The sequence below is a fragment of the Hetaerina americana genome, unplaced genomic scaffold, assembly GCF_022747635.1.
Source record: "Hetaerina americana unplaced genomic scaffold, ioHetAmer1.1.p SCAF_1, whole genome shotgun sequence".
In the NCBI taxonomy this organism is placed as follows: Eukaryota; Metazoa; Arthropoda; class Insecta; order Odonata; family Calopterygidae; genus Hetaerina; species Hetaerina americana.
In genome coordinates, this window is record NW_027286069.1 from 34,962,211 (window position 1) to 35,250,568 (window position 288,358).

Here is a 288,358-nt window from a genome sequence, read left to right on the forward strand (position 1 = left end):
GTATATCGTGCCTACAGGTATTATAGAGCGTTAGGCTACAAACCGTAAGGTCCGGGTTCGATTCTCAATGACCCTGGATGCCTCCGGGTTCATTCCGGCTGTGTAATGTTTTGGATACGAACTCTTTCCATGGCATGACGTATTGTCATTTTAGGTGAAGCTTAGAGATATGTAGCGGTGGTTAATCTGGGAGTTCATCTGAACCCAACCTTCATCGGTTTTCATCATGGGTTATCAATCCGAGGATTGTTTCGTAGCCGCCCTCCAAGCTATCATGTTCCCTTTCCATCTCTTCAATCCCTCTTAGCTTCTTGCAGAAATACCGTTAATGATAAAAAATAGATCTTCCTGCAAGTCCACAGGCGATACCGGGTAAGGAACTCTCCCTCCTTGCATTAAATGTGTCAGTTTTACACGCTGTAGGGCTTGCAGTTAGTGTCAGATGAGCTCTTCCCTCACCTATCAAACTAATCTTTAGGTTAATTACTGAGGGGTTGGGGTCATAATAGTTGGAAAACTGTTACATAGTTAAGTAGTTACCCGGTGTTATCGAACCGCGAATGTACCTTCAGCTGTTCCGTACACACTAACTTCTCTGCCTCCCCATTCGCCGTGAGGTAGTTCAATGTTTCCCTGTTTCCCTCTTCCCTATTCCCCAAGCCCCCCCCCCTTCCTGTTCTCCCGCAACCGAAGAAGCCTTAGGGAGCAGAGAGGGTGCGAGACGAGGTGACTATCCCGAGAGCCGAAGCCAGGACTCGTCTTCCGCCCTGCACCCCACACGCGCCCTTTGGTCGTCGTCTCTCTCTCTCTCTCACGCCAATGGGGGGGGGGGGGGGGAAGGGAAGGCGGCGGTCGGAGATGAATCCCATTACACCCGCCTTGGGCCGCGTTGAAGGATTTCCACTGTTTTTGAACACTAAACGTTATTATTGGAGACGTCATTATTTATCTCCGCAAAACTGCTTGCGCAACGCTTTCATTTTGAATCTGCGGGGTGAGGTGACCTCTCGGGCGGAAAATTAGCGCAAAAGAATAAGCGGGCTACAATGGGTTTTTTGCCCCGTGGTCCCCCTCCCCCCTTCCAAGAACCGCACTCGCAAAGTAAAGGATTTTAATTGAATTTCTGTATCTCATTTTCCTACGTCTCGCGGGATCAGACGTTAATGTGTACTTGTTTGGGCACAAGGGCATGTTTGGGTAAAAAAAGATGAACGTTAACATTTGGTTAAAAATGAGACAGGTACTTCAATGTCTATTTAACGCGTTGATATGCTGAGAGTATTTATTATTAATTAGTTGCCTTCATATCGATGTACGTATGTCTTTCATGGAGCCAGAGAATAAGAGGTGCTGCTTGTCTGAGCTCTGCCGGAAACAACGGGAATACCTGAAATACATTGAAGTAATAGTTTAATGGGAGGCGAACGACAGCTAAGGTCATTTGCATCATTAGAAATAGATTGGAAAGGAAGGATGGAGAGAAACCTGGCGTCGGCGTTAGCCTACTCTTGTCGAAACGCGCCAAGGGGTCCGCAGTTTAACGTCCCAGATTTTTTAAAGTCGTCTCCACGATCATCTCATTAATCATTGTAATCCACGGAAAACTTATAATGGCCCATGTTCCTTTCACGCGCTGTCAACAATATTACTCTAGAGAAAAACATGAGGAACGTAGGATTTCAACAATTCATGAAATTTATGTATTCCCTTGAGCAGGGCGAAAGAAGGCTCGAAATAATAGCGAGAAGAAAAATTCATACGTTTTGAAAATTTTGAATCCTCAGTTCGAACTAAAGAAGGCAATGGAAATACGGACACATGGTCCTAATTTGCATATGCTCACCTACCCACTTCACTCTAATCGAAGCCAAAATGGGACACTTCGCACCAAAGCTCGCAACGCGGGGAACAGTTGTTCACAGCATCAGATGTTCCGACTTGGGACTTGAGCCCGTCTTGGATTACTGCGGCATTGTGTCAAAGCCTCGGGTGTCTATTATCGCAGATTTTCTCGTCGCCAAAATTTCCTCTAACGCGATCCCAACCGACTGCTGAGATGACGACAATATTAATTCGATGTACAACTCAATTTTAATAATAACGGTTCCTTTGTGAGTGCCTTGTAATAGGAGATGCAGTCGTCAAATCCAGTGGAATAATTAACCGTGCAGAATCAGAGGATCAGGTTATATTCGTTCCCTACACTCGGCCGCGAAGCATCTTGGCGGTTGTTCTCAATAGCTATTCCTAAGGATGGCAGTTCTAATTCCAGCGAAAGCTAAAATTTGGCGATGTGTGAAAAAATAAGGTCTAAGGATATTGATATGATATTTATTAATTGACTTTGTGATTCCTAACACTTTATTTTAAAGCACAAACCAGGTTTTGACGTTGAACGTGCATACCTGTGTGGTGTTTTTAGATAAAGTGTGTGGAATTACAAAGTCAATTATTTCATTTCATTTCAATATGTTACGTAAATTCCATAAAGCTACGCTGGAGACGACATTTTTTTAAGGTCCAAAGACTTCAGATATTCGAAATCAACTCAACTATTGGGATACATAAACCATTTTTTTGTTTGCATTATTATTTTACTGTGTTATGTTTAGATATTGTTTAGTAAATAACCACCAAATTTATTTTAATCAATTCTAATAAAACATTACTTATTATTTTAAAATCAGGAATTTAAGTCGTTCGTGGCGGTTCAGTTTGATTGGAGGGGATAAGGTCTTCGCAAATTATTAGTACCTACCCATCAAATTTATATCACTTCGTGTAAATGAAATTATTTCAATTATTTGCCAATCAGGAAGTTAAGCCTTGTTAGTAGTCTTTATTGTTGGGAGTAGTTTGGAGCTTAAGTTTGCCTCTACGTAGCCTAATTGGGTGTAGAGTAATCATCATCTTTGAGGAGACATACGAGGGTGCTCTGAAAAGTTTCCTTCATTACAAAGATACAAGACATTTTTTCTGAAATTTTTTGAAATTTCTGAGGTCGGAAACTTTTCAGACCACCCTCGTATACCATCATCCCAAAGAAAAGGTAATTTCTACTGATCTATCCTTAGCACATTCCTTCGGTTTATTTCATTTAACATAATATCTGTCCGTTTTGCAGTCCACTCTAGTGTTGACTTATTTTTAATGTGAGTGTTCCTGAATAAACAGCCCAATGTTCCATATTGGTTGTGTTTTTTATAGTAGTTTTTGTGGGAGGCGACCGACAGCCGAGGTCATTTGCACCATTAGGGAGGGACAGGAAAGGATAAAGGGTGGAGAGAAACCCGGCGTCGGCATTAGCCTACTCTTAACGAAAGGCGCCAAGGGGTCCGCAGCTTTACGTCCCATCCGACGAATGTCGTACTCACTCAAAGTGCTCTACACGAAGCACCTCAAGTAGGGAACAGGATACCTCTGAAAAATATCTACCACCTCTGGAAGTCAAACGCGGGGCCCATAGGTAAGAAGCCAGTACGTTAGCCTCCGCGCCATCCCGATCTCCTGTGTTTTTCAGCTAGAAATTCTTGTTCGACTAAATGACTGCTTGGAGAGAAATCGTAAAGAATTGGTGAGGGAGAAAACGAATCCGTCCACCTCTTAAAATAGAAAATAATTTAATGCCAAAGTGTAATCAATACAACAGTATTACAAAACAGCTCTCAATTGTTTATGGAACTAAATTTACTTTATTATCCCGATCACCGTAAAGCTCTTCAAATATCTTTCATGTAATTATCCCGAAACAAGTGACCATTATGCTGACCTTGAAATTTGTTCAAGATGACAGAAACCTCGGTGAAATACTAGACGATTACCAATGAATCGCCGGAACGTTTGATATTTCACAGTAATTTTTGCAATGCAGACGTGAGAGTGAAGAAATGAGAGAAAATAAAGAGTTGGAACCGTAATGAAATTGAGTGTAGTTCGTCAACCTGAGAAACATTCATTGGAAAAAAAGGCTAAATTCATGTGCTAAAAAAAATATACCATTAATTAACCACTATTTGGCTGCGTAGATTTTCGCGGCGGTGGCTTGAAGAATTCTGCATGTCCGGGTTTTCACCGCGTTGTTGTTTGAAGCCGACAACAGTTTCGACCTGAAGACGCCGGATGAAACTTCGGCGAAACTGTTGTCGGCTTCAAACAACAACGCGGTGAAAACCCGGACATGCAGAATTCTTCTAACCACTATTTGCTTTGGGCAGGTGGATGATGCATCCACCTGTCCAATGCAAATTAGAAGGCCTCCACTAAACCGATAACTACTGCTAAAATAAGTATTTTTTAGTGCAACCAAAGCCGTTTGAAACATCGGAGCTTACTAATGATAGTTGTGCTTGTAAGTTGCCCAAATTAAATTCTAGAAGATTTAACTCTCTTAATTTATATAGTTTTTTGTTGGATGATAATATGCAACAAACAAATGGAAGACATTGAAAATAAAAAAAGAAGATGCTTATGACCAGAGCTGTTTTGCTGAGATATTTCTGTTCCATTTTATTCAATGTAATTCCAGGTCATAGTTGCTGCGGAGTATTTTCTCCATGGGTTAATGCTCGACTAGGAAACCACAGCGCAGAAAGAGACTGTATTACAAAATTTCCGCAGCCATTTTATTTGTCAAAGAGAATCTCACATGCTGCGCTAGACTTTAGCTCTTTTTTATGTCGTTTGTAAACTCTCAAAGACCTTGTTTCTTCTGGAGTTTTCTGTTATGACAAGATATTCAATTAAAAAATGAAAGACCATGCATGCTATGAGGTCTTTTATTGAGGCCGCGAACGACTTTTGTGGAATTGACTTCTGTGGTGATTAACAGGGAGCGATTACCCTATATCTCTCAATGTTCTCTCCGTTCATTTTCTTCTTTTCCAAAAAATACAAATATTTCGTGGAAATAACACCAAAATAAATTCTATTACTTTTTTACTTTTTCCTTTTTAACTTCCTCGGTTGTCCAATGAAATTTACCCGTGCCCTAGTCGAGGCCTTATTTTAATCACCCCGTTACACCATTAAATCAAAGTTGTTCCTTGAACGTACGAATTCATTCTATTCTTCTTTTCCGTTTTTTCATTAAGAATATACTCTTTTGGTATTTGACTTTAAATTCTTCCTCAGTATCCATATTTTTATATGAATCTACACCTAAAGGGCAACTCTTTCGTTGGCATATCTTTTATTTTTTTCAAACTGGGCATTTTCAATTCTTATGGGACCGCAATTACATATCTTACGAAAAGGAAATAAACATAATCCGTCGAAATCTTATATTTCGATATGATTCTAGGTACTTTGCTTTTATGCATCTACTAGCCATTGCTCCATGCAAACAAACCAATCAGCTCCAAGTGCAGCATAATATGGTGAAATAATTTTTCAGGAAATCGTTTGAGAAATTGAAGTACTTGCGAAAACCATACCCCAGAGAAAGAACTTAGAAATGACACATCAGCTACAATAAATATCCTCAAGTGCACGCCTAAGAGTAGTTAGTGTTAACCAGCGGTAACCTTTAGCAAACTCACGTTATGATGGTTGTGATTTACCGTAGAGTGTTATAAAAAGTGATGAAGCTTGAAGCTTGGTATGGCCCTAAACACACTAACTCTCGTTATGTTGGAGAAACATGTTTATTCATCGATTTTAAAATTATCAATTTAAGTTATTATACCTGCACTAAGGTAGGTTTTGGGCAGTTCCAAATGATTATGATCTCCTAAATGTGGCAAGGACTACCTTTTGTTTGCCCTGAATAATTTATATGTTCATTTCTTCTGACTTTGTACCTTCCTTTGAGCCGTCTCAAAAGCCTACTCTTTTCTATAAACAGTTTACCAGCGTTCCTCCTTCAACATCCTATTCCTTTGTACCGTACAATATTCCCTCAGCCCAATTTGCTGAATTTTTCGGATTTGTCCTATAGATTTTCTTTCTAACCCCACCATATATGAAACTCCGTCATTATAACTCCCTTTATTTAAGTAAGTAATAGTATAAGCATTTGCATCAAAATTGAAATTTGGGGACGAGACTAGTTGCTAATTGAAATTTTGTGCTTAAGTTTTCGCGGCGTCGATGGCGTATTCATACCTTCGAGGAGTTGCTGCGTCGCGCATTGTGGGAACACGATTTTCTGACTGCACTAAATTCATATTTTCGTTAGTATCGACGGAATAACTGTTGGGGTCTCAGAGGGTATCGCAATTTTCTTTTCTAATGGTTTATCAGCTAATTAAAGGGTATTAACAATAAAAGTTAAACTGTCACTTTTAAAATGTATATGTGTGTGCGATTGCCTATCTAGGATGTTGAAAGGGAGCGTAGCCACAAAGTATCTTTATTGCGTCACTAAGTACAGGGTTCGTCCGGAAAATAAGTGTACTGAGCTCAGGAAAAAAATTTATTACACTTTTACATATCTTAAGCTAATATTCCTCAAAATAGGACCCTTGTGAGTCGATACACTTGTTCCAGCGGCGTTCCCATTCCTGGAACGCTCCCGCGAAGGCATCATCGGGAACCTCTCGAAGACACGTCGTCACGGCCTCTTTGACGGCGTCCAAAGTCCCGTATCGCGTTCCTTTCAAACTCCTCTTTATCTTCGGGAACAGAAAGAAGTCCGGTGGTGCCAAGTCCCGGCTGTAGGGCGGGTGCGGCAGCGTTGCCACGCCGTGCTTGGCCAAGAAGTCCGACACGACAGGCGCGGTGTGAGACGGCGCATTGTCGTGATGCAGCCGCCAGATGTTTTTGATCGCTGGCCGGACGCGGGCGACTCGTTTCCGAAGCCTGTCTAGCACTTGGACGTAAAATGCAGCATTTACAGTTTGTCGTTCAGGTACAAATTCGTAGTGGACGACTCCCCTTTTGCCAAAAAAGACAATGAGCATCGCCTTCATCTGAGATTTGCTCATGCGAGCTTTCTTTTGACGGGGTGATGATGGGGTGTGCCACTCCGCACTTTGTCTCTTCGACTCCGGGTCGTACTCAAAGATCCACGTCTCGTCACCCGAAACAACGTTCTCTAAAAAATGTGGATCATTTTTGCAGTGATCCGCAAGTTTTTGTCGCGATTTCCAAACGATTGAGTCTTTGATCATCACTGAGCACTTTCGGCACCAACTTTGCACAAATTTTTCGCATCTGTAATTGGTGCCTAATAATCTCGTGCACTATTGTTTTTGGCACATTACACTGCTCTGTTATCATCCGAACACTAAGACGACGATCAGAGTTCAGTGCATCGCGAACTTTTCGCACATTTTCGTCGGTGAGTGTCGTTGATGGGCGTCCAGGCCGTGGTTCGTCGTCGACTTCTTCTCTGCCCTCCACGAACATCTTGTGCCACCGAAAGATCATGTTTCTGGACATGGCTGACTCCCCGTAAGCCTGGTTAATCATACCGACAGTTTCGGTAGACGATTTCCCAAGCTTTACCGCAAATTTGATGGAATAACGCTGCTCCAAAAACTTCGGCATCGCGTTCCGTGACGTGGGTCGAGCGTGGAGGTTCGCGTTAACAGAGCTCCTCACTACACCACAGCTCAGAGCCGACTGCCTTTTTCAGCGTCGCTTGCCAACATACCCCCCTCCAATCGCAGCCCGTCAGAGCGGTGCTGGGCGCGCCTGGAGCGGCGGGAAAAAATCAGTACACTTATTTTCCGGACGAACCCTGTATTGTCTATTTCTGGTCTATTGTTGAACCTACTTGTTTGTGTTGTAGCCATCTGATCTAGAATTGTACATTTTGTCTATTTGCCCCAGCATTGAAAAATAAAGTGCCCATTAAGTGATGGAATTTATGATTGCATTGCATATTTTCTGCGTACATTGTGTTTTTCTTTTCAAGTAGAGACCATTTCACTTGCTCATATATATTATATTTTTTTCATCTCAACCTTCTAGCCGTCAACGGAGTCAATTAAGTGAACTTGAGTTCCACTTTATAGAAGGTGTTTTACTTCCTCGGAGAAGAGTTAATGTTGCTTGGTTTGGAAGAGGTCTCCATGGGGATGTATAATGCATTTGTCTGAATTTATCAAAAGTATGCTGAAACGGTCCTCAACTATTGCGGCTCTGGATATTTTCCTGTCGTCGAAAACTCAAAATCTTCGTCACTCCTTGCCCCGGGAATTTTGCGATTCCTCGTTCAGAGGATGAGCACGTTTGGCGCCGTGAGTATCGTGAATTTCAGTTTTTGTACTCCGAAGCTGGCAAATTGTGCCAATCGATGAGCCACGCAAACTCTTTCAGGGCATAATTTAGGTAAGAGGTGACGTCAATTTATTGTTTGCTGGATAGAACTTGATATTACCGCATGTATAAAAAAAAGAATTGCGTCCACTCCTGTTGTAAACACTGACAGGTTAAGATCCTGGGAAAATCTTCTCGTTGCATAGTCGTAGCTCGGCAATACATTTCCTCATTTCGGCTCGTAGATTATAAAACCCATTTATTGCCGGGGTCTAACATGAATTACCATTCTTCCGTGCTTCAACTGTCCGCTGACAATTCATGGAATATTGCTACCATTTCTTGATTTCTATGGGAGAGGATAAGTGAGGCAGGCACTCATTTTTTTTATCATGATCGACGCTTGCAATCGTCACGTAAGCTCAGACGAAAACGTTTCTAACGACGAAGTGCCTCCCAGAAAATCACTAATGACCGCTGATGTGTTTCCTCACAAAAAAATTTTAACCTCGGCATGAGATAACAATTAATTTAGGCGCCCACCTGCTCTATTCTATGTCTCTGGGTCATGATCTTTGACAATAACAGAGGATATAATATCGGGAGCGATAGAATTTGAAATAAAAAGAGGGAGTGATGAAGGGAATGTTGGTCGGGCTACCAAGTAAGAATGGTTTAAAAAATAGACTTTGAAAAACATGTAGTAATGATATCAATGTAATTAAGACGGGAGTGGAATGGAAGGAATTCAATTCCTAATTGGGCCTAATTCTACAAGGAATCAGTTTTTTCGAGAAGAATTAACGAATTTGAATGGGTCAGGAAGTAATGCCGACGGATATAATAGAAACTTTCATCATCCCTGTGTCAACAAGGAAACAATTCAGTCAATAATGAATAAATACATACACGAAAAGACATCGATAGGTCGATAATTTGACAGAAAATATGCATCAATCCAATATTGACTTTTATTTTGACTTAATTTAGGTCAGGGCAACAATTTAAAATGTCATTTCACATGCGATACTTCAATAGATATTTTTCCTTTTTCCGCTCTCAAATTTGAATGGATTTTCCAGGCCCTAAATTAGAATTCACACTTTAGATACTTTTTAACTTATTTTAATTTTAAAAAGAAAATATATTAGTAAAATGTCCATTTTACATTGTCATACGTAATATTTTTATTTTATTGCTAAAACTATCATCCCCGAAACGAGTTTACAATGTTTTTATACCATAAGACATTTTTGGTGCTCAATACTCCGAACTCAAGTTTCAGGGCTTTGCAAAAAATGTCATGTTTTTATCTAAATACCGGTATGGGGCATGCAGTGATTCCAATGTCTAGGGATTTAGGAATTAGGGCCGTTTTGAGGATGTTGTCATTGAGTATTCATGTTAATTTTAGTTAATAATATCTAATTTTGCAACAAAGGTTATACCTTTATCGCTAGCTAGAGAAATCCCCAATCAAAGAGAGGAGGCAAAAATAATAATTGAACACAAAACCTAAACATTTTTCTGAGGTTTTATCTTTATAATTGAGAACAAATATCACAAAATATCTGTGAAATAAATTCCGTTACATTTAATAAACAAAGAAAATAGTCACAAAATTGATTTCATACTGGAGAATTGTACATTAAACACTTAATAGATACACAAGAAATAAAATATTTTAACAAAAGCCGATTGAAGTTATGGGAGGGATATTTTCGTCGATATTATTTTCTGCCTTCCGTTGCACTCTTGGGATGACTCCTGTATACTATATTCATTTATGAAATACGTGGATTCACGGCTGTAATTTTTAGTTTTCTCTTTGTAGCAGTATTGAAGATATCAATCATTGAACTACGAAGTAAATTTAAATTACTAAAGTCATGAGCGATTTTAGGGATGGTATTCGTATTAGGAATAAATATAGGAGGAGGAGGAAGTATTATAAATGCTGAATGCGATACTCTTATGAACACTATTTGTCAGTTTTTAAGGGCCTTGATTTAATTTGAAAGACCTATTCAATATTTAGGAAAACTAACTTTTTTGGCGCATATACCGTCTGTATTATTTTGCAATTTTTCACGGGTAATTTTTTATTGTAATTTTAATGATCAGTTTATCGCCAACTACCTCAAAGCGATCGTTTGGTAATCTTCATCAAATTGAAATCTCTATTCATAGGGTAAGGTTTTGCTTAGGAAAATTTCAAGGGCATGACTTCGGCGGGTTCCCCCTTCGCCTTTGAACCGGTCCGCGTCACGCACTCTGGGATTTAGGGTTCAAAACCGCCGCTCCTCCGACTTCGCTCTCCCGCCGAATCCGTCGAATCTCTCACGCCGACGAGGGGCACGGGACGCGAGAAGGGCTGCCGTACACACGCGTCCTCCACCGTCCGGGGGGACACCGGGGAGCACGTCCGCCCGCGGCAGAATTCGAACAACGCGCCCCCATGCCGTCTCGCAGCTGCGTGCGGGGCAACCCCTCCTTCCCTCCCGAGGGTCCGTTCCCTCCACCCCCCGCAGGAAGGGTCTGCGGGGCGTGGAGGAGGCGGTGGTTTGAAGGGAATTGCGCTGGTGCGCCGTGTTGGGGTCCGATCAATAAGCCGAGAGGGACGGGGGGGCGTAGTGGGGGCGGCGGTGTGGGCAGGGCGAGGGAAGAGAGGGACGGCGGGAGGGAGAGGGGAGAGTGGGAGGGAGAGAGGACGGGTGGGTGGCGGTGAAGGAAGGGGAGGAGAGGTTAGGAGGGAGTGGGGAGCGGGGGCGGAGGTCGGGGGGCGTGTGAGAGGAGAAAAGGAGAGGGCGGGTGGGAGGGGAGGAAGGGTGAAGAGAGGGCAACAGAAAAAGAGAGAGGGAGAGAGAAGTGAAGATAGAGCCCGGGTGCGGTAAGAGAGGCGCAGTCGCCGCGCTCCGTCGAGCGAGAGAGGCGCGGTTGTGACCAGAGGGGAGAAGCCGGAGGGAACAGGCGGCGGTTACAAGACCGACAGACCCGGACGCAAAGGTTTTGGACGGACGGAGGACCGGGTGGCAGATCAAGAGGAGAGACAAGAGACCGAAGAACCCTCTCTTCCTCCTCCTTCCGTCTCCACCGCAAGAAAACCTCTCCGTTCCGCCGCCGCCTGCTCGCTACGAGACTGCGGAGTGAGCGCGCCGGGATCGAACATCTATTTGGGAGCGGAGGAAATTACCCACACACACTCACGTAAAATAAGGCAAGCCCTTTTCGACCGGTCCCTCCCTCTCATTGAGAGAGAGAGAGAGGGAGTAGGGGGTTGCCGACGACGCAGAGGAGCTGCGACTCTCCCGCACCGTGCTGTGGTGCGGCGGCCAAAGCAGCACCACTATCAAACCCCACCGTCGCCGGTCGCTGCGAAAGGGTGAGGACCCACCGCTCGAGAGAAACTCCCCCTCTCTTCGCACCCGCACCAAGAGCTGAATGGTTTGATGCGGGGCCAAGGCACGCGAGGACCCAGTGCCATCTACTTGGTCGGACAGACGCTCCTTGTCGGTGAGTGTTCCTGCGTGGTGATTGTGGTTTTGTGTCGTCCCTGTCGATCAAGGAAATTTCGTGACCCTAGCACTGTCCTCTGCGGGACACCTCAGTTAATTTTTTTTTCAAGGTGGGTCGCACGCGGTGAGTCTATTTGTTTTGGGGGCGACCGGCCGACCGCGCGCCCTTTCACCTCTCTCATACCCATTCTCCTCCAGGCGCGATGGCTTTTAATGCGGCTCGAGGAAGGAATGGGGAGCAGGTGAACGGGGTAGTGCGGGAAAGCGGTGTGGGGAGGGACGGGGAGGCGGGACAGAGCGCTTCGGACTGCCGCGTGTCCTTCGCCGCAGTGCAACCTCTGGTCGCAGTGCTCTCGCTTCTCCCTCTCCCCTCCCCAGGCCCGTCTCGCCTCGTCTCCGGCCGGTGATCAATTCATTCTTCCCTTTGTGGGTCATTCAGAATGGAAAGGCTTTGGTGCCAAAATACATGAATCGATATTCCAGTCCCTAATTTAAATGCCTCCCAAATGGTCGAATGTCATGATATATTTCTAAATGATGGGTTACGACATTAAAATGGCTTTTCTTTGGGAGAAGTTTGGTTTCACTTCTAGCGACCTGACAAAATCGCTAACTTTGATTTGGCTTCGAGGATACCACTTAGAGGGCTTGAAAAATGTTAACTATTGTAGATATTGTGCGTTTCATGTCTACCGACATTGTAACATGCATCATGGCACAGAATGGGTTTGAGTAATGGTGGATCCACATCTACGACAATAATTCTACGCTTATATCAGTAGTGTTTAGGTATTCATATTGTTTAACGCGTATTGTTTTCGGTCTGATTGTGGACCCCTGTCGTAATACTCTGGCAATCAGGGTTTGCATATGACGTTTATGTTTTGATTCATGTTGCCATCCCTAATGTTATTCCATTGTACCATATGAAATAACGTGCCGAAAGTGGTTGACACTGTTTTGAGGTGGATCATGAGGTGTGTCCGTACACGCTTACGTGTGTGTGTTCGCCAACAGGGCGCGTGTGAAAGACTTCCTTCCCCTCACTCACTTTTCTCCCATCCCCTCATCCCCTTTCGGTTCCCGGACGATTAAAAAAAGTCCGAGGCGCTTTGGTTTCAGTCATTTTCCCGTTCATTGCCTTATCCCAACGTGGTTCATCACGAGGTGATCGCCTTCAATTACGGCATTTGGGGGCGGAGGGGAATTGGAGGGGGAGGGGCTGAACCGTCGCGTGATTTGCACGTATGAATGTGTGTGTGGAATGAAAGAGAGAGAGTGGCGGGTGTTTTATGAGCGTCTGTGCAGAGCAAGGTGTGTTGTGTCTCTGTGTGTTACCACGACGGCTCACACCCCCTTTGTCACAAACGCCTCTACGCCCCTTCCTCCGGGACCAACATATACGCTCCCTCAGCCCTCTAGACCCCCGCCCCCCTCGTTGTCCCCCGTCATCCCCACGCGGTCGTGTGTGCACCACCACGGCCGCGTGTCCGATTCCGACCCATTTTTTTCCCCCGAGCGCGTTTTTCACTGCAGAGCGGCGGCGGCGGCGTGCGCCACCCCCTCCCTTACCCCCTCTCCTCTATCCCTCACTCCACCCCTCCCTTACTCACGTTCGTATCCCACCATCCCCTATCCCTTTAGACCCCCCACCAACCGCTTGGCTCGCCGCGTGAAGTTGGTGGGAGGTGAATCGCGTTCCACGCGCGCTGCGTATCGATTTTCCACCCCCAAAATGTCTCTTTAATCCCCTTCCGTCAATTCTTAAAACTGATGAATAATTTTTCGCCGCCGCTGCCACGGTCAATGCCTTGTAAGGTGATGACGGGAGGTGAGAGGGGAAGTGGGGAGGGAGGAGGAGATGGTGTGTAATGCACTAGAAACCTTCAGTCCGTGGAGTTCCTTTGGATTCCACGACGAAATTCCCAGCTTGCAAAACCGCGAAGCATCTGTTTTTCAATCTTTACAGGACCTTTCGTTTTAATGCGCCGCAATGAATCAACTCGGAATCGAATTCTCCTTAACAAAACTTTCCTAAGCCTTCCCGTAATGTTTGTGGTTAGTGTGGATGTGCAAATAATGCGAGTGTGTGGTTGGTGTATGTGGTTTTAGTCCTTAGTTCACTTTTAAGAGTTTACTCGATGAGGTATGACAAAGCGGTCTTTCCGGTGCAATAAAATATAAAATACCCCACGGGAGATTTATTACGTTATACATTTATTTTAGTATAGAAATAATTTTAAGGATTCAAATCTTTTTTCCATTCCTTTACACTTTACTACAGTGACTTAAAGGGAGCTGAAAATTCCCTTATGCATTGTTATAGTTTGTGTACAGTATGCACATTTAGAATTAAGTTTAGCATGTAAGCAATCAATGAATTAATCCCACTTACGTACGTATGTAGGTTTGGCGTCAACTTACAGTACAACTGTATATAGTTATCATTTACGTTTACGTCTAAATCCATAAGATTCTGAGATAATTTTAAGATATTATATTATACGATACGATCGTATAATATAATATCTTTCTATTTTTCAGACATAAAAATAACTTTGAAATCATACCATTAGTCAGTCAAGACACGCACAATATTAAGTTTAAGAGTAGCTCATTACCCATACATTCGTTGTTCTTACCATTAAGGATAGCCCGCAATCACAAGTACTTGAAGAGTAGTTTAGTTGATCGTAGAAAAAACTTAACTCTTAAAATGTGAATCGTGTGCTCATTGCCACAAATCGGTTCCAATCCACGACCGAGACCCGAGCTCACCTAGCCCGTTTCGCCAGGCAGCTTTTGGGCGTCGGCGCGGACCCGGGATGTGGAAGCTCAAGGGCAACCCCGAAGGTGTGCCGTACCGCGGGAATGGTGTCACGAGCGCGCAACGCACGAGAGCGCGGTTCACCCAAATTTGGGGACGCCCCATCGCCTTCTTCGCCCGAAGGAACCTCACCGCGGGTTTCCGCGGGAAGGCCCCCGGGGCGAAGATGGTCGGTGTGGACGGGCGAGGAAGCGGCTGAAACAAAATACTCACCCCCGCCCAATTCACCCACGAAACAATACGCACACCGTTTATTCCCCACCCCTGCTCCAATTCGATACGGTTGAAGTCGTTCGGGGAGGGAGGGAGGGTGATGGTGAAAATGGAAGGGGTCTCAAAAGTTGAAAGGAAATCTGTCGTTTCTTCCTCCTTTCTCTGTCTCACTCCCTCGCCCCCTCAAGTTGTTTCGGGAGCGAATGCCGTAGACGGAGGAATGGTAGGGGTGTCGCCGCCCCTTCGAACGAACCAACTCTCTTCCCCCTCCCTCTCCGGGCCTCGCCCTGACCGCCACGTCCCACCGGAGACGGTAGACCTGGTGGTGTGAGGAGGGGGAGGGTGTGGTTGGGCGGTGAGACTTGTCGAAGGGGCGTCGTGGGGGATAAAGGGATGGCGAGTGACTACGGGAACTGTTCGAGGGGGATGGCCAGGGAAGGGGATGAGGAGAGGGGCGGGGGTTGCCGCCTCGGGAAGAGGAGTGGAGTGGCGTGTTGGAATGGGTGAGACTCCCACGAGGGGTAAGGTGTGTGGTGACGTCAAACGGAGTTCTCGCTCGCTCCTCCCGCCTCTCTGTCTCTCTCCGCCACCCCGCCAAATCCCCGCCCTCGCACACCCCTCGTGACACACCGACTCTATAGTGTTGGCAGATGGGTGATTGCCTCTGGGCGATTCAGCCAGGGCCGGGCGTGTAGGAAAGCAAACGCATGCGTTGCATTAAATTCCAAGCCATCATTCTCCCATCTATCGCACTCTCACGCGAGTGTGCGCTTGTGTGGGTGCGTGCACGATGCACACCTATCACACAGAGAGGTCTGACGGAGTCGACCGGGAAAGTTTCGGATTTCTTCGAGGAAATCGCGAAGGAGTTACCGTTTATGTTTAGTTCTGGAAAGTTTTTCTTTACTTTTGGAGCCGCGACTCCTAGTAAAAGATCGGTCCCCATCTCGAGCTCTTATTCTTACGAATTTTATTCGTTCCTCTTTGGTTTGTTTTCGCACAGACACCCGCTTACATAATTACAGTCACAAAAGTCCCCGACGTGCGACCTTATCACGATCATCTCTGTCGCACAAGACAGCCTCTTTCTTTCTGTCTTTTCACGCAAAACTTTCAGTGGGTTATTTCGTCTCCACATGGCTCTTATGGGCTTTTTTCCTTTTCGCTTTTGTGACTTCCTTTTCGTAGAGTCTTCGCACCACCTCCTAAAGGTTAGCATTGGTTTTATTTCATGAACTCGTTTATCGCTCTCTTGTAAAGTGATTCAGAAGTTCCGGTTCAATGTTTAACAATGCCTTACATCGTGCTTACCCTAAGTGGAGCAAGAGGCAAGTCTTGGAGCTGTAGAATCGACCTTTTTGATACCATTCGATCCATCTTCAGCTAGATAATTTAGCCGGATGCATACTGTGATTCTCGCATTTTTCCGCCGCTTGCATTCTACTTGTAATTCTCATCTATAATTTTCTGCGCTCGGGCTAAGCACCCTGAGGAAATGGGTATATTAATCCGTAATGGGTCGATCCTTTTCGCCGCCGCATAATGTCGCACCCTGTAAATCTTTCACCCTCAAATTTCTCATCACTGTTTACACTATAAACCAAGTACTCCGCAAACATCTGTATCTCTAACCTCTCACCCATGGTAATGTTTCACCACTGCACCAAATACTGAGGCACAGTAGAATATCATTTGGAAAGAGAATCCTGGATCGCAGTGACTCCGGTAACATTTATGACTTAACTTGTGTATAACCTTCAATATCATGGCTTAATTATTCCTCCGGGATCTAATTGGTCACAGTAGTCCTCTTGGCGTTGGTATTAATCGGTATTTCTTCAGATGGAAGATATTCATATGAGTTATAATTGTTCTAAAAGTGGCACATTTTGTATTGGTTTTACCTGGCTCTCAAAAATATTATCAATAATATCCTTTCAATTTTAAGCACGGCTCATTAATTATGTACTGCTGTTGCTTAGGTTCCACGAGGAAGTTGCTTGAAAGGTATCATATACATGCAGAAACACCGTATTGAAATCAAGCAAATAAGCTTCATAATTCGAAGATGTTTTCGATCATAAATTCCCTGGCTTGCCAAATTTGCCTCGTTTAAGCACCGAAGTTCGCATCTCATCTCCTTTGGAAATGTTCAGGAAATTTACATAGTTGCAGAAGAATATTTTTAGCAAGGAGAGATACGATAAACGTTTTCAGAACCTTCTAAAACCTTGTCAGGCAGTTAAATTAACCCAAGGTGTTCTCCAAAGCTCAACTTAGTCAGAAATTGAAAAATCGTTTCCTGCTGAGAATTGTTGATCTTTGACAAGTAGCTGAGTTAGGTTTGAAAACGTAACACTTCTGCTTGGACCATGGGAAAGCAATTATTTAGTCCATGAATCGATTAATTGCTGCTTTACAATCGTTTCCATCATTACTGAAATGGAGAAAAACGCATTTATATTAATCCAGACACTTTTCATGACCTTTAATATTAGTAATACTCATTAGTACTATAAATTTCCACATAAAGAGTCAATAGGAAGTGTAGAGTATCTCTCACAAGAGAAATTTTCAACCGAGCAACCTCAATAGAACATCTGTTGATGTACAATTACTTAATAACTGCCCAAGTACATATTGAACTTATGTTTGATCCAGCTAAGTAGAGAATATGAGCAGTTACCATACAGATATGATTATTGATTTTAAGTTTCCTCTTGTTTAAAACATTTAGTACTTAACAATTAATGGTTTTTTATTGGGTAAAATGGTGTCACTCTTCTTTCATTAGATGACTTCTATTTGAGTAAAATTTTCTACAAAAGTTATGCACTGTCAAATAATCTTCCTGTCTGGTAAAAACAATTAATTTACAACATTTTACTCTTAGCCTATGATCCATCCTTTATAACATCCAAATTTATTTTCCAATTGGATGATTAATTTCAATTTAAATGAACTTACTTAATCTTCTCTGAAATAATTATATAATCATCAATTTTATAATCCTATGTCTTATAGGAACACTATATTGTGGTTAGACAGTAAATATTTTTATTTTGCTGTCTACTTGTTTCCTCCTTCTGTAATCTCAGTGAATCTCGTCTAACGTAAATCAATTGTTGTTTTTCAACCCTCTTTTTCTCTTGATATTTAAAATATGTGCAGAGTGGATAGACTTTCCTATAATACAATTATTGTCGAGCGATCTTTCGTATGTACCTATTTTTCTGAAAAAAGTACATGACGATGCTCCTTCACTAACAGGGCTTTTGTCTTTTATGACAGGTTTCTTGTCATGTTCATCATCACGTGCTCTTTTTCCAAAACAGTACGCCACCTCCATCTCCCTTCAATGCAACTTTGAAACTCGCTTTGATTTTCTTCAACTCCACATCACATTTACATACGACAAACATATCATTGTTATTTTAACTCACACAATTATTTTGCATCCTTCATTCAAATTCATCTGCTATATTTTTTGCTTGAACTTTACGTTAAATATCACCCTTATCGCATTTTATTGTTTATTTCCGAGGCATTCCTTTCATTTTAAACGCAAGACAATCAGGTTCGCGTAAATTATTTGCATAATTCATGACTCAGTGTTAAGGTAACTACCCTAATATTATGTTTGGTGTATTAACATGGTGTTGATACTCGTACTTTTATTTAGAAAAATATCTTTTTTACCTGTGATGATATGCTAACGTTTGGTGTTTGCAACCTTGAGGTGTTACGCATGTTGCTGTGGTTGCCATGCGCCGACTTAGTTGTAAAATCGGCGTGATGTGTTGAGTGTTGTCTGGAAACAATCCCCTTTCGCGAGCACGTATTCCGGGAGCAGTGGTTTCCGACATTGCACAAGGGTTAGGGGCACGTTTCGAGTACCCCCGTACGTACTTCACTGAGCCTCTAAGGGACCCCTTGAACCTCCGCCTGCTCCCGGACGCAACCAACCAACAGGGCACATGATTGAGTGTTCCATGAGGCCCACAGCCTAACCACGTGAGCCGAAGTGTTACTGGTCCGTGTATGTTGTGTGTGTGTATGTTTGTGTGTTGGGTCTAAGCGTTGTCGTGGGGATGCGCCGTCCTTCTTTCTGGATCGTGATCAGGCCTACGAGTGGAATGAGACCATTGAGTCAATTGTGCCAAAATAAACCCTCCCGAGGTTTCCTCACCGGTACAGGTCTAATTTAAATTGCGGGAAAATCGCGTCGCTTTTGCGGCCGCCACGCCCCGGACCGTGGAGCAGTTTGGGTTTTCTGGTCGGGGGCTTGCGGACGTGAGAAGAAGGGAATTGAGACAAATGGGGCCTTACTGGCGCCTCACGAGTTGCGGCTTTTGCCAGGATTTTCCTGCGCATGCAGTTCCAGAGTATCGAATTTATCTTTCTTTATTATCGACCAACCATCTTCCTTTAAATTGAGGGATCGGGCGAGATCCGCATGCCGCTCCATCCAGCTCTATTCCGCATTCCTTCCTCATCTTGAGATTTTCTGCATCCCAGTTATAGTTGTTCTTATTCAAAGTTTATTTATAATATTAAAAAAAATTGTGGTTCAACCTTTATCGAACTAGCACTATATTTTTCGTTGAAACAATCTTTTTTTTAATCCTTTCAGAGAGGAATTGTATGCAATAGGATAAAAGTGTACAGTTCTTTGCAAAATAATTTGTATATTTTCAGGGTATAAAAAATATGGCACTCGTCCATATTACCAAACTTGCTTTCATTCCAAACTAGTTGAACGTAAAAGTTGGTGTAAGAAACGGATATATTACATTTACACGGTATAAGTTTTCGAAATGTTTCGCACAAATCGACGATAACTTAAAATGTAAAATAATAATTTTTTAATGCACAAATTAATTCAATGAATCTTAAAATAAATTTGTAAATTTTACAAATTAAGTTTCTTTAGTAAACTAAAATGGTTGGTTGATTGATAGGTGCAGTTTTTAAAAGTTTGTAATGTTAAACATAAAATGTAAATTATCAAACTTGATTAGACTGGCACGCCAAGGCGGAAAAGCCGGCAGGATTCTAGGTTTTTCGCATCTGGTTTTAATTGAAACAATTCCCTCACTCCGCATTAACACATTGAACATTTAATCGTGGATTAAAATCTTGAATTAATGCCTAAATTTTGGAGATATAAATATATTAAAAAAGACAAGAAATGCGAAATAAACCGTTGACTCAAAGTCATAAGATCCGGTTTTATTTTATTCAGAGATAGACGTTAATACATTTCGAATGTTATTATTACAAGTTGACCCATGAATGTTGTCTTGTTCTTCAAACGTAATAAATATTATCAATGACTCTTCGTTTCGAATGAAAAATTTTAAACCAGTAAAACTTGGGAGGATCTATTTTGACTTCAATCAAATGAACGAACGCCTAATAATGAGAGGATTGATTTTCCAAGCGAGGCTAAAATGGGATTCATGACCAAAAGGATCTTCCACTCGACTTCGTACTGTGACTCGCTCATCAAATGCATTAAGTTGCCAGTATTTATTTTTTTAGCAATAATGATAAATGGTGTGCTCGCTTACATGTCTTTTATTTTTTTATTTTTTTTTGCCTCGGTGTATGAGTGTCGTCTCATCTCATTGGTGTTTTTCTTACCCCCAACCACCTCCGTGTCCATGCGTTGATGCGAGTGTGTGGTTCAAATTAGTTGGCCGTCTTACTCGCCTCCACTCTCACTCCCCTCATCCTCACCTCCGCAACCTACACACCTACACACACACACCTACACACACACACACACACACACACACACACACACACACTCTGGAGCTCCCAGCCGCTCGTCCTCCCGGTGAGGGGCGAGCCATGGACAAGGTGACGAGCGTGATGAGACAAAGTTTGGACCAGCTCCAATGCTCGGGGGTGCCCGCTCTGCATTGTCGTCGTGTCATAGAGTGGATATTTTTAAAAACTCTGCTTTCAATCCGTACAGAGCAAGCGGGACACTCATGTCCCCGAATTAGCCCCCTCCTTCCCGCTCCCCTCGGGGACACATGGATTTCCCCCGACCCAATTTCCTTTGCCGACTAAAGATGCCAGATTGGCGTGTGACTTAAAAGAGGCTGTTGTCCCCAAACAATGCGTCCCAGATCGGGAAATTAAAAACGAAGTTACTCAATTTCACGGTCGGAGAACACGATGGAGATATGCCCATCCATCTGAATTTATTACAAATTGCTCGGAAATGAAAAAAAAACAAAGCATTCATTATTAGATAGGTACGGGCTTTTGCTTACGAGATAGGAACGAGCTCTCAACCAGGTTCATTGATCCATAAGGCTCTACCAAATACTCAAGACATGATACGATCGAAAATATCATTAATCCCGCTGCAATCTATATGGTAATGTTTATATACGACATGTCTTTGCGTCGCTGTGGACTCGTTGGCTTTTCGAGGGTCAACGGGATGATCGAAGGTTGTTTAGCAACACGTCTTTTTCTTTTATCATGCATGCGGTCCATCTCATGAGCAACCTTCACGAATGTTCGCTCATCAGAATCTCTCTGCTGTCGGTAGTGTACAAGCGGTCGATGCTGGACAGAAGTTGCGAAATAGGGTAAAACATAATCTAAGATATTTATGAAGCGGTATAAAATTTAAAATTGAAAATTTTCATTGAAATTAGTTAACTACGTGGACCTTTAGTAGCACAGATGTTTTTATCCCAACGGATTCAATGACATTTCCCAGTTTCTCAATATTTAAAATTTGAGTCCAGAAATCTTTCAACTATTCCGTGACAGAAACAATCTTAACTCAAATTGCCATGCTTTAATCGCTGGACCCGGATGCACGTGACGAATTGCATAAAGTAAACAGAATTGTGCATTGCTAAAACGTAAACCTGGTCATATTTTGTTCATAATTGTGCCACCGTCGATGTAAACTTGCACAATATCACCGAAGTATAATTGTTTTCCGTCGCACTTGAGCGTGACGTGAATCTTTGGAACCTGTATTTCAATGGTAGACGCGCACTCCAAATTCAATACCCTCCGAAAGCGATATGCAGTTTTTTCTTCATTTCTGCTGTTAGGGATGTATAGTGTGCCGGCAGATGTGAGCTTCACGTCCCTTCCTGACGCTCAATCAAGTGGTCCTGAGGTGGGAGCTCCAGTAGTACTTCTGAATACACTGAAATCACTACTCCATGTCTCATCAGCCCTTCCCTAGCTAGCCATCCATTCGCGATGAGTTCGCCCGTGTCATCCCCTGTGCATATCAATTACCCATGCACCCTCCTGCGTCCTGACTGCATCTCCACGGATACAATCTCCAATCCGACGTGAGTGTTGCGAGTGGTCGCGCCATTGGCCCGACCAGGTATGCTTTACTTCTCGAATCCCGCCCCCCTCTCGACCCCGCCCACCAAAATCCCATCCCGTTGGTACAAAGAGGTGTTGGCAATGACAATGATTTCCATGATTGGTCACCCGTTTTTTCCAGACAATTTTTCCCTCTTGTTTCCTGAAACTTTTTCTCTTGACATTTTGAAACGGATTTCATTTTTTACCATTTTGACTAGTGTGAATTATTAATGTTAGTGATATTTAAATGAATTCCGTCAGCTTTCGGCATCCGTGAGGGTTATGTTTGGAAATGGCATCCGCTGCGGGTCACACAGTGTATTACCGTGCGGTAAGCAATAGCTGGTGTTCCCAGGTGCAGATTCCCATCTCGTACACAAGGAAGTTCATCATCAATTTTAATTTTTCACCGGAAATAATATCGGAATTCGCTTTGGTTCTTGTTTTGTCACTGCAACTTCACTGCATTGTGTTGCATTTCTTAACCCAACGTGATCAGTTAATAGACAGAGCTAAGTCTGCAGTGCCTTTTCCTTCCAGTTTGTTTCCCCTGCAATTTGGTTGCCACGTAAATAGCAGTTTAAACAGAGGCATTTATTTGCTTGAATAACCAATTCTGCCATTTTTAAATGAAGGCCATTAAGGATTTTCAAAAATTTACCCTATCCTGCTGCATATTTTAATAATAAATATAAAACATGAACAATTTCCGTTAGATTTATTTATATAACTACCTTTTACATATTGCCGAGCGACCATATGAAACTTAGATGAACAGCAAAGTTTCTCCGATGCTTACGTCGGCATCTTCAAGATACAAGTCACTTATAACCGGGCTTTCAGACAAAATGGGTCGGTGAAATGTCATTTCATGAAATTACGCGAGATTTACCGAAATATAAAATAAAGTTTTCAGAACAGTTGCTATCAGTAACTTACGCTGATTTCCCCATGTTATTGGCATTCGCAAGCCTTTCACCCAACCCTTCGGTAGAATAAAACTTCCTTTTGGTTACACCTTTCAAAAATGATGACTGATATTGATGTAATTTGGTATACTGAATAAATTACATTAAAATCACTGGTGTTATTACGTACTGTAGATTGCTCTTGTAATTCGATTTATTTTTTATGGAATTGACCTTTTTTACAAACAATACCGAAATTTGTATAATATTTCAGTATTTTTGGTGAATAATTTTTACATATTGATTATAATTGACTGGAATCGGTTTTAGCTTTGCGCCCTTGATTTTGCTGTCCGGAGAAACCACATCTTTTTTCATGTTACACCAAATCCGCGACGTGGAGGTCGACTGCATCAACAAGATAAGTAAGCCCGGGAGCAAAGGATGTCTCATTTCTGACAAAACCCTCACGGTATGGTCCAGTTGAGGGCGCTAGACACGGTCCGCCCCAAGGAGCTGTTGCATTTTTCTGTGCGGGCCAAATCTTTGATTGCTGACGGTTGCCGGCGACCCAAATCAATGAATGAGCCTTCGCAGATCTCTGGGGCTGGACCCTGAATGAGGGTGACTACCGCGTAACTTTTCGATCCCTTTAAAGCTTCGGGTGAAATGCATACGATGTTGTCCAACCTCACCGCCTTTGACTGGAGGGACACGTCGGCTTTCGCCGAGGAGACGCTGACGTACCCCTCGGTGTCATAAACGTCAAATGCCATTCCACCCGTCGATCATCGGACGAAAAGCTCCGTGTCAGTCCCTCACAATTGCGCCCACATTATCCGCCCCCTTTCAGCTGTCCTCCAGCTAATAGGAAGATGGGAGAGGGACCTCTCTCACAGGGCCCGCCACTCCTTTGGCGCGACCCTTTGCCATTTTTTTCTCTCCGACCTTCCCCCGCCCCCTCCCCCATGTCTCTTTCTCACTCAATTCTCATCCCCGTTCCATGTGCGCCTTGTCGATGTCCGCCGCTGTCAATATTTAAACCGTTAGCTGAGGTGACCAGGAGGAGGGAGCAGGACGTGGAGGTGGTGGTGGAGGAGGATTGGTTGGGGTGTGGAGGAGGTGGTGGTGGAGGAGTCGGTGGAAGCTGTGGAGGAGGAAGTGGTGGTGGAGGAGGAGGAGATTGTGGAGGAGTGGTGATCGAGGGGTCGTCGTCCGCGTGTGTGGTGGGCCGGGGGCAGCAGCGGTGGACTGGGGGCGGTGGACGGGGGGCAGATACGCTGGGCGTAGGGCCTTTCGAGCCCCTATCGTGATCGGGGGCCCTGATTATGTATATATAAACAATATAAACATATATATACACCCACCTCTCAGTAAATTCAAGCATAAAGATTAACTACGGACGATTGAAAAGGAGGAGAAGAGAAAAAATATTGCTCAGATTGGAGAGTGAACTGTGAATACGCTTTAAGAGGAAGGAGCAAGGAAGGGAGAGACATCATCGAAAGCAACGACAAATTTTAGATAAATCATAAGTTTTTTTTTGGTCCAGACGAAATCACAAGGGATCGAGAGAAAGAAAAAATAAAGCATAAAAAGAGAGAAGCTAGTGTGTGATCCCGCGTGTTGCTGTTTCCGTGTGCTCTTTTAGTGTGGAAACGGGGGTGGGAGGAGAAGAAGTTTGGGCGGGGGAAGAAGGAATCAAGCAAGCAAAAACCAAAACACAAAACAAAAGGATTGAGAGAGGAGGAGGGAAGGGTTGTTTCCATCTCCATCACCATATTTTTTTCTCGCAAACGTTATCAGAGGAGGTGAGGGTGGGAGGAGGTGGAGGAGTCGGGGTGGGTCCTTCGTGCCCATCCCCTTCGGCTGTCAAATATGAGCTGGATATTCTCCGTTCCAGGTGAGTGGACGGGGAGGAGGCTGTACTAGAAGGCTCGTTTTGGGCGGGAGGGGGGGCGAGGACCGGGAGCAGGGGGGTGTGCGATGGAAAAGCGGGGTTCGGGGGTGTTTTGCGAAGGGGAGAGCGGGTGGGAGGAATTGCCGCCGTTGATCGCACCCGTGAGTCACGACGTTCCCCTGGGGGACGGAAGTCCGGAGGAGGAGCCGGAGGAGGGTGCGTATGTGACGCGATGTCATACGGGGAGGAGGGGACGTGAGGTTATTATTTTTCCAAGCGGGGAAAAGTTCCTCCCTTCGTCGGGGACGAGCTAGCGAGTGGGAGTTGGACGGATCGCGGTTCTCTGCCAGCACGCACCTCAAAAGGCTCAATTAAAGGTACGGCCTGTAGGGTTGCCACCTCTTCGACTCACTTGCGGAATTTTCGATGAGCGTTTAGAGACGCTCTTTCTGTTCATCGGTAGACACGAGGGCATATAATACGGTGATGAGAAGTCCAGAAGCGAGGAAGGAGGACTCTAAATATGTCCCAACCAACGGTGAGAGTCGGTTTACACGTGTAATCATGGAGAAAGTTCCAGTGTAATTCCGTTGGAAAATAATCGAGTCATTTAGCCATGTGCAACTGCTCCAAGGAGCACATGACATGGCGAGGGAACTCGTCGAAGTTTTTGCCTAAGAAACATAGATTATTGATGTATTATAAAATAATTATAATAGTATATTAAAATAATTTTCAAACATTTTCCGTGTCGTTTCCCTAAGGAGAATCTGTTCATAAATGGCATTCTCCTTTTAAAAAACTCTTGAGCGCTGCGGCAAAGTTTTAGTGACACGTAACTTTTCACTGAAAATGTATCCCCAAATTAATAGCAAAACGGGTGGAGAGGAGGAAAATTTCACTGAAAAAAGAAACTTGGGGATTGGTTTGTGAGATGATGCTAAATCTCGAGGCATCAGCGTTTGGCGGGACCCCCAATCACGGACCTTCGATTCAGTCGATCGGTCTACGATAGATGAACCATACACCAAAAGAGATGGGACGTGCCCGGGCATCGTTCAAGTTTTGAATGAGAATGCGGAGGACGTCAGCTGTTGCTCCGTTTATAATTTTGCGATCCTCTTACCTTTTTTCATTTTGAAGCTCCGCACATATTTGCCGGCTCCGTTGAACTCGTTTCTTCCCCATACAAGAATGCCCTTGAAAGGTAAGATCGTTCAGACTGTAATGGGAGCCAAAATAGAATCAATCGGCTCGTTTAAAAAATTTGCGAGACGAGTTCAGTATGAAAACTGGGAGACATGCTTAAAATGTTCCCATCTCTTTGAAAGAGGGAAAAGAAAGAACCAGAATATATATTAAACCGTTTGGCCCCCGTCGTCATGGGTATGTGGACACTGGTGATCATCGGTGCAAAATTCGTTGGATGCGTGGTTGTGAAATTCTTAACGTCTTGTCCACATAGGTGGCAAACCCTTTTGTGACAGGCAGCTATCATTAATGAGTAGTGGGGTAGAGGCTATCGAACAAAGCTCTGTGACGGGAAAAACTGCACCAAAGTGCCCCGAGAGCCCTTTCAACCATGACTTCTCTCGACAAGGCGAAGTGGCTCTAGTTATTTTGGCCTCAGAATTCCTCCTATCATCCTCGCTGCACATTTGCGTGCGATTTTAGGAAATCGATATTATTTTCAAATGAAAGTGCATGGATAACTGCGCAATCAGTAATCAGATTGATAAATAAGCCATAAATCATAATGATACGAAGCAATTGTTTGATTAAACATTATTTCCAATAAAATAATGCAAATAATAAAAATAGCATTTATTCATACGATAAAAATTTTTGAGCGAGGTCTTTAAACCGTAACTGAGGAGCCATTCTAGCATTTTTTCTATGAATTGCTCTGTTAATAATCATTTAATGAAACATATTTTTAATTAAAAAAATAATAGAAACAATCAATATGCTTCGTAAAATATTGAAGAAAAAATTTAGCCTAAACTACGAAGTTCACCTCAGTTTCTTTGCTTTGGATCCGTGAATGAGTGAATATGCATAGTTTACAGATCGAATTACATGTTTCATTTCGCAAGAATCATAATGGCAGAACATCATATCGCTTTGCGCCAAGAAGTGAAAATTATTTTGCGGCATGAAATAATAAAAATCTTAAAAATACATATCATTATATGCGTTTTACAATTTTGTTGAATAGAACTTCTCCGGGCGTGCTTAAAAAACTATGAACTAAAAGGACAGAAAAAGGTGTCAGTGGCGTATAACCATCGGATTCACGCAGGCAGAGCTTTGAGGACCTCGCCCAATCAGTTGGGTCCGATCCTGTCCAACTCCCGCTTAGGGGTATTCAAACTCATCGGTCCCGCTTGTTTCGCGGCCGCTTCTCCCGTCCGTCCTCCGACGTTCCCTCATATCAGGCGGCATTTCTCTCACCCCCCGCGCCCCCCCCACCCCATCCCCCCACGCCACCTTTCCCTCCCGCGCCACCCCACAGTCGCCCCCCCCACAAAATTTTCTTCGTTTTCGATATGTCTGGATTGCGCTTTTCTGCACAAATGCTGCCCACATGTTTTGTTTGAACAAACTTTCCTATTAAATGCACCATTCTTCTTTAGCTCTCTCTCTCTCTATCTTTTTCCGTCTGTCTCACATATTAATTTCTTTCCACCCTCCTCCTGATAATGCCACCGTTTTCTTTCACCGAAGTTGCTGTTCGTAGATTTTTTTGCACTTCACTTTGTCGCCTCTGCGGTTACTGCCTGCAACAGCTCATCACCGCTATTCACCCATAGCTTTTGGCGCTGCGTGTTTGTTTGTTTGTTTGTTCGGATTGATTGATTGATTGTCTGACTGATTGATTACTGATGATCGTTTTCTGTTGATTTCTTTTATTCTACTTGCACGACTGGAAATATGAGTACAAGATGGTGATGATAGCTTGTTTTGTCCGTATCTAACCTCTTTGTCTTGTTAAAAGGGAGGTATCTTTCATTTGAAATGCTAATGTTTAAACGATAAATCATCTTCTTAAAATTTAGGAATTTAAAAATACTCTCTAAACGTTTTATACCAATAACATTTCTTATGTATATATATTTATATATATATATATATATATATATATATATATATATATATATATATATATATATATATAATAAAAGTTAATAGGCACTACATTTGAAAAGTGTGACATTTAGCTTTAACTTATATGTATAATCTAATAATATTACAGCATGATTAAATGGGTGCAAATATATAAAATACTTATTATTTAAGTACCTAATTTTTTATCAATCGGAAAATTCGAAATAAATTATGTTTGAAAATAGTTTTTTTCTTACTCTAGGAATTTGGCAATAAAAATTCTTTCTTCATAGTCTGTATGAATGTTTAGGTATGTTATTGAATGTTTTTTAATTGACACTATCTTCCATGAAAGGTTTTTTCTTTCATTAGAATTAGTAAATCATCTCAACATTTTTACAAAATGAAAAACTGCATTCATCCTTAATGCTAACAATCCAATAAATTTGAAAGAAATTTTATTTATATTCTCCCAGCGATACCAATTAAATTGTATGTTCTATTTTGCATTCCAATACACTTTCCAGTGAGGTGCTTACCTAAATACTCTGAATCAACAGCAGTCAATCCTCTGTCGCAATTTAAATAGCTTTAAAAGTTGAATTACTGTATTTATCGTATTTGAAAATGTGAGAATGCACCTGAAAAAAAGAGATTCTCACAAAAGTCCGTAGCAAGAGTTATATTAAAGAGCTTACTCTTTTATGGAGAAAAAAAAAGTATTATTATAATAATCAGGATGAAATAAATGACAGCGAAGTCTGATGAAATTGTTCAACATTTTACGAGAGCCCTTGTAGGTGATATTTTGTTATTATTACTCCATAGATTTCATTACTATGGTAAAATTATAATTGATGTTCATTTAACTATCTAAGACAAAAAATTAGCTTAGTGTTGGTAGGGTCCTAAAATTTTAAAAATCCTCGATCTATTTGTATAATTTTGGAGTGTTTGCTCTACAATGAGATATCGCCTTAGTAATTTTGATCTTATAATTGGAATTTCAATATTTCAAGATATCCTAAATTGGACTCTTCTTCATTATCGTTTCTAAAATTTGCAAGTAATACGGGAACTTTGCTCAAGAATTCATAGCTGTAGTTAGAAGAGTATACTTTTATGATAATTTTTGCACATATAAAGAGCATTGTTCTTTTACATTAGTTGAATACTGGCGTAAAAGTTTTCAAAATCATATGTTTGTCTGCATTATATTGGTGTGTAGATATGTTTATTAAGCTTAAAATAAATCAAAAGTGAGATTTGATCACCAAGGTTTGATAATAGGTTAAGAAAATTATTCTTCCGTCTTTCTTTTAAAAGCGCTAAGAGTAATCCTCGTGTGTAGAGGGAATCTTTACGCCAATGGACGGCGGCGAGAATTGCCCAGGGTCCTCGCCAAAACTCGAGCTGCTGTCGGCTCTGTTTGTGCATCAAGGCGGAAACTTAGATATCCCGATCTGTGAGAGCGAAGACGGAGAGCAAACGTTTGCAACTCGGGTGGTGCAAACGGAAACACCCAAACGCCCTCACCCAAAAAACTAGGTGGGAAATGGTGGCAAGAACCGTGTTCAACATTGGTGGTCGCCATCACCTTTAAGAATAAAATTTGTCTAATCCACCCATAAGCGTCGGAACGTAACAAATATCGTGAAAACAGACAAATAACGTGCCTTTTGCAAAAAGGCCTCAGTAATTACAACCGAGGTAGATGATTTCAACCTTTACAAATATAGTACTGCTTATTTTTGCGACAAAACTACTCTTGTCAGGCTAGATGGCAGTGGTCAGACGAGTGGAGGAGCGGTGAAGCATTTATATACTTTAGAGGAAAGAGGTATACCAAATACTTACCAACAGGGTGCGATCAGATATCATTGCCATTTAAGAGTAAATACTGTTGAAAGTCATTTTGATTTTTTTTCAACTTTCACAGGGACTGGCAGTGGCCTATCAATTTTGGTAAACCATTGGGGATATTAGGGAGGGTTAATTGAGCCTCCTTCCCACCGTATACGTACTTCTCCGCTTAATTACATGGACATTAACATTTAACGCAATTTATCGCGGGATTATGGCGCCCCGACTTCAGTTTGGAACGTTGAAAACCTGTTGTCGAGCTTGAATGCTTCTAGGTATACCTAATTTATATTTATGGATTGTTCATCCGGCAGCAATATTAGTTAAATATATGTTACTGGAATGTGTTTTTCCTGGAACGCCGAGTAATCTCTACGCAGAGAAGCGTAAATTTATCTGCCTTTTAAGCATTTAAGGCAACTGTTTATGGCAAAATTTACCCATAATTATTGTGCTTCCGGAGAGAAATTTACGCAATTTGAAATGGAGATCATAATTTTGGTGCTGCGTAGATGTAAGCTTTAGGGTTAAAATTACGTTTAATTAATTCCTACTCCGTTTTAAAATTGTATCGGAAATATATGTAAAAATAATGTAAATACACTAAAATAGACTAAAAATTTATTTTTTCAGAAAAATCCTGATATTTTTATGTTATTGAATTTATTTTTTGTCTATTATATACCTTCCTTTAGTACTCACCGTTTTGCTTATTTAACAATAGCCCTCGAATGAAAAGGTTATCTTTACAGTCGTTTTTATTACACCAAATTTGGTAATACATGCTAGTTTCTCTGGAAAATTAGATAATCTTGTCTAAAACTGAATTAATATCGACGAGATTAATTATTTTCAGTTCTCATTGGTCATTCTTAAAAATTATCATTTTTAAGCAAAAAATTATATTGATATAGGTTAAAGTTATAACTTGATTAATGGGAAGTAATACATTGCATAGGTGATTATTATGGTCATTAGTATTATTGCGCTGGGTCGGACAATAAAATGATTTCGATGGACCCAGGCACTATTCACTAACTTGGCTCAATTAACGTGAAACCTCACATTATATGTTACAATAATTTATACTTTACATCTGTATTCTTTCCTCCTCCCTTAATTCCATTCAAAATTCTTAGTATTCTGCTTTCTTTACCTCGCTTTCCAAGCCTTCTTCTTTTCTTCTTTCTACTACCATCTTAAGCACCTCATTCCCTCTCAGCATCTGCATTCAATTGCCTTGCCGTCATTGAATTACCGCAAAAACCTTTTCTCTTCTCTTACCATGCTGCAGACTTCTTCGTTTATTTTCCTTTTCGTACATTTTATTTTTTTCCATTCTTCTCCACACCCACTTCTCAAAGTCTCCCAATCTGCATTTATCTTCCTCCCTTAATAACTAAGTTTTTGACACATAGAAGTATGAATATTTGTCTTTCCTTGACGTATTTACTTAGAGCGTCTAATCCCACCTCATAATAATAAGGGATAAGTGGCAAAATTGGAGGAGAGTACTAATCGTTGTATTATAAACAGCTTTATAAATATATATATATATATATATATATATATATATATATATATATATATATATATATATATATATATACATTCAAACACGAAATCCCGCCAAACGGCGAATAAATACTCATATATACAGAAACAGATATAAGGAAAAGGGATAGGAACACATATAAAGGACGAACACAATAGAGGTGGGGAAGGCGGAATCGAACGGATCACAAGAGTAAAAATATTTCCTCAACCGGGACTCGAACACCGGATCTTTCCACTTGCCGGGCGGATGCTCTTAACCACTTGATCTATCGAGGATAGTCAATTTACCCTGAGATCCGTGGGTCTAATATGTCGCCAAGCGCCCCGATTCTTTCAGCCAAGAGATGGCGTCAGGGGGCAGTTTCACCCATCAAAGGAGAAATAGACAATACACAAGGAAAGGAAAGGACAGTGGGTTAGAATTCATACAACATCATACAGGAAAGGAACAGTGCGTTTCGTGGCACGCATAGCCAGAAGAAAGAGATGAGCCACATTGGCCAAATACACATTCAAACACGAAATCCCGCCAAACGGCGAATAAATACTCATATATACAGAAACAGATATAAGGAAAAGGGATAGGAACACATATAAAGGACGAACACAATAGAGGTGGGGAAGGCGTTCGATTCCGCCTATATATATATATATATATATATATATATATATACAAACACACATATATATAAATCAGCTGTCGGTCTCCTGCCTTAAATACTACGATATACATAACTCAAAATTAAAATATTAATAAATGATGAAAGTTATGACACTGAATTGAGAAATTATTTTGAGAAAAGGTGTAAAAAATTCCAAATTTTTAACGAATGAAGAAATAGGGAGCAGTGAACATTTTATGTTTATTTGGACTAAGCCCTTTGGAATCATTTCATTGAAATTTCAGCAAGTTGTGGTAACGGTATTGCCTATACGGTATGACCTAAAGAATTCTGACGTTTGAAATTTTTATAGATATATCAAGGATGACTATCTGATTGGAAAAAAGATTGGTCATCTTCTTCTGTAGGCGTAATATGTGCACCCCATGGGTGTAAATTGGTAAAATGGAGATCAAGGTCTCCATTAATAACTAAATAAGAATACAATAAAATACATTATAAATTAATTCATAATTAATAAATATAAGAAACCAAAATAAGCTTTACAGATAAACTAAAATCTTGATCCATTATTGCTAGTTGATAAACTTCTGTTGATTAAATTTGAATGGGGAAAAATGGTGATATTTACCTCACGTACGGATTATTTTAAAAATCACGTCTATTTGTTAAGCTAATAACTAATTGATTTTAGGCAGGTTTAATTACAGTGCCTAGTAGGTACAAATATAGTATGTGTTCGACAGAAGTGGACTTTGTTTCCGATATAGCATTCTGGGAATTGAAATTCTTCGTTTAATCGACCCAAACCCCTTTATGACGGCGATGTGGTACACGCTTGTCTCTTCTTCCCCTCCAACCTCCTCGTTCCTCTCCTCCCCCCACTCTCTCTCTACCTTAAAACCCCTCAAAGCTCATGCTTATCGGAAAATTCCCCTCGGGATAATATCAAGTGCTTCCTCTGCGCGTAGCCTTGAACTTGACTACGGTAGTTCATTTTAAAAGTATTTCCAAGGGTATGTATCGTCCGGGTTGATTGGAGTATCGTCTGAAGAATGTGAAGGCCACCACTTGTCTATTATACCCTCTGAGGAGCACTTGCAATGGGATCTCTCAACGTTTTAACGGATTTTAATTTAAAGCATATTTTTTCTAGAGAGTATTAACGTGAGGAGCCACAGTCGAGAGTTTTGCCCGGTAAAACAATAAATGAAAAGAATTAAAATGATAAAAAAGATTTAAATAGGATTAAAGAATAAATTAAGAGTAAAAAATATGAAAATCCCGCAGAGTCGTTTGCATAAAGGTCAACCGTGTCAAATTGCAAAGATTTATACGTGATATGCAAGAATTGGAACCTAAGCCGCAATGAATTTATTTCTTGTGGAAAATTTTAATTATTTCCTTATTTATTCTAAGATATAAGGATCCATTTGGGGCCGTGTTCTTTGGAGGTTCAGTTATATATCTCAATTGCATTGATGGTATAAAATAAAAACTTAAGATCATTTAGGAAAATCTGGTGAATCTATTTCTTTACTTGCAAAAATAGACTTGGAATTTAGATTCATCTTCGTGCGGAAAGAATTAATACAAGTAATTATAATAATTTCCAGATAAATGTTTTAAAATATATTCTAACTAAAATACTCAAGTGCCCTGCACATAGCTATATTTCTGGCTTCAAAAAGTTGGTCTCGAATGAAATTTTCTCTCCCCCAATGACGTGATTTCAAAAAGGGCAGATGAAATTTTAGCTCATGCTCGACAAATTTGCAAAATTAATGATGAAGAATTAACAAAGAATATCCCAAACTGAAGTATGTAAGATATAAAATTTAGGTGCTTCGCTAAAATTAAATTTATTCGAATTTTTGGTGTTTTGGATAAAAAACAATATTTGAACCGAATTTAAGAAGTATTATTGAAGGTGTCTCGGGAAGGAGGGGCAACACCCTTGCTCCTACCTACCCCTTGATTCACGATTGTATGCGAAGATAACGAAAAATTGGCAACTCCCAGGAATTGAATGAATTTGACTTTGCATTAGGGAAATGAATAAACTCGGCGGCATGGAAGAAAATATATGTTCCTCAGGGAGTATTGATTTTCTTGATTTTTGGTCTGACCGGCGGGTTCATTAGCTATCTAATTCACTGGCAATGGAACATTTATAACATTAACTATCCTCCATAATTGGGCTAGGGCGCGAAAACTATCCTTCCGACGCAATCAACCATCGCAACCATACGTCGCTATATCCTTAAATAAATCCTAGACAACTCGTCGTCTTATCCGAAACGTCAATTAAAAATTTACTAAATTTTATCAGCTTAGGTACTCGTCATATTTATGGATTAGGAATTCGGACGATGTTTGTCTTTATTTGGCCCGCTGAACGTGATCCCGCCGGATAAATAGCCGTATTACAGTGGACTCTCAGCGTTGCGCGCAACTCCGTATTAGGCCCCTCTGGTACCAAATCATTCAAATCATTTAATCGTGTAACTGCTCCGCCTTGCAGATTATAACTGAATCTTAGCCAATTGATGATGGTTTTAGAGATAGAGATAAGGTAAACTGTTTCTTAAGTGGTGACGCTTAAATTATTTGTAAGTTAACTTGGATTTGTGAGCTATGGTAAGCATACTCCTGTAACTTCATCAATCATGTTTCGGAAGCGACTCAAAGGAGTGCGGTGAATTCTCAACCCGGGTTACCGAGACCGGCAATGGCGGAGAAGCAGCAATCGTCAATGGTTAGTTTGAGTGAAGCTCCATAACTACCATCTGAGCCATGCGACTCTATGTATAAAAATAATATCAACCCAGCAGATTAAAATGGGATCCAGAAAAATGTAAATAATATTATTACCGAAGGTTGTCTAGCGATTGAATCAGGTTGTTGATGAAAGCTGAGGCTAACCTCCGCTAAACATCACCCAGTACGGCAGTAGAAACTGCAAGACCCTAAACTACAAAAGGCATTCTTAAACCCCGCATACTTTGAGCCACCCTTCATTCCGACCAACATGCCTCTTCTTCTCATCCCTCGCCCATTCTACCCTCTTCGGCATCCTTCAACATTCCATCGCCATTCAAAATGCCCTGCATCTACTTCTCCCGCCTCATCTTTGAACTTCACACGACCACCCTCTTACTCATTTTATCCTTCCCCCCCTGGGCCTAATTTAAAACACGCCAGACTAATAATTCAAAAGGGAAATGAGGTGTGTCGCCGCCAACGGAGGCAATGCGCCGTGATGCCGCACGCGGCCGGTTAAGCCGACGGTGGGTTTTCAGCCATGTACCTCACCCCTGGCGCGGCTCTCCAGAGGGGTCACCGATCTGGGGAGTACGGCATGGAGTTGCGGCCGGGAGGGCCGGGGGGGGGCAGTGCGAAGGGGAGGGGTCAGGGGTAGCGGAATTCCGGGGGCACGGGCGAGGGAGGAAGGAAGCTCACGTCCATGCCGGCGGACCGATAGGGGCCGACGACACCCCCGCTCTTACATCGAATGGATGGGTGGTGAAGGGGGGAGGAGGGTGGTGAGTTTGTGTGTGTGTTTTCCGGTGGGGGATGGAAAGGTGGCGGCGGGGCGGGTGGTGCCCACTTTCGATGGAGAGCCCTTTAGGAAAGGAAGGAGGGGGCTCTGAATTAATCAAGGATGATCGGGGAAAGGAAACGCGGGCGAGGGGCGGGAGGGGGGAAAGAGGGGCGGGGGTCGTGTTGGAAGTATCGAGGTACGGCGCATCAATTAGTGCACCCCCACGCTACCGGGAGTCTATGGTTGCAAGGACGAAGGGGGTCGACGTGACGTCCTTGTCCCGCTGCGCGCGGTCCTCCTTAAAGGGGGCTTTGATTCCCCTTTAAAAGGGTTCTCTCCTCGTAGCCACCTCCTCACTCACTGGCCCACTCTCCGAACCAACCCCTCCCTCATACCATATCGACCGTATTCTCCTAGCCCCCCCTTATCTTACCCCCTCTTATCCCCCTCTCCACGGGCAGCTCATGCAATCCCCTTCCCTTTCCTTTCAAAACCCTTCGGCCGTACCCTCGTCCTCCTCACGTACCCTCGCAACCCCCCCTCCCCCACCATTTTTCCCTAGAGTCTCCTCCATTCTCACTCCGAATTTCTCTCTCTTCCTTTCGGAAACCTCTTCTCATTTCGAAGTGAAAGCACGCACTCACGTGCGAGAAGAAACACACGCGCGCCTTTGAACGAGATGGGCTGGGAGTCACAGTGGCGAGCTCCCGCCCACGCCGAGGGAGGACGGGGAACAATCCGGCAGAACGCTGGCGAGAAGAGGATAAAAATGTTTGCAGGGATGTAAGGAGGAGGGGAGGGAAAGGGAGGGTAATGGTGGAGAAATATTCCACCCCCGCAAGAGCTACCCCTTCTCCCTTCAACACGGTCGTCGCCATACATTCGCGAAGCTCACCGTCAAATTCACATGTCGATGTAATACGAGGGAAAATATCAATGAAACAAAATCAATGGAAAACAAAATTATAGCAAATTCTGAGCAGACAGCTCATTGGTTTTAATAAATGCCTGAGCTTGCCTCTTTAATGATAGGTCTTTCTCTCAAAAAGCCCTGGTATGTATCCCATTTCGTCGTAGGAAAAATATATCGGGCCCCCTAATTAGTCTTGGTTGTTTTTGTTTTTGACGATCGCAAATTATTGGAGAAACGACATGCAATTATGTATAAAAATTTACAGGATTAAGGGGAGAAAGTAGTAGAGAGGAAAAAGTTAGTTTGGAGTAAGAAAGCAAGGTGGGGGAAGTTCACAGCATCATTTAGAAGAACATTAGTGTTTTCATACAGGATAGAGGAATAGAGTGGCCTTTTTTGTTTCATTTCTGTGTACATTAATTCAAAGATGTAGTAATGAATCATTAGCACCGGTATGTTCATAGAAACTTTTTTCTTACATTTAATTTATTCGAAAGGGTATATACCATATCGGTTTGGCGGTGATATTCCCGAACATTGTAAATATACAATTTTTTGCTCTCCTTACAGCGAGAAGTTTATGCCTATGTAGTTTAAATAATTGCGATTTGAAAATCTCTGCCTACCCTAATGGTAGTTACCTTAAGTTACGATGAAATAATTCCAATCTATAACTACGTGTTGTAATACCTAGTAAACCTACCGACCGTGTACGGCAAGTCCCCCGTTGGCTGATTGAAAGGGGTTTGAAAGTGGGAAAATGGAAGCGAAAGGATCAGATGGGAGTAGAGGCCATTGAGTTGTAGCAATCACGTATTGTTGTGAAAATAAATGAGTCTATAAATCTATTCTTTGTTCGAGATATCTCAGGTCTCGCTTAACCTTTCGTATAATATATCATCAGCTTGCATCAACAACCGATTGGAGTAAACTTTGTGGTTTCACGCTTTACATCGCAAAGGTTTTGTATATGAGGGACATATAAATAAATACATGTATATTTATGTATATACATATATGTATATACGAATATGAATAAATAACGTACTAAACGCATCGTACTAAATAACAAAATTCGATGGAAAAGCATGTTCTTCTTCCCTATAAAAATAAGAAAAGATTGGTGATTTGATGTAATAATGCATAGCATTGAATATCCTACAGATCTATGTCTACATATATATATATATATATATATATATATATATATATATATATACACACACACATATATATGTGGTGAAGAATGATTGCAAGGTTCTGTCCTATCTTTTTTTATAACTCCATATTAGTGCTAAATCTTCTTTCCACTAACGACTAAGGGGAGAATAGTGAAAAAAATGTTTTGGAGACTGTAGGTTTCGCCAGCTGTTGTATGTGAGTTTGTGGTTGTGGTATTATTTCCGAGGGGTCCTTCTCGTTTATTCGGTGCGGAAAACTCTTCCCATATTTTTTCTGCCAACCGAAGAGCTTTACTTTGATTGGAATCGCGGCTTAATGCCCCACCCCACTTCCGTGGTTGTTAGGCGGTTTTGCAGTAGTCACGTGACCGTTGGACAGGAAAAACTGGAATGGGGGTGGTGCCGGAGGAGTTTCAGAGGCAAAAGCGAGCCCAAAATATTAAAGGGGGTGATTAAATACAAAATCAAGCGTAACCGATTGAATCGCTCATCGGCTTGCCGTAGGAAGTCTCTCAGCTTTCGAAGGCACCTGGTTAACCTTGATTGTTGTGCTGTTCCAACCTGAAGTCGTCACAAAACCTTGAGAGTGAGAAAATGTGTGGCGGACAGATGAAACTTGTTGTTCTTTATTTTGTGGAATATATCCATTGAAAGTAATAACTCATTGCAAAAAATTATATAAATCCACATTTTTTAATGTTTCACAAAAAACTTACTTACACAAAAAGAATGTATGTATGTTTACAAAAGTAAATTTATTTTTGTGACTGTTTGGGAACGTTTCCCGTGAATAATAATTATTAGCAATAGCTGCATTCGATGCAATAATTCTGTAGGTACTAGAAATAAATATTTAATAAATGAAAAAGTCAAATCCAAGTACAAATAGTAGTTTCAAAACAAAGTACAAATGAGATTAGTTGCCTAACGCCACAAGTCAAAAGGATGGGGTAAAGGGTAAAAAAGGAAAGGGATGAGAAAAGTAAATATGAATATGCGTATACAATAACAAACTGATTTTCTCCACGAAATAGAATCGCATTTTCATACTTAGATTAGAATGCGTAATTAAAATTCTTCGTTCACAGTTGTGCATCGTTCGGTCAACATTCTTATTATCATTTAAGAGTTATTATATTTGTTCATGTAAACACGATTCTTTTTAAGTTGTTTATTTCTAATAACTCATAATTTGCATGAAAATTCACTCTTTTATTACATAAATGGAATAAAGGAATTTACGAGGAACACACAGAATGAGTATGGAGGAAGAACCTCGTTCCCAGACTAGGATATTGTCCTCCAAAACCGAAGGACTACTGGCACTACCGTACTTGAAATCTCGTCGAGACCATAGAGCCATGCGCTGCAAGAATCCCATTTGCAACTCTGTAGCGAGCGGAGAGGAAACAATTTCGGGCAATATTGAGAGGACGTCACCCGAGTTCGGTCATTATGAAAGTAATATCCATGAGCTCATTCCCGAGCCACTTAATTTCTTTCCCTATTTCGAGAAACATGCACGCACTTCAGTCATAAAGCCTTTGGGGCAAAAGAATCGCGTATTATGGAACCGGTCGGTATTCGACATAGTAATAAAAATTTGACATGCGTATAGCCTCAATCTCAAAAGTTTAATAATTGCAAAAACGGCTACTTTAATTTTGTGCAGGGTACTAATGGGGAAATAACGGGGAACGTTCGTGAAGCCTTTTTGAAAAATCAGGATTACAAGTCTCTTCACAGGGCAAATATACGCTCAAGCTAGGAAATTCGTTTCCGAGGACGAAAACTAGGAGAGAAATGCAACACATCACACAAATTTACGCTCACGATTTTGGGATTCCAATCACCGTAAAGAGTTTTCCGAGCTCATTACCATAATAACCATTCATACATTCACAGCAGGAATGCAATTCACGCATTTAAATTTTCCGTCACTTGGGTAGGTAATTGAAAAGGAGGCATTCGTGTACCCGGGTTGGAGCTTCACACACCCCCACCCACCTGCCCACATTTAATCCCGGATAAGCGGGTTGGGGTAAGGGACGTCGCCGTTCCAGCAGCCGAGGATTTCTCGGAGAACATGGGGCTGGTGGGATGGAGGGAAGGGTCGGCCGGTGAAAGGGATTTCGCAGAGGAGGGAGGCCTTTGCAATTTTCGGGGACAAGTGCACCTACGTGTTCAATGAACGCGCTCGGATTCTCCGACGGCTCTCATCAACTGCCCGGTAAATCCTCCCCTACCCCCGGTAACTCTCAGTGAGTCTTCCCTTTTCTTCCTCCATGGCCGGATATTATTTTTTCCCTTCAACCAGGCCGCGGAACATGCCCACTCGACTCTTTTTTCGATAGAATGTATCGGAATCCAACGTCGTCGTTCCATCCTCCCTCAACCCTCGTCCTCCAATAAACACGCCAATTGAAATGAGGTGCACTTAAAAGAGAGTGGCTGCTTTATTCGTTGATTACTTGAGAGAAGATCTGGATGCTAATAATAGATAAGAACTATAATAATGTACTGCTCCCTGTACGCTTTGCACTAATAAATAAAATGGAAATCAATACCTAATTATGGGACTCTGGAATAAGGTGACGCCGTAGGTAACCACCAGAATGGAGGATCAAATTCAAAGAATGAAAAGTCGTTGAATAAATTTCCACCGTGCGCATTATTCAGGTGATTTAAAATAGATTGATTGAAAACCTCAAAAAGTCTCCAATGTGCACAAAAATCTGATTCGTGCTAAGTTTGACCATAGATATAAAAAACAAAATGTCTAATGATAAACATGCAGCATAAAATGTTTGCATTAATCAAAGAAAAACATTTTACATTGTTTACACACACTTGAAACAGCTATCATATGAAAAATTTACTGAACATTTTTGGGGGTGAGGAATTACAGAAATTAGGAGAGACCAAAATAACATTGGCCTTCGTATTCTTAAAATGTCACCTTGTTTGGTAAGAAGAATGCGTGATTAATGAGAATTTCAGAACAGCTGAAATGTAATATTCTGAAAAAATTAGACAAATAGTTTCGAAAAGATTAATTTTTAAACTCAGAAACTGCAAATTAACTGTGGTAGTCAATTCCGCAGGTTTTGTTAAAGTGATGAAACATATTTTTTTCATTCACAGTTTTCCTCAACGAAAATCTTCTACATAGATTATGAAAAATTGTCTCTAGTCCGTTAGAGGCGTTCTACTCTCGCAATATTGTTTTTATGTATAATTTAGGAAGTATTTAATATTTTTTCAGAGATAAATAAATACATTCAAGCACATGAACTTGTCGGTGAAGAAGTCATATCGGCAGTTAACGGCTATTTTGAGGAGCAGGACAGATCTTATTATAAAAAGGTATCGAACTAATTGAAAATCGCTCGGAGAGAAATCGCTGTACATAGAGCTGAAAGGAGATTATGTTGAAAATTAAATACATTTTTTCCAAAACTTTTTGTTTTCTTTATTGGGTAGGGTACTTCTGGGACCACCCTTGTAGAGAGTAGAAATGGCAAACTTCTGTTAGCTGAAATACTCTTAATTCGTAAAAGACATGCTCAAAAAGTGTACCCGCCAAAAATAGTCAGTCGTAAGCTAGGGACATATCTCTCTAGTTTGTGGCTTTGCGTCAGTTACTTGGGAAATGTTTTGGTAGGGAAAACGTCAACTCAAATCGACATGAGCGCGATCGTATTCCAAAATAGAATAAAAAAATAATATGTAAAAAATAATTATTATTATTTTATTTGTTTTCATCGCTCTAATTATTTTTTGATACTATATTTTATAAAGTTGCTCCTACGGTTTTTAATCATAACGATTGTAGAAAATGATGCAAATTTAAATTTGGCGCGAGAGAAGGAAGAGATAGAAAGGAATCGTGATAAAGAACGTAAGGAAAGACGGAATGGTTAAGGCAAAAGGTCATTTCGGTAACCCTTTCTTGAATCCTCGCGCGTGTCGTGACGTGGTTTCGATCATGATGAGGGGGGACCACCGTACGGGCTGCTTGGTGAGGTCGGCTGCCGATTAGGTGGGAAGTCATTGAACTCCCGCATCTGCCCATTTCATGACTCTCCTATCTAACTCCTCATATCTCAGAAACTCTCCACGTTTTTACCTCCCGGGTTATAGTCGGGATACTGTATTGACGCAGTTCTGATTCATCACCCGCTTTCCATTTGAATTATTCGAACCAATTAGGGTATATGACCCCAGGTGGTATTCCTCTCCATTTACTCCGCCTCCCAGTTTAAAGACGAACCACTGTAACGAATTACGTACTCCCGTTGTGTGTACATGTATAGCCCCCGTTATCAACGATGGATTTCAACCTAATTGATGGTTTCTGACGCATAATGTTCATGTCTTAAACTGCATTTGCCATTCCAAATGTAAAACAAGAACATAGCCTTCTTTTTTGAGTCAATTCTATTAGAAGAAATTTAGTGATTCGCTCGCAGGTCTTTCAACCTTAACGACTCCTTGGTTTTAATCAAAATGATACATTTAGTGGATAAAAATGGGGAATATCCACAAAGGATAGAGACACTATTTATCTAGAAAGCTGATATCATTGTTTCAAACTCTACATTTAGAGTAGGAATATTTATTCAATGTGTTTCAAAAACTGGTTGTTTTACGATTTCAAAATTAGTGTGCATATGTGTAATGGTCGTTTTATGTTCCCTTTAATTTCATATTCTAAACTTGGACAATGACTCATGACTACCCATCTGAAAGAACTAGAAGGTCATTGAATAAATAAATATCAATTTATATTTATAATAATGGTATAAATCAACAGCACCTACCTACAGGCATAATGTAGAGTTATTTGAATGAGCTTAAGATGGTTTGTATCCAATAAAGTTCATAGATTTAAATAGCTTATGCAGGAAATAATGATAGCGGGAACTTAAATTTAATATTTATTACTACGAATTACTATTGATACTAATAGAATAATAAAATTTCAACAAGAGTTCGGATAAATAATATTAAATGCATGAGCCCATATTTTAAGATAAATTATTAATGAATACGCTGCTCTTATTTCGGGTATATCCCTACTAAAAACTTAATATATTAGTCTGAGATAATTCTGATAAGAACATACGTTTCATGATGCATATTCATTTGAGTTTGACAGAGAATATCATTTTGAAAACTGTATTGAAGTTCACTTTGGTAAACGCTGAAGTGATAAGGTAAAAAACACGAGCATAGAGCTTTCAATCAAGTAAGCAATGTGGCAAAGAAATTTATTTTAAAAAACGCTGGAGAAGGAGGCATGTGGTGTTCAAGTACTTTGGAGAATAGGGCTCCTTAAAATACTTAATAATTTGTTGAGCATGAAATCAAGTTTTCATAGACACGAGGAGCTCAAGCTTGGTTGTAACTTAATGACTCACTATTCACGTGGTCATTACTCTGGTGCTGACCCCTGCCATCTGGAAGAACGCATCACGCAATTTAAAAGCGCTTCGTGTGTAGTCTAACCTCCAGGATATAATCTTCCTACTGAAGCCTTCAGTGTACACACTCATTGGGAACGCCAGACGTGACATTGAAAGGCAATCTACGTAGTTGACGGCCTGGAAAACATAACCCCTTATCATGCCTTCGTTTACTTTTGTATCTGCTCGTGTCACTCAAATTTCTTCAGAACATTCTAACGGGGAATCGAATGCTCAGGCTACGAACGTAGGCATGGTATACATTATGTCGATTGCCGTATTTACGAATTTTTATACCTTGAGGTGTTCTTCTGAGAGGCTCATCGAATATTCTATTTCTTCGTGGCTCACCCACATGGTTAAAGGTAAAAAAAGGGAAATATTGAAGAAGCGATTTAAACGTAACACGTATCATTCATTATTTTACGATAGCTTCAGGTTACATTCCTCCTCATTCTTTTGATTCGTTAATAATTTTTGCGGAAATGAAAAAAATGATATATTAATAATGAAAATGATATTTTACTCCACCTGCGATTATTATTGGGAGGGTTATTTGGTTATTTGTAGCCGTTTGCGCCATAGCACTGAGGAAAATCCTTTATCAGTAATGGCCTAGAGTTAACAAAAGGCGCTGAGGGTTCAAAGATTTTAACATCGCGTCCGATGGACTGAGCACTGCATCCAAAGCTATTTCCTCTTAGAAAGCAAATGGAAAATAAATAGATGGCCACTGAAAAATCCGGTACCACTGAGATGTAAACCCACACCCTAAACTTGGTAGTCTACTGGTCAACACGATACTTGGATCAAGCTCATTATAAAATGACCATTGCCCCAGATTGTATGGAGGGTTCTAAAACGCCTCAAATCTCTCAAATATGTGATATGCACCCGTTCAAATATGTTCTTCATTTCTTCGTACTACATACGTCCTGATTTCATTCTGAGTGACTTCCATAGCGTAAGGCTTTGTCATCAAAACTGAGTCAAATAAAAATTTTGTACCAATGATAGAATGCTCCAATCATATTGCGTGTGCTTGTGAAGCCACTCGGAGTATATTAATAGTGAGTACAAATTATCCGTATTGGATATTTTTTTAATAATTAGATGCTTAATAGTTGGTAGAAATAGTCGTGCCTGCATGGGTGAAATTTTCAGGGAAGAAATTCACAGTTCTTTGTGGGAAGTATTGACATATGCGGGTGGAAAACATGGGGCAAACCTGAGAGGGGAGTCGAGAAGTGACCTGGGTCGACTCGGGCGGTCGGTTGGACGATACAAATAAACAAACCTCTTCGTCTTGCATTATGCATTCATGACCCGAGTCCGTGGCGTGGGGCAGTGAGTGGCTGTGACCGAGATGGGTTTCCTTCTCGGTCCCTTTCCGTGGGAGGGCATTTAAAGACGGACCGCCCTCCCCCCTTCTCTCGTATGTATCAGTTTTCAGATCTCTCTCTAGTCTTTCCGAAGAGGTTCATGCGACGGGGTCTGCGTCATTGTCCAAGTGCATTTGCCATCCGGTTTAACATGGGAGTGTATCGAAAAACTAATTCGCTTAGTATAATTAAATAATAGCATAAAAATAATTTTGGATTGACGAATTATTTATAATACGTATTTGCAACTACTTTTCCCAACATGATTGAGTGACAGTGCAAAGTCTCAATATTTCTGAAGGAGCATAAAATCTTTAGGGGGGTTGGTAATAAAAATGTTTGTTTGTTGCCCCGGTTTTAGAACTCATTTCTGCATTTGAGTAAAAGCCACAAACTGTAAATCTCTCACAAAATTTTTATTCCAAAGTATTCCATAGAATGATCGTATCTTTCTTGCATATGAGTACTTGAAATTAAACACGAAAATCCGCTCGAGTACGTCTTATTTATTCATTTTTTGCAATAAACTTCTACCAGGTTAATGTCAAATTTACGAATTGTAGTCAAAAGAGTTAACTTGCGTATCTACTTAAATTATTTATTGTATTTTAAGCCATAACGAGAAAATAAAACGTATTCTTAGCGCATTGTAATACATGCTTGTAATACATTGAAAAGGACTTCGCGGAAACCCAGCCATACCCAAATACTGTTAAATTCTCATATTTCAGCGTAAAACCTTTTCAGAAAAATGTTGCAACGGTAACATAGCGGATTCACCCGCTAATTGGCACCCAATGGCAAATACATCGTGGTGAAAAAGTCTTTGCCTGCACTGGATTTTGAACCTGATTCTCTCGATTAACCGTTTCTTCGAAAACCTATAGCGGTTAAAGATTTTTCCACCGTTAAGTTTTTCGCAAATGCCTCGGAATAAATATTTGTGAATGGGAGGATAGGAGAAAGCTGTTTTAAAAAACCAAAGGTTTCTCTTGATCTTGGCTTTGCTTTGCAAACACAGTGCCTTTGCGATTCAAAAATTTAGCCACAAATAAATAATTTTTATAAAATAAGCCATTCACGTTCTCGGGTACCAAAAAAAATTAGAAATATCATTTTTGCTATCATCTTATTTGGTGGAAATTTAAAAGGCTCCTCTAATAGCTCCGTTAAAATAAATGTAGACATAATTCAATTGAAAGTTTTTCAATAAAAAAGAGAGGGCGATTCATGCTGTAGATAAGTATTATGAGCCATGAATATATTTTGAAAAAGACATTCACACTTTTGAAATTTTCAGTAAATGATGTGTCTAAAATGTATGCGAAATTATTTATTTTTTTCAAATTAAGCGAAAAAAACGATACAATGGATTCATTATTTACCCATTTTCATGTATAACATTGAAATTCTCCCAAAAATAAAAATGCTTGCATTTATCAGTTATCGATCTCTTCCATTTACCGAATTTTGGGTAGCCTAACATTGAGGGCATCGACGCTTTTCATCAGAGGAAAAGACTGGTATCCATAACGTCATGAGAATTTTCATCGTATCACCACGACACTGCGTAGGCCTTCGCTTGCCGAGTCTTTCCCAAAAGATGACGAACTGTTCCCACTTGCCTCTTCCGCAGACGTCACTTGGGAAAATCTCCGATAACGTAGTAGCCATTCCCGAGTGGGCGATAAGTTTTTCGGCATTTTTATTTTCCTTTCTTTAGTGAAGGGTTGATTTTAGCAGAAAAGTTGTGCTTTCCAAATACTATTCTTTCGTCCATTGGCCGAAATCGCGAGGGATATCGAGGTTTTGTGTCAAGATGAACGACCTCATTAAAATGTCTCTTTTCCAAACACAAAATGACTTGCGTGAAGGTCACCTTGAGCCCAATACGGAGTATGATATTCACATGAAAGTGTAGGGAATACCAACTAGTATTTTTCCCTACACCGCTTGTCTTTTCTCAGAAAGACCTAATACTACAAAATCCCAAAGCTCAGATGATGGCGAGCTGTCAATACCTGAACGCTCTACTCTTAAGGCCACTGCGCCCTTTGAAATAGAATACATTGCTATTGCTCTGGGAGTATAACTTCCTTGTAATGTCTTTTAAAAAAACATAGATTTTCACAACATAATTGGCAGACGTGATTTTCAAGTTAAAAAAATAAATAAAATTTTGGTTATTCTGTTATGTTACAAAACAAGAACAAAATCTTTAAATAGACGGGTGTAAACTTGTAACATGCATTATAAAATACAAATTATATGCAAAGAGTGGCGTTTAAATTAATAAGATTTTCATAAATGCTAAAGTCATTAGGAAAAGACCATAAGCATCAAGCCATAAGGCCACAATTGGGCATTTATAGGTTAAGTACCGAAAATTTTGCGAAGATTAAATATGAAGTACGTAAATACAGATTTTGTCTCACATTTGTCGAACGGCACTAATCAATTACAATAACACAGTCCTTTGATAACTGAAATATTACCTTACTTTAGCACTATATGGCATAGATTTTAATAAGATAATAGCTGCAAAGTGAAGAAATTGTTCATGTTTCCGGCATTTGGGTAAGTGGAAATTTCTGGTTGCGTGTTCTTAGTAACATTTTGGTTGCGTGTACACAATTCTTTCCGCGCCACTTCGACCGTCTCCATGCTTAATTTCCACCAGTTCGTGATCACTCGACTGGGCCCTCTCCCGGATGGATCCCCGTGATCACGTGGGGGCCTCTCCCCACGTGGGGTCGAGGAGCCCTATCACCCTCCGCCTCCCCCTGCCCATCCGCAGCGCGCCCCGATCGACTCTCCTTCGTTGTGCAATTGAGATTGATCCACGCCAAGGCTTAACAATCCTACTCCGCTGGCAACCCCCTCCCCCCCCTCTAACCCTCCCCCATTGAAAGTCGGACTCGACGGTAGTTCGGGACGACGGCTGAAACATCCCCCACCCATTACTTTTTCACAATCTTCCTTTTTTTTTCATTTTCCTGCCTCCCGACACCCCTCTCTTCCGTCCACTTCACACACGGTGCCACTAGAGAGAAACACAATTGGCGTGGGAGTCGATGAGAAGCCGATAGATTCTTTCATTTCCGCTCCACTTCTCCACACTCATACGATCTCCTCGTCCCTCTCTCCGCTTCTCCTAACCGTCCAGCTCTACATTCTCCCCTTTTCTCCCTCTCCTTCTCCTCCGATCACTCACTCAGTCCATCCCTCTATCCTTAACTCTCACTTGAGAACCTTCAGTGAGCCACCACTTACCACCCGCCCCCCGCCGACACCGCCTCAATTCCATCCGCCCTCCCGCGACTGAACATCCGCCGCCTCGGCGTTGCGACTTTCGGCCGTCAGTAAATGCTTTGGTGGTGGGGGCTGATGGGTGTTGCGCGTACGCGGGGGTGCCTCTAGAAGTATCCTCGCTGCGTTCGAAGTCCCCGCTAAATATTCGTCGCTCACCTCAATTTCATAAATTCTCACGGTTGGTGTAACTTTTTTCAGGAGACTCGGCTATATAGGGGTTAGCAAATGATCGTTATTAGATAATAAGCAAAAAGTGCATCCCGAGACGTCCTCGTCTGCAACATCAAGAGAAATTTATGAGGATTAGAGATAAAGTACATATATAGTTGATAATGTTGAATTTCGGGGTAAATAAATTTCTAAATACGTACTTTCAAAACTATTTGAGAAAAATATTTTTCCGAACAAGTACCTTTCTTTAGAACTTCAATTGTCTAAATGCCTCCCTTTAGGAAGCATAACAAAAAGAAAGCGATTGAAAATATCCAAGCTGTGGAAGTACTGTGAATCGTAATTTTTAATATATATGGTTTAAAAAATGCGCAAATTGGGAAATTCAGATACAGAAAACACTAAATATTTTTTCTCGGAGAATCCATTTTTGGGAATAAATGTAAAAGATATGCACTAATATAATTATTAAGAGTGTCACACTCTTTCATGAAAGCGTCTTTGCCGCTCACTTTCATCTCCGAATCCATCCAAATCGTAATACAAGGTTTGCCAGAAATAGACTCGTCTCCATCACTCTCTCATTTAATTTCCTCCAAGGAAATTCACTTACATACTTGAAGTCGATTGGTAGACACACTCGCAGTCATCCTTTTACCCTTCCTAACCATCTTAGCCTGAAACCTATCCCTCATGTGCGTAGCTACCGGAAACAACCTCACACAAACAACACGCACACTCCCAGGAGAGATCTTCGCCTTAGCCCGCTCTTTTCACGGTTGAATATCATTGACGTAATAAATTCCTCGGCACACGAAGAACTGTCGGGAAAAGTTATGAGAATAGGAAGATGGGGAAACTATTCTAACGACCGAAATTCCTCCAACCGTTTGGTGAGAAACTGAAAAGAAAATGAAATCAATGCTTTGCAAGTTTCCCCAAAAATATTTACGCTCCCGTTCCATCTCGCGAGTCTTAAACCTCTTGGCCTCCTGAATCCTTCTCGAGACTATAAACAACTCAGCCAACGCCCACTCGATCTCCACTCTCTTTCTTTCTTCCTCCGCCTCGCCGCCCAACCCTCCGCCGGAAGCGCTTCCCTTCCCTCCCGGCCTCCTCCGCCTTGACCTCCCGCTCCCCTTTCCGCATTACCCCTTCGCCCGTTATCTCCCACCGCCACTGCCGCTCTCCCTCCCCTGCATCCACCCGGCATCCATTTCATTACTCTCCCACCCTCTCCTTCGACCCCCTTCACCTTTTTCTCATTCTTTTGATATCTCATTCTCTTTGAACTGGTTCGCTCACGCAAAGTTTCCCGTCCCGACATATAAAAACTCCGTCGTCATCGTCCACGTCGTCGCCTGGGGTTTTGATGGAGTGAGGTCGCGCAATTTTCCCCGACTCGGTCCCTTCACGTTTGGAGCGAAGGAGATCATTTTCGGGGGGGGGGGGGACAAATACCCGAATATGTGAAGCCGTTGGTTCGAGTCCCTCTCGAATTGTGTACGTCGTGACGTGATGCGTGCGGGTGGATCTAGCCTACTGCTCCCGGGCTCGGTATGATTCACCCTCTCTCCTCTGCTTCCCCTGCTATGTTCCCTAATGTAGGTATACTGGTTCCCTATTTCAGGGACACGGATCTGATTGATAAGATTTAGGCAAAAGGGAGTGAGGGTTTTAGCGTTCGGTAAACTTTGTAAACTTGACGGTTGTATCCTCGTAAAATAATAAGCTTAAAAGAAATTTCCAATTAGAACATGTGATCTTCTGGAATTCACGCCGTCTTAATCTTTTAATGAAATGAAAGCCCTTCTCTCCCCTCTCACCCTCATCTACCGTGATATCCTGCGCCCCTTAGCTATTTTGAGTTTTAGGTTCTCTTTTGGAAGGCTGTTGTTAACAGATAAAGCTTTGCATAACGAGACCATTTAATCAAAATGTATTTAAGTATTTGCCTTATCACTGTCTCATAGCTATCCCGCCTAAGGAGAATGGTTTTTGAACTTAGAAATCGTTCCATTGTATTGCACATTAGCGGATGACGCCGTTAAAAGTTGCTGTCGCGGCATCTCCAGTTTCACCGGCAGTTTCTTGGAATATTTTTTTGTCTTCGATCCTATTGGAGAACTGAATGTTGAAACCCGTGTGAGTCTAGTAAGTACTAATAACAGCACAGTAAGTCCTTCTCCGCCAGGCCTCACACCAGCAAAATTTGGCACACTTTTGGTCATTCTTTTTTCGGGGCGGTCTTCAGTTGGATGGAGGGAGGATAATGGATCCAAACCATATATTTCATCGCGTTAGATATTATTAAGTACTAAAGTACTTTTGTTTTCACCCACTTTATTCTTCCTGTGTTAATATCAAATATCTTCTTCCTCCTCTTCAATCGGATAACTGCGATTTATCCGTTCCCTATTCCTTTGGCCTTTCCCGCTTCTAATTGTGATTTCGACGTGGTTGGTCCAGCCTTGCCACCCACAGCGCAACTTACTCTCAGTCATTTAGCTGAGGATGTTGAGGTCAAGGCCAAATAAGCGGCCTTAGCCGATCAGTAGCGCGTTGAAGGATTTCAGTGCACACAACACCAGGTAGTGTTAGAGGTACACGCCCCAGCTGCTGTGAAACCGCGAACCCTGTGTTGCGGTTTGCATATCCTTTTACCACCGCTCCAAAGGAGGCAGGCGGGTCTAAATGAAACGATCCCTGCACCGCACGAAGTCAAAACCTCAAGCCCTCACCTAAATTAGATTTTTACGTTTATTATTTTCTAAGGGCAGGTGGGTTGGTCTAAAAGTTACGAAAGTATGCTCTAGTAGAAGTGTAAATATTTTTGTAGATCATTTTAATTTTCCGCGGCATGAGTCAAGACAAATAATCAAAGGTGGGGGCTACTCTGTATGCCAAAGGTTTTCACATATCCACGTTCCAACTCTAACCATACATCGATTTTAATAAATGTCACCAATCCATTTCTACCTAGCCTCTGTTTTCGGATTTGAAACGTCACTCCGATATTATATATTTTACTATTTTAACGCGGATCTTTCGATGCAGAAAACTAATATGGTTATGATATAAATATTTCCCCCTTTTCCTTGAGTAGAGTGGTAAAAGCGGGCTCTGAGGAAAGCCGATAAATTTTTCTCCTTCTCTAAAAGTAATATTCTGCAAATATACAGTGTTTAACACATATGCCGTTAATTTTAACAGTAAACATGTGAAAACAGAAAATAATATTTAATTTTTGTCCATGGTACCAATTCTTTTTACCAAGTTTTTTATAATAACCAACACACACAAGTACTGTCTTCATACCTAGAGCTGTACTCCAATAGATAAGAGAAAAATCAGTTGGCTGATTACTTGGAATAAACTGTCTAGTAAAGATTAGTATGTTATTAAATGCACGAGCATCTTGTATACCTATTACCCAAATCGTCTCTACGAGAGCCTACTACCCAGAAGTTGGTGCGTACCTTTCCTCGCAAAATATGTTGGTTCTCCAGCGTCCCTTCTTCCAATTGTAGTAATTTATTCTGCACGTCCCCTGTCCCATTCCTTTAATTCTGTTGACCTTCCCTCCCCCCTCTTGCCATTCAAACAGATGGGGGTACACTTGACATGGGAACGCGTCCATCGACGGTGAAAGTATACGCAGTGATTCTTCCTCTGAATTTAAAACACCTACGGAACCGAGTTTGCATGATTTGGTTGGTGAACCGAATTGCCGCGGCGGAGAGAGAGAGAAAGGTTCGCGGCAAAGAAATAAAATTAAAAAATAATAGTCCTCCTCTTCACCGTTGGAACAGTCGATAAATCCTCACGGCGCGAGTTGAATTAGTGACCATACCGGTCCCGTAGACCCCACATTCGACCGCCCGCTCTTTCTCTCCTCCTCCATTCCGTATTGCTTGTCCGTCTCCTCCTCGCCCTCCACGTTTACCTTTCCTCGCTTCTCTTGCTGACTCCTCCTCCCACTCGGCCGTGTCTGTGCTCGAGGGAAGCCATCAAAAATACTGTCCTTCTCTCCCGGAGCCCATCCAGAGGCGGGGGAGGGGAGGGGGAGGAGGACGAAGAGGAGGCGGCCCCTTGCCCTCGCCCTCCTGTTCCCATTCCCTCTCGCTGAGTGCTCCACTCAGAACCTGGCGCGCATCCAACGGGGAGCGACCGGTACCATAAACATCTCATTCCTCCTCTCGCCCCCTCCCTCCCTTCATAGGCCCCTTAATCTCCATTCCTTTCCCTCTCTCCCGATCTCTACATCTACGTGGTACCCTACAAGCCACCGCTAGTGTGTGCGGCAGGGGAGCATTCCACGCTAGGCATGCAGCATGAAAGTTAGAGATTGCCTAATTTTTAGTTATGAATAATTACGTGAAAAAGGAAAGAAATATCAATAACAGCTAAATGTGCTACAGTTTCTTAGAATGAGATGCTTCTCTATGCGTGCGAGACGCCCTGCTTGCTACAAGCCAAGTTATAAGGCCGGTAACAAGAATTAATGACTTCGACTCTCTCTCCCTTTCCATACATCGCCCACTCTTCTCCACCTTCGATCCATTCTTTCTTATCTTCCTTTTCATCTCATTCTCTTTCCCTGCAAAATTTTATGCCCCTTCTCTCTGAGGACTTAAATAAAAGAAGGATGAAATTTAACTTTTTATTCTTCACATATACTTCACATCATCAAAAAGCATACTTAGTCAATCTTTATTTCCTCTTCACTGTATTTTTCGTGAAAACGATTCGCAGAGTCCGAGAACCTTTTGTTTCTCTTGCACTATTCTTTACGGTGATTATTTATTACTATTATCCATGATCCTACGTTGCCATATTGAACTGCCAAAATTAATTACGAATTTTAAAAATTCAACATTTCTTGGAGAGCTCTCTTCAATAACATTATGCTACATGTTCATATTTTAGAATCTTGGTCGATTTCCGTTGTTCATATCTTGTTTTTAATGGAAATGTATTTATAAGGCAAGAGTAATGGCGATCTCAGTAAAAAGCGTTAACTTCTTTGGCTGTTTCTCTTCCTTGCACTTATCACTGTCATATCTCTCCCTTCTATATGCTTTCTTTCCGCCCTCTGACACTCGTATTCAATTTTTATGTCTTCATGTTTCGCCTTCAAATTTTGAGAACCAGAATAGTTTTCAAATTATGTGTTTCACGATCCTTAGAAGTAGATAACAAAATAACTCTTATCCCCATCATCATTATCACTTCCTCCCCTCTCTTACCACCTCCTGCATCCCTTATCGTCCACCGTCACATTTGTCTGCACTCTTTCTGGGCCATCTCCTCCTTCTTCCTCATTACTTCCCGGGCTTTCTCCGTCGATTCCCGTGACGTAAGCGCTGGAATCGTAACATTTTCCCCCGACGGGCAAAAACTTCTGGCGTGATAAATTGCACTCTTTCCACTCTCGCCTTTTCTCCCGTTCCTCTCTCTCCCCTCTCGCTGTAACCCGCTCGCTCTTTCTCCATCCCACATTTCCGCCACCGTTCTATAAATACGCCACTCCTCCCCGCCGCAAGTCCCTTCGAATTCCCTCACTACCCTCCCCTCTCTCCTCTCTCACCTAATACTTCCCGCATCGTTCTCTTCCCATTCCTCCTCCTCCTCTCTTTAGTCTCCCTCCATCTTTCTCCTCTTCCGCGCTGTGCCCCTCCTCATTGTTTCCTCTCCCTTTTCGCTATTCTCTCCTCCACCCCATTGTGCCCGGTCACTAGATTACCTTGTGCTGTCGCATTCGCCGCGATTCTATCCTCGCGTTTTCCGCCCTCAGCTGTCACCCTGCTCGCTCGCTCATCGACCGTATGTGACGCTGGAACTCCACACCCCGCAAGAGCTCCCCCACACCCCCCAGTAACTCCCTAAGCCGGCGAACATGCCTCGAGCGAAGATGGCGTCGTCAAAAACTTTCAATGCCAACTTTGCCCGCATTGTCCCGAATCCAAGGCGAAATTTCGGTTGGACAAAAAAAAATTCTTGCCAGGAAGTATAGTACATCCCCCCTTACTCCTCTGAGTCTCAGATGAATCCTTACTTCAGCCTCCTTTCTACGGCAGAAAAATTGGGGTGGAGATTTGCCTTGCTTTCCGGATCCTGTGCTAATTAATAATGCCTAATGGATTAAATTGTGTGTGGCGAGTGAAGGCGCGGGGGTTCATGCGGCAGAGGTTAGCGGGGCTGGTAGGGAGGGAGTGAGGGGGGAGATCGGGCCCACGTCATGAGCGGGATGACCTTGCCATGAATAATGTAATTGGAGGAAAAATACGAATAAGAGGAATAAATAAAGTGCTTCGGGATGAGGAGAGAAGGCGGGAAGTGAAGCAGTCCATCATAATAGTGAGTTAACGAATTGTGAAATGAATGGGGAGACTTCAGTATCACATCTTAAGATCAGGCACTGATAATGAAATGACAATTTAATAAGTCTACATATTCAGTGATGACTATTTTTATCCATCTCTCTCTCTCTCTCTGCTATTTCTCCCTTTCATTAAGGATACGTGACGTGGCATTGAGCATAAAATTTCCAAAATTGACATATAATGTTTTCATAAATGTATGAACACATATTTATTTTTTTAAATATTAAGGTGAGCCATTTTTTCTTTTGACTGCGTTGATTTCCTCTGTTTAAATTTGCTTTTCATTTTGTATTTGGCCTCTCTCTAATGGTGGTAATAAAAATATGCATACAGGGTGCGGCGCTTAAATCCGGACAAATTTCAATTTGAATTTACCACTACATCGTAGTTCCAATTTAGGTAACAATTAGTGTTCTTGAAAGCTATAGGCATCTAGTAAACAGTCATAACCTCAAAATGGACGAGATGTTACATACGCGGAGTACAATCGAAGAGGTGTATATATATATATATATATATATATATATATATATATATATATATATATATATATATATATGGGGATCGAGATGCTGAGGTGGCTATCGTACTGGTTTCCCAGCCAGAGGCCCGGGTTCCAATCCCGGCGGTGTTGACTATTTTTCAGAGGTATCTCGATCCCTACTTGAGGTGCTTTTTGGAGGGCACTTTGAGTGAGTACGCCGTCCGTCGGAGGGGACGTTAAGCTGCGGACCCCTTTGCGCCTTTCGTAAAGAGTAGGCCAATGCCGGCGCCGGGTTTCTCTCCACCCTTCATCCTTTCCTGTCCATCCCCAATGGCGGAAATGACCTCAGCTGTCGGTCTCCTCCCCTAAATACTACTGCTACAAAACCATTCTCTACTCATTCTATCTGAGTTTATTCCTTAGTCCATATGATTTTTGTGATTGTTCCACATCCCTCACTTTTAATATTCCTATGACTTGACAATTGGCGCATTATAGTAGTGCACCCCCATGAACGTCTTGGTGTGCCGGTAAATATTGAACTCAGTTAATGTGAGATTAGGTTCGGGCTCGAATCCATGTGATGCTCCAACACACTTACGACTAAACTCATAAGGGTGACCTTTACCATTCTTCCGAGAAACCGGCGTAGTAGTAGAATGGGCTCAGCATTCGTATACAGTGTTCAAGTTTGGATAATGGCTTTAGAAACCGTAAGGTAAGCCCAAGTTTTGCGATGCCCTGACCGTCATAAATTACTAGAGACCCAGAAACACTTAAGGGAAAGGAACGGATCCCATAGTTCTTAATGAACGAACTCGAAAGTACGAGTTACGGTAGCGAATCGGGTCCGCGATAACATGTCAAACTTACCCTAAGGTTTGACGAGTGTTTTGATTTGGAAATCAGGGGAGTTAGGTATAAGAAGAAAAATTTTCTTGCCTCCATCCAAACTTCTAGGGATACGTGACTTTTTCATTTCTCGTTTATCTTTGAACGAAACCTCTCCGTCTCTCTTCTCACACTGAAAGGTTATCTTAAGAAACGCTCATTTCATTATAATATTTCTACTTCCTTTGAAGTAACAGTAACGTTTTACTTAATTATGGTTTGGAAATTAATTGAATATTTTTATCTAATCACAAGCGACGGCAGGAGTTACATTTTAGCTGTTTTTGTTGTACGAAGGAATAAATAAAATTCCGAAAACATTATTTACAATGTCGTAGATCCCAGTATTAGTTCCATCAGTCGGTAGTTCCATAAAACCAATCGTAATAATAGTGAATCGGATTGGTACAGAAGCTATTGTCATAGTTTCTAACCCCGAGATCCCGGGCTCGAATCCCGGCGGTGACTGGTATTTTCAAAGGTAACCCGTTGGGTTTAAGGGATGTTTGTTGGAGAGTACTTCTGCAGTAATCTGTCCATCCGTAAAATTATGGACTCCTTGGCGCCTTTCATTTTTAGGAAACTAATGCTGACGCCGGACTTCTCTTCACCTTTCCCCAATTCCCTGAATATCCTACCTCTGTCAAAGTACCCACCTATGCCTAACGGCGTAAATCATCTCAGCAGTCGGTCTCCTTCCCTAATGACTTCCACATATTCATAACAATGGCCGGGGAAATGCGTTGTTAGAGCATGTACAAACGTGGTTTTGATTAAGTTGAAACTAGGACTACGCTAGAGCGGTAGCCTATTTCACTCGCCTAGAGGTACCGAGTAGAGAATATGCACACTGTACCAATTTCACGTTGGAGTGAGCAAGCAACATGGGAGTTCAGTCAGTCGATGGATTCAACCGGGTCAACGGAAGCAGAAAACTTGGGCTCGTTTCGAGGGTTGTAATCATCATCCCGACGGGCGGGTACGCCGGTTCACGACTGCGATTAATGGAAGAGTAAAGGGCCAAAAGCAAGTAGGAGTAACGCTGTCCTAAAGCCATAACAATCGATAACCTTTGGCAGTTCCCGTATCATGGGTTAAATGGAAGAAGGGACCATTTGGTCTCAATTTCGCCCAAATAAAGACCGCTATCTATCTATCTATCTATCACATTATTTTTCTAGTCTCAGCTCCCTCTTCCTATTCCATCCTTCTTCCCCCCTAAACCCCCCTCCTTCGACGCTTCCCGTTAATGTTTCCCTTCCAGAACCTTTGATTACATTGTTGCATCATTAACTCTGAAACAAATCCGAAAGTGTCCGGTCGGGTGCGCGTCTACGGTGTGCCCATAAGAATTATATATATATATATATATATATATATATATATATATATATATATATATATATATATATATATATATATATATATATATATATATATATAATAGATATATATATATACATATATATATCTACATACATATATATACATATTATATATAAATATATATATAGATATATATTTGTAAGTATGTATATATACATAAATGTGTACACTCCATTCTAGAGGTGATATGGTGCGTGATATTAAACACCACCACCGAATCTCCGCGGCACAAACCTCTGTAATTCCCTCTACTTCCAAAGTTTTGAGCACAATTTTAGCGTGAACAATAAATTGGGCCAAAATTCGTCGACGTATCCCCTTCTCAAAAAAGAAACCCCCAGAAGTTATCACTCCGTGAGCCCTGTGATGATAAAACACACAGGTATTTGGTAAATGACATAAGCCGTGCTGCTGGGGGGTTGCGTCGTCGTCTGTTTACTTGAGAGGAAATGCTCGCGTCGAAAAAGAACGAGGACATTGAGCAGTACAATGGGCTCCGCCGTCTTCAGGCAGTGTTTTCTCGTTACCGATAGGGATGAAATGGATCATTTTATCTTATTCTTTTAGTTTCCAGCATAAAAATAACACTCCACGTCTCGATAGCTCAGGGGGACTCGGAATTTTTTAGCGCTTCCGGACTAAATGTTTTCGCCAAGACTGTGAGAAGTTTGTTTGTCAATTGTGTTGAAACGAAAAAAAGTAAATTAATGATAAATAAACTGGAACTTGACAAAGTGTCGAGTTTTAGAATCTAAACGCGGATCGTATGTGGAGTTTACGTCACAACTGAACTCATAACCCGTGTGAAGTTGCAAAAACAATTTGTGTGAGATTCCGTTAAAAAATATCTTGCGTGGGGCATCCGGTACACACCCAATAGTAATTATTTGTTTCTTGTAGTCAGTCACTTACTTCTCGAGTGGTTTTATGCACAACACTGGACGTTTCTATGGAAAGCGCGGCGAATGATCCTAATGGCTCCATGATCATTGATGGTATATTGTCATCAGTCACTTGCCTGTTCTCGGTCACTTGCGATAATTATTTGCAAATATTAGTTCAAATCATAATAAAATTATGGCGTTACTTAGCACAAATAATTAATGTTACCTTTTAATTTCATAAGCATAAGATCAGTTTTTTTTCCATATTTTCATATAATTACCGTTAGTCCGGTTGTCCGTGGCATTCACCCGGAGAGCGCATGATTTCCCATGGGGTATTTGGGGGGGGGGGAGGGGGGGTTTACTTCTTAGCTTTTTCCCGCATTTTCCGTCTGTTACTTATTTCCCCCGAAGGAACCTACTCTCACCTCCCATCTTTTTCTTTTTCCTAATCTCTTCATTATTTCCCTTTTTTTCGATCCAAATCTTATCTATTCTAATTTCATTGTAATTTTATCTTAGAACTGGATAATTTTAACTGATGTTGGAACAAGTTAATTTCTCACGCGAAGTGAATTTTCCACTAGCACTCTATTAGAATATATCTACGTTGATTTGCTTGTGGAATGTGTGATGCTTAAAAAATCGAACATTTAGTTGATTTGAAACATACACAGACACAAAAAACATTCTTTTGGGTGCCTTGAATAATGCAGTGTTTCTTACAAGGAATAGATATGGAAATTATTTATTGCTATTACATGTATTTTTCAATTTAATTCTTTCAAAAGTTATTTAATCGATGTAAGATACCGCTTAAACATTTCAATAGCATAATATGATTCTACGTAGGAGTTGGAAGTTTATTTTCTTAAATAGAATTATTGAATATGATTGAAAATTGAAACTAAACGTTGTTTTCCCAAAATATTATTCATCCTTATTTGAGTATCTGCGCAGGAAAAACGTCAAACAGTGAAGTCGGAAACATCCACATGATGATAATTAGAAGTGGTTTTTGTACTATGCCGCACGTAAAAAATGCTTGGGTCTTATTTGAAAAGGTGTTAACTAAAGCTAATTACACTTAACGAATATTATCATGATTTGAGAAAAAAACTCTTACGTTGGAAGAAACATTTTTACAATTTCAAAGTAGTGTGAACTTTACATAAACTTTGGTGATGGGGTAGAAATTAATGTCTCGTTAAAAAAAAGCTCTCTCATCTAAAACTAGAATTAAGGGAAACAAGTTGGGCATTAACTTTAAGTATAATATAATACTCTCTATTTCACTTCCGGCATAAAAAGAATTATTGGAGCCCTACACTATCACCACAGATTAGATCACCTAGACTGAATAAGTGAAGCAGACTCCGAAACAGAGAGATTTATGTACCTGGACCATTTTTTTCCATCTCACGGTTCACGACCACAACGGAATCTAAGTTGAGCGAGACAACGCAAGGGTTCTCGACATTAACATCTGTGATCCATGGACCTTGTTTTCGTCTGAATTTCTCCTTTACAAACACCCTATAAAATAAATTCTAGCCTTTCCAACAATAATTAATGGCTGATTTTCTGCTGGCACACGCCCTCAAGGTGACTCATTGGGTGGACCGATCCGCCCTCCTCCCTCCGAAACCTCTGCTCCTTGTTTTTCAATTCACTCGCTTTTCGCTTTTTTTTGGCTCCAATCCCCGCCTCTTTTCCCTCCGCCAAGTACTTACACTGTTTTCAGTTGTGGTTTTTCCTTCTCTTCCGTACATACATACATTCACACATATATATTCTACAAAAACCCGCTAAACGGCGAAAAGATCTTAATACATGTATAAGTAGAGAAAAAAGGGATAGAAACACAAAAAAGAACGAACACAAGGTTAGTGGGAAAGGTCGAAGGGTGCGGATTCCAAGCAGAAAAAATTTCCAAACCGGGACCTAAATCATGGATCTTATTATCATCTTTATGCCGCCTTATATCCCTTTTCCCTAAACCCATGTGTGGGTATATACATACATACCAAACCACACAAACACACCATATGTTCACAAATGTGAGTATAAGGTTAGTCACAGGCGTGGTGACCTTAGATACGAGCGACATGGAAACCTTAGATACGAGCAATACTTGTCTGACGAAAAGGACGCACAACTTTGTTTTTCGAATATGTGTAACCAAAATATTGAAAAACAAAAATGCAAGTGCTTTTTTGTGTTTCTGAGTCTTCTATGCCATCTTCATCTGCCTCTGACACGATCAGTATACAGCTAATGGAACACAGATAGGACGTAAAGAGGACACACTGGCAGAGAATTAAACCTTCCAGCGGTGCGTCAACCCTTTGCCAGGGAAATTGGAATGCATTTCGGTTATCGAATAATTTCCACAGAACCGTTTCATTCGATTTCCGCTGAAGAAGGCGGATAAACCGCTAAAATATTTAAATCCCTGTGTATCCTCAGTACGTGTTTTCTGTATTTACGTACTTGTATCCTGATCATTTACTTTGTCTCTCGCCGCTCGCCAGCTTTTTCCGGATATATATATATATATATATATATATATATATATATATATACATATATATATACATATATATATATATACATACATGCATATAAACGAGGGTGGTCTGAAAAGTTTCCGACCTAACAAAGATACATGACATTTTTTCTGAAATGTCTGACCACACTCGTATGCATATATATATATATATATATATATATATATATATATATATATATATATATATATATATATATATATATACACACACACACACCTACAGTTATCTCTCTCCAACGGCAAGCGATGCACATCAATTCTGCCCGCCAACGCCGCTCCGAGAGGTAACTTATCCCATAAACCCTTATCTCTCTCACCTCACGATTCTCTTCTTTTTTCCCCGCCTGCTTCCAAGCCGTTAGCCGCGCATCCGGATTTACGATAATTGGGGAATTCACGCTCGCTCGGTGCTCTTCGTTTGCTTGGCCGCGATGGGCGGAGAGAGGGAAACGGTTGCGACGACGTCGGCGGTGATAGATACGCAAAATTTGCATCGGGTCGAGTAAATGGAAGCGGCTTTTTTTTTATTCCCGTTTCCCATCCCGATTTCACCCTTAGCGCCGCGGCGCGTTTTTCCGCCTCGCTGATATCTTCTGCTAAGCTCTTCGGTCGTGACAAGCCGTGAGCCTCCTTTTAGATGTGAAACGCTGGCACTCCATCTCGCGTGAGATCTAACTGGCTCAGTAAGGGTCAACCTATTTCATGCTCCTCAAAATGTAAATTTCAGCCTGATCATCGTCCTGATTGTCCTGTATCATTCATTCACACTGAAATACTAGTTAAATCCACACAATCATCTAATTGAAATTTCGATTGTTTGGAAGATTGATAAATTTTCCGAATTTGCGTGCGCTCCTCTTGGTTTATTTTTAAAGCGAAAGATGACGGCATCATTGTCTCCTCGACGCCTCCACGCGTTCGTCGATAGTTTATGTGCTTAGCTACCCGGAATCGAGGTTGCAGATGAGGGTAAAAAATTCAAATAAAGCCTCCGCGGCTTGGAAGAAGGGACGCCGCCGCTTCGAAGCGTGGGATCGCTCGCCGCCTTCGGAAGTGTTATGGGAAAGTTTCGCGTTCCGAGAAATTTATTCAAGAGCTCTATCGGGAAAGAGTTTTGCATCGTCTTGTGCTTTATAGGCTGCTGGCGGAGAAGGGAATGGAGGGAAAGAGGACTTCTCCATGCGGTAAGACCGTCGATATTCCCCCTTCACGGTGCTTGCTCTCTCTCTCGAGATCCGTCTCGCCCATCGATTCTCTTAAAACTATATCGCGGCAACGAAAGAAGTAGTACATTATTTCCCCGTTGATCGCAGGAGGAAGCGTTTATTGTTTTAGCTCTCTGCGGTAGCAAAACGCGGCATGTGATTGGATTCTTCATAAAATTAGGTAGCAAAATAACCAAAATCGTCTCTCTTGGGTCTCAAATTGTGACCAACCGAAGAATGTTTTCATAGCCGCTCAAATAAAACAGCAAAAAATCAGAAGCATGGTTACGAATCTTTATTTTTGGAACCTAGAGTTAAGTAATTATGTTTTTTAGGTCACTAGTCTCAAGTTTTGTTCGCATTATGTTGCCTGTGGATTGATTTTGAGTCCTAGGTTATTATTTCTTGAATCTCAGTTTAGAGATATGTGGAAAAGGCTATTCGCCGGGAAAGCACAAGATCATACTTCAGTTTAGAGATAGTTTACACTTTTTCTGTGCACTTGGATCGGTGAATAAACGTACTTCGAGCAAACAATTTTCTTTGTACCGTATGTCTAACGGTTCAATTACTGAAGTCCAAATTATAGTTTTTATCAATTTCGATATTTGAGATTATGATATCTCTGGCGTGAATGTAGACCTGGGCTAATGGTGACTATATAACAATAGCAAAACAGAGAGACCTAGTTCAAGTTATTTATAATTTCAAACCAAAGTTTCATGAGGTCAACTTTTAAGGGACGCATTGAGGAAATATAGCCATATGTATCATTTCAAGCGTTCCGAAAAATTATTTTAATTGTGATTTAAATGGCATTATTTTCGTTGATTTGAGATAGCTTCATTAATTATATTTGGAAAATAAAGTTTATAATTTATTTCATTATAAATTGAAGATTGTGAAGTTTGCTAAAACATCATATTCCTGAGAAATAGTTCAGCTACTCTTTATCCATGTTAGTAGGACGCCTCGGTTGTATTATCACTCTTTCTGACGGTGGGATACAGCTTCCTATTTACATGAGATTCGGTGTGAATGACGCGGGATGTGGGATAAGGGTCGCGCTAAACTTGACTATAGGAGACTACAACCTATTCAATAATCGGAGACACCGAAACTCTACGATTTTCATTCTGTTATTTCCTTGAGCTTTTCTAAACTGGAACAAGAGCGAGCCAATAGTACCGTCTATCACGTCTTTCTCTAAGCTTGGATTCTGGATCCCCATCAATCCTCAAAACAATAGTAAAATGTCTCAGCCGTTCCAATAACACCCTGCAGATGTCGTACTCGAGTTTCCTCTTGCTCTCTCGATCTGTGTTCCTCTCTCCCTCTCTATCCATTCCCACGCTTCCCCTCTTCTCCCCAAGAGGTGACCCGATTCCGGGCCGGAGACCAAACTCACACACACAACCCTCGGTCGAATTTCCACCAATTCCGTGTCCCTCAATCCACTCGCACTCCCGGCCTGGTTTTCCTTCCACCTGAGGACCCCACTCCAACACCCCGACCTTCCCCCTAAACCCTCGGGAGGCGTTACGGTCCCCTGGACACCCTGCATCCCCGTTGATGTTCCGATTCCCAACTCGTCGTGCACCACAAAGTTGATTAAGTCTCGCACACTAGTTTTCTTTTTCCCTCCAAGGGACGCACTTGAAGAGATGAACACGTCAGACCTTCCATCGTTTCCCGAGTCTATAATTCGTTTCCCCTCTCGGTAATTTTAAATCCCTCAATTCACCTCCCTTCTCTCTGTATAACTTAAGGTCCAGTTCCCACAAACTTCCCCTGACCTTCTAATACCTGCTCGACCAATCGGATCGGATGAATGGCTCCACATTGTTAATTAAGTTGGTATTCATGGCAATGATTCATATTCTTAGATTTAGGACTTATTTTTATTTCACATGCCATCATTTGGCACTATTACAATTGATTAGCACACCTGTTTATTGATTGCGCAGGAAGAATGTTCAAATCAAGAAATATTCAGGAACTGATATTGAAGAATCGTTATTTCTATCGGACCTAATTGATATCATTTTATTTAAAGTGAGTACTGAGGTCAATCCTAGTGAATCCTTTAAACAATTATCATGAGTTTTTAAAGAAGGAGAAAAGTTAGCCGGACTTGTGACGAAAATCAAAATACACGCTTAGGTTAAAATATATCTGATTTCGATGAAACATTCGTCTTACTTATTACCTACTAAATTACCTCCTTAGTTTTAAAGTCAAATTCTCCAAACATTTTCCTTTGGATTGACGAGATGTCAGTAAATGGCTCTAAATTTTATATCTTGCTACCTCTCCCAATTATAACAGAGCCTGACTAATTGATTATTCTACGATATAATGAATACTTTTACCATCTTCTCCGGCTATGGATGTAATTTAATAGCAATTTGCATTGCATAGAGTATTATTTCTAATCAAAATTGTGATACACTCAAATGAAATAAAAAATAAACTCATTAAATAAGAGCATGAAGTGCATTCGTTTTTCAACGGTATCTTTGTACTCCCATAAAAATATCATGCATCACACTGTTACAGCTGGCATTCAAGATCTATTGCTTTTAGGTTTACAAAAGAGCCTTAATATTTTAACATATCCGTAATCCTTCAGTAAATTTCAAATGCCGAAGAGAATTGTTAATTGAGCAACTTAACTACAACCCACGAGTACAGCAAGCGAGTGCCAGTTGTATTTTATCAATTCTGTTCTTTTATTTTCTCCAAGCATAATTATATACACACATATATATTACACGTTCGTATACTTTCTAAGAAAGAGGGCTTCATATTTCTAACGTTACTGGTCATAATTGCGGATAGGGAAAAATTAATCCTTGCATGAGCAACTCATGGAATTCGCAGGCAAACAAAATTTCTAATCAAACACCTCTGGGAAATAAATGGCTCCCGTTCGCTCTGAGTTTATTCGAGGGGCACGAAATATTTTTCTTGAACGACGCCGCCGCGTTCGTCGAAGAACTTTCATGATGTCGAAATATTCCGACGAAGACATTCCTTCCCCCGCCCCGATCGTAACAAAAAAGGATCTCTCGGAATATTTCGATGAATTCCGAGCGCAGTCCCCTTATCATTTTTACGCGACCCCGCGGTTTAGGTGCTTCGCCATCCAGCCGGTTTCCGAAAGAGAAATAAAAATTGCCACTGGGGTTTAGTGAGGTCGAGAATGAATCGGGAGGGGAAGGGGAAAAGTGGGCATTACATCCCGTATCATTTCTCTCTCTCTCTTTCTTTTTTCCCTTTTTACAAACGACTCTTCGCGCGTGAACGCGTATATTTTCCCATGAGCATAACGACCCCAATATCCCCACCTCTGCCGAGTCCTCCGGCACCCACCGAAGTGGAACCACTGCCTCCTCCGCCTTCCAACCCCTTGGAATTCTTGAATTATTCAAGGAGTGAAGTTGTGCGGCGAGGGGAAGAAAGGGTGAGGGCGGGAAGGGCCTCACCCGCTTGAACCTTGCGCCGCCGAATCCGACCTCCCGGCCGCCAGCCGCTGGGAAACGTTTTAAACATTTCATGCGCCCTGCGGGCGGGGTGGCGCCACCGCGGCAGGGGGACCTCGCAACATCTCCCACCTCCGCCGCCACCGTTCTTCCCTTCGCCCGCGTCTCCCACGCCTCGACCTCCGAGTCGACACTTCTTTAACCCACGGGCTACCTTTTCTGAGGGAGAAACAAGGACCCTGGGCCGTCGGGTGGAGAAGCAAGGGGGAGAGTCAGGGCGTGTGTCGCTAGTCGTCTCCCGTACCCACACGAACACTCTGGGACGTTACCCATGTGCCCGATGCTTGCTCGTCATATTTCTCATTGAATTTTCAAGAGAGAGGAAAACTGTCGAGGTGGCACTTATCTTTAGGAATATGTAATAAATTAATAAACACTTTTTACCCTTTTGTGTGCTCGTAGACATTCTTGGAGACGTAATATATAGCGTTTAACAAAATTGATCAAAGCGGTGTATAATATAAAGAACACAATTAAATTAACTGCTATCAATTTCCATTTTTACTTAAAATAATTCTATTATATTCAAAATCGGAACGGTCGTGAGCATCGTTTTTGCAACGACCAAGTCCCCATCATGCTCCAAAGCTAAGATTTTTAGGGCAAGCGTTTGTACGGAAAAAATATTAAGTCACAATTGGTATGATTTCTATAAGTTGTACAAGTACTTGGAGAAATTATTTATGTATTTCCGTATCTGGTAGTAAGTTAAACCAAATGAATTCAAAATTCTTGCCCGATGATGTTGGAGGAAGATTCCATGGAATCTAGGATGCTGACCTAAATATATATAATTGTACAAACAGTGAAGCGAAATAGTTTTTACATAAAATAAAAGTTTAACATAAAATTTAAGTTTCTAAAAATATCGAATACAATATTTTTAATAATCAAGTACCGCAATAGTCATAAATATTAGGCTCCAGTCCTCAAAAATGTACGTTAAGAATTCAGTAAAAAGCTATTTAAAAAATTAATTTGGATTCATATTATTATAGCCGCTAATCTGTTTTCAACTCTAAACCTTTCAAGAGTGTCGGTATTTTTGGGAATATCTGGCCTTTTTCTCCAAGCTTACAGCAGGTTGAACGGTATTTACCCTCCCCTTCTCTGGAGTCGCCACTTAAAAGTAGCCAATGACGATTATTTCCGGCATATCTTAACCTCCCTCCTCCATGGCATGCCCGACTCCCTAACCGGCCAGATTAGCTAGCTGACCTTAAATGCGCAGAATGCGTCAGCAGGCGAGCTCCTGCCACAGCAGGTAGCTCTGACAAATAGCCTAGAATCACGGCGCAACAAATATGTTCGGGGAAGTTATACGAGCGTCAAACTTGAGGTTATCCAGCGATACAATCACAGCCCCGCCGGACTAATCTAGATGCACTGCTTATCTCTCCCACTCACGTTCTTTGCGTAAATTTACATGCAAACACTTCATACACACCCGTAATATCCTATTCCAACTATATTAATATGCATGTGTTCATGTGTTTATGTATATGTAATATATATATATATATATATGTTTATGTAATATATATATATATATATATATATATATATTCGTGTATTCATCATATATATTTCATATATATGATTCATATATATATACATGAATGTATATATATATATATATACAAAAATATATATGCATATACAAACAAATAAATAAATATATATATTTATATATATTGGAAATGGAACGCTCTTCAGTGACGTACAAATGCATACATAAAACTATTGATGTAGATTTTTTAAACGCAGGAACACAAAGAAAGGATATTCACATATGTAGTTTTGACGTTTCGACGGCACGACCGTCATCATCAGAATACCGTATGCCGTTCTATCTCTCTTTCTCTCTCTCTCTCTCTCTCTCTCTATATATATATATATATATATATATATATATATATATATATATACATATGTGTACGCATATAAAGATAATTAAACTAATTCGTTTAATTTTATAAAATCTAAGCGTAATAACGTCTCTCAATAACCCCAGTCGATGAATCATATTTGAGAAACGACCTCCAAGCACAGTTAACAACCGGAAGGTCAGTTTGGAAGGTGATCATAGAGCACGTACAACCATTACTAAACCAGACGGCGAGTGAAATTCATACATCAGGGTAAGGTAAATATAAACACTACCGAGAAGTCCCAACCAGTGGTAAGTATCGAAGTAATAATTAGTTAGATAGTTAAATTATTTCATGTAGCGAATAGCGAAATTCATTCCTGTTCATTCGTGTTGTCATTCCTATGGCATATACTATTACCTTTCGTTCATATGCACAATTATATGATAATACCTTCTCTAAAGCGGTCTTTTGGTTTTTACACTGCACCTTCATGACCCAAGATAAATGTCAGAGATGTATCAATCCAATAATAAGTCACACGATCAAATTATCAGAGGTATTTAAACATGCATATATTAATAAATGATTTTCAAATCTAAAGATGATCAATTGCCGAGTGATCACAAGTTGTAGAGCTAATGTACGATTTTGACTGTTTAGACAAATGGTGCTCACCATTCCGCAATCTGTATCATAATCTTGCATCCAAAACATTCATCGAAACTCACGCGGGAATTCGTCAGGGGTGACTTTACGACCCCAATGCATCGTTGTTATATCCTATACATGCGTGTTTGTAAATTATTGTATGCTAATTAAAAAACGTCCCTGAATCTACATTAAGGCAGATTTGCAACAACTTTAAAGCAAAGGTGTTAACAGGGTCTACAAAATTCCACTTTTTAAGAGATCTGTATATAGATTCAGATGGAGTATCAGAAAAGACTTCTTTTTGATTGATTCTTGATCCATCCTTGTTCGAAGTCATACTATCAATTTAACTGCGCACCCACACGTCACATCTGCGTTTACTTCACCTATCAGTAGAATCAAAGTTTAATTTAATGTCAGTCTCCCAGAGTCAAATTCACAGCGTCCATGCGAACGTGACTCGAATCCCACGTCACCAAAGCCGCTGCCGATGGATTATCGGTTGAATTATTCGGTTCTCCTACATGGGAGGGGGTATAGAGAGACTTTCGTGTCTTTGACGGAAATTCTTCGTCGTGCTTTTGTTTCAGGGATGGACGAGTGGGCGAACTTCCCGAGCGGAGAGTCTCCGAGAGGCCAAGTAAATATTCCATGCGCCCTCGTGGCTCTTTCAGAGAATTTCCCTTCTCGTGTTCCGTCCCCGCCCACGGTCCCCTTTTGATATAAATGAGAAGGCTCGTGGCATGGCCTTCTCCGCCCTGTAATAAGAATAATACGGGCTTTTGTGCCCGCGCTCTCCGGCTCTTTTACCGCGCACCGCCTCCTCTTCTCGGGTTACCCCCTCCTGATCCATTGCTCCCACCTCCAACCGCAGCCCATTCGCCTACCGCACTCCCACCCTCCCTTTCCCTCTTTGTTTCTGCCAAACCGCATTTAATCTCGCAAAATCCCACCCCCCTCCCGCTCCACCTCCTCGTCGCCAACCCCTTCCTTTCGCGCTCCCCCATCCATTTCTCTCGGTTCTTGCGTATCCCGTTCCGCGCCGAAAAGTGACGACGAGTATTTCGGGGCCACTCTTCAGCGCTCTCGTCCCGCCCAATGCCGGCGCCCTCTCGAATCACGGGCCGCGGCGGTGGTCGGGATGTGGCGGGGGTCGTCGAGTTTTCGCTTTGGTCTCCTCCCCCCTACTCCTCGCGATCCTTTTCTTCCTATCCCTCTCTACCCATTCCACCCTCTTGTATCCTCCGCGCCCGACTCATCCCTCTCCTGTGCTTAGAGAGGGATGGCCCGGAGTCGTGCGGTGGAAATTCCGGCTGGGATGAATTGAGGGCGGAGGGAAGAGGAGATGAGGATTTTGCGCAATTTGTGAAGGGGACGCCCGGTGTGCTCGGCATCGAGGTGGCCTCCCTTGGAAGCTTCGGCTTGTTTGAGGGAGGTAACCCTTGTCAATCCTCGCCTTTTCTCTAATTCTCTGTATCCATCCCTCTCTTCCTCTCGTTCTCATTCCCTCCTCTTTATTTTTTTCCCTTTTGACCTTTCAGTTCTCCTCTATCCACATCTCTCATTCTCTCCCCCATTTTTCCCCCTCGCCTTCGTTTTACCTTTTATCCCCGCTCTCATTGTCACTTTCCTTCTTCCTCTACTACTCACATGATCAATCTTTTTCTCTTACTCTTATATCTTTATCAACTTAAATTCACTATATCTCAAAATCCCTATATTACCTAGGTATCTCCCCTTATTCTCTCACTCTTAATCTTAATATTCTCTCTTGTTCTCTATCTTCCTTTCTCAATTTCTCTTCCCTTTTCACAAGCACATTCTCTCTATATATTTCAATACCTTTTACTTTCCCCATTTTACATTTTTTATCTCTTTCTTTTTAGCTACAAGTCTCTTACTCCCCCTCCCTCTGACTCTCATGCTCCCTTTAATATTCTCCTCTCGTTACTCATGGTCTCATGTTCTCTACTCTCCGCTCTTTGTGTCTCATATTCTATTATCTCTAGTCACTCTCTTTGATATACTCACATCCCTCCAATTCCTCCCTCTGTACTCTTAATATACCGCATCAACTCTCTCCCTCTGCTCTAACTCTAGATCCTCTCCGTATCTCTATTTATTCTCTTTCTCTCAACTACCTTTATATTCGCTCTTTATCGCCCACCTTCTGGACATCCTCTCGCGACTTTTTTACCCTTATCCTCCCGCTAATACCTTATCCGTAAGTTCTTTTTTTCCTATTTATCTCTATACGTCTAACTCTCTTACCCTCTCTCTTTTATAATCTTCTCTCTGCGCTATCTCTCTTACACTCTTTTCAACTCCCTTCTATACTTCCCCTTTCCCTTACTATCCCTCTCATAATTTCTATCCTACCCTCACTCCTACTATGTCTCTCCAACGCTCTCTATTAAGTTATGTACCCTGTTTACTCTATCATATCTTTCTATCCTACTCACTTTATCCTATTTTCTCTTTCATACTCAATTTCATTCATACTAATTCTCTCTTACTTACTCTCTTCAAAACACACTCAATACTGCACCCTCTCTACTACTATTACCCCACTTTTCTCTCTCTAATACTCTGACTACTACTCACTCTCCACCCTCTCTTTCTCTACTGCTCCGGCCCCGGTGGCGGTGGGGTAACGTCCTCGCCTGCCAACCCAGAGGCCGCGAGTTCGATTCCCGCCCAGATGGATTTTCCTCCATCGTAGGGCTTGGTTGTACGTTATGTCCTAAGGTTAGATGGAAGAAGAGACTACAATTCTCTATCTCACCAATTTAAGTCGATAAATAAATAAAATAAGGAAATAAATACTACTATCTCTCTCTACTACTTCATCTCTAATACTCTCTCTCTAATATTCTCTCCCTAATACTATAAACCACTCTCTTTAATATTCTCTACCTGTAAAACTCTGTCTCTCTCTACTACTATATAAAAGTCTCTTTCCTACTCACGATCTGTACTGCTCTCATTCTACCATTCCCACTTCACAACTATTACTCTCTACTCCTATCACTCTATCATGATCTATCTCTCTCTCAATACTACTACTTACCTTCTATTACCTTAGTACTTACCTTAATAATACTCACTGTTCCTACTACTATCTCTTTTACGCCTTCTCTCTCTACGAATTTCCCTCTCTACCACTTTCACTCTCTCTACTAATTTCTCCACATTTTTCACCATCTTTCCAGTACTCTCTCTCTCCTTTTCTCTCCCTCTCCGTTACTATCACTCTCCTTTTCTCTCCCTCTCCGTTACTATCACTCTCCTCTTCTCTCTCACTGCTACTCTCTCTCTACTACTCTCTCTATACTAATATCTCTCTACTAATATCTCTCTATACTAATATCTCTCTACTAATATCTCTCTACTAATATCTCTCTACTACTCTCTCTCCCTACTACTCTCTCTCTCTACTACTCTCTCTCTCTACTACTCTCTCTCTCTACTACTCTCTCTCTCTACTACTCTCTCTCTACTACTCTCTCTCTCTACTACTCTCTCTCTCTACTACTCTCTCTCTCTACTACTCTCTCTCTACTACTCTCTCTCTCTACCACTCTCTCTCTCTCTACCACTCTCTCTCTCTCTACCACTCTCTCTCTCTCTCTACCACTCTCTCTCTCTACCACTCTCTCTCTCTACCACTCTCTCTCTCTACCACTCTCTCTCTCTCTACCACTCTCTCTCTCTCTACCACTCTCTCTCTCTCTACCACTCTCTCTCTCTCTACCACTCTCTCTCTCTCTACCACTCTCTCTCTCTCTACCACTCTCTCTCTCTCTACCACTCTCTCTCTCTCTCTACCACTCTCTCTCTCTCTACCACTCTCTCTCTCTACCACTCTCTCTCTCTCTACCACTCTCTCTCTCTACCACTCTCTCTCTCTACCACTCTCTCTCTCTCTACCACTCTCTCTCTCTCTACCACTCTCTCTCTCTCTACCACTCTCTCTCTCTCTACCACTCTCTCTCTCTCTACCACTCTCTCTCTCTACCACTCTCTCTCTCTCTACCACTCTCTCTCTCTCTACCACTCTCTCTCTCTCTCTACCACTCTCTCTCTCTCTCTACCACTCTGTCTCTCTCTCTACTACTCTGTCTCTCTCTCTACTACTCTGTCTCTCTCTCTACTACTCTGTCTCTCTCTCTACTACTCTGTCTCTCTCTCTACTACTCTGCCTCTCTTTACTACTCCCTCCCTCTAGACTACTCCCTCGCTCTACTTTCTCCACTGCTTTCTCTCCAGTACTCAGGCTATATTACTCTTTCTCTACCACTTTTCTCTTAATTTTTCGCCGTCTTCCCCTTTCTTTAACAATAAATGTTTCTCTTTATCCTAGTTCTTCGTATATTTCTGCTCTTAGCCTAGTCTAATAATGTACTCTCTCTCCCCCAACTCGGTTTAAAACTCATCTCATTTCTCTTTACGCACTCTCCCTACGCTACTACTTCATTTTTACTTTTTACCAGTGTTAACTTTCTGTCTACTCTTTTGCTCTCCCTAGTACTTTTTTAATTTCTCTCTCTTTATCCTCTTTCTCCCTACTCTCTCAATCTCTACTCTCTATGTCCCCTTTTTGAATCTCTCCTACTCTCTGACTCGTACTTCCTATTTCCTACTCTAGCTCTCCTACCCTCTCTACTGCTATCTCTTTCTACTACTCTCTTTCCCTTCTCCTTTGATGTCCTTTTATTCTCTTTCTCCTACTTACCTACCTACTTACCTCCTTTCTTCTCTACTCCTCTTTCTGTACTACTCTCTCTCTCTCTCTTTACTCCTACTCTTTCCATCCACTATTCTCTCAGCTACTCTTTCTCTCCTAGCATCGCTTTTTCTCTCCCATACTCTTTTTTTCATTTATACTCTTTCTCCCGTACTCTTTCTCTCTCTCTCCTAATCTTTCCATCTCTCTCTTTCTCTCTCTCCTACTTTTTCTCTCTCCCCTCTAATGTATCTCCTCTCCTTTTTTTCTTACTTTCTCTGCTCTCCCACTCTTTTCTCTCTTACTCTCTCCCTTCTATCTCACTGCTCGCTTTCTCCTTTCTCTCTGCTCCCTCTCCATTCTCTCACCTCACTCTCTCCTCTCTCTTTATATTACTCTCTCTCGATCCTGCTATCTCTCTGAATCCTACTCTCTCTATCCTTCTTTCATATTATATTATTCACTCTCACTCTCTCCTACTCTCTCTCTTTATCAAAATCTTTCTCCCCTATTCTTTCCCTCTCTCTTTCCAATCGTCTCTCTTTCTTTCTTGTCTACCCACCAGCTATCGTTTTTCCTATCTCTCTAAGTAATATGTTCAGTCTCATTTAATTCCTGAGTATTTTATCAGTAAATGTTTTCTTTTATTCTTCTATTCTCCTTTATGCCATACTTAACGTATTCAATATTTCTTGGTATTTACCAATTAGCGTTTATAATGCTCTGGAAGAAAAATCCACCGAGGTCTATTTTAGCGTAAATCGGTTTCGACAAAACCAATTTCAGTTGACTTCGCTGCGGCGGGAGAAAGGTTCGATGCCGGTATTAAATAGCTGCTTACAAGGATGCAAAAAATGATTGATCGTTAAGGCAACTAAGTTGAAAAATAGCTAAATGCTCAATCTTTCCAATGATGTACCCAAAGTCGAGAATAAATTTGATTTTTTATGAAAAAATTGGACACCTTACTTTTCGAATCGCCCTCGTATCTCCAAAGGCTGGGGGGCTCCCCCCCCCCTACCATGGCATTTGAAACTACTCCTTTTCTTTATCTACATGCTAAACTCTTCCTCATATCTTCTGCACGTATTCTATTTGCTATTTTCTCCTTGGCCTGTAGTATTCATTACTCCATTTGAAAAATGATCTTAAATTGTTTCTCTTCATAGACAACAGATTTTTTTTGGCATATACGGTAAACCCGAGTTGGTTCATTATTTATTAATGATAAAATGTATTGAAATCAAAATTATTTTAAATGTATCTTCTTAGTAAGCTACGGTCATTTCAGGAATATGTTTTATTAGATGAGCAATACCCACAATTTTTTGAGCGCTGAGAATTTTCTGAGGATTTGGGATAATGGAAGGGATCACTGAGACACGGAAGAGTAAAGATACACGGAACGTTATTATCACCTGATTTCACCGAAAGGGCCAAAAGCACTACAGTTGAATTAACCCTCGTGTCGGACGTTCTGCATACGACACCTTAGTAGAGACAGGAACGCCTATTTAAATCCTGACACGTCGGGAATCTAAACCAAATCCTTAGCATGTAGGGAGAGGTTACCTCACCAGGAGATTCCCGGACTGATTTCGAAGCTAAATACATTGTACTGGTTCCATTTAGTTAGTCAGCCTGGCGGGATGCATGGAGGATCTAGGGCAAACGTGGTCATTTGATGCAAATACCTGATATCCCGTGATTACATTAATCTGGAATACGCGAGGCCGTGGATAGTCCGACACACTCGAAATAATCACGGACCCCCGACGCAGTCCAACCTTCTTCCGTTTAATCCCACCTCCCCAGTGCCCTTTCCCCGATTGCCGCCAGCAAAACACCCAGATCTCCTTAACGGGTCGCTTAGATGTTTTTACTTAGGATTTCTCTTTGGTGTTGTTTGCGAACTTAACTGCACCTTAATTTAGACCCACCTCTGTTTTCCTATTTCTCCTCTATTCCACCTCCAGCATCCGACCTCAGTGTTTTTAAACCAAATCCCTGCCAAGGCACGCCTCTCTCTTGCATCCTTTGAGAACCTCCTTCCTTCCACCCCCACCCGCTGTGCAATCAAGTCTTGCATCAAACGTCCTCTCTCTCCCCTTCCCCCCACCCCCGTGAGTGCTCCCCGCTCCTAACTTGGCACTTTTACCACTCCACTCATCCGCGCTCTCACTACCCCTAAGACGCATCACCGCCCCAACAGACTTCTGAGTGGGCGTCCTTTGTCCCCCTAAGGTGTTGGGCGAGGCCTCGCAAGATTTATCGGCGCATGATCGAGGCTCAGATTTTGAATTTCGCCCAAACTCTCATGTAAAGTATCACGTGGAATTAACATGGCTTCTTTTCAAATTTTATTCCTCTTCTTCTCCTTGGGTATCCCGGACTTATTTCCGATAATGCCCTTAATCTGACGTGGTCATGTAACATATCTTTAGCGATCGACCTATGCTTCTCTCTCCACTAAGCTTGCTGTATTTTTTCTACCTTTGCCGTTCGTATTTGTAATACATGTTCCAGATAAATAAAAAAATGGTAAAGTTGTATGTAATTTAGCATTTTCTGCACGTGTAGTGGGTGCGTACGAAGACAGATGATCGTAAGTCTTCAGAAAATTTAATAAATGAAACTCGCAAAAATTGCAAATTAATTTTCTTAGCATATGAATTAAGTTTCGTGCTTTAGAAGAAAAAAATGTGATTTAACTTGTTTGCCTTTTGTTCAGGTAATTGTAATTACGGAAGGTACAACCACGACGACTCGTTAGATATTAATTTTCGACTGAGCTTAAGTTGCGTGTGCGTTTCAAATGAAAATCATGGGCACTCTAAACACTCGGAGAGTTAGAAGATTGTCCTTTAGGAAACATCCTCACCTTAATAATTGGTCGAAACTAATGTATCATTCCAAGGGTCTTGGTTGATTATTATCTCCGAACAACGCCCTTTTCTCTTAGAACGAGAAACACGCGCTCTATCTTGAGTGTTGCACAAAAGCTGCAATTTATATCTTTCAAATGAGTTCCTTTCGGCCGTTTATCCCTTCTTCCATTCGTCTTGATGACGTGTAGTTATGAAACTGCATTTGTTTCCAAATTTTGAATCCGTTTCTACCACATATTCCTCGATCTCCTGTTTGGAACTTGATAAAGTCACAATTCTGAATAAAATAACTTTCCGGCCGTTTCCAAGAGGCCCACCAATGTGATTATAATTGTGAATGCCTTACAAGTTGAAACAAATTATAGTCACCTTGTATGATTGATTTATTATATGATGACATGAATTTCTAGTGTTAACATGTTTTCTACAAAGTTGATAGTGAAGGTGGAAACATTTAATCGAATAATTTCTCCTGAGAAAAGTTATTTTATTAAGGGTAGCGAAATGTCTAATTGGGCTATATCGGTTACAATTTCGTTTCTAAAGGAGTTTCCCATTTTATCAAATCTAAATAACAGAATGAGTTGTTTCACAAATCACAGAATAACATTTTTTAATACACAATTTACGATTATATCGGTGGTAAATCGAGGCTCGGAAATTTGTCACTCATCAATTGAGCGAAACAAATGTGATCTACGAGCGAGATGGTATGAGTATTGATAGAATATCAATTTGAATAAATCTTTAAGATCACGCATTAAAGTAAAACTTTGATAGAACCTCTGTAGTTGCTTTGTTTTTTATCAGCGTGATCTATTCTATAGAGTTATTCGTATGGCGGGGGCTTACAGTAAACCTTCGCCGAGTACCTGTGACAAATAGAACGAATGCACTCGATGGCTTGACGACGTGGATATTTACGAGGGTCATCCGGAAAGTAGTACCCGTTCGTGAAATAAAGACACAAAAGTAAATATTAACAAACATAAAAAATTTTATTTGAAAGAGGATACTTTAAACTACTTCTCAACATAATCTCCAAGCAAATTAAGGCATTTGTCATAACGTGTGACAAGTTTCTGTATTCCTGCTGCATAGTCCTTCGCCGCCAGCTCATTGAGATACGCGAGGGACCCATCTTGCACAAATTTTTGCATAATGCAGATGGTGTTTAACAATTTCATGAACAATTGTTCGAGAAACATTGGGAAAATGCTCACAGATGTCATCAATTGTGACGCGCCGATCGTTCCTCACGAATTCGTCAACTGAGCTCACCAGTTGGTCTGTAATGACAGACGGTCTCTCCGAACGCTCATCGTCGTGTGTGTTCCCCCTCCCCATGTTGAAGTTGCGACACCACCGCCGAACAGACGACTCGTCCATTACATTGTCTCCATACACCTCCTTTAATTGGCGATGAATATCACATGGGCGAACGTTTCTTGCATTGAGGAATTTAATCACTACCCTCACTTCACAACTGGCGGCGTTCTCAATTTTTTTAAACATTGTAAACAATCACAGAAACAACACAGGCAATGCTAGCGTCACGCAACTTGGCTCAGAGAAGGCAGACAAGCCACTGAAGCTATCTGACCTCGTCCAGCGGCTACTCGCGTCGTCAGCACTTCATGCGGCACGAACGGGTACTACTTTCCGGATGACCCTCGTAATTTTCTAAGGGAAAAAGAATACTACGTATTTTCCACAAAAACGATTCAATTTGGTACAACTATTTTTTTAAACGAATTGTGTACCTGAGAATGGCACCTTTGCGTTGAAACTAGTTGTACCAAATAAAAAGGTTTCTGTGGAAAATACATAGTATTCTTCTTACATTCGAAGTAGAAACCATTCGGAAAATATCCTTATGGAGTACTTAAAGTCATCTACTATAAATCTTACTCTTATGGTGCGCCGAAACGATCCCTAATTTGTCTAAATGCGCCTTTTTTAAACAAATATTGAAGTAAAAAGTGGAGCACTCACTATCCCTGTCCTCGACGGGAGGATGTTTTGCGTTAGAACGCTCGTGTAACTGTTATTACATTAAGACGGAATAACTTATTCGAGATGGAGGCCTATATCTACGTAAACTACTTGTCAATGCAGAAACTTTGAGTTCGTGGACCGATTCCGACGTTAAAGTCTTTTGGGAGATTGTTATGAGAGAGCTTTTCCATTTGGTGAATGCACTATCGCAAGACCACTCCATCATCCGTGGTTTCTCCATCATCACAATACAGACGTCGAGTGTCTCAGAACAGTGATGTACACCAAACCAAAGCGAAAAGCAGGACGAGAAGTGGAAATACTTCCTGCAGGCCGAACCGGCTGGCGCGTTTGTCTTGTTCACGGGGGAATAGTTTCGCAAGGAAGTTGTTGCATGTGTGTGGCTCTCGGAGTTGAGACCTTTGGGTCCTTTTAACAAAGTTTTCCGTCCATCTCATTTACTCGCTACAATTTTATCACAAAATCCCTCTCTATAGTTTTCTCCTCGAATACTTTCACGAAAGAGATAGAGAAATGGTCTGTGCCACAAACAAAATCGTTTCATATATCCTCCGCCTGGCGGCGTTTACATTACCCACTCCCCAGCAACGCAATCCAAATTTCTTAATCGATGCCTTCGCGTTGCATTCACGTGTTTATGGATTTATTTACGTGGAGCAAAAACTCTCGACCAATATAAATCAAATCAAATTAAACCCCTGACAAAAAATTAAATTGGCCGAAATATTTGATTGAGCTGGAAAAAGGTTCGCCTAATTATTGGAGCGATTTTGTAGATTATTGATAGTAAATACGAGTTGTGATTAATATCAACTCCTTAAATTCATATATGCGAGAGCAAATTAATGATACATGGGATGCTAACTCCCATGTGCGGTAGTCCATCCACCTTTCCGTGTTCAGTTCATTCCCATTGTTATTTATTCAATTGTAAGGATTTATCAATTCATGAAAACGTAAATAATTACATGGTTCCCAAAACAATTGTGCTTAATGAGTTATCAGTACTCACTTAAGCGCGTCTCGGCCTAACCCATGTCAACTACTAGTTCGTCCGTCGTGATGAGCTTCGACTCCACCTCAGGGATTTCTAAAATGCCATCATTAACCTACGCCCAGGCCCTCACTGTATGGATCCACCCCGCTGCGCCATTGGAACACTTACCCTTCACAGTGATCTTTATCCAGTGCTCTCAACTTTTTATTTTGTTTTTCCTTGTTATTTTTCGCGGTTTTCAACCAAAGTGGTGATTATTCAAAGCAGCACGGCGGCCAGTGTTACATAACGTGAGTTGACTCGATTAATATGATAGCGTGGTGCCCAGACGAGATAAGAGATAAATGACGGTGAATGCGAAATAGCTGACATTACATATTACTTAAACAGAATATATTGAAAGCATTGACGAAAGAAGCATTCGCAAGAGGAAAAGAATTTTTGACAGGTATGCTTAGTAATGATGTGAAAATAATATTAATAAATAATTGAATATGGAACTTAGGGCTATGTGGTTATGAGACCAAGGAGATGATCGCCTAAATTCACCCTATCTTTGGAGACTGTGAATTTGCAGTTTGGTTGGGATTATTGTGAATGGGAAAGAAGTTGATATTTGAGTAAAATATTATTCGAGCTGGGGCAAAATTGTTTACTTATACCTAATGGCTAACGGAATTCGGGCGAACCTCAAAAATATTTCCGAGTTAAGTAATATGAAAGCTTTCCTATCAGATACGAAAACATGTACGTTTAAATGATTTTTTAAATAAAATTCAAGGTTATTGTTTAGCCTCACTATTTAGTTTCTCTTCAAAAATATATTGTATAACGGATGGAAATTTATACTTCGTTGACCGTCTTTATGTCTGAAAATATATATTAAAGTTAAAATGTTATTTGGAGGGTTCCAATAAGCATTGATCTAAGTGAAAGTTTTTGGTTTTTTTTCCATATACGACTTTTCTCGTGCGCAAGGCTGCTCTCAGTAGTGAGCAATAGTCCTTAGTCATTTCAGCCGTCGCATTGTATGGGCAAATATTCACTTTCAAAAAGTCCGTGTATCGCTTACGCGCGAGACAAAAAAACTCTCCAATTAATGCAGTATGGCATGAATGTCACAAATCCTGTTCTGAAAGTAGCAATTTTTTACATACAACTTTTGTAGATAAAATGAGGATGAATGTGCGCTGAATGAAACCGATTTTAACTTCGGGTATTCTGTGAAACAATTAGATGCATCTGGTTCTGCAGCTTAATGACTCATTTGCTATGAATCTATAAATTAAGCTCAGGATGGAGGCCGAGGGTAAACATCCCTCCGTAGTTGTTCTGGGTTCAAAGTGACATTTCCTGCCCACTTCTACTCTCTATCCTCCTTCCTCCGTTTCCCCTCGTGCCACGATGCCTCATACCCCCAGAGCCCTGCCCGGAAAGCGGAGGTGAAGACGTCGGTCTCTCCGTGCCGGGGAATGACGAGAAACTGTAAATGACCTCTTACTGTTCACCGCGGAAGCCCAGCCGCGACAAATAAAAACGACCAAGTGTCTAGTACACTGGCCTCCCACTTCAACAGCCCGATTTCAGGACAAGGTGGTGATAGACATTAACCAGTGGTATCCCGATCCCCACTTTTGGTTTTATGCGGAACTCTTCAATTGAAGAACATCGTTCGTCGAATAGGACGTCCAATTGTGACCCCTAACGGCTTTCGTTAAAGAGCTAACATCCCAAAGCTTATCAAATTACCCTCATACGCATAATGCCGCAAATGACAGGCGTCGGTCTCCTTCATTGATTACTACTGCAATCACAGGAATGACATTACAGGAATAATTTTAAAACTTCATCATACATATTGCTGATGCAAAGTTTAAAAGAGACAAAAGGAGTCCCACAAGTATTTCTATGTGAACGGATAAGGCAATTAAAATTAGATGAACTCTGTGTTCTGTAATCCAAAACTCACACAAATTCAGTGAATTCAAAATTTTTTGTTGACACATGATCAAATATTATTTCCAAAGCATAACCCTTATGTTATTTCAGAAGTATGAGACATGATCAAATACTACCTCAGAAGTATTTCCCAAATATTATTTCAGAAGCATTTTTCAGGAGAAAGTTTCTCCCATTAGCGAAACAACAGCCATCGCCGGGCAACTAAACAAAAACGAAAATTATTCAGATGTTTTTTGCGTGCTGCCAAATTATTCCTTTTTTTGTCGGCTCAAACGATGGCCGTCTCTGGGTTGGAAAAATTTCCATCTCCTTGTAACATAAGTTCTTTCTGGAGAGAAATATGCAAAACTATTTTTTATTAGACTGAGTAATGACCCTCAAAAATTTAGCGCGCAGTCTTTTATGGCGGACCAGTTTTCCATTAAAATAATAACAAAAAAATTCGTCATTACGTCACGCTAATTCAATGACAAGCAGTAATGGCCGCAAGCAGTAATGACAATTTCCGTTGTAAAATAAATGCAAAAAGAGAGAGAGAAAGAATGAGCGATTGAGGGAAAAAACCCTAGAGAGCGTGTTTTGTATGAATTCATCACTATGGAGTCGGTACCTTGACGGCGGTGGGGATAAAAATAAAAATGCGGCGGAAAATATTGCACCCACACGAATTATGCAGGGAGAGAGCGGGGAAATTTCTCGGAAGAGGCTAAGATGACGGACAGAATAGGGAAGAGGCCGGGGACCTCTACAAGAGGAAAAATAGGCACAGCGCTTTATCCCCTTCGGAAGATGGCCAGGGGGGGGCCTTCCCCCCCGGGACGGTGAAGGAGTGACGGCGGCCCCCTTCCTCATTACATCCGTGAGCCCCAAGTGAGCCCGGGCCACATCGAACCTCGTGGGCTCCATTTTATCCCAACTGCCACCCTCCTCCTCCTGACTCAACCGACCCGCAGGCCGGGTCATGGGCAACACCGCTCCGGGGCGACCCCGCGTTGCGTTCCGTCAACCTGGCACCAAGGCGCCGCGTCCTTGGGGATTTGCCACGCTATGAAATGTATTGACCGAAATATCGAAACTCACCGTATCAAAACAACATCGCTTTCCCGACGCCTGACTGGCGGCGGCGGTGACATCGATTGTTTGTTCCAAGTCGTTCGATATAATGCGATTAATTTCATTAACCGGTTCTGCATATAGCGACCACGCGATAGTCACAAAGTAGTCCCGGTCGCAGTCAGTGGCTGTAGGGAAAGTTGGGTTCGGATTTTATCTGATAAAAACCGAGTCAGTTTTGATAAAAAAAGTTTACGATTTTTATTTATTTATTTATTATAAATATAATATATATACATAGGGAATCGAAAACACAGCATCTTTGTCCAATGACCTATGCTATACAACGCTATTGCGACACTTGGCACTTAGAATGAAACTTAAAAAAGTTCGTAGCCGTAAATTTTTGGAAAAAGAGCAATTCCCACCCGAACGCCTGCGCCTGCATTGGGAGCACCGAAATATAATTTGTAGACTCAATTAAATACCTAGGTGTTACCCTCACTCACGATCTCTCCTGGGTGAAACACATACGGAGAATATGTGAACTAGCTGACAAAAATTAGGTTCTATTAGAAGAGTACTTGGTAAATGTAATGAAACGTTTAAGAGAAATGTTATCTGTCGTTAGTTATGCCTCATTTAGAATATGCTGCAAGTATATGGGTTCCTCATGAAGTTGGATAAATTTCCGAAGTGGATCGCATACAGCGTACAGGAGCTAGATTTGTAATACGGTGTTATGATAAAGTTAGAAGCGTATCCAAAATATAAGAGCAGCTAGCCTGGGAATCACTCACGGAGCGAAGGTTAAATTACAGATTTAAGCTCGTGCAAAAATTGGAAGGAAATCTCTTCAGTAGTGATGTTGAAAATGTATTATTACTCCCATCGAATTACGGTAGGATAGACCATGATAATAAAATTAAAGATAATAGGAGTATAACAGATAGATTTAAGATGTCATTTTTTCCACTAACGATAGGGGATCATAATAACATTTTTCGACCGCAGTAGGATCATGTTCGGGTAATATAATTCTGGTGTGTATTCACCCCCTGCCACACACCCTAGCGGTGGCTTGCAGGGTATACATAAATAAATAAATAAATTGAGTCAGTTTTGATCAAAAAAGTTTTCGATTTTAATATTTATCGATGAACTTTTTCACGAAAAGACGCCCGTAATGATTCATTTTTCGACATATCAAAAGATTTTTCTGTCTTATATTGGCAAGTAAATCATTTTGATCGCTATAAAGTGAGTTCTTTTTTTTCTCCCACTAACATGAGAATTGCCATGATACTATAGTATTTCATATCATTCCTGTCGTTCTATCACGTTTTATTAATGTAGCGTCCATTGTTTTTTTTTCTCGCAGTAATTAAAAGATTATTAGTAATGAACATATTTCCCCGAATGTGCCATAATGCCGCACAAATTATATGTTATAGGATTTCTCCGTAATAAATGCCAAAATTAAGGACGATTTGATGGCGTCACGCCTCTTACGCTCCTTCTATCGGATTCACTACACCACACTAACAACCCCCCTAGCACCCGATACTCTTTTCTCGATGCGTCGAGAAAAAAATGAAAAACCCCACCCCTCCACTTCCCACCCAATATACTCCGACGCTTAAACACTCGGAGCTCCCAAGATATCGAGTGCTCTCTCTCCTCGGGTGAGTCTTTCGACGACTACGCCACGCTTTCCCAGCGAAACTTTTTATTCAAATTTACCAAATCAAGTTGGGAAGGACTCAAGTCGAAAAGAAAAAAAATCAGAGGCGCACATCGTTGCAAAAAAAGAGAGAAAAGGATTGAATTTTCGCACGAATTATTTTGATCTCGAGGGAAGAGATCCAGGCCAGAAGTTTTTTTGTTCCTCTCTTCCTCTCCGGAGAAAAAGGTTAATCTGAACTTATTTTTTTCGTCACGAGAAATGTTGCGACCCTTACTTTATCTCTCGACTCCCACTCGTCTCGCTCCTGCCCTCTCCCCCACTCTCAACCTCACTCCATCCCTGCCTCTCTCTCTATTTTATTCAGGAGCGTATGCTTGTGGAAAGCAGTTTCTCTATGAGCTCTCTAGTTTCAGGTCAGCATTAAAACCATGACCTACGACATTATTTATACCACTAAGCAAAGTATAGTAACCTCTGAGTATTTGAATGGTAACAAAATTCATTCGCATTAACATTATGAATACCACTCTCTTACCGACATGACTCTGGTATCCTACAATAAACTAAGCGATCGTGAATTCATTGACTAATTCATTTCTTGCCATCATATCCAGTTTTACTAGTTTTAGAAATTGTGTAATTTACCGATTTAATTAAACCGAAGGTTAGTTTAATAGGTGAGGGTGGAGCTCACCTCCAACTTAACTCTAGGGCGTGTCGGATTCACATAGCATGTAGGAGGCTTGCGTTGACTTCATCAAGGAAGGCATACTGTAGAGGTGATACACTCGAGAATTTTCTACATATAGTAATGTTTTTTTCTATTTATGATGTAATTTTAAGAAATAAAAAGTAATCCGTATCTTGAAAAACGATACATTGTGCAGATAGGATTGCACTTATGATGAACACTCTAACGAATATCCTTGATCGCAAAACGGATACTTCAACTATAACCGTGTCGATCTGCGTGAACCCCCGCGAAATATTTTCGCCGATGCTCATCTGTTGCCTTGAATTTTCCACAAGACCAAAGCCAGCCGTCTTCAAAGCGGGCGATTCGTCAACTGGAAAAAAGTGAGTTTGGAGTGGAAACAGAAACATTCAAAACTTTGCAACCATTTCGATGCCTCAGCTAACAGTTTTTCTGTCCCTATAACATAACGTGACATTTGTGTGACCTTTTCTCATATCCTTTTACGTCACAGTCGGTCACAAATTGACAACGCTCCCTCGTGAAATAATGCGCCATGTTCACCCTTTGCTCTTCCCATACCCTTTGAAATTTTTAGATCTCTATTTAATCGATATGCATCGGTGTGCCTATTGATCTGTCAGCTTGACACACTGAGTAAATAAAATAATCCATCTACAAAAGTCGCGTAATACTAGTCAAATGTAAAATTCAGTTTATTTTCGCGTGACATCACAGTCTCCGCAACCCTTCCCTCCCCAATGACTCGTATCCTGACGTTGCACAATAGACGGACGTCCCTTTGCGAAAGTTTGGGTTTCATATTCGGCCACTCCAGATTTGAGAACTCGAATCGCGTGCTTTTCATTCTTCCCATCCCCCCAAAGGAGGAGAAGTATTCCCCAACCGATCCCGTAGACTTCCACTCGAGGTGACTCAGTACATCCTCCCACGCCGAATCCCGACCCTCTCCCCGCTCCCCTGCTCCCTCCCGTAGAGAGAACCTCTCCCGCTTCTTCTACCTCGTCGTCCGACCGCCAGCGCCGCTTCCGTCGCCCCTGGCGCCGTCCACTCCTTCCGCCGGGCCGACCGCTCGCGCCTCCATCTGCCGCACCCGCCTTTGATGATCCCTCCTCCCCCATCCTCTCTCCCACTGATACTAACTCAAACCCCGCACCTTCCCCCTCCCTCCATCGTCCCTCCCTCTCCTCGGGATCCAAATACTATTCGACACTCCCTCGCCCCCACACCCAACATCCATTAGAGTGTGGCACGCATCCTCTCCCCCCCACCCGTCCTCTTTCGTCACCCCTCCTCTTTCGCCACCCCCTTCTTCGTCTCACCTTCTTCTCCCTCGATCCCCCACCCCCTTCACCGAAGAACCCTCTCTCTCCTTCCACGAGACTTCGCGGACGGTTGAGCGTCGAGACGAATCCTCGTCGCCCGTGCCCCTACGACGACGACAGAGAGGTGGTTCGTTTTTCCGTGGGGCCCGCCCGCGTCGTCAAACGGGATAGCCTCAGAGTCACCTCCCTCGTCGCGCAGGGTGGAGTCTTCGGGAGGACGCGAGGTGAAGAGCCACCGGCCGGAAGCGCGCACCGGAAGGATCCAGAGAGAGAGACTCTCCACTCCCCCACCGCCCTCGCTTGCCGTCAGACACCCTTCGCGAATTCCCCCCTCCCTCCGACTACCGGGAGGTCCCAGCCGTCGACTCAGTTGTTTTATATACTGTAATTTTTATGTTACTTTTGTTCTCTTCGGAATCTTTGGAGTGCGTCCCAGTTGCTTCCTTCCACGCGCGTGTTTTCCAAGTGTCCCCTCGCGCACCTAGCCAACCGGCAAGAAAATTATAGTCCAACTTCTCTCTTTGGGGACTTCCAACCAGCGGCTTCTGCCCCGTGCCAGCTCCCCCGCATCTGAGGGACGCATTGATTCATTTCCGTGTCCGCTTGTTCCCACGAGGAGAGGAGAAGAAAGGTGAAAGGGGTGAAGAGGCCAGTTGAAGAGAGGGAGAAAGGCATTAACCCTTTCCACCTTCGTCCCTCCCCCACGACGACTCTGCCCCCACCCCGCGTTCGAGACGCAATCCGGCAGCCAGCGCCACCGGACGCGGCCAACTTGACTCGATTTCCGACGCTCTATTGTCAACCTTCCTTCAACTTTAATGTACCCCTGGGCTGCTATCGGTGAGTAGTTGAGACGACCGCGAGTCCATCTGTCGGCGACACGGATGAGGTTTGAGGGATGAAAATAAAAAGGGAGTCAGGGGGTAGTCAGTCGGCCGTGGGGAGCCAGCACATGCTGTCTTCTCTTCCTTACCCCTCTTACCCAGTTCGTGTTTGTTTCTTTCTCTATCTCTTCGCCAGCCAAGGGACATTATCCGACGGATGACGCACCCATTGTTGTTCCAAAGGCGGTTGAGTAACGGCCTCTTTTGGCTGACTGGATCTTTTCACGCGCGCCTGGCGTATAATGTCGCCGGCCATGCCTGTGCCGTATCAGGGAAGCCAGGAGAGGGCATGGGATGGATGGAGGGATTTATACGTAGGGTCGCAAAACGAAAGAGCAAACCATCAGTCGAGTGGCGTAGCGAAGCATTGAAGGAATTCAGAAAGTGGAAGCAATCTTCGAAATGTGTATCTCTGAACGAAAAACTGCACTAGGCAGAGAAAAACTTTTTGAATAAATTATTTCTCTTTAACTGGAGGGAAAAACTCCGTAAACACTACCTGAAGTTTAAGTTTTATTCTATACGAGTTTTATCCTATTATCTAGAACAGTATCAAAGCACCAGTTTTTTATTTAAATTTCGGTTACGTTGATGGTTATATCAATGTTGTGATTGATCGGATTTTGATTTCCTGTGTTAGTTTGATGCATTTCATAATCTAAGCAATTTAACAGGTGTTATGTGTTTCGATGATTAAGAAAGTAGGAATTTATTACGGATAAGGATTAATTTAATTCTTATTATACTTCATTGAATTGCTTCACTATAAGTTATCAAAAGCTCTGTTAAAATATCCAATTGATTTCTCTTTCAAAGCAGAAGTTCACTGCCATATATTGACCTGAATTTCCTACAGTGGCGAGAGACAATCTTAATTCTTTAACCATGACTGGGAAAGTAAGAATAGTACTGAATGAAGTGTTAGTAGTTTAGCGCTAGTTATAATAAGCAGCAATTTTTTTGAGGCACAATGCGGAAGTTTCTGATGGATTCATTCAAATGTGAATTAATTCCTGCTTTCCTCAACGTACATATATGTTAATATGGTGCTTGTAGTGTAGCTTCATACAGTTTGGAAACATTGACGCTGAGTGACTATCCTAATTATTTAGTAGTATGGAAACGACAGTTAATTTAATGCGTAAGATGGCTAAGCGCATTTTTCCCCTCGTTATTTTCAGGAATCTAAACGCAAGTTAATGCCTATTAATAAGTACTGTGAATGAAAAAAATACTGAATAAATTTATTAGGCTAATCCCTGACGAAAAGGCGAAGTGTCAAAGGCATTATAATAAAACCTCACCTTATTGTAACAAAATCTTACCTTAAATCCATAAGTCCCCTCAAAAGGCTAGCGTACAATTTTATTTCAATCATTTTTTCATATTTATACTCCAGCCTGTATGTAATGCATTTATTCCTGTGATTAGAATGTCATCCCTGATACTATGCCTAAATAATGCTAATGTATTACGAAAAAAAACTTAAGGACATTTTTTCAATATACCCAGAAGCTTCACTCAGCTCAATATTTTTTTAAAACAAGATTCGAATTGAATTCCAATTTTTCCTTTGCCGGGGTAAATAAGTACGTTTATTTGTCCGGGGAAACGACATCTTTCCGCTGAATTTTAGACTCGTAAGTCTTGTCGCAGGGATTTCATTAAGTAGGCAATTGGACGTAGACAGTAGATTTGTAAAGCTTACTCTCAAAATGAGCTTTCAAACCGTTTTTTTTTTGTAATTTCCACGTAAAAGGTTTTTGAGCTAATCATTTGCCTTTCCGACGACGTGAATAAGTAAGTTCATGCATTGAAAAGTTTGAAGTTTCGTCTAACAGGTGCCCTTCGTGGAGTTTCTGATTGTGTTTGCTTTTGTCTCAAAAGTTCTTTTCAAGTATTTTGCGCTGGTCTCCCATTTTTTTTTGTTATTTTTTAACATCTTGGATCTCATAGACTCTCTTTCCCTGTCAATTCCCCGCGATTATGGATACTATTTGAACCACTCCGTTTACACGAGGCCTGCCCGTACTTCGTTTTCCACATCTCTGTCGTGCGTTTCGTTGCCTTCTTCTTGAAAGGGCACTCAGATTGGAACTCAGTGGATTATTTCTTAGAGAAGGGTGATGGTTGGTGGAGATGGGGGAGGTGAATGTGCGCGAAGCAAAACAAACAAGCCTTGTGTTAACAGAATTTCAAGTCGCGTTAAGCTGTTTGTTTATCGCTCCGAATGTAAACTGGGGCATAAATACATTTTGAAACGAAGACTTCTGATTCCACGTTGAGGAGCTAACATAAGAGGAGCGGATTCCTTTTGAATTTCTCATGAGTGCTCCGTTTCGTGTTTTTTTCTTATCAGTTCCAATTGTTTGCCCTCAGATGAATGGTTTTTTTTACCCATTCTTAGCGAGTAGTTTTAGGTAATGGACTTAGACAGCGGTTTGTACGGGCTAAAGCGTCATATTCTCCTACGTACAATCGTTACAGATGTTCTGCGAAGGTTTGAGGGTTTTATAAATTTCGAAGTGGAGAAAGAACCTTTCATAGAAAAAACATAATAAGTCAAATCGTTCACCTTGAGTTTGAATTAAAGTTTTTCAAAAGTGCATATCCGATGATCGTAATTGTATTTTCTCTTCTAAAGTTGAACATAATAATAGTTGACAGTTTACCAATAAAACGTGCGAAAAAATTATTTCAATCAATGATGAGGGTGTGCGATCTATAAAAATCGCCAGTTGAAAAGTTCAGGCCAGGAAAGATGAAGTGGGGGATTGGGTTGATGTGGTGTCTTGCACGCAGGCTTCCACTGAGATGGACTGGATTCGAATCCTGGAGACAACAAATATTTTTCGAAGGTATTCCGATCTCTACTTGAGGTGTTAAGTGGAGAGCACTTTAAACGAGTACGACGTCCGTCAGTTGGGACGCTAATCTGCGGAGCCCTTGGCGCCTTTCGACAAGAGTAGATTAATACCGACGCCGGGTTTCTTTCCACCCTTCCTTTCCCATCCATCCCTTATGGCACAAATGACCTTATCTGTCGGCCACCTCCCCTAAAAAAAACTACTAATATAGATGACGTGGTTGCGAAAATGTAATAGGCCCATTCTCCTCCATCAAATTATTTCGAAATAGACATTAGCTATTTAATAGTTATAACCCCCATAAAAATAAAACTCCTCTCATAAAGTACAATAAATGGATCAAATTAAATATTTAAAACTTATTTTATTGAAAATAGACTGCAGACACATTAGTGCGAGTCCCCATAGCTTGCCAAGCTTTTACTAAATTCCAATTATCATTCTTGCAGGCATTAATACGAGTAGGTTTATCGACGTGCTTTTAAAGACCTATAATTTGGTATTATTAGATTTAAGTATGCAAAAATACGATAAATCTAAAAACGGTAACGTTCATGATTCCCGACCTATATGTATGCCCACAATTGCTTGCGAGTGCTTTCGACTGACAATGGAAACAAATGCCATGGGAAAGCTTTAGAGAATTTTTTCAACGAGCATATTTTATATACGTATATATATTATAACTGTCAACCGGAAGTTTGGTTTTTTAGCAAAAGAGGGTTGAGCCCACCTAATACTTAATATCTAATTTAATGAATTACACCCGCTTAATGGCGCGTGAAATTCCGTCATCATGGAAAGGGGGGGGGCAGCACCTTTCCCTGAGCCGCCAATGGTTTCCCTGGAAGATCTGGTATAGAAAAATCACCCAACTCGTTTGAAGCTAAGTGCGCCCACAGGCATCCTTGGGAATCAAACTGGGCCCCCGCGAGGGAAGTAGGTAGTTAAACGCTCTACCACTTAAATATCACGTCCCCTATATGTCACGTCCCTATTATATGGTATATTTTCCTTGGTATAAGTTTACACAATTAAAAGTGTTCACAAAACAACTGCACGAAATATTTTAGGTGCACATTTTATCATTTTTTCTAAGGCCCATTATCTTTGTAGTAGCTTACATTCTGTAAATAATATTATATTAGTATCATCTCCTGTTCCCACAATAAATAAATTTTCCCAGGGAGACGTTATAAGCATTGCTGTTGAAAACACATTCCAGAGTGTTTTAAATATCTCTTGCAAAAAACAAGTCGTATAGTTATTACTCCGAGTACGGGAATGGAAATGGCAAAGCCTAACCTTACTTTATTTCTCGATGAAGGTCTAGTGCATCGTTTATGGAAGACCTGTCTATCATACGGCTGTACGAGATTGGAGTCATGTCGTAACTGCCAACACACGAACGAGTACATATTTGCTTTTCAAATATGAAATCGCTCATTCCTAGCTATCTGCTAAACTTTAGCCTGTCCACGGATGCAAACCATTTGAAGACCGAGACCCAGAATAAAGAAAGGTCAAATAATGAACGAGATGACCATGACTCGCGGTTGTAGAGCAACTTCACACGATTATGTTGAAGAAAATAATAATCTGCTTTGTAAACTTTACTAACATTTGCCCTGGGACAAAATGGAGTTTTAATATTTTCCCCATCTATTATCTTTTTTTATACATTAGTGATATTTTATACTTGTAGGAATGCTCTATTTTTAGGCTAATTATATTACCAAATCAATTCGCAGTATTTTAGGATCCTGTCTTTCTTTTACTTTTCTGTTTTCATTCATTTCAATAGTAAATAAATATAGTCTCAGATTCGATCTACAATGGCTTCGTACGTAATCAATATCGCCGTCTTGAGAGTAAGGTTTTTTGGAAGTGGGGATTATCTGAAGAGGCCGATTCGGAGATTTCGCGCGTCACGGGCGAGGGGAAATTTCTCAAGGCCGGCGTCGTATGCAACACAATCGCGGCGGGGATTGAGGGAAAGCCCACAGCCTCTCACTCTCTCGCCCTTATGCGAGAAAGGATGCGATAAATAAATCCAGGCACTCTTGAAACCGTCCGTCATTGAAGACAGGCGATGGGTCTCTCGCGATGCGTAAACGAGGAGAGATGCGGACCGCCACCCGCCGCGAATCCCCCGCCCTCCAAGGGAGAATGAGAGGAGCGCTCTAGGCGGAGGCGTAGCCGGAGAACTTCGCCGCCGGCGAATCGCGGGGTGCCAGCCTCGCATCCCGCCAGAGCGTCGCCCGCGGTGAGCCAATTGCGAGAATTGCATTCGGTATAATTCGATCTCGCTGGAAAGATTAAATCTGGGAGACAAAAAATCAGGGCGAGGCTAAGGTTTGTGTGTGGGATGAATCTTGTGTAAGTGGAGAGAAACCACCTGAAAAGGATACCGTTTTTTACTCTCGTATTAATCATATTCTTGTGTGGCATAAATCTACAATATTCTACGAAAAAATGCTTGGTAAATAAAATCGAAATATTAACACTTTAATATTTTCACCTGCCGTCGTTGTGACTATAATCGAAACAGTTCGTCGAATACTTCAAGAACGAGTGGAAGTATCGGGCTTAAATTTTGAACAGCCTTTTATTCATTATTGAGATGGCTACGATAATTCTGTAGCGTCGAATTAATCTTGAATAGGAATAACTTTGATGTAGTGACATGATTTTGGCTTCCTAGGAAATACAAAATCTATAGCCAAATGTCTTGCGAAAGAATTAAATTGAAAATCACGATAATCTGATTTTTAATTTTCCCGAACGCTTTTCTATGTACGTAGAAATTCAGTCCAGCCCGGTTGAGGACTTTCGAACCTTCCTCCAAGCGTAATCTACTGGAAGGATTTAACGAGCGTAAGGGATTTGTAATTTTCTCACGATGGTGGAGTCATCAAGTGAATATGAAAAAATAATCGAAAAAGCATTTTTAAAATGATATTTACGTTTTGAAATTGTAAGGATAATTGTATACTGGCCGACCTCCCTCTTCAAACTCCATCGGGAAGTTTTTAGCGGACAAAAAATGACAAGTAAGGAAAAAACAAAAGCTCCAAAGGGATGGAAAAACGTTAAATACAGTTTCTGCAGCCTATAAGTTTAGTTAAACCATTGGTAAAGTTTTGCAAGGGGAGGGAAGGAATCCTGCGTTAACCAAAATCCCTTCCCAGTACGAAATTACGTGTCATTTGTTCGGGACGTAACTGAGGTGATCCGCGAGCGTAATTTACTGCTGTCCAAAACTTTCAGCGTTTTATCATGTTACGAATAAGAAAATGTGGGAAAAAAGTGTGGGAAAATTTTCGTGCCATCGTACCTACGACCTTCGTTTGATTAATGATTGGCATGTGAACTTTATTCACAATCATGAGGAGCTTTATCATTGAAAGTTACGTTAGCAATAGAGCGCGCTTAGTTTTAGAGTAATGTAGAGCCCATGTAATTTCTGATCATATTTACTTAGTTAAATTTTTCCCTTGCACCGTATCTTCCATAAATAGGCATTTTAAATTGTTTATTGCTTATTTCAGTGTTTGGAACAATATACCTTTGCTTACAAGTTAACGATTCATAAAATTCGAAATGGGTGCATTGTCTGGTACCCACTAGTTGGTATTGGTGTCTAGCAACAAATACATTATTTTTCGCAATGGTATGAGAATATCGATTCTATCGACAGCAATACTGTAGTCGCAATGAATATAGGGGGAAGTGCTAGAGGCGGAAAGGGGGAAAGGAGAAGGTCTACTTCATTCTTTGATGAATAACAAAACAGTCATTGCGCTTATTTCACTCATGATTTGGATTCTGAGTTATATAACAAATAAACGCATTTTCATCCGAGATAACGGTGATATTTTGTTCCATAAATATACAAGCTCCTTCTCTACGCCGTATCTTTTGTACTGTAATGTGTAGTGAAGTGTCCTATACCTCCTCAGTTCGTGTTTACCTGGCAGCGGAATAGGGTCACTTCATTAAAATTTTCACACCCGAATGAGTTTAGGGTGCCTTAGTTGGAAGTAATTCTTGCATCTGTGACATGAAGGAATGCATTGCCAATAATTCCACAAAAACAAACGCTCAATGACATCTTGGGTGACACCTACCTATCTTGTCCGAAAATATTCAGATTTGCTACTTCTACCCTTAGAATTCTCGACCAGATTTTTTTTAAACCTCGTCTGCCGACATCAAATCATTCGGGGTTCCTCAGAGCAGCAGAAGGGGTGTGGCGAATGCGGCCGCTGCAAAACTTCGCCCACGATTTGAGGGGTCGAAACGGAAAGGCCGCTCAGCGGGCCACCCTAAGGAAGCGATCGGAAACTCATCCGGGGCGCTTCGCTAAGAAGTAAATACGAGCTCGTGCGTTCAAAAACATCGGAATTCGCTCTTTACCGCGGACGAAGAGTCGGGCTAAAGCTACGATTTCATGCGTCCGTTTTTTTTCAGACTGCCACTTGGGTTCCGCTAGTGTTGAGAGATGGGCAACTTCTGCGGCGCCGCAACCTTTGGCGGCTATCTGCGTCCTAATTGACTGCGCTGTCGGCGGGCGACGCGGTGCTGCAAAAACAGATGCATGAAAACGTATCTTTAAACTCCGGCAGGGAATGGGGACGTAGGTCAGCCGTTGACTTCACCGCGCTCGAAATTTGTTTGCTGGTTTTTCCGAAATGTTTAAGCAACGGGTGGGCTGTGTGATAACTTTCCATATCTGGGAAGATGAGTTGATGAACGTACCCTGGAGTGGGTGGGGGAGAAATTGGCGAGTTGGGGAAATGTAGAGCGTCATTCGCTGTTAGCCGCTAACCTCACTGGTCCCGAAATGGCAACTGCAAGAACGCCACCGGAGTACTGTTATATTTCTTGCCCTTCGCCAAGACCGGGCCCTTTTTTACCCTTCTTTAATCTACAAAATCTCTTCCCTCTCTCCTCACCCTCACCGCTCTCCATTGGTTCCCGTCTCCTCTCGCGCCCTCTCCCCCTTCCCCATCCCCGTTCTATTTTCGCCCACCCCCTCCTTCACTCGTGGCATTCGCGTCTACCGTCCGACCGGGGACGCCCTCCGCGGTTCCCGCCCGAAGGAAGACGCAAAACACTCGTCCATTGTTTCGTACTGCTGTCATAATGGGAACGCGGTGGCGGTGGTTGCCCAAGCGTTCGGTCTCCCTGCTGAGCTGCGTTTGTTATGCCACAAGTACCACCCCTTCCCGGCTCTTTCGAGGGGAGAACGTTTTAGTGCAGCGGGCGTTGAAAGGGAAGCAGGTCAAGCAGTGCTGGTTGCTTTAGAAAATTCCCGAGTGTGGTTTGCGTACTCTCGCATTTGATTTCGGTTGGACTTGAGCGCTCTGCTTTTCTCTATTAAATTATTCTCGTGTCTTCGTCTTTTCAACGGATTGCGCGGCATTCACCTTGCCAGGGTGTAATAAAATGTCAGTTGATGTATTTAGATGTAGACTACGTATTTGTGTTCTGAATATGGAACTCGAAATATCATCGACTAAAAATAACTAAATAATTATCAGCATCCTCTAAATTTCACCAACTCTTAAATAATACTAACGCAAGCTTAAGGAAATACGGGTGTTTTTTGTATATTTATCTAAATTTAAAATACGTGTCTCATAAAAACTATATGTATAAATATATATAAATATATATATATATATATAGTATATATATATATATATATATATATATATATATATATATATATATTAATGACGGCCGTACCCTTGTTTCTTACCGTTCTGTGTTTAAATGTCTTAATCAATGTTTTATATACTTGTGCGTCACAGAAGAGCATTCTAGTCTCTAGCTGTTGAGTACCATCCTCCTGGAGGGCTCGGGCTCGATTCCCGGGGACACCTCTGGGTACCTTCAGCTTTACCTAACCTGTGTGATATTTCGGGTATCTGATCTATCTGGGAAACCATAGGCAGCAAAGGGAAAGGTCCTTCATCTAACAAACTGACATTAGGGTTTATACTGCGGTTTGGATTTTATAGTTCTACATCTGGGTAACATTTTTATGATGGGTTTTATAACTTATTGTTTGTTAATTTATTGCGGAATATTTGTTTAGAAATCTTGGAGATCTTACCTGCCCAAATTGGCAACCTGTTTTCCTTTTTCATGTGAAATGAAGTAGAAATTGTATATATTAAACAATAAAACTATTCCTAGGTCCCTCATACTAAGCAGGTACGGCTAGTTACATCATACCATTTCTCTTGCTCTCATGGGCTTACCTTTTTCATTCGCTCTGTGTGATTTCATTAGTAACAACGCAAAAAATCTCATCGCTCCTCCAAATGTTTGAGATAGACAATGTATAGATGAACGAATTTAATGAAGGGAGGAAAAGGAAGACTGGGATGTAAGTAGCATTATTCCGTATGGATGGATATTTAGAGTGTATTCCGCGGGACGTGGCGTTTTGCGTACCTCTTCCAGAAACAATGTTCCATCTCAGTTGGCCGAGAGTTGAACGAGCCATCAAGGTTACCAATCATTCTCTAATGATCTTTCGAGGAAGTCGTCCAATAACGGCGCCAAGGGCCTTAACTGGCAAGTTGTCGGGTTTACGCTGTCACTCGCATTGGCAGTGGCATAGAGGAGTCCTTGTTTGAGCGTGACATTGCCCACTTGCCATTAGCCAATTAGCCTTGCAACGAACGATTCGCACCGAGTGCAGGAACCGCAGAGAAATAAGTCTTGGCCGGGGGATTCGTTATGTTATCACGCCTCTTTGTGCTCGTCCATTTCTCTAATGACTCTGTCTTGCCGCTCGCTTCGAAGTGGGAAACCCTTCCAACTTTCGTTCGCTCCCGCTAAACGTTTCAAATAGATCCGCAGAAAGATCGAGGTCGGCGGATAATTTCGTCCACTGAGAAGACGACCGAGTCTTTTGCAGGTGAGCCCAGGGTGAACGCCCCGGGTTCGTTCAAGGGCCTCCTCCCCCTTCCCCGCAGGCGCTTCCGACTGGCCCCGACGAGCGTTTCCTCCACTCGCCGGAAACGGAAAGCATAGCTGAACGTTCCGATTCGCGGCTTCGCTGTACTATTTGGACGTCTCATATAAGTACCTACTTGGGACGTGAAAACTTGCGCGTGGTTAAGTAGTTAAACGACAAAAGAGGGAGTTTGAGAGTCAATTATTGATTCGCAGTAAATTCTGTTAATTTGTCTAACACTGGAGAGGGAAATCAAATTGCACCCGGCTACCTCTACTCTATTGGAATCGTGTGGACGGCTCTAATTTCTGCTGTAGACAAATTGAAGGGACCAGATAATGTCTATACGCTTTTGTTGAACTACTATCCTGCAATAATCTTTAGAAATGTACGTTTCATAGCCTTACTTATTCCTTGTAAACTTAAGTGATTGTTCGTTACTGTGGATTTCCTGGCTTTCCTTAAATGAATTTAAGGGTTCTGAGGCAGTTTATTAATGTTAACAGTCAGTTAACAGGTCATTGTAATTAGCGCATAAGGTTAACGCTGTTGGTAATAAGGGGCACCGTTTTTATTTGCCCGAATTACACTGTCTGCGAATTTAAAATTTTATTTTGATTTGGAAATTGCTCTCTGAAGGTTTTGTAAATATAGTTGTAGCTTTGGGATTCGAAATCACGGAAGTTGAGAAAAAGACTTATTTTAGGAGACGCGTAGCTTATTATTGAATTTTAGGGTCAATATTTTTCTGTATTTGCAGCAAATTTTTAAAATATGGCTCAAATGGCTGTAGAAAAACTTTTAGAACCATTTACATTATATATCGTAAGTGTACACATAAACTCCAGTTTTAATCGTCGAAATCCAACGGAGCATCATCTTGATCCTGATGACAGTATCATCCGGAAAAATCTCAATCGAAGAGCAGTAGGGTCCGTTGATTTGTAAGCGATTTCCTTCAGTCTTTCGGTGCTATTTTTATATTTGGACGCTCAAAGTATGAATTTGGATGCATCCATTATACTAAGTGGATGCTATCAGAGGCGAGAACCTGTCGATTCCCTGCGGTTTGGATCGCTTCCGATATAAAACCCGAATGCTATAGGGTCGCACCGATTTGGTCGCTTGAGAACATTCTCGCGGTTGTCTTTGGATGGCCATGCGTCGCCAGACACTTAATACATGACACCCGACCAACCAATTGTTTTGAGATAGAATTCCGTGCTTACTAACCTCCACGTTTCCTCAGACAATACTTGTCATTCTCATCGAGCGACTGATAAATCCAAAAGGAATGTATAATTATTACTATCGATTTTACTCGCGGAAAAAACAATAATCGATTTTGGGAGAATTTTTGAAAAGTGGGAATAGCTTGAGAGAGAGGCATAATTAATTTTCATGTGTTGAAAAGTTCAATATTTTTGGATTACATTCAGGCCATAGGAACTGGGAATCTCCCTTCGGGTTTTCCTTTTAAAAAAGGCTTCAAAATAACTCTCTACTCCTCTTAAATCAGCCCCCTCTCGAGTTTCGCGGAACTTTTACGACACTGCTATCCCCTTTCCAGTTTATTAATTGTTTATTGGTATTCTCAAAATGAGAAAGGATCAAATATTCACAACTGCCTACTGACTTAGTAGGATTTGTTGTTGTGTTTTCGGAAATCATTATTTTGAAGCGTTGTTGGTAGAGGGGCGGTGCGATAAATGCGGTTTTATTAAGAGAAATCGCTGCCGAAAACTTGACCGGGTACAAACGGCATCGAGGTCAGACAAGGAGATAAAATATTATCACTACCACTAGTTTATCTGAGCCCTTACAAAAACTTTATCTCGCCTCTCATGTAGAGAGAGTGCAATTTGTTTAACGAGGTGCATGAGTTTTGCATTTCATTTATTGCTTCCATTCGCCATTAGAATTATTCTAATGCCGAATGGAAGCCATTATTTACGCATATAATTATTTACGGCAGAAATATTCCTCTGGGTTTTAAATCTACTACAATCCCTAGTAGTGGCTTGCAGGGTATATATATATATATATATATATATATATATATATATATATATATATATATATATAAAATAAAATAAATCATTAGCTAGGTTATATCTCCTTCGGCAGGAATTGCATGTCATTCATGACTGAAAGACAATTTTTTTAATCGCCATTCAACCACGCTGTATGTTTTGTACTATGTTTGCTGATAATTTCTACATTTTATTTTATCTTGCAAAAAGTTGAGCTAAACCAGAGTTTCGAAAACGTTTTCATTCATGCTATCTATCCTCGGGACGCCGGAAGCTATTCATCTCGGTTCATACTACGGTATTCTAATCGCGATAACGCAAAAATTCTCGGGAAAAAAATGCACAGCCGGGGGAGGGGACAAATTACAAGTGACGTACGAGGATGAACGTCCGCAACGATCGACTCAAGGCGTTTATTCTGAATATAAATTCGCATCCCTCCATTTGGATAATTCGCGAGCAATAGAGGTAAACCTTTATCCAACCTTCCGCACCGAGGCAAACAGCTGGAGTCCACCCACCTTCACGCGCCGCCTCCCCCTCGACACACCCCCTTCCCCCATTCGAATTCCATGGGGGGGTAGGGGAATGATAGTGAGAGAGGAATGGATATTTATTCGCTGTGTTTGTTCTCCAGAATACCCAGGGGGCGGAATTCTCTCCCCAATCCGCATTTTACTCTCGAAGGGCTCTTGTCTTCTCTCGAGTTTGTTACTGCCTTCCCCTTTTGTTTGCATTTGAATCGCCCCGGGAGGAGAGGAGGAGGAAGATGAAAAAAATATAACATATGGGGAAGAGATATACGATTATCTTGGCCTGACGCCACCAACGCCGCGGTGGCAGCCTCACAAACATGGCTCTCTCTCCCTCGAGTAAAATGAGGAGCAAAACCGCTGTCCGGGAAAGGGATGGATACATTCTGACGTGCCTCCTTCCCCGTGCCCCGCATCCATGGGTTCATTATTTTTTCGGAGTCCTCTCCAAGGCGCTCTAATTAGAGGAGGCGAGCGGGGACGTACACTGCCACCTTCGCCGTCCGAAAGTGTTTCGGCGGGCGAATATCGCCTCGGATGGATAGGTGGGAGGAAAGGGGTGGGCATGCTTCCTTCGAAGCTCGTCCGCCTTTTGTTGACCACTCCGCTTGCCCTTTTCACCTCTTGATCTCCAGCGGTTAAAGAGCGCAAGTCCAGTAATAATGACTGGTTGGTGGTCAAGTGGTAAAGGTTACTGAGCATGTCCGCGGGCTCCCTTTGTCAACCGTTCTAACTTCAATCGCATTCTTTCTTCCTCGTCGTTCATGCTTCGGTTTTCAAGAGGTGTACAGTTATTATTAGTAGTAGTCTGTCGAGTTGGGGTAGGTTTTTGATGGATTCTGGCACTGTGCTCCGGAGTCCTGAATAAAATGACACGAAATATCGTAAATATCTCATCATACACTTTGTAATGACTCATTCTTTAGCTCTGCATACATGCTACCTCAATAAATCCGTACAAAATGCCTATTCCATTCCTCCCTTTATCTCGCATTCCAAGCATTTTACCTCTGTTACCATCTTTAGCATCCCATTGCCTCTCATTATCTCCTGATTTCACTTGCCTCAGAATTTCTCCCAAAAGCCGTCTCTCTTCCTATACCACGCCTAGGAATCCTTTTATAATTTTCCTTTCCCTCCATCTTACTTTTTTCTCAAGGTACCTCTTTAAAAGTGTGGCTCAATCATTCAAATTTTAACATCCTTTCATTCAAATTTTGAGAATGGAAATGATTGAGTTATTCATTTGAATATATGCATCTAACTTGTGACCCTATCCATCCAAATTAATTAGTCGGTCAAAATAGTTATCTATTTACGGGTCATGAATGCTCGAGAATACACAATCATTAGACTTTCATCCTGATGGATCCAATGATTGGACTTTCATTCCCGTCATGCAGGTCACAGTTAAGTTACACGAGTTGATTCCTCGCCTTGTTCCGCACCCAGTTATCCAGATTAATCTTATACCCAGGAACTCATTAAACCTGGATGAAGTTCAAGGTATCCATGAGCACCTCCTAGATTTTAATGGTAAACTTAAAGTAATGAGCATGTGATCTTCTCGATGGAATACCTCACCACTTCATTTATGAGTCATAGTAACGAAAGGCTTTGAATTCTTTCGAATTATGATTACATTAGGTCACTATCGCATTGGCATGTCTTCATTCGCACGTAGCGTTGTCTTTTATGGCGCGAGTTTGATAACCCCTGGGGTATTTCCTTGAAAATTTAAATTTAGTTAATTTAGTAAATTTATGAAATGGTGATTTAACAAAGTTGAGAAGTCCCAATTCGACAATTCCCCGTCATTGGATTGAAAATTCTTCTGATTTTATCCCTATCCCTTGTTTTCATACGATTCAGAAACACATTTAGTATCGACATATTTTTCAGATTTTTGTGTAAAGGTTTCGTTGCAGTGTTCTGTTTGCAAAGTGTGCGAAGTTTGCACAGTTCTGAATCGTCTCTTGGATAAAAATAGAAACTTTAGAGCGTTCTCGAACCGATTAATTACCGCGTTCTCATTAATTTACTACTTCAGCATGTCTATTGGAGATTTTTGGTAGCACTTGGTGTTTACACGTGAACAATCTTTTATGGAATCGTCGTTAGGCCTGGTTTAATTTTTCAACTCCATATTCCATCACTAATAATTGTCTTACCATCGGAAAAAGTGCTAATAAAAATACTATCATATTGCTAATAATTTTACCATTTACGTATAGCGAATTCTCAAGGAAGCGAAATATAGTTCAAAAATAGACTACTTAACTTAGTCTGTTCTATTATGAGTAGGCAACGTAATAAAATGACTGTACATCTATTTAGTTTAGTATGGTTACTATCTGAAAAATCTCGTGAAAAACCACTTAAGTGCAGTCACTCGTGGTGTGCTACCAAACGCTGTACATAGCTACGGATTCGGGTGGAGGGGAATGGTATCAAACGTTCCTTATTTCAATATACGCACCATTTAAGTTCCTTAAATGTATTTCATTATTCATAAGTAAACAAATTTACATTCTCTAATTCATGGAACTTTAATCATAGACGAGCTTACCCATTATGTTATCTAATGGATCCATTACATCTCACTTGGACGGAATCCATAACAAAAACACGAGTTAGAATGAAATCGACGTGGTTATTTGTAACTGTTTCCAGCGCCACATTAAGTCCGATGCTTCCTTCGCTGTCAAGGACTTTGATTTCATTGTCGCACCTCATTAACTTGCGCCAAGTCGTTACTCGTTAGCTATACGTTTGGAATCATAAACTAGGTATTTGAATTTCAGGAGTGCTGTTTAACCGTTACGACAAAAATGAAGTCACCAAGTTTCGTATCGCGCAGGAAGCTATTGACTTTATTGGTCTACAAACGTTTGACCTGGAATTCAGCGTGCCAGTATCTTAAAAATAATCAATTTATGTTCGCTGGAGTCTAGAAATCCCCAAAACCCTTGATATTACTGTGAAAATAAGAAGCATTTTCTAAAATTATTGCTAAATTACAGCGTTGTAATTCTTCTCATACAAAAATCATGGATGGTAGTGATGTTGGTTGGATGATGGGTGTTTCGGGTCAAACGTTGAATTTTTGAATTCTTGAATTTTTACATTAATATTTCAAGAATATTTTATTGACCCGGTTGGATAATCTTCTGTGCTGTGAATTTGACTTCAAAAGAGCAGAAATTTGGAGGTCAATGTTATCATAGTAAAATGATTCAATTAGGAGTTTCGGAGCTCCGTTCAGAGTAGGGTACTTACGATTGGCGATATAGAAAAAGAAGACCCGTGCTCACTTCATTTAATTATTATTTAAATAGTATTATTTTTGCCGTTTTCGAGTTAATATTTTATGAACTATATCCTACGTGGCGTTATGCCAACCGCAGAAATGATTACGGATATTAAAAAATGATAACTTAAACAATAAGTCATTAATATGATAGCGTGTTTCAGGAACGGCATTTTCTTTGTTGAAAATTTCTGCATGAAATTTTTTTAAATGAGAACCGTTCGTTTTTTTAACATACCATACCTTTGACGACTCCTCTATGAAGTTGAGTTAAGATTTCGGACACAACCAACTTTTCTTATCTTCTGTTGGAGCATAGATTTCCACCAAAGATACATCCACGATGATTTACAGAAAAATGTGTGTTTTGTAGGCAATATATTACGTTGAGACGTATATTCCTCCTCGGCATACCTTCTTTACATTAGCGAAATTCATTTTGAGGGATTATTGCTCAAAATCTAATGGTATTCTCTATGGTATAGAGCAAAAACTGTCTCCATGTGACCGCTTAATCTCGCATTTTCTTATATGGTAGGAGTAAGTGACGTCAATGGACCAGTCATGGTTACGTGAGTAATATACAACATGATGTAATTAATAGACATAGAATTCCCATAAAATATTCCTAGTTTGGAAGATTTCTATTTAATAAATATTAAATTTGCATGGTAGGGAATGTGTGAAATACTCTTCACTCATAGGTTTGAGACTAAAATCCTTTGACTTAAAGTATTCAAGGTACTTAATTAATTTCGTCTGGACATAAAATAGTTTAGCTATAGAGAAAGAGTTAGACAAAATTCCTATGGTAGTACCTTACGCAACTATGCATTCATAGTCAAACATTTTACTGTGTCATGCCCATCTACATAGGTCTAGATTTGAAACTTTTGTGATGCTTCAACTTATTATTAAATATCTATTTACTGAGTACTGAAGTTGAGTAAGTTGTGTATTATCTAGTGCACTCTGGTTTCAAAATTTCCTGGATGCTAATATTATGTATTATTTCTAGGATAGATTTAAAGACACTCAAAGAAATGTCAAGTGGCTTGGTGTGACTGCACAAAGGAAAAGTGGATATACCGATGCAGCCCTGGATGGGGAAATGCATTGGTTTTGATATTCGATACACAATATTTTCTTTCATTTATAAAAAATTGACACAAACATGGTAAACAATATCTTAATCTTTTCTCACGATTCTTACTTATCGCTTGGCCTACTTTGTATCCGAGATCTGGTGTAAAATTTCTTTTGTAAGATGGAGCTTCCGAAGCGGAAGGGAAGAACTCTTAGTCCACCAATCAAGGCCCTGCTTTATTTATATATGATAGTCTCCCATTTACCTTGTCTATCACCCTTGAGAGCTGGCCCCTGATTGGTGGACCAAGTATCGTAGTCGCTTCGGCAGAGATTTTCGTCAGCTGTTCGGCGGGGTGCGTGGAAGGACCAGTTAATAATTTGTCGGCGCCTCCTGTATCATCTTGAGGCGCTGATGGGCGTGACCCCAATTTTGCCCGGTACGTCAGGACGGCCCTGTCCCCCGCCCGTGCTGGCACGGCTTTAAATCCCACGTCTGACGCCACTGGATCCCGGAATAGACCCCTCTTCCCCCTTGGAAATATACCCACTGCGCCAACTCACGCGGAAAGCGAAAAAATTTCCAAAACAACGGAACAAAACTAACCGCGCAGTGCGCGCAAGCCCTTGACATTTCTCGGAGGAACTATCGTAGACCACACATTGGGAATTTGTTTAAAAGAATGCCTTGTTTTTTCTGTTTTTTTTTGTCGAGAGCAAAGAAAGTGTTTCTCTTTTATATCTCTGTCACTTCTCTCTTTCTGTCTCTCTCCCTCATCACTCTCTCCCGACATTCCACCCACCCCTCCCTATTTCCCATCTCTTTCTGAGGGTCCCCCGCTAGAGGGAGGAGGGGCCACCGACGGCTGACGGGTGAGCGTCGCCGCCGAAGCTCCCGCCTCGATGTTTCGGCCGTGCACTCTCGCGCCTTTCCGCGGCGATCGCGCACGTGAGAGAGTGAGTGAGCAAGCACTCTCGAGTCAGTGTGTGATCGGGCCGGTCCAATCGGACGGCCTTGCCGACTGGTCTGACTTGATTGTCTGACCGGAGAGTAGGACCGAATCAAAAGGGTGTCCGTCCGCGTCCATTATCGTGCGAATTCCCTCCTTTCCAAGTTTGTTCTGGAGGAGGGATTCACGGCGCCGAAAGTTAAAACAAAAAAAACAAACAAAAATAATGATAATAAGATACCAAATACAGCACATTTTATTTTCCTACCGAAAGTCATGCAAACGATTAAATGTTGTTTTTTTAATTTTGACCGGGGAAATCACCTATTCTGGAGCACGCCGCCGTCCTTGGGAGTTACGCGGGGCACTCTTTTCTCCTATGGAGACGGGAAGCGGTCGCCATTGATCGAATGATCGATTGATTGGCCGATTAACTGATCCACTCCTGCCCTTGAATGGCTTCCCCTCGGGAGGTTTTGCGACTCTGTGGCTTTTTATTCCAACTCCCTTCGCTTTTCGCCGCGCTGATCGTGAGAAATGCCCGAGCCGAAATCGTGTCCTCCATTCCATTTCCTCCGCGTTTGAAAAAAAAACCCTTTCGACTTCGGAGGTAGAATTTCCTGACAGGCGTACCTCGCTCAAAAATTATTAGTAAACTATGAAGATAATTCGAAATCACCTCCAAAATCACCTTCTTTTAGCGACTCACTATGCTTCGGTATAACAAAAATTGAAACAATTATATTGTGTAAACACGTGTTTCACGCAAAGTATTGTAATTCCATGTGAAATGTATCGCAGCAACTTTTTGAGCAAATCGAAGCATATATTGGTAAAATCGGGACGATTATCGAACTGTTATAGGAATTAAAAAGGGCATTGTTGTAGCCCGACATTTTTAGAAGGCTCTATACAAGTATAGAGTAAACACACACCGCCATGTACGAGTGAATCCACAGTTATTTAACACGTGACTTAGAATAATTTATCAGAAAGCTCACCTTTCAGCGTTATCAGTTGTGAAAATGTACTTAATCACCGATATATTGCTCCGATAACTTAAATGAAACTATTCAGCAGAATTCAATTCGGAGATTTTGATCTCGCTAAATGAATTTATAAATGTAATTGGGCATTATTGTCTTCTAATTTACGATTTTGACCGTGAACTGTCAATTGTTGTTCCAAAGAAAATATTTCGTCAAGCTTTCTCTTAACCTTTATTGGAAAATGATTTTCATCGGAGGTTTAGGAAAGGTACATTTTTCATGCATAAAGCCCCGAGTAGTGGGAAATTGAGAATTCAATTTACAATTTTGGTAATTTTTTTCACCACGGCATTGACTTGTTTAAGAGAGGCCATTAGAGTACATATATTCGAAATCGAATCTCAAGTCTCTTCCCGCAGGACAAAATTACTGCAAATTTCCACCCCTGGACGCTAGTTCGGTTATGTTCACCAGTTCATCATTATCGCTATGAGTATCGTGGATCTTCCCAACGTGCACCTAAGCCTGCAGGCTTGGCGCGTGCTCCAGACGGTGATTCTTTACTTTCGTGCGCCGCCACTAATGCACCAACGTTCCATTTCCCTGAAGTACGCCGGAAATCCCCGGGACAAGCCATTCCACATGTTTCAAAAGCCAGTGTCACGATGAACACTTACCCAAGCCCGTACCATTTTCCCATAAGGACATAAATAAGAATGAATTTTTTACCAACATTGAGAAAATTTCATTATTTCTCACATGGTAACTTTGAAACTATAATTATGAATATATTTCATGTTTTTGTTCAATTATATGGAAGGGATTGTGAGAAAAATGTAATTATTCATTTTTGCTGACTTTATCCAAAGTGGGTTTCGCTACTTGGTTTTAATCTGCCATTTTATGTCACTAACACTCGATCTCCATATATTTTTTCATTCATTTTTATCCACTGTGAAAATTAATTTCTCTTCGTAATGCACACCTAATATTTCCACAGAGTCACGCCGAAATCTTTGAATTCCATTCGACATTTACGAAGCTGTTTATTCTCTTCGGTTTATTCTCTCCGCCCACAAGTGATATGCAAACAATTGAAACCAATAGTTTTCACTACCTTGCAAACGCTCTGAAACATTCTTCGTCCTCGACTAGATAAGAAGGGAAAATGATGAGTTCCTCACTCTTCTTTCACCTTGAAAAATTCTGTACTCTCCCCCACGCCGACGACACCTGTGCTGTGACATGTGCTTTAGATTATGCGGATACCTATTAAAAATCCGTGCATCGCCGGATATATCTCTCTGTAGCTCCTAAATGTTCTCTCCGGACACCGAAGAGTGTGCCCACTGCGGAACGATGGAGGATTTGTACTGGAATTTCACGGGAGGAAGATCTTGCGGGTTGGATGGGTAGGGGGTTGTTAAAAAGGACTATCGCGGGTGATGTTTGGAATTTTTTCAAACTGAATGTTGTTGTCATTTATTTTTTTCCGAGAAGAAAAGAAGGATGAGGGGCGCCGAGCACGTCCATTCCGAAGCGAATGGCGCGACCGGCCAGGCTCCTCATCCTCCCCCACTCTCTCCCCTCTTCTCCCTCTCCCCCGCTCCAACCACCCTCCCTCCCCCCTTTTCTCTCTTATCTCTCTGTCTCGTTGCAGTCGTCCTCCTTGCCACAGTTGCCCATTCGGCGGAGGAATGTAATCCCTGTAAGTAGTGAAAAGTTTTTGGAACGAAAAATAAGAGTAGCGAATGAATGGATGTAATTATTTTCATTATTTTGTATCATTATTATTTTACTTTTTTGTTCATTTATTAGCGATGAGATATGTGTCGCCATGGGCTCGCAGCATATTGGGATATGAGAAAGTGTCAATGTGTACACTTGACAAAAGATTATATATTTGTGCAAAGCTCGCAAGACAAGAAAAAAAAAGCTTTTGCTTTGTTGGTGTCGCGCTCCAGCCCGGAACCTTCCGTGCCCCCCTCTCTCCAGCCCTCAGCACACCCAACTGCCCACTCCTCCTCCCCCAACACCCCCTCCCACAACTGAAATATTTATAGAACACCCACCGATCCTCAGAAAGTTCCCCTTCGACGTTGATCCCTTTTGGTTCTTTGTGCCTTCACTGTTCCCCAAAGCCTTGCGTCACGCGCAATGCACACTATCCCCCGCCCCCAACGGCACACCCCTTTATTTATTTTCTCCGCAGGAATGACAAATCCCCGCATCTGTCTCTTTCTCTTCCCTACTTCCATCTTGCTCTCTTTCTTATCTCTCCCTTTTTGTGTGTTTCGCAACTTGTTTTTTTGTACATCTCTAGTTCTATCCAGTTCTCTATCTATCTCTTTCTTTCTATTACTTATGAAGTACTTATCCGCCCACGGCAAAAAAAAGTTACCTATGTAAAAGAAAGAAAAAAAACAAAAAAGAAAATAAATTGAAGGAGAAGATCAGGTGGAACCCTTTTTAAAACTAACGACCAATGATGTCTTCGTTCTCCCTCCCACCCCCTCTCTCTCACCGACCTCCCTCGCCCCCCCCTCCACTCCACTCCACCTCCCCTCCTTCCACAATCACTCAACCCGCTACTCGCCAACCCCCATCCCCGCCAAAAATTGACTACCTCATCCCCATTCCTCACCCCCTAACTTTTCCTCCGCAAACGCAATCTCTTCTCAAACCGCCCGTAAAAAAAATTAAAAATAACACCCGCCAAACCGCATACCCGGCCGAATCACTCAATCTCACTCTATATCTCTCTCTTCTCTCTCTATCACTTCCTCGACCTCATCTCACCCTCCGCTTCCAACCCTTCCCCACCGCGACCCCCTTCCATTCTAACAACTCAACCTCCACCCGCCTCGACCGGTTCCCTCCCAACCCCTCTCCCTCGCTCTCTCTCTCTCTTCTTCTCTCTTTGCAGTGATACTTCTAGCAGCCGTGTCTCTATCCCAGGAGGAGTGCCAAAGTGAGTAATCGCCGGAAGAGTGGATCGGGGGGGGGGGATTGAAGGGGTTGAAGTGGTCAACATTTTGGGTGGGTGGGGTCGGGTTGGTATTTTTTTTTGGGTGGAATCGGTCGGAGGGGTATATTTTCGAAGGTGCGGGATAAGGGATGGTAGGGAGGAGGAGGACCGCTGAGACCCCTTGATGGAAGGGGTGGGCCTCACATTTGGGTCCGGTGGACAAGGTTTAGGGCGGTGGGAATGGGATGGAAGGGTGAGGGCTATGGCGGGGTTGCCGAGGGAGTGGCGGGTGGGATCCGAAAGGATGTCCACGGGGTAATGTGAGGACGTTTAGGGATCAAGGTGCGTGGATGGGTGGGGGGTCGAGGTTGAATGGGGGGCGGAAGGGAGGAAGGTGAGAGCGGGAAAAGACCCACGCCTCTCCAGTACTGGCACCCAGTCGCGGAGTAATTCAATCAAAGTTGTGGAACAAGATTTAATGATGCCTCCGTCAACGGAAAACGCATTCGTTTATTTCTCAAAAGCACCCTGTTAGGAAAAGGAGACACTGAACCGTAGTGAAAATAGGATTGATTTAACTGCAAGACTTATAAAATTTTAATTATGGTATTTTTTCAATGATTGTACCAAGATTAGTTAATGGGCCAGAGTATGACAGTCAAAATCACAAGAGTTTTATTTAAAGCTTTAAGAAATTAGACACCGAAGATATTGGTTATACCTGGTCATTTTCGTGGAAATTGTAATTTAGTAGCAGATAATAATAATAATATCGCTTAGGTTTAAGATGAAGTACAAGCATACAAATTTCATTGACGATTTAAAATGCAGAAACAGTAAATTACTCCCTCCCTATCGATGAGTAATTCCGGTTAATCGGCCCAGATATAGTCAATTCGACGATTAAAAAAATCGTATTTCTACCTTTTCCTCCATCAATCTTTCGCTATATATTTTTTTTGGATCAACCCCTTAGTTATTTCTGCAAATCTCCTCGGGGTGGAGATGGATTGTTCGGTAACCACTGAGTAATTAACGAAGGGAAAGTTTGGAGGAGTGCGCGGAGATTGGGGGGGGAGAGGGGACTTGGGGGTTTGAGTACGGCCGGGAGCGAAGGGGAGGGAGCGCGCGTACCCTCGAGCCCGGAACGAGACCGTCGACCGTCACGCGTCACCGGCCTCTTCCCCCGCTTCCCCCCACGAAATCCAAGTCGGGGAGGCGGTATTCCCACGTCTCGGACTGCGTGGCGTGAGGCAGGAAGAGTAGAGTGGGGTGGGATCACTACTGAAAGGATTCATTCACCCACCCCCTCCATCAATCTATAGTTCAGGATATTCCCTTGATTTTTTTTTGTTTCCCGCGCTAATTTTTCCCGAGGGAGGTGGCTCATTACGACTTGAGAGGTGGACATTGTTTCCCAGACACAAAGCGTCCGACGTCGCCAAATGGCCCACACCTGTCCATTCTGTAGGAGAAATGTGAGATAATCACACATTTTGCGCCCGCTTCGTTCGCCCGACGTTCGTAGACTAGTTCTTCGTTGGTGAACATTTAAGATTCGACTCGAAATTCCGTGAACCCGGGGGCATTTTAAGTCGCGTTGGACTCTTTCAAGCCCCCCTGGACGCATATTTTATCACTTTGCTTGTTTTAGTACAGCTAACGCTCATGAGCCAAGATACTTACTCCATCTTCATGTGGGTTTACAGTTCACCGAAGAGAGCCGTTCGCCAGAACTTTCGAGGAGTTACGATATTAAACGCGAAACGCCATTTTGCAGCTTAACATATCAAAGGTACTCGAAGACTATATATCTGTCGGTTAGTTACCACGGGTGTTGCATTTTCATTCAGGATTCATATTTATAGAGCAAAGGCTGTCAGGGATAACCTCATCAATTGTAAAGAAAACAGGTGGAGGTCGATAATATTTCCCCTTTCATCTTTGTAGCCTTGAACACTCTAATAAAATGTTCTATATTCTCAATATAACTTTTGTAATTTAAGTTTCACTTAATCCCATGGGTTGTAGATAAAAAATGAAAAATATTCACTAGCTATAGTGATGAGCTATTGAACCATCCAGTCCATCGAAGAACGCCCCTCCCGATTTCCAAGCCGCCTTGAATTGTTTTTGCCCTAGAAATTGATCACTAAAACCAAGACATGACCTTGATGCACGCTACGCTGACGTGTGAAAATTATAATACTTAAGAACCATTCGAAAACAGAGCTGAAGAGTGTTGACTTTAGCAAAATCCATTAGTCACGGCTGAACACGCCCATAACCGCGGATAATTTCCCTTTCGCCATCCGCTTCATTCGATAAGTTGACAAAAATATCCCTGCAAATAACCGCCTGTCATATTACTTGAGCTTTTATAATTAGAAAATATTTTCATCCCCATCAGCTTACCCTATGATATTTCAAAGGAGTGCCCCATCTTCTCACGCGTAAATAAATGACAAATTCTGCGCCAAGCGATAATTCGTTTATATGCCAACTATGAGAACCTACGTAATTAGAAAGAAGTAATCAAATGTTAAGGACTCGCCAATTAGTCAGAGTATACAAATGGCATGGACTGGAGAGGTATAGAAGTTACAGTAAATTAATTTTAAATTATTTAAAAATCAGTGTAAATAAGCAGAAGAAAATGAAAACACAGCCGTAAAAGAATGAATCCTGGCACTGTAACAATGCAGCACCCTGTACATCTGATGGGTCCATTTTCAAGATTTTAAATGACCGAATGACTTCATTCTTTGAGCTCATTGTGAAATACGAGCGAGGCTCCTCATTTACTGGGTCCAGAAACAGTCTTGACATTAAATTTATTCCGAATTTCCGTATACCCGGAAAATAATACGCCATCCCAATGCTCTTTACCTTCTTCCAGCAGCAGCTCCCAAGGACTCTCTTTCTTCCCTCAATTCCTTGTCATGCGGAAAGGAAAAAAATTACATCGTTCAATTCACTGGTTCTGAGGAGTGAGTGGATATTTTGACCGTCGACTCAATGACGATTGCGTCAATAGAGCTACAAAAGAGTTATTGTCTCTGGGCGCGTCATCCCACCCCCCTGTGATCTCAAGGTTAGCGTGCTTTTTCTTTTAAGGGTTCAAATACGGTCGCGAAAAATCCTCGTACCAATGAGAGGTTCCTCGTGATCACTGTGCGCATGAAAGTGAGAGGATGGACAATTAAAATGTCGGCGTACACTTCAGTTCCCCCCTCACACCTCCGCCGCCGCCCACCTGTCGAAAGTCGTATGGGCACACGCATTCCCCCAGCGCTCCCTTCAGAGGCGAGCGGCCGCTATTTGGCATTAGGTTTTCTCGAGGAGTCGCGCGACGAGGATCTCTGCGGAGGATCGAGACGTGTTGAGGAGTGAGTTCGACTGGATGGAGGAGAGTTAGGAGGCTTGGATCGGTAGGGGGGATGAGGGGGTTGCTGCCTAGTTGCGGAATCTCCCTCGCGATGCGCCATCGGCGACAGAAGGGCTTGTTGACGGCCGCGGGATCCAAGCCCATTCCATTTGACGGGACCACCGATATTTATCTGTCCACGGTTCGAATCCGCTCGATTATTATTAGTCAAGCTCCGCCCCTTGAATGGGGGTATTTGGCTGCACGATGACACAGACTGGAAGCGACTGGTTTAGATTTGAAATGATACATTATCTTTCGCGATGGATTGAACGGAATTAGAAGTAATGGAAGCCGAGTAAAACGCTCGCCTTTAAGCAGGGTGAGCAGCATCACGGAGTCGTTTGCCTTAGTTGTGTTACCTTTGGTAGGGCGTTTAGGTTTAGCCACCGAATTTGCCGGTGAAGTCCAAATTATAACTTGAAATCATGTCCCGCACGGGACGGATGGTTTTACGTGGTTGATTAGCCATGAGTCAAGAATTAGTTTCGAAGTACCGGTGACGAATCCACAAAAAGTGGCAATAATAAAATATCATTTCCTGTTATAAAGCGTCCCAGATGGTCGATCAAGTCTTCTCAGTTCTAGGAAATTTATTTCAGCTTTTGCTCAGAAATAGCCGTCATTGCGTATCCGGAGCATAACGCGTTAAGCATAACCGGTTACCCTCATTTTCCAACCGATAGTTAATATTGTTTCTAACTTAGAGAAAGTAACTTGTATTTCATCCGCGTTCCCAATAAATTTGATGCTTAAAGAGCAGTTAGTCAAGTCCTTTCAAGTTCATTTGAACGTTTTCAATACAGGGGTCACACTTTCAAAAACGTCCAAAGTTATAGTATACCTTGACCAGCAGTACGCACACGATTTTTTTGCCCCCACCACTTGGCAGGCCTATTGACTTCGAGCATTTTAAACGGAAATGATTTCAATACACGAAATTGCACGTTTGCAAATCGGGTAGATAAACGCTTATGTTAACATAATGAGTGCGCGGATATTATTACGCGCATGCCTCAGGCCAAAATGGCCCTTCAAAGAATATTTTTGATGTAGTATTCAGTTAAAAATGGCTGCTAGATATTATCCATCGTTAGATGCGTCTAAAATATTTTCCGCGTTGGCTACCGACTGCGTCGAATGACCGAGGACATTGAGCAGCGCAAGGCTTGGTCCATTTTGCTCTTCTAGATTAAAAGCGCTTCGTCATATCTCTCTTTTTCACCTTCATTCATTACTCTCCCAATTCTATTGCCCCTACTGCTGCTGACCTCCACCTCCATTGCTGACACACCGAAGCCGCACTTAGGGTTAAGAACCGACAACAGACTACCACAAGCGATGTCGAGGGGAACCCGCTCACCTCCCCTCTTTCTTGGGCGAAAGAATAAGAGAAGGCGGGAAGAGGCGACGTTGAATCAATTCGGCAGAGCCCTCAACGTCTCGCCTCAATGATTTCGTCAATCCGTACTTAGAGAAGCGGTCTGGTGACTTGATCATATTCCGACCCCGTGCTTTCTTTCCGCCTTTTCTTTCCTCTCCTGCCTCTCCTCCCTGCCGCTTCCCCCACTCCGTTTCTCGCTCCAGTTCCTCCCGGTGAGGTCAACAGCCACCTCGCCGGGGTTCCTGAGGCCGCCGTGCGTGGGAGGAGGGCGCGCGGAGGGAAGTCGCCCTGATCGGGTGTCTGTGGCCTTTGGCTGGTCCGCCGACAACCACCGCGCCCTTGGGGAAGGCCCTGGAACGACCATCACCTCGGTGTGGTCACGGCCCCGTACCCCAACCACCCGCCGAGCACGGAGACCGTGCGTTTCAGGGCCCAGGTGCCCTTACTGAGAGGCTTCGCGATCGATTTTATATTTGCCTGATCCTTCGACATTGTTTTAGATGAGTTACTCCCACGTACGGCCTGTCTGGGGGCCAAACGATGGGTCAGAAATGGGTGGGGGTTTAACGGATACTATGGCTTGTGATTCTAACCAGATTTGTATCACCTTCGTGCATTAAGTCGAGTCGAGATGGATGTCACACCCGATACGAGTACTTGGGTGCGAGTGAGTAAGAGTATTGTGTACGGAAATGCAAAATGCGTCGTTTGGTTTTTGATCGCAGTTTTGGTCTTATTTCAGTTTAAGAGCAATTATAAATAACGTAATTGAAACGAGTACTCTCTGTGTTTAACACACTCTCATCCCTCCATGTTGCGCAGTTAATTTCCCAATTTTGATCAAGCGACTGCTCGGTTTAGTTTGTCGACTATAATTTCTAGGCTGCCCGCCCGCGTGTCATTAAATATCATTGGATATTACCACCATGGTTACTATTTATTCCACTTCATTTTCCAGAATGATCAATGTCAAATGCAAAGTGGAAAGTCACCAGGTATCCTCTGGTCATATTTATTGACTGCAGTCGTTATCGTAGCTCTTGTATTGCTTTATCGAAAACGAAGAAACCGGATCGCCATGTTTCGTTCACACGAACTTCTAAAGAAAGTTGAAAGATAAATCCGGTATATTCAGACAGTAGGGAAGTTATTTTCCCTTTATGTTCTTTGATAAGAAAAGAAAACTCGAAAATGGAAGTTTTATCGCCGTCTTACGCCTCAATTCACCCATCCGAGTCCATTTCTCTCGCTTGCACGTTACGTCCCCGCCATCCCGTAGAAGATATCTCACCTCACTCCACTGAAAGATTAGTCGCCCACCTCAGAAAGTACAAGGCTATTATCACGACATTAAGTGATTCTCTTATGCCCTTATCGTTTCATGTGGCAATTTTTAAATTCATATCTCAGTTTGATTTTTATATTTAAACTGTCCGCTTGAATGATATATTTTCGGTATGTCCAATTATACACACTTCTCCGCTCTGATTAAATTACCTATTTCGATAGTGGTATGTTTATGAAATCATCTCAATATATTTTAATAGACAGTGACCTTCTAGTGAAATATAGCAGAACACGGAAAAACATAGAATTAAGTTGGTAATCAGCCCTTAGCACTTGTGCTCTGTACCGTAATGTATATCAATCTCGCGTAGGCTTCACACATCTAAATCGATGAATAGCATTGCGAATACATTTGTTTTTAGTTCTACCACTAAAGCGACAGCGAATTACTCGCAAATTTCGTTCTTAGTATGAAGCAAAGAATGAAATTCTTTTTCTTACTCTTTTCTAACTTTTTGGCCCTTCCTTTTCTCTTCGTCTGACGTCAAGAAAACGGGAAGGGTTGCCAAAATGGGTCGCCCGGGCGAAGCGCTTGCTTCTCGCCACTTTATTCAATTCTTTTTCAACTCCGGATGCCCCAAAAAAGCACGGTCCTTTCCCAGACGCTTTCGGTCGCGAGAGGGTCGACGTGGGTTTTGAGTGTGGGCTGTTTCGGAGCGACGGAGGATGGTAGCGGAGAGTGTACGAAATAGCGTGAGAGCCTCGCTGATCCCACCGGATATCGACTCGACGGGAAAAGGGTGGGAATCGTGCCAGGGACAAGTACCATTATATGTAGTAACACTTCGGTGGATATTCAAGCATGCGAGTGTTAACACTCGCATCGTTAATTTTTATGAGCCGTTTACGTTCGAACTTAAGGTAGGATACGATATAACTGCTATTAATAAATAACATTTACCCGAATATATATATATATATATATATATATATATATATATATATATATATGTATATATATATATATATATATATATATATATATATATATATATATATATCTGTATATATGATAGGATATAGATGAAAGGAAAAGGGTTAGAATTACACAACGGGTAAACACAAAGTTTATTGGGGAAGGTGATGCAATATTTCCCGATCTCTTGCATCCCCATCTTGTTCCGTAGCCATTTCAATAAATTATATTAGTTAATAGGTAATGTTTTAGGTGTAGTTTATAAACTTTCCTTAAATTTTCATTTTATCTCCTACCCTAATAACTCGTGCATAAGCAGCATCGATGAAGCCGATAGGGTGTGATAAAATTCTGATTTTATAGTATGCTCTTATAGAACTGAGCTTTCTGCTTCAAATACTCAACTACAGCCATTTAATCTTACCAGGAAAGTTAAATTTCCCCGATTCGACACTTAAAAAATGGAAAACTTTCCAGGATTGAGTCCGACCGAAGAATCCCTGCTCAAGGGCGTTACTTGAAGGAGGTTGCGCGGGAGTCGCTTTGTTACGAAGAAGTTCTGTCCCGATTCCCTCGTTAGGTCACGTCCTTTCGGATCACTTTCTTGTTGATTCCTTTGTGGGGTGCTCCACAGTTTATTTTTGCGACGCATTAGGTTCGAGAGGCTCGTACACATAAATAACCCCTCGCGAAGCACCCCGTGATCTCGGGCACGCCTGCACGCCCCTTCCCCTCCTCGGCTCCCATTTCTCCCACCGCGGAATGTTTTCATTTCTCCAGAGGCGTCGTGACGGAGTCGGGACGAACACTTTCGCGACCGGGTAGGGGGGCGGACGCGCCGTCCAAGGTTATATTTCCCTTCCCCCTTCCCAAATCCGGCAAGACAAACGGCCAAGGCAGGCTCAGGATTAACTCTTTCCATTCCGCTCCGAGTGCTCCGGGCGAGAAGATATCCTTTCGGGAAATTTAGCACTCCGCCCCTCCGCCCCGCTCTCGCAGAAAGATTTCGTAATAACCGTCTCTCCCCTCTCCCTCTCCTCATCGCGCTCTTTCAGTGCTCCGCGACGGTAGCTTCCATTGTCGTGCGGAAGGCGTCTCCGCTGTCTATTATGCCGGCCTCGTTGAATGAACCCCAGCGCGACTTGCCCCAAGTTTGTGGTACGTTTCCCTTAATGAGTGAGGAGGAGGAAGGCTCGGGTTTGGCGAGACACTTTCAAAATATCCCTCGTATATTCTCTAGTCTTGCCAAATTTTGGCGTTGGATTTAACAGTAGGTTCAATCTTGCACGTTTTACTGTTGTCTTTGATCTGCGTTTCAGCATATCATTGTTATTACCCTCACGACGCAATTGACTAAATTAAATGGAACCACCTAAGTACGAGCAAATGTGAACATATGAGAAATGTTTAATTTCAGCGAAACGGGAATGCACGTGTGCGTCGTTCGCAAAATGAGTATAATGGAACGAGTAGCTGCACTCTAAGACGATTCAATGAAGCGTGTAGGATAAGTGATGGAAATACTCTTCAGGCCCATTCCTCCAAAGATAGGAGCACAAGCTCGCGATTTGGACCGCAATGCTCCGCTTGACTCCCTTTCGGAAACACCACCGTAATTCCGTTTCGATTATACCCTCTTTCGAGAAATAAAATGCAATTGCGAGTCCAAGGTCGAATGAAATCGGAGCAAAATATTTGTAGTGTTGACGGAGGCATTTGGTAAAACCTTTCTCGAGCGAGAGCAGTACGTCCATGCACACAAAATGTCTTTTCGATTTTGTAAAAGGCGCCGTACCAGTAGAGAGACTCGCAGTTGGTTAATGCACGCACACCACGGGACGTGGATTATTGGGTCCAGGAAAGTTTTAAGGGGCGTGGACTTGGGAGGCGGTGGGGAGAGAGCATGGAATGGTTTGGCTGGTTGGTTAGTTGACTTGTGGGAATGGAGCGGGTATGGGAAGGGTTTTATGATTAATGGCATGAATGTGTACAATGGAGCGGTCTGGGAGAATTGAAGAGGGGATCGGAAGGGTGGGGCGAGGAAGGGGGGAAGGACCTTCCATGGGGGGAGTCGGCATGAGGGTTGTGTGGCGTGGGGCGGAGAGTTGAGGGGGACCAGGATGGGGGTGGTAAGGCGGATGGGGTGGGTGGGTGAGAGGGTTTGGGGGACTTGGCGCCGTGACCGCAAAACACATCTTCCTGCCCTCCGAAGCCGTCGTCCTGGGCACCCTCGGGATGCCGGACAACTCCATCCAAGATCCATGATTTGGCCTGCCGACCGAATTCGGGATCGCCTGCTTCGAATCCACACCCCGCTCGCTTCTCTTTCGCCTCTCCTCCCACCAGTCCTCCCTCCCTCCTCACCCGAGAACAAAATAAAACCCGAACCCCCCCCCCCGAATAAATAGAGTTCGTACCGGAACAAACCCCTCTCCCTGCGTCTAATCGTTCGCAAGATTTCGCGTACCTTTAGATCTTAGAAAAGGAATGCGCCGAAGCACATTTGACCGCAAAAGCGACCAGATCACTTCAGGATCGTCCTAGTAAATGCATTCCCCGCGGATTCAAATTGTATTAATATTGGAAGGCCTCACGTCGCATCACCGACGCATTTTACGATCAGGAGTGGTAGGGTATTTTGTGACGCTCTGGGTGGAAAGCCCTTTGTCCTCCCATCATACGGAGGCTGTAGGAAAAAATTCGCCCCTGGAAGAAACTTCTCTTTGACCGACACTGCCCCAGGAGTGGCCCACTCTGAAATATAAGCTTTGGCCACTCGCCTCACTTTCTCTCCCAAAATTGCGTCTGCGTCGCCCTTCGTTAAGGCTTTGTGGGCTCCCCATTTCGACCTTATGGACAAGCCGCCCTTGATTACAACTCAAGCAATGTCTCGTTGTGCGTCTTGAAAGGATTAAATTTACGAAGTTGTCGTATATCAATATAATTTATTCGTTTCACTAAGTTAGGGTATCACCGGAGCTCGTACAATCTTGATTAAACGGTTTGAATGAGCATTTCATTGCAATTATGTGGTGGAGTCCCAACCGATTTTTTTAGGAAATAGGTTACATCATGATTCATGTTATTTCCCGTGTAGCAAGCTTCCCATGTTCCTGCGAAGATTATTTCGTTGATTATATTTAACAAAACCCTCCGAATGTATTTGCGAAGCCATTCCATGAATAGCCAACCCTAACTTGGAGGATGTTATTAATGCATTCCGAAAACAGCAGCCGGAGATCAACCGTTTGAATTACTCTAGATATAAAAGGTGTTTAAGTTACCAGTTTCAATAAATTTAGCATTCGAAAAGGGTTGATCCTTAAAATGAGGTAACTACAGAGTGATCCCCACTTTAGAACCGCTCACTTCGCCATCATAATCAATCATTCTCCTCCAGAGAAATATAATTAACTCCAGTTTAATCGCCTTTGCACTCCCAGAGAAATACCTCATAATAATGGATTGGTATTGCAACTCTGTTAAGCTTCCCTTTTGCACGGCGCAGCGTCTTTTTAAATTCGAGCGATCAATCAAAATAATAATGATCCGAAACACCATAAATATGTCCCGAATATTATTTTTTCCGCCGGTCTCCAACGACTGACAGTCTAACCGTCTGCTCGGTCTCTCGGCCAATTTTCAAATAGCGTTCGCGTTGAGCCGTTGATGATGATCTTTGAAGCCGGAAAAATTTCGGTGCCGCACCCACATCGTCCAATGACCAGAGGGCACCGAATGTCCACCCTGCCCCCTCCCTTATCCGCATTGTTTGACTCCATTTCCCACCCCTCTCCCCTGCGGTCGCCATCCACAATTCTCTCATAAGCCTCCTCTCGTCCTTCCCTCCCTCCGCTCCTTTTCACGCCCGCCCCAACCTTACCCTCCCCTCCTACTCCTGCTCTCCCGCCATCCTCCGCTAATCCCCATCGCTCGGTCATGGGGTTCCACCCCCACCGCTCCCTCCCTACTCTCCCTCGCCCACACCCACCTCCCACACATCCCTCACCTGCCCACGTATATAGGTACTTCCCTCACTCACCACCTCGCCCTCTTTCTCTCTCTATCTCTCACTGTACGGAAGTTTTCAGCATGCGCTTGCCGAACATGCTCGACTTTCCTCCATTTTTTTCTCAACCCTCAACCGTCAGCTGACACGAAGCTTATCTCAGCGTCTTGAATCACACCAGAGCAGGAAGCTGCGGAATTAAAATCGGCGTGACGATTTGGTGGTGTCATTGTGTAGAATCTTGGAGTGGTCTCAATAAGCAAAATTGTTTTTCTTTTTTTTTAGTTTTCTTCGCGCAAAATTGGATTTCAATTTTGAAGAGATGATATTGGATAATGCCCGTGTAAAATACGCCACCAAATATCTCATGACCAATTTTCCAAAATTAACTAATGACGTCGGCATGATTCATTTCCTCCCGTAAGCGTCGGTTAATCTTTTTTGATGTCCTCAGTCACTCCGTGGTGATTCATTCAAGGACCGAAATCAAATATTTTAATTATTCACCCCATGCTATGATTTTCAATGAGAAAATCGAGTATTCCCGGCCCTGAGGGCCAAGTGCCCGCCAGTCGAACCAAAGGTCGAACCACTCACTGGTTCGATTCCCTCTAATGTCATGGGCGTTGTTTGATTTCTCCTGATTCTTCCAACGGGAAATCTCTGCTGGTCAACAGGGGTGACTTAAAGGGATCCCAGAGGCAGATGGACCACCAGCGATTTCCAGATATGCATTTAATTCTGTAGTTTCTACACTGCTATTTTAAGACCTTTAGTGATTTCAGAGCTGAGATAAGTATCGTGTAAAGAGAGCCCCTGAAGGGACTTTCCAACGCCCGAAATCCTCCCCCCCTCTCTCTATCCCATGCCCCTCCCTCCTACCTCTAATTCTTTCCACCATGGCAAACGTCCGCCCATTTGACCTCCAAATGGGGCGCGTGCATGACCTGTGTATTGTGGTACGTATTCGTTCCCTTCCCCTCCAAACTCCTTCCCCACCCACCGTTGCCCCCCCCACTCGCTCTTCTCTCCCCCTGGATTCCGCGTGTCGACGGCGGGTCCCGCGATGCGGCGCCCTCCTCTCCTATGGCGGATGCCAGCCACTCTCCTGGATGTGGGTCGCCCTGCGCCTGTGCCTTCCCGTGTGGGTGGTGGAGGTGCATACGAAAAATCTGCGCCACGTCGTACCCTAGGGGATGTCGTCGGGACGACGACGAGAGGTCCGGAAGACGAGCGAAGGGAAGCCATACAGTTTTGCAGGTGCTCCTTGACTTAACGTGGGGCGGTGTGGGTCGGCAGTGGGGATGAGGGGGAGCTTCGCGGGTTTTGAGGACTCGCGAGGACTCGTGAGATCGGTGGAGCTCGCGTGTTTGCCTTATTAAACGTGGCATCGACGGGAAACGTAAACTGTTTTGAGGTTAAAAATAGCCCGGTGCCTCCGATAATTCGATTCTTTAATTTAAAAACAAAAGTTTTTTTATCGAAGCGAGGGAACAAGGGAGGAGATATAAAGGGATTAAATAGAAACGGATTTTCAAGTTATAACTGGGCCGTGTTCGCAATGGATTTTTTTTTGTCCGTCCCCGCGCGTCTCAGTTCCACGTTCGTTCCCAACGTTAAGTGATAGGGTGGACCTATTTAATGTAGCACAGTTTAACTCCGATTCGCACTCCGATCGCTGGGACCTTGGTATTTAATTATCTACCACCTTTCGGATTAGGGTCGAATGCTTAAAAAAATACTGTAGATTGAGATTGAAATAGCGTTTAATGCTACAATTTACCGGAGAAAGGATTAATGAATTGCCATTTGATCGAAATATGATGTAAAATACATCTCGTGAAGACTAATTCGCACCTATTGACGAAACGTTCACGCCTTCCTTTACAACTTAATGGCAGCGAGCAGGATTAGCGTTCCATTTTATTTAGGTTCTTCTGTTGATGTTGGCAGGTTGATCAATGAGCGAGTCGAGAATAACCGAGAAAGAAATCCTCTTTGTATTAATAACTACTTTGAGCTCCTTCCTGTGTATGTACTTGGAGCCTTTCGAGAGGGGCGAACCCTCGTCTCCTCGCGTGCGTGACCTCGACCGTGGCAACCGCAGGGAGAAATAAATCCCGTCGTCTGTGAGACACTGCGGTTTGCAACTCTCTTTTGTTTTTCTCGTGATTTTCCATCGAGGCTCCACGCATATCATTTTTCGCCCGCCGCGTCGCAAGCCCTCTCGGCAGGGCCGTGCTTCTCCCCGTACGCACGTCAGAGAACGATGCCTTTGAACGGAGTTCGCGCCAAGAGAAATTGCATTCACTTCGAGCCTAATCTCCATGGCGGGGACATTAATTCGTGTCACGTGACACCTCGGGCCACCAGTCGGGGAAAGTATTTCAACTCTCAGGGGAAGCATTAATTTCGCCATAACAAAGGCCCGACGACAGGTCCTCGCCACCTCCGCGAAAGGTTATTACTGATTGTGTGAGCAGGACTCTCCGGACACAGGGGAACGGTTGGTCAAATCGGTTCGCTGGCTGTTGGAGACCATTTCTCTCGTCAGAAAAGACAGCTGCTGGCACTAAAGTCCTTTTCAAATGCTTTGAATGGCGTGTAGGACCAAATATAAATCTTTTTATTAGGAAAGGTGAAACTAAGCTTAGAGGATATTCATGAATCTGACGAGATGTTGTTTCACTTCCCTTGTGGCCTTTCCGTTGATAAAATGAGGCTTATTTTCTTACCCCACTTACAATTCATAACTTATTAGGCTGATAGAAACGAGAATTCTAATTTCCAGGGCCAAGTCAGAACAGGACTCCTTAGAAATAGTCCTCACAAGGAAATATTTGACGAAGGCCCAGTCCTTCTTCATCCGGGAAACTTAAAAAAAAGCGGGAAGTTCATTACGAGACTCATAGAAAAGAACTAGTCTTATCTATTTCGCCGAAAGTGACAAAATTGCAATTGAATCATATGTTTGATTTTTAGATCATCTCTGAAAAGCCGTGCTGGGGACCGTACCTACACCGGAACCGGACGGTATTTTTCGTATTGGAATCGGAGAGGATTACATTCCAAATCAGAAAGATTCGAATCGAAAAGATAATATCTATGTATATAATCGAGAATAAACAATTGCGTATCGATTGAGATTTTTTTTATTCTCGTATGAACCAAAAGACTCCTCGTATCCCACCCGCACGCTCTGGCACAGGCACCAATTGGGACCCACACCCGAATGGAGATGAAAACTCGCGTGGGGCGATTATAAAGGTTTCGTCGACGAAGTCGTGTACAAAGTCCTCAACAAGGTCGCGCTCCGAAGAATGTCTTCCGGACGTTCTCTTCGGGAGCCTTCCTTTGTCCCTTCCCTAGCCCCACCCTCCAGTTCTCCCCTCACCCCGCTTCCTCGACGCGTGCCCCCGACGCTGGGGTACGTGTGCTCGACAGCCTATGTGCGTACGCGCGCATTCGACTGCACCAAGCCCCGCGATGACGACTGCCGCGTCGGAAAGCCTCGCCGCCGGCCGCCGCTGGTCGTCTCTCGATTCGGCCGAATGCGTGGGGAGGAAAGTGATGATACAGTCAAACTCATATATAGCGAGAACCTTTGAGTACAGCGACATCTCGGAGTAAAACTTAATGACAAATGAACAAGCGGAGGCTTATTCGCCATACAAAGGATTAACAATAAGATCATTTTTCTATTGCCCCTTTAATATTTTTTCCCCTCCTCGGACGCCTCCATCATTTCATTTGTTATTCCAAATTCCCGTTGATAGTTATTTGCCAAACAACTTAGTTACAAGATGATTTTAGTTAACAGTGAGGGCTTTTGGAAAATAATTCATAAGCTAAGTTAATTTTGATTGTTTTTATAACCACTGAATCGCGTGCATAAGTAAAAAAAAGGACGCAGATAAGGAAAAATATAAGGAGAAAGGAAAATTAAATTTCCAAGGAAAAATTATGATGCATCTGGGAACTGAACCAGAGACCCTTCACTATTCTTTTCCTTGGGACTTATGTTATCACTAGCGCTTCTGATCTTAATTGTTGCATTGCCTATTTTTCTTTTGCCGTGCATCCAATGTATTTTTAAAATCGCCTAATACGGTTAGTAATTATTTTTTTAATACAAAGACGCACATAAACACACACTTATATGAAAGTAGTCGTGTGTGTGAAAGAAGGACTAAAAAGAATGAACGTGCATGCATGTTGCTACATGTAACGGCTATCACGTGGAATACGCAGTCTTCGGTGTTTTGCATCTCGCTATAACCGAGTTTGACTGTATTGAAATGGATGTGGGAATGAAAAGAAATTTGATAGAGAGAGACCAAGCAGTCGTCCTCGCGTTTGGGTGTTGGTGTGGTAGAGCTGTGTTTCTTCATGTCACCATCACCTAACCATGCATTTTGAACGGTGTCCGTAAAGCTGTGCTTATTATCTGTTTGGTGTTCTCATTGTTGCCCGGTCATTTCCATTGTGTGGATAAAAACCAAGAATTATCTTGATGCCTCACTTAACTCAGTAATGTTTTGAAGAAAGCCACTTTAATTATTCAAAGATCATACTAACGTGTTCAATGAGATTAAGAGTAAAAGACTGCAATTAAGATGCACTTTTGGTGTAAGTCGCTCTTCGACTGTTTTGATGGGTCCTCTGTATAGTCTTAATTTTAAAAAAAGAACCCGGTAATATAATCATTCGTAGTCATAAAAAATAGCGGCAAGAATAGAGCCGCTTCATTTTGAGGCATTACCCTGCTGAGATTGGTAATTTGAGTCTAATACTCTTTATCTCTAAAAAATGTTTTTTTGCCATAGTTTAAATGTTTGGTATTAATATGTAAATATTTGAAGAGTGGCTACCTGGTCCCTAAGACAGATATTGACTGACTTTTGAGAATTTTGACCTATTTTGACTTTAAAAAAAAAAGCTTCAATCACAGCATGAAGGTAATGCGACACTGACTGTTTCCACTAAATGTGTTTGGAGACCCGTAAGTGATCAGCTGTCTTGTGTTTACTGTGTAGTGCCTCCTTGGGATGTGTAGTACACGATGTTTTGATGTTAAAAATGCCTATAACTGTTTCTTCTCTGTCTCCCTCGAAAGCATTTTTTGACTGCTGCCGCTCTAGTGTGCTCTCTCTCCCCCCCCCCCTTCCCCCCCCTCCATGCCGCTCACCTTGCACCTTGAACACCGACGATGTCCCCATGAACAACACTGAAATGTCTCTCATCCCTCCCTTCCTCCCTCTTCCCCGTCACCTGTCTCTCTCTCTGTGTGCCTTTTTTTGTGTGCGTTTTTTTTTGTCTGGCATGCGCCCTTTTTTTTGCCTCGCCGAATTGCCTCGTCGTGTCTTTCGGTGTCTTGCCTGCACAACGATGATGATGATCGTCACACGCCACCTGTCTCACCACATCAACTCCCTCTCGTCCCGTCGTCTTCTCGCCGCCTCGTCGCCGTCTCTTCGCCTCACCGCCGCCGTCTCTGCGCCGCTGTCTCGCCTTCGTCTCTGCCCCGTCGCCTGCCGTCGGTGCGGTCCGTGTCTCACCCACCTCCTCGATGCCGCCGCCGTCCGACCACTTGCCACCTCCAGCTCGCTCCATTTACTGCTATGAGTGCGACAGTTGGGCGGACCAGAGATGCAGGGACCCCTTCAACTACACAGCGTTGCCCCGGGACCAGCCGCCCCTACTCACCTGCCACGGCTGCTGCGTCAAGATGGTGCGGAACGTGAAAACGCGTGAGTGTCCGCCTAGCGACCCGCCACCGTTCGCGTTGGTCCGTCCGCGCGGCGGTCGGCGACTCAACGCGGGAACTTGTATATGGTCTCCCAAGGATGATTGTGTGCGATTGAGTGGATGGAATGGAAAGCAAAGGAGGATGGACCCGTGTGGATTTTTGTGAGTTTGGGGACTGAGGATAGTGTCTCGAGTGGTTCTTTCATGATCCTCTGTTGTTGGAAAATAGAGCAGCTAAGCTGGGAATCACTCACAGAGTGAAGGTTAAATTACAGATTGAAGCTCTTGCATAAATTGGGAGGAGATCTCTTTAGCAGCGATGTTGAAATTGTCTTATTGCCCTCATCGTACTACGGTAGGAGAGATCATGCTAGTAAAATTAGAGAGATTAAGTGTAGAACAGATAAGATTTAAGATGTCATTTTTTCCACGAAAGAGAAGGGATCATAATAACATTGTTCGACCGCGGTAGGGTCATGTTCGAGTAAAAATTAGTCTGGTGTGTATTCACCCCCTGCCACACACCCTAGCGGTGGCTAGCTGGGCATATGTTAATAAATAAAAAAAATAGAGAGAAGATTTCAGGATTCCACTGCACGAAGTTCGTTCGCGCCTTGGATTCGATTCACTGCCACGTTTCTTTTCCTTGGCCGCCGCAAGGGTCATTGAAAATGATGCAGTGCGTCGAAACCAGGTCGTGACTCGACTAGATTTAGTGGGATGCTGGAAGTCTTGCATTTCGAATCAGGATGTTTCCATTATTTCACTATTTCTCGTTGTAGGGTACCATGGATAATTTTAGCACTTCATGTAATCATTTTATTCGCCGGTTCACAATGGTTTTATATCAGGATGAGTGAAAGTTGGTATATAAGTATATGTTAGTATTTAGTAAATGCCGTTATTTATTTTTTGAGGTTATATTACGAGAAATTATTTCTATCACATTTTTCCGTCATAAAAAGCGTAAAAACCTGACGATAGAGGGCAATAAAGAAACGTTGGGTTTCCGTGGACCAATATAAAATAATATAGAAAGGAACTGGTTTTAAAAATTTGAACATTATTTATTTGAACCCTGATTTTTGCTTTAAATGGTAATTCCATTCCCTCTTTTTACTTTTGATATGTTTAACCGATAGTTATCTGAAGAGCCTTATATTCTGTTCGCTAAATTTCTATTCGAGTATATTCTATATCTATTTAATAAGGCTGATTCCCGGTATCTTAGTCCATGTATATCAGCCAATGGATATCTTAATATAGAGGAAGAAAGAGATTTCATATTAAAAACAAGCTAATGTTAGGCTAGGCTTCTATAGTGGGCTAGGTATCGTATAGTTTTCAGAGGGAAATTATTTTTGAAAAATATATTATTTATCGTTTTTTGGTGGTTGTAATAAATGTAGGGAAGCTACCACCAAAAATTTTTTGTAAAAATTTTACCCATTCACTAGGTACCTCAAAATCTAGGGGAATGATGAGTAATCATTACGTCGACATAACTGTTGATCCTTAACATTTGCGTCGGTCATATTAGCGCTGTTATGATGCTGAATTAAATTCCAGATGAATGAGTTGTCCCTATCGTGCATCATTTGAAATTAGGCTTCAGTCATCACTTTCCGAAAGGTTCCCTCACGGCGCGATGAAAGAACTCAAAGCCTGAGAATTGCAAAGACAAATATTTGAATATTTACTCTCAGGCACAGAAGAACAAAGAAACAATTGCAAATTCATAATGCTGTCACACGAATGGAATGAAGCGATAATATGCAGCTTTGCATACTCTTTGGCTATTTAAATTTTGACTGCATCAAAATCATTTTTTCTGCCCACGATTTTTGGCTACGTAGCCAAGAAGAATGGATCATGTGAGGACTGATTTTTTTTGCGCCGGCTGGAATATTCCACGCTGTAATTATTTTTAAAGGCCGTCGGGACTGCGGGATGATTTCAATTTTTGGCGAGACGAGCTATTTACTAGATAGTAATGACGGGGTGCAATGATATTAAAAGTGGTTAATACGATGCCTCTGATTTTCCGCCTGGTTGAAAGCCTAATGGGACAAAAATACGCGGGATGGATTGAGGGAGGGAGTGACCCAAATGAAAGTGAACCGCGCAACACCCCCGAGGGAGGGGCAGAGGGGAGGGGAGTTGGGGCAATTCCGACAACAAACTATTCCATTATTCGCTCCCTACCGACGCGATTATGGGGAGGGAGTGGGAGGGTGTGTCGAGGGGATGGGGGAAGTAAATTTGAGGGGCAGGGCATCGATCGGGTGGGGTGGGAGCCCCAGAGTGGCGTCTCCCTGTCGGTCGCCAGTTCGCATCCCACCATTCCCCCTTGTCCTTCCACCGCTTCTACATCTTCAGTCTTTTTTCATATTCACTCTCTCTCACTCTCTTTTCCCCTTCTCTCCTTTTCCTCCTCTTTCCATTTGTGTGTGTGTGTGTCTGGATGTAAGTATTTTTGTGAAATATCATTTCCAAAAGTCTGTCAGCAGTCCCCGGCATCCCGAGAGTCGAAAAAATGTTAAACGTTCGCGTCATGCTGGCATTAAATTACGGGGGGGCGGGGGGCGGGGGGCGGGGGGGGGGAAGTAGATAGATTGAAGTTGCGATGGATTTAAGTTGCTCCGAGTGGCCGGAGTGCCTGTCAACATTGAATGCCAACAACGAACGTTTTAACCTTTACCCAATTCTCGGCGCGCCGATGATTGAATACATACTTTTGGAACTTATTGAACATGCGTAGGGACATCTTCAGACACACCCACCCATAGCAAGAATGGTAGAGAGAGAAACAGGCATGGCGTGCGCTAAAAACATACGTAGATATGCAACAAAGAAGGAAACAGTTTTTCTCTATCCGTCCTCGTCAGTGTCAGAGTTATTTACGAGTTGCATAAACACTGCTTAATATATTTCCATAATTAATATTTTACATTTGTTGTTGTTTCAACATCCTTCTACTTTTTAATATCCTGATACACGAGGTCTATTCAAAAAGTATCGCGAATTTTGTGTTTAAAAAAAAATATTTATTTATTCATGAATATCTATTTTTTCTCCTCCTAAATAATCCCCATTAGATATTATGCACTTGTGCCAACGTTTTTTCCCAATCCTCGAAGCCCTTGAAAAAATCATTTTTTGTTATCTTGTTCAGCTCCGCCTTCGATGCAGTCGTTATCTCGTCGATCGTTGCGTAGCGTTGTCCTTTTATGGGCCTCTTCAGCTTCGGGAACAAGAAAAAGTCACTGGGGGGCAGATATGAGGAATACGGTGGCTGCGGCATCATTTGTGTGTTGCTTTTGGCCAAAAATTCGCGCACAAGTAACGATGTGTGAGCAGGGGCGTTTTCATTGTGCAAAAGCCAATGTTTGCTCTTTCTCGTGCAGCAGTATTTCAATGAAGATAAAGGATATTAAATATTAAGTGTAGAAAAATACCATGTAGTATTTCTTCATTTCGAGAATATGGAGAAAGTCTCCACAAAACGAAGCCTGATTCAACTTGTTTCAGTGTACACATTATTCTGACAGTGAGGAATGTGGGTGGAACCACCGAGAATTCAAAAAAGCAGTGTCTCATTTTATTGTATACGTATTTATGTTTCAAAGTATATTTTCATCAAACGGTGACTTCGAATTATCACACACACTGCATGCATGCCTATATCTCCCTCCATCACTCTTCCGATTTCTACTTCTCTTTCCATCTTCAGCCTCTTTAGGCTCTCTATCCCTATCACACTCGACCCCGCCCTCCAAAATGCCACGCCCCCCATAGTGTAGGTCGCATACTTCTTGATTCGTGAACATTTCATCTTAACTTATCCCAAAGTTGTGATTAGGCGTTTAGAAATAAGATATTATTGTGTACATACTATCCGTTTTTCGCACTATTTAATGATGTGATTAAGAATCGAAATGATTAAACCATATTCAACAAAGGTTTGCTACTCCAAATAGGTAAATCTACTATTTTCAAATATAACTACTTTTGTAGTTATATTTGAACTACCTTTGGGTGAATGTAAATTTTTTGAGCAGATTTCTATCAATAGTCCCGATCGCAATAGCCCTACATTAAAGTGTTCAAAATCTTCCATCTTAGGAGTGTTTGCCATGAGTTTATTCCTGCTTTTATTTTTCCCGAACCCCTGGCTTTAATAAACATAAATCAATAACTGCGATGTATAACTGAAGTGAATTCATCTGAATTTCATTCATTGGGGGCTTTAATTATCGAATCCCTATATATGTGCCCTAACATCGATATGAATTATGTTTTTGCTCAACATATTTCTATATCGGAGTTCAAGGACACTGCCGATATCGACTTCATCAGAAAAATAATTTTTGTGAAGTTCATAATGATAGGCCATTATATTAAGCCATTCTAAGTCCATCCAAATATTTAAAATCATTACGCACAATTGGAGGGTTGTGATAATCTCAACATTATAGCGACTGAAAGAAATTTCGGCTGGTAGCAATATTTTTGAAGTAACGAATTCAGTTTACGGAGGATATGGTTTTTGATATGGCCATTCTCTAATCTAAACCTTGTGTTTATCGCATAAACACGAGTCCCCGTCTTACTTAAGAACCTTAGCCACGCGAAAAAATTACTAAACAGATAAACGAATTTTTTAAAAATGTCTCGAATTTAAATATCGTAACCAGCTTCAGCGGCTTTATCTGGTTACCATTTGCCTGAGCGCGACCCCATATCTCTCAGCATTTGAGGTGTTCTTTCATTAACGCAGGGGAAAGGTTTTCACGTGTTCAGTATTTCGTAACAATGGATTTCCGCGAGGCGAAGGTCACCGCAGCTAAGTTCTACTCAGCCTCAACCGCGAGCGCCACTTCCTTGCGATACGCAGTCGGTCACCAACCCCTCATCCCAACCTCCGGTTCGTATAAACCTTCTTCCTCCAAACCCCTCACCCCACCATCCCCTTTCCCCACCCTTTGTGTTCGAGGGATTGGGGTGGGGGGTTGAGCGACGTCCCCCTCCCGCCTGCGGAACTGCAATATGCCGCATCGCCTCTGAGCATTGCCCGCCCGCCCTCTTCCATCCTCTACCCCCTTTCGCCCCCCTTTATCCTCTCACCCCCCCACTCTCTCCTCCAACCCTCGAACCCCCCCCCACCCTACTTCCCGCTAGTACCGTACCCGCCCTCCGTCTCCCCCGCGTGGCGTCGTGGATGGCGAAGGACTGACTCTTCGGATACTCCATCCTTCCTCCCACCCTCTTCTTATGCTCGTCCACTTGCCAAAAAGTATTTTTGGGCGGCGTCTTAGGGGTCGTCGCAATGGGGCGTCGCGCCGAGAGGACGGAGTGGTGGGATCCACCGAGGGTTTTCCCTTCCGTTTCTGGACGGAGGCGTTGGAAAGAATGGGAATGGCAACGAGGTGGAAGAGTCGGGATGGGAGGGTGGGGGAGGGGAGGGGCAGCAAGTAGATGGATGCATTGGACGTAAATATTTTAGGAAGCGATGGGAAACCTAGAATGATCGAGTTAATTTCCTCCATGGGCGCAAACCCATTTCTCTTCCCCCTTCTATCTCCCTTATTTCTACCACTCTCTTCTTTCTCCTCCTCTCGCTCTTTTTACTTATTTCTTCTGTCCTCTCTCTTTTTCTACCTATCTGTCACTATGTTTCCACCATTTTCTCTCCTTCGTTATGTCCCTTTATCTCTTTCTTTCTACCTCTCTCCTTCTTTCCACTGCCACTTCTTAATTTTACTAATCCATCTCCTTTTTATTCCTCTCTCTTCTTCTTTCCACTTCTCTTTCTCAATCTTTCTTATCCTTCCCCTCTCTACCTATCTTTTATTCTCTCCCTATGAATACCCCTCTTTCTCACTCATCTCTCTTCCTCTCTCTCTCACTATTTCCCTGCCTTCTCTCTCGGCTCTTTTCCCTCATTCCGATTCTTGGCCCGAGCTGACCGCTCGTTTTCTTCTTTGTGCTCGAGAAGAATAGCTTCGTTACGAGAAAAAATCGCTGGCGCAGTTATGAGAGAGGGCAACTTCACGAACACGCAATTTTCTTTCGTACTTTTCCGCATGCTTTTTATCGCCGTCGCCTTTTCTTCGCGTTACGTGAATGGTGTAATGATCCCGAACCCTGAGCGCAATGCCTACGAACCAGGAAGTCTAGACGGTGATGGGCAGGGCATGAACCTCGTCATCTGGCAGCCGTGGACTAAGTATCCGGCGAGACAAAATGAAACACAGCACAACTGAGCTCCCTTTTTGATCCCACTATGGTTATCATCTTCAGAATAATATATGTTTAAAATTAGCAGAAAGAGCTTGAAACACGTGGTGAGAAGAATTAAAAGTGAGCAGCATACGTGGGCCTCGAATCGTTCCACCATGTCGGACAACTGAAGAAATGGCACCTTTGATAAATTTAAACGAACCTTATGCTGTTCAATTCAAATTCTACGTACAGATTCTCTCAAGTACATGATACCATTTCCAAGAACATGGATTTATCGCAAGATTACTCTGAGCGTTTGAAGCACGATAAGTTTCAGATCTCAGAAAGTGAGCAACGTAGTGTTTGTTTGATTTTATCTCGTCAAACATTTCATTCGTGACTTCCAGACCAGTCCGTTCGCAAATTTTCATTTTCCATTCTATTTTTCATGATATTAAGGCTTCGTAGGGAAGAATTGAAAAAGGGTTTCAGACAATAGGGTTCAACGGGTTGAGAAGATTGCGGATGCTTGCTCACATGATTCCAAACTACTGTGCTGGTGATTTCATCAAGGTGTCTCTTAATATACCTGAGAAGTAATTTAGTTGTCAAAATGTTGGACTTGTTCATGGATATCATAAATATAAATATAGAGATACTGGGGTTTACCTATCAAAACCTTACTAGTATGAATCATATTTTCAGGAATTGTTTGTGTGTGTGTTGCGTGAGTGTGTGTGATTCTCCTCCCCATCCCCAACAAGAGCGGAGTCTCAAACGCAAGTTGCGCGTGACTGAAATTCGGAAATGTTACCGAGGACCGCACGAATTATTCATTGGCGTGAGACCTGTCGTATCCCGTGGTATTCCTTCGCTTCAAGATCGGAAGATATTTCTCCGAATGGCGTTTTGCCAATGTATTCGGGGACCTCTCGATTTTATGTGCAGCATGGAAGAGGAAGGAATAGGCGGGTTTCTCCGGTCGCGTATCCGGGGAAGACAAAGATGCACTGAAACGAACCTCGAGTCTCGCGTGCAATATAGGTATCGGTCCGAATTATTCACAACCCGTGCTGACGTAATTGAATGCCGGGATGATTAATGTGTCCCCGTAAAGGTTTGAATCGAATGAATAGGCTCCATCGTGTTGATTTATTTAAGCATTCACTAGTCAAGATTTCCAAGTAAGCAAACTGCAGGCGATTTCACACGCCTTCCATTCCCAGAATGAGGATTGAATTATTGATTTCTTTGGTTGGAGCGTTTTGTGACCCAATATTATATCATTGTCTAATAACAGTCGTATCCTTACGTAACACAAAATTATCAATGAAATTAATTATCAGTCGGAGGGATTTTATAAAATGTACGTAGTATAATGTATAACTCATAAAATACTCGTGGCTATTCATTCCGAGGAGAGTAACGACTGGTCAAAATCTGATATGCTCTATTCTAAAGAATAAAAACGGATAAAGTGTGATAAAAGAAGTGAATGTGAAATCGCACAATGATCTTAGATCAGAAGGCTATTTATTTCAATAGTGGACGGTAGTTACCCAAAGAGTCCTTCAAAATCTCAATGAACGGCATCGGATTTGGTGCACGTCTAAACTTACGTGTTGGGGGTTGTGGATGAATCTGCGAAAGAGGTCGCCTGCGACACCACCAAGGAAAATTTATTCGGATGAAAGGATGACAGGCCAACGCGGCTCCACTATAGCAATCCCCGAGGCGGCGCCTGTAAAACCCTTCTACAAGGGAGTTGGTAGCCTCCTACGTAATGTACAGACAGCTGTCGGCGTCGATTCCATCCGACAGCCCCCATGCTCAAAGTTGAAGGGCGCGGGGTTAATAAACCATCACTTCTCGCCACCCGTCGGCTACCACGACAGGGGCAGGCACCGGGTCCTAGGAGCGGACATAGGAGAGAGGGTTGTCGAGCGAGAGACAACCCTCGCGCGGTGGGATCAATGTCATTGTGCCAGCTCTTGAATTCCTGTACTCGATTCAAGGCCTTCCCTTCGTCAGGGAAGTTGGTGCACGCGCATCCCGGGACGATTCATATCCCCTCCGGATAAGCGTCACCCTCTTCACCCTTGGTGAGCGAGCTTTTGTTCGGAACGTGTCACCGCAAGAAGGGAGAATGAGATCGAAGTTTGCCCAAGACAGAACACCGAAATAATCCTATTCCACGGTGTTCGACGACGTCTTTTAAAAATGAAAAAAAATCAATCTTTCGATTACGTAGCCGTGTGAAATGAAGCAAAGGAATACAGCGTAGAATTCATTTTTGGGGGGGATTGAGAGAGAAGTTGGCCTGATTTTCGCGAGAACCGTGGCCATCGTGACATTAAGTTCCGAGCGACTAACCGAAATTCAGTCCAATTTGGAATGAAGTATTATTCTTGGCACATGTGTTGAATATATCACTTCACTCTAGGAGATTTACGCGGTGCAATGTCATTGAAGAACGGCGTCTTCTGCGCGTTCCTCCGCCTAGGTCCACACTGGTGGCAAAACAGATTCGCACAAGTTGCAACGGACGTCTTCAGGTCAGAAGCGCAACAAAGAGAAGACTTCTGACCTGTAGACGCCCACAGCCGCGAAACTGATGCCGCACAGCAACATGGACCTACGTGGAAATACTCGTGAAAGACGCTGGTCATAATACTTCCTCGTCTTTAGATATCTTTCATTTTCCTCTAAACCTCACCTCGTGGACGCAACAGAACTTTATCAGAGAGATACTTTTAAGATATTTAACAAAAACATAAATGCTTTTGTGGCACATTTCTCTTAACATTCAAATTACTGCCAATCACGGTTTTCCTCTAACCAACTAATCCTGATAGTGGCAAAGTAGTATATTAGATCTTGGAATACGTACATGTTTGATTAAGTTGAGTGTTCATTTTGTCAGAGAGTATTGAAATTCTTCCTAAATCTAAAGCATTTCCACGAAAAGATATTTTGTATTTCACATTCAACCCAAGCCTCCAGAACTGGAGATTTTAACGTAAGACATCAACTTGCGCTTAGACAATCATTGGCATAACAATATGCTCCGCCCCTCTTCTTATGACAATTTGGAAAATAGTGATTGAGAATCAAAGAATGCTGTCGTGGGATATATATGTTTTTGTTAAATAATGGAAGGTTTTTCTCGATTGGTTCGGAGCATCTACTAAGAGGTTGTACCTGTAATTAAATTTTAATTTAAATGATAAATGGGCCAAGGATACGCAAACCGACGTTTGAGACTCCTAATCACAAGAACTGAACACTTAATTTACTTAAGAATGTTGCAGAAAATGAACCGTCAACGTCTTGAGATGCTGGCCTGAAATAAATGTGTTAGGAAATAAGCGTTAAAAGCAAGTATATCAATTTTGAACTCAAAACTAGCACAGTTTTTTAAAGCACGCTTTATTATAGAGTTGGTATGAAATAGTTGATAATTCCATGTAGTTACCACAAGAGTTTTCTGTTAACTTTTATTAATTTTGCAAGAGATAATTGTAGATTCTCTTGGGTATTTTAATTCTACATTTGATAGCTCCTGATTTTTAAACGCCAATATCACAAAAGATATTTCTTTTGCCAATTTAACTTAGAGTGTTTTCTATAATTAAGCTTCATAATAAACCTCACCTGCTGACTCATTTTGTGATTATTTTTCGCTACAGTGCATGATGAATTTTGTTCACTAGAGGTAAACTTAAACTAATATTAACATTTTACTATTACAATTCATTATATTTGTGTAATCTCTTTGTCTGTGATTCTAACTTTTTTCCTCCTCTTTCACCCGACTCCTTCCCTGACCCGCCCGTCGTGACCTCTGATCCCACTACTGCCGCCCGGAAACATCAATACCCATCAAAATCTCCACATTCCCTCTCATTCCCCGTGGGAGTTCCAAAACATTTTCTCTCTCATTTTTCTCATCAAATGAAAAACCTCCAATACCTAATCAATTACTAACCACCTGACCCAATTTGCACGTGCACGTATCAATCGACCTCACTGATCATCCCATCCATTTCGCGGACTAACGAACGCTTGTGCCACTAAAAAACTTATGTTATTACTTTTGTTTGACTAACCGGCTTTGATTGTCTAACACGCTAAAAAATAATCGCGGGACGCCGTTTAATCTCTCTGTTGAAACGAATGCATCCGATGGTGGCATTCGCTCAACCTGTTCCCGATGGTTCTCATTCCCTCCGCGGTGCATTTCCGCACGAACGCCATCGTCCTCATCTCGCGATTTTGTTTCGTTTCGGCCCCGTTCACTGCGCAATGCCGCGCGTCATTTCTTTTATTTTTTTTATCCTCGGGAAACAAATCCAATGGTGAACGACCGTTCGGGATCCGACGAACGCCAAATCACTTTCTTATGTACACCTACGTGACGGAAAAAATATGAAACGAACGACATGCTCATCACCCCGCCCCCCTCGGCCCCGCTCAATTTGCTCCCCCATCGTTTAAATCGCCTCCCGTGATGCCACCGACCCGCGCGACCATTCCGCGTGGGCGTGCCCACATCCGTCCCGACATGTCCATCGGAACTTCCTCCATCCTACCCACACCACACACGTCCACACTCAACCCCAATGCCTTCCAATGACCTCCCGCTCGTCTTCACGCATAACAAACGCGGAAACGACTCATCACCATTCCCTCGGGGAACTTTCCGATTCTCCCCAAATGACGTTTGCCCCCACTGGGTTGAACATCCTCGGCCCATCCTGGTATCCTGGAACTCCTCCGTGATCACACCCACCCTTTTTCCATGCAATCCCATTTCTCAACTATCCTCCCTATACGGAACTTTTCAAATCAATCAATCGTCTGATGACCCGACCCACAACCCTCCACGACGAATCATCTGTCCGACACCGACCGACCCTTTGACACCACTTAATTCCCTCTACCCTCCCCCGTGCCCCATCATTCCACCCTGCCTCTTCCTCCTCCTCCCCCCGCATCGTGCCTCCCCTGATCCCGAATCCCTCTGGCACCACCCCCCTCTCTACTTGCAGAATATGAAAGCGTTCGACGCACTTGCACCTCCAAACTCCAGATCAACCTCTTCATGGTGGATCACGTCTGCATGATGGAAAGTAGCGGCACCGGTCACATGTGTTTCTGCGAGGAGGACATGTGCAATTCGGCTCTCCCCAACCACCCCTTGGCCTACCACAACCACCCCCCCCTCGTGGCAGCCGCCGTCTTCGCCTTGGCCACCGCACTAGCAGCCGCTGCCGCCCCGCGCCTCGCGCTGCGCTCGTAGACTCCGCGCGCGTCGCTCTCTCCCGACAAACGGAAAGAAAAAAATTATTTGAAAAAAAAATCATACTCCACCACAGCAACTATCCCCAGGAAAAAAATTATATAAATATACATAAAACCCCTCCCTCAACCTCCCCTCAAAATTTTTAAACTCTCCTCGGGATTTCCCTCCCACAACTTCACGACGCCAGAGCAGCCCACCGCCGCCTCGCCTGCCGCCGCCACCACCGCCCGCCGCCCAAATACCTCGCCCGAAATATTATTTGAAATCAAATGTAATATCTCCACCAAATCCATACAGAGAGAATAGAGTACTCATTAGTTATTTTATCGGCCAGTTTTGTTGTGCATCTCCACCAGTAAAGCCTCCCCTCCTGAGTAGGCAAGACACCCAAATTCCCCGCAGCACTAGAGAGGGATACACGCAGAGGGAAACGTCACGCACGGAAAATCTCGGCCCAGCTATTACTATTTCCATCAGCCTCGCGAGCGTTCGTGGATTCGGGGTTCGTCTCCGTGGACACAAAAAGGGATCGGTCCGTCCCGTCAGGGACATTCAGGAGTTTCTTTTGAATGCGCGCGTCTCGTTTGATTCGGTTTCATTCCTCCCCAGTCCGTTCGACGAGGAGCGCACCCCCCGACGCGCGCCATCTTGCCGATCTAATGGCAGTTATTTAAAGCGATGCTAATTATATCCGACTTAGGATCAACGCGGTCCCCTCTCGAGTCAGTCCTCCCACTCCAACGGTTCCGCGGAATACAAATAATAATAAACAAAGTAAATTAAGACGTGAAATAATTTGGCATTTTGGCGGGGAAGGGGGGAGGATTAATTTTTTTCGGTCTCGTTGTGCCCAGTTGTACTTCCTCTCAGACTTTTGTATGAAAATGACGTCCAGTCGGGTCCGCCGCAGCGTCACCCTGCCGGCCGACGGTCGAGTTTTGTTATCCCGGGCGGAAATTCTGGAGTAGCGGCGTTGTGTCACGTTGCCGGCGACTCTTTTGAGCGCGCGCAACTGTTTTTTTCGTGGTCATTCCGATGCGTCGTTGTCAGCGGGGCTTAATAAAATACATGTTACCAACGTGGAAGTTTAATGTTACATATATATAGATATATATATATATATATATATTAAAAATTTTTAATGACGATGGCTCAATGTAGATTCAATTGCAGTGATAAGGATTGGGTTGAAAGGACGGAAGATTTAACGGTTGCGTAGTTAAAAAGAGAAACCAAAAACCGTCGATCAAGAGGAGGAATGTTGAAGAATGATGAAAAAGATAATGTGTCCGTCTTTAAGAAAATAAACGAGTTATATATTAAATATATATATGTGTGTGTGTATGTCCAAAAGTTTGATACTAATGATGACCGCACCATTTATTCCTCACGAATTTAATACGAATCACCGACACAATAGCTGTGCTCCTTTAAAGAAAAAAGCAGGAAAAGTATTTTTTAAAAATGTTCAACACGCGATCTCTTCTTCCATTTTCAGCTCGCGTCCATTCCGCAGGCCTCCCGATTCGAGCAAGCCGCTTTCGGAGAAAAACAAGGCCAGTAAAAATCCCCAGTATGCCAGTTCACTCTCTTGCGACGCCCCCCCCCTTCCCCCGCTTGACGCAAACGTTTTGAGCGAAAAATATATATCCTTTCGCGCATTCACCCAGGTCCCGAAAATAAGTCGAAAATGCTCCCCACCCACTGGAAAAAAAATAACTGAAAGAAAATATGGAATCAAATCGCTGACCACGGCTCGAGAATCGTCAATACATTCTTCTTCGGCAAGAGGGAGCATACCACCGCCAGGTCGATCTTGAAACCACCACAAGGGCGTTTGGATTAAAATTTTTTAAATGGCGAGGGCCTGGGATGGCGTTTTGTGCGCCCTCCCCATCACTTTTTCTCTCTCCATCTGCGATTATTTTTATTTTTCCTCTTCCACCCATCCCCGGGTCGAAATCCACGCGCGCGTCTTTGTTGCAGGATTCCCATGAAGGTCGGCCCGATCCGCGGGATAGTCCCTCCCCCCCTCACGGACCGAACGACCGAAGGCGTCCAAAAACAAGCAATTGGCCTCCTCCTCCCTTCACGTCCCCCTCGCAAGACGCCAGAGCGCGCGGTTACGAGCGCGAGGCAGTCGCGGCGAGAGCAGGCGCGCGCGCGCGCAGCGTCTACGAAATCGCATGTCCGGTGGTCTCACTCACCCTCCTGTCCGCAACAACTACTCGGTGGTCCAACACGGGGGGAGAGCTGAGGCGCCAATGGTGTCCAGAAGGTGTCTAGTCGCCGCACTTTCCGCTGTGTATTCGTTTTCCCGATCCCTAATGACTCGAAACCCCCTTCAACCAACCACAAAAGAAAAAATATATCTATATATATATAAATTAACTGTATAAATTGCTATGCATACCAACCTTTTAATTATTCCCTTAAACGACGCCATGAAGTGCTCCACTGACCCCGATTTGCTATCAAGATTATCGTGCCTGAAAAACCCTCTAGGAAAATAAAAGAAACAATTCAAACCTGCGCTCTCTCAACCTGTTCATATCAGAACTCTTCAAGCCTTCTTATCATCAACCTTCCTGTCCAAGACCTCTTTGTCTCTTTCCTTGCATTCCCCCGTATCCATCGCATCTTTCACTATCTGTATCTCTCTCTCTTTCTCTGCATCAAGGAAGAAGCTAGAAGTATGGAGATGAACTTGAAAAACTAAATATTCGCCTAATGTTGCCTCCTGACGAATCTCTGCTGAAGCCAGTGTGTAGACTTAAAAAAAAATTACAAAATGCTGCCTTCCTATTTCAAGCTCGATCGGTGCCTGCCCGCTTCGTTTTCTATATCTCTATCCATCTCTCTGTCTCTATCTTTCTCTACCATGCTAGTATCTCTACTGTTTATATGATGCCTGAAAACATTCACCTAGATACAATTTTTAGATTTTGGAGTGTAAAATTGTGAAATACAACATTTTTGTTAGTACTCACAATAAAGGTTTGTGGTTAATCCATTTTTCTCTGAGTTGTTACTTTGAAGAGAGTGTGAATTGTATAAGAGGATTGCAGCCAGGCTCTAGTACTTTTAAAAGAAACAATTTATCTTCCTTTTGCAATAGAATTGTTACGAAATGAACATTTGGTGAAGATGTTTAGTGATATTTGTAAGACTGCTTAAGGAAATTCAACCTTCTTCTGTTCTTGAAAGTTCATTTATTGATTTATTTATTCCCATTAGTGTTTGCGTATGTAAATGAGATGCATACAAATTATGTATGTAAATATATATATATATATATATTATATGTGCACGCATTCAAATGTTGTGTGAATATGACATTAGCTTGATCCACATCGTATTTGCAATCAACGGTTGATCATTCCACCCACCACTGACCGCCCATTCATTTTTTTTATTGAGACTGTGGATTATAATACCTTGATGTCATTCTAGTGGGATATACCGTTAGTAAATGTACATTATATTGCGGATGTAATACGACATTGTCGAAAATCTACATAACGAAATCCTAATGGTAGGTATATTCTTTCCCAAGGGGTCACAGAGACATTAAATGCAATTATCATTAAAACCAAATTTTGGATCATAGCTGTTTCATTATTCAACGATGTCATCAAGTGTGAGGTTGAAAATCATTAGCCCAAAAAATTATGTGATTGTATGTTTAATGATGTTGATTGCGGCATTGAATTTGTGTCCCCTCTGGATGCAAGTGACTGCGTGCAATTGTCAAATTATTTACCTAACCCGGAGATTGTTAGATTTTTCTAACTTTTGAAATTCCGTCAGTTTAAAACTTTCATTTATGTGGATTACGTAGGAATTCCTCCCCCCCCCCCCCCTTCGCAACCAAGATTTTTGGGTTTAAAATTTTCAACTACAATTTACAATTTTTAAATCAAATATTTGTGAATGAGTGGTGAGAAAGTGATATATAAATTGTTGTTTGACATGAAGAACTTATTAAATGTTGTTGCTTCATAATTCTGAAACTTGTTGAAGCCCAAACCTTCCCCTATTTAATTATATTAAAATTATTGACATCATTTTCATTTTGAAATTTGTTTTATTTGAGTTGATGTATAAGTTTTATTTTCCATAAATGAGCTCTCAAATACCAATGAAATGTTAATTGATATTAGACGAAGGGTTAACTAAACAATGGTTATACATAGCCCTGAGCTTTGGCTGTGAGTGTTACGTTGGCTTTGGAGCCTGTTATTGATTGTATAGTTATTAGATTTGTTGAGCACTGTATACTTTATAAAATGTAGTCTATGAATGTATGAAATATGCATTTTTATTAAAAATTCTTGCAAGCATGAACGAATGCTATTTTCATTGAGGATCTTCATTGTTATTTAATTTTACTCATGTAAATAGTCTCGCCCTTATCGATTTCCATTTATTGTGTCTTATTCCAATTATTGTATATCCAGTTATTAAATGATTTTCCAAAATGATTGTGCTACAATTTTCAATAAAATTTTACAAGTAAACATGCTTTTTTTAAATTTTTATTGTCTCCAATCTTCCTGCCATCACTTGTAAGGTGAGTCAATAGAATTACCCAACATGCTCCTCCGATGTTATTTTGAGATGTGATTTTGCAAGTCTTGTGAAGATGGCTTGTGATAAAAAAATCAAAGTATTGTTATCTGATAACTTAATAATTTTAATCACGATTATTCTTCGTAAAAAGGAGCTTATGTTTTGTTATTTAAAATTCCGAAATCTAATATTCTTTTATAATCACTTAATAGAATGTCCTTTGCATTTATATTCTATTAAATGTTACTCATGTCTCTACTCCTGGTGGAATATCATACCTACCTAATTTTCTAAAGTCAATTAAAATAATTCGAGTGTAAAAAAATTTTTCGACCTCTGTTTTTGATCTTGTCAAGAAAACAAACCTATTTCAGTGGAACAAATTGTTAAAAAAATGTTTGACCAGGCATATTTAATTGGATAAGATAAAATGTATTACGCCCACAAATACTTAAAAACCAAATCATTTCCAGAATCTATGGGAAAATTCTAATTTCAAAAATTATTATACATGAACCAAAACCATGAAGTCCAAGCTTCCATGATATTAGAAGCTTAGACTTCAACGAAATTAAGTTGGATTTTACCTAATATAACTTCAATTGCCTGAGTGCATTTAAATTTGCCGTTAAAATAGACTTAAAAATGTTATGGAGTATGCAAAAGAAAACTTGGGTAAATAATTTCAAGCGGCATAATTAAGACAGTGATGTGAAAAAGAATTGGTACAACTTAGTAACATGGAACGTTGGCCTTGAAAGTTTAGTAGCTATTCAATTCGACAATTTCAAAGTGTAAAAATCTGATTCTTAAAACTTAGAATTTAGTAGCTACTGGCGTGACATAATCTAACCCTTCATTACATTATCTTCGTTCCTTTCTTATTACACCTCATTGTCGGCAAAAATATAGAAAGTAATAATACTTTACACTTTTAGACTTGACTTCATGGAATTTTTTGATATCCAAATTAAATGAGTTCGTAATTTTCCACGGACTTTATTTTGCGGTTCAACGACTGTATGTGTAACTTGTACCTGATGATGCCGCAAGTCGGATTGGAGGCCGCAAGTCGGAAACGCGTTGTACCGCAAAATAGTGTGTGGAAAATTAAAAACTCAATTAATATGGACAAAGAAAGCAAGGATGAAGAACTCTGAAAGAACCCAAGTATATCTTTCAGTTTCATCAACCTCATTAATGCTTAGCAAAATAAATAGAAACTGATTAATTTTCAGGCAATTTATTTTATCCGTGCTGTATTGCCTGCGATACACTCAGGTTCTTCTCCACATAGGTTCAATACTAGAGATTTCCTATCTCCTTCTCGGTGCTGTTCTAATATATTGCTTGTAATCATTACAGCCTGCATCCCTTAGAAGCCTAACCGATCCACTCTATATTTACGCTCAACTAGATAGATATATAGATACAGGTCTTTATTTGGGTGAAATTGAGACATAATGGTCCCTTCTTCCATTAAGCTGGGGTCAAATAGCGTGGGGAATTCCTGTGATACGTACATTAAATCGAAGAAAGAGTTGTTTTTAGGTGTTGTCCACTCCTAATCCCTTCCTCTCTACTCGATACTGGTCAAGTTCATTTGGAAAGGGCAACTGTGGCTTCCGTAGTCGGATAATTAGTGCTAAAACTTTTCTCAACCAATATTATGAGACATCAAAAAATTCACAGACGACATATCAGAGTAATACTCTCCTCACTATCACCTTCTTCACTATGGTATTGCCCGTTTTGCCGATAATAGTTGTATGCCTACTTAGATTCGTACACTCTTGTCCACTTCCTCGGCTCTTCCGTACTTTCTTCTTTCTTTAAGGACTTCACAATTTTCAATTGGTCTCCTCCCTCGCCCCCGCTCACCTAACATTATCTCTTTTATCAAGACCTTCATAATCCCACTCACAAACACATTCACTTCTAAAAACACAAACATTCACTTCTAAAAGTTTGAGTGACACATAGGGTATGGAATAGCAAAAACCCAAAGCAAGACTTAAGAATGAGAATGTATAAATCAATTATAAGACCAATAATGCCATAAGTATACAACGGGAACAGAAAATGAAACACCAAAGACAAAACAGCAGATGGAGAACGCAGTTATGAAAGTATTAAGAAAAATCAGAGGGAGTACGGCGAGAGAGGAACGAAAACATAAGAGAGGTGCGTAAAATCGAAACAGAAGGAGATGACTGTGAGTATTTTGTAAAATCAAGCGAATGAAACATATATTGACCGGATGGATAAGAATAGAAAGCTAAAGAAAAATATGCTCCAAGCGAGATGAGAGAAATGGCAAAGGACAGGTGGGAAGAAAGCATGCGGATGGCAAAACAGAGAACAAAAAGTGGATGAGAAAGCTTGAAAGAAGGAGAAGAGAGATAACAAATTCAGGCGTTAATGGCTTTGTGGAGCTCCTTTTACATTGTGGACATCTACTCCGTTTGGCTTCATTTTCTCCCGATTCCACACCAAAAATAAACATTTCCCGAATAAATTTCACGCCGCTTCATGTCATTTCTCAATTGAGTAAACATTCTTTAAACGTTTTACTTTCAGTAACAAAAAATTTGTCGGTGAAATTAATATTTATTAGCACTCCGAAATATATTAACAAATATCTACCCAAGCCGAATTTTAATACTAGGCTACACATTATGGAAGATGTAAGGAAATTCTCAATGTTTTGTTTTATTTTTCTTTTACAATTGCACAGAAGAAAATTGGTGCATTATTCGCTCTGAGTCCTCTGAAAATGTATAAAATCTCTTCTGTATCTACAAGAGAGGCAAGTGGGGATGAGAGGCCAGCGTAACGTATGACTCTCTACGTTAAAGTGAAATGAAAATAATTGGTAACTATTGCAAAATCATTGTTGATTTCCTTTACTCCCTCAATGAAAATCACCGCTACGTTTATGCACAAATATATTCAATGACTATACCAGTTGTAAAAACTCCTGCATACCTTATAATTCACACCGTTGTCTCTCTGTGTAGGTACGAAAATTCTGTTATTAAGTTACGAAAGTGCACTTACTCTCTTCCATTATTTCTTCTACGCTGTCCTATCCTTGCAGAATTCTTTCGCCTCTGTCACAATCATACATCACTCGTGCTGACCCTAGAGATCGAATCCTTTTCTCAAGTTAACCTTCAATCACATTCAACTATAACTTTCTCAGTGCTCCCCTTCCTCTCAAACCATTCATCACCTCTCATCACATTCATTCCTCAACCTCCCAACACATTCATCTCTCATTCAGTAATGTCTATAATTGATGCATCCAGTCCACATTATGTCATAACCTACTCATTCACCCCATCTATCCTGTTTTTACAGAAAATAATTCTCAGGTCAGAAAATAATTCCCATGCCCACCGTATTTAGTCAACATTCACGCTATCGCTGGCATACTCAAGTCTCGCTTCAATAGAATGTGGAGTGGAGTACATTATTATACACGGATATCTTCGCTGCCCTAGGCACTTATGAATGTTTTTAAATACTCCAAATCCTGCTTACGAACAACCTTCCAGCTAGAATTTGCAAATGCGAAAACTGGAGTCTTCTCATAATTGAACAAGTGGGTGGCTTTGTAAAGCTTGGCAGAAAACATGCCAAAATCGGTAGAATATATGCAAATATAGATAGATAAACGTCTTTAATTTTGCCAGAATAAAGACGTTTATCTATCTGGCAAAATTGAAGACGTTTATCTATCTATCTATATATTCTACCGCATCTGACAAGTGTGCTGCCAAACTCTACAAAATCATCCACTCCTACAATTATTTTTCCGTTTACCATGCTGCAATACCAGTTTTGTATAGTTAAATTTAGTACTAGGACAGAGTTTAGTCTGCTATCTTCAGGTTGCATAGGAAAAACAATGGCATTTTTTACGTTGCCGAGTATTATCTTTTGAAGATAAATGTCACCCAATAAAGAAAACTATGCTCAATAAGTCAGAGTTTCATAATGTCAAGGACAAAATGTTTTTTTATGGATTAAAAAGTCATAGATTTTGTATTCAGCATAATATCTTGTTTGATAAATGTTATATTTGCACCATGCGCGATTCAATAGCACGATTCAAAGAGGTGTCATACCAACGGGTTCCCCACTCTGGACTTAGCAACTTCAAGTTGATTCTGAGCTTACGGTCTTATGAAATTCCTGGTAAATCAAATGTTATCTACAAAATTCGCAGTAATTTCATCACACAAAATATGTTACTTTTTCACACTTGCAAAAAACGCAAATACTTAGAACTAAACGTTGAAACTAAGAAAAACGTTTTTGCGATTGTTTTGATCATTGAATGATACAAATGTCTTATGTAAGATATATTTGTGGATAAATTCCCCAGTATTGGCAACAAAATTCGCCGTAGATAACAATGCTATAAATACGCCAAAGAGATAAATCTTCCAACTTCAGATCCGATGGCCCTTGCTTTGAATCCGGGTAATGATGCTGGACAACCCCACCTAAACACAAGATGTGCGATATGCTGGGTAATATTTACTGTTCTATTGATCTTGACAGATTGAAGCATACGGAGCATTATTTTACTTCTCTATCTAACGTCAAAGGAATTCCATCTTTCTTTCTCGCCCCCTACCTAGCTTTTTATTCCTATAACATGCTACCCTGAAGGGAGCTCTTAATGGTGCTTTTCAGTCTACTCTTCACGCACAAAGAACGAAGAATCCGAGGTGTTAATGGTAAACGTTATATCGGGCCTCAAAAAATATCTTCCCACTCTAGCGATAACTTGCCTGCCCTTTATCCTTTTAATAAGTTTTCAACAAACAATAATTCAGTTTTTCAAAATGCGGCCAGATTGGTTGAGTTGATCACTAAACAGGTCTACTTTTACACAAGAATATCATTATTTTGGCCACGTTGATGCTGTTTAAGTATCTTGCGCCATTATTTTACCTTCCACTGATATCGACGTCGTTGGGTCGATAGATAAATGCCTACATAAAGTAATATTAAAATTACAACTTAATGCTGGTACTGTTTGCATTTGGAAAGTCTCGCCGCATTTACGTTTACTGTCTAGAGGAAAATAATCCATCCTCTTCTTGCACCAAAAAACCTTGGTCTAAAGTATAATGAAATCCATTACCGTCTTTGTTTACATTTAGTTGAAACTAATCATCAACAAGATATATTATATAATAATTAGGGGACAGCATGACAATGATCACGCTCTTCATTTATCATTGATATTTTATCACGAAGCCGCAGCAGAGTCTGTGGCAGCACTTGCGGATCTTCCTTGTTTTTCGTTTGGTCGCCATCACTTTTGTTTTTATTACTGGTATACGAAGGTATGGAAGAAAGTGAACATCTTGAAGTGGCATATGTCTCACGTGTCAAGAATCAGTCATTTTTTTTGAAAAAATTATATGCTTTGGAAACTTTGAGTGACCCTGCTAAATAATCGTTTGAACACATGCTCTTGGAGGAGTGATTGTTTCAGATCAGTATTTTTTGTTTACCCGGCAAAATTTGCCGTTTCTTGACGAATGTGGTGATGTGGGAGGACTGACCTATGGAATTAATTGCTGATATTCAAATTCGTAGATACACACTGAGGATTTTTTAACTACTGAAATGGGTGTAATTTTTTCTCGAAAGGTAATTTGATTAAGTGTTGTAGCTGTTAAGTGTATTTTTGAAATAAAACATTCTCCCTAATGAATGCTGTTTCTTTCAGAAGAAGAAGTCAACGAAAGAAAAGTTGGAACAATTAGAAAAGGTAAGGCTTCTTCCCCGTCGTGGTTTGTTCTTGAAGTTTTTTCCCGAATTAATGTCATTTTCTCTCCGTTAATAGGATATTCGAAAGATAGAAGAATTTAGACTACATACAGAACAGAAACGGAAAAGGACCGCAGGAAAATTACTACTCTATGGAATTCCATCGTATGTTTTAATTGCTCTAGCTATCTATTTTTTTGAATTCCCAACGTCTTTCTCCGGAAAATTCTTCGCTGTTACACCATTGCTAATTTTACCAGTTCTGTGAGTTAAATTTTTGTATTTATGTTTTATTTTTAATTTACAATGTTAGAATTTGGACATTAACCAGTTTCCCTTTTATCAAATAACACCGTTGCTATTTACGGCATTCCATTGCTCGCCTTCCGGAATAGCTTTGCTGAACCAATAAGCGACAACACTAGTATAACTTCCTAAATAAACCACATAGTACCCACCGTTTAATTTTTTCGTGTAAATTGGAAAATAAATGTAGGATTGCAAAAATAGCGATGTTTCCTCAAGGAACTATGCGTCGGTATACGATAATTGTATACAGCTGTCTTAAAAGACTCCATTTATTGAATGTGTAGAAATATGACATCTATTGACGCATTAATAGGTTATTATTTTGCCTTTTTGCTGCACTCGTTAAACATACTTATCATTCATCCAATTAAGATGAGCAATCCTAATCAGCATGGCCAGTCCATGTTGTTAATGTTCTATTTTACCAATCACAATTGATCATTAATGTACAGGAAGGAATACATAAGGAATCCTAAATTATTGTTGGGGAAAGACAGTAGTGTATAAACTGTCAACACTAATTTTTTAAATTATCTTTTCTCCCACACGTTTTGTTAATATGTTACTCTCCGAAGTAGAGAATTAATTTCTCTTTGTTGCGAGTAATGAACAATAATTCATTATTATAAACTATTCCCACCCACTACATAGATGCAGTTTTGTGTTCCGTTGACAAATATTTATCTTTATATTTTTCCATAGTTTATTGGATGGTTTATAAACTAAAAATGAATTGGAACATTGGAACTATGTCAACATTTTATATTTTGCTTATAATTGCTTACCTTCAGATTTGTTCTCCTTCGGCGGTTTTTAACATGGTACTTCCGGAGACAGCTAACTCACAATGAAGAAAAATTGAGTGAATTATATGCAGAGAAAAAGAAAATCCTCGAAGATGTCATGGAAACAGAGACATATAAGGTTGCTAAGGAGATCTTGGAAAAGTTTGCTCCGGACCAACTGAGAAACAAGGAGACTCAAAATGGAAATCAAGGGAATACCTTTCCGCAAAATGTACCAAGGACACCAGGATATGTGACACCAGAAGGACTTCGCAGGAGGGTTGTTCCTGGGAGTCAGTCCATTCAGCCCACACCAGTGCAAGCTGGACCAAGGCCCCCCATGGGCCAACGCATTTCCCCCCCTGGTGTGGGAGCTGGCAGGGGGGCTCCGAGGACACCCATGCCCCCAGGGTTTCCACCCTTCAATGGCCAGCAAGGGTTTGCACGTGAGTCATTGCAGCGTTTAGTTTTACTGATTTCACTGACCCTATGCCTCATATACCACAAATGGTCTCATGGAGTAGTGTGTGCTCAATCATTCAGCGTATGTATTTTCATGGCCATCTGTTTGCATGTGTCATAAATGGAAACTGTTACTGACCAGAATACCATGTGTTGTTTAATGGTGGAAATTTGAACACAGGCAGCCCAATTCCTAAAGAGTGTGTAGCAATGTCTGTGTTTATTATTTTGAGCACAGGATGGATGAGACCACTTGTGCCACTGAGGTTGGAAGTAAGAGAGGTCAGAGGGGAAGGAGTGTTATCTTGTGTTGAAATTTTTTACTCTCAAGTAATGTGCCAGATTCATAGAAACTGAGAGGGATAACCCAGGACTAACTTCAGTGGAGCCAACTGCTGATGGGCACCCAAATATGAGATTTCCGCTGTAGATAAGTCCTTCACCTTTTGACAGGGATTCAAACCTAGATCCCTTGGTTTTCAGCTAAGTTCTTAAACAGCTAATTTACTGAGGTCCTGTGGATTTTAAAGGACTCTAATGGAGCAAAGTGCATTACCATTTATAAATTTTCATGAAGTAATTTTAATGGAGGAAGTTGCAGTATAGCCCAAAGAAAACATTGAAATACATGAGGCTAAAGATAAAATTTAAATACATCAAAGAAATGATGGGAAAGTGAATTTGTTAAAGGTAAACATACACATATGTTTGTGTTTAAACATTAGCTTTATTTCTTGTGGACTGTGGCACAATGCTTTTGACTACAATAACTTTGCAGGATTGTTTGCAGAGTAACTCACTAAGGCATCTCGTTCATTTAGAGACAGAAATTCAGTGTTGGAGAATGCAGCGGTAGATTAACAGGTTAAAGCACTCTGCCTAAAAGCAAGGCATCTGGGTCCAAATCCTGCTCATTGCTGAAATTTTTGGCTATAAGATTCTATCATTGATGGTGTCCATTGTTCTATTGTTTAGCATCCTTTTGCAATAGTGTTCTAGTGGGCAACCAAATATAGATCAATACATGTAGTGCATCAGCTCTAGTACTTCTTAAAACAATGACATGTGTTTTACACTTGCAGATGATAGAATATTTCATTAGTAATGTAACTACTGCTGGGGTGCTTTATCTTTTTTGAGCAATATGAAAGTTTAAACAATTTGCTTTTCATTGGGCCGGGTGGATAATTTCATATGGAAAAGCATTAGTCTGCTTTCATTTTGACTTGGAGCTCCCACTAAGTAGTGGCTGATAATTTTCGAGCATGTAGTGTGTAATGATTATTTTTTGGACCAGAAAATAAAATGTTTTTTATTTTGCCAATACTTTTTTTAATGGATTAGAGTTACTCTTTCCATTTTAGCACTTTTATCAATCATGCAGTTTCCTTGCCAGCTGCTGTCAACAAGGACCTAGAGTAATAGTAAATGATTCCTTTCCTCTGCAGGTGGTGTGATGATGAGGGGTCCCCCTGGGCCACCAATGCCTCGTCCAATACCTCCTTATGAGAGGAGCTTCATGGATCGCATGGTAGAATACCTGGTGGGGGATGGCCCAAATAATCGGTATGCCCTCATCTGCCAGCAGTGTGAGTCTCACAATGGCATGGCTCTTCGTGAAGAATTTGAATATCTAGGCACGTATTATTAACTTGATTCTTCTATTAAAACAAAAATACTTGATAGATACTTGTGAAGGTGCTTGCATAGAAGTTTTCCCTCTGTCTAATTAATCACTCAGTCAAACTTGGATGGAGGATGGTTAATAAGTCTACAGATACTCTTAAATATTTACCATTAGAGTTTGGCAATGGAAGTATTATTACACCTTAGCCTGCTCATGCAAAGTGTGATGAAATTCTGATCAAGCTGTTCAATCTGTCAGCCGATTAGACCACCTAGGTAAATTAAAAAGGAATAAATTTTAGCCTTGCCGTATTTCAACATACAATTAGTGGTCATGGCATAACCATGGGTAAGCACCCAAATAATTATGAGCAATACAACTATGTCGTTCTTATACATAAATTACTTTTTTCCGCTGCTAGTTAATTAAAGACTAGGGTCCGAGCAACCCCTGTTTCATTTGCATTATGACACACAGTGCGTAATAGTTTTACCTGTTAAATCAATAAACTTTGTAGTGGTGGCACAATTCTCTTTACACTTCAAGTTCAGCTATCCCTATTTCATTAAAATTAATTTTGAAAAGACATATTTGCTCTTTTAAAAAGCTGGATCAGTGTTGATCTTACTGATTTGAACTTATTTGTTGAACTGATTGATCTTAATTTGAAAAAAAAATGATTCATCATTAGCTAAGAGTGGTCAGGTTCTAAAAGTATCAAGTTTTGTAAAAGAAGGGTTTTTATTAAATGTATCTACAAGGTCATGTTTTTATAGGCCATGCCTCTTATGCGACAATGTTCAGGAGAAGTATATACTCTGTTATGTTGGTGTAAATTCATTCGTGCAAATAGGATGGTGATGAAACATTGTGGCTTTTAGGATTCACTAACTTTAATGTACCCAAATAAAAGTTGCTTTTTAAAACTTTGCGGTATATTATTCTCAGTCCCTAAAAATTGTACAGGAAGAGGTTTAGTTTAAGTCATCACCAGTGTAACATATACCCAGGCCAACCCTTCATTGGTTTCAGTATTTCTTTCTATTGCAATATATTATTCAGTACACCTTCAAGGCTATCTGTGCATCTTGTAACACTCCCATCTTGTTCATTTTGCTCTCCCGCCTGCCTGTTGAGATGCTTTCATAGAATCATCTTTCTCTTGCAGCATTTCGTTGTTGCTATTGCTACCACTGGAATCCTGCACGGAAGCAGAGACCCCACGCTCCACGGCTGCCTATGCCACCACCTTCAGGAAGTCCCAAAGCTCATGGTAAGGATGGAGCGGAGGAGAGTGGCTCTGAGGAGGAAGGGTCAGAGGAGAGCTCCTCTGATGCCCCACCAGGTGAATCCAGGGATGCAGATGACAGAGACGGCAGAGGTTAGAGCTTAAATGAAAAATATTTCTGTTGTGCAATGAACCTGGTGCTAGGTCCATATTGATTTGGGGATTCAGGGAATTCACTCAAATTTATGTAATGGAAATGGCAGGATTTGCTTCCATCTGGATAGGTAAAGGGGGGGGTGTTTGGAAAGGTGTGAATCTTAGCCATGGAAAGCAGTGGGCTGTGTTAATCATTTCGTTATTCCTTGAGAGTGCTATCATAATTTAATGTGAAGTTATTGGAAGTAATTGATTCTGAATCTACTGAAATTTTGAAATTCTGGCCGAACAAATTTCTAGGAAGAGTGCATCCTTTTAAAGGCATGCCATCACTTAATTTAGTCAATGGTGACCAGTAATATTCAGTTTCCCCTTCGATTAAGCTAAATAAATGCATTGTGTATTACTAATTCCGATGAACAAATGTCAAGTATGCAAATTGTTCCTTGCCAATGCATAATTTCACTGTGCTAAAGCTCATTTCTGTATGTTATGGATGTGACTGCATGTTCAAGTTTGGCTAGTTATAAAAGTGACTGAAGTTCCTCATCAGACTTGACTTATGAAAATATTCTTTCACACAACAAAAAGGATAATATTGATTGATCCGTGTTCCAGTGTTTCTCCATTGGCTGACATACTGTCAGCCTCTTTCCCAGTCGAGTTTCAGTTGTCCTAGTAAATAAAGTAATGATGCTAATATACCTATGTTAAAACTAAGTATTGAATTAAGTAGCATGCCTTTTGAAAAGAACTATAGAGCAATTAAAAAGATAACGATTGGATGTTGGGAATTTTTTGTCACCAATGAAGTTCTGCTGTGTTGCTGTATGTTAAATATAATTAATATATTTTATGGGATTGTGTTTTTATCCTGGATTAGTCAAGTTAGCCGTGCACTAACCCACCTGTCGAAAGGTCACAGATTTAAAATTATTATTGGGCTGTTTTTTTTACATTTGGGCTTTTGGAATAGGGTTGGACCTAAGATCATTTCATTGGGGAGGTAAATTGCATATTACCATGTTTGAATTTACTTACCCTGGATAAAGTTTTTTTTTTAGCTTTTTTCCAATAAAAGTATTTGGTGGGAGTATTGACATATCTGTATAAGAATATCTTATATAGGCTTTATGGTGCTGTCGGTTGTGTTAGCATTGAGTGGCAGTTTTAATGCTCTATGAATATATGAAATTCCCTTTTAATCTATATATTTTATATTGGCACTAAGTATGTTGTCCATTGAAACTTGATTGATATTTGCTGGGGTCCTATTTTTGACCTTTTAAATTTTCACTAGATTGAAATGAAGTAGCAAAGATATATATTTGCCTTCGAAGGATTAATGGATATTGTTTGTTTTTTAATAAATATTTTGTAATATATACTACCTTGATCAAAAATTTCCCGGAATTTATTCAGAAAATTAAAAATACAAGTTTATTCATCTAAATCTATATTGTCCCCTTCAAAGTAATCCCCATCGACTGCAACACACTTATGCCAGCGCTTGATCCAATCCTCGAAACATTTTTTATATTCGGTTTTCGGTATGTCCATCAGTGCTTCCTGCGATTTTTCCATTACTTCCTCTCGGCTGCTAAAACGCGTTCCCCGTAATGGTTTTTTAACTCGATTGAACAGAAAGAATTCACAGGGAGCCAAATCAGGTGAATTCGGTGGCTGTTGGATGGTATTTGTTGCATTTTTCGTCAAAAAATTACGAATAATGATAGCACTGTGCGACGGTGCGTTATCATGGTGCAAAATCCACGAGTTTTCTGCCCACATTTCTGGTCTCTTTCGGCGAATTGCTTCACGCAAACGTCTCATAACGCCCAAATAATACTCTTTGTTTACTGTCTGGCCTTCTGGCAAAAATTCATGATGCACTACACCGTTGTAATCCATGAAAACCGTCAGAATTGCCTTCTTTTTTGACTGAAAACGACGTGGTTTTTTTGGTCTCGGCTCATTTGGTGAACGCCATTCACTTGCCTGATGTCTGGATTGCGTGTCGTACTCATAAACCCACGTCTCGTCTCCAGTAATGATCCTTTTGATGAATGTGGGATCGGATTCAGCCTCGCAAATCATGTCTTTTGCGACGTCAACACGGTCTCTTTTTTGCATGAAATTGAGGTCTCTTGGCACCAACTTTGCTGCTACACGACGGAAACCCAAATCATTAACCACAATGTCTTGGGCGGATCCATAGGCAATGTTCAAGTCCTCCGCTATTTCTCTGATGGTTAATTTGCGGTTATTGACCAACATTTCTTTTACTTTATCAATTTTTTCACCGACTTTCGATGTCGATGGTCTGCCACTGCGTTCATCATCTTCGATTGACTCACGACCACTTCTGAACCGCTCGTGCCACTGGTAAACGACCGTTTTTTTTAGAGAATCGTTGCCGAAACACTTTTCCAACATTTCCAACGTCCGTGCGCCACTAAATCCGTTTTTTACGCAAAATTTAATACAAGTTCGTTGTTGCAAATTTAAATCCATTTCTGAAATTGTAAAAAATCGCCAACACACACAGAGATAGATGTACTCTTGGCTACGTAACTTTTGCAAATGTCAAGTTATGACACTAAGATTTAAAGGGAATATCAACAACAGATGTACCAATTTAACAAAAAAAACAGAACTCAAATCGGAACGATGGGAGCGCCACACGGTGGTTATTCCGGGAACTTTTTGATCAAGGTAGTATGTACCTTATACTGATATTTATTTCACTCTATGCTTATCTAATGTGAGCATTACTGTGGTATATATTCATAGACTGGCCTGATTAGTGTGGTAAATAGTGTGTGCTGACCCCAACAATGTTAATCATGAATTCCCTTCCATTTTTGGCATGCATATTCAATGATGATATTGCTGTCAGGTTGAGGATAGTTGTTGTGTAACCTGCCCCTTCAAGTCATGTATGCCTAATGTGTTTAGACCATGTGCCACTTGTCCTCCCTTCCCTGATGTTTTGAACGATTGAGTGTGTGTACAAGTGGTGAGACTGCATAGGATCTAATTTCTTCATTAATCGGCTGTCAACCCTGTTAATAATAGAATATTTTAAATCAGAAAAAAATATTAAAAAACATCTGATTCAGAAACTAAAGTGAACTCTCAATTACCCATGTTAACGTATGCATGATGAATTATGGGAAATCGAAAAATATGGATGGCCGAAAGATACCTTAAATATGGTCATGATATAAATGGATTCAATTAAAATTAGTCAAAATAGTTTTTCAAAAACGAGTGACTGTGATTAAGAAACAAATGAACTCTCCCATTTAATTTCTTGTGATCAATTCAAGTTTTTAGCAATGGAAAGTGCAATTGTTTTTTCATTTCGAGCCATTTTTATAAGGATGGAATTATATTTTTACAAAAACACAGGACTATCATCAAGTGAATAGCCGAGCGTATTGTCAGAAAGCTAAACCAATCACGTATTCATGAAAAGGCAAACAACTGGCAAAGGATGATGAATTATTATAAAATTGTACTCTGCAAGCCAACGCTAGGGTGTATGGCCAGGGGTGATTACACACCATTCTTCTTTTGACCCAAAATACTCAAACCCCAAGTGCGGTTGGATGTTATTCTGATCCCTCATCTTTCGTTGGAAAAGTGGCATCTTAAATCTATCTTTTTTGCATTTAATTCCGTGAATTTATTTGCATGTCCTACTGTAGTGAGATGGAGGCAATAGTACATTTTCAACATCATAGCTAAAGAGATATCCTTCCTATTTATGCATGAGATTTAATGTCTAATTTAAACTTTTGCTCCGTGAGTGATTCTCATCCTAGCTCCTCTAATAATTTTAATGCAGTAGTCAGTTTATCATTACAATGTTTTACATTTCTAGCTCCTCTCCTGCGATGCATATTGATGAGCTGTACAAAATGTTGATTCAGTGTGTATACTATTTACGCTGCACTGCGCAATGGATAGGGTCGTAACATGAGGTTTCGTTGAACTGACTGTAAATCTGCCAATGAAATGACTGCTAGATTGCCAATGCATTTTAATTATAATCATATTTATGCGGTCAGATCTTTTTACTCCCAAGTAAAGATTTCTTGATTAACATTTTTCACTGATCCATCTTTCTTCTCTTATCGTCCATCAGCGGCCAATTTAACTTTCACAATAGGCCACGAGCCTGCCAACAAAGGCAATTGAAAAAATGATTCTTTATTGCTGGAATAGAGGGAAAATTATGACATGGCTTGAGTGTATAGATATTTACAAAGAACTGCTGATACAGATTCATATTCATCTTATAATATCAAATAATATAATGGAGTGTAGAGGATATATGACTTATTTTTTCCATTCTGAATCAACATACAGGGTTCGTCCGGAAAATAAGTGTACTGAGCTCAGGAAAAAAAATTTATTACACTTTTACATATTTTAAACTAATATTCCTCAAAATAGGACCCTTATGAGTCGATACACTTGTTCCAGCGGCGTTCCCATTCCTGGAACGCTCCCGCGAAGGCATCATCGGGAACCTCTCGAAGACTCGTCGTCGACCTCTTCTCTGCCCTCCACGAACATCTTGTGCCACCGAAAGATCATGTTTCTGGACATGGCTGACTCCCCGTAAGCCTGGTTAATCATACCGACAGTTTCGGTAGACGATTTCCCAAGCTTTACCGCAAATTTGATGGAATAACGCTGCTCCAAAAACTTCGGCATCGCGTTCCGTGACGTGGGTCGAGCGTGGAGGTTCGCGTTAACAGAGCTCCTCACTACACCACAGCTCAGAGCCGACTGCCTTTTCAGCGTCGCTTGCCAACATACCCCCATCCAATCGCAGCCCGTCAGAGCGGTGCTGGGCGCGCCCAGCCCAGGAGTCAGTACACGTATTTTCCGGACGAACCCTGTATATTTGCATGCCTTAAAAGAGAATATGTAATTCTCAAGGCTAATGAATGCAAGAGAAATGATAATGGGAAAGTACAGCTGGTATAAAAATGTTTTAATTAAACATAAAATACTATTGACAATTTTTATTATGTGATAAAAATGAAATTCCTTTAAGAAAGCCGAGGCATTTCAAATATTTTTTTTTAGCAAATCAAATTTTCAAAGCCTTTAATTCTCTTTGAAGTTTTAATTTTGATTTGATGGGAAGAGAGAATAGCTGAGAGAGTTTACTGTATATGCTGCTGTGTATACTGCTTGTGGGAATGAGATGCAAAAGGTTTTCAAGGATAATATATTGGAGAGATCACGAGGAGTAATTGTAGAATAAGCCTTCAGGTGTTGACTTGGGATCGGCCTTTGGAAGTAGGTATCGCTGTCACCTGACAGTGCATTAATTTATGATAATGTGTGGCTCATATTGATATAGTTAATGTGAAGAATCCATTGGGACCAATTCATCATTGTCACCTAAATGTAGGGCATAAGGACCTAAGAACGGAACAAGGGTAACTATTTGGGTGCGTGTAGAAAATGGTAGACAGGAGCTGGGTATAATTGGGTGAGAGATCAATGATAGACGTGAGGTGTTCAAGAATATTAGGGAGAGATCACAAGGAGTAATTTTAGAACTTAGCGTGAGGGTCTTGTCCTCTTCAGCAATCTATAAATTTCAGATATACTCAATATTTATTTGGTTTACCCTGCAATATAAAGTCACCAAGAATGTGTTTTGTAAGAAAAGAACATCCCTGGGAAAGAGTGGAGGGCCTTCAGGTGTTGACTTGGGTTTTAGTGCATATGCAATACAACCATAAACTACACAAAATATAGTATAAAAAATAATACTTGGATGGTGGTTGAAAAAGTAAATATATGGCAGGCCATGCAAGTCTCATCACGCTCATGTTCCCTTTTTGGTAATGGGAGTCTAATGAACACCAAACCTTTCATAATAAGCATGGAAGTAATTCACCGACTAACCTTCAAATTCTTTTCCTCAGAATCTGAGGAAGATGCATGTTCTGACTCGGGTGATGCTGTAAGCAAAGAAAGCAAGGAGGAAAGCAGCCATGGAGGTAAGAACCTTTGAAGGTTTCACTCTTGGGTAGGTTAGCGTGGGCCACATTCTGTGCTAGAAGTGGATTCATTCGTTTCAAGGTAAGAATTTTTTGCTGTAAACTGAAACCTTTCTGTGGGCATTTCAGAGTCTCTCATGGGAGCTGAGGACATAAGCGAAGGGGCAGGACAGGAAGTGACTGGAAGTGAGACCACTCCTGCTTCGTCTTCATCAGTGTCCCCATCCACCGAAGGAAGTGGTGGAGACCCGAATGTGGCATTAGAGGGTGCCACATCTGCAGACAGTGGCACCAGCAGTAAGAGTCCAGTAAGCATGGAGCAAGAGATTGAAACAGAACTGGTAATGCTGAGTAATCCGATGGAAAGTTGAAAGTGCCTTTGTATGCAGTCGTATAACAAATTTTATCTTTAAGGCAATAAAAAATTGATAACGCTAGTGTGCGTGAACTTTAGAAATCCTTTGTCCTCGAATTTTCAGCCTACTGCCTTATAAAGTTTAATAATCTCAGAAATTAAGCTTTGTAAACGTATATCAATATAATATTTAGATTCGAGAAGATTTTAATGTTTTGTAAGGTAATGTTATGGACAAGCACATTAGAGATTGACTGTTTGGATTTCAAAGCATATGTTTGCGTTCAAGTGTGATATATTTGCTTCGGAATTTGAAGTGTGATGTTATCCCTTACTTTAATTATATTCTTGTTTTTTTTTTTAAGTTTTGTTCGTAAATGGTGCTCACCCCAAACGGAGTAAATGCACAAGGGATTTAATTTCTGCCTACTGGTCTTTTTATTAACATTCGTGCCAAATCATCTTCCTAATCACACTGTTCTTTCCATCAATTCCTTTGTATATTTTTTGAATCTGATTGTGTACGTGCAATCATTTCAGATTTTGCATGAAACTCAGGCTTCTTCATGGACCATGAGTATTTGGAATGACTGACTCATTGCAGTGACAAATTATGTCCCATTCTGACTGTTATTAGTTGCTGCATGTATAGCAAGTCGTTTTTTCTTCCATTTGATTAAGTGCATTTTTTTTATATTTGTGTACATAGCACTTTTGTTAATTCATATCTTTCTATTTCATAGTATTTAATTAGGGCTATGGATGCTTCTCTTAGTTTTTTTCTCTAATCTTCATAAGCAAGTTTCACAAAGAGCAGGTCTTTTGCCTGCCTTTAAATGTTTGATTTTGTAGTAATTTATATGAAATCTTCTTAGTGCAGCTTTTTAATGCTCTCTCTGAAAATTTTCTTGTTTCTTTTTTCTTGTCGTGGTTAAATTGATGAGCATTTTTTGAAATGAGTCTAGGGTGTTTACACATCATCATATGGTTAATGTGATTGATTTTCCTTGTAGCACAGTCGCTTGACTCCTCTTGTTATTAGTTGACCTCCAAGTTGAACTTAACTCCATTGCTCAAATACATATTTTTTGGTGTGATTTTCCATGTTCCTCCTGTCTTTTGGAACTTTCCTCTTCTCTCACTCAGTATCTCGTGTACGTGGGTATATCATCTAACTGCCTGAAAGCTTTGGCTGTGATTTTAATGTTATATTCTTTGAATAAAGTTTGTGAATATTAACTGAAGATCGAAATAATCATCTTGATTGATTGGAAAACTAAGTAATCTTCTGAAATTTATGCAATTAATGTTCATTTGCACTCTTGAAAAGGAAGTTGAATTCATGGACTATTTATTGGTAATTGATTTTATGTGCATGTGTTGCCCTTATTCGCCCATTAGTCATTTCTTAATCGGGTGTAATTGGAAGACTGCTTGACTAGTGGGATATCTGTGTCAGTTTTTGATCATCATTAAGACAAGAAAAAAGATTCTAGTCCAATAGTTTTGTTTGTATTGAGTCTTTTAAATTGTGGAAAATTAATTTTCTGTTCAGTTTGGTGAAATAATATTTGGTGGTGATCAACTTCATTAATTGAATTTTGCCCTGTAAATTGACTAGAGACTTTGTTCTTACAGTAGTGTATAATCATGGTATAGATATTTTGTGAGAGACTACAAAGTGTATGTATGTGTCTCAAGTCGTGAGACAAAAACATTGAATGATTGATGATGCTTTCACAATGTGCCTTGGAATATCCTTTTTGGAATTCAAGCAAATGTTTTTCCCAGTTTTTAAATTCTATGTGCGCCTATATTAAGTTTCCATGTATGGTTGTAGTTTATTTATTATTTGTAAATGTGCTCCCTATATTAGACATATATTTCCTAGAGATGAAAGTGATGTTGTTATTTTAAAAATAAAAACATAGTCACCACATGCTTATCCAATTTTTTAATTAAATACCATGAGATACGATTACTTCACAAATATGTCAGCATTAACAAGAGTAATTTGTGTAAGGATTTCAGGTATCAATGTTTGTCATATTTGGCATTATTGCCATTTTAACTAGAAAATATGAAAGAAATGACATCTTACTTTGCCACCTCTCTGTTCAGAGGTAGTAATACAGATTTCTCTTCCAACTAAATCCATGTCATGATAATTTAGGTAATGTGGGTGAATTACTGTAATATAAAAACCAAGGTAATCGCCCTGGGTAAAATATGTGTGGATAGAGTTAACTAAATGCTAAGTTCTGTGTGGCATGTGAAATTCACACATCAGGGTAGTAGGGCTAGTTCCTTTCCCTTTGCCACCTATGATTTCCCATGAAGATTTGGTGCCCGAAAAATCACACAACTCAGGCGAAGTTGCATGTATGAGGTCTGTCCAATAAATATGCCAACTGAGGCCATAAAACCTTTATTTTGTAAAATTTAGTCGCCATCAATTTTGTCAACTTCAGTGTGCTCTCCATTCTTTGCTGTATATTTATTCCATCTTTGCAAATTTTTAAAGCACCCTTGGAAGTCCTCGGCAGTTAGGCTTTTTAGTTTTCTCGTCATTTCTTGCTTTATTGTGTCCACATCTTCCGAGTGATGTCCCTTCATCACATTTATGCATTTTGGAAATATGAGAAAGTCGCAGGGGGCGAGATCTGGCAAATAAGGAGGATGATCAAGGATGGGGATAGAATGTTTTGCCAGAAACTGGCGAACAATTAATGCTGAATGTGTAGGTGTATTTTCATGGTGAAAGATCCATCCATTTCCTTGAGTCAAATATGGTTGCACACAATCTCTCAAGCGCTTGGGAACTGTAAGGTAGAACTCAGCATTTACTGTTTGTCCTTTGGAAAGAAATTCATGATGAACAACTCCTTCGATATTAAAGAAAATCAGGAGCATGACTTTGATTTTCAATTGGATTTTTCTTGATTTGTTGATTTAATTTAATTTCCACTTGAAAATGGATGTTTTCTTCCGAGTATTTTCACCATAAACAACTGTCAACATTTCAGTAATTTCTTGATAACGTTTAGGGCACTTCACCAAAAACTTTATGTTAATTCGTTGTGCTGTGATTTCGTTAATTTCCATTTTTGACAAGGAGTAATAACAAGGACAACAGAAACTAACATAACTGGCACCATACGCACAGCCAGGCACAGATGGCTCATTGGGTCTCAGGCAACTAGTGCCGCCAGTGGGCGGGGCCACTGGCGGCACTAGTTGCCTGAGTCCACGTCATGGCCACCAGATTACACCAGTTCGCGTATTTATTGGATAGACCTCGTAATTTAGCTAAAGATTATTTTTATAGCTCCACTTGCTAGAAATGTTGATTTGGCATCAATAAGTTAACCCAAGGGATTTGTCCGAGCATCACCAAAGTTATCAAGAATGAGAGAAAGATCAGAAAGTCTGGGGAATTTATTTATATGCTAGATATTCTACAATTTTTAGAGGTAGATCGTAAAGAAGATACACAAAGTGATGATTCCTAAATGCCCAAATAAAATTTATAATTATCAAATCACAAAACTGCCTGATTGGCACAGAAGTTACAGACTATTGTGTATCTGCTGTGCCTTTTTCAGTTTCGCTGCCATGCATCAGAACAATTGATTTTAATGGCATACCGAGTAAAGAATGTTGGAATTCTATATTCCATTCAGATAGGCTCCCCTCTGGAAATTTTAATTTGGAAAAACTGGCCCTTTTGCTTATTAATGTCAGGGAAGTCCAAAACTGTAGCCACCCTGGTTATGTTTTAACAATTCAGTTACCCAATGAGGATTTCAGTCAGACTACTTGCCACTAATGGTCATCATATGCATGCTTGGTACTCCTCACTATGGAATCACTGTTACTCAGGAGTACGATGAATCCATGGGGATGCTGCATTGTGTAACACCAATCAATTGGAAGAGTCAAATACCTCCAGCAGGTACTGCTCCGAAGCTCAAGATAATGTACCAGTCCATGTAGTTTTCTAATGCAAGCTCGTCTGGTATGACTTTATGGTCGAACAAGTTTATGGTGTGTGAATCAGAAAGTATTATTATATGTTGCTAGGAAATGAATGGAAGTTGACTTGTAGCATTGCATGGTTCATAGGTACAGGCAGTTCCTGCTTTTTGTTGTCTCACTCATATGTTGGGTGAAGTATGACACCAATAAGCATACATTCTATGATGGAATAATGCAGTTTTTGGCCTATGCTCACTCGTGCCATGGCTGATTGGAATCAATGCAGAGCACAGGTTTCTGTAGCTGTAGCACCTGTGCTCAGCACTCTTCCCTCCAGCAGCCCTGTTGGCTGGGAAGGGAACACATCAGGTGCTATGCCTCATGGCCTGAGGTGTGGAAGGATTGGGGGGGGGGGGTCAGGGTGGCTTGCAAGCATGTGACTGTTGTCACTGCTGGTTCCACTTACATTATTTTTGCAGTTGATGTCTAATGAGATGTTTCTGGCTTCCATTGGTTTCTTTTCAATCAGTGTGTACAATGTGATTGTATTTAATAGTAGCACGTGTAAAAGTTTTATCTTCCATGTATATTTTACTCAAAAATGGGCTGACTTTCTGTGACACATCAATTTGAAGAAAAATGACAATTGACCAATGAAACCTCAGGAAAAACAAAATACAGATTCACTGAATTAGTTTTGGAACTGCTTAAGTTTACTTACTGGTTTGCTTTTATGTTGGTGACATTCTACCTTGTGAAATAAATGGTAATGGCAGTGTAAAAGTCAGATAATTTTGAAAACTGGAAAAGGCAGAAAAATTCTAAAGAGTTTATAGGTCTTTGTTGGCACTGCACAATATTTCATTTTCAGCATGGTTCAGGAATTAGATTTTTATGGAGAGATGAGTTTGTTTGGACACTATCTTGAAGGAGTTGAATTTCCTTTCAATTAACACTTGCTGTAGATTCACGTGATTTTTTAGGATTTTTCCAGATATCAGGCATTTGTCAAGTTCTTTTTACAGCTAACAAAATACTTTGATGACATGTGAACAGCTTGTTAGTACTAAATGCTAGTACATCTGGTTGAATGTAGAATTGTGCTCCTAAGTTTTTGTTTAGAGTGAGAATTTTTGGACCCTTAAAGGCTGCTGGAAAATATATATGTTGTGCTAAAGAACGAAATAAAACATGGGAAACTAGAGTAAGTCCATGAACAAATTGAGTAGCTTCAGGCGTGATGTGGTGGAAGTCGAACATAATGAATAACTGATCATAGCACTTTTCCACTTGATAAAATTTTTATTTTCTGCATTTTTAAATTTTTATTTATCAGATGTATTACATCATCATCAGGTCTACTGATAATGATGTAATACATCGAAACCCAGTCGTAAAATAAAAATTTTATCAAGTGGAAAAGTGCTACGATCAGTTATTCAATAAGTCCATGAAAATTAAAATATGTAGTTGGGACTGTCTTAAACCCATGACAGGTAGATCTGTAAAATTCATTTTTAATATTCATAAAAATAAGGGAGAGAGTATCAAGTGGTTTCTAAGTACATATATACACAGGTAGTACTTAAATACGAGGGTCATCCGGAAAGTAGTACCCGTTCGTGAAATAAAGACACAAAAGTAAATATTAACAAACATAAAAAATTTTATTTGAAAGAGGATACTTTAAACTACTTCTCAACATAATCTCCAAGCAAATTAAGGCATTTGTCATAACGTGTGACAAGTTTCTGTATTCCTGCTGCATAGTCCTTCGCCGCCAGCTCATTGAGATACGCGAGGGACCCATCTTGCACAAATTTTTGCATAATGCAGATGGTGTTTAACAATTTCATGAACAATTGTTCGAGAAACATTGGGAAAATGCTCACAGATGTCATCAATTGTGACGCGCCGATCGTTCCTCACGAATTCGTCAACTGAGCTCACCAGTTGGTCTGTAATGACAGACGGTCTCCCCGAACGCTCATCGCCGTGTGTGTTCCCCCTCCCCATGTTGAAGTTGCGACACCACCGCCGAACAGACGACTCGTCCATTACATTGTCTCCATACACCTCCTTTAATTGGCGATGAATATCACATGGGCGAACGTTTCTTGCATTGAGGAATTTAATCACTGCCCTCACTTCACAACTGGCGGCGTTCTCAATTTTTTTAAACATTGTAAACAATCACAGAAACAACACAGGCAATGCTAGCGTCACGCAACTTGGCTCAGAGAAGGCAGACTAGCCACTGAAGCTATCTGACCTCGTCCAGCGGCTACTCGCGTCGTCAGCACTTCATGCGGCACGAACGGGTACTACTTTCCGGATGACCCTCGTATTATACACATGGGTATTTTTTTCTTCGTCCAGTGGAAAGATAGAAAGGCCTTTTCCTTGAAATTTTATTGGTATAGAATTAGATTCATTTTATTTTCCTCAAAAATATTTTTTTTCCTTCTACTTTTATGTATTAATGATATTTTATTTTCTTTCTGCTTATGAGTGCGTTGGAGCTATAAAGTGGTCAAGTGTAAGATTTTAGTTTATAGAAGTGGGAGACTTTCCTTATGATAACATGGAATAAGTCAAAATGCTGTATTTCTGGAAAATCTGTCGTGAGTATGGTGTCTGCTGTTCACTGGTATTGATGTGAAAAGATTAGTTGAATAGGCGATGTTAATTTCATTTCTGTTGTGATGGATAGATTGAGCTGTAGAAGCACTAACCCTTAAGATTTGTTGATCCTGTATAGCCATAAGTTTTGTGGCATTTCACTAAAAGGAATTAGCTTTATATGCCATTTTGTGACATTGGGGTCCCTCATTAGGAATTACTGGGCATATGAAGATGCTTGCCTTATGTCATTCCAGTAGATCATATAACCCTAGAGGGAGTGGATTCATTTGTATCAAGGAGATGTACCTCAGTTGTTGAAAAGACCAAGGCAAAACTTAACCATGCTTTTTATATCTTTTTAGAAACTGTTGGTCAAATATTTGGTTAGAGCTGCAAAGGTAGTATTTTATGCTAGCTATAAAAAGAATAGTGGAACAAAACAGTATGTTTTCATTAATATCCATTTCAACCTATTGAAGCCTGCTAAGTTTTCTAATATTATTAATTGCAGTTCTTTACTGATGTGAGTCAGTCATGTTCAATACAATGCATTGAATTATTGTCTAGGTTATTGAGATTTAATGTATCCTTATTATTATAAGCATAACACAAACTGTCTGCCATTTAATGTTAGAAATGTCTATCATTGTCAGCACTGTCATAAGTCCAGCATTTACATACTGCGTTTGATTCAAAGGAGGACGAGTTGTTGAACATGCATAGAAATTCAATGCAAATAATTAGAGTATTTAGTATTTATAATGTCATAATATTATTTATATGGCAGCCTAGGCTCTGGAGCAGGTACAAAACTTTCTTTTTATTCATCAACGGTCAAGGGTTTCTGGGAAAGTAAAAATCATCTTATTGGGCAACTTCATGTGAATTCTCTGCATATTGATTGTGGAGGTGATATTACTTACCTTGTAGGTAAACATTTTGCTAGATTAAATAGTTTATAAGCTGAGCCAACAAGATGATTTAATGGGTTTATAAGTACGAGAATCGGATAAAGTTAAAACCCTCGGAAATTTCAGATTGAATTTTGAAATTTTTTATAATTTGAATTAACAATTATATAAGCTTCTGAAGTAATATGGACAAGTAGATTTAAACTAAATCACAACACTAATTTTGCTTTAAATACTTTATTGCAATATATGTGTTCACAATCTTTGGTCAATCACAATGTAAATTTCCCTCTGAAAGTGCCTCACAGTAATGCCCCTTGAATAATTCTAGCAGCTAGCAAGTAAGGTTGATCTTCTAGCTAGCACTTAATAGTAATAGTGCAAAGAAATAATAAAAAGGTTGTACAATGCAGTTTTTACCAAGTTTTCTACTCAAAAGAGGAACTTTATCTCTAGGAAAACTTTTTGAAAACTGCTGAAGTTTTGGAATAATTCTTGGTGTACACTACACTAACAATTTATTGCTTTTATTTATTTATATTCTTCCCTATGGCCAAGACACGAGGATTATATTTAATACCTAAAATAAATTAAGAGGAACTTAGCACAATCAATTTTACAAGATTTTTTACGTAGAAGTTGAAGGCAATCAAATCTGAAATTAAAAGCGAATATTTAAGCATCCTACCAAAGAAATTCGAACTCACTGCGATTCCCTTTGGCCCAAGAAGCACTAACAGAGAAAGATAATTTACTGAAGATGCAACCATAAAGCCATTGTAACCGGTAACAAATTTTTTGTTTCTAAACTTTGTTTCAAAAATAGTTCAGCATAAATGTTTGAAATATTTCCTGTTATATAGTAAGTAATTTTTTGGATATATATATATATATATATATATATTGTCTAGGCTAGCGTAAGCAGAACAATACTGACACCAACATAAAAGCTAAGTTAACCGAATACAAAATTTACTGAATACTTAGGTGCACACACGATCAATAATAAAATGAAATATACAGATAAATGAGGAAGAAGGGTAAACATTCACATTTGCAATACCTCGTTCAACTTTTGTCTGGGACACAAGTTGAAATCATAGAATAGTGCACTAGTACCTTGTCTGTTTAACTTAGACCTCCTCCAGCAAATATTTTCAAATCAAGAAAATACTTTTGAATGCGAATGATTACAGTAACCACAACAAGTCTTAAGTAAAAGAATAGACATGTAATTAAGACCGAAATTCATCATTGTACTTTATAATGTGCAGTCATCAATGACTCCCACAAATAGTTATCCACAACCATAAGATCAACAATTTCTTAAATAGACCAACAGCTACACAAAATCTGTGTATTAAAATATATTATATAAAATAAATTAATTTGATCACAAAAAGAGGTAAACATAATGTTTGTCTGATCATCAATGGCATCTTAGCATTAAATATACTCATTTAATCTCCCCTACTTACTGTATTTTGCTGGACATGTCACTTACATCCTAAGGCTGAAAATTTATCCAGCTGCCAGGCATGGTTTGTGTTAGAGATGCACTTAATATGGATATCAGCCTAATTAAAATGTAAAAATTTAGTAAACATGGCCAAAGTTGTGTTGTGTATTCACAAAGGTAGACACATGCTCAATCACAAGTCTCTCATTTTGCAACTCTCTTCAGAAATTCATCTTTCTTTCACTTCAAATGTGACCATTCAAGGATGAAACATTTCATAGCTTATCTTCAAAATTCACATTAAGTCTGGAATTAACTGAAACCTTAATACACTACCCAAAACATCTTGTAAGAAAGCTAACCATAAGTAGCTTGGTAATTTAAAATCTATATAAATATAAAAATTTAATTTCATCATTGGTGGCCATTATATTCTCCTAAAATTATGATTTGATGTCCTACTTGTGGCATATTTTCTCAGTAACAATGCATGATACTCAGTATTTTTGGACCAGTCATTTTTTTAAAATCACTGAATTTGATAATCACCCAATTTTGTCTTCTATGAAAATTCCCTTGTTTAATTCTGAGGGTCAAGTATTTCCCACTCATATTGAAAATATTTACAATCACGAAGTTATACTTCTTTGAGCAAAACATTTTCACTTCAGAGCCCTGGAAAACTATACAAAGAATCTCAAATTTAAATAATTTCAACAAATTATGATTGATAAGAGATTAAAATGACAGTAGTGGTTATAGGTAGGCCACTACTGGGGATGGCTTCGTATTTTTTAAATATGCTTTTTAATTAATAAAAATTAATTTCACATTTAAAAGTCATGAAACTATTCCCCATAGTAAATACTCTTATGCTTTCACAAAGAGGTGGGAGTTCATGAAGGGCACCTTATGTAAAGATGGATAGAAGGAAATAAAAACAAGTGCAGGGTAAGGTAGGCGAAGCTAGAAGTTTGCAGGGGAAAATTTAAACGGTCAATAAGTTGGATCAGGGAGATGCCAAGAGGCAATAGTACATTGAATTGGCAATAGAATATAGAAAAGGTAACAGGGGGGAAAGTGTTGGGAAAGTAATGTAGAGAAAATAATAGGCGCTTTGGATGGAATTATTAGAGGTAGAAAGTATGCAGAGCTAAATAGCAAGTTACTGCAATATGTTGCATGGGGTTATAAGGATATTTTCCCTCCTGCTATACTTGGCTTAAAAGCACAGCACTGTGGGTCCATCAAAAACCTAACCTACGTAGAAAACTGTTAAACAAAAAAATCATTATCCTACAACAGTTACTTTTCAAAGAGAGTCAAAATCAAACGATATCCTTAAATGTGTGTCATTTAATATCAACTTAAGACATGATAACTCCCAATAATATTTCCTTAGAAGAATCGTGTCATGCCAGTTATCTCCCATTTAAATAAAAAGGGGATACTTTGAAAGGTTATCAAGAAGGAATTTTTTGGAAATGCAAGTACCTCTGCAATAGTACAAAAAAAGAATTTGTAATTTTTTTAATTGCAATAATGCAAGTAATTTATGATTAACATTTCATACCCCATGTGTAAGACTTATGTAACTCAATAAGAATGCCAATGGGGAGAACAAGTAACCTAAGTGTATAGATTTTTTCAATGGCTTTTTTAACTGAAATCACGTATGCATTTGGTGAACAAAATACTAGTGTAAATGTTGGCTGCTTCTTCTCATTAATTACCTTACTTACTCAATTCCCCAACCCTGTAATCTCTAGTACGAACAAAAAATTAATTGATCCTACAATGTCTTTGGAAAATGGGTTACAATTAATTAAGGTATTTAAAAATGCATAACTATATGGAACTTAATTCCTCATTCTTATATTGTAATTTGTTGACAATTTATTGTTGTCTCATGTATTTTTGTGTTCATACTTGAAACTGTTCATCCCTTTCAAAATTAACATTCTCAGCATATTAACCTGAAATAATGAGTTCAATACATTTTAAATTTGGTCAGTGTGTACCTCAACTGGCCTCTGTATAATAACTAACAACTAAAGTTGGCTATCTCCATATTTCAGTGCATCTCTAAAATACAACTAAATCTTTTACAAGAGTTAATCTCAAATTTTTAGCCTCTTAGAAATATACTGAATAAATAAGGTAGTTTAAATTGCACTTATCACTACTAGTAGCACCAATCCCAATCCAAGATGATATTAAGCTTGGGAAAAACAATAAGTGGTAGAGGCAGACATTTAGCTTATTACGCATTAATAACCATTGAATTTCATTCTACGATGATTATTGCCCAAGTCTGTCATTCAACCACGAGTTCCTAGGGGCAGTATTTCACTGGTGTTGGCATTATTTTAACATTTGTTACTTCAAGACAACTAACCACTGGCCAAAGAAAAAATGTACAACATTATAAACTTTGTGCTTGTACGCACTACATAATGTAGAAATAATGCTGAAGAAGAAAAACACTCTACAAATTTCCAAGCCCCAATTCCTTTCTCACTGAAGAATGCATTTGACTAGTTAACATACTCTCAACCCGACTTAATAATGATTAAGCTTTTGATTTTAATGATACAAAGGATCATGGATTATCACAATTCCTTAGCTTTGCTCTTTGAATTAACTTATAACAAGGCTTAAAAACTGCAAAAATACTCAACCTCAAGGCACTGGATTCCAGAAAGAAAACAGCCTTTTGTTGGTCCTGATGATGGAATGAACATTTGAAATCCTATCAAGAACACAGCAGTGTCAAAAAACAAGCTTTTTAAAACGGAAGACTGCATAAATCCAAAAGTGTTCCAAGACAGTCAATCTCAAGACCAATAACATAACAAGCTTTGAGAATTGGCAAATTTAAATCCTGCCCTCATACTTATGGTATGGAGTAGATATGCCAATGTTTCAAATAAATCACTAAATTCACTTGAACATCAAGGAACATAATGAAACAAATTAACCTAAACTCTTCAAGCAAGAGCAATTAAATTAGTCATGAAAGAGCTACCCATGCCATGATTAACAAAGGAAAATATATAATTGATAAAGATCTCATTATCCTCACAAACGGATTTCACAAAAATGACACGTGGAAGTGTCAAGTTGATAGGGATTTCTTTGACATGACTAAAACAGGCACGCCAGAACCATTAAAAATCATTAACAGTAAAATTTAAGGGCATGGCTAAAATAAACCAGCTTCTGCCTTTGGATCACATTGACACAAAGCAGTTAGGGAGTAGCAAGGATATGGATCAACATGGCTACAGTCAGCCTGGCACAACCTCCATTTGTACTTAAAATGCCTATGCAGTGACTATAAAACCAGACTGAGTGGCTCAAATAACCATTCATTTGTCGATTGCAGGATAAATTTCAATGGGATCTTAACCACCAAAAATTGACTGATAATGACCAAGTACATAATCAGTTGGTTTGTAGGCTGGAGATGGGTTTTCTCTCAGCATTAAGTGTGCGCATTGGTGATGCAGTCATAGATAGTCGACCATCTCCTGGAAGAGGGCTGTCTCCCCTTATATCTTCGGGGTAGAGCATGAGGGATGAGATCTGCTCATCTGTAAGCATCTCAACACTGCAAAAGATTATCAATGCACTTGAACTACTAGAAATGTACTCGTATGTTTATGTGATAAGTAGAAAAAATCAACAGGTTAATCATGCATTTGATTCAAGAGAAGTAAGTTTTCTGAATTATTTATAGTAATAATTAAGAGTAATAACAACAAAATTAATAGAAAAGCAAATTAATAACAATAATATCGTAATGTTGATAATTCATCACCGATTGTTCATTAACTTATCAGGAATTTATTTTGAGATGATTTCAAATACTGATTTTTTGATGAACCAAACCATGCTTTTTGCAAAAAACCTAAATTTTTTTAAAGTCGAAAAATTCTCCAAGAGGTTTACCATCAAAGGCCAGAGGGTAGTTGAGGTAGAGGGTATGATTTTACAGTTTCTTGATTTTTAAATACCAGGGAAAACAGAATTTTGTTTAACACCGATGAAATTGTTTAGAAGTTTTTTTGGAATCCAAGTGAATCCACAGGTTAATAATGCCATCACTTCCAATAGTTGTCATTCTTCTGTTATATATTTTACATAACCTTCAAGGTATTACAGTTCTTTATATCATTCAAGGTGACCTGGATTCCAGCATAATGCATTAGATAGTAGGACTTCCGAACATTACTTTTATAAAATTGTGAACTGGTTTAAATGAAAAATGTCCCCTTAATGTCTTTCTCTCATTCTGATCTTCGTAATATTATTAGGAATTGGTGTAAACACAGTACATTTATTTAATTGAAAATATAAATACTTCCATCATGATTGAATCATTTAAATTAAAATTATATAAAAGCCGGTAAAATTTCTTTAACTTTAGTTCAGTTATTTAGGGACAATTGGTAGAAAGACTGCCAGATTTTGATTTGAAATTTTAATCAAGCAATATTTCAAAGATAAAACCAAACCATAAAACATGCAATTAATTTTATTGTAGCCAGAACTTAATATTTTTGTTAAGCCAGCCGACACCAAAATTGATACTTTCCAGTTCATGCTTTGTTAGGAATGGTGCATGCATATGTACATAACGATGAGCTACATATTTTAGAAAATGAATTCCTCATACTTATAAAGATAACTAGACAAAGAGATGATTTGATTTACCATAGCATACAATTCCAACAAATAAGAATATTTACTTTATTCTCATTAGGAGTACGCACTGTGCTTAACAAATGTTGAATAGTGTAACCATAGCGAATGATAGGAGAAATATTTGAATATTTTAACTGAATCGTGCAAAAGCATACCATTCTTTTGCCATTCCATGGAGTAAATTCTTACATGCAAGAAAGATATGAAAAAACGTTTGTAACCTGAAAAACCTTAAACTGACAAATAAGATTAGCATCTCAATAATTAACCATGCCTCGGTGGTCCCATTAGGAAATTTTGTTGGAAAAAATTTTACTGTGACCCTAACACCAAGGGCCATTTGTGCTTTTCACCAAACTGGATACAAAAGGCTTGGTAGTTGGTTGCATTTGTGCTTGACTCTAATCACCTTTCTCAACCTTCCCTTGGGACCATCAGTGCGAAACCACATCCATCCTCCCAAGTCAAAATTAATCACCTTGCCAAACTATCACTGTCTGAGGCAGTGGTAGCCGTCGAATCATCATCCCCACCTCCCGCTGACAAGTAGGCAAATGTCCTCTCCAATGGTGAAGGCACCTTGCGAACGGTCCCACTCTGAGTCCCCCCTCCCTTGCCACTCGAACTCCCGTGAGCAGAGTTCCCAGCTGACATCCTGAGGGATGAGGCAAAGGAGCCAGATCTCCCGCATAATGGGTCCGAAGCCCTCCTCAGTGCCGAACCCACTGGCTCCAAGGAGCCAAACACGGATGCCCCCTTCCTCATGGTGGCTCGTGGGGGAGGGCGTGGGGAAGGTCGGCATTCCGGCTGGACCGTGGCGTGCGAGGGACTCTGGGGTGGGGTCGACTGCGAGATGTTGAGCATCATCATGCCCTGCGAGAGGAGCTCCCGCACCCTCTCGGTCGGGTTGGAACTCTTCAGAGCCTCGAGGGCTGTAGTCAGGGTGGCCGCACCCACGCTACCACGCCCCCGCTTCCCACAGCCCGGCTCCTCTCCACCTGCCTCCCTTTCCCCCCTCTGGCTGTCACCATGGGCTCCCCTGCCTGTGCCCTCCCTCTCCCCAGTACCCCTCCCTCGCCCGTCCTGCTCATCGTTACCTCCTCCGAGATCCACCTCCACCATCTCTCCCTCCTCTTCATCTTCCTCCTCCTCCAATTCCTCCTCATCACCTTCTTCCAATTCATCTTCCACCTCGTCCCCCTCTCCAATTGGCTGACTCCTGGATTCAGGGATGCTCCTTGATGTCTCGACATCCTAAAAAGAAGTGCATTGCGAATTCAATGTAGGGCCTCATCTACATAAGTGAATCCCCACACCAGTGATGGGCATAAGGGTTCAATGCTAGATGATGACAGGGCCTCATTTTTAATTGCTTCATCAGAGGTGACAACTGTGCCTTTGGCAAGGGCATCATGAAATATCAAATAGTGCCAAACTATTCACAGTCATTGGTGTAATTATTCAAGTTACAAATCAATTTGTTTTCCATTTTTTAAAGTAACAATGGCTTCAACAAGAACATTGTTTATATGATCATGAACTGAGATCATATGGTCATTAACATCGAACAACAATGTTCACTCATGTAAATTTTTGCTTATCATTTATATTTTTTTTAATTTACTTTCCATAAAAAGCAACAAATGAAACATAGGCTCTATTTTCCCATGGTGAGGAGCATAATGGAGGGCATAGAGAACTATTTCAAAAATAAAACTATTTATTACAACTGATTCATCCAATTAAAATGTTCAATAACTTTGACACTAGTGAAATTAGGAAATATCAAGGGTTTTTTTTTTCTTTGATTTTCCAGATCATCTGTCATCAATATATAATTTCATATCGTAGTAGATATATCAGTAGGTAGGTCGCGATAAAATTGTATGCACAACTTGCAGAATGACTGTAAAAAGAGCATCTTATTGATTGTATATTAGCAAAAGAAAAACAATTCAAACAAAAAAATTTACATACATTTCCACTTACAAGAAGTTGCTAGTTTTTGTGTCTGAAATCTATGCTCGATGCCAGTCATCATATGATATTCAAGAAGTACCTAGGTTTTCTGCCAGATTGAAATAATAGCAAAAATGTGTAGCAATGGCCAGGATCTGAATGATTGAAATGCTACAGGCATTGTAGTTCACTTGTGTGAACTTGTTAGTTCTGCAGTTTGTCATATTGATTAAGTTTTTACAAGACTATTTTTATTAACTTCACATTAGTGAATATACAATGCAGGTAATTACGCACTGAAAGATGAATAAAAATGTGACATGACAATATATGAGCTCTTAGCTCTTTCCATAAGAAATTTTCTATTATTAGTATTCTGCCAGTTAAGGTAGGTTTTTTGATGGACACAGCCTATACAGTAGTGCAACAATACATTTATTGGCCTAATTAAGATTTTGGATAATGGAGAGTTTACTGCCGTAAAAATTGTATTTTTTAACAGATTTATTTTGTACTTTTCAATGCCAATGCATCATCATTATTTACCTAATAAAAGTCATGAATGACGCATATACAGAGGAAAAAGCGGGAAGTAGGTATGAGTAGATTAAGTTTAGGGAGTGATCATCAGCTAACCCTTCCAATTAAACTCAAAAAAGTAATGCTATGTAACCAATGATGACACATTGAAATGTGTTATACACGATAAATCATGGGAAAAATACAATTTTATTACTTCACAATATCTTATTTACCACACATTGCAGCCTGAGACTACTACCTACATTTCACGGCTTAAGGGAAAAATCCACACTCCTTTTTCCTTCCATAAAATATATGCTATCATTATTATGAAAAGCTTATTGTCATCTAAAATAAACTTTCCATCAAAGTGGGTATTAGAGTTGAGTGAATTGAAAAATAATTATTTTAAGTAAGAATGTCACCATACTTTGAATTTTCCCCTCTGCCCTCAGCACTAGAGCCGTCGGATGGGATGTTAAACTGCGGACCCCTTGGCGCCTTTCGTAAAGAGTAGGCTAATGCCGACGCCGGGTTTCTCTCCACCCTTCATCCTTTCCTGTCCATCCCCTATGGCGCAAATGACCTTAGCTGTCGGTCGCCTCCCCTCAAAACTACTACTGCCTTCAAACAAGAAGAAATAATCTCTAACGGCAAGAATTTCTCAAAGAAATCCAACCAACCTTTGGCAATATGGGAGATGCAGATGGACCAAGCCTCTCTGGCAGCTTAAGGAACTCTTCTTCACCACCATCATCAAAACCAATCTCCCTCCCACCACCCATGGCGCTGTTGGCTAGAAAACCGGAGGAGGAGCCAGACCAACCATCTGCCAAGGGAATATCTCAAGTAAATTTAACTTACCAAAACTCAAAATTATTTTATTGGAAATTATTATTTTAAAATTCACTAATTGCAATTAGAAATATCGAATAAGACATAACTGATGTATTTTACAAATCCACTTTTCCAAAACAACATTTTCATATATCATAAGTCATAATTTAAAATCTGCCACTAATTTAAATACGATTTGTCATCTCAGGCAGCCATGTCCTCTAGCAACCATAGAAATGCGGAAAAAAAAGTATGGAAAGTAGAACAGTAATATTTAACTTTCATGACTTGAATACATATGATCAGAGTAATCTGATTTATTGAATATGTTCAAAAATTATCAGACATTTTGATGGCCGTAATTCCCAAAACCAATCTCCCTCCCACCACCCATGGCGCTGTTGGCTTGAAAACCGGAGGAGGAGCCAGACCAACCATCTGCCAAGGGAATACCTCACGTAAATTTAACTTACCAAAACTTAAAATTATTTTATTGGAAATTATTATTTTAAAATTCACTAATTGGAATTAGGAATATTGAATAAGACATAACTGATGTATTTTACAAATCCACTTTTCCAAAAAAACATTTTCATAAGTTGTCATAATTTAAAAACTGCCACTAATTTAAATACGATTTGTCATTTCAAGCAGCCATGTCCTCTAGCAACCATAGAAATGCGGAAAAAAGTATGGAAAGTAGAACAGTAATATTTAACTTTCATGACTTGAATACCATATGATCAGAGTAATTTGATTTATTGAATATGTTCAAAAATAATCAGACATTTTGATGGCCCTAATTCAAATCGCTAATAAAACGAGTAGGAGCTAAGTGCAATAATTTTTTTACGCCTCTAGTTATAGTTTATCATGAATACCAATAAATATTTCATACTCATGTATGTAAGGATATTAAATATGTTCTAATGTTAAGCATACTCCTGCTTTGCCATATTGGTCTGACTGAGCCCTGGTGTCCTATATCTTAAGTCTAATATTCTTCTTTTGGTGACAAATACCCTGAACTTTTTACCGCATATTTTCACTGGGCAAAGTAGAATATTATGAAGGAGAGATAATCAGGACAACGGGCAAGCTACAAAACAGGATGTATTTAATATGATTTTACCCAGTTAAAAAATCCAATTTCAATTGATTTAGTCCCATTTCATAAACAGAATATAAAATGCATATGAAAATTGTACCTTACAAGAGATTTATCCTTAAGCTTACCGAGAAATGTTATGCACCAAAGCCTTATATGTGCACGGTTAGAGTAAAGGTGTGAATTAATACATTGGCCAATATACAGAGCCTCAAATAATGCTTACTTTATATTGAATTCATAACAAAAGAAGTAACATAGTTACATCATAGATTACCCAAACATATATTCATACGATAAATTTGTCCCTTACTTACCAATATCGCCAATTGAACATGGGCTGGGACCAAGTGACCGGTCAACAGATGTAGCTTCACTAACACTCCCACTTCGTCTTGTCTATTAAGGAAAAGAATGATCATTTTAACCAATTTTTTCTTTGAACTCTTATAAATTCAAAAATTTAGCTTTATAAACTTTACTATTCTTAAAAAGTGAGGCGTGCTCAATCCAATGCTGCAAAAACCATAACACTTAGTTAGAGGTTCTGTCTAAAGTTTACAAGTTAAAAGTCTACACCTAGGCGCTCTTCAAATATGTCAGCATCCTTGGCTCAGGTCTTAAAAGATAAATATGAATAATGGCTTCTTTTTATATCAGGGTGGCCACTCATTTTACGGATTCCCATTCTCAAATTTTTTTGCAATTTCTTCGACAAACTTGCCACCCTTTCCCCCAAGTGTTTAGAATTTCATTCAAGGCTGTTTTGTGGATCATACATCATTTCTGATGTATCACTGTAGTCAGTCCAAAACTTAAGTTTTCATTTCTGCAAATACAAGGGCTTATGGCTAACATGTACTGATCGCACAACTAAAACCAACATCTTTCTTATTGTGAATTCCCAATTTCAATATATTCCTGGTTTTTATATTAATTGATGTTCGGCAAGATATTCATCCCTTTTCCCATTTTTAATAGTAGCTGAGTGGTTCCAAATTATTTCCTGATTTTCCCGCCTGATTGGCCATCCTATTACATGATATATTTCAATCAATTTTCAGTATGAGTACATTGAGTTGAGTACAAAGAGTATTGATTACTGATGCAAACAACCTCGAGCTACTTAAGTATCATAAGGTTCAACGAAAGTCCATACCGTGAATTAAAAGTCACCAAAATAATAATTATGCAGGCAAAGGAAAATTGATGCGTTACATCAGGAGTACTATATGAGGGCCCCAACATTGAAAGTATTTAAAACTCCTATGTATTAAAAAACATATTAGGCTGTCTAATTTATACTTCTCTGCAATTGCTCATAATAGAAAAGCTTTTCAGTCACATAATACCCTCATGTTTAATAATAAAACATTGTTATTAATCTATCTAAATATAAGTAGTTTAAATATTTATTAACATATGATTAAATATTGAAAACATGAAAATGTTTACTAATTGATTACTGATCATGAAGTTTTTCAAAACTGTAGGTAACATAGAAAACACTTCAAAAGGGATATTATCACTTATTAGTCTCAGCATCATTGAATACACGCAGTTAAGTTTTTGTATCAATGCTAGTAAATGGTCCCTATATTTTATTATTAATGTAACATATAAGTAAAACTGTCCACTGACTAGATAAGAATTACTAAGTTCCAATGTTTAATGACTGAAACATATGCATGTTTTTGTATTAACTTTTGAAATATTTTTGTTGATGCTGCTGGTGGTTGGAAGTAGATCAATACCCTGTAAGGCATACGCTTTTCATAAAGTTCCCAAGAGGCCAAACCACCAAAGGTAGCACTATGGCCAACCTGGGAGTAAGACCCATAAACCCAGGCAGTGGGCATATAATTCACAACTAAACCAAACAGCTTGACATTTAATGACTTTCATCAAAACTTCAAGAGCTTAATGAAAGTAAAATATTATTTATGAATGCATGTCCTTGCATTAAGGATCAATGCATAGGAAAAAAGGGATAGTGATTAATAGCCTATGGTTCAGGCTGTTGAATTGGTCATCGCTAGGACAAGAATGGAATCTAAAAAACATCACCTTTATTCCTGATCTTTTACATGCATGAAGCCATATCTCTTACCCTGTGAATTTCATCACTGATTCGCTCAAGGCAGCTCAAGGCATGTGCGTATGATGATTTGGCATTGCTCACATCCTTCTCCAGCCCACGAACTCTCTTACGCTCTGCCTCAAGTGTCGTGTTTAGTTGTGCCTTCAGCTCGAAGTATGGTCTGTTCCGCAGCGAAATTGAAAGGAGGAGAATTTCAGACCTCGTCGATACAAAACATTTTGACAAAAAGACAGGCAAAAATTAAATGCAATGCAAATTCAGACTGCATAACAAGGTAGGCTAATGAACTTGAATCAATCAAGATCTCATGCCAACAGGAGCATCAATTACATAAATGCCCCAAGAGCATAAAACATCAAAATCAAATGTAAATAAGTAATTACATGAAAGGAAGGATTCTAAGTCAATTTTGCTGATAGATTCTCGAAAAAAATAATGTTTGGTCATACTTATTTGAGTATCCATTTGCTATGTGACATTGGTTTGTAAGCCATTCATGTTGCACAGACCGCAGACTAATTCCAATTTTACTAACTCAGCCAGAATCGCATTCAAAGGCTGTGCAATATCCTCCTTGGTGAGAGAACAGTGCAGTGAGTGTGTGTCATCATGTGACCCTTGTACATACGTAATCACTGTGCATCAAAAAGGCCACCAGCATTCCTAAACAGAAAACTACTCACAGCAACTGCAAGTCGTGGGCTATGGCTAGACTGTTAAGCTGCAACAAACTGCGACGTGCACGCAGGCTGCCAGTCATTGAGCACAAGAACCAAGGGTAAAATGAAAAAAGGAGAGAGAAAAAAAGGAATCAAAACAATTACGTAAAAGCTAACTCTCAAAAGAAACTGGAGGAGAACAAAAATGTGTAGTATGCAGTAAAAAAATAGATTCAGGATGGATACAAAACATTTACTAACATAGATACCTGCAGTCAACGAGTACAATAATGCAATACATAAATAATATGCCACAATGAAAGTGATGTTAACAGGAAGATGGGGGTAAAGTTTTATGCAATACTCTACAAGTATCTTTTCTCTTATAATAGGTGCAATATATACATAACTAAGACACAATACATATCATTCTATTTAATTCAAGGAAAATATTATGAGATTGTAGCATGAATGAAACAATAGGCATGCTTTCTCTAAATTTTGGTATATCTAAAAATCTTTCTCATTCAATGAAAACAACTTCCAGTCATTTAATTTTTGAATGGTGTAATATGAAGGAAAAGAACATTCTAGAAAGTAAATTTAAAATCTCTGGTATCCTGATTAATAAATTCCTGGAGGAAACAGTAAAAATATTTAATACATAAGTAATAGGCTACAATGAAAGCAATGCTAACAAGAAGAAGGACATAAAATCTTATGCAATATTCTCCCAATATCTTCCCCTTAGAATTGGTCAAACACATACATAATGTGGTAAAAAAGACACCATTGACATCCAACAAAAATAATGGTTGAAATTGCATCAATGAAAGGAGTGAATTTGTTAGGCATGCTCTACCTACATGGGCAGGCTCAATGTTCAGCCAGTATAAAGTCGGTCATTTTTGGAAAAATTTTCAAATACGTGATCTTGAAGTACACAGTGATGGCTACCTCAAATTGCTAACAGCATGATCAGACTTAAAAATAGAGCATAAACATACTAAAAATGCATGTAGGTGGAAAAATGAGAAGTTACAAACCCCAAGTTGTCCCAAGTTTTGAGTCTTCAATTAATTTACTCTCAGAAAAGGAAGTGGCAGTTAGTACATACAGAGAAATGTACAACCAACTTGCTCAACAGTGGTGTGGATATAATGGTGTGTACAACCTCTTGCTTCTGTAAAAATATTCCCATATATATACTAAAAATTTCATTCAGAGTAAAACACTGGATGAAAAATGAGGAAGGCCTTCTGTAGTGAGAAGTGTACTGTGGATGGTGGCATGGATCTTTCACCAGTGATGGAGGACTTGCATAAGGAGTATGTATGGACCAAGGGCATACCACCCCAAAAGAAAAGGATCCATATCTTATATCACCGTCATATAGCAGAGTGGTGGCTTTTTGCAATTGATAAGGAAGAAGATATTCCAAAATGAGAAGAGAGACTCGATGCAGAGTCATCTTAGACAAATATTGAGAATGCAATAACCCATTAAAGGATATGAGACCATATCTATATTTTCAATTCCTCCCAGTCAATGAAGCCCATGAAATTTCTGTTCATTTATTGTAATTTTTTTTCAAATAAGCCTTATAATGTATTTCTCTCTTATAGAGTAACTTATAACAACAACAAATAATTACTCATACCGTATGCAAGGATTGAAACCAAAAATTTTGAGATAAAGGGAAAGTGCATTTCTTGCTAAACAAAAACCAGTGGCCAAGGAAAGTGACTGTCTAGGATGTCCAATTGCGAGGGTGCAAACATTTAGGATGAGAAGTCCACATATTGGAAGTGCCAAATGAGTGTTTGCCAAGGATGGCCAAAATTAGTTAGAGGGTGCATAAAGGCTCTCTTAATAGAACATCAGAAAATCTTATCCATGAATATATTCAAAGATATAGACTGCTAGACAAAATATGCATACATAGAGGCAGTGAAAAGTGAAATATTGGATATGATGTTTTTAGAGTAATTTTGTTAAATGGTTTGGGTTAGAGTCTCTTGACTGCAGGTCTGTGCATGAGCCATGTTTTTCCCTCATAGCCACTCAGTCCATTTAATTTAGGTATACAGAGGATGAACTCATTCTCATTTTTCCCTAACTTGCAGTGCCATTACAACTTGTTTCACGATGTAACATGTACTTGAATTACAGAAAAATATACACCAATACAAACACAAATTTTCAAATAGTTCAAGTGTGCCATATACATGCTTACTGTGATAGGTATTGGTTGGTACTTAATGAAAAACAAAATGTAAGCTGGAGTAAATAGGAGGAGCATGCGGGCACCTGGATTTGGCAATAGCTCTTTTTAGTTCCTTCTGTAACTGCTGTACCCTCATTTCTGCTCGATGGTAGCCTTGTGAAGTTCTACGATGTTCTGCCTCTCCCAATGTTCTTTCAGTCTCTGATTCATTAACCTAAAATATTTGATGAAATATTGTGCCCATTAACAATACTTCTCCACCTTTCGGAAGTTAATGATTGTGCTGAAAAACAGCGGACAGGAATAGCAATATCCCATGAAATTCTGCACCATTTACTTACGCGCATGGTTGCATGATTGAGCATTTCTTGCCAAGCATGATCGAAAGTTCGTCCTTCAGCTTTGAGGCCCTCTTCGGCTAAATATACCATTTCTTTTGCTGCTGCATGAGCAGAACTGGCCCTTTCAAATCTGGCAGCAGCCTTCTGCGTCTCCAAAAGCGCCTGTTTGATCAAATAAATGTACCATCCTCATAGAAGTTTTATTTCAGACGAAGTTGCACGTTCTATACAAGAAATGCAATCTCCACCACAAAATATAAAAGAAATATAAATCAATACACAACTTTCCTATTAATCAATTTCTGAACTAAAAATTTTTTTACCTCTTTAGCCTTTACCCTTGCTTCATAGTATGGACGAGCTTTTTCAATACAACTGCCCAAACGCTTTGCTAAGGAATCAATGCGGACAGTTGACTCGCTCAACAACTGTCGAAATCTAGCTCTAGCTTCCTGAAATAGAAACGTGTTAAGTGCTCTCAATTTCAGTATGTACCGCGAAAGAGACCCGAATTATATAATAACTAAATGCTCGGCTCACTTACATCTAAGTCCACCTCCAGTTTATTGATATCATCTGTAGCTGTGTTGAGCCGCTCCAACTCAATCTATTGGGATGATTTAATTAAACAAAATAAGAAATGGAAAAAATGAATTTACTCATTATGAATACAGGTTCCACTACAGCTTTACCTGAACTCTTGGATCGACAGCATCTTCGAGCTTATCTAATTCAGAATCTTCTGGGGACGTTTCTGAATTGGTATTCATGTTATAAACGCCTGTTAACGGTTCACATATTTATGCAATATTGAACTAAACCGAACGCAATAAGCCGGGGAAAGCTTTCACTCAATAAATTAGACAGAACCATGTTGGAGTAAGGCTTTGAGTTTTTAATGCATTTAACGAAACTAATCTATCTGATTCCCCCTTTATTTACAAACAAAACCAAAATAAATAAGTTATTGTGCTTATTTACAATTCTATTTACAAAATTATCGCATGTCACTCGTCAACTTGACGTTATAAATGTAGACTCTAGGTGGCAGTTAGAATCTTGAAACTCAGAAATAATTCTGTTATAATTGCTTTATTGCGTAAGTTTAGTTTGTTAGAGAAATCAAAGTCCAAAATTTACGATTGTCTTATATACATTCATTTTAGTATTTAGTTGGTAAACAAACCATACACCATCGTAGAGCACGTCAGTCGTAGCGCCTTGTTTGAATCTGCAGATGTAGTTTTTCTTTCATAGGAACGCTAAATTGTGTGACTGACCTAGCTTAAAAACGTTCCATGTGACATTCCGAAATTAAACTATCAGGCAAAATACTTTGTAACCCGGAAATTTTAGTAACGACTATATTTCTCGACGGTTAGAACGATTGTGGAACCTAAATTTTCTTGACCATTTTTGGACGCTAATAGCTGCTACATATGAATATCGTGTCGACATCGTTACTTATAGTAAGGTGAGTACCATCCTACTGGTGAACTCCAGTGCAACACATCGGCATAAAATGTTTGCTCAAAGGAATCTGTGTACAATGCCATGTAATTTTTAGTCGTGATTTTTCATGTTCGTTTTATCTTCATGTTAGTTTTATCTTCATCTCCAAACTTTCTTTTTCCATAGCTTTTAGACGTTCCTTTTTTGTAGCTGTTACTCACCATGGTATGTTTCATATATTTAGGCATGTAAGCTGGGCCACAACTAGTGACTGCGTCGTCAGGAGCAAAATATAGATTCCGGTGCCCTCTCCATCCCATGGCCCCCTCCCCTCCGGCAAAAATGGTACACGTTATGGAAATCATCACAGGTGCTCAAAAGCATTACATGAGTATTCAAGAAACTATTTTGACATTTTGAGGACCCCATGTGCAACGGACGGGTCACATGCCCCCTTCCCCTCCACAGTTGCGGCCCTGGACGTGTATATTCCAATTTTATATATTTCATTCGTACATAATTTTCTTAAGGGTTTCTCCTAACATGTTTCTGTGAGGTTTGAGTAGAACATTCCTTTATGTTCGTGTGCTTTCTTTTTTCCGATCTATGATTGACGTCTTTCTTCTTCCATAGCATTAACATAAGGAGAGCAGAGATTATACAACTTAAAATATACAATCGTTAAGTGACGATGTCGAAATTACCTCATCCTTAAACATCTATTTCACGGGGTATTTTGTTCCTGAATATTGGTAGGATATAAGAATGTTAAGTGTGGTAGGAAAAAGAATCCACCTCCAAACAAGTCTTTTGAGTTCGTGTCAGTTACTATTCCTTCTGCACGCATCCTGAGGATAATAACCGAGATTTGTTACTGAGGGTTCTTTCTTTTTGTTGGATTTCTCTGATACTTAAACACCAGGATCGTTATGACCATATCGTTGCTCTTGCCAGAACAAAGGGTGTGAATTGAATAGAACAAAAGTGTATTTGTTCGCTTTGCCATTTGATTGGGTGAACGATATCAATTCAGGGTTTGGAAGAACAATTCGAGGGTATGCTCGAAGTTTCCGATTTATGTCCTCGTGTCACCATTATATTTTTACATCGAAGGTCCATATTGAAAGTTGAAAATTGTGACAACAAAATTTACGTCTGCCTTGTTATGCAAGGCCTAAAAATATTGGCGTGCTCAGTCTGTACCCATCCAAAGCGTACCTCAAACGGTAGACTACCAAATAATAATAAAAATTTAACGTCGCCCTCGGCAACATCGTAAATCTTTAGCCTAGACAACTACGACTCGTTTTGGATTATCCAAAGAGGGGGAGCGGCAGTGGAGTTATAGTCGACGAAATTTCTACAGGGGTGGAAGGACTTCGTGCGGGCCTTTTTACGAGGCTCGTATACTCACCATAAACATCATGCTGTTAAGGTTCTGCGTACTTTGCTTCCCATCATAATTATTGGCGTGGTGGAGTACGTTGTATAAATTTTCGGTTTTCCAGATATTGATAGATTTTTCCCTGTGCCATGGATCTTTGTCAAATCATAATCTATGTCAAATCCTGTTTTTAGTTACAATTGGAATTGGTGGATTCGGGAACATTAGCTCCCCTCATAAGCGTGGAAATTTGCGTAGTAATTTTAAGGTATCATAATGAAATGAATTCTCGATGGATTTCACCGACCCCCTTTCACTGATTCATGTAAATCGTAAATGGATTCAATATGGATATATTTTATTCAAGCCATTAATTACCACACAGGTTTCCCAGCCGAGGGGAAATATTTTCGCAAGCGGAGGAATAATTTTCTACGGAATAAGAGAACTTCGAATAATTTCGCTGATTAATTATACTCTTATGTGAGCAGTCTCAGTTTGAGATAGGAATAATAATTTATGTGGACCCATGCTATAGCATGTCAGATTTCTACCTCTATAGCATCCATTGTGAATCTGTCCCTTTGAAAGATAATTCTTGGGCCATCGTTAATTTTCAAGTGCGGCAGGCTTCAAAATCATAGGTGTAAATACTAAAAAGGGAACTGATGGGGCTGCACAGGGTGTCTGAGAAAGGAGGGCCAATATTCCTCGAGGCAAAAGGGTTAAATCACTGTCAGCGAAAAAGTTCCTTTAATTGCATACTCTATGTATCCTTAATGCTTTCCGGGATAGCCCCCTTGTAATCGTACGCACTGCGCAATATATGATTGGCGTGCCATAACGTGTCCACCCTCGAATAAGATACATGTACAACCTACCCAGTCGAAAGCTACGATTCACCCAAAGCTTGGTTATGTGGCAGTGATTGATTTACACACCTAGGATGCACTATCAAAATTATGTTGCTTAAATGTCAAATGAGTGGAAGTTTAACAATTCAAATGCGTGAGCATTTACTATGACGCATAAATTGAAAATACTTCTTTACACCTGCGAAGCGATCTGCTAGTTATGGGATCGATAAAATAAGAGTTGCATAAAAGGAAGACCACTCACAAGATAAAGGGCTATCTATATAAAGCACTCAAGTGATGAGTTGATTCGCTGCCCTTGTATGATAGCATTCATATACTTTTATGGTTAACATATATATGTTCGTCCTTTCTATATGTTCCTATCCATTTTCCTTATATCTATTTCCTTATGAATGAATATTTGTTCGCTATATGGCGGGATTTCGTGTTTATATATATATATATATATATATATATATATATATATATATATATATATATATATATATATATACACTCACACGCACTAGATGACTCGTAAAAGGACACTCAAATTGTAGATTGTTTGAACTTTCGGCCTTCTTCAAGTCAGACTTGCTTGCTTGTCAAGTAAGACGAAGCAGGAAATATCAAACAATCTACAATGTGAGTGTCTTTTTACGCGTTATCTGTTTTATTTTGTGTTCTATTGTGCCGTTATATTGCTATCATGAGTGCTTCTATATCGTCGAGTACATATGAGTGTGTATATATATATATATATATATATATATATATATATATATATATATATATATATTAGTCATATATATACATCTATATATATAAAGGAGAGTGTTTGTTTGTATGTATGTAATTTGTTTACTTTTTTGCTGTCATAGAAACAGCATTTTTCCAACTATGCCAGCAGGATACTTTTGCAAGAACACTATTGTATTCAGAATTGCCGAGATATTATACGTGGAATACATCAAGGAAAGTCTTTTGTAGAAGAAAAATGGGCAACTTTGATCCTGAGAATAATATTTATTCATGTGACGCATTGGGCCGAGTCTACACAGTCCATCCTAACAACGCCGAATGTTATTTTTTAAGAATGCTTCTACATACCATTAGAGGACCTCGCTCATTTGCAGAATTAAGAACGGTAAACGGAGAAATATGTGAGACATTCAGAGAAGCTTGCCAGAATTTAGGGTTGCTAGAAGGAGATCAACACTGGGATGACTCATTGCGAGAGGCCAGTTTGATTTCTCTTCCAGGACAAATCCGAATTTTGTTTGCCATCACAATAACCTCCTGTAATCCATATAACCCAACAACAATATGGGAAAAATATAAAGAATCAATGAGTGAGGATATACTGGCTAAAGTTCGAAGTGAAAATCCTACATTGGATATTACGTTTAACTCCGACATTTTTAATAAAACTTTGATTATTTTGGAGGAAAAGTGTATCACCATGGTTAACAAGACTTTAGTGGAACTCGGTCTTTTTGCACCTGTACAAGATCAACAGGGTGTATTTTATCCAGGTTATATCCGTGAAACTAGCTACAATGTCTTAGACTTAGAAGCATACATCGCGGATAAAAAGCCACTTCTTAATGAAGATCAGAAATTCGCGTACGAAACAATAATGGATCAAGTAGATAAACAAGAAGGAGGTATCATTTTTCTTGATGCTGCTGGTGGCACGGGAAAAACATTTTTAATTAATTTAGTTCTCGCTGAAATCAGGGTTCATGGAGAAATTGCTCTAGCCGTTGCATCTTCAGGTATTGCAGCGACATTAATGGAAGGAGGAAGAACAGCCCACTCTGCCCTTAAGTTGCCCCTTAATATTTCCCGACAAGAAAATCCCACATGTCACATAAATAAAACAAGCGGCCAGGCACAAGTCCTTATAGAATGTAAATTGATAGTATGGGATGAGTGTACGATGGCTCATAAAAAATCTCTTGAGGCCCTCAACGCAACACTTCAAGATCTTAGAGGAAACTGCAGTTGAATGGGAGGAGCTCTGGTACTCCTGTGTGGAGACTTCCGTCAAACTCTGCCTGTCATTCCAAAATCGACTCCAGCCGATGAAATTTATGCCTGTTTAAAACATTCTGTTCTATGGAATCATGTCCAAGAAATTAGCCTTAAACAAAACATGCGAATCCTCTTAAGAGATGGGAATGCTCAAAATTTTGCAAATAAACTTTTGGAGATTGGAGAAGATAGATTAGTTATTGAAGCATCTGGTATGATAAAATTGTCATCAGATTTATGTGTATCGGTGAAAACTGTCCGCGATATGATACAAACAGTCTATCCTAACGTTAATCAAAATTATAAAAATTTAGAATGGTTGCGAGAAAGAGCCATTCTTGCTCCTAAGAACGATGATGTTAATGAAATTAACAAGGAGATACTAGCCATGCTGCCAGGAGACGTGATTGAATATAAATCGGTTGATACCGTAGTGGATGCTGACGAAGCCGTCAATTATCCAACGGAATTCCTAAATTCACTTGATCCAGCTGAATTGCCACAACATTGCCTTATACTTAAAGTAGGATCTCCAATCATTTTATTGCGAAATTTAGATCCACCAAAACTCTGCAATGGGACACGATTGTGTGTGACAAAATTAATGAAAAATATAATCCATGCAGTCATTTTAACTGGAAAAGGAAAAGGTGAAATAATTTTTATTCCACGGATACCTCTAATCCCAACTGATCTTCCCTTCAACTTCAAAAGATTACAGTTTCCAGTCCGGGTAGCTTTTCCAATTACCATTAATAAATCACAGGGACAGTCTTTAAAGTTTTGTGGTGTTGATCTAAGATCGCCATGTTTTAGCCACGGGCAACTTTATGTTGCTTGCTCCAGAGTAGGTTCGCCTAAAAATTTATATATTCTTTCTCCTGGATATGAAACAAAAAATGTAGTTTATAAACAGGTGTTAAATAAAAAAGATTCTTAAATTTGTATGAAGTAGTGTATTATTGTACTTCATAATTTGTTGTTTTTATTTATGTAGTGTATTTATATTATTGTTTCTCCCTAACCCGTGCAAAGCCGGGTATTCAGCTAGTATAATATATTAGTCATTATATATATATATATATATATATATATATATATATATATATATATATATATATATATATATATGTACTCAATGCGCATGACTAATTCCGAGGCGTGATTAGCCGATAAATGTTGGTATTATTTCCTCTGTATAGTGGCCCTTTGGTTCACATTCGCTAGATGATTTGAAATTGGTGTTTTTCTTGTTTGAAATATCTAAAGACGCTACATATAATTCCACATAACCGTAAATTAAGTGGAGTCACCCGCTGGTGTGTACACTATTGCGAGAAATTTCAGAGTGCAAAAATCCCGTTGACCGGGATCCCGGTCTAAGCTTTCCTGAAAGAGTTACCAACGTATTTTAAATCGATGGTGCAGGTTAAAATTCTTTGTTTTCTCCCCTTTGTAATACATCAGCTTCATGCAGTATCCTCTAAACTATCTATCCTTTGCCGGTCGAGTAATAATCTTTGCCCTTCGGAGTATAAACGTTCATGGTTGGGACGAAATAATCCTACGCGAAAGGCCTTTTCCTGGCCGAATCCAAAGTTTAAAGACCCTCTATTTTTATTCTTTAATGTCACAAACCTCCGCAGATTCTAGAGCAGTAGTCTGCCGTATCTTTGTGGTCTTCGCACGTAGTATCAAGTTGTTAAAGTGTCCGTTGACCATATATCCCTGTAATTTATACGTCCCAGAGGGTATCGTCGAGTATTGGTCGGGATGGATGGAAACCCTTTGCTGGTCAGATCCAGGTCGTGGGTCGTAGGATGGTCACTTCTGATCAATGTACGGGTGTAAGTAAAGTTTGGTGCGTAGTCAAATCTTTGGGTCGGTAGTTGGTGGAGTATCTAAGTTTTGGTTTCACGGCCCTGAAAACCAATCTTCAACCCTAGGATAAATAATAATTTCAAGCCATAATCCTCGTAGACGTTAAATTTCAGACGATATAGGTAAATATTCTCGATCATTTCCTCCATTGTAGATTGAGTAGAGTGTATAGCTGAAATTATTTCCCGTCTCCGATTGGATTTGCAGGGTGTTACCTCCATGTGATCTTACTTTGTGCTAACATCTAAAATACTCCAAATTTGTTGGTTTTCACGTTTTCCACGACCTATGTTCAGTGCACTGACCAAGGGAGATGAGAGCAAAGATGCAGATACATGGGGGTGCATCCATGTGGATTCCTGTTTTTTTATTTTAAAGTCACCTGTTGCGAGTGTGTACACCAACCCACTTAAATGTCGACACTGAAACTCGGAATTAAGCTTTTATAGTCCAAGCTTGTAAAAATAGCTGCGGATGTCGTCGTTTCGACTGTGTACTAATGAAAGTGTATTGCCAATAACCAAGAATTTCATTCTTAAATTCCTGGATAAGTAAATGCACTTAAACACATATTTTTATGGCGTTAAGCTCCATAATAAAAGTGAAAAGTGCATGCAATATTTTATTCAGGAACGCTGGCGCATCCTCCGCACTAACAGACCATATGAGTTCGCTAGACGGCGAATTTGAATGAAAATGGAAATACTGAGTAGAAAGTTATGGATTCATTTTCATTGATGAAATCGATGATAAGTCGGCAAGTGGGCAGAGAGAATTTTCCAGGAAACTTGTTTAATATATTTTATATTAACGGTTTTCACATTTTTTTCGTTCCAAGCGAGCAGTTGAGTTACTTTCCACCTTAGAGTGAATGGCGTTAAGATAACATTTAATTTGTTAATTAAGTGAATCATGCCATCGACCCGCAATTTTTCCTGTATTTCCACTTGTTTTGAAATTTCATAATACGTATAATGATTGACTCACATTGGCAATAATTGCAATGGATCGCGTTATGGAGAAAAGCGGAGAAACTCCTCGCCCTAATGATAAGATAATATGTAAGTTGCTGGCAATAAGTAGAAAAAAATATGCCAAGACTCCGATTTCCGTTGATATCACTTTCCTTGGAATGAAAAAGATCACGAAAGCGTTGCGAATTGCGTAAACCGTGCAAATCGTTTTACTGGTCTCTGGATGTTTTCATGCTCTCCCTTTTAATAAATAAAGAAGCACTGACAAGGAATCGCTTGGCAGAGGATCTCTAAAGGTTAGAAGTAATTTATTGAAATATTAATTCTTTGTCGCCCTCCCTGACGAGCTTTTACCTCAGATAACTAAATCCGCACCAATTCATATTGCTTCTGAAACCAAATCTATCTGATTATGTTGTAAGGTCACCGCTCTTCCTTCATTCTAAGCATGAGACTTTAAATATTTTTCCCTCAGCAAATGCAAAATTTATCTTTGAGTTGGCCATATGCATGTGCGATCGTACAATATCCATTATTATTGAATTCTGATGAGTCTGGCCGGTAAAAAATATCAGTGTGCTCACTTTGCGTTTTATATATTAACATATTTCTACTAATTAGTTATTTCCTATGCCGTTCCATTTCAATTCAGCAAGATACCTTTCTCTGCATGAAAAAATTAACTGTCATAACATTTAATACTAAATATTTATATAAGGCATGGTGAAAGCAATAATACAGGGAGTATAAATATAATTATTTGAGCGGTGAACCCTTATCATGACTTGAGAGCAGTTAGCGAAGATGTCCCATGCTAGCCAGATTCTCTAACTCAGTAGTTTCGAAGTCATTAGTTGAGGTGAATATACTCCTGTGTTAATCTAGGGGCCCTTGAGGCCATTTATCCAATACTAGAAGTCTCAGGAGAAAGCTGGCTTCAGCTTCTATAACAGTTATTTGTGATGAGGGTGAAAGAAAGAGAAAAAAAACACTTTGCACTTCCACACACTTTTAATATAACACGACCATGGTTTCGACGCTGTGCATCATCATCAGGTGATGATCCCCGGGACCCTGATGATGATGCGCAGCATCGAAACCATGGTCGTGTTATATTAAAAGTGTGTGGAAGTGCAAAGTGTTTTTTTTTCTCTTTCTTTCACCCTCACCATGAAAGAATTCCACAAAGTTAAGCCTGAAACTGTTAGCTTTAGTTATTTGTGAGGTGAGATTTTGTTATTCCTGAGAACGGAATTTGTTTATGATATTTGGCCACATTCATATAGAGCTGGAAATGGTTACGGTGACGCTTTGAATTCAATGAAAAAATAATAAATGGTATTTGGACAAAGAAGAAAATAATTATGGATGAAAGAAACTTATAAAATTGTATGCATTTAAGAATACAGAAAAAGTTTAAGGGAAATAACTCACTTAATTCACATCCTTCAACTGTGAGGATGCAGTTTAATATGTTAATACTGTGCCAGAAAAACATTGTTTTTCAGTTTTAGAATTGCTGTTTATTTTTATAAGAATTTGTGAAGTGTAAGGAAAAATATAGTCGTCCTTTTTGCATTGCCCCTATGATACTAGTTCTGCGGCCGAAGTCAAACGATCATGGACTTGCTCGGCTCCGTATTCGTACCTCCCTCTCAAGACCCATGATGCATCAGCATGCGCTATCGGCCATGTTTACGTCCATCCCTCCCCTCCGCCCCAACCCCGTTCGGTGCTGCTTTCACCTCCCCTCCACGAACTTAGTGGCTCGCGTCCGTTCACTCGAGTGCTGGAGGTAGAGGAACAGTTGCGTCGGAGCCTTGCGGTGTTTTGGTGGGCCCCGTGTAGTGTTGAAGCCGTTGATTTCAAAAACCATCCGTCTGGGAGTCGACTCTTCTCGGGAAGACGAAGGAAAGGAAGGAGCTTGCAGGCGACGTCTTCTCCGCTCGTGTCCGTGGGTTTTGTTTTCCGTGCCGAACGTCTCGCTGCGAGTGAAAATAAAAAGATTTCGACGCCCTCACACGAAACCGACGTGGATGCAAGAGAGGAGAGGCGGTCTTTTTATCCTTTTTTGAGAAGGTTTCCATCGTCCGTCCCAGGCAGCGGCCAGGTCTCTTTTCCTCGTCCGCGACCGACCTCTTGGAGATCGCCTCTCACGTGTGGTGTTGCGTGGAATCATCTTCGGAAAGGCAGTTTGAGAGGAAGTGCCGTCGGGAAGTCACACGCTTCATTTTCAAAACCGTGAAAGCTCCCCTTTGCCAGCCCGGGCTACCCACGCAGCAGCCAGCACCCCACCCCGCATTCCACAGGTGAGTGAACCGAGGGAGAAAAATAAGTACTCACGCGTAGTTAAAAAATATATGTAATTAGGGATTTCTCACAGCGGGGTTTCGTGAATTCTGTCTGTGTATCGTGTGTGTGCTTTCATGCTTATAAACGCGCATGGTTGGGGACAGTCCTAGAAAGTTGCTGAATTCTACGCGCCTCGACTTGTACGTGCTTCTCCGTGGAGTAAATCTCATCCTCCCTCTCTCTTTCACTCTCGTAGCCTTTATTAATCGCCCTTGCTTTCTCTCATCGAGGGAGAGAGGAACTCTTTCTCCCGCGTGCCCAAAAGAGGAGGGTCAAGAGTAGCAATGTCGCACCCATTCCACTCCTCTCATCGCCTTCCGTTTCAAAAGGCGGCGGTGGCGAAGAAGCCACAGGTGTCGGGGAACGTTTCACGTCCTACCACTCGGAATTTATGGGTCCTCGGTCAAGGAAACTGCGAAGGCGTTATTTTTGGCCATGTATCCAATGTCCAATTAGGAAAAATAGTTTAATTATATCGCCGTAAGAAATGTCACTAATTTTTGACCTCATCAATGTCAAGTTTTCAATGGTTCAAAATAGGCCAATTTCTTATCGTAGTATTTGAACCTGACGTAACGTCATTAAATTCAGTTTTTAAAGGCAGTAATAACTTCTTTAAAATAATAACCTTTGTGATACTGAGAGCTGGCTTCCGTGTAAGAATCATTTGTCATGCCTATGGTCGAAAACATTTGCATGATCGGAACTGGTAAATTCTTACTCCGTAACTGTAAGCTGTAAATTTAATAAATGATTTTGCTTGGGTCGAATGGTACGTCCGTCTTTGTACAAAATGCGATGCCTCTTTGTTTGTAACCTTACCACAATACTTCGATGAGTCAACTGACTTTCTGCGGTGCTGGTGGGAAAACGGCCATCTGTTTTACTCTATCTCGGGAATCATCTCATTCTTGTATTCTCCGTCAGTGCCACTTGATTAGCGGCTGTGATTAGAATCTGCCGGTAAAGCTCTTGATGGTGGCATTATCTGTGTTAACGGGGTAGGATGACCGGGGATAGAACTAGTGGGCTATGGAAGCGTGGGAGGGGGGAGTTCGACGGGGGCTGTGGGGAGCCTGGAATGTTGCCGTGAAGCCGGCCGTCTTCCCGAGTTTGCAACCTTCCCTTGATCGGAAAATTCGGTCGCCTCTGTTCAATGCGTCCCCCTCGTCACCGGTGGGGCAGATGACCGCGGTGGCCACATGTCAAGTTGAAGTAGCTACAAATGGGGACCGAACTGGCGCATCCCACATGCGACAACTTACCATTGTTGTTTGCCACGTGCGTCCCATCTCCATTTTCATCCACATTTTGAAAGGATTGAAATCCTATTAGACTACAGATCTAAGGAATGCCATACAGGGCCAGGAAATGTAGTTATTTCTTTTTTGCAAGCAGTTAGTCTTAAGGGAATGCTATCAGTTGTTCCTCAGCAATACGTGGTGGAACGCGTTAGTTTGTAGATCACAAGCCTGATTGTGTTTTCGCTAAGTATCGCTACGAAATGAGACACGAATTAAGTGGATTAATGGTTTTAGCATTTTTGCATGTTTCTGCAGGGGATTTTATTGCTTATTTAAGCATGTTCAAAATTAAAACCCTTTTGCCTGAACAAGGAATTTCAGACTTTGTATCTAGTCTAAAACTATCAGGGTTGGTGAAGGAATCGGGAGTTCTGTGCTGGTAGTTAGATTTTGGGAATCAAAGCGAAGTTAGAGCCTTTTGAATTCTCCGCGTGAAAACGACCACGCAAATTTTTTCTATTGCTCTCGGCTTGCGTGGGACTTGCTCGGGGTTGCAAGATTTGACCCCATTCTCATTCAAAACATGAGATGCGGACCCGTTTCCTCATTCTTTCCCCCGTTGTATTTTAAATGACCGCAAAGTATGCAAACCTTTTTTTCTGATTGTGACTTATATTCATGGTTATGGCTTTCAAAACGGACATTATTCGCGAAATAAATTCAGGAGCGGCGGCCGTGGATGGGAAAAATTGCGTTGCAAAGGTGAGCCAAGCCTGAGAACTCGCGTTCTCTTGTGAATCTTTAGTATGCACCTAGCGTGAGATCAGAATGATTCTGAAATGAGAATCTTGAATCAGATTGCTGTTTTCGTGGTCCCTAGGGTAAATTGATGATATTTCATTAAGGGGACGCGTTTATTGATGGGACTTCATCATTTTTAAGTGTTTTTTATTGGTTTTGGTTTATTCCTAAAGCATTGGGTATAGATCGAAATAAGTATGTCACAGTGAATTATGAAAATGTTTTATTTGCATATCGTCATATTACCATTGATATTGTAATTATCCTTCCCACGATATCTATTTTTATTTATTTTATTGATATATTATCTATTTTCTCTCTTCTGAGGAAGGGATAGAAAATATTTTTTCAATATTTCACGGAGGGTAGTAGCCCTCTTTAAGGGTGGAGAAAAGGAAATAACTAATGTAAAACAATGTTTGTGCAAACATTGAAAATATGGGTTAATTTATGATAAAAGATTAAATCGTGAGTGCATTGTTTTTTTTAATTTGTGGAATTTAATAATTTTTACGAAGAGGGATGTTATCCCCATTTTGACTGATGCACAATATTAATTATTTTTAAGTCTTCTTGCCTAAAAATAATTGTTTAAACAGCCAAGGTGCGGTTTTGTATGCTTTTACTTCTCAATGGTTGCTGATTTTAAATTGCGGAACCTTTCAATGGAATTAGTCCTCATTGCAGTTTCAGCTTAATGACATCGAGAAGGTGTTGTAGGAATATTTTAGTTTGATTAGTGTGGATCTTGCCAATCTTGGTTTCGTACAGAAGATTCAATTAGAGCAGAAATGAAAGAAACTGGTGGTAAAACTTACTGCTGAGTAAAATATGCCTAAATTACTTCCTAAGGTCTGCACCCTGTGAATTTTGCGTGTTAAAATAAATTGGGTGGAAGTTCTCCTTTGTCTTGGTCGAAGCTGTTTGCTGTTTGACGTCGTAAATGTTTAACCAGGCCGCGCTACTTGGTTGCAGTACTGTTCTCTTCAGATGTATTGTGCATGTGTGTCCGATTTCCTTTTCATCGGTGAAGGCAAGGTAAATTCGCGTACCAGTGCGAAAACGCTGGGGCCGATCGATAGGGTGTTATTCTTAACGGAGAATTGTCGATTTTTTAATGAATAATGTAAAGTAATCATCTGGAGAAAATCGCGAGGGTCGCGTAAATTTTGGAAACTAATTGGAATGACGAAATTAAAAACTTCTAAGCCACTTCTCCGTGATGTAGGAATGTTCATAGCTGCTGCTTTTTCCGCAACCATTCGGCTTTAATGAGAAGATAGTATAAAATGATAATACCTCCGTGTCTCGCCTATTTGCGGAATTTTCCCAACATTCATTCGTGCTCATTGCGTGCGTCGAGTTTCCCATACCAGCTGCATGATGTTTGTGTTTAGATACGTATAACTAGGTAAAAACCCTGAACATCATTCCGTTTGCCAAATCTTGCGGCGTAGGATAAACACACATGCAGTATGAATTCGCTGGCTATATTCTTACGTGCAGATATTCCTGGAGTGTTTACAGAAATAGCTAATATACAGTGTTAGCGCAACAGAAAAATGTTTGAATGTAATTTTCATTCTCATGCATTAATGATCATATTTTTTCGCGAGCATAAAGGTAATCCAACCATTTAGTGTAGTTTTTTCTTCATTTATGACAGTGTCTGGACGCTGCATTGCTTGTTCTAGTAAAATGGCGTTGTTCAAACTCGCGGAATGGCTAGTTTTCTGAATAAAGTTTATTCATCTGCATTAGCGGACCCTTCCTCTCCCCAAAATTTTTGTGAATGTTAGCTTTAGGTCGCTTGACGGTTATTTGACCGATTAAAAAGGTATTGCCGACATTGACTGGTTTTACCATTCTGCCATAAGTTTTACTAGCAATTTGTTGATAGCTTTTTGAATCTTGCCTTGTTTTTTTCAATATCTAGTTTGATGTGTCGATATTTTTTCCTGAAACATCACCCATCCCTGAAGCGGGTTGCGGTCCCAATCGCGCCCGTAATGCCAGCGCTGGTGCATGTCGTATCTGGAATCGAGGCTATGGGGGACGGGATACATGCTCATGTCCTTCATCCGACGGTTCGGAGGGGGAGGGAGGTAGGCGGGTCTCCAACCCCCTTCCTCTCTTTCACCACTCCCCCCCCCCCCTCCGGTTAGACCTCCTCCTCCACCAGCAACTCTCCTCTTTTGCCGTCCTGCCCTTACGTTCCCCGCACTCCCTCTTCTTCAGCTCCTTGCCCTTGGGATTGATATGAGTTGAAAGGCGAGGTGCCCAGCTGTTTGCGGGACCGATCGGTGAGCAAGGCGGCGTTTGGTTCGTCACCCGGGCAGAGAGGCGTGCCCGTGCCTGAGCACGCGCGTGCCGGCCGTTCGTGAAAATGCTCCCGTGTGGATCTTTCTCGTCTCCTCATCTCGCCCCCTCTCCCGCATTCACGTCCTCGCGGTTCATTGTTTCGCCTTCTGGGGTCGTTGCGTTCTCTGAAGGTGCACGAGGCAGGTGACTGACTCGTTCTGCTCGGAGGAGTGAAGGCTCGATTTTATTTCGGGCGTCGAAGGGAGGTGGATGTATGAGGACGGCGTCCAATCGATACTACTACCTTGCTGAATTTTCTCTTCGGTTTCACGTATGTCTTCGATAGATAGGTTCTAATTGGTTCGGTTTTTGTGCTACCCGCTTCATCCCGGCGAATGTTCGTTTTTCATTCGGATGAGTGGTAGACGCACAAGGTGAGCGTAATTTGATGCATTTGAACGTGGACCGGAGTGAATTAGTGTGGGGTGAGAAGTCGGATCAGTCGGTGAGCATAAACGTGATGCCTACTTTGCTGGTTTTCAAATACAAAATGCCAACAAAGTACTAGTCGAGGAAAGGGACACATGAGTTTCAGAGCGTATTGTCCTCCTTCAAGTAATTTCGTATTTTTTCAATGTGTTTTATGCTTTGTTCGTTTAGGGCGCTATTTTTGTACAGCCACAGGGGGTGGTTCTTCCCCTTTTTGGCTTCTTGCCTACATTTGATATTCGTTTTTGTTGTTCGAATTTTGTTCTATTCTCCTCCAGTCCAATGTTATAGAAATGGTTCAGCGGATTGAAGAATGATTCGATGAAGTTGTATTAAATCGTTTTACTGATTTGCAAGTCGATCGCTTGACGTTGCCTTGTTGTTATCGCATTAACCTTGATCTGTTGTATGATTAATCATATGGGGGGGTGGAGTAGAGAAATGAATACAGGGTTCTTTTACTGTTTGGAGGGTCAAGATCGATTCCCCGGTGGCAATCTCAGCTCTACCCAAGCAATTTGATTTTTCGGGCACCCTAATCTTCTTGTGTAACGCAAGCCGCTTTGGAAAGGAAACCTCTCATGCCCTGACGTGCGGATTTCACACGCCATTGGAGCTTTTGCAGGGAACTTACACTCACCTTTCTAACCAAACTTTAGGTTTGTTACTCGGTTTTTAAAAGTATATATCATTGCAACGAATGAACGATGAGAACAAAAAATTAAGTAATTTTGGAGATTCTGCCAGAATGAAACATATTAAGGTGGGAAAAATTCTTATTAACCATAATATGATAGATGGGCCATGCATTCAGAATGTTAAGTTGTATAAGTGTGTACACAGACATCATCTACGTTTTTGCATCGTTAGTTGACCTGAAAGTATGCTTGTGTTAATCTTCGTTTGCTTGTCGTAGGTCTGCGCGCAAGCATGGCTAATGCTTAGCGTAGTTTACTCTTGGTATATCTAGTATTATTTTTCCTCTCTACATCATACTTTGAAATGGATGGACTGTGCTCAAAAACTCTCCATGGCTCTGATGGAGTCGTCTTGGATTATGTTTTAGGCCAGTAATATTCGTGTTGCTGCCCTGAGGTGATCTTCGGCCACCGCAAAGTGATTCTTAAACGTATCGCAATAGTTTGTTTACTGCTGGCTCCATTGCTAAATGTCCGAATACCGACCAAAGCAGCTTTTGCATCTTCTGGTTGATTTCACAGAGTTGATCAGTCACGTTCTTCGCCCACTCTTTCCTGTGTTTAATAGTGAAAAACAGTTGATTTCCTTCTTAAACTTATTTTTAAATCCACTGGCGTTTCCATTAGCATAGAATACTGTTGAACACTTTATGGAGGCTCGGGGATTTTTATACGTTTCCCTGGTCCTTGTAATTAAAAATAATAGCATATGCATTTGCCGCAGTGTAACATTATCGTTTTTCAGGACTACATCCAGGGTGTATTTTTTTAGAGAGAATTTCACTTTTCTCTCTCAATTCTCCTTTAGAAAATAGAATACGGTGGTTGCTTGTGCAATCACTGGTAACTATTTTGAATGAATCAAGCGAAACAGTATATTAGAACTACATTGATTTGTACTATCTTCACAGGTTGAGCCCGTTGCCGCCGCGGTAAATGGTTTTTCGCACCTGTACCGTTAAAAATTTTAAATATTTCGGTTTTTGTTTTGTCCTTGAAAGTGGCCTGCACAAAAGTTTCGAGCGTTTTCCTTCATGGTATTGATAGGGTAATTGCAATTTCCTTGATACGGCGAACCACTTCATCGTATCGGAGAGAGATAATCTAGAGATCAATGTGGACGGCTTTTCGTCAATCACTTATGCAGGGCTTGCCCAGTGTTTTCCAGTGGTAGGAACTTCTCCCGATTGTGCAACACGATCGTTCCCGGCTTATGAGGCGAACACACCTCTGCATTCAAGAGTTCATTGCGTGTTCTGCCGAAGCAGTGGGCTCTTGCCTATCTAGCCAGGAGGTGTAGTTTAAATATGCCGACGCAATTTGACAGAAACCATATACAGGAAGCTCTTTGATAAAAATGGCACATTTAGGGCGAAATTACTCTTGATGGTTCCACGCTTCTTCATTCTCGCCTCTTCTCACGGTGTTCCACTGGTAGTCCTTTGTGTTCCAAGTTACTTGCGGCTCTCTCTTGGTGTAGGTATTGTGAGTAAAATTGAGCGTTTTATGCGCCACTGCGAAAGAAATATTTTTGGCATTAATGTCAACAGAATCTTAATTTAAACCTTTAATTGAATTGGTAAATTTTTGATGCTCTGGTTCGATTGTGAGAGATGTCACGAAAAAAATAAATAAACTGAGGGCAGTGATGTTGGTTTCATGAAAACATCGACATTTATTGCGAACGAATCAAACCTTATTCTTAATTCCTGCACCGGTTCATGGTTTCTCTTGTATACGGTGAAGTTTTCATTGGGCCTAGCACGACAGATTTTCACGCGTTGTCGCCGAGAGTTGATCAGATGCCCATTTTGCGTTGTTTAATCGGCCCATTTGCGTGGTTTTCTTTTGTCATGCGTAAAACATGATGAATGATAATCTGCCTATTAATTGTGGTATTTTCCATTGATTGGTATATAAGTGTTCCATAAATAATTTCATGTGCTCCATGTCGTATGAGCTTCCTATTCTCTACCCTTCGGCATTTCCGTCTTCTATTCCAAGTACATTCTACCTGCCGTCGTCCCGCCTAAAAATCCAATTTCCTTTCTCTATCCCGCTTATTCTTCTTTCTATCTAACATTCTTCCATCCATCACGGCTTCGTCAAAAGAGAAATTACGGCAGTCATTTTTGTTTACTAAGCAGTGCATGCGAGAAACTTTTTGAATTCGTGTCATATCTTGGTCCCAGAGTCGCCAGAGTTGCACAATTTCAAAGTCCACGGTTCTATAATTTTTAATCCGTCTGCAGGCGGCTATTGATTTGGATGGAAAAACTCTTTGAAAAGAATCGCTGGCGTCGGCAATGGCCCCGGAATGTGCACACACACACGTACCCCCTGCAAATCATGTGGACCTTGAGGGATCGAATCCCTTTCGCCCTTGTTGCCGGGCAGTTTCCGTTTATTTAAATATCCGCGCCCTGGCGCCGCACACAACGCGAATAACTTTCAATATTGATGAAGGGAGTGATCGGCATCTTCTTGGGGCAGTTAATGCGCGACGATCATTGTTTCATGCCCGCCATGATTGGAACTCGCCCTCTCGTTGTTGCGCGGGGATAATTTATTCATTTTTATCGCCTTGGCGAAGTGCTATGTGAGGATTTCCGCGAGGGAAGGAGTGTGGGTAATTTGCACTCTTTGGTTTGCAATTCAGAACGGCCGCTGCGATTCGCAGGCAAGAGACGTTCGATTCGACGCGTTCATATATGGAAGCATCTGGTTTTAATGCCGGTACGCAGTCGAGTTTTACCCCACGACAAAAGACGATCTCACCAAACTTAATGTTCTGTTTAAGAGGCAGAAATTAATATGTCTTATACGTCCAGTGCTATTTAGAACTTTCACGCTGGTGATGGTAATTATGAAGCAATCACAATATGGTTATCCGATATATCTGTGCATATTATCTACGCCATGACTGTAAGGCTGATATTTAACGGCATTGTTGGCATTGGGTGCTTTTAATGAAATTCAATAGTCCTATTTTTCTTGTTTGAGCCACAGTTAAAAGTGACCGGGCTAATTTGTTACTCCGTGCGAACCACGGTTGAAAAGGCAGTAGTACAGCATTCATATTGTTAGGCCTGAACTATTATTTGACGTAATATTAAAAGCTAACTTTAATTGGACTATTCACAGTAATTTCTACTCACTAATCGCCTAAATGAAAGTTTTCAATACATTTTGCCAGTTCTTTTTGACGAGTCCCACTCACCACTTCACCCACATCAGCTCACTGTACCGCGGCGGGAAGCTTAGTCATTTACCTTCTTCGGCTTTTTGCATTTTCAGCGAGGGACATGAAGACTAATAATAATTCCACAGTTTTCTGTCGATCTTCAACAAATACGTACTGCATAATCTTCATTTAATTATTCGACCAGAAATCCAAGTATTACGATACGAAATGTAATGCGATGAGGACGATCTTGCTGTTTTTCCTATATCTGCAGCAGATGCTGCTGTGAAGGACATTGAAGGCCCAGCTGTCTATATTAGCTTTTCTGGCGTATATCGAATTTTATTTTCTAAGGCATATTTTTTTAAAATAAATGATATGGGGTGTTACGTTGTTTTGTAGTGTTTGTTTAATTATTTAGGCATGACTGACTTAAAATCTCTGCCATATCCTTAGCATTATAAAAATTTCCTTGAAGGTAGGGGCTAGGGAGAATTGTTTGGATAAAAGACAGATGCTCAAGGACTCAAAAGCGGGAAATATGAACAGCTTGCGACCGGAGAATTAAGAGGAATCGATGGTCCCCTTCACTTCTTGCTGTGTTTCAAGCCACATACGAGTAAATGTAGATCGAGAGGGAAAATTGAACCAGTCCTCCGCTCTCGTATTAACTCACTGTGGAAGTGCGACCCATGCACTGCGATGGCGAAGGTGCTTAGTGTCTCATTCCTCCTTGCACTCTAACTTGGTTGAGTTCTATATTTCGGTGATGATGAGAGCAAACTATCGGGGGCCAAGGTTCTTTTCCAGCGTCCTCGACTCCCCCAGAGCTTAATGCGAGGTGGATCCGGGGAAAAAAATCCCGTCCCTTCCCGGAAGGAGAAACTCTTTCGCTAAGGTGTCCTGAGCCACAACAAATTGCTGTAATTTGCAGTTGACGACTCATTTATCTAGCGCGCCATCTGACGATCACCGTCTGATGAAGTCAGCCGAGGATTAATATGCGTATCGTTTAATTTGGCATGCCGTTGCCAACGGAGTGAATTATCTCAAGCAAAAGTTTAAGTGATCATGTTATTGAAACTAGGAAAAAGAATGGAAACATCATTACGACATCCTTGCCAAAATATTAATCTTTTTTAGCATTCGCATTTTGTCACAAACAAAGCCTGTGGTTTTGTCATACTTAATATTGTTGCTTCTATTAGTTTTTAGCGAGCTCTTATCACTGTCTGAGTATTGCTCATTTTTGGTGAGCAGGTGAAAGGTAAACGTTCTTTTTACCTTATATGAAATGTTATTAAGGAGTGACATTCAAGTGGAATGAAGCAGTCGCATTCAAGTTCAACTGATTGTGAAATGCTATTATCGTGCTAAGTAAATGCTAGATTTTCTTATCCTACAAATAAGTGAATATTTCATTTATTATAAGGAAGTCGTGTAAGGTAAAACTTAAAAGTATTTGGTGTCAGTGCACACATATTTTAGATTGTATTTTGTAAATGGATGGAAATTATTGACTAAATGTGCAAAATGATTATATCGTGGAAATTTAAATTGTATTGTGGCACTTTTTCGATTTCATTATTATTTCACTTAAAAAAGTATCGTATTGTGACAGACATTTTTTAGTCAAAGTATCAATTATGTAACGAAATATCATTGAAAATATTAGTCCTTTTCACAATTGTCGGATCGTTTTTCAGTGTAGCGTAATATCAAAATATGAAAATAGCTGATGAATTCGATTCGATTTGCTGTGATTCGATCGGTGTGTGCACTCAGTAGTTCAGTGGCTCAGGCCATGTGGTTCAATGGGCCAAGTCATCAGGGAAGAAGTGACCTTACTCTCCGAAAGGGCATATATAGGCCGGAAGAAATTTCAATGATCGTCAAAGGGCAGGATTTCAAATGGTTTCATCGCGGGGAGATTGGAGAATCGAGAGCTACGCCGACTTCGTCGTAGCCTTGGCCTGGAAGAACGGGAGTCTTTCTTTCCCAACCAAATCTTTATTGCATGGCGTCACCGAGTGGCTTGTTCACGATACGAGTACTTTTCCGTTCCCACTGCGATGGAAATGCCTCGAAAAAGGCTTAGCCGTCGAACGAGTGAGTACCTATGGAGCTTGAAACTTCTCGATGCCGATTGAATTGGTTTTTCCTCGTAAATGTTATTGTGTCCCCCATCTACCCCCTTCCACCTCCAAAGTTCGGAACAAGGTTACTTCGTTGATTGGATAAGTTAGTATACAGGACACAATTCACAATTTGTGACCTGTACATCAGCGAGCCAATTTGTTTGTAATTTAGGATTTGTGGGGTTGGATTGGAATTTTTCTGATTTCGATTTAATTGCTGTTAGTGGTTGGGGCTGCGTGAGGAAATCCGATGAAATTTTGTAGAAGAGTTTCCATTGTTTAGCTTTCACACCATTGTCTGGAAACAACAAAAAGCTACTTTCACAAGTTCTTCAATAATTGATAGCTAAATCTCGTTGTTTCGCTTTCGCCTACCGAAAAGGAAAAACATTTTTTCGTAAGAAATAATTAGTCATGGTTATTAAAAAAAATACCTTTATTTTATCTTTGGTTATTCGGCTGGGTAAGCAATTTTGGGTCTGGATGGAGGTTGGCATGATGACATCGATAACTTGAACTGTGGTGCTCTTGTCTTGACACACTGGTCCTAGCGCCTCTGGAAGTCTTAAGTGCCCGGGCTCCTGTCGACGGTTTCCCCTTACAAGCTATCAAGTGCAATAATTATATTGCAGAAATTAGGTGTTAAAATGTGCTGATTTCCCCCTCAGTACAATGTTCGGCTTTGCAAAATAGTTTTAAAACTTTCCATCTGCTTTCTGCATCAGGGAATGCGTTAATTACTGCTTAGAAAAGTATTCTTTCCGGAACGGTTATCATTTTTCTTGCTTCCGCCAGTAGTGGATCTAGAAAATCTCTAATGGAACAGTGAGAATATTTATATTTGAACAAGTATCATTTTCACCTCGAAAGAAAGTTGAAAATCACGTTGAATTCGAGACTAATGTCGAGACCGCAGCGCACCCTATGTAATATTTATTTTTATTTTTCTTAAAACCAAAAATATTGTTCAAGGGGCCCATTTTACCCCCCTTGGTTCAGCCCCTACCACCCGCAAGCAAACCGTGTGGGATTTGGTGAGTTCTTCGAGTCGCTTTTGTGTCAAGACTATATCCAATCTGCGAGATCTTTAATTTTTTAAATTTTTAGCATCCATTAGGCACCACTACTTTTGGCTGCGCACGATATCTCCCCACGGAGCCCGCCTTGTAGCCATCCTTGAAAAAGGCCGTTACTGCAGCGCCGTTACCATCTCCCCACCGTCGTGATCAACAGCCCCTTCGTTCTTCGGGATGAGCGTGGCTTTTCCACTGCTGGCGTGTTGCCCTGCGCCACACCCTCGACGGCGCTTGCATCTGCCGTGACCGATAGAAACGGTGAGGAGGTGGGCTTCCCATCGCTCCGTTGTTTTTTCACCAAATTCGATCTCCGCGGGCACGTTTTCCAATTTGAAGATCGTAGTCTGGACGGGAATTGGATCATGAAAAGAATCGAATGATGTAATGATGAAAATGGCGCGGGCTTATGAACCATCGGCTAATTTAAAGATAAATTGTGATATTTAGGTAGATAAATTTTTAATGGGGGGAAAAATGTTTTCGTTATTATTTTTGGCGTGTGTAAGATTTTTTGAGGAAGTAGATTTAGTGCCAAATGAAGCGAGCTCAAATTTTTGCTATTCCTTCGAAGGGCCTGTTAATTGAAAGTTAAAATTTAAAAAAATATCAGTTTACACGGCTTCAGTTTCCTATTGGGAGAAGAATTCGGTTACTATGGTTGATCTCGAGTATACTTGTAGATTAGATCGTTTCGTACCAAACCATAGTCGTCCAGGGGTGACTATTTATGCCCCCGTTACGCGCATAACTTTGCCAAGCAATTTTAAAAATCCATTTAATGTGCAGAAAATTAGATTACTTAAAAATATGTAAAAAGCGATGGAATCTGGCTGGAACACTTTGTTAGATCAGTGTTAACTCCTATTCCGAAAAATGTAAAGGCTACATCATGCGAGGACTACAGAACAATGTTTGATTTTCCACGCAGATAAAGTTGTTCCCAGAATCATCTACAAAATAATTGAGAGCAGGGCAAACGAAAAACTTGACGGTCAAACACCACCTGTCGATTCTGATCCGAATAATCACTATTGTAGCCTCTGTGAAATGAATTTATTTTGAAATTCATGAAAAAACATAATTTTTAAATCATAATAATCTCAGAATGTTGTCATTTTTTCATGAAGAATTACTGTAAGATAAGGACTGTTCCAGGAATCAATCCTAGGAGGTGAAATTAATATTTTATGCGGTCATTAAATATATTTTTATATTGATATGCATGTATGAAATATTTCAGTAACTGAAAACAAAATTGTGGATTTGTGTATGAAAATTGTCGAATTATTTCACACAATTAAGGATGGGAATTCTGAAAATAATACTAAGAACATGGTAAAAAACAAAGGAGAAGCTGTAGAAATATGAAAGAATATTAATTTTTTTCACAACGAAATGACTTTGAGAGTATTAAAAGAAGAGTGATTAATTTGACGGTTTTTAAGGCGATCAGTTACCCTGGATCTCCCACTGATAGCATAACGTGTATTTAAAATACGTGTTAACTCACGAATACATGAGTTTTAAAATGTGTTACATGTACGGAAGACTTCGTTAAGTTGATACAAAGCGGACTTAGTCCAAGGACTTATTTAAATACAGCGCATAGGTTTCTCCGCCGATGCTCACATGCTCATGGGGAACCGCCATCGGTACGGTGGTGTGGTCCGTTGGACGTGTCTGTTATCTCTCGCGGTCGCTTCTGTGCCTTCTCCGTTTGCCGAGAACGGGAATGGATGTGTTGGATTTACGGCGGGGGGATCCTCGCCCCTTTCTCCGGTCTCCCTCCCTCTTTCCCTCGTGCCATGCCTCACCATCCGGCGCAACAGCAATCGCCGTTGTTGCGGCTCGGTCAGATGGAGAGTTCCAACATGCAGGCCGAGCGATTTATGGTGAATTCCTATCCGGTGGTAATAGTCAATGGAAAGTTGACGGGTTTCCAGTCTCGATACTTTTAAATTGCGTTATTTCCGTAATCGTTATCCCACAGAGCTGGCAGACGGGTTATTCAGGTTGGTAACGCGCCCTTACCCGGATGTCGTGGGTTCGAGTCCCGCGTCATAGTTGCCGTGAAAATGTAAATTTGACCCCTGAAAAAAAACGATGACTTGGACAAACGCGACGCAATATCGCGATCCCCCGGCCTGCGAGACTAATATGAATGATGATAGTCGGTATTGTTCATCTGTTCTCTAAATTTTATCTTCTGTTCCGCCGTCGAAAATATTTTCTTTGTAATTGTCAACTATCACCATTGCTCCGATTCTCTGATTGTTTCGCGCATCACCAAAATCAATTCTGCCTCATTGTATTAATTATCAGTCTAAATATTTAATTACTCATAATTCGAAGCAGGTTATCTTGATTGAGAAAATATTTGAAAAGTTTTTATTCAAATCCTTTGTACGTATTTCTGTTACCGTCGTAAAAATTCGTTGATTTTTCAATCCAAATTTTCTTTTTTTTATGAATTTATTGGCAATTTTCTTTAATTGATGATAAACTTTTCAAAAATATATCAGAGGCTCCAAATTATTAAATTGTAAACTTGGTGTTTCCAAAACCGGGGGTTTCAAGAATGTCAGGCGGAATTCAACTTCAACCAGGCCAAGTTTGATCTTATTTTACTTATCTTATATGTTTTACTCTTCGCTCGATTAGAATATCTTGCAATTAGTTCGAAGGCTTCAATAGAGTCTTCATGTACGAGACTAGTAATAGATTTAATAATATATCAATAGACTCGTGATGGATTTAGGCACGGCTGCGTTGGTCTTCTTAGTATTTTACTGTGTAATGTAATGTGTAACTTGACTAGACCAACTTCCGACTGTGGCATTTTATTTCGACTTTAAACCGCGAGTTCCTGAGAGCGTTTTGGAAAATGGAGGTCCGGGATCGAACCACGGCTAAGTTGTGATGTTTTCTCGGTAAGATTGAGGATTTATTTCTTCGAGTGAAGGGCATTTTGAGTAGTCGAGCGTGGAAATGTTAGCCTTAGAAATGCCTGTGGCACGATGGGGTAAACTGGTTGTCCACCTGGAAACATGAGGCGCCAGACCGGGCTGGCGCCTGGGATTTTTTAATGGCCCTCACTTCCATCTGGTTAACCTCCAGCTGGTATAGTGGTCAAGTGCGAGCTGTAATGCAACCGAGGAGTGTTCATTATATCAAGAATTTGACCAAAGATTCCAGAAGATACTCTGGAATTGCCTTCATGGGAAATGACCGCCAAGGCTGTCGACTTCCAGCTAGGAGGATATACTTACATAACCTCTTCATACCTTGTTAACTGCTGTTTTTATATTTTTTTAGTATCCCGCCTTGATCTCTTACCAGCGTTTTTAGTCAATATATTTGGGAACTGTTAAGCTGCGTGGGTAAGCTATTTCTGTTTGGGAAGTAGGCAAACTAATTCAGTTATCGATTTGAATTATATTTTTTTGACCACGAAGCTTGATTACTGATTTTCTCGTTTCTACGTTATCCCCTTAAAATCGTAACTTAGTATAAGTTTTTAGGAGGCTGCAATTGAGACTCATTGATTATTCGTAGATTGCCTTGTTTATTACGCAGACTTAGTGGTTAGTGCGGGTATACTAGCCGCGACGATGATTTATGCTTTTCAGCACACGGAGTTATTAATGATAGTGTGCTTGTTTGCGACTCTCTTCGTACTTCTTTAGTAATAGAGAATAACCTGTGTTGCGGAGATGGTCTCTTTTGATTTCATCTTAAAATTCATATATACCTATCTTGCTGTATATAAATCAAGTAGTAATTGTCCGTACTCAATTCATGTACTCATTGGTAATGTCACATCTTCTCTCTGCTGGTATTTGAAAATATTGTTTTCCTTTTCATAAAAGATATCGATTACGGGTAAGTGCTTCTATAGGCTTAAATAATCTGCAGTGTTTGTTCATTTCCACTCCCGTAGAAGCAATGCTCAATTTCTGCGATTTAAATCCTCTTTCGTGTCGCCATTTGATACGTAAACGAAGTTGGCCTCAAATGCAGCAGTAAATAACATAAATAGTGAAAAGATAAAAAATAACTTAATCCGAGAATTGGAAGATAGTGTTTCCAAGGCGGACGCTATTTGTATGCGCTTCTTTCACGTTTATATAATGATTAAACTTCGTGGTAAGGGTGCTGTATTGTGAAATAAATTTGCATTTATTGGATTTGTTCGGGGAGTTGGGTATCACCTACGTAGTCGACATAGCTGGTCGAGAGCCGGAACTTTATCACGAGTTCAGTGTTTAGTCCTTTCCCTCCGTACCTGCATTGCTGTGGTTTTCCTTATTTTATACTTTATCCATTGTTGCCCATCCAACTGTCCAGAGCCATTGAGTGGGAAAGTGAATTTCATTGCACATTCGTGATTTATGTTCCCATATTTTGCTATCGGCAGTGTTTTTCCTGTATCATTTCGCGTTCAAAAAACATGATTTCAACAAACAAAACATCATCAATTGTCATCGTGAACAAAATCGTTGATATTGGACAAAACATGTCCAATATCAATGATTTTCTCGTGATAAAATAAATAGATGCATAGTATAAATTATATAATTGAAATTTAATATTTTAGTACCCTGCAAGTCACCGCTAGGGTGTGTGGCTGGGGGAAATTTGATGTGATATACCTAATAAATATAATATGATATAATCCTGAAATTCATTTTCCCTGTATGACTGCGATAAAACTTGAGGAATTGGCGAGTGCATTTGAGATTGCTAAATTCTTGGTAGAGTAAATCCTGAAGCTCAAATTGGTAAGTTGTGAACGTCAAGGGGAACAAATTGCAGCATAATATTTTTAAAATCTTATTCGAAAAGCTGGGATTTTTTTTCTTTCTGGAGTTATGAATGAATCATAAGAAAGTGATTCAGTGCAATATGTTTTTTCATATGCCTTTGGGTTTTTGGACGGTGCACGTTTATATGCAATATTTTAGCTACACCCGTTGCACCATCAGTATTTTTTCCTGTGCTGAGCGATAACTGGTAGTCTGAACTCCCATGTCCTCGTTGTGATCGTGTTTCAGCCCTGGGGGTCTCCATGGCTAAGAATTCATATGCGATTGAATTCAGAGTCGGCGGATATTGTTGAGAGAGGATTAATAATGCGGGCATACACTTCTCCCCCGCGTTCTTGGACATCATCCCGTCGACTCAACTCGAGGGCTCTTGCGCTTGCTGCCGAGAATAGTCCGTTCAGCTTCGTTACAACGTCCGTGGCACATCCTGTGACCATTGGAATTGATAAACTAGAGAGGCTGTTAGACGAGATTGAGGCTAGGACGAGGTCTGTCTCCTCCCTCCCTCTCTCTGTACAATGTCATCCAACCCCCCAGTCTTGTTCCGCCCCTGCCTCTTCCTCGCCCTCCACCCTTTCCCCTCGTCAATCAACGCGCCGACTGCTTCGGCGGACACCACCCCTTACCTCCACTACTCTCTCCCATTCCCTCACTCCCCAATTTAATCTCCCTCTATTTATGAGCTCCGTGCTCACCATTTGGCAGGCTCGGTACGTACTGTTCCCCTAAGGCTGATACGCCTGGACCCGCGAGGGTACATCGCGAAAGAAACACGACGTTACATATAAAATTGATTGATTGAATTAGTGACTATAATTAACGTCAGGCACTCCAGTCACTCCCTCGTGCAACCTTTGATGTGAGAAGAGCATCAGAGGAAAGTGCGTGTCCGCGTTGGGGAACCTAGGAATTTTTCGACAGGTTGAAGATAAATGTTCTGTGCCATTTGCGTTAGTTAAACACAAGTTGAGGACCTTTATCATAAAGCTTCAATTGAGAAATTAGATGAGATTAAAAGAAGGCCCGTTAGATATTATGTGAAGTTTGTGCTCCACGGAAAAAATTGCTGATGTGGATAAAAACACCCTTTCAGCTCGAAGAGAAAAACAGTCTAAATTAAAGCATTTTTGGGAAGGCGCTCGTTGCATAAGTGGTGTTCAGGTATATTTTATATCCTACAGTTTTATACTATACTCCATATGCTACCGATAGTTTGGAACAACTGGATGAATTCCGAGAAATTCCCGCTTTGATGAATTTAAGTTCTGTAATTTAAATAATCTATTTTAAATGGTTCGGCAGTGTTAATAAAGGTTTTTATCACTTGCCACACATTTGCATTCATATTACTGTGTGACAAATGAAAGCGTTTTATTCACAGAACCTCCGATTCGTGACCCGTTTCATCTTGGAGACTTTTTGAATGCAGGCGTAGTTTTTGCAGTGTAGAGACTGAATTTCTCTGGTGGGGTGTTCAACATTTGGGCATAAATCAAGTTTGTGCCTATTTAGCTTATTTCCTGATTAAGTCAGTGGCACCCTTAGTTCTGTATCACCTGTCTGTAATAACGCTGGCTACCTCTCGATGGAACAATTCCAACAATTCCATGAATGCGTCGGGGTCGTACCCGGAAATTTGATTTTGAAAGTGGTGACTTAGATCCTCCTTGGTAGCGGGGGCATTTTTGATGCCTAGTCCAGCGTGTGCGTCTAGTGCGAAGATGGGGGTATGGGAAATCCAATGGCGTCTCTGAGTTATGGCGTGCCCCATAAAATTCCGGATACGGGGCTCGAACGTGTGCCATCCGCGTGAAGCGTGGCAGCATAATAGAAAGCTGCGAGGGGTCGAACGTGTCTCGACTGCTGCGATGGTTTGATGGCGACACATCCACTGTGCTTTTATGACATCGTGGATTTCTTCCGTCTTACGTGCGTCATTCATCCCCGCCAATCCAGGGCGGTGGGCGAGAATTTGTGACCCTCGGGTCAGTGAGAGTCACGATCCGGGTGCCCAAGATGGTAAGGTAACTTGAAAATAGAATGCATGGAGCGATGGTTCGCTCGCTAGATGATAACGTCGGCGATCGTGACTATGAGAGCTCCATGGCTCACGTCCGAATCGTCCTAAAAATTCTCCCCCCCTTCCGCCTTTAATTGTTTGAAATTTCGAGGCGATCGTTAAATTTTTTTCGAGATTTGTAACTTTTTCCATCCGAATATACCTCTCCGTAGGAAAGGGTCTCGCGCGTATCATAAAGTCGCAAACAGTGTTGCTCAGGTTTATAGTAGGCCATTTTTTTTAAGAGAAACTGGCTTTATAGCCGAAGATTGCTTGTTAGTGAGATTTGGAGAGGCGCATCGATGCATCGCACAGACCATATTAAGCACTATTTCGTCGTGAATTGAATGGGAGGCAGATTGAAATTGTCTTTTGGTATTTATCGGTAATCACTGGGTTAAAATAACTTAGGCGTGAACATCTTCGCCTTTAAATTTATAACTCAAAATCCGTACCTTTTCTACCACGTTCAAATTTCATTTGTATACATAAATATGGTTTTCATCCGGTGCGTTATTATCAGACGTTGACTGAAGTTGCCCATTCGTAGATACATACATGTTGGATTTGATTTTGGGAATCAGGGTCACCCCACGAGAACTGTCCCTGATTTCTCACATTAATATTCTCTCAACGTATTTCACAGTCATCTTCGTTAAGATACTAGTCCTAGTAAATCCTAGACAACTCGTCGTCTTATCCGAAACGTCAATTAAAAATTTACTAAATTTTATCAGCTTAGGTACTCGTCATATTTATGGATTAGGAATTCGGACGATGTTTGTCTTTATTTGGCCCGCTGAACGTGATCCCGCCGGATAAATAGCCGTATTACAGTGGACTCTCAGCGTTGCGCGCAACTCCGTATTAGGCCCCTCTGGTACCAAATCATTCAAATCATTTAATCGTGTAACTGCTCCGCCTTGCAGATTATAACTGAATCTTAGCCAATTGATGATGGTTTTAGAGATAGAGATAAGGTAAACTGTTTCTTAAGTGGTGACGCTTAAATTATTTATAAGTTAACTTGGATTTGTGAGCTATGGTAAGCATACTCCTGTAACTTCATCAATCATGTTTCGGAAGCGACTCAAAGGAGTGCGGTGAATTCTCAACCCGGGTTACCGAGACCGGCAATGGCGGAGAAGCAGCAATCGTCAATGGTAAGTTTGAGTGAAGCTCCATAACTACCATCTGAGCCATGCGACTCTATGTATAAAAATAATATCAACCCAGCAGATTAAAATGGGATCCAGAAAAATGTAAATAATATTATTACCGAAGGTTAAAAATAGTATTTCTTGAGACTCCCCAAGTCAAAATTTCGCGTACAGGCTATGGATACCGTGCGCTATGGAAAATTTAAAGTTTTGTTCCTCCTCTCCCGCGTGGCCATATTTGCTCGCGGCGCGTGCAATCTTACATTATTTCCTCCCTAGATGTGCACCACCTACGGGTCGTGTCAAACCAGTTCACCCCTTGTCCCTCTTAACGTCTGGGTTTCGGAAGGACGCCAAATCATTCCTTTTAGTGGTTGCCGGTCGAGGTGTTTAGAGCAGCATTTAACAGCCAGTGGTGTTAGTTCGACTCCACTCAAGACACATGACTTGATTAGCAGACTGTTCTCTCCGCCAAGCTCGGCATGCGTGAGTGAATGCAGCTAAGAAAGGCTAAGGAGGCAGTCACTAACGCCCTACTTCATGCACCCGAGAGGTAGTAGTTCTTCGTTCGCTGCTAGCGTATCGCGTGATGTGGTCATACGATCTGCGTAAGAAATACTGCATGGTCTATCGACCGTGCCTTTATTCATTTTCCTCTCCTAGAGTAGGGATAGTCTGTAGTGAGTTTTATTTATGAAACATTCATCACTATGAACGCCTTAATTATGACAGCGGAAACCATTAAGTTTAATGTAAACCACGCCGAGAATTTCTTACTGTGAACTATGCGCCCGGTAAAAGCAATAATTGCCTGCATTTGTATTTTGACATGTATTTTCAAAGTACAGAAAAAGCAGTCAGTAGGAAGACAGATGTTTGAAAATTTAGCTTAAGGACACCTATAAGTTCCAAGTATCAGAAGGTGTGCGCCTTACTCGCGGCTATTTCTCATTAATCCATTCACTGCTGATATTTGGATGTACTGAAGTGTGATTTGCGTTTAAAAACTTAAAAAAAATGAAATAAATACGATCTCAGAAATGCAAAACATCGAAGAAAAAACTGCGATGAAAATGTTTTCTTTAATTTTCCATGTCGACGATCCACACATCGTGGATAGGAAATTTCGTCATCCGGGAATGCTTGTTCATTCCCCACTTCAGATGGTCATCGCCCTCCACCGTCCGATCGACTTTCACCCTCGTTTAGTGGGCACAGGGTCGCAAGGAGTTCCGGGCTGCCCCCTCTAACTAATGTTGTGAGATACCCGAGTATTTACTGACGACCTGTGAATGCAGCCTTCAACTTTCATTTAGCGGAAATTGGAGCGCATAACAGTGAGAAATGGGCCCGGGGTCAAGATTTCTCGTTGTTCGTGTATCATTTGATTGGCGAGTGGGCTTATGAAAGTGACCTTATTCCATTCTTTAGGAATCCAGTTTCTAGAATACCTCGCCGAGCTGCAGTGTACAAAAAAGGTGCATTCCAGTAAGTTCGTTTGAACCTTGGAGCGGGTTCTACGGTAAGATTATCTTGCTAAAATTCTTCCGAAATTGTAAGGAGACTTTGACGTTGCTGATAATGGTACGTTCAGGTCATTTTCCTGTGTGTTATCCTTCGTCGATGGTCGCCGAGCAGAAAATAACCATCTCAAGATGACGTTTAGCCATTTTCCAACCGGACGAATTTCCCCGTGGAATGGCAATAGTTTTTGATTTGCGTAGGATACAGATTTATTTACAAATGCGATCTCTGGGTTCTTTTTTCGCAGGGTGACTGAAATGTGTTGTGTATGGAATGTCAACAGTAGTGGTTTCGCATCCATTCCTCGGGGAAATTCGTCCAGTTGGAAAATGGCTAAACTTTATTTCATTATAATATGTATTGATTCCACAAAGTCACGTCTGAAACCACCAAGAAGCGGTGTTCTTTCCGGGAAACGTTCAAATTGGTTCCATCAATTGCAAAGCTTATTGAAATTCAAGGGTGCAGTTCAAACAAGGCATGGTTAAAAAAAAAATACTTCGTCTTATGTTGGAGTATTGAAATGTAATTTTGTCATGAGAAACTCTTAGGTTTGTGATGAATTTGACGATGGTAGATGGTGGAATTTTTCGCGTTTCTCCAGCAAGGATGGATTTTACGGAATTTCGGTCTCTGGCAGTGTGGTTATGGCTCTCCTTTGCTGCCAGAATCTGCTGGTCGAATTTCTCAGTTGCTTCCACGAGTATGTCGAAGCGTTTATTTTATCGGGACTTTAAACCAGACATATATATTTGGGTTAGTGATATCTTCTCGGTTACTTGGCCGTGGGCATTTTTTCAATTCGGGGAAAGATAGTCGCATTAGTTCAATGATGAGAGAACTAAAGTACAGGGGTCCTTTGGGGTGGCTGTAGGGGTCAATGGAGCAAGAACTTCTCGGAGTGTGTGGTAACTGATAAGGAAGTTACTCTCGTTTGAGATTCGTTAATTCATTTCTTGGGTCGCTGTTGCTTTTCGTGCCACACTTCAAAGAAATTGTGTTTGATCAGATACTTCTTCAGTAAAGACTTATTTGGATGGACAGATTATGTTTCCTCCCGCAGGTTTAACCTCACTCTCAGCTGGATTCGTTTCGATTGGTAAGATAGTAATTTTGTTAACTACTGCGCCGCCACTCATCTTTTTGCAATTTAGGAAGGGTTAAATTTTTAAGAAGCCGAAGGATATGTATTGCTGTTGAATTAAATGCTAAATCCTTGAAAAAAATTTTGAATAATTGGTGGCTATTAAACGTGTTATGCAAATAAAAGTAGCGGATAGCTCTAAATGTCATCAGCAGTGATGGTCTCTCGCTGATCATCCAGATGGGCGTTTACGTTGATGATCGTAGTGCATTTTTTTACCGTAAGTTAATAGAACGAAGGTATATTTCTTACAGCGCATAGGATCGTCATATGCATCGAGGAACTTTCAAGGCTAGCTACTGCTTTGATCTTATCTTCCTCCATGAAATCCGCATGCCCTTAGCAGTTATTGTTTCTTTTGAGGTGTACCGCAGCCTCTGTCTACACTTGGTGTCGAATAATTGAGGTCTTGATCGAGGGTGGAGGTTTTCTCACTTGAAACCCCGAGGTCGTCGATGCAGTGAGTCAGGCGATGATGTTAGTCTTGTGGAAATGGTCTCTGATCTACGATAAGCAAATCCAAAGCGCTGCATTGGACGAGCCTGCGTGAATTCATTATTTCTTATCACATCTTACTAATTTGATAATGAAACTCACGGAAATTTAATAAAAATCTAATTATCTGAGGTATTTTAGTATTCATAATGAAATATCAGTTAAATATTTGTCAATGGATGGATGGTTTTGTGAGGTTTTGGTGGAATTATATCATTTTGATTCTCCCGTCACGTCATTTTAGAAAATGAGATTTGTATCAGAGTGCGGAAATCGTATCTCATGGGGAGATTAATTTACGGTCGAATGTTCACACGACCCGTTTGTCTTTGGTCCATCGCAACAAAGTCGCCTTTCTTATCCAGGGAGGAAGGGAACCATCTAGCAGGTTTCCCAAGCTCAGTTAATGTGGCACTCGATCTGGTAGTTGCTCTTTATAGAGGCTCCAGATTCATCTCACGTAAACGCGGTGAGTTAAGTTCACAGGTGAAATGATGCATGCAGCAAATGAAACACCTTTTTAAGTTCTCCCTTTTCTATCGTGACGAAGACTCGTAAAATGCTGATAGATTTAGCTGCGTTGGCCTAAGTAATCCCTTCAATCCGCGAATAAAATCGCGAAAATTTTGCATACAAATTCAAGCCGTTCAATTTCGTCCAACTGCTGTCTCGTCGTATTTACTTACATCCAATACCCCGCAAGCCTCCGCAAGGGCGTGAGGCGTGGGTGTTGGGCGGAGGCACAATCCTTTTATGCAGTGATACGCACTTTTACATAATTATGTTTCTCATTTGTGATTCGTCTAGAGTCTCAATCGTGGGGAAAACTTTCCGTGTACTAGAAAATAATTTTTTAATGTTGGCCTTTTTTTTACCTAGTATGATGTTAAAGTTCGGGTATTTCATGTTAGTCTTGAGGATTTAGAAAGTGTTTTGCCGATTTTAATAAAATGGAGACTAATATTATTAGTATTAGTAATAAGTGGAGGAAATATTTATTGTTTTGAATGAATTAGTGTGAAGGGCCTCGTTGGCCTGTCTTTGTTTTAAGACAAGACAACCCACAGAGAAACGAGAGCCAAGTTTAGTTTTTCAGGGTTTTTGTGTAATTCTGGAGGGATAAGGCGTCAACCGGGGTAAAATCTCGATAAAAATCTGTTAGTAAATGACGTAATACAGAATCCATGCTCACGTAATTATATGCAGTAGTGTGGTTGAGTGTGTGTTGTTGTGGGGCCGTCTGCGGCTGAAATTGGTACAGTGAGTGACGTTGGGTCTTTTCTGCTCTCTTGAAAACTAAGATCACCACTTTGGTCGGGTCGGTTACCCCAGAATAAAGCCAGTACCATGGCTTAAGCGTTTTTGGTTCATTACTCTACTCTAATTAAGGTGTATGTCCTTTAACATGATTGAGGACGAAGTATTTCTTCCCCAGTCTGTCTTCTTCGACATAATTTAGCAAGATTTGAATTATCATTGCGAGACAAGATATTTTCGAAAAGAAAAAATCGGGACGGTTGCCTTACTTGGCAATTGCACGTCTCGGCTCATCATTTTCGATTTGAATTCTATGCACATATTCGTTCCGATAGTTTCGCTAATTGTATCGTAAAGCAATCCCTTGTTTTTCTACGGAAATCTCCGCCGTGTTCTTCGCAGCGAAACCCGAATCGTAGTAAATAGGCATTCTGTGGAAAGCAGGGTGAATTGGCAGAAGAGGCAATTCCACCAAGTGTGACGCCCGGCACTGACCAAATCTATGTGGAAAAATTGTGTGCACCATGCTGGCGTCCTCGTAGTAATCTCGGTTATCCTTAGCTGCGAGGGGGCGTTGTGGTTCGTCCTTGCTTTCATACGAAGCAACGTTTCCCCTTCGGTTGTCTCGTGAATTGTGATTCATGGTGGCACGCCGCAGCACGCTTTTAGTACTTCCGGCTCAGAGGTTTGGCATGCGCTGTTGTCGTTGCCTTTTTGTGGTTGTCTTCGTGTAGACGGTTCATTAAGTGAGGAGACCAGGGTTAGTTTGCCAAAAAATATATATTTTTTTTAATTCTTTAAAACTGACATTCCGGACGGATACATACCTGAATTCAGATTTTGGCATCTTTTCTCACTCCATTGCAAGCATGTCACTCACTTGGATGCGAAACCAAAGATCCACTTTGGCACAAAATGTTTCATTGATATGTCACTACAAGATGCCCCGCAGCTCGAGAGAGAGAGAGAGAGTGTATGCATGTATACTCGAAATGTATCCACCTTGGGTGCGCGCTGTCGGGTTTGCGAAAGTTATAAATAATAGCACAAAATGGCCAAAAGACTCTGAGGTATGCCATATTTAACAAACATACAATGAGGAATAGGATAACAAAACTGAACGGATGTCAAGAAGCTATACAGCAATGCGCATATAATTATTTTTAATTGTGCGACATTCGTGGTTGCATGTATTGGCAGGACTGAAATGACGCTCGGCTAATCGCGGGACGACAGATTTGAATGGTGCTCCAAGCCGTCCGACTAATATGACCCCGGACAATCGGTATCTTGCTATTCTTGCATGTGAACAACAAATGTGTTGTAATTCCGACCTTTCACACACAAATCTGATATGGGGTATGCAGATGGCGGCTGTTTTCTTTGCGGGCGGCTGCGAATGTTGCGCATCTTCGTTTGCATCTGTGTGGCGGGGGTGGAGGGAGGGGGGCGGTGGGGGGGGGGGCGATTAGTGGATTGTGCGCATTTGGGATGGATGGCGGGTGGGTTTGAGAGGGAGATAAATGCGACCTCTTTTTCACCTTCCTCTTCGACGCCTCTCTCCCCTTCCTGTCCCACTCATGGAATTCGTCGAAGCGCACATAACTGCTGTCCCTCTTACATGCTTATTTGCAAATAGCCCGTCGTCGAGAGGAGAGGAGTGGGTTGGGTCGGTCCCAGCTCATTGTGGGACTCAATCGACGACTCCTCAATTGACGACCGGCCGTGGCAGAAGCGGCGCTGGACAAAAGTCGCAGGCTGCTCTCATCCGCGTGTCCGACCCGGGACGGATTCCCCTCCCATCTCTACCATTATCCCCACCCGCCCGCCACTTTGCCTCCTGCGGTGGCCTGAGCAATTCGGGGCCGGGCAAAGGGGCCCACATTGTTGTCCGTTCCGGCGTCGGCCCAAGATTTGCATCCGATTACGGTCGGTCGATTATGGTGGGCTCCCGGATCAAGTGGTGATTGCGCCTGGTTGTTGTTAGGGTGGGTCCTATTGTTGTTGGCTGATTGAGTGAAGTTACCTCATCGGTCATTTTAGTGCCAGACGAAATTATTACGGCGTGGTTAGAATAGATGACGGAGAAGCGTTATATTCGACTGTTATGATAGGCCGCTTAATGTGATGTTATTTGACCATTCTACATTGCATATTATGTTGAATTGAAGTACTCTTTAGAAATTAGTTTGCACATCAGATGCTTTTCTTCCGAAAAGAAAAAAAATGAATATATAATTTCATGGGAAATATATTCTTAGTTTTAGACCGTTTAGGTCGTATATTTAAAAAAAATTTCTTATTCGTAATTCATGATATATCGATTTTTTTAATGCCCACTTCAATTCTGTTGAATTTCTGTTTTTGCTCTCGAGTTGGTCATTCTTGTAACGTACCCACGTCGCTGTGAATAAGTCAAATAATTATGATTTACGTTTGACCATCATCAGGGTGTTTGCTGTTTTATCTATTTGGAGTAAACGCGATTTTGTGTTTCTTCTGTTGAGTTTAACAACTTAATGCCAAACCATAATGAAAAATATAATTTTATTTTCCATTATAGATGTCAAGAACTTCGTGATTTCTCGTCTTGCTCTATGAATTTTAACTCTCAATTGGATCCTTCGTTAGTAATGTGCTCTCTGTGTGTTGTTTCGACGCTAGGGACACGGGGAGTTTCGATATTGAACGTATTGAAAGATATTGAGGTAATGAACTCAGGCTGGCTACGGTATAATGCTAATTTTTTTAATCCGTATTTTTTTGCTGTATTTGACTAAATTTTGCACTGCATAACACACGTCTCCATAACAGAACTTCGACTGCCATTGTAATTGGAGTAAACATGTAACGAACTAGTGTTGGATTTTCCTGGGTGTGTTATGCCGGGGATGATTTCTGGTGAATGTTCTTCAGATTAAACAAATTGCGAAACGGGTAATTTTCCCAACCATGTCTCCAGCACGATACATAACACATTTTAACTGTGGGAGGTATCTTCAAGGAAGACTGAATCTCCTCATACCCACAATAAGCTGTTTTTTTCTCAGCTTAACGTGGCGTCTCGCGATGTAAAACGGAGCAGATTTTGACAAAGTTCCGTTTTTTTGAGCGAACCCGAACTGTATTTTCTCAAGATTTATTTTTTATGGCAAACAAAGAAGTCAAAACCCCCTCCGTCTGAATATATGTTCAGCTTTGAAAATGACAGGAACGATTTTGAGATTCAGACAAATTGACGAGGAAAAATGCTTAGTATTTACTGTAAAGTTAGATTCATTCCAAGGTCACGCAAATTCAGTGCTATTTAATCCGGAGGTCTACCAAGATAACCTCAAATCGATCCTCTCTACAGGGATCGCGGTGGTTTTGCGGTTGCATAACTGGGAGTTTGGCGGGGACAACAGGCTTAAATAGGAAAATTGTCGGTCGGCCTTCCCTCACGCTCAGGTATCGGAAGGTCAATGTGGGGGCGGGGGGCTGGATGAATGGAGAAGGGGGAACGTGGTGACGGACAGGCGCGGCATCGTTGGGATGACTGTCGCGCCCGCCGCTGGGACGCTGCCATGGGCACGCCGAGGAGCGGTGCCCTGAGATCCGTCTCCCCGTCGTCCCGTTGCCGAGGCCGACTTCGCGGAATTTAGTGGACAGTCTCTTGCTCTGTGGCCTCTTGAGCGCGGGTTTGTATTCAGGGCTCTCCTTTGGCGGCGTCCGTGGCGTTCAAATCTCCATCGATCTTGCTGAAACTTCCCGACTGAACATCACATTTCTCGTCGTCAGCCTCTGACTCGGCCATGAAGTAGCCCTTATCGTTGTTCTGATCGATGCACTGTGATATCCCTGGATTTTTCCCATCCATGCAACTGAATACATATTTTGCTCGTTTTCTGTACTGATCAAATAATGCTGTACAGAGAGTTCCGTGGTGCGTCAAATTCAAAACTCTTGCTGCACTCACCACTGAACTAAAATGGTAGTTCACTAAAATATTAAGGATCGCATGTTGTCAATTGAGCCCATCTCCTGAAAAGGGCATCGGGCGTGTCAAAACAGTGGCTCTAATACGATAACATTAGAATACTAAAGAAACGACATTGAACCACATTCATCGAAGCCTGTGCATCGGTCCCCAGGTTTCCCTATATTTTTGCTGATATTTCGTTTTAATGTATCCCGCTCTCTGCAATCCCAACGTCGTCGAAGATGATCCGTATCATGTGTAATTAACCAAAATGTGTGTTCATTTGTTTTGATTTCTCCAAGATGTCGAAGAAAAATGCAAAAATGGCGACTAGAGAGCGGGGGCGATATCATTTTTACTCATTCATATGAATTTGATTCACAATTTGAACACGCCGCGAAATGCCCATCTGTGCCCCCCTTTGTTTTAGCTTTTATTCGTCTTTGTTTGGTAACTAACAACTCTCTCTTCGTCTATTCGCGACCAGGTTCGTTTCTATTTCTAGCCCTTGGAAGCGTGGGTCAATAACAGCATTCATAACAGCGAACCATTTCCTTTCCCACTCGCACTTTCACACCGTCCTCCTTCCTCCCTTGCCACTGCGCTCGCCTCTCGCGGGGTGGGGGACGAGGGCCCCGCGGGCGCGGTCTTAGCGGCTCCGTGGATTGTTAATGATGTATTGCTCACGCATGCGCAATTGGCGATGCCCTAATAAAGAGAGGTGGGCAGTACGACCTCATGGGCCGTTGGCGTGTGCCAGCGTGCTCGGGCGTGTTTGTGTGCGCGCGTACCTACGTGGCGTTGGGCGAGACGTTTGTTTTGCTCCCGTCGGCCAAAGATGGCGGTCGGGCGCTGCGATGTTTTTCCGTGGCTGTGGGTTGCATGCCGGATGCGTGTCGGGATGTCGTGTGGGGCCCAAAAGTTTTGTTTGAGGTGTCTAATTATTCTTCGTTAATAATTGTTCTTATTTATGCAGCAAATAGTACCTAATGTTTTTAGTCTAGTAAACACGAAAAAAACCTGAACGTTGTTTTGTGAATCGTATTTGAGTAAAAACAGGCACCAACAATCACTATCTACAGCAGAAAGACGCAGTAGGACTCCCCTAGTTTTGGATTCATGAGCACCATTATATCACTTGGAGATGGTGTGGAATATACCATGCCACTTCTTAAAATGTGATGACAGACTGAAGTAACAAGTTTTCATTGTTATCAGTCATGTTTTTAACACACTTGCGTTTTCTTGCTATATTATCTTTATTTCCTGCTCTCCTTATTTTTTCACAGTATTCTCCTTCCATTCAAATTTCTCGTTTCATTGCTTCGTTACTGGCCTTACCTGCACAATCATTAACAATTGCTGCAATTTAGAAATTCTGCTTCCTGCTTTTAGTTCTTTTTAATTTGAAAGTCTAAACCTCACTCCATCCTGTTAATTTCTGCCTGTGTTTTCAAATTGAGTAAAACAATTTATTCATAGTCTCATGAGCAGCCTCCCGCAGAGAAGCTTAACTACGGACTGTCAACAAGGTCTTCCAGGAGCATTTTTTTAGGGTAACGCTTGGGCACCTCGACCGGCTGCCAACCGAAAGTTGTTTGGAGGACGGAATCGTGGGTAAAGGACTTCGTCCTTCGTCGGGATAAAGAGGAGAAGCAAGTTTTTCCGCTCCCCCAGAAATGAGTTGGCACTTCGTCTCGTCGCTTGGCCGAGCCGTCGTCCAAGATCGTCATGCAATGTCGTCTTCTTCGTGTGTCGCACGAAGAAATTCCACCCCCGCCTACTCTCGTCTGAATAATAAGCGCGAGTCGGTGGCGCAACCGTTTTCAGTCTGACCCACACTCAAAATCTTCTCCGGCTGTGAGACGAGGAATGAGGGAATGAAAAAATAGGAGCCTTGTAGAGGTCGATGACTCTGGGGATTGGAACACAAGGGTCGTGTCCCCCCCCCCCTGTTGGTGTGCCGTACATGATCGTGCTTGTGTCGCCTCATTCATCTTCTCCGTCTTTCTCTCTCTCACCCTCATACCCGTTTCTCCTCCCTTCTTGAGTATATTTGGGTCGAGTTATCATTGTGAAAAATCTTCCGGTTGGTTCTCTCTCTCTCTCCCCCCTTCTATCCCTCCTACTTGGCCTGTGCGATGCATCAACTGCGACGTGCGTCATTCGCGCAGTGCTGCCTGGGCGTAGTGTTGCGATATGTCGCTTTGTGGTGCGAATGCAGAGCGCAATACAGAAAACACTCCCATGTGAATTACATGTTGCGACTTAAATGTAATGGGCATTGCGAAGTAGTTAATTTTCATGTAGCATAAAGTCTTTTCCATATTCTTGTATGCTATACGAAGTAATGTTCGCATTCTAAAAATGGGAAAACAAATTATATTCTCCCAAATTTGTTAAAGCACAGTTAGTGAGATGGTTAGCTGGTTTGCCTCGATTTTTTAAAATACTTTTCACTGGAGTGCATTAGGTGCAAAGTATCTCAAAGTGATAAGGATAAGTCGCGCGTAATCAAAAATACTCATTTGTATTGAGATGCAAATGGGGCAATACGCAAGCAGTAGTCCACTACTGCTACTACTCTACATTCTACTATACTCGTTAGCCTTTACTGGCGAGACAAAAATCCTTAAATCCCCTATTACTCTTTGCAAAAACTTATTATTTAGGTCTGCGTACTTTATTCTATCAGATTCTTTTCCTCCCGCTGACTCACTTTCAATGCACTCTCCCCCGTATTGCCATCCTCAGAGTTATTCATTTTAGAGAAATACTCGCAGTAATTAACTCCATATCTTCAGCTCCTATTTGCTCTGCCTTTCCGAATGTCTAATTGAAACCTTCTTTCTTCCCCTATCTTGTCGAGGACTTATCGTTTGTTTTCGTTCTGGTCCATTTATTCTTGCCATTTTTCCCTAGCGCATCTCGAAAGCCTACATTCTACGCATATCCTTTTACCTTAACGACCGCGTTGCCCATTCATACAAAACCCTAACCCCCTCATCCCTTACCCTTTCCTCCTGGTGCTGCACCCCCTGCCACACACCTTTTCGGTGGCTTGCAGGGTATTGATGTAGATGAAAACTACACTGCATATTTAAGTTTGCATTAGTCTTTTCTCTAGATCTTTGCTTAAGATGCCCTTCGTCAACTCCCGCCTCTTTATAAAAGTTTCTTTACCTAACGAATTTCTTCTTTTAAATCCCTTAATACATGGCTCATCATCTTCCAATGGGATATGTGATGTTAAATGAGAAGTTGCATTGAAAATTCGGCGTATATCATTTTTCTAATTTTCAGTCAATAAAACAAAATTAATGTTCAAATTTTAATATATTGCAAACTAGTAATCTCTTCCCGGCTCTTCCTTTCTTATTTAAACCGTGAGCGAAAGTTCAAATCTTGAGGTGGCGAGAAATGGAATGTTATAGAAGAGCTTTTTCAGAAAGTTTTATGAAATTAATCAGCAGAGAGACAAGCAGAAGCCGTACGTATTACGATAGAATGGAGGATTGCAATTCACATGTTACTAATTATTCCTTGAGAATGACTCCCTGTTATACTGTGCCTCGGCTTCTCGGAAAACCGTTGGCGGAGAGAGAGAAAGATACGTTTCAAAGAGAAATTTCGATCGGCAAAATAAAATGGTACACATCGCCGTGGAAATGTTGACATTCTGACATCACAGTGACCAATGGTCACTTCCCAGCCCTCTCCTGAGCGCTGGTGGTTCGAATTGCCGCATTTTATGAATAATTTGTGAGAACCTTATTGTACGATATGTGGGCGGAGGTCGAATGTTTCGCCAGCCGGGGCGTTACGTTTTCTGTGCTCGGGTGCTTGCGGCCGCCCTCCGCGTTCCTTCTTAGTGGTCCGCTCTCTCCTTCCCCCCATCCTCCCAGTCGTTCCCTATCGTTGGCGATTCCGCTTCACGTCATGGCGATGATTCACCTCTGCAGACTTTCGTTGAGGAAGGGATTTCGGGGATCGCATTTGGCCTCTGGACTCCCACCACCAGCCTCGAGTGTGAGACGGAAACGAAGTGTTGAATGAACACTGCATACATATGGTAAACAAGTGGGCGAAATTGGCGTTCCAGTTTATCGAAGTTTCCTTAGTCCAAGGATAATTTTTCGTTGTTTATGGTTTTGAGGCGTTTCCTCGACGTGGTTAAATATGAAGTTTTTAATTAAAGGCTAGTAACACTTCGCCAGTCAGTGTCAATGGCCTCGAATTTTGACTCAACTCATAGGGGTCGATGGGATATTCGGAAATATTCGCATGCCTAGAAGGGCATTGAATGGATGAAGCACGGTGTTTAGCATGCAACTCAAAATCATAAGCTGAATAATCCCGTCAGTGTGTGTGGTATTGAAAAAACTACTTATCATCCTTTTAAAATTCCGAATTCATCATCCGTCAAAGATGCACCACATGCCCATCGGACGAGATCGCTCGGAAGAGTTTTCATTGGCGCCAGTCGGGAATACTGCGAATAGGCGCATGTGGAGTGTCGTAATGTTGTCCATCTGTCTCGATTTAATTTGATTTGGAGGATTGAATTTTCGTAAAATATTTTTGCAACATATTGTTGCCGCGATTTCCTCCCAGTATACGGATTCTCGCTCAACGTGAATAAATTTGGTCTACATTTATGGTGTTATGTAGCGTGCATATTTCACAGGCATTTACAATAGCTCGTTAAATCAAAAAGCCTCTTTCGACGGATCCGCCGAATTATATTTCAATATTATGCCCTTTCTGGATAATTCTTTATTCAAGCGTCCTATATTGTGGTAATAATATCGAAAAATATTTTCTTTTCACCATACGTTAAAATTTACATAGTGCGTTATATCTCACTATGGGTTATAGTGCGAGGGCATTCTCGATGGAGTCAACGTACTCGCTTAAATTTGTAAAGCTTTGCCCTTGTCGGCCGTATTCTAACATATGGCGTTTTTAAGATAACGGTGACCTTCATATTTGTAGGCGCTCTTTAAGGGTCCCGGTTTACTTGATAGCAACAGCCTGCCTCTGTGGAAGTATTTCATGCTGGCAGCCACTCAAATAAATCAAAAATCGGGTATATAGTGACATCAAAGGAAACCGCACCATATTCATAATTTTTGTGCAGATAGTCATTTATGTTGTAATCATGGCATTAATTCGTTGAAGTTTTTATTTTGGGAAAGACCAATAATACTATTGTCATGCCGTGGTAGGTAACTTTGGGTTAATTCTTGTCACTGTGACGCACCATCATGACTATCTCAATGGCAGAATGTGTCGGGCTTAATTTCCGTAATCCAGGAAAACCTAATATGGTTGGCTGCGTTTCAGATCCCTCATCGAATGCTGCTACGTGCTCTTGGCCCCAGGCTTCAACAATCGTGTACTAATTAAAGATGAGAGTTCGTGGAACTTTTGGTAATCCTCTGAATGAACGTACTCTTTCGAGGAAAAATGATGCTGGAATGGTACAATTATTTCTTTTCGAAAGATAAACTCTTAACATCTTGCGAAAGTTGGAGATTTTCATATCCTTAGGGTATCCTTACGATATTGTTGACGGAATGAAAGGCTATTCTCGCAACTAAAAATCTGTGTTTATTCGATACCACGGTAAAAATAATATTTAAGAATTATTTATTATTTTTGGCCTTTTAATTGTGTAAATAAATTCGAGATCATGAGCAATTTTCCCAAAAACCCTCTTAAAATCTCATGTGGTATCTGATACTACACCCACGTAACAGTATTACTATTTACGTTCGGGAGAGGAGGTAACACATAGGGAAACGCGTGGTAATTTTGTGGTTGGATGGACAGCTATTCCAATCTCGTGATTCCTCATTACCTCGACTCATATTTGGATGGGATTTTGAGTATTCGATTAGGTAATTACTTTTGACTGGGTGGAAGATTTTTTCCCAGCTAAGATGCTGCGTATTATGCCGTTACTTGTACCGATCGATATTCCGTTTGGGGATGGGAAATGGTCTTCTCGATGAGATTTTCCATCAAGCGGAGGGAATAGCTGTTCATTATGGATCTCCCCCCTACCATTTTTCGGATCAGTTTGATTTTCACCATTGCGTGTTTGTGGGTGGTTTCATTCCGTGGCCGCCAGATGTTGTTTTTGGGTCCCAATTTCATAGGTTCTCAAGTGGTGCGCTTCGAGTGAAATGGTATGTCCTTTTTTTTGCCATTTATATCCGACGTACGCACCGACCTACTTGAGATGCTTCCGTCCACCAAAGGGTGAAATTTGACAGCAAAACTGCCCTTTCCACTGGATTCGCTTCTGTCGAAAATTGTATGGATGTAGGTCTCTCTTGTTTTTGAAAGCATGTTTTTAGCGTCACTTATCTTTTATTCCTGGACCATTTCGTCGTCGTTTTTCATCATTTTGTTTCCTTCTTAGCATTGATTTTAATTGCTTGAAGAGGGGGCATGAGTATTTTTGGATTCGGCGAAGGGAAGTCATTTATTTTTAGCAGTGTGGTACAATTACGTTGCGAGTGCCAAGGTTTGGAGCCTTCCGAAGAAATCGAAGCATGTAAGAGAATCATGGATCAAGTAATAGGGTTAATGTGTTAATGCGACCCAAAATAGGGATTTCTATTTCATGCTGATGAAATCGATGGCGGAAATCATTTTCTCGGTATTTTCACTACAGATGACAACGTGCAACGATAGTTGAAGGAGAAATGGAAATCTATACTCCAATTGGAACCTTAGGGGAATGCTAGGGCAGGGATTAAAAGATTGGGTAAAGTACAGAGTGAAACAGAATGGACTCCCTGATTTGGCTGGGTAAATTGTAAAGAAACCAACTAAAACTATTAATAAAGGCTTTTATTTCTGAAAACTACATTTAATGCCATTTTTTTCATTAGGTTTTGAAAATTATATCATCCAGATGACGACACTAGTGAGCAATGCACATGTTGAGTCCTTCAAAAAACGTTTTCGAAAACTTTTCTCATCATATCTTGCGTTATTCCAGTGATGAACTCTGAAATTGCCTCCTTAAGAGCATTCTAGGTCCTTGTCCGAACTTAGTAAACCTCAGATTTGAGATATCTCCAAAGAAAACAATCACATGGGTTCAAATCCGGGGAGCGTGGGGGCCATGCAGCATTCCCTCGCAAGGAGATCAGGCGGCCGGGAAATTGTTCTTGCAGGATTTGGCGTGAATGATGGGCGTTTTGAACCGCCCGTCCTGTTGAAACCAAAAGGCTTCTGTGTCATATTCGTCACCATATTCTTCCATTTTGGGAAGTGAAAAGTTCTCCAGCATCTCGCAATAGCGCACCGAGTTCTCAGTAACAGTTGAACCTCGAGATTAAAAAAAGTAAGGCCCAACAATATATAATGTAACTCCATTTCTGTGTGTCTATCCCCTTGGTTTCATTCTACTCGTCGGTCCAATTTTGCCCAGCCGCAATTCCTGACTCGCACTAGCCAAGTATCTTAGAAGTGTCTTGAACGCCTAAAAGAAATTTTTTTACATGGTTTCGAGAGCATTTGAATGGAATTAATTTCCCGAGTTAATTTTCATCGGTGCTCGTTCGTAGTAGGTTTTTGCGATGGGTTGTCATTATGGAAGCTCAGCCAATGTTGAGAAACCCATGCACCGGGGTTATCCTTCTCTTTCTTAAACATTAATCGCGGATTCGTGTGCTATTGCTTTATTGCGTACACTGTATGATTCTCGTTACCTTTTCCGCGCGTCTCTGTCCCGTTCCGTGTTCGTTCGTCTCCACCCTGTTATGTCGCCATAAGAAGTCATCGCGGAGAAAGAGAGAGAGAGACCGTTCGTCGCGTGGGAAGTGGGCCGCCTTTTCCTCTCTTCATACGTATTGCTCTCTCTCCTGCCTTTTCTCGTCTCCTCCTCTTGTCGGCTCCAGTCCATCCGCGGGAATTGTCGTTTTCTTGCTCTCATTTTTCCCGTATGGGTTCATTCACTGCAATTTTTTTTCTCGTTCCTCTCTCTCTCTTTCGAGATTACCGTTGCACTTCGGCATCCCTCGGCTGGCAACTTACGTCGAAAAAATTCCCATGCCAGCAGGGATCGGATCCGTCCATTTGTCTCTCTTTTTTTATTTATTCTCTCAGGGGGTTTTTGCGACGGTCTATTCCGTGCCTGGTGGTCGCGCGGACTCCAGCCGTCATCCACTGTAAGAGGAGCGAGGCGGCGGCAGGCCCCACTTCCGTCGCGGGGCGCTTTTTTTCTGGGTCGTGAATTGGGCTAGGACTAAGTTGGGATGTTTTGGTGGATCAAATTTATCTGCCGTTATCTCGTGATGAGCGGGGAAGTATGCTCTACGTCACTGTAGGAATCTCCTTGGAGAAAGCCTTCAATCTTGGCCAAATTGAAGGCATTTAAGGTAACGGCGCGGATTTAAATGTGGGAATGGGTGTCTTTCCATCCTATCCAAGGTGCTTTGTTGGTCTCTTTGAGTTGGCAAATCCGATTTGGGAAACAAATTGTGAAAGACGAAAATTTACGATCGGGGATACAATAGGGGTATATTCGACTTGCTTCAATTTTCAAGACATCAATTGTCGAGATTCCAGTCTTTAGTACCCCGCGAAATCTTTTCATACGATCAGTGTCACTCTCTCATACTGGTCTCGAGTCTGTCGCACGTAAAGTTGTCCCTTTACATGTAAATGAACTAGTTTTGAAACGTGTGTGTGCCAGAAATGTTCCTGTGGTTCAGTGGAACACACATGAATAATTATATATGTAAGTACTCGGCGGAGCTTCAAAACACTCATTTTAAGACTCGCGTCCCTAATCGTTTCGCTGAGGTCTAGTAATTCAAAATGATTCTCAACGCTATCCGAATATAGTATGCTGTTGTGCTGAGGTTTTGTTCACTAGAATTTATATTAATCAGCCAAGCTTACAAGACGTTAGACTCTTCGACTCAATATCTTAAAGCTCCCATCTTAAGGGAAACCTAGAGTTATAAAGAAAAAATGTCGGGAGGAGACCTATTTGAAATATGTGAAGTTCAGACATAGATTCATTCATTTTGTTTAACTCCGGAAAAAAAACTATTTGTGACTAGCGCCATTTTTCGTTTTATGAAAGATATCGCTAAAGGCTAAGTGAGTTTTTCACTATTCACTGGAACGAACAAACCGTGACTGAACTGAATAGAATATGAATCATCCTGAGAAAGCAATAAAGCCCTTTTGACAGTTTTTTCGTCCAATTGCACGTATAACCCTGATGCCGTCCAGAGTAATATTTCCTGAATGAAATTTGAAGCCCGAATAAAGTGCTTGATTCAGTTGATTGTCTCGGTGATCTTCTCAAACAAATGCCTATCATGTTCTTTATTTATATCTGTATCCCCCATTAAAATCATCACTCGCATTTCTTCCTTCCAGCTAACCTGCTGGGGGCGATTGTTTTGTTGTAGCTTGGAGAACGCAGAAGATTTGAAAGTGGTTGTATCAGAAAGTGCCCAACGTGTGGCGTCTCGCTATCTCCATGAATGAGAAAGTTTTACGGCCGCTGTTGCGATTATAACTCAGTTATTTCCTCAGTCTCCGCGGAGCGCCTATTAGGAGGATATTAGAATTTCCGATCTGGCCGTGAGAGAGATTGTTTTTGGTTCTCTTGGACCACATTTCGTTCCAGATGCTGGCCTTGATTGCTCGGTCCAAGAGTAGTCCCAGATATTTTGAGTCACGTCGGTTGAGAATTAGGGGTTCCCCCTGTCGTGGGTCGTGCTCTATCGGATATAATTCTTCAAACACACACGTCTTGCAATTTGGAAGTCCCATGTTGGAATGCGCTGAGTGGAGGGAAGTGAAGATGAAAAACGTAATTTTTGCGACCTCTCTACGTCATTGAGAACTTTTTTGAAATCATTTTCTGTCCTCTTTGTATGCCCTATGACTTGCATTAGACGTTGTGAATGTCATTTCCTCAAGTTGAGTTAGCCTAAGCGTTCAGGTTTGTACGGTTATATGTGTTAGTTGTTGCCGCTCAAGAGGAGTTTTATTAAAAATGAAGGGTATGAGTTTTCCTCTCGCCATGTCCAGAAATGAGTTCGAAATTTTTATGAAATTTGCGAAACCTAATTAAATCGAAGCACAGTTCCATTTTCTTTGCTAAGATAACCCCCCAAACATTGATGATAATGCGAATAGCGGAGGTCAGGGAATAGCGGGCATCAAGGGGTTGTGACCTGAAGGGTCTGAGTCTGGCCTCTGTGGTCCTGTGTCCCTGAGGTCTCGAGGTGTAATCGGCTACTTTGGACTTCAAGGGCCAGCAACATCTCAGATGAAGTTGGTCTCTGGTAACAGTCACGACTGATCTATGCGAGTACCTTTTCCCCCGTGTGCGAGATGTGTGGTGCTGTTGCTAACGTATCAAAATAAATTTAAAGGGTAGTCCTGCGTATGAGTTATTTTTTTATCTACTGCCATTTTGTCTGCATTATCAGCTTAAGCAGTTGGCTAACCTTCGATTATGATTTATATGCCCAAATTGAAGGCGTGGGTGCATTCACGCGGGCGGAACGGTTAAAATTATTCTGAGCGCCCTCGTGACCTTCATTCAAATGATTGACGGTCGAGCGATAGGTATCGAATGAGCGAAAGACTCTTTATCTCTGTCCTCGAATCATGTAAATCGAAAAACTTTACGAAAGTAATTGTTGCGAAAGTCGTCAAATAAATTTCTTGTAGAATATTTGACCACCTAAAGAAACGTGGTGACCATTTAAGGCGTTGGCTGTGCTGCTATTGAGGTGTGGGTGTGGAGAAGAATTTATGAAATAATTTTGATATAGATAAAGATAAAACGATTTTAAATGTGGGGGTGGGGGAGTGAGGCAGTTTTTAGGAGGTGGAGGGGGAGTAAAGAAAGGAAGTGAATAATCTTTTCGCACGGCATTAATGCTGTTATAAAGCTTGAAGGACTGAAGGAGAAAATGATTCGGTGCAAATAATTTTGCTGTTTATGCTGGAGGAAGCCTTCTTAATATTTGATTTATCAGCGTAATTTTGATTAATAAATAGCAAGTTTTGCAATCTCCCGGTTGTTTCTTGCTTTGCAGTCGTGTTGTTAAGGTTACTACCTCTAAAAAAAGTAGAAACATAAAAAAAAATTGGTTAAGGTTTTAGCATTTAATGTAAGAAGTGAAAAGACGAATCTACTTATTACCCCCTGAAATCTAAACCCATGCTATTTCCAGTTGAAAGTGTGCCTATCCTTGCCTAATGGTGATGAAGGTATGAGTGTTTTTATTTGGCAAACATTCTGGATCGTAGTTACCGCACAGCGCGACTGCAGCAGTTGCTTGACTCAATGCAGTAATTGTGCGCGTTATTAATTTCCCGATTACTTTTCAAGCTTCCTAAACCTCGTAAATGTCCATGCTAATTTTGAAATTGCGCGTTTAAAGAAACAAATGAGCAGTAAATATGTATTTATGAGTTTTTTAATCGCGGGGAGCAGGGACCCTCGCGACCTCTCTCGGTCGTAAGGGGCCGCAAAAAAAAGTGAAATCGTTGTCGACGGGTTTGTAGTAAAAGTGCGAAGTAGCGGTGAGCGTTGGTTTGACGTATGTGAGTGAGGGAGTGAGAAGGAGGCGTGCGTGTGTGTATAAATAGAGAGAGTGAGGAGGATATGCCGTGAATGCGAGTCGCCTCCCACCCTTCCCCCCTTTCATTTCCACCACTTCTTTTCTCTCCCACTCCGACCCGGATTCCGGAGTCGCTGCCCTCGATCCCACCTCCTCCCCCTGCCCTCCCGAGGGGCTCGCTGGGTGGGAGTGATGAGCTCTGGTGGGGGAGTGAGTGATTGGGCGGTCTCTTTGCCCCCCTTTTTCTTCGGGAGGAACAAATAAAAATGGTTGCACGCGCAAGGAATCGGATATGCTGCGATGCCGATGATGTCGTCCATCGACAAATCGGGCGGATGTCGTACTTGAAATGATTGGAGGACGATTCGGTCGTCTGTTTTTTATTTCGGGAGACTCTGGAGGGTCGGGACGGAGGGTCGCGTGTGGGCGGGGAGTGTTAAGGGGTGTGGTATGTGCGAGGGTTTTCACGATCAGCAGATTTTTTTCTTCACCGTAGTTTTTCCCCGAGCCGGGATAAACGTGAGGCGTTGTGGATGTGCAGATTTGTGTTCTTAGGTGTGATTATATTAGCTTGTGGAGATGGGTCAGCACCGAGGCCATTGGTGCCACATTAACTCTCGGCGGAAAAATAAGAAAAAAAATGTAATTGAGAACGACCTCATAATAGGTTACAGCTTGTACATTTTGACGAAGAACAACAATCAGTAGAATTGCCCGCAGTATTGGTATCTTCGAATCGATGGTGTCACCGGTTGAATAGTGGTTTTTTTGCTGATTTCTGTGATTGTAACCTTTAAATGCATTCATTGTTAACAAAATTCAGATCGGAAGATTGTTATACATTACGATCAAATCGCAATAGTTATAAATTATTATTTAGTGATAAAATACAATCATCACCATTAATCTTTTTAAAATTTGCAAACTCAGGAGGATAGGAAATATTTTTTTAAAAGACATGGGGATATAACTGGCCTCTGTATCAAAGGATCTGCGTCAATGTCCATTCAGTCCTCTGGTCCCCGATTTAAATCATTTTTCCACAAAACAAACACCATCTTGGTGCAACATTGGTGGAAAGCCTTCCCCACCGATTTTCCTGCTTCTTGAGTGCATTAAACTTGTCTGCCGTTCAATGTGCTAATCGAGAAAATAAAATATTTCAGAATTGTCCATCAATGAAGAAAACTTGAATTCTTCTGAAATTCAATCAATACCCTAAATGCCATCAAATATTTCGCGCACGATAAATCTCGCGTCCCTCATTTTGGATTTTGTCGTGTACTTTCTGGTGATTCTACAATTCAATTCAATTTATTCCTTCACCATAAGCATAGAATTATGCATGGCTTTATTCTTTAAGCATAGAATTATACATTGTGTGCTTCTAATAGGCTAGACCTGATAAGAAGTAACCTTAGGGGTCGATTATATAATGTTTTTTAAAATTTTTGCTATGAAGTATCGGTAAATGAATGGTTGAAATGAGGTATGTACATGCAACGTAAATGTTTTCTCAAGTTTTGTTTCGTTTGGGAGCGTGAAAGGTACGAGGGTAGTTGTGAATTATTGAAACCAGCTATCTTAGAGGGTCTTACAGATTGTGTTAGTTGTTTTCGCCTTCATGAAAACATTTCGACGTCGTCCATTGAGATGGAATACTGGTACGCTTGCCGCGCTGAGTGAGGACTAGTTTCCCGTGCGTTATGAAATTGGGGTCCGGGCGTTTTGAGAAACGAGCCGCTGGCGTCAGTCCTTGACCTGGACTTCCTGCCTTTTTTTCCCTGTCCGCGACTGGCGTGTCGAGTGGGTCACGTGCCCGTGCATGTCGCGCACCTCCCTCTCACTTGTCATTTTTCCGGTTCTTAACATAGTTCATTAGCGGTTTCCTTCCCGGAAAGGGTGTCTGTGATTTACAGTCGGTAACGGGTCGACGAAAAACAAGGAAAGCGATATCTTGAATTCACACCCAGAACCACCGATAATGGACAGTGCTAACACCCTTTGTCACCTTGCTCGCGGATGTGGATTGTGTGCAGTCCTAGATTTTTTTTCCCCCAATATTTGCAAACAAGTCGATGGATACTTTTCTGAGCCGATCGACCAAGGTAGACTTGCACATTTTTCAAAACTTCCGCAAAAACTCTCAGAACCTTAAAAAAGAATGTGCGTTTGCATAAGGACAAGTCGAGATGTCATCGCGGGATGGCAAAAACTGGCGAGTTTTGTTTTAGATTGACCCGGGACGAAGATAAGGTCTTCACTCATGGACTCAAAATTGCATTACATTTCCTTTAAATTCCGACAGGCTTAGGCGCGTAGTATTTAATATCCTATGATATCTTGTACATGACGTTTCCGTTGTGAAGTGATGCCTATCCTTGAAATTCTAGTGTTTTACTTTTAATATCTGTTTGAAGGGATAGGATTGTGTAGTTTGTCAAAAATAATTGTGTCATTCCGCTTCTAGTACGGTTCAGTAAGTGCGAATAGTTAATGAGAAATAACGAGGGGCAGGAAAGGCGTTCTGTCAATTCCGGATTGATGGCATTCACGTCCGCATCTGGAGATCTCCTACCAATTTTCACTCCCTCACTTTATAAAATTACGGTCATTTCATTTTTCTTCGCCACCGGCAATTGCATTTTCGTTCTAGGTCACTTCTTTCATTCCCAAGTTATCACTGATGAAAACGAGAGCACGCGAGAGTGTTTTATTGAAAAGAAAGTTTGCCAAGTTAATTACTTGCGGGCGCAGTTTGGAGATTTATTTCTGGATCCATTCGTAATTTGAGCAGTCTTAAATTAATTAATTGGTGTGATTTGTTGAAGGCAACGCCGTTGTAAAAAAAACTAGCAATGGTCTCCATTTCGGGAAAATACGCCATCCCTTGTGTCAATATGTGCCACCACATACCATCATCTGGTGAACGGCTGCTTTGTGCGTAGCTTCAACGATCGCTTGAATTTTTTTTCCACAGAATGGTGACATTTTCATTTTATTTGACGTGCGAAAAATATCCTGTAAAACTGGTTTATCTGCTTCATTCAATACTGATGAATTTTCAACGATTGGTATTAGGAGTATTGTCTTTCAACTTCCAGAATCATTGGCTTTCGCTCACTTGTCTCCTTTTTCTAGCTATTGTCTTAGCAGCTGTTAGTAATTATCTCTTAGCCATCCTCTAATTGTCTTTCCTTCCATTAAGCTCCTCCGCATGTTAATCGTTTTTTAATGGCGTACCACTTTCTCCATCTTCTTTTATTTTCAATACCGTGCTCCGTTATCCCGTTCAATATCCTTCCCCTATTTATTGAATTTTTCGCTGTGGTCTCTCTCCAACTTTGTCATTTTATTCTTTGGGATATTGCTAATAGTATTGTATATTGTCCATGATAATTGTTGCAAATGAAGCTCTAGAATTATTGGCGTTGTGCAATGTCCCTATGTTTAACTTTCCAGAAGTACAAAATACTCGTATGCGGTCGGTGTTTCTCTGAGGCGCGATATGATTGATGGAGGAACCGAAGTCCCTTTAAAATCCCTCGAACTGAATGAGTTTCCAAATATCCGGGTGACCTGCATATGTTTCGCATACTTCTCAACCTACTTGCAACACAAATGGTGACATTGTCATGAATTACACTGTTTAAGTGCTCGTAACTGGAAACGTGATAAAATCGCCAGTGATCTATCATCAGGTCCGATGGTGACCAACGTTTGAGGAAATAGAATGAATAGAAAAGTATTTACGTAAGTCGCCATTGCATATTTTATGACACCAATGAAGAGTTTGAGTTCGCTAGTTCCTTAATAGTGACTTAGATTGGAAAAAAATGAACGTAGAAGTTCTATCTATACTTGTGATAATACAGGGTTCGGCAACATAATTTGCTGATTTGAGTTTGAAAACCCTTAAAATCAGCAAGTTATGTTGCCTAGTTAAGTGTTTGGCACAGAGCAGCTATGAATTTCATCTATTGTCAATTATGCCAATGTGATGTTGCCAGTACGTATTCCATTTATATGTATGGTAATTTCTTTCTGTGCAGTGGACGATGGAAAATAATGTGTTTTAATGATTCCTGAAAGGTGTGTAGATATAAGATTTTTGTGTTTATTTTGGCGCGCCTTGACCTCAAGGTATAATAAAAATATTGTTCTGTAATTGGCCTAAAATTAATGCAATAAAAGTTTTGCGCCCGATAGGAATAGTGAAATCAGCTATAATTTTCATTGTCATCAAAAGTCGTTCAGTTAACCATTGCCCAGAGATTCTCTTAGCTGACTAGTGATCGACTTTAAAAAATAATTATGTAGCTTTATGAAAAAAAATCAAATTAGTGGCATAATGAATTCTGTAATGAATTATATCTCAAATTTCAGCAGTTATATTCGTTCGTAACTTAGTTTCACTGCAGTCGTTACCATAATTCACGCGTTAAGTTCCTGTTACACACTTGACTATCGTGAATACAAGGATTGGTTTTGCCGTCGAAAAAAATCTTAGTTCGCCAGCGGATGTCGCAGTTTATCTCACGACGGGAAGAAAATGGGCTGTAGAGATGTAGCTCCGTCACGTAGCCGCGTCCCACAAGGGCGCGTGATGGCACGGGAGAATTTTCGTAATTCACTACCTCACCCCCACCCTTCCATTGGCCGATACACTTTTGGAAAGTCTGTTCTCTTTTTTCCGGCGCGTCTAATTTCACATTTCTCGGACCCGTGAATGATGCTGGATGATGTTACCTTTCCTTCCACCGAGGAAGATGCACCGCCTTTGGAGGGGGGAGGCGCTCCCCGGCTATCCGATTTTTTTTGTATTCATAACACACATCCCTCATTGTTCGCGGAACTGGCATCTCCTTTCTTTTTGTGGACGAGGTCCCGATGGGGACAGTGGGACGTGATATAGGTTAAATTTTTCTCTCGCTCTTCCTCAGTCGCACACACCCTTGGCTGGATGAATGAGATGGCATCTCTAGGTGGATAGGGAATCGGCCCGAGTCTTCCCGCGTCGCGTCGTTTTCTCATTCCTTTCCTCCGCGGAGAAATTATTTAGGGCTCCCTTTGCTTGCCTGTGTATGCCGTGGTGGTGAGATGTTCTGTTAAGGTTCGAATTATTTGCCGAAACACGGCTCGGCACAGTCGTAAACTTTTAAGTTATTTGTTTTATAGGGCACTGTAAATCACACTCCTGTAAATCCATTTCATTAGACACAATGAGGTCATAAAAGTTTAGTTCCCCTTAGTTCCCCTTAGTGTACCGTCTGCGACTGCCAATCTGGAGAAATTGGTCCTCCAGAAATAAAGGAAATTGCAGCTCAATTATAGTGGAAAAGTTGTCTCGTCGAGTTTGACTCAAGATTCCCTTTTGGGAGTAGCTATACAGTTTATGAACAAAATTATTGCACAGTTGTCAGGTCTTGATAGTCCCTTCGGTAACATTAGATTTTGAAATTTTTGCGGAGTCAAAGATCAATGGTGGATATCGTATGTATCCATTTACTTAAGACCTCTTAGATAAAAGAAAGGAATGCTAAATGCCCGATAGCAAAAACTCGCAGCTGTTTGTGTTACCAAAAATGTGGAGTATCTTTTGAGCCCAGATACTGGGTTATCAAGCCCCTATTGGCTTTTTCCTCTATGAAAGAGAACTTTTTGAGGATATGGGAAAGTTTTACTAATTTTTATGCTAGGGAACGTTTTAATCAAATTTTATAACATTGATAGAGCGAGAATCATTATCTAATAGCGTTCCTTATGACAACCCTATAACCTCAGTTCTTCGACGCGTGAATTTGCTGCATGAACTGTATTCAATAACTCTCTCATGTAGTGATAATAATGAAGTGATTTCCACATTTTTCGGGCTGCGTCCGCGTATGTCGTTTAAATGTACAACAGTTTCGCCAGCTATCCTGCTGGCGTCCTCAGGTCAAGGATCTTTTAGAAAGAATTATTCCGCGCAAATATGAGGACGTTCCCTGATTGGCCAAGAAGTTTCCCGGTATTGGCGCCGGATTTTCCCTATATAAGACGGGACAACAAGCTTCTTTTCATCCTTGACCTGAGGACGCCAGCAGGATAGCTGGCGAAACTGTTGTACATTTAAACGACATACGCGGACGCAGCCCGAACAATGTGGAAATCACCTACTCATCGCCGCGGAAACCTGCGAACGAACATAATAATGAAGTGATTGGGACTTGCCAATAATGTCATAAATTCAAAAGTTACATTTAGAATTCGAAATGAGAGGGGGGGGTAGGAATTATTTAGCGATATTAATGTTTGTGGGCGGAGAATGGTGCACTATTTATTTATTGGTGACACTCCATTTCTGGGATAGCGTGCAGTATTTGTGACCAAACGAGGGATAGAGGGAATAGCGGTTTGTTGCGGGGGAAGAGACTGGCTGGCTTTAACAGCAGTTTTCGCGACCAAATGAGGCGGTCGAGGAGGTAGCGGTTTTTGCGAGGGAAGGGACCGGCTTAAACAGAGCACGTCGATCGCAAAGGACTCTGCACCCAGACAAAGCTTCGTCCCGACACTAAAGGGACTCATCAGCATTTAATGGACGATTTGTTCTAGACGTCCTGCCCTCGTTCGCCGAGGGACCCACCTAACTACGTTAACATTGGAGAGGGCATAGATGTTGAGCAACATGTGAGCCCTCTTCGTTGAAGGACTTCCGACCCCGCGTTGCGACAGAGCGGCTAGGATCATGATTAGTTTGGGAAGCCAGCAGGATTCACCTCTGGATAACGCAACATAGAACAGCTGACAACAGACTACAGCAACCAATTTCTTGGTCATTAATTCTATTCTAAGGATATTAAAATGGACGCGAAAGGAAAGTAAAGAATTTGAATTTTTTAAAATTAATATTAAACTCTCACAGCTAAATGGTATTAAGTGAACTGAATTCTAATAAATAACACAAATATTTTAAGGATTTTTGTGATGGCCAGTTATGGTTTTGGAATATTTAGTCTTTAATGTACAATTGGATTTTATGAATGATTGTGCATGTATGAGTTAAATGAATGTGACCAGTGTATTCTTTCACAAAACAGACATTTTAGAAATTCTTTCCTGATGAAATTTTGCTGCCGGATTAGATTTGTATGCGCTTCTGTCATAACTTGCATCCATTTATGACCGCAAAACCTTCCGTTGTCATTTCTCGAAGACCCTGAGGAAACAAATGCATTTAAATTGCAAACCAGATTACTCGGTTATCGATGTGTGATTATTTTTCGGCTTTAGAGTTTCAAGAAAAAGAGGAATTTTAATTAGTATATGAGGCTGCAATTTTGTTGAGTTAGAGTAGAAAAAAACTGACGCTTGTTAGTTTTTTTAGTATATGCAAAACTAATAAAATTCTTTCCGCCGAGAGTTCAGTTTTTTACGGTTTCTGAAGATTAATAATTTTTTTACCCAGTAAATAGAACGCTGGTACATTTTCATTTTGGACATCAGTAAATCACTGAAGGCGATGAAACCTTAAAAATGACGCACTACACTCCGAATCGCCGCCGCAGATTAAATTTTATTTCGTGGATAATTTCCAAGCATTTAGACTATTATCATGTAATGAAAAAGGCTTATTGAGGAATTTGAGCCCTTATAAAACCATAAAAATATCTTTGATCTTCATTCTTTTGCGACTTCCATCTTAGTGTCCTCTTCAACTCCTGGTAACTTCTAGTATTTTATGTTCGAACAAATTACGGGAGATCATTATCGATATTATTGTTGATTGACAGTTTAGACGTGCCCTTGAATACTGGTTAGGTACTAAGAAGGTATTTCCCAACTTAAGGTTAGGAGGGCGTAAAATAGGGTGTCGATGAAATGCCCTTCGGTTAGCCGGCGCGACACTCTACTTGGTAGCTTAGCTCACGGGAAACGTTTCGCAATCAGCTCTCCCATCTCTTCCCCTCCTCCCCGTCCCTTTTGACACAAATCATCGTGTGGAATGACATTCTTTTTTGCCATTTCAGGCGACCCGTCGGCCTGCTTGCCCTTCCTTTTCAGTCCCATCCCCCGACGTTGAAACAAAGAACATCATGCAGAGCCGGCACCACCAACCACGCTGGGCACTCCTCTCTGAATCGGGCGTTGAAATTCCCTCGCCAACGTTCCACTAGCCCCGAAGTAACGACCGAGGGTCGAGTGTTTTTGCCGTTGTCACTCGTTCGCTCAGGGACCGGGGTGTTCGTCGAGTGGGGTCGTCGTCTTCCACGTTTTGGCGTCGTATTTTTCGAGGAGCAGCCATGCCTGACAACTGCCACATCACGGTGTCTCGTGATCTCCCTCACTGCCCTCGTCTCTTCCCATGCGCCCAAAATCAATCATTTTACCGCAATTTCGCCTCCACATCTCAAAGTCTATCTCGCGTTTTTTCCCCATTTCGTTTCTTCTTCCCTCAATTGTTTCTTTTTTCAGAAACCCTTTGACAAAGTGGTGCGCGACACAGTTTCACCATCCAGCCTAGTGGCCTGTCCCATATGGGCCACCAGACTGAATGAGAACTGAAATGACTGTGGATTTGGGTGTGGAGACAAATTGCGTTCTGTTCTACGATGTGGGAATTCCTAAGGACGCGCTTGAATTATCTTGCAAGGTGCTGCATCATGCTCTACCATCATCATTGCATCATGGTGCATGTTGTAAGGTTCTTTTATAATACTACAGGGATAACACTGTAATTGCAGGGTGTTTGCGACATATGTTACTTGTAGCTTGTTCGGAACCTCTCTGGAAAGCTTTTATCGGCTATCATCGTGAAATATGTTATCATAGTACTTAAAATGCTTCATTTTTCTAATTTGCTTCACAATATTCAGTTTTACTCTGCGACTTTAAATCGGCAATCGATTAATCAACGATCAATTGTCCTCTAACATTAAACTAATTTCATAGTCATCATAATTTCTCCTCTTGATTCATTTAACTTGGTAGTTCCCCGGAGTCACTCTTTCATCTCGCGATAAGAAAAAGGCTAGCGAGCGGAAAAGGAATCCATATTTTTCGTCGAATAGACTCGAGCCAGAAGGTTGTCGCTTAAGTCTTCAGTCTGATTGGGCCTCGGCTTGGTGGTGTGTTGGATTCGTACCGAAACTAACGAAGGAACACACGTGAGGATTTATATTGTCCTCCGGGTCGTTATAATCGGATGATTTTAGCTTAAATATATTTCAATTAAAGGGAATCACATGATTGCCCTGGCACAGCTGTTGACCGAGCGAGGCTGGAGAGAGGCAAGCTCGCTCTGGCTGTGGTTTTAATCAACCTCCACTAATACCCCTCTAAGCCCTTTCCTCTCTCTCGTCTCACAATAGCTTGCAATGCGATCATAATATCTCTTTCCTCGTTGAACTGAGCAATAATGGCAGTCGGAAAAGAAAGTGGAATGAATGGAGGTTGCGGAATATTTCTGTTCAGTCTTTATTCGCTGAAACTGAGAGAGCTTGAGAAGTTTCATGAAGCATTAAAAAAGAGATAGCTAAGATTTAGTCACCTGGATATTGGGAAATGGCATATGACCTAATATTTTTAGAACCTTTCCTTAGCCTAAAATTTGTATATTTCTTCTCCCATCCGGAGGCTACCTTAGAGACCGTTCTATTTGGAGGAACTGCATCAAGTCGGCATGAAACTTTACATATATGTCTGCGATATTTGTCCTCGAGCATATTATTTCATCTTTTACGTTAGTCACTTTTGCGAGGATTATTTTTATTTTCCCTAATCTCAGCTGGAATGAAAAGACGATCATTGTTACCGTTCTCTAAATCTGAAATTGATTCTTTGTCATCCCTAAATTCCCTGAACCAACGGTACCTCGCTAAATTCGTATGCCTGATATATTTTCATACTTGGCGAAATTTCGATCCAACGCTTTATTAGATAACTTCATGCGATAAGTTTTTTAATTTAAAAGCCTTACCATCAGCATATGCTGTTTCACGGTCAAACTTGCTGTTGCGAGTTGCTTTTACTTAATGAGTTAAAATCATAATGAAGAAAATTTGATAATATATTCAAACGGATCAAATTACCACTAAGTGAAATTCTTGTTCCAAAATGAGCTTAACTACGGAAAAAGGAATGATATTAGTTTGTATTGCTTCTTCCGTAACTATACGTACCAGTCATGTCTATGATCGATTGTAAATGGAATTTGAACTTGAACTCCATAATGAGGAATTTTTTAAGTCCCTACCCTATAATTTATGATACCTTTTTCATTGCATAACGAGGTGCTTTCCTTCATTTTAGCATCTTATTTTCCATACTTACGTTTTGAGTGAAAAATGTCTCTCTTGTGATCTCTCTCTGTTAATTATTAGTGGATTTGTATCCGGAGTCTATCAACAGGGTTAGGTCTGAGTGGACGCTGAAACGATCATCGACCTAAGTGGACGAGTCAATTGGATGAGTCAATCGAATTAGGGGAATGATTGTGAAACACGTGGCGCGCTCTTTTGCTCATTTTTCTTCAATCTCGAAGTAATATCATACGACGGGACCCAGGAGCTTTCCCCTCCTGACAATTCCCTCTCTCTCTCTCTATCTCTCTCTCACTAAAGTCTCCTATCTCTGGACTTGTCGCGATAGGAGACTTGGGAAACTGGAGCCGCCTGTCGCGACGCGTTTGGCTGCTGTTCAGTAGGGAGTCACTTTTCTATGGAGTCTCTCATCTTGGGAATCCTAATTTCAATCCTTGTAAATAACAAGAAAATTGTGGGACATAACTAAATGTACCAATACTAGTCTAAGGTAATCCTAAGCCAATTTTGATCATAATGAGCTCGTTTCTCAAAGCTAGAAAACCTTGTAATTTGCTCCCTCAGAGGCTACTTATGGTATTAATTAGTGCCGCACTTCTTTCTTACTTAAATCCCACAGTGTGCTAATTTGAAAGTTTTATATTTGCATTTAAGGCCGCTTTCAGAAGACTTCGGATTTTAGCCCTGAGAAATGAACTCAGGTGACCATTCCTGAAGGAAAAAAAGTGTTCCGAATTAATACATACGCGCATGTTCATTTCTTTACATATTTCAATCGTCAAAATTTTATTAACGACTTGCCTACGTTATTTTAAAAAGGTTTAGTAGCTGTGTTGATCATCGATACACGTTCTTATGGTAGTACATGATTCCAGCTTAGAAAACGCGTTGTGCGACGAGATTGTAATCGCCTTCCCCCTTTGCGAGTGTCACACCAATCTTGTATTATTTCGGGCACGTAGTAAAAGCCATCAATGTGTATGCGGAACGAGTTGTGCGACAGTGGCAAATTTTCTTTCCGGATAGTACGTAACTAAATGAAGGGGATAATGACTAACCCATCGACGCGTTTCGGAATCACAATGCGTTTGTGCGCATTTCATAAAAAATCCATTAATATTGTTTCCGAGTAGGCAGCGTGCAGGCGTCGATCCGCAATTCAGTCGCATGTCTCCCGGCCGAGCGCGAATTCCGCGCGGAAGCGTGTTGCGCCCGTAACTAATTAGCGAGTGTGCGATTCCGTCCATTAAGGACAATGGGCCGTGGGGAGGGAGAAGATATTCGATTCGCTCCCGGAAGAGCAGCCAGCACTTCGCCGCATCAACGTTCGTTCTCTCCGGCTCGGTTATCTTTCCCCCGCCCTCCTCACATCCTTGGCTCTGTCGGCGGGTGCAACAAACGCCGCCACCGAGTGCACTCCCACTCTCCCGCCACCCCCCCCCCCGTCCCCGAAGCGGGATTGTCGGGTTTATTCGCTGTTAGGCTGTTTTTTCACATCTCCTCCCCCGGCCATGGGCGTCGGTGCCGATTTCGTGGAGGATCACCGCGTGGAACGTCGACGGGGCGAGAGTAGAAAAAGGGTCCCGAGAGTGCAGCGAGCGAGCGGGGGGGGCGTTCCACTTGGTCTCCCTTCGCCCGTTGTCGCCCGTTTTGTGAAACTCAAGCGGGTGTGGTCTCCGCTCTATTTTACCAACAGCGGCGACCCCTAGCTAGTCGCATGGGGTTGGTTTAACCCGCTGTGAAGTATCGTTGTGGCCAAATCGTGTTTGCTCTCTCAGGATTAACTGGGTGAAAAATCCTGAAAACCGTTGTTGTTTAAAGGGTACTCAGTAATTTTCTACATAGTTCATATTTTTCGGATTGATTTAAATGTCAGATAATCAGTACAGTTAATCAGTACAGTTTATCTTAGCTGTACCTTGCCAATGACGCTTTGACGCAGAAGTTGCTTAACAATAAAAAAATCTAAGTATAATTCATGCAAAACGATAGACATTTTTGAAAAATTTTATGCTGATGAATTGACGCTTAAATCTCACATTTATTACCCCCTATCGAGCCGAAAACTTTTTAACCATTTGTTTCCCTGTGCTTGTCCCTTTGCGCCGGTTTTCCAGGAAGCATGATTTAAAAGTTACTACTATGAAAACTTGAGAATTATTAGTCACCTGTTGGGCTTTAACCCTATTGAACAGAGATAGTTCATGTAATCATAACTGATGTACTCCATGCATGCCGTTTACCAAGGACGGATCCAGTTAAATAAAAGTATTAACTCCTAAGCAGACGGATGGGCAATGCCCTAGTAAAAATAACTGATATTTAGACGGGATTAGACTTAACTCGCAATAGCAGGAGAAGGTGAGGATATTCCCCATCACCAATAAGGGATAAATTGAATTCTCCAAAATAAACTCCAGAAAAGAAATCCTTAGGTACTAATTATTTTTGGCGTTATTATTTCTGGAAAAAAATCTCCAGTTGGCCGGTTGAGTAGTTTGCTCTTCAGCCGTTCAGTGGTCAGATAAACCGCGCCTATGAGTGGTAAAACTATATATGTTTAAAATTTTGGAATAGCTGCGAGTATTTTCTCTGCAAGTGGATGGTAAGGCCCGACTATGCGCCTCCCGATATATTGGTTAAATATAATAAAATAGCAATCTAGATAATGTTGTGCAAGCTTTCTCACGGAAAATATGTTTAGTTTGACATAGTTGAATAGCACTTCTTAAGAAATTGAAAATGCTTCACCATTTTTTAAATCGGAGTGAGATTAATTTGCGTAAAATTGCTCTGCACTCTCGGAGATAATCTGGCTTAAGGAACCGATACGTATGTCCTGGGCGAATAAGGTGTGCAGTCGGTAATTACGTGCTTTTTTTAGATGCCTGAACTAAGACGTGTACTGAGGCGTCACTGTTTGACGGCGTCAAATCCGTAAATAGTCTTTCATCTCACGCATGCCGTGCCTCTCTTTGCCCGTCCAATCCCGTCGCGCTCATTCGCCAGTCCAATACTGGTGGGGGATCGGCATCGACGCATCCTCATGGTGTGGCTGTGTTACCCTTTCTTTTCACTCGCACCCTTCGTCCTCTTGGGCCACCCTCGCCCCTCGTCGCGTCCGCCAGCGGGGGCACGTGGGAGGCCGTTGAAACCCTCCAATGATGCGTCCGGAGCAGATGCAGCGGTGAAGCCCGAGCAGTGCGGGGATGTGAGTAATCCACGGTCCGCGAGCCGCATCCGGTCCATCAGACGGGGCTGTTTTCCGGTCGGAGAAGCCGTTTCGAATCAAGTCAGTGCACTCGCCTACGAGGCGGGGTGGGTGGGACGGGGAGGGGGGCTGTGTGGGCACTCAGCCAGGGGGTGGAGGGTGGGGAGGATATGGAGACGATCCTCTCCCCTCCCCATCCTCGAACCGTAAAGGTGGTTGTCCGGAATTCAAAGAGTTATTACCATACCGTAGTCGTAGCCATGACCGGCTATGTCGTTGATGTTAATTCTCTACAGAACTACTAATGATACTTTACAACATACTTCAGATTGAGTCAAAGGCTTTGTGATTAATTTACTCACGTACCTTTGCAGCAATAATATTCCAAACATGATGAGTTGTGTGTTCACACTCGGAGCTAAAGAATTTTGGACCAATTTTAGGATTCGAAGTAACTTGACCCGTCGAATATTATTAAGTAGAACATCAGCCATCTCCACTTACGAACTCACCTCCGGTGATATTTAAATTCAAATTTATGTATAAGTATTTTAACTTCCGGTTGTTAGAAGTATAATTTTAGTCCTCCGTTCAACAACAGGTTCCTTAGAAGATATTACCAGCAGCAGTCAAAGCGTCTCTTCTCACAATGATTTACGTTAAACATCTCTCTCAAGTACGAAAATATCTGGGTTAGCTCGTAAACTTCATTCCGGCGATTGTGCTGACGTTTCTCGACCACCGTCCGCCTAAAATAGGAACATGCATATCGCGCAGGACATAATTAAAGTAAGCCATCGAAATACCTACTTTTACGGGTCATGGTATTAATCTTCAGTATAGAATTTTAGTGGTGTTCAATTGAAAAGTGAATCATCCCTGTGAATACATGACTGTTGGCTTTTTTTTGTCCGTATATTTTAATACTCGTACATCAGAGATTTAATCAAATATGAAGCCTATGTTTTCTTTTTGATAAAATTTGATCTCAGAAGTGAGTAATGAGGTTCTAAGTTAGGTTAAGTGATTTTGAGAATGGCATAGGCATAGTCCACCCATTTATTCCGTACTGATCCCTTGGTCATTCCTATACTCTGCTGAAGACTTCCGTGAGATTCCTGAACGGTTGGCTACCGTAGAAAGCGTACCTTTTGATAGCGGACCAAACGGCACCCAAATCTTGCGCGTGAAATTCCCTTGGCACCTTGGTGAATAATTTCCTTCATATACGTGCACTAAATTCTGAAACGCATCATTACACTTCGATGGTGATTATTAACTAGTAGGTGCTATGGTTATGCTAAATAAAATTAAGTGCGCAATGATCAGAAATGCTGGGTAATACCTGCACGGCGTACTGATGAATATTTATGCATTAAAATTATCCGAATGCATGCAGAAATGCCGACATACAGCCTAGTGCGTCGTCGCTTGGAGAGCTAGGATGCGTGGGACTCCTAATCGCATTATCCCATCATCTTTATTCTGCCGGAATATGCATGGAGATAGGTCCGTGAAGGAAAGGCGAGGCGAACCGCAGGCTCTCCTCATCAGCAGGAACCAGCAGGCCTTTCCGTTGGTCCCCTATCAGCCTTTTCGGATAAGGCATTAACAGAGCGCCGTCGCTATCTCCACCCGCGGAGGCGGTGGCGGCTCATCTGGGCAATTACGCATTCGCCGTCCTTCGCTGGCATCGGTGGTGCAGTGGGCGACGGTGGTCTCTCCTCCCCTCTCGTTGCTTCCGCGTCCGCCCCCGTATCGCCTTCTTCCCCTCCATAACCCCCCCCCCCCCCCACGACCGGCGCTCCGCCTGTAAAAACCCAAGGACACCCTTTCCGCGGTCTCAAACTGACATTTTGTGCCATTTTTGCCGAGGGCCCCGCGCACCTCAACGGAGAAATCGTCGAGACCCTGCAATTTTCGGGTACCCCCCCCCCAATCCGTTTCTTCTACATCGATACCAGTTGGTATCTTGTTCATCGCCGGTGTTTGAAAGTTGAACTCGCGCTGTTAGATATATACTATCCACAATGAAAAGCGTCAAATACGACTTAAAAGAATATTTCTACAAAATTGATAGTTCAAATTGGGTTCAAGAATGATAACATTTTGTCAAAATGGGTGGTAATATTTTGGCTGTAGGGCGTCGAGTTGCACGCCTCCGGAAGCTGAATGGCTAAGAGAAAGTATGAGACTTTTGTTGAATTAGAGTAGAAAGAAATGATAATCTGTACACAGGCGAACAAGTGGAACATTAAATTTGGTATAGAGATGCAATGTTTTAGTGAATCTTCGAGGAAGAGAGAGGAGATTTTTGAGAAGATATTGGAGGGTATTTGAATGTTAAGGCCATGGTTGAAGAGGGAATTTTAAATAGGGATGGGGAAGTGAATGTGCAAGAAATGTTCCGTTCCTATATACTACCTTGATAGCGACGGTGCGTTATCATGGTGCAAAATCCACGAGTTTTCTGCCCACATTTCTGGTCTCTTTCGGCGAATTGCTTCACGCAAACGTCTCATAACGCCCAAATAATACTCTTTGTTTACTGTCTGGCCTTCTGGCAAAAATTCATGATGCACTACACCGTTGTAATCCATGAAAACCGTCAGCATTGCCTTCTTTTTTGACTGAAAACGACGTGGTTTTTTTGGTCTCGGCTCATTTGGTGAACGCCATTCACTTGCCTGATGTCTGGATTGCGTGTCGTACTCATAAACCCACGTCTCGTCTCCAGTAATGACCCTTTTGATGAATGTGGGATCGGATTCAGCCTCGCAAATCATGTCTTTTGCGACGTCAACACGGTCTCTTTTTTGCATGAAATTGAGGTCTTTTGGAACCAACTTTGCTGCTACACGACGGAAACCCAAATCATTAACCACAATGTCTTGGGCGGATCCATAGGCAATGTTCAAGTCCTCCGCTATTTCTCTGATGGTTAATTTGCGGTTATTGACCAACATTTCTTTTACTTTATCAATTTTTTCACCGACTTTCGATGTCGATGGTCTGCCACTGCGTTCATCATCTTCGATTGACTCACGACCACTTCTGAACCGCTCGTGCCACTGGTAAACGACCGTTTTTTTTAGAGAATCGTTGCCGAAACACTTTTCCAACATTTCCAACGTCCGTGCGCCACTAAATCCGTTTTTTACGCAAAATTTAATACAAGTTCGTTGTTGCAAATTTAAATCCATTTCTGAAATTGTAAAAAATCGCCAACACACACAGAGATAGATGTACTCTTGGCTACGTAACTTTTGCAAATGTCAAGTTATGACACTAAGATTTAAAGGGAATATCAACAACAGATGTACCAATTTAACAAAAAAAACAGAACTCAAATCGGAACGATGGGAGCAGCACACGGTGGTTATTCCGGGAACTTTTTGATCAAGGTAGTATATTGGCTTTTGGTGTTGCGGTTGTCAAAATCGATGTGTTTATTTGTTAAGCCTGGCCGCCAATTCCAAGTTTATTTTTTATTTATATTAGCTCTTAAAAATTCACTAAAACAAACAAATAATATTTTCTCATCAGACCACTCTTCGCTACTTTGACACAACTACCCTTTACCCGCCTCAACGGGATGCCCGAATGGAAATCCGCCTCCTACCTTTTCCCGATCAATTACTGCGTCTTTCGCTGGAGGCCAGGGAGGTCCAGAACGGACCTGCATCATTTCCTCTTCTCTGTCGACCAACCATAGTTGTCCACAGCTAGATTACTTTATTTTTTACTTTTCATCCGTGGTTTCACTAAGTCTTCACTTCATCTTGCACTTGACCGCAACGTTTCCACGTACTAAATATTGTTTCCAAACTAATCCAAATTCAGTAAACACGAACACCTTTGCACCGAGCTTTCTTGGTTTTTAATATCGCCCGTCGACACGACGGCTATTCGGGTTATTGTCGCTGCCTCATTAAATATCCTTTCTCATCTGGTGAAAAAGCACTGTCGTCAGTCTGTCATTGATAAGGGTGCAAGGGCCGAGTTCCTGTTGAGAAACAGTCTTGAAAGGTCCGCTTCTGGATCCTACGCTTAATTCTCTTTAATCTCTCTCGTGGTCCCCATTACTATGTTTCCTTCTCCTCCGGCGCTGACGTTGGCGTCTCGGCCATTCGTCTTCCCTCTCTTTGGGACTCGCGGGCCCCTCTTCCTTTTGTTCGCTCTCGGCCCTCTCACGTCCTTCTTGGTCTTTAATAGAAAAATGGGTCCTTTGGTCACAGTTTCGCTGCCCATTAAGTCCTTAATGTTGGTTCATCCAGCGTTTCCCTCTTCTCCTTTCTCAATTTACTCTCCTTCCCACGCACTCCCGGTTTCCTTGTGCCTGCCCCTGTGGCTCATCCCTCGGAATTGTTATCACTTGGTAGCTCTATTTGCTTCCAACGCATCATTTACTTGGCAGTAATCCACGAGGCTTCAATTACTCTTCGGGGATCTGTCTGCACTCATCCGCTATCTCTACCTCTCTTGGGAACGATGCCGTTGAGTCCCTGGCTATGTTCTCTTACCTCTCGATATGCTTAGCTTGATTTCGTTCGCCGACCCGTTTCAACCATACTGTGTAAAAGTTAATTGAGTTATTCTTCTTCAGCCTCTTTAACCTCTCCATTCCTTTTAATTTCTCTCAATAGTTCAAATCTATGATTAAGCCAATCTTAAAGAAAGGGACTCGCATGTTCATTTTATTTATATTATACATCCAAGTTATTTGCACTTAAAGGAAAAATCGGGAAGATATAATTAAAAACCAAATGAAGAAAAAGTCCTATTCCGGGGGCTGTGGTAACCTCCCTCTCCAATGGAACCCTCCGATGCCTTTAAGTACTGAAGCTCTTCCATAAAATTTTTCACTTTCATTATGATCCATGAGATGAATCATTGCGCGCAGATATTAACGAAAAAGTGTCCATACTATATTTATCTGAAGAGTATTTTGATCTTCTCATTGCGAATAGGTAGACCAAATTGTGTGTGGAGAATGCTTCCTCGAATGAAAGCATGGCAAAGGTTTTGTGACAGGTGTTTAGCCAGGGGCGGGAACGGAGAGAGATGAGGGGCAAAAGGATTGCTCGAATTATTCATTATTGTCCGAATCCTTGATCATTATGAGGAATTTGCCAAATATTTCTTGGCAATAAAAAGTAGATAAATAAATGCTTCGAAAGTTAAAAAGAAAGTTGTTGAACGCTTTATAACTGAAATGACTTCTTTGGACGGCAAATGATATATTTGTCACCTAGAATTTATCTTAAAATATTCCCCTCCCTCCCCAACCAACTGTCCCTGCTTGTGGTTAAGGCTCACACAAATTGCATTCCTCTAAATTTTCATTCAAGGTCAATAATTATTTTTAGAGTGAAATCTATTTTTAATGTATTGAACACTTACAGCAGCAATGGGCGTGTAGCTATATTCTTTCAGCAGCTTCACTCTCTTGTGTTCTTGTTTATCGGTTTGGTAGGCGCATGTAACCGAATGTAAATGTGTAATTATTATATACGCCACTGCATTCGATCGTAATGCTAACGTAATGTGTAAGTTCTTGGCGGTAACACGAAATCTTTGAGTGTGTCGCGGCGAGATGTTTTAAGGTGCTCATCTGAAACACATGTGCAAATATGGCCAAGTGCATGTATCGTTATACCCAATTTACACGTGAATTTGAAATAGTGTTATGATGACAGATTATTCAACATTGTTTTTAGATTTCCTCGGGATTTACGAATAATTGTGGTAGAGACCGCGGCAAACTTAATTTATTTAAGAATTGCCTTCAGTCACTCTTTTATGTTCCATGTTTTAACACGAAGGAGACGAAATACAACCTGTTATGACGAATACGGAGGGTGGAAATATATAATCGGTTAGCTAGGTGTCTCATTGCCGAAAACAAATGGAAGCGTGTGAAATATTTGCTCCGCAATCGTCCATTTGGTGTACACGCGTACATGTATACATATATGCATGGCTTATTCACGGGCAGAGAGCCAGGATTTACGCATTTGGAGCGCCACTTAGTGAGGTCATTGTGGTCTTATATACTCGTAAATGGGAGGATAGGGGTGGAGTACTTAATTTCTGCTGGGTGTGCCCCGTGGCCTATCATCTTGGCTCAGCAGACATTGAAGGATGTGGGGCGGCGTGACCCACGAGCGGGTCCTCTGTCAATAAGTGGGAGGGGTGCACGACGTCCTCTCAGTGATCGCGGCGGGGTGGCACTGAGTGCAGTGCACTCTCAAAGCGCCATGAGTAGGCACTAGGAAAACCAGCGGCGCAGTCCAACCGTACGCAGCAGTTATTTAGAAGCTTGAGACTCAATATGCGAATAATATATTAGAATTAGCCGTGGGCAAGCCATAGAAGTTATTCAGTTGAAATTTGCTGTCACAGTCGTAATTTCATGGAAATTACTCAATGGGTTGTGATGAAATTAGTTGATTTGTAATTCCACACAACATATTTGTCTGTCGATAAGGACAAATGAAGTTTATGCGGAATAAAAAAGTAACTACTTAGATTATTGTTGCGTTGAAATTTGAACGAAAAGAATTTTCGTCGGAAACATCTGTTTTTGTAAAAGTATTTTTACATCAATTATTAAAAGGTTAACTCAAGTTTTGGCGTCTGCGCGCGTATGGACTTTAAACCCGTCTACACACAATGCAGTGAAATCTTCTGGAGACGGGCAGCCAATATTGACGATTCTGTATTGCTATACTTTTTTTTTATCTGTATTGCACGTATGTATTAACTTGTCGGTATTTTATCCTAATTATTCATTTTATTATTTCATTGTTTTTACTGCTCTTTCTTTCCTTATAAGATGCGTAGTCCCCCTTTCAGGTTAAATTGGAATGTGGCGTAATACATCCCGGCTCATAAGATTCGTTAGTAGTGTAAAATTTGAGATATTTTTAAATGTTCGGTGTTTACAAATTAAAAAGTGCAATAATAAATAACTGTCTGCAACTAGTTCTTGTTTCGAAGAATAGGAATTGAGTTCGAGCGTGGGTTTTTTCTTTCGGTGACCTCTTACGCACTTGCTATTATGCGCCGCTTCAATTCAAGGACTTAATGCTTTATATCAGCATCACAATGGGAATCATCCCGGAAACGGAAGTGACTTAGTAAGTCGATGAACCCTTATAACCCAGATTAAATTGTCGTTTGATATAAAATTATCAAAAGTTTGCCCACAGACAGTATCGTACATACCCTACTACCAATCCTCATAGCTGATGCCCTATTTTTTTAGAAAGTTTTTTATTCTTTCGCGTGGTTTTTCACTGATGTACGTATTGCAGTTGTTCCTTATATTCCAGGCGCATTTTTTCCTTCTGGTAATTTCACCTCACGGATCCACTGTATATGGTGCAAAACCAATTTCCACTGATTTGCAAAAAGGGCATGGGGAATATGCTCGACGCAAGTTTTAAATTATGAATATTTTTTTTCAAATTTATATATGGCGTTTTGATAAGTATAAGCACGAAGTATGGGCAAGCGTTTTCTCCTCTCCATTTACTCCGCTTTCGTTGTTCCAGCACGTCCGCGTCGTGCTGGAATTTTAAATGGCAAGGACAACAGGTTGAGTAAACAGCATTTTTCTTTGCAAGAAAGCATTCCTTCCCATAGGTTTAGTTGGACGAGGTGATGGCTTGCATGTGTATTAAAATAATATTACGGACGCAGTATTATTCTTGCCTCTGCTCTTTCTCCTTTCTCCCCCCCTCCCCCCAGAACTTCCGCGGGGAAAGAGTGAGTTGATGAGAGCGAAACAGACTCTTCGTGAATCTCCTCTCCCTGCCCACTTTCCTCTCGCCTTCCCTTCGCCTTCTCTCCTGCCTCTTCTTATCCTTTGTCCGTTTCGATTGCCACCCCATCCCCCGGTTTCCACGAAAATTCGGAGGATTGACGTCTTGTCTCCCTCGCCCTCATTGCCTCGGCGCCCTCCCGGTCCTCCCAGCAAGCGGGTGCCCTCGACGAGTCCCGCCCCTCTCGAACCGCTCCCCCGTCCCTCCATCCCGGCCTCACTGCCGGGGACAGTGAATGGCAAGGTGGGCGAGGCGCACTTTTTTTTCATCTTTCCTTTGTTTCTGCCGAACGGGCCCTCCTGAAAAATGTTGCCGTTTTCCTCTCTCTCCGTATCCTTTCAATCCGTCGCTTCTCCGTGCGTGCGTTGTCTCCGCCTCTTTGACTGGCACGCCCTCCACTCGCGTCCACCTGTAGCCCTTCGTTTTCCGCTCTTTTCTTTCTCTCTTGACTATCTCTCCCCCCCCCCCGCCCCCCCTCCCAACCGTCTTATTATCCGCGTGAAAAACGCACTCCTTCGCGTGAGCGAGTATTGTTTTTTCAATTCTGTCTTTCTCGCGGGACCCTCGGAAGATTGAAGGAGAAAAAAACGGTCGGTGATTCGGGCGAAAGGTGGGGGAGGGTGGGGTTTTGGGGAGAGGGTGTGGGAGGAGCGTGGGAGAATCAAGGTCGCTTCCGCCCGAGGGAGCCCGCGCCGATGAAAATGAAGTTGAGATGCAAGAGGTCGTGTGGAGGAGGGGGGATTTCGTGGAGTGTTTTTTTCATTAATTGTCCCGATGTACCGCGGTAATGGATTTATGTCGTTCACGGCTTGTGGACGCTTAAGACAGTTCCACTGCCTATCCCCTTTTCCCCGCTTCACCACCCGCATGGTCACAGAGAGTCACGGAGTCTTGGCATTGTAAAAGGTTTTCAGATATCGGGCCACTCCCTTGCCAGGAATCTCTTGCGCCGTCGGTTCCTTATTTCAGTCTCTCTTTAATCTCCATTGCATCTCAGTTTACTCTTATTGCCGACATTGGATAACGTAATCGATTTGGACATCAGTTTTTTGCTGGTATTGAGCGCGTCTTCATTTGGGTGAGTGTTTTGCTTGTCCAAATTTTCTGATGCCTTTCAAATAAGGTCGTACTCAGTGTATTTTAAAAATAATAATATTTTCAGCTTAAGCGATATATTCTAGTATTTACCTGGAATCGATTTTGTTACTGTTACTTATGACCTGAGTAAACTCAGATATCCGAAGATGGATATTGGTTGAAAGTGACTTCAGATTTGAATTTGCTTCGCAAATAAGTTGTATGCACAGATACAACATGAATGAACGCAATTTCAGTTAAAATTGACTGTTAACAGGAGGAATGTGGTGTGGTACATGATTAATATCTAAAATGCGTACTTGTGAGTGGGAGAAACGTGTCCAAATGATCATTTCAGTATTTAGATCATTATTAATTGACGAATGGATGTGGTAGTCCGTTTGACTACTGATCGGAAGGCCCGGTTTCGATTCCCGGGCAAGCCTCTCTAGGCACCTGCAGCTCCATCCAAGCTTTGTGATTTTTTGGGTGCCAGTTCTTCCTGGAAAACCATAGCCGGCACAGGGAAAGGAACTGGTCCCCCTACCCTGATGCGTGAATTACACACGCCGTATAGGGCTTGGTACTGGTTGAACTCAGCCGTCACTTATCAAACAGACCTTAGGGTTTATTACTGTTTATGGTTTTATTAATTGCCAGACTGTCTGGTAAAGTTTTTGCTTTTGTTTACACCCTTAAATGTTACTAATGATTTTTATTTTTCTTTCAGGTAAGGGAAGCTCAATTACGCGGGTTAGACAAAATCCCCACGTCCCTGCCGGTGGTTATGTAAGTGTATTTTCTATTTATTAGTTCGTATTCTCCTTCATATATATCCGCGATGATGAGAGTAAGAAGAAATATTTCCGATGCACTGAATGGTTGAGGCCTTAACTTTGTAGAATTCCATTTTTAACTTAGGTAAAATAATATTATCTTTGCTTTCTACAGAATACTGTAGAAAGCAAAGCAAACTGTAGAAAGCAAAGATAATATTATTTTTCCTAAGTTGAGAAATATTTCCCATTGTGGGCTGAGTCTCGATTAGTCGATTGGACGTGCATTTGAAGGGTGACCAATAATGGGGAGTTACCTTCATTTGTGTTTTTCGTTTGATGGTGGGTGTTGAGGAAGAATGCATATCGGGAAGGTTTTGCAGCACATTCAATATGAGTCGCAATGGGGATTGTGTGGACATTTTGCACGATGAATTCTGTCGTGTCATTGACTTGCAATGCTCACAACAGGGACGGATTCGAATTAACAACGCTTAAGAGAGTTCTCCGTTGCAGCGGCCGTCAAGGTCAATGTCCGCTCTTCCTACTTCGTCTCTAATGTTCTTTGAAAGCATCTTCTTCGGTTGCATCTCCTTTTATTGATTATAATTGGCATTAATTTGTGGCTCCTGCCTTCTTGTGCGCGGCGCAGTGTTTCTTGCAAGCTTGGCCAAGAGCCATTTCTCTTTCTTAGTGATCATGACTTGAGTACAGCTGACTTTCCCGTAAATGCATTCGCGTTATTTTCCTCGACGTATCTGAAAACTGCGATTTCCAATTTTCCTTCGATGTGAGTGCGATGTGGGAGGCTGAAGCCGCCGATTTAAAAATAAAGTTAAGTGAATTCAATCGTAGGGCATAAGAACTTTTTTTCCCTCATTTCAACACATTCTTATCTCGGAATACTCTTATGTATTTTGTGTGCTCTGTTATAGATAGGTTTTGGACAAATGCTTCCTATACAATTTCTCCTGACCAGAACACGACCTGAAATCAGGCACTACAGTAATTCCCTCTTCATTCCATCTTCATTCCATCCAACTTGCCTGTCCTATTTCTTCCCGTTCTTCGTTTGCCTAACGGTCCCCACTCTGTTAGTTTTCAATATCTCATTCCAAATCAAAACGCTCTGTATCCGCCTTTCATGCCTCCTTTGGGCTTCCCCCAACCATCCCTGGGAATATCTGGCACTTCCTCGATTGTTTTCCTTTCTGTCCACTTCCATCTTTTCCTTCTTTTTCCGCACCAATATTCCCTAAGTCTCCTATCTACGCTAATCATCTTTCTTCAGTGACCATGTTTCCCCCATGTATAAAATCAGCTTCCATATCAAAGTTTGGAAGAGCCGTTTGTTATCATCTTTACTCATCGTCCCTGTCATTTATTCCCTCCTCCTGGTGAGGCCAACTTTTAACCATCCAATTCTTCTCCTTACATCCCTACTGCTTTGACCATTGAGGTCCAAAACACTTCAAACTCTTCCACCCGCTCTAGTTGTTGCCCCCCTATTTCCACGTTTAACTTTGCCTTTCTCTTTCTCTATAACCGCATAACCGTTGTTTTCATTACATATATTCTCCTCCCGTACTTACCACACTGACCTTCCACTGCACTCGGCAATGCTTGCAACCCTTTGGTTGACTGACAAACTAAAGCTTGGCCACCCGAAAATTTAATTGATTTTATGAGTTCGCCACCGATTTTCATTCATTTCTCCAGTTCTTCCCATGCCTACCTCTTTCACCATTTCCTCCACATCTGCTTTAAAAAGTACACCTCTGTCTTACTCCTCTTCCTAACGTTGTCCACCCGGACTCATCATCCGCCACTCGCACCTCTGAATTGATAGATATATACAAGTTGCGGATGTCTCTTATCCAGCCAATCTACTCCTATTTTCTGCAATACATTCATTGATTCCACCTAATGCCCTCTATCGAGAGTCTTTTGGAAATCTACGTAACTGGCAAATACATCCTGATTGTATTCTATATTTCTCTCTATAGGCGACCTCATTACTGCAGTGGCATCACGCGTGCCTCACCCCTTCCTGAACCCAAACTGAGCATCCCCTAAATATTCATTTGAATTGCTCTCTATCCTATCATTGATGATTCTGACAACCACTTTAGCTGCGTGCGAAATCAAGCTAATCGTTCTGCATTCCTCACATATGGCTTGGCTGCCTTTCTCTTTTTTGGGGAAAAAACTAAAACTGATCTGACGAAATCTTCCGGCCAATTTCCTCCCTCATAAATGCTACGAATTAGTCGATAAAAACTCTTCCTCCCACCTTCTACTAAGCCAGTTCCGCGGTAATGTTTTCTACCCTGACGGTCTGATTTTATATCACTTGATTAAATGTCCGTTCTATCTCGCCATCGAGTAAACCTGGACCCAAGTTATCCTCAGCTACGTCATACAAGTACATACATACTGTACATAGATTCTCTTTGTACTTGTGCCTAACCATGCTAATGCCTTTACCTTTCAGTCCTTCGTATGCATTCCATCCATATCTCTTTGATCTTTTCTGGTTCAACTAATTTTTTTATTGTCTTATCTCTGATTGTTTGCCATGAGTTTCCCTTCTTATTTTCTGACAGCGTTTTAACCATCATGTATAGCGCCCCAATTTCACTCTTTCTTTGTAGAATTTCTCTATCCTCGCATTTCGTTTTTCACCATGCTTCTTTCACTCTTATTTGTTATCTTCCTCAGTCTATTTAACTCTTTATACTTCTGTCTACGTTACTATTGTGTTTAAGTACTTACATATTTTTATTTGGTTTTTCTTATCATCTCGTCCGTGATTCATGGTTTCCTTGTTCTTTTCCTATTAACAGTTCTTATAGTTCTGCTCGCGGCTCCTGATATACCTTTTTTATATTTTCCCATTTTTCCTATGCAGAACCAAACTCCCTGTCCTCATTCATTGTTCTCTGTACCGCCCACAGATATTTCTTTGTGGTAGTAAAAGTTAATGCTTACGAACTCCATTTCCTAAACTGTCTTTCCTGTTTTGTTTTCTTGAATCTGATGTTATCCTTCATTATTACTAAGTTATGTTCTGAATGCATGAATCTTCTTTCGGAAACTTTGCGAATTAATCATACTGTAGCTATATCTGTGAATAATCATAATTTAGTCTAAATGATACCTTCTTGAAAACCAGGCATTTTTCACGTATGCTTACACCTTTTGTGGGGTCCAAACCAAGTGTTGGTGATGATTAGCCCGCCTCCTGCAGAACTCTATTGCTTTCTCCCCACGGCCACTCCTTGTTCCTAAACCGTAGTCCTCTAATATCTCTCTTCGCCTGCGTACAACCCTCCTAAAAAATTAACGAGTGGAAACCTTCCGAAAAAATATTATATATTCTTCGGTTGACCAAGGAAATATCCGGCTTAATCTCTAGAGATATGTGAATGTTTTTTTTATTTTTTAAGGGTGTAAATTGCGTAAATGAGTGTCTTTACCCAGACGCTTGGAGCTAACCTCGGTAATTTGTTTGATGAGTTAGGTATTCAATATTTTTCGCACCGTGAATGCTCAAGTCATGTAGAATAAAACTCAAAGGTGTGAAAATCTTAATTCATTTCCGCTCAATCTCGTACGAGTAGTGTCCCCATTTTTAGTCCATTTATTACAAACACTGAGAACTTGAGATAATCAGTTACAGATAGGGTCATCCTGCTACAGTACGCAGACCACGTCGGAAATTTTGATGTATTATAGGGATAGAATTTTTAGAACCCACACTATTTGTGGTGTTAGGGTGTTCTAACACCACAAACATTTCTAAACTAACATTTCTAGAATGAATTTATTTTTAATTTGAGTAATCTACCGTCAAGTAGTCGGCAGTCTAGGTACACTACGACTTTTGAAGGACCTACGTATCATCAAAGTACCGGTACACATCGCCATTTAACACGACGCTAAATAAATGCTCTAAAAATGACATTTCTTGTCCATAATTAATTTGGATGTTAGAAATAATTACATACATTCATTGTTATAATTCTTGGTGGTATAAATTTGTGTTAATGTTATGGAAATTAAAAATTTGTCGCAGAGTATAACGAATACTCTGTTTACTGATAGCTTAAGCGTTTTCCGTGCTATTGACCGGGGACAAAACTATTTCAGGGACTCACGCCAAAACCTGTGCTTCTGATAACTGTTCAAGGTGTGGGTTAACCGACTTTTCAGTGCAAGGGTATCACTTATTTGTGCAGGGCACGGTTATTCCAGTTAGAAAGGTCATTTAAAAATTCTTCTCTTGCATCTTTTAATGGTATTGCAGTTTTTATAGTAGAACTTAGGCTTGTGTGCGCATTCTGAAAATGGGCTTTCGAAGTTGACCGAGATACGCACGGTATACTACCTTGATCAAAAAGTTCCCGGAATAACCACCGTGTGGCGCTCCCATCGTTCCGATTTGAGTTCTGTTTTTTTTGTTAAATTGGTACATCTGTTGTTGATATTCCCTTTAAATCTTAGTGTCATAACTTGACATTTGCAAAAGTTACGTAGCCAAGAGTACATCTATCTCTGTGTGTGTTGGCGATTTTTTACAATTGCAGAAATGGATTTAAATTTGCAACAACGAACTTGTATTAAATTTTGCGTAAAAAACGGATTTAGTGGCGCACGGACGTTGGAAATGTTGGAAAAGTGTTTCGGCAACGATTCTCTGAAAAAAAACGGTCGTTTACCAGTGGCACGAGCGGTTCAGAAGTGGTCGTGAGTCAATCGAAAATGATGAACGCAGTGGCAGACCATCGACATCGAAAGTCGGTGAAAAAATTGATAAAGTAAAAGAAATGTTGGTCAATAACCGCAAATTAACCATCAGAGAAATAGCGGAGGACTTGAACATTGCCTATGGATCCGCCCAAGACATTGTGGTTAATGATTTGGGTTTCCGTCGTGTAGCAGCAAAGTTGGTTCAAAATTTCATGCAAAAAAGAGACCGTGTTGACGTCGCAAAAGACATGATTTGCGAGGCTGAATCCGATCCCACATTCATCAAAAGGATCATTACTGGAGACGAGACGTGGGTTTATGAGTACGACACGCAATCCAGACATCAGGCAAGTGAATGGCGTTCACCAAATGAGCCGAGACCAAAAAAACCACGTCGTTTTCAGTCAAAAAAGAAGGCAATGCTGACGGTTTTCATGGATTACAACGGTGTAGTGCATCATGAATTTTTGCCAGAAGGCCAGACAGTAAACAAAGAGTATTATTTGGGCGTTATGAGACGTTTGCGTGAAGCAATTCGCCGAAAGAGACCAGAAATGTGGGCAGAAAACTCGTGGATTTTGCACCATGATAACGCACCGTCGCACAGTGCTATCATTATTCGTAATTTTTTGACGAAAAATGCAACAAATACCATCCAACAGCCACCGAATTCACCTGATTTGGCTCCCTGTGACTTCTTTCTGTTCAATCGAGTTAAAAAACATTTACGGGGAACGCGTTTTAGCAGCCGAGAGGAAGTAATGGAAAAATCGCAGGAAGCACTGATGGACATACCGAAAACCGAATATAAAAAAATGTTTCGAGGATTGGATCAAGCGCTGGCATAAGTGTGTTGCAGTCGTTGGGGATTACTTTGAAGGGGACAATATAGATTTAGATGAATAAACTTGTATTTTTAATGTTCTGAATAAATTCCGGGAACTTTTTGATCAAGGTAGTAGTTCACCATATTTAGAGCGTCAACATCACCTTCGCGGCCTTTTCGGTTTCATGTTTTTAACCAAAGCTTCGTTTCTCCTTTCGGTCGAGTGGTGTCGGGAATGTTATAACATAATTCGGAGGAAAACCGTAATCTAACTCTTGAGACAAGTTTTATGAAATATTTACCACTCTTAATGATAAGTTTTCGCGGTGAAAGTGAAATCTCGCTGGATCGTAATTTATTCTTCCCTGAGGTAACGCTTGCTTAGTGTGAGTTCATGTAACATGAATACCGAATGAGGTAGTCACTAGATATTTTGAACGTAAAAAGTATAAGTTTAAAATGAACCGAAATTCCATCATTCAATTTTTAGCGGAGTATTTGCTCATTTATGTTGTACTCACGGTTGCGTTCGTCTCGTATCAACTCAGTACGTAAATTGTCGCTTGATATTTACGTCATCCAGTCTCTTGGATGAGCATTCATAATGTGGCGAGGCTTCCTTAACTCGATTCGAATCGTTGAAACTGTGTAATGGACTTAATATCCCTTCCCATACACCCTGAGTTAGCTTTCAGGGTGCGCTTGTGAATGATGTTAATTATTATTTGTCACTGGGTGGTATGGGGTTATGCCAATAGACGAATGTCTTGAGGATCACGCAAGTTGGTAGTGCAGCTGCAATGGTTAGGCGCATTCTTTCTCAGGGTTTTGCAGCGTTGACTTGTTTATCGATCAACCGCAAGTTTCGTTGACTGAATGAGAAATTTGGTTGCAAAATAATGTGAGTGATAGTATGAAAAACACCTAAGTTGTGCAAAGAATTTTTATAGGACCCAATATTTTGTACATTTCCTTTAATTTTAAAAATCAAGTACATGTATAATAAGCTAGTTGAAAACACCTGAAAATGGTTATATTAGGACTTCCAAATCTCTCTTTACTCCATAGTGGGAGAATTCACCGAAAACAAGTTTCCTTGTAGGCCGTAGTGAAATCAACTGTGCTCGTCAAAAATCAGCATTCAAACGTACTTTTTTGATTCGTCGACGTGTTTGTATAATGAAATTTCAGGGTTGAAAAAACTCGTGTTTTCTTTCAACATTGGCATCCAGATCCACCTGTAGCGATTTATAATAATGAGCCAAAAACATTAGTTGTCTAATTATGTTCTTTTTCATACCTCTCCTTGGAAAAAATAAGTGTTACTCCAAAAACTCCTTTCCCGGAAACGACTTTTATTGGACTTTTCTTATTTTCCTTAGGGGTCACCCGAAACAATTGGCGGCGAATGGTTCGGCCGTGGCATCTGCATGTTTTACGAGTAGGGCTATAAGGAGGGAATAGTTTTGGGAAACCCCGGTTCCGAAACATATAACCCGCCTAGCGGCATTCCCTCGACTAAGCCCACTCGACAGTCTGGCACTGCGGTCCCCAGCTCACATTGCACGCGACCGTTTTTATTAGCATTCCGCCTTTCATCGCCTCCCCCCTGCTCGCACGAGCTAACATCTGGTACAATCCTCACGGCAGGCGAGCAAAAAATTTCCTTCTTCGTGATCAGAAAACAGCTCCCCAAAACATGTCGGTACTGAATCTGAGAGAGTTGACGAGCAACCCACCGTCGGCCGCAGGTACACCAGACCAGTTGTCCCTCGAGCAATCTTCACGGCTGGACCTGTCGAACTGCACGTCTTGAAATGAAGATTTCCGATGATTTTTTAAACTCGTTTTTGCCCCTAAACAAACAGAATTACGCTTGAAAGTCTGGTTCAGCCGTTGCTATAATGATGTTCAATCGCTCGAGCGAAAGAAAAATGGAATAACTGTGAGAATAAATCTATGAATCAGATATGATACTGCTACATGGACGTAAGTTTTCGTTTACGTTGTGTTTAGTGTAGTCCCTTTTAATTCGCTGTTGTCGTTGCAGATAGCGGTGTGATAACAGGAAAAGATATGACGAGAGGGATGTATGATCCATCGATTAATGAAGATAAAAAAATTCCTGTTTCCATGACATTGCCATATTTAAATGCACACGTTTTTCGGTAGTAGGCCGAACGTTTCCATGTGTGTGTTTGTCAGTTTTTCATTACTCATTTCAAACATTCTTGGGCGAAAATATTTTGTGTCAACTTATTCAAAAAGTGCTTCATGCTGAATAGAAAGATATTTTCCGTTGGGTCGTACGGTTTAATTCTATTTTTTGTTGGCTAGGTTGTCACTATTAAAAATAAGAAACCATTGGTAGCATTGGACAAAATAAAAGGAAAACGAATGTTATTTTATTTTTGAGGTTTAGTTAAGGTTGTTGCCTCTTAAGAGGTTGGAATTAACTTAATCTCTTGCTTGTGAGACCTATGGCTTAATGGCAGCGTTTTATAATAGATCGTTTCAGGCGTACCGTTGTGGAATTGTTCCATGATGAATAATGTCAAGATAAAGCTTTATAAATGATGCCGCACCACGGTGAAACCTGGTTCGAATTGAAGTTCATTTGTCATTTGGATTAATAAAGTTTTATTTTGACATTATTCGGCAGTGTTGTAGTTTCAATGAGGAAAAGACGATCCATAATGTCCTTGGAGATGGTCAATTTATTTCCTTGTGTTCGGGATGATGCTCATCCATCCAAAATTTCAATGCTAGCGGGTAGAATGTTTCCCTACCTGTGTCCTAGGGGGAGGAGACGGTTGTATGTTGCATGTCCATGTGGTGGTGGAATTTCGCCTTCTTACTTTTCAAATTCTAGCTGGCACGTTATTGCATAAATATTTACTGCGTCCTAAGGTGCAATTGTTTGTTAGTTGATAGTATATGTATTTATATGCGTGTAAGTTGAAAAGATTTTTTGCATGAATGTAAACGCCACTGTGAGTCTTGGTTTGCATGGACATGTTGATTGTGCATGTGGTTTTGTTCTCTTTTACGGGTGGTGACCTAACACCCACCGCCACGCGCCCTTATAGTGGCTTGAGAAGCATTATGAAGATGTAACGGTGGCGCTGCCCTTGCGAAATAGTGGACGCGTCGTATTTTCTATATTTTTTTGGCAGTGAACTCGACTCGGTGCTTGGGCTAGATAACATGCATCTCGTAGTGTCTCGTGCAATTTTTCGGTTTCACTCAAAAGTAAAAATTTGACTGCATCCCTTATGGCTGAGATTTAGGAGTTTATTGACGTCACGATTTTCCAAAAAAATACCTTATCATTTTACAGGCTGTGATCGGAAAAAAGATCCAAGAAAAACTCGGAGCATAAATAGGCATTCGTTGAGAGAAGGTGTGAGTACTGTGGTCCGTTCACACCCTTGCCCACTTCATTGTTGATACTCCTTTCCTTAGCTAACCTATTAACGATATGTGTACAAGTTGACGTTTTGGCGCCACGTCTCGTCGTCTGTTGTAAATTGTTTACAGGCGATACCTTCCCAATTATTGTGACCTCGTGGCAACCGCGAGAACTTAGCCTCCTGGTGAGTTTATGGGGCTTACTATCAATGGGTTTATTGTGCGTAGAGCCTCGACGTAGTTTCCAGCAGGGTCGTAGGTGAATGGGATGCATTCATCTGAGTGGGTTGGGGAAAGGGAATTCAGTAGAGCAGCTGTTGCCGCTATCGACTTCCTTTCCACAAACGAGAACTGTAAGGCGAACCGCTCTCTTAAACCACGCTCCTGACCCTAGAACCTCTCCCTCCTCAGATAAACGTCTCGTCGGGAGTGGATTCGCGTTGTTTCCGTTTAAGCAAATGAACGTCATGTCATGGCGGACGCGACTTTTATTGCTCAATCAGCGACGTCCATCACTCGCTGAGCGGCCTCGGTGAAGATGCAGCGCATGTCGATCCGTCTCCCGAGTTCCCGACCTTTTTTAATGGGAAGCGAGCTTGTTTGCAATGGAAACGAGATGCGAGGTCCGGCGAAAACACTGCTCTGTATGCGTGTGCTGTGGGTATTCGAATGGTCGTGAGGAGGAATTTGCATTTCCGCACAGAAAGCAATAATGTGAAGTAGTTTCGTTGTTATCATTTGGCATGTGAATGCGAGCATTATTTGCTCGTTCAGAGTGGCCAGTCAGTCGGGAAAGAGTCGAGATAAGTTTGATGGAAGTTTGATGTTTGAATCCGAATTATGATACGGAAATCGGGGATTCTCAAACTGGAAGATGTTTCGTGTAGTTGTGAGATCAGTGCGTGTTTGCCGTAGGTCGTGAGTGCTGAAACTGATACGTCTCTGTCAGGAACTGGAACATCGGATCGACTTCAGTGAGGTCAGTGGCGCACGAAGAGATGAATAATGAGGTACGGGAAATATTAAAATAGATTCCAAACACTCGTGGGGGAAAAGTACGGTAAGCTCGTGAAAAATCAGGAAATGAAATCAATAAAATGTGCGGTCCAATCAATATCGTGTCGCTGGAAGACTTTTTTTCAACCTTAATTCGATATCTTATTTATTACGGGCCGTATTGGTATGTTCCAAAGTTTTGGGTTGACATTAGGGTATAAGCATTAGATAGGAAAATAGAAGGAATATTGCCCTAAATCTTCTGAAATTGACCCAAAGGGGAAGAAATAATTTTTAAATTAAAAAAATTCCTTCTGGAAGTCTGCTGACTTCGATAAAAATCATTACAAAATATCGAAACATTGGACGATTATTGGAAGGGGTGAGATGGGAGCCACTTTGCATACGGAGATTGCATTCGCGACTTATTCTACGTTCTAGTTAAATATAGCTTGCACGAGTTTCGTGCTCAATAAGAATTTTTTCTGAAAACTGTTATAAAGAATCTTTCTTTCTCTCGCTTAGCCGTAATCGCTACAGCTATGAAAACCAACCAATTAAGAAAATACCGTCTAATTTGGCTTTAAAATTCATTAGAAAATTGCAAGTTCCTCCTGCGACTGTTTCTCTAACTCTTAACAAGCGCCTTTGTGATGGCTTAACGGGTTATAGTACTGTTGGGGATGAAACGCCATCCATGGAGGTTTGTACCGTGTTTCGTAGGTTGCCAACCGCTGAGTACACAGAGTCCAATCTATCGAAGAACACTATGGAAGTTTTTCTCTTTTATGGCAGGGCGGAGCGTAAGGAATCCGTAGTTACGAAATACATCTGAGGTTATGAGGAATTTTGAGCGTATTTAATTTTGCCAACGTGTGGTCGCGGCTCGCTGGGTATGGAAATTTATGTAATGTGTGAATAATTCTTACCGCCGGTGTTATTTGCAGCATCGTTAAGCCTTGCTCACCTTGACTTATAGGGGGTCGGGGAGCGTACCCGAGAATGGTTTTTGTGTCGCAGTAGGGCCTGGGGTGCCAAGTGATTCGGCATTTTCCATCAGTGGTCCCGAGTAAATCGGTGAGCTACGCGCTAGGTATTCAAGGGGGGAAAATAATGAGAAATCCAGTCATGGTGACGCTCGACTGGGTTCGCGACTCTCTTCCCCAACTACAGCGCAGGGACTGAGGCGTAGGGGCGGGCGCACCCGTCTTGGGAATGTTTTTGGTTTTCATGAAATTCGAAAGGCAGAGTATAAATATGATCGATACTATTTTGAGTGCCTGCCGTCCCAAGAACATAGAATTATCTACTGGAGGGTACATTTGGGTCTAAATTAGTGCGATTATTTTCAAACCTCATTGTAGGAAAGAGGTTATGAAATTAATTTTGATCATATTTGAAATCTCCGCCCACCCTTAAGAGGTTTTCTAGATCCACTACTGGTTCAGTAGCGCTGGAATATCTGTATTTAACAGTGGTACTGCCATTGAATCTCGCGGATTCGTTAGAAAAAGCACGTAGTGGCTCGGTTAGGAACGCCGTAGAGACTTGGTAGAGGATTGAAGAATCAGAGGAGGGAATATGGGTTCTCTTGCCGCGCCTTTTCGCTCTGTGATGGATAATAAAACGCGTGGCTATTGTTTTAGGAACACGTTCTGTGAGTCGCTAACATTGGCAATGGGGAAAAGAAGACACGCCAAGTACTTCTAGCATTTGAACGGTCGCTGCAGTTAACCGTCCAGAATTTTTCGACATTTAAATGCCAGCGTTCGTGTCTATGTTTACTCTGAAGCGACTTAATCTTCAATTCTCAGTGATCAACCTTGTCAGGGAGGTCAAGACCTGATTATACACCGTTGGTGGGTTTGAAAAATGAACTCCTGGGCGAAGATTTTATCACCGGCGTATTGGAAACTAATGGTACTGTAAAAATACGGAAGAATTGATTCGAATTAGCTTCAATTAACGTGAAAATAAATGGAGAGCGACTTGGAGTACAGGGTTGTTTTGCCTGTTTCGCATGTGCAATGGGATTCTAATCTGAAAACATTACGTAAAACGCTCCACACTTGTCCAATTGTATCTTTGTTCACCCCGTTATTCTGAAGCAATTACCAGAATTAAAAGTTTGATTAAGGGATAATAAGTGATAATTATGACCATGTTCAACGCAAATTAATTTTTATTTCCTCAAAGGTATCTAGCTACTCTTGCTATACTCTCAAGATTACATCAGTGCATTAATTGGGCGGCCTTTAGCAGTGCTGTCTCCTCACCTTCTAGTTGTTCGTAGTAGTCTCTTCCGTTTTATTTTATTCTGAATGGTGAATAGCTTGAGCAGACAATATGTGATATATATGAATGTATGTATAACGTGCGATTACTCATTTCATCTCAATTATGGCTTCCTTCCATTAGGTTCACATTGTCTACCCAAGGCTTGAGCCGTCTTGGTTTAGCTGTGGGAAGGAATTTCAAATTCTCTCGTTTCATAACGATTGACACGAAAAGATTTTTTGAGTCAAAACCCACCCACCGAAGATTATTATTATACAGTCCTGGGACACCGATTTGGAAGGATCAAGTGACGTCCCAAAAATGTTTGCAATTCTTTCATTCCACTAGCAGACGGATATTCGTACAATGTTTTGGCATTTGGCACGTCATATTAACATCTTCCATCTGAGCAGTCAAAATGCTTATTTCGGACCATTTCATTTTTGAGTTCATATTTATATTTGACGGTCGACCTGTGCGTAGTAACCCCATCGAGAAGACTCCTTAAAGCCGCCGAATTCATATCTAGTTTAACTGCAGTGCCCTCGGTAAAAGGGAAATGTTAGACCAGTGGGGTTGAAAGGCACGAAACGGTAGTTTATCTTTTTAATTTTAAAAACCCCAACCGCCGCAGGTCTGTGGAAATATGAACCCATTGGCTTGAGATTCCAATAACAAAGCGTAACTACTGTCGCTTTCGATGTGATAACACCGTGGATGAAGTTTACGTAAATGAATTTTTACCATTTACTTAGCGCATGCTTGAGGGTTTCAAAACCTTGATTGTAATACTTAATAGAGGAACACACCCAATAAGTCCACGGTTTTCATTTTATTGAATTCGGCAGTAGTCGTCCACTTCGTGGTTTGGTTTGATAGAAACCCACTTCTCAATCAGGGTGCTTGAGACATGCCCACCTCCAGGTGTGAGGGTTGTTCGTATATCTTGATCTTTCGTTAGGGTCCTATCAGGGGTTACAGCCTTAATGAAGGGTGGCTCTGCCAGCCCTGGTGTACGGTAGGCCCAGAGTATTCTGTGCTCGGAACCTTAAAGAGTCCAAAGCGGAACATAGAAGGGGAGGACGAGATTTCGAAAGGCTGATCTCGATATTTCATTCGCGGGCCGCCTCTCCCTACCCTCTCCACCGGGGCTGAGGTACTCGCGCGCCCCATTGTCTTCCCCTCGCGTGCAGAGGTTTACTCCGAAAGGAAGTACCGGGGTTTGCGTTTCCCCCCCCCCTTTCGTCTGTTCCGCTCCGCCGGCCACGGGGGCGCAGCAGCCGGGGCGACGGCTGGGGCTGAGTCGCGGGGAAAGTGTGTCGTCTTCCGTGAGTGTGTCGGACGGGGCGAATAGTGAGGCCACGGCGCACAAAAGACGCTCGTGGGGAGGCGCCATCTCAGCTCCTCCGTCGTCCTCGTCCCATTCTCAACTTCTTCTCCCCCCACCCGTATTCTTCCCTGGGGCGAGCGTTTATTTTTTGAATTTTCGCGATTTAACTCGCGCTCCTCATTGTTTTCGTAGGTGTCACTCGTGCTAAATTTTGTCGGCCAACTTTTTCCACAAATCTCTGCGAGGGCATGTAGAGCTTTCGCCGAATGTGTGCCGTCCTGTATTCTCCGATGCCGCCGCGTTGTCTTCGAATTATGCCGAAAATTCTTCGAGCGCCTGGCGCCCTTCGTAGAAAAGTGCTAATTATAGGTTTTATGTTTGTTCTTTTTGGCGGTGGGATATTTCTTTCTAAGCTTAGTGCTTTAAAGTTGACGTTGTGAATGACGAAATTTTTGGAGCGCCCATCATTATCTGTCATTTCGGTCATCGAGAGTACATTTTGATATCGATGTACTGTACGTAATAATACCATGGCAATTCTATGATTTTCTTGGTACATTTTTCTAGCTGATAGCAAAACTCTTAAGAGGACTGAGGATTAGAAGTATTCACCCTACGAAGGCATTGCGCCAGTTATTCCTGGCCCTTTACTAGCCCGCTGGTGACAACGCCGTTAAAAAAAGATCGGGCGTTAAATTCGAGAGTTTTAGCTTCTGAAGGTAGTGCTTCTGTATTGGAAGTAATCTCATTTGGATATTTTCATGTATACTCCCGATAAGAAAATTGTCATATTGGTGGTTTCTACTATTTTTCATTTATGAGATAAGTACTCAATGGAATGAGTTCCTGCTGGCTGGTTACCCCTATTCCAGATGAGTAAATGTTTTCATAATTACTAATGCATTTTCGGAGCATGCAATTGGGCAAATGTTACCTTAAGTTGAGAGGAATATAAAAAGCCGGTTACTCCAAAACCACTAATATTTAACGTGCTGCTTGCTTAAATGAATCAATATCTTTCACTACCATCAACACGAAATGCTGGTTTTCATTCGTGTCGGACTTCAGTTTTCAGATTATTAAATAGCGAGTAGTGCATTATCATAAGAACTATTTGATGCTTCATTCTTTATTACAAATCTGGGCAATTTTATTTTTGAAGTTTATTATAAGATGAGTAGTATAATGCTAAATTCAATTTTCTGTGGAATTCATAATTTTTGCAAGCGGATAATTGGAATTCAACATTCCTTGGACCCCTTGATGGCAAGGCTAATTACGATCCTCAACGAAATATTACTAAAAAAGTGGGAAAACGAATCTGAGATAATGAATTCGGCCTGAACAGTTCATATTTGTGAAGTCCCCTCGACTCCCGTCGTATCCAGGCTCTCTTTCCCTTGGCCTTGCGGCTGAATTGACCAGTCGACTTTAAAATCGCTCCTCGGTGCACGGTTACGACCAAGGGCACGTATGAAATGAAAGAAAATGGTCCCGTTTGTGTGCCGTCTCCCTGTATTCTCGAGCGAGCGGAGACAGCTGGAGGGTTCGGGCAAATCCCGTCGTTGGGATTATTTCATTTTTTTCCCGCCCACACCGAAGCCTCGATGGGTTCGGAAGTAGTTGGCCGGGAGCCAATCGCCCGTCATTCGGGAGAGGGGGGGCGATTCACCCCTACCTTCTTCCTCTGTCCCCCCGTTTCCTGATTCCCAAGCCCTCCTCCCCCACGCGCTGCATGCATTTTGCACCCGAATAAGCCGTAATCCCACGTCTCTCCCACATCCCCCGTCGCGCAATTTCACGCCGGAGATGAAAATGTCGCCGTCGCTCGATTGCATTTCCAGACGACCTCATCCAGCGCCCGCCCGCCACCACGTGAATTTCTTTCGGAGTTTTCATCCCCATCTCCCCTTTGCCACTCGCTCCCCTCGTCCACCCGCCTCCATTCGCGTCCCGTAATGTGGAAGCCGGAGATGGATTTACCCTTCCGATTCTCCTCCGTCCCCCTTCCCATCACACTCACGCGCGCTCCTCCATTACCCCTCAATCTCTTGCAATCTCTCTCTCCCCCCCTCCCCCTCGCTCTCTCTTTCGATTGATTTCCCCTTGAGTCGAATTCTGTCATATTTCTTCCATATTTCCCGACTTTCTTTCCAACGTCTTCTGCTCGACTCGGTGTCCTCCGCCCTTGCAAAAACATTGCCGAATTGCATTTGCCCTCGCGTTCTCTCCCCCCTCCCATTGCCGTCCTTGGATAATATGCATTATCTACTATCATCGCGTGATGCAATGACTAGTCATTTTCGTATGTGTGTGTGTGAATGGCTGTGCTTTCCTTGTTGACAAATTTGCCCTGACGTTGCCTCGCTAGGCGAATGAATGTCATGCTAGCTCGGAGAGCTAACTTTACACTGCGCTTTAATGTTTTCCTTAAATAGCGGGGCAGTCTGAAATCTATTTGATTCAAGAATCACTAATCAGATATTCTGCTGAATGCTTAAGAGCGTCTCAATAAGTTTCATTACGAGGAAAAATGGTCTTGTCACGGAGGTGGGGATTCTCTTTGGTTGCAAAATGAATACTGGATGATGATGATGTAATTTATGCAATTCTTTTTTCAGACCAAAACGTATAGCAACGCTTGGAGAGCTCTCGGAAATTTCAGTGCTTACTGCGAAGTCACGTCAAGCTGATATCAGTCGCTCGTCGGAGGATCATTGGTTCGCGGCCAGGGAAGGTATTCCCTTGGTGGTCGTCTCATTACAGCTGTTACACTGCAGTGCTCACGTCGTTGGGACTGGGACCCGCTTTATCGCCATGAACGTTAAAAGCTGTGGCATTTGGCTCGCATTCAATGACTCTCATCACGATACACCCCTTTAAGGGTGCGGTGCGAAATGCGAAAATTCTGAAACAAACAATCTTCCGCAAAGTACGTATTAAGAATCCTAATGACGACCATGGTTTTCCTTCCTGATATCATCTCCGGCATTGACCCAAGGCCGCCGTTGTAGCTCCCGGCAAGGCTCCGAAAATTGGTATGCATAGCCGACGGCCCAGGTGACTGAACGGAGTTTGTTTCTCGAGGGTGCCGAGCGAATTCTTTTCCTGTCCCATTTTATTTCCTGGCGATGAGTATATTGAGTCTTTAGCAAGAAAACTCACGAGCGGGTATAGAGAGGGAGTTTCAAGGGCGCAAGTGAGTAAAAGAGCGCCTGATTGGCGATAACAAGCGAGTCACGCCAAATGCGCGCGAGGCTAAGTACAACGGGGTTACTGCGGACCGGGAAAGGAGATGAAAGTCCCTGAGACAACAAGGTTATCCGGGATGTATGGAGTACAATCCCAAAAAGTGCGCCATTACGAAAATAATCCCGAAATCTTAGATGCTTGAGTGCCGTACTGGGAATTAATGGAAAATTTCATTCTGCTAAATTCCTCTTAACTATGTTGGTATTGCTATTATTGTTGTAATACGTCTAGCCAAGGAATTTGAAGGGAATAGGCATGGGATCGTACCTCTCTCCCTAGTAACTACTGTGACTTTCTCAATTGAGTGATATAAATTTTGTAGAGTGGGCATTATTAAGTTTGGCTTGTGAACTTGGTTGAGGGCAGTCTTCAAGGAAGTTCATTTGCGACAGTCTGTCACGTAATGTTCACTCCGGTTCATTTTCAAGCGAGTTAGCTTGAAAGTCGACGAATCATAATACCAATTTAAATATTCCGCTACGAGTGGTATGCAATATAATTTCCAAGTAAACTTTTAAAATTATAACCCTGTACTGCCGATGACAACTATTCACATGTAAACCACAATGCTGTCGTACATATGAAAGAAATTTCTGTGAATAATTTATTTAGCTCTTTATTTTAATATGCAAGCTAAAAATGGAAAAAAAAAGATCTGCCGTCTTGGAAAATTATCCTATCCTGGCGAATACTATTAACGTTCCTATCGCGGATCACCGCATTGAAATCCGAATGTTAAAATAATTATAAATTTCATTTGAGCATCTCTTCGTTTAATGCATTCTCGTTTATGACCTGAACTCTGAGGTCTTGGAAAACGTTAATGCAGGTATTATTATGGCGAGTATGTTGGCAACAGGCGGGTAGAGGAAATACTTACAATACCCAATAATGAAAACATTTTACAAACTCGCCAACAAAGAATAATTCATTCCAGCTAATATTTCTAAACCAGTTAATATTTAACTTTATGAGGTTCTGCCGAACGTGAACTTTCTACTGAGCCTGTCTCTGGAGAGTATTAACTTGTTTCAAGTGGGAGTAAACTGCCACTTAAACGAACTGTAAGTAATACCTTGTGGATATTATTGCTGTTGTTATTATTATGGAAAACAAACGAGTTAGGTTAGAAATTTGAAATGAAAATTAAAAGGCAGTGTTTTGTCACTGGCCGGTCGAGTCAATGAAAAAAAACTAGAGGTGTCCGGAGAGGAAAGTTTTGCCACTCCTTTGGGGTCGCTCTCTCTGAAATTGGCCTAGGCAATCCGAATTCTCCTGCAGATTCTCGCGGTGCCGCCCTTCGAAGTCTGGTGTCACCTTGGCAAAATTCATTCATTAAATGTCGCCGCGCATTCGAGGAAATTCTCAAACCGAAGTTCCAATTTTTTGAAGACTCAGGTGTCCAAGTGGTGCCATAAATCCTTCTCCCGTGGGGAATTACTTTTGGTTCTATTTGGTTCTCTAATGTTCTCAACCCTCCATCGTGGTTCTCTCTGGCGGAGTCCTCACGCTAGTTCCTCTTCGTGGACGATTCCGTTTTCTAGTATTATTTTCTTTTTTTTTGTTCAATCTGGCATCGTCCTCTCGGGGCCGTCGCGCATCCACGCTGCGTCCTTCGCACACTCTTTCTCCTCCCCTCCCCCTTTCCCCTACTTGCCTACGCCCCCGCGTCCTATTTAATTCGAGATACGCGCAGAGATAATAATGCACGCGCTCCCTCGCCCATAGCAACCGTCCGTCGGCGCGCCGGACAGCGCCTCTGCCGGGCGGACTGTGCTCCGCTCTCACCAGCCGTTGCACTCCTCCCTGCCCGCCTCCGCAGTGTCTCCCGCGTGTGTGTGTGCTCTTTCTCCCCCTAACCCGCCATTTGAAACCCCCATCCATGATCCCGTGGGTATCCTTCTATTGAACAAATAAACTTGGCATTTTTTCACACATTTTTTGTATGAAATACCAAGTTTATTTCTTCAGTGATCATGAATTTTCACGAAGTAGAGCCTCAAACCATCACATTCATATCTCTCTTGTTTCAAGTGCGCACGTCAGTGATATTGCGGTATCCCGAACTCGTTTAGATGTCATAATGGCCCCCCTCCTGGAAATAAAAATGTTTGGGTTTGGAATAGTTGCCATGGACAAACTCAAGAGTTCTAAGTTCGGATTGGTCTTAAATTAAATTTTTTTCCGTCGAGAATTTGATTAATTTATTTTTAGGTTTTACATTTTTTCCTGAACACCGATCCATATAATATAGAAAAACAAGCTTTAAGTTAGGATGATAAATAAAGGCATTATTACATCACGGGTATGGATGAATCTTTCATTAAAATTCACATTGATAAGTAGAGTAGTATATTAAACGTGAAGAACGATGAAAGTCGGATGACATTGCTACAATTTAGCGCCGAGAGCACTTGTCTAGGAGATGGAAAGTGAAGTAGCGGGAACTGTCGAAGTTACTTGACCTCAAGTTTCACCGAGGAGCTAAAAATATTGCACGTTTTTAAAAATGACCATTTTTTTAATCTCCATAGTTTGCATTAAAGGAAAAGAGCAATTTTTTTAAAGAACGTGAGTAATTCGAATATTAAATTTCAACGATTGTTACAAGATGAAACTTATATCTATTCATGGAGATGCGAGGTAATTCTCATTACACATTTTATTGGCAAACTTTGGATATTGGTTTATTAAAATAACAAAAGTTACTATTTATAAATATGTAGTGTCATACTTTAATCGTCATATATTCCCCACATTGCCCCAAAAATTGTGGTTACCGCTATTCTATTGATTATCATATGTACTAAATAAGATGGTGTGACCACGTTTAGCGCAACAATGACCCGATTTCAAAATAGTATTTTGGCGAGTAGTTACAGCTATCCCAAGATTCTGTAACCGTCAAACATCATGCACATTTATTTGCATGCAATTTCAGTGGAGATGGAACAAGGATTTTCCTGAAATATGGATGCCCTTTGAAAAAATATAGTTTAACATAGGTATGAATCTTGGTTCCTGATATAATTCCGGTTTTCTTAACACAGTCTAGTTATATTATTTACGTTACTGGAGATCTCAGACTCGCAAATAATTGTCTATTAACAGTATTCACGTTACGTTACCAGTGGAAGTTTCAAGGAGCAATATTATCAGAAAATTTGTATAAATCGGAACCAGTTACTCATAAAATTAGGTGCGATTGGTATAATATGTGCACCCATTTGTAAATTAGCCATTGTTAATTAAAAAGAGCGCCAAAATTACCTCGGGGACCACAAGTATCAATGTTTTAACAATGGCCGAGTACACATCACAAGTACTACGAAAGTGCGAAGAGAGTGGAACTCAATTTGCAAGAATTCACTTGTGTTCAAGGTAAGTTTTCTACGTTTTGTAGAACCCAGTTATTCGCTGCTGTGCATGTCATTAATTTGAGGCCGAACATTGTGAAGGCTTCGAAGAACTCCATGGCAATCTAATGGTAGGGAATTGTTTTTGTAAATCGCCTTAACTTTCACCGCCAGTTAAGGTGAAATGTAAGTGTTTAGCAATGGCTCAAATGAAAATTTAAAAGATGGCTTTGCTAAATATTTTACATAAACCCTCATCATTTGCGGTAGTTTTTAATGAACCAGCCTCAGCAGTCAGACATGCTGTTAATTGAGTTTCATGGATCCCAATTTAGGGTTGCAATGAGACGTCATTAACAACTCGGTGCACCGTAGGTCAAATGGGTAATTCTTCATTTCCAGCATCTCTTGTTTTCTCCTTGCACAATACAAATTACTCCCTGAGTATTCTATCATAATGGAATAACTCTCATAATAAGGAAGTCTCTTATGTTTCATAATGTATTTCGCGCTACGAGTGAATTTCATCTCTGCCTCAACCGGCGGCCTTTGATTGAGCTCAAAACAAATTTCGATGGCAACGGAATGGCAGTCGAAGTGCGGAAAAAGATTCCTAATGACGCCTTAATACATCTTCATATGTTTTAATCAAGGTTCTATATCTAGGTATTATACGGAGGAATGAGAAGTTCAGAAAAGATTAATACTAAAGATCCGCATCTAGCGGGAAAATATGTTAAAAGTGGAAGGTTAATAATAGTAAGTATACATAGCGCAATATTCTCAACTAAGCGCCTCTCACGGACTGAACTCATGAGATGCAGACGTAAAGAGCATTCTTATTAGCATTATTTTAAACGAATCTTATCAAAATAAAAGGAAAATATGAAAATGAAATGTTTTATTTAGTGTGGTTCGGATTTGTGGAACGTTAGTTGTTAACAACTCGCGTTCATGAAGCAATTAACATATGAAAACACTCGACCCTTTTTAGGGAGTTAAAGTTCTTGAGAAAATTGATTGGATTTAGTCATACATTTTATGATTTGATTTTGAACTAAGAGATTCTGTCTACCATTTTGACCCATATAACGTGATAAACCCACTCTTCCCGGAAATATCACGCGCTCCCCTTCCGATTCCACCCTTGAAAGGTTTTTACTGTACAAAAGTTTTCGATTCCGCCGATGAGCGGCTGTCCAGGGATAGTTGTTTAAGTTAATGGGAATACCGCCATAGTGTAGGACTGCTCGCGTACTTTTATGAGGGTTGCAAACATTAATGTGCGCATGCATGTAGCACTTTCCTCTCCCTGATAGCCTTGGGAATTGTCGGCACCTGGCGTCTCCTTCATGAATAACTGCCAGCATCCATCTCGGCGGTAGCAATAAATCCCCTCGGTCCTCTTGGAATCCTCCAGTTTCACATTTAAATTCGAAATTTGATTGATCGTGCATATGCCTCATGCACGTGAATACAGCTGCCTGCGAGAGCTTGAGACAATAGACAGCTGGCGATGCTGCGACAGCAAGCGTTTCGGTCACCCCAGGGCATTATTCTTCGCCGGCGTCAAGAGTGAGAAGTTGAGGATTGCTGCTCGACGAAAAAGGCTCGAGTGATGAAGAAGCCCACCCTGCTAAAGGCAATGGGATTTTCGGTGAAAAGCGTGGTGTTAAGTTGGGATCGAACGAAATCCTCATTTAGCCTCATTAAGAATATTCTGCTGGTGGATGGGATCCTCCTGAAGTTATATTGATTGCCGAATTTAGACCGTGTGTGGCGTGGAGAAACTAGATTTTTAAAAGGTTGTCATGATAAACTTAGTAGCGTATGAAAATTATTAGAGTTAGGTTGGGAGTCACTCACGGAGTGAAGGTTAAATTACAGATTAAATCTCTTGCATAAATTGAAAGGATGTATAATTAGCAATGGTGTTGAAAATGTATAATTAGCCTCATCGTACTACATTGGTAGGAGAGGTCTTGTAATGGAATTAACGAAGATTAAGTGTAGAACAGATAGATTTAAGATACCATATTCCCACGAACGATAAGGTATCAGAACCCGCGCTGGGTGGGGGGATGAGTCTATGTCAAAAATAGTCTGGTTTAATCACCCCCTGCAATGCACCTCAGCGGTGGCTTGCAGGGTACCATGTATGTGTGCATGTAAGTCTGGAGTGTATTTAGTTCCAGTAGGGTGTGCCTGCCATCTGTTTGTTCCGCAGTAAGTACCTGAGGAAGGCAATATCGTACATAGAGGTACATTTTGCCTGTCGATCTGGGGAAAGCGTACGAAGGACTTGGAGAGGAAACTTCTGCAGGTTTGAGAAAAGAATGTGGAATGCATGAACAATTACGGTGAACATCTCAATCAATCCACACTAGTTGGGTTTATGTAAGAGTTAATTGGGTCGTGAGTGACTGTTTAGATGTCTGTATGTTAAACAAGGATGCATGCATCACGAAGGCCATTCAATTTGTTGATGAATAAATGTGTGAGAGTTGGAATCATTGATAGGGTAGACGTAATGATTTGATGTGTAACAGTATTCGTTCTTTGTATGCTGTATTTCTTCCTGAGATCGTATAAGATCTGCAGATGGCTGTAGATGAGCCTGAGAATGTATTTAGTATTATGAGTCCATATAAGTACTGCGACTTAGTCGATATTGATAAGGAGACAGGGATGAATGAATAAATAATTAATATAATCGGCGAAATAAATAAATTGGCAGATGATTTGGTTCACTTTTTGCAGATTTTTCGCGAAAAGTTTTAGGATAGATGAACAGGCGTGCAAATGCCAGCTGATAGATTGCTAATAGTTGTGTAGTTTATGAATGAATGTTTGTCTAAGGAAACTTAGAAAAATGGATATGAAAGTTCGTTGTCTCCGGCGTAACTTGGGGAACTTGCAAAACATGTTGAAACGAAATTATGGACTTTGTAATTACACAAACTTGTTCTTAAATAAAGTGTGTGGAATTACAAAGTCAATAATTTAATTTCAATAGGGTACGGAATTATTCTCCTGCTGTGCGTATTTAACGGGATTGAGAATTGGATATTCCAAGAAAGACGTAAATGTAGAATTAATACGGTGGGTAAATGGAGTTCTTAAAGGGGAGGTTGTGAGAAAAATAGGAGAGGGGGGGACGAAGAATGAGTGGGCCGTGAAAGAATGTGGATTGGATGCACTGACGACAAACGAGTATAAAAGAAAAAATGCGCTTCGTTGGTTTGATCATGCCGAGAGAATAATTGAGAGTCGAATTACTGAACGAGTGAGTGAGAGAAGGGCGAGTGATTTTGAGAGGAAGGAGTAGACAGAGAAAGTCGTGACGGATTAGTCCGAGACGGAGAGGAGGTATACGTACACGTAGGTATCAGGAGTCTCGGGAACAAAGAGAATGTGCGGGGAAGTCTTTAAGACTGTGAAAGAGAGGTAGGAAGTATGGAAGGGTATAGCAGTAGGAAAAAAAGAGTAAAAAGGGAATGTTTACCTAAAGAGCTTAAATTCAGGTTTTTGAACATCTACCTGCACCAAAAAGGGACGGCGTGTAAAAGGTTTGAAGAACTGTGGAAATTAGAAGGAAGGGCACCCACTTCGTGAATGTTCAGGACGGTGAAGGGGCATTGTGCGGTGGTATTTGTTTTCAAATAAACGTGCTCTGGGAAAGCTTATCATTTTATTTTTCCATTTCATTCCCCTGGAGGTTTAAATATTTACATATACGCCCCTCACACATTACCGTAAGTTTAGCATTTGAAAATGCCAAATTAACCGATTCATGATTCATGCGATGTGAGTAGTCGAAGTGTTTAGGAGGCAAGGTCAGCCCTTTCGTATTATTCACTCCGCTCGCCCCTTTTCTCCTGCGTTCTGTTGCAATCGAATCGTCGTAGCGGTATGGTAGTTCAAATTTAACCGCCCTTACTTGCTGTGTAAGGAGGGCACTTCGCGTTTTACATCAGAGAAATTCTCTCTATCTACCAAACGACCGTATTAGACGCTGGAAAATAGAAACAAAACCCTCTTTAATCTCACAACACGTGGAGAGCATATAACTGATGGAATTTTTAACTGGAATTTTAATTATGGCTTTATTATGTCTTCTCTTTCTTCAGCGCTCTCTTAATCACAATCGTCCGTTTGATAGAAGATGAGGACAATTCAGCAGTCAGCACGATGACAGTTGGAGCGATTTCGTTCAATTTCGTTCGGAGTATGTAGGCGCTTAAGACATCACTTGTTCATATGCTGAATTTAAAGAAATATCAAGATTCAAGTGTGCGACTTCAGCGTGGAAAATGCATCCAAAATGTATGTGGCGTAGAATGAAGGTTAGAGAAATATAATCGCCTAAGTTTTAATTATGGTGAGCGAAGAGAGCAAGTTGATGGGTGAACTCCGAAATGGGCAGAAATAGTGGGTGGAGATTATATTTAAACGCCGAGATAGAAGGAGAATGTGCTTTAATGGAAGATGGCTGGTTTTTTGTGAATCTCAGTGTGCCAAATGGTTCTAGTTTCTTTTTGTGTGCAGAGTGAAAATCTGGAAACATTGCTTAAGTTAATGATTAATTACCACATTGAAAGTGCCCGAGGAACTAGAGATATATGTTTAGCACGTTTTAGCCAATACAATATTTATCTTTGCATTGTTTTTGGTTTCATAAGCTGTATAAATCTTCACAAAACTGTAAATTGGTTTTTATCATTTCATAACGAGCCAGTAGATCTTGGCGTCGAAGTACAGATATTTATGTTCTGAAGAGAAATGTAAATCGTTTAGACCTAAAAAAACCTGATGAATTGTATGAATTTCGATGTATTGATAGAAATACTTGTTTTAAACCATAAATTAAAAACATCTTTCTCCATAAAATGAAATTGTCAAAGCTTTGTTTTAATCACGAGATTCATTTTCAGTACTTTAGCAACATTATACTCCTATCTTCTGAATTGATGAACGGTCTGTACTACAAACTTTCTGCTTCATTACCTTGCGTCACCGTGAAAACAAACAGCACACGTGCGTATCTGAAATTTATTTTTGACGAAAGTTGGTATTTCGCTAATGTTAGTGGTGTTGGGGAGAGAGGAGAGAGAGAGTGGGCGAGGAGGAGAGAATATTGATTTGGAGGTGTTAGTCATCAAACGAGTTGACCACCTGGTGGAAGCTGGCCGATGTTTAATGATAGGCAAAAACCCTGCCTATTACGTCTTGCGTAAGGTTATGGTCAACACAGTTACGAAGTATTTCTATTGGGACGTTTATCTCTGGGTGTCGGCGTAGGACCTCTGCGTGAAGCACGAGCCTTATACTCTGCGAAAGTACGTTGCAAGAAGACAGGGTCTTGGATATCCTTCATCAGGATCTCCGTCCGCGCCTCGCCCCCAATAAATACGCTAACTCGCCCGAGGCACGCCATAACGCAGCGTCGACACATTTGGTAGTTTCTCCTTCCCGGCCCTCCCCCGTCGCAACTGACCTGCGCCAAACCCCAGAAATAAAGGACGGCAAAAGAATGGCAAACGCCCCCTGACCAAGAATTCCCCAACCGGAACCACATTACCCCTAGTGGACTTTGGCTAGCTAATGAGAGACTGAGAGGAACCTTAATAAGGACAGCAGACTACGGGTTACTCTCTCTCAGGCTTTCAATAATACGAGTATTTCAAGATTATGGGACGATAGATTTTTATTCATTCTGAGCTAATGTGCGGCATTTTAACGCATGCAATGATTGTGTAAGACGGTGAGCAGTTTGTTAAAAGTGAACTTTTTGGATTCACTTTAAATTCCATTGGAGGCAATCAGAAATTGTGTGGTAGGCCCACATTGAAGCTCAAACTCACAGTTGGTAGATGTTATGACACAGGGAATACACGCAATTTCAAATGCATCGTGGTGAATTTGGAATGGACTAGTACGGAAACTATTTGGAATGGAAGTATACGGAATCCGCTGCATAGAGCATTGACGAAGGCTTTGTAGAGGGTTGAGCGATGTTCTAAAAAATTGTTTCCTTGTCATGTGAAGTGTCACCGGATGTTTTTAAAATCTAGAAGTGTGTAATTTAATCGGTCATCTGCGTTGAGCGTTGGTAACTTGCTTTGTGGCGCACGACGGTAAGAGTGGTGTGCGATGGACCCGTCAGTCCCACTCGGCGGAAGGGGTGGTTTGTGAGTGGAAGCAGTCGGGAAAGTTTGTGGGAGGGGGCGGAGCGGCCGGCCGCGCGCTGGGTTTTGGGTTTCGGGACCTTGGATGGCATGCTTTTCCCCTCCAGCCGCCGCTAGCCTCGCCGTAAACAAGGGGGCGTTTTGGGTCCGGCTGTCGGAATTTCCGGCAGACAAGACGTCAAGTGGTGGTGCGTAACATATACAGGCTGACCGAAGGGCCTCCCCATGCCTGGTTATTGGATGCCTGCGCGCCCCATCTGCCCAGTATCACGTCAATGTCTGTTTTCTTACCCCGTTTCTTTGTAGAGAATGATGAGAGGGTGTGTCCGTCATGACGAACTAGGCCAGTTGCCGGGATAGCCTCTAACACAAGGTCATAACTGACGGTAAGACCTTATGATCGAGCATAGGTTTTGGATTGCTTACGTACTCTTCCTCCGTGTGAATTTTAAGGTTTATTATTGAAACGAAAGGGCTTTCACGCATATAGATGTGCCTGAAGTGAATACTTAACGGTACCTAGCTGAGTAAGATTCACCCGCAGGATGGGGATCCTGCACTTTAAGTATTCTACAAGTATTTGGTATCGTTTATAGTTTTGAGTTGAGCCATTTAATAAGTACAAAAAGAGATAAAGTAATCGTCGATTTCGGTAGTCACACTCAAGTGTCCCGAGTTCGAACGCGTGCAACGGTCTGTGACAGCCTACAGTTATTGTATTATTCCTACGGAAAGGTCGCAAAAAATGCAGGATTTCCTTTGTAGTAAACATTTTGCTAGAAAGAATAATATTCCACGTGTAATATATTCTGGATATGTTTACGCAAGATTCAGTGAAAATTAAGCGTTAGGATTAAATATTTGGTCCATTAATCCTAATTTGATTTAGGTTGATCGTTAGTTTGTGTGATAATCGGTTTTAATCTCAGGATTCCGTCGCTGCACACTCGTGCTATTGGAATTTTGCTAATAAACTTCAAATGCATTTTATACCATTAAATGAGAATATTATTTTGCTGGAAATTCAGAGCAGATTTACATCACCTGATGTCATTTCAATGGCTGTTTGCTTTTTTCTAATAATGAATGGACATTTTTATTTATTTTTAACAAGACAACAGTTTTAATTTCTCCCCGCACTATTTTATTGCGGAGAAATGTTTTGTATGAGTACATGCAGAGTTTTACGTGTCAATGAGCGTTGTCGGTGCCTGAAAGTGTGGTGAGAAGGCAGAGTCGTTAACCTCGCGTATTGTGTTGTTCGACATTTAAACGCTCTCCCGACCTTCTCGGCATTTTTGAAAAGTTCACCTCACAGGGGGTTATAACTGGCACATACTCTGACCGATATCCGCGCAATGTCTTATAGAACGGGTTCTTCGACTGTGCGTCAGCTTGGCCGCCTAATTTGCACGTTTCGTGTTTAGCAGTGATTGTGATTCATCTTTGAATGTTCACTTTCTCATCTTTGTTCATTAGCATGATGGAGACGCACGCTCTATGTGAAAATTGGTGTGCAGGTTTTGCGACAGAGGAAGTGAGAAGGTTTACTAAGAATTGCATCGAAAATGAAATAAACTCACTGCAAGTATGAACCATGAGTATTGATCCTCGCATCTGCCCTGAACTGTTTCCTAAAACATGTACGCTTTTAGAACCGAAGGTGCTCTCGCTCCTGGTGCAGATGGAGAAATTCGACCAAAACAAATTCTTTTTCATTAGAAATGCGAGGTATTTGGAGACGTTTGCCGCTAATTTGCATGCACTCGCTTCCGATCCTGCTGCTGATGAAATAACGCAGCAATGGGTGGAAAGTGGCAATCGTATTTTATATAATAGTTTTACCCCTTCATTTTCGCACCATCATAAAGCAGTTGGCGGGACGTTCTGTGACTGGTGCATTTTCGTATCAATTAATTCCCTACAGCTGCACCGAGATAAATAATGCTTAAATGGTTGGTTGTTTGATGTTGCTGTCATTCAAGAATAATGGTGGAAAAATGTCTCCATTAAATCCTGTTACCTCTTCTCCCTTCATTACCTTCATGTCGCATTCCTCGCGGTTGGGGCCGTATGAGTTCATCCGAAATGAATTAATATTTTGCCCATGGTATTTCAAACTTCATTCGAAACTTCTTGAGGACCATGGGCCCAACCTCTCTTGCCTGTCGTCCACCTCTCTCTCTCTTTCTCTTTCTATGTCCTGGGAATTATATTTCCCAGAATAGATCTTTTCGTGGGAACTAAGCTTCACCTAAACATTCCAAGTCAAGCAACCGCTGTACGGCGTGTCTTAATCTTTGAGTTCTCGGTATTGTTGGATTTGCATGTGTCTTATCACTTGGAACTAGCAATGCACGGAAGTGCTCAAGCTCATGTCGGTTTGTTTAGTTCGCAAAAATAAGTTAAACACGGGTTATTATGCAACTTTGGGAAGAAATATGCCAGTGTTTCGTGTGTCACCCGACTGGTGAAATAACATCAGGTTGCAAATTGAAACCCCTCGCCGGTCGAAAGCGAGCGCAGGCGTAAAAGAATGAGACTCGGAATTTGGAAATTCACTTTCACCGGCGCTCGGAAGAAACGAACTTGTGTTCTGCCGTATTCCTGATGATGAATTTTATCGACCGTTTCGCGTTCGGAAGCATAACAGCACTATTGAGCTAGCAGGCTTAGTTTCTGCGGATACTGCCTCACCCCCCCCCTCTTGTTCCGTTCCATGAGGTGGGATGGCTACCTCGTGGGTGTCGATGCGGAAACTGGTTCGTTGTGAAGGCGGGTAGATGAGGCCGGGGCGTTCTCGTCTGTGACCGAGTGCATTCTCCTTCTTCTCTAACATTTCCGTCGTCTATTTCCCAACTTTCTCAGCTCTCGTCAGCATTTCCTTTGGCCCGAAAACGTTTGGAAAGCGTCTCATTTTTAACTTAAGCTCCACGAACGCGGGTTTCGTGATTCATTGTTTTAATCAAAAAGCAGCATAAGGAAGGGATTCCAATAAGAATGTGTAAAATTATGAATATCATCGTTTGCAGCGCCGGGATGAAGAATTGAAAAAATGTTCATTTCGTGTTCACTTTCACCTTCACGATAGCTTAAACTTAACTTAAATCAATTAAGATGTGGACCGATTGTTTTGAACAGTTCTCGGAAAACTATGCGAGTCTTGCATTCATGCCTGATATCAAATTGGACCCCATTAAAAAGTTGCGAAGGAACACAGCTTCCAATTTGACCGTCAATATATTAGTGACGGCTTAGCAAATGCTCCCAAGTTGTATTATTAGATTTCATCATTATAGGGCAAATTCCGCATGATGATTTTCGGGTAAAATCGTCATATCTGCTATCTACCATACTTTTCATTGAAATATTACGGTGGAGACCTAACTAGTTCATAGATTTTTCATGCGATTTGAACTGCTGGTTCATGTTAGAAAAAAATTGCAAAAAGGGAATTTGTGCGTGTCTTGAAACATGCCGGATAGTTCTAATTCTTGTCTTCAAAGTGATGACCTCTATTCCTGGTGAAACTGAGCTATTTCTGTAAAAATATTTGTGATTGATCGTTGATTTTGGAGCTTCCGAACGAACAGGATATGTCGCGTGATGTAGGCGCTGGACCCCCCGCCCTCCCTTCTCCCTTTACTTGCATAGAAAACACGGGGACCCTTATTTCAAAGCGGTATGACGTCCGGACGTATTAAATCCTTCTAATTATAGATTCCCAATCAATACGTTATTTTTCTGAAAGGCAAAATCCTCGGCCGGAGAAGCGAAAAACAGATGGACAAATGTGAAATCAAGTAATTAATATTTTCAGGGGGAACCTTGCGCAAAATAAGTACTCGGATTATCTTCACCGCTGCACGGAATGAGACCGTGAATGGAAAACCTTTCTCCGGAGGGAAACCTGATACATTAATTCCAATTTCTCTTAGTTATCTATGACTCACTCCGCATCGACCTTACGGTTTCCTTCACCATAACTGCACTATGGTGTGCCGTAAAAAGAAGGGGGCCGCGACAATCTCCAGGGCCGTTAAAGCGGATCGATCGCCCCGGCGAAGCGATTTGCCATACCCCCTGCTTCGTGAAGTCGAGTACATTATGCATGTTGCCCACGAGGGAGAGGGCGCCGAGTATCCATTCTTCGCGGCGAGAGGGTTGTGTGTCCGCCGCCGCGAAGTCATGAGACGGCGCGAGGAGGACCGGTTCGGCGAGAAATTAATTCGGGTCGTGCGATAAGCGTCGTTGGTGGGAAGGTGAAATCCCGAGGGTGAACGTGGACGAAAGATCATTGAAGCTTCCTCATTGTAATCAACTTCCTTTAGCGCTCCCTCCCTTAAGTGATGCACCGCCTTTGCCCATCAAGATATTTTCCGAGTCCGCGGGGTTACGTTAGGGAAATTGCCGTAATTGTAGAAATGATAGGATATTTGTTTCTTCTTGTTGCCTTCGAGAATATATATTTCATTAGGAAACACATGGAGTAATTTAGAAATGTGTATTATAAATTAAAACGAAAAGACGAAGCATTTCAAATAATGTTTTATTTAAAAATATCAACATCAGCGGTCGTGGGACAAATGAGAATCAGTGGCGGACCATGGTCTGTGTATCACTACCCTACTTCTTTTTTTAGGGTTGTCAGTCTTTCAGCACAACATTATTGCGATGCTTAAAAAGTTGGTGAAGCAAAAGAAATCCTACGTCTGGAATTTGAGGGCACCAACATGTTTTGAGTGAGAGCCGTGGAACACTCTTGCCTCCCTCTCATGCTTTTGGAGTCCATGGCGTGAGGAAGGCGCAATTTTGATTTGTGGTTCATATCGAAAGGGTCGACAACTTAAAGGAGACGATGCGTGTTGATAATCGTCGATTTGCTCGCGACATGGACCACTTTAACGGCTCTCGATCAGATGCTCCAGACGCTGCGCGAGGAAATGCATGAATCCTCTCATGGTCCAGAGTTTATGAATAACAATAAGAATCGATCCAGATCGCTATGCTCTCAATGAATCATTTCGCTCGCTTATCGCCATTGTGATGCGTTTTCGCGTCAGTTGGCGACATGTGAATTGAAACGTCACCTTCATGTGCTGCGGGCGTGATTGCAACTCGTGTTCACCCCCGGAAAGAGTTCCATCCGAATTCACCTCCTCCACAGGTCTTGAACTTTTTCGTGTTCTTCACGCTGTCGTCATCGTGTTTTTCTTCCCCGCTCTGCGGGGGTGTCGATGCGGGTCGATTTGATTGCCTGTCGGGTGGCGGTCACTGCTCACCTCCCTCCCACTCCCCACTCTTACTCCCCATCTCCCTCCCTTTCTTTCTCTCTCTCTCCCCCGCCACCCCCGCCCTTTCTAGAAGGAAGATTGCGTGTGTGCTCTTGCGGTTGACGCAATGATCATCGGCTTTCAAGGCCGCCTCTCTCCCTCCTCGTCTCTCCAACCCCCATTCGGCCCACTCGACACATGAGGCATCTGGGGTCGGGAGGTGCGGCAAAGGGGGTAGAGAGAGCGGGAGGGTTGGACAGACGGGACCAGTGGTGGTACTTTTCCACGCCCGCGCCCCTACACATCACCGCCTCAGCTCCTCCATCACCCCCCTCCGCTGTTCGCTCCGAAACAACCTGTTGCCGTCAGCACCTCGCGGCTTTTTTATCTCGTCCTTTCACCGGCCTCAGCCAGTAGTCTTCTGGCACTTCCCCCAACTGTTGTCGCTGGGCCCGTTCAACCGATTAATTCCTGGTAGCCGGTGCACAATGCCCTAGCGAACTAATCCTTAGTTAGACTCTTGCTAGACGAAAGTCATGTATTGTACTCCGTTAAATGTTCTGTCTCGTGCGAATCTTACCCTTGGTATTTAAAAACTTAAATAGCAAAAATATGTTACGGCTTCATTGAAGTTGTTTTGCCAAATTGTGAGGAACTTTCCGTTCTCCATGGATGTAATTTTTTCTCACCCTCCCCGATACTCTCCGGATGTATGAGGCGTTTTCCAATCGTGGCCTAAAATAATTTCCCGGAGTAAGCAATCTTGTGATATAAACAGAGGAATTATATGTGTTCACATTTGCGGCAGCGACTTTGTTCTCAACAATTCGATGTGTTATGTTTTCCATAATTTTGCTAATTTAATGCATCCTTATTTATGGGAGAGATAGAGGATTTTCGTTGTTGTCTTTGGACATTGGGTTTGGAAGCTTCGCAAAAATGTTGTCTAAGGAGCCAAAATGTTAAGTATCCTTGATCAATTTTTGTATAGGCAGTGTGGTAGTTTATCAATAGTAAGGTGAACAAATTATTTTAATCGTCGCCAGCTCGTCACCGCACGCCAGGTCGCCAGCTCGAGACCTTTTCTGTAGAAATTAAATTTCCCACCCGCAGTGTTAGTTTCTTAGTAGCAGTACTCAATAGTTCTTCGTAGCAATATTATAATTGTACGGTTTTTCTATTATAATTGCGCATTAATTGGCATGTCAATATTATTAATTTTCTTTCGTGTTGAACAGTAGGTTATGTGAATGCTGAAACTTTCTCCAGTACGTACTGTTTTGCCTCTTAAATGAGCGTTAACTACGTGGAGGGGTATCTAATTCACACGGAGATGATAAAAGGCGGGCAAAATGTGTTAACGATTTGGTGAATATCAGACCAGGGAGGCTGGGTGGGGTATTTACTGAATTAGGCGTGAGTTTTCCCTTTCAGATAAATGCGGTGCCAACCTTCTTAAGTTATTGAAGTCCGCCCAGTTGACACGGGAAAGGACAGTGCTCGTCAGTTGTAACTGGACGTTAGCGGTGGTAATGTCGTCGGCTACCGCCTATAGAGATTCACTCAGAAA

The 288,358-nt window shown here is 41.2% G+C and overlaps 4 protein-coding genes across 11 annotated transcripts in view; 3 read left to right on the forward strand and 1 right to left on the reverse strand.

The window, feature by feature from the left end:
* Positions 1 to 11,064: 11,064 nt before the first annotated feature.
* On the forward strand, positions 11,065 to 140,603 carry qvr (protein quiver). Of its 5 annotated transcripts, none has more exons than XM_071588242.1 (5): positions 11,065 to 11,715; positions 102,441 to 102,474; positions 107,854 to 107,898; positions 124,582 to 124,728; positions 136,003 to 140,603. In XM_071588242.1, exons 2-5 carry the CDS (start codon positions 102,456 to 102,458, stop codon positions 136,251 to 136,253), a joined length of 462 nt encoding a protein of 153 aa, XP_071444343.1. In that variant the 5' UTR covers positions 11,065 to 11,715; positions 102,441 to 102,455; the 3' UTR covers positions 136,254 to 140,603. The 5 variants fall into 5 exon arrangements, with proteins under 5 accessions (XP_071444343.1, XP_071444309.1, XP_071444335.1 ...); XM_071588234.1 differs by lacking the exon at positions 11,065 to 11,715 and adding an exon at positions 24,259 to 24,930; XM_071588208.1 differs by lacking the exon at positions 102,441 to 102,474 and having other exon boundaries at positions 11,066 to 11,715.
* Positions 140,604 to 146,157: 5,554 nt separating this feature from the next.
* On the forward strand, positions 146,158 to 159,517 carry Lnpk (zinc-ribbon metal-binding protein lunapark). Of its 3 annotated transcripts, none has more exons than XM_071588255.1 (8): positions 146,158 to 146,504; positions 146,584 to 146,625; positions 146,701 to 146,888; positions 147,725 to 148,164; positions 149,629 to 149,817; positions 150,976 to 151,188; positions 157,152 to 157,226; positions 157,356 to 159,517. In XM_071588255.1, the coding sequence occupies exons 1-8, from the start codon at positions 146,481 to 146,483 to the stop codon at positions 157,595 to 157,597; spliced, it is 1,413 nt and encodes a 470-aa protein (XP_071444356.1). In that variant the 5' UTR covers positions 146,158 to 146,480; the 3' UTR covers positions 157,598 to 159,517. The 3 variants fall into 3 exon arrangements, with proteins under 3 accessions (XP_071444356.1, XP_071444365.1, XP_071444370.1); XM_071588264.1 differs by having other exon boundaries at positions 146,587 to 146,625; XM_071588269.1 differs by lacking the exon at positions 157,152 to 157,226.
* Positions 159,518 to 165,316: 5,799 nt separating this feature from the next.
* LOC139697396 (neurofilament light polypeptide-like) lies at positions 165,317 to 181,981 on the reverse strand. Its single transcript, XM_071596081.1, has 11 exons — positions 181,711 to 181,981; positions 181,563 to 181,625; positions 181,342 to 181,470; positions 181,019 to 181,180; positions 180,761 to 180,891; positions 178,475 to 178,540; positions 177,801 to 177,951; positions 176,008 to 176,089; positions 174,429 to 174,574; positions 171,743 to 172,518; positions 165,317 to 170,167 (listed from the first exon to the last, which is right to left on the reverse strand). Exons 1-11 carry the CDS (start codon positions 181,786 to 181,788, stop codon positions 170,002 to 170,004), a joined length of 1,950 nt encoding a protein of 649 aa, XP_071452182.1. The 5' UTR covers positions 181,789 to 181,981; the 3' UTR covers positions 165,317 to 170,001.
* A 9,404-nt stretch (positions 181,982 to 191,385) lies between these two features.
* The window catches only part of ced-6 (PTB domain-containing adapter protein ced-6), a 230,092-nt gene continuing 133,119 nt past the window's right edge, over positions 191,386 to 288,358 (forward strand). For both annotated transcript variants that reach the window (XM_071588306.1, XM_071588289.1), the window contains exon 1: positions 191,386 to 191,912. The gene's annotated coding sequence lies outside the window, so the exon portion shown is untranslated. The remainder of the gene's footprint in view (positions 191,913 to 288,358) is intronic.

What these genes read in the sequence shown, in the direction of transcription:
- qvr (XM_071588208.1), top strand. Translation starts at nt 11,652, where the DNA reads ATGCGGGGCCAAGGCACGCGAGGACCCAGTGCCATCTACTTGGTCGGA. An exon ending in CGGACAGACGCTCCTTGTCG is followed by an intron (nt 11,716 to 107,853) that starts GTGAGTGTTCCT and finishes CTCTCTTTGCAG; the next exon opens with TGATACTTCTAGCAGCCGTG. An exon ending in ATCCCAGGAGGAGTGCCAAA is followed by an intron (nt 107,899 to 124,581) that starts GTGAGTAATCGC and finishes TGCCACCTCCAG; the next exon opens with CTCGCTCCATTTACTGCTAT.
- Lnpk (XM_071588255.1), top strand. Translation starts at nt 146,481, where the DNA reads ATGGGTGTAATTTTTTCTCGAAAG. An exon ending in GTGTAATTTTTTCTCGAAAG is followed by an intron (nt 146,505 to 146,583) that starts GTAATTTGATTA and finishes TGTTTCTTTCAG; the next exon opens with AAGAAGAAGTCAACGAAAGA. An exon ending in GGAGGAAAGCAGCCATGGAG is followed by an intron (nt 157,227 to 157,355) that starts GTAAGAACCTTT and finishes TGGGCATTTCAG; the next exon opens with AGTCTCTCATGGGAGCTGAG.
- LOC139697396 (XM_071596081.1), bottom strand. Translation starts at nt 181,788, where the DNA reads ATGAATACCAATTCAGAAACGTCCCCAGAAGATTCTGAATTAGATAAG. An exon ending in GCCCACGACTTGCAGTTGCT is followed by an intron (nt 177,952 to 178,474) that starts GTGAGTAGTTTT and finishes GCTGCGGAACAG; the next exon opens with ACCATACTTCGAGCTGAAGG. An exon ending in ATGTTCAATTGGCGATATTG is followed by an intron (nt 174,575 to 176,007) that starts GTAAGTAAGGGA and finishes TTCCCTTGGCAG; the next exon opens with ATGGTTGGTCTGGCTCCTCC.